The sequence below is a fragment of the Aquila chrysaetos genome, chromosome 15, assembly GCF_900496995.4.
Source record: "Aquila chrysaetos chrysaetos chromosome 15, bAquChr1.4, whole genome shotgun sequence".
Classification (NCBI taxonomy): Eukaryota; Metazoa; Chordata; class Aves; order Accipitriformes; family Accipitridae; genus Aquila; species Aquila chrysaetos.
The window spans coordinates 16,865,627-17,137,335 of record NC_044018.1 but is presented as its reverse complement, the minus strand read 5'-3'; the positions used below and the strand labels follow the sequence as shown (position 1 = coordinate 17,137,335).

The following is a 271,709-nucleotide window of genomic DNA, read 5'->3' as shown; positions in this document are numbered from 1 at the left end:
TGTTCTACAAAAAAAGCCTTTTGTCAGTTTAAGAGTGATAGCTCCGTTGTCACAGTTTGTAATTAGAAGACAGTGGCAGAATCAAGACACAAAATTCAGCAGATATAGAGAACAGCTGAACAGGAAAATGGCTCAGCCTCCTCAAGTAGAGGAGGATTTATAACTGTCAACATATAGAGTAGGAATATAATAAAAATATTCAGTGGAACGTTACCTTTTTAAAATTTCAACAGCATTTTGGTTACAAAAATACTGAAGGTGTTTGTTGGAAATTCTGCCTAATATCCAGTATATCCTTGTATAACTGTTTGCCACTGTAGCAAATTATCAAGACATCATCAAAACAGACCAAATGTAAGACTTTTCTGTATCTCTGTCTTCAGCAGTTGTAATAAAGCTGCATATCCCTTCAGAAGGGTAAGGGTATACCAGCAGGGATGGCTTCAGAATTTGTTTCCATTTATCAGCATTCAGCATTAAGAATTTGGTGGAAAACATTCTGAATAATAATTAATTGATGATATAATAATTGTATTTGTGCAAGTACTTTGCTTTCCCATGAGCTCTGTCTTTAACTGCATCCCAGCATAGCATTAGCAGTGTCTGTCTTTTGCTTTATTGTTCAAGTTCAGTCATTCTTTCCATTTCTAGAGCCATCGCAGAATTCATAATTGAACAACTCCATGTAAAGGAAAAGTGCCTTCTGCCATTATTAAACACTCTGTGCTACAAACATCATAATAAATCAATCAGCATGCCGAAATATGTTCAAATTACTATAATTCTTGTATCTCAAACTCTGATAATGGTCCTTTAAATTCAAAGCCCATAAACAATGCTTAAATAAGAAATAATCTAAAGGAATGGTAAAGGGACGAAAAAGATAATTTCTCTGGAAACATAGTGACCTTATTGTATTCCATCCAAAATGTCTAGCAACAGCAAGGCAGTGACTGCATGTTAACCACTGAGCAAACAGCATAGCATTTCTCTTTCTCCTTCCCCTGGTATAAAATTTGGAATAATAATCTTGCTGCATGTTGCAGCTTCTGCTTAACTTCCGCTGGTGTTTTTAACTGTGTAAGGATCTAAAACACATAAGCTCTTCTGCTAGTACCCAGCTTTAAAAAAAAATCAAGTGATGAGCAGCAGAAATACTGTAGAAACTCTAGGTTGATCTTCATTATGTTTAAAATTTAACCTTTAACTAAAATGATATCCAAGATTCCTCCTCTATCACCTCTAGAACTGGGCCTTAAGAAGACAAACAATGGTCCTAAGACTTGTGATAAAATCAGCAGAATTAGCACAACACGGAAATGTAGCATATTAGGAATATTATGCAGTGAAGATGGAAAACCACAGTGCAAGAGGTAAAAGTAATTCCACACACAGTATGGCAGTCACTTCAAGATTTAACATTTTTGGGGTCATAGGCATTCTTGTCTGTGCTGATCCATCCACACATCACGTTATGTCTGATTCTTTTTTCCCAATTAAATAAAATGCAATCTTATTATCTGATTGTTTTTCTGGCAAGGACACTGTGTTTTCCTCTCATGCTTCTTAAAAAGAGATGCAGATTCTTAAACAGCTGGGCATCCAACAGAAATGATCTCATTCTTTAAATCTGTAGCGTCAAAACAAGACAGAAATAACCTTTGAGTGCAATGAATATTTTTGACAAGATTAAGGTCCCACGCAGGAAATGAGACACAGAATTGTTTTTAAAATCTTTAATATGCATCTCTCAGAAGAAAGCTGAATTGACTTTTGGAAAGGAAGGATGAAGTGGACTTAGAATTTTCTCGTGGTTGTACCATAATTAAAGTTATTGTTGCCAGACTAATTTATACTCACTAAAAGCCTCTGCTTTCCCCTTTGACTGCATGAGGAATTTGACTGCAGGATGGAGTAAGTTTTTCCAGTAGCCTGGGTAATCCCCACTCTTCCTACCCATTCTTTACATTAGTGTGGTTTTCAGCTGCACTTCAGATCTGAAAGCAGAATTCTTAACAGTTACTGAAATAAATTCCAAAATACTGTGACTAATGCTACAGACAGAGCTATAAATCATCATGCCAATAAAGGGTAAGGTCTAAAAAAAATTATCTTTGTATTCCTAAGAAACTAGAATTTTAATGTAAACCCTGAAGTATCAGGGTTTTTCAGGGCTCTTTGTGGCTCTATGAGTGCTGGAGTCCTCAGGAAGCAATGGAAGCAGAGACCAGGTATGTGTGCAACTTCCTGAAAGGTCCTCAGCTCCTGCTTCCTGCACATCACTGCTTAATACCAAAGCATTAGGTGATTTTTGGAAGTGAGATGAATAACCCAGTTTGCTTCCCTGAGGAGTTGGGGGGGGGGGGGGGGGGGGGCGGGTTGGTGGTGTTTTGGGGTTTTTTTTGCTGGCTCAGGAGTTTGAGTAAATTTTCTGGGTAAGCTGGAACAGACTAAACCTCCAAGAAGGAGAGGAACAGCTGTGAATGGAAGAAACATTCCTGCTCAGAAAGGGCTGTCTTTCTCACATTTACTTGAAAATTAGTTATACTTCTATACATATGCCTGTGTAGTCTAGAATATAATTTTTTATAATAACAGGATACTATGATCTCTGGGAAGAGCTGCAAGGGGCTTTACAGCAGTAGTGTGGAAAGAGCTACATCCTTCCTGCAGCAGCCAGCCTAGCATAAAGTCAAACCTACAGTCAGTGGTCTCGGTTAATCTCCATGTAAGTTCGCCTGGAATCCCTGCAGCAAGCAGTATTTGACAAAATCCTGTGATGGATCTGCCACAAAGGCTACTTATTACCTGACTTTCTGCCTCAAGCTGCCTCTTTTCCCAGCATCCTGGCAGTTACCCAGGCTATCAAACGGCAACTAAGAGCCTTTGCTTTTTTTTGGGGGGGAAGAGGGAATTTAGGAGGCAGGAATTTCAAGGCCGATAGCTGTGTGAAGAGGCCCACTGTCATGTGGGTGGCAGGGAACGATATCCAGCAAATTGTGTTTTCAATATCCCATGATCTCAAGTGTCAGAATACAGTGCTCCAGATGGACAACAAACCAGCCGTCCTGCATAAGTGCTTCAGGGCCAGGCTGTCTTGTGTGCTGTTGTCACAGGCTCAAGATGACTTGGAACTGAGCTCTATAAATATATAGCTCTTGTGCCCTCCTCACTCATTTCACAGTTTCCTCGAAGAGCTGACAAAATTGCTTGAAAATAAAGCAGCTTTGCCCATATGTAGATGCTGATAACGTCATAAATAATTAGAGCTGGTCAGAAACAAAACCAGATACTTTTTTAGTATTTTGCCCTAAATCAGGACAAAAAAGTAGCATTTTTTTCTAAAATGAGACATTCTAAAATATTTTAATTGTAAGTATAAATATAAAAGTTATAAAAAGGCATGGTAACGCAGAAGTGAAACATTTCCTTCCTTAACACATTAACCTTTTAAGGAGGTAGAACAAAACAATATTCACTTGAATATATGTTTTTAAACTTTTCCACTGAAATTTTTTTTTTTTTTTTTAACCTAACATTACTCCATTTTAGAGAGAGGGTATTGAAACAGAGCAATCTGCCTCAAACACCATCACCACACAGCCATCACACTGGGCTCTTATCAGGCACCTTGTATTGCTGTGGTCTACACCTGCACAAACAGATACGTCCCGCCCTGAGCTACCATGACAGGAAATCACACCCTTTTTGTCGATCAAGAATGGGTCATACAGATATGAAATGGGCAGAGCTGTGACCAAGCTGAAAGGACTTTGCCGGATGAGGTTAAACAGCCTCACACTCTCACTCAAAATGCTCTATGAATGGAGATACACCAAACCTTTTGTCACGAGAAAAGCTGTGCATATGATTTGCATATTCCAATTTTTTGTGGTTTTCTATGAACCAATGCCTTGGTTCTTGGATGGAAAATGTATGGTTTTTCATGTAATCTCTTCTGTCAGGAATTCTCTGAAAAATGAAATGTAAATGTGAGAAAACCTCAAGTGCTGTAGGATGCTGCCTCAGTTCCAGTAGATTATTCCACATTTTTTACGTATTTTCTGGAATTGTTCTTTCTCAGCATGAGACCCTGAGCCACTACTTTGTACCATCACCCACCTGTCCTCGTTAAATGGTGACTGACTTCATGAGCAGCTTCTCACTGACCCAAAGCTCCCACAGGGACATCTTTGGTGGACTAAAAATCCCACTTGGACACAAAACTACCGTGAACTCTACAATCAGAAGCAGCTTGCTGCAACACAGAAAAGTGTTTTTGCAAGCCAGCACTTGAACATATTCTTAGATTTTAGAGACAGAAAGACCTTATGTGTGCTCTTCTGACTACCTATCCATCACAAACTTTTAAACAGAAAAGCAAAGTTAACATAGTTTCTGAGAGTCCCTTCTGCTCAACAGTTCAGAAGTCAAGCCCCTCCTGCAGGACCTTCAGTCTGGTCCCTGCTCCAACCTCCCGTTTTAAATTTCAGGCTGCATCCAAATACATCTGAGCTGATCCCCCTACCGCTGTCCTGGGCTCAGAAGAAGAAGGAAGGAAGGAGAAGTTTCTTGCCCAAGCAATTATGAAAAGGGATGTTTTGGCTGTTGTTCTCTATTGTGTTTCCAAAGTAAATCTTCTCATCCCATGATTGTCTGTTCCTCTGCACCCTGGCAGGTCTACCTGACTGACACCATCTGTTATTCCTGTGCTTGGGGAAAGAAATTAGTCTCTTCAGTCTCTGTAGGGAACCATATAAAAACAAATGCTGAAAACCTAGTTGCTGTCTCTAATATACTGCAAAGGCTGAAACCAGTGATATTTATATCTTGAGTTGCATTAAATTTAGGCTATAGGCAAATGCCCAAATCTTTTTGCAAGTTGTTGCAAACATTTGCTGACAATCAATATGTGACATGAGTATCCAGGATGTCTATGAGGAAGAGGTGTTAAAACAACATTTCTGCAGACAACTGTTTATAATATATCCTTGGAAACTTGTAGCTGAAGTATGTTTGCTACCTTGACATAATCTGTAGATTTAGTATATTAAGGCCCGAACTTTATGGCAAAAAAGTCTTTTTGAAAAAAAAAGAATGCCTTCAATGTTTAAACAAATAGAATAAGAATTGGTTGTGGGGGGTGGGGGGAAACTACGACTGTGAAAATTCCCCCCTTAAAGGAATCCTTCTCTACACTTTGTCTTTTCATCTGGGATGCATCATTGCTTTATTGTGATGCTTTGGGTCAATTAGATTTTTATCTGAACTGATAAAGAAGGATAAATTCTTAAGGAAAAAAAGAGTATTAGTTAATGATACCAGAATTAACTAGCAGGATTTCATGAGGAAACTTGCTGAGAAGCTTCAAAGGGTATTTAATAAAATGGGTACTGTAGTTCCTGGGAGCTAAAAAAAATTAATGAGTGCTTAAAGCTTGAAATGTTAGATCTTATTCATAAGAAGTCTGGAGGGTGGTAACCTACAATAGCAGTTACTAATATTCCTACTTCCTTTGCTTTAAGGAGAAAAATCTCCATAGCTGTGAAATCGGCAGCTTAGAAAATTCTTAAATTACATGCTATGTAGCTTTATTGGCTGCTTTATTCAAGCAAGAGTTGGCTGACACTGTCATAGTAGTGTCAGAAGCTGTTTGCTTCATAAAAACATCTCTCTGATTAGACTGTGGGCAGATATCTTGGTATTAAAGCTATTAGACTGTGGTGGATTTCACTGAGTTTAGGAATACATTTTTCTTAAGCATTATATTTCTTCTTTCAGACAGTAAAATTAGAATTAAACACATACTCATCTTTCTTTAATCAAAGCATATGGTGAAGGACCTCCCACACAGCTCTTTTTGTTACTGTGATCTTTTTCCTGCTTGCAGGGGACATTAACCCAACGCTTCTCCAGTAGGCATCCCCTTGAAAGAGACCTTGAGCCTTTTTCTGAAAGATCTGTTCCTATTTGGTGCTGTCAGATTAAGTTTCTCTATGTCAAGATAGCAGTCTTCTGTGGGTGACTGGGGCTTTCCTGCCTGTTCTGTTACATTTTTCCTACTACTTCCAAGTAGCGGGACAGGATCAACATCTTTCTGGAAGTTCTCTGGCAGCTTCCGAAAGTGCTAAGTCACACTTAGACGTGCAATACCACACACCACAGATTTTCTGCCAGCCATAGGGGAAGATACGGACTTAATGTCTTTCTGCCTGAAGATGTTTTCATCACTGCCCTGAATCAGGTACTAATTTATACCCCAGAAAGTGAGTATCAAATAGTAAATATCAGAGCGGTATCATATTTACCTTGAATTTATAGCAATATGCACTACCTCGCAAGGTGCAGGGCAAAGGGAATTCATGTCCCCTGTACTGTATAGACATAGTAACATTGTGCTAAGTGATGTCCAGATGTAACATCTAAACGTAATGCAATTTTGAAGGTCATTATCATGGTCTGCTACAATGGTGGTAGATGCCACACAGTCTTAAAAAAAAAACCACAACAAGCTACCAACAGACACTACGTTATCATTAGTAAGCAGTTTGGCTAAGAGATTTGTGTGAAGACTAAAAATGGTAAGTACTCTCTAGTCATAATTAACTCCAGTACTGTGGACAGTAAAGGTCAAAACTGAAATATCTGGCAGACTCAGAGACTGACTGCGTGTTGCCATGACCTAATTCTATCCAACTTACTACAGAGACTTCTTTATCACAACCAGCAAAATTATTCACTTAGAAGAGAAAAAAACCTGGTAATTTCTACAATTTCTCTCTTGTATAAGACAGAAAATAACATCTCTGAGCTGACTACCATCACCACAGTAAACTTGTATCACCATACAAATGCTATCCAGTGGCAGAAAACATTTCCTCACTCACCTTAAAGTGATTGTGGTAAGCTAAGTATTTTATACTCTGTTAGATGATTGCTTATGTGTAAAGGAGATTTCATGTCTTCAAGGTTGGCAGCATACATGTGCACACTTCAAACAGTACCTTCTCACTAAGCAAACCCAAAGATGCCTCTAGACAAAACCTACTGCAGCCAGACTGCAAGCATTGGCCTCCAGGCAAAAATGGAGGTGGCAACTGGTTTATGTATGGAATTGAATCGTATTGGTCTTAAGACTTCAATTAAGCTCTCCTCTGCAAATTGCTGAGGGAAAGATTGAGTGGCCTTTTTCCTTTCTTTAGCTATTATTAATTGACATTATTTCTCTAGTTCCACTGTCATGCACCTTTTTCCTTGTCTTTCAGTTTACCACTGAAAGGAATGGCTAAACACAGAGTACCCAGGAGGCAGGGATTACCTGCCATCTCCTTCACATTAGTGACAATTACGTGCAGCAAGTAGGGAACTGTAAAACAGTGAGAGAAAAGAACAAACCTAGTATTTTAAAGAACAACACTGAAGGTGCTATATCATAGCAAGTAGATATAAAGGCTTACTTTGGGAGCAGCTTGGTTTGCAGCCCCAACTGCTTATCAATGTGTGCAAGGAGCTATTGTTTTAAACAATGTGTGAGCTTTACTGCCATGGGGACACCACATACATGTTCCACTTCCACCAAGAAAAGCACAAACGGCCTTGCTGGTTACAAAACTACGGAGAACAGTCACCACTAATGAGGCTTTGCTTTTTTTGCTTTTCTGTGAAAAAAGTCAGCAGATCTTTTTCATTCACAGGCATGAAAGAAAGGGTAGGGGAAGATGCTGACTTCCAGACTCTGCAAATGCTAACAGAAAATGTACTCCAGTGACAGGCAATTTATTTATTTATTGTCATTCTGTTGTGAAATCACCATATTAATGTCCCACCATTGTGGGGGGATTAGATACTATGTGTTCAAGTGGCCTTAAGTGTAGAAATAAGCTGCCTTCAGAGGTCAATTAAACTGTGCCTGAAAGTGTCCATCATCTTGGTATATGAGAACACATTAATACAGTGAAGGTGGGACGCAGTTGGGAGGGATGAATTTTAGAAGACGTTTAGTTGAAACAAATGGAAGGTAGGTACAAAACCTAACTGGATAACAATATGCTAAGCGGACCACTGTTAAAATTGAGGGATGAATCAAGCACCATTTTTCTATCAAGCTTGGGGCTATAGGAATCTGGCCCAGGTCCAGTTTCATTCAAAGTTTCATTTGCAACCTGGATGATGGACTAGAGAACATTTCTATTAAATTTGCAGACAACATGAAACTGCAGGGGACTGAAAGGGTAGTGGCTGACAGGATTAGAATTCAAATGATTTTGACATATAAAACATATTCACATTCTGAAAAATATTCAGAAGAAGATAGGAGAGGGAATTCAGAGGAAGTGATGCAAAGCTGTACGCTTAGGCCAAGTTTCCACAATCCTAAGTGTGAGATCTAGGCCATGTTTCCACAGTCGTAAGTGGGAGATCTGTGCATTGCTCAATCACCTACCATTACCACCTAGCGCAGTAGCAGATAAAATGTTTAACGTCGCCGTTTGTAACATATTACTGCATGAGCAACACACCACTTTCACCTCTATCTCTAGCAACAGGCTGGATATCTACCTGGAAGTGGTCAGAGAGCTGTGTGAAGAGGCATGGACCCATTCAAAGTAAATCACACATATCAAGGTGAGTACAGGCAGAAAGGGCCAGTGCAATTGTACGGCAGTCAATGGTACTAAATCTGGGCTGCTGTAGTCCTGCCACCTGCAGGACTTCCCAACTACATTTCCATCCATTTCTTTTTGCTAGCACTGCTTCTAACGCAACCACACACTGAGACAGTTCAGGGGGCTGACAGCTGGCTCCACCAAGAAAGTGATTATTTCTCAGCCAGAGCAGCTTCCAGAGCCAGCTCACCACATAATTATATGAACTTGTGCAATGCAAGGGATAGGAACAGGCATCTGGGGTTGAGAGGGACAGCAGGACCAGAGCAGCCCAGATGTGATCCGTTTCAGGTACTGTAGCACTGTGCAAAGAGAGAGGACTCAACTAAGACTTCTCTGTGAAGAATTCACTCTAGCCATGAAGATAGAGGGACTCCCCCTCCAAAACCATCTTGTCCCATGAGAAAAGAGATGTCTCATAGCTATGACAAGAGCTCCAAATAAGGGGGAATTGGCTGTAGAAAATGTGCTTGATCACCTGAGGGCCACAGGAATAGCCCTTAAAAGGAAGAGAGTCAGATCTCAGACTAACCTTAACAGGATTCTGCTTCTCTGCTGCCTCCTGCATGGTATTTGCAGGAGCAAAGAGGAGCAGATGGCAAAAGGCAGAGAGCGAGAAGCCCAAATGGAGCCACGGTCACCACCTGTGCCTGCCACAGCTTGTTCACTCACCCAGGATAAATGGGAGGGGCAAATTGTGCAAAATGCCCTGACTGACTATTTTATGCAAAATCCCTGACTGCTGCTTGCTGTGCTGTGAAATTATGCATATGCTGGAGTGAAAGCAATAAACAATTGTTTTCTGCAAATCTTGCTCCAGGTCTTTTTTTAATGGTGCTTGCCCTGCTCTGCATCCTAGACCCCCAGCCTACGCCAGACCAGGCTGTTATTTCATTGATTATTCACAACACTGTCTTAATAGCCCCCCAAATTATTATTGCAACTTTTCTGCTTGGCAAAAGGCAAGAGCAAACGCAACACAAATCTGGTAAAGTGTAACAAAATTTGTTAAAACGTAACAAAGGGCTGAGCTACACAAAGACAATGGCAGCTCTGAAAGACAGGGTGTATGGGCAACTGCAATGATTTAAATCCCAGACTTGGCGTGCTGCATCATGTGTCCTGCTGCATCCATCCCATCTAGTGACCTTACAATCTGCTGTTCCTCAGTAGAAAGTATTTTTCAGCACTAGAAGGCATCTTGGTGTTCTGGGAAAATATAGCAACTGCCACACTTAGGGCACAAAAGCTGAGGGTCACGTGGTGGAGGAAGCTGCAGATACGCAGAATGTGGCAGACCATGCAGCGGTCTCTTGGCCACTGGCACTAACTCTCCATCATCTGCTCTCACTCCAACAAAACCACAGAAGACATGATCACCTGGACAAAATCCATAAGGGAGCAATAAGAGCAATTGGAGGTCTAGAACCGTAAGAAAAGATTAGAAGAATGAGGGCTATTTATTCTGTGGAGGAAAGACGAAGGAAGGCCTCATAACAGTCTTCAAAGCTTTCTAATGGTGAGAAGTACAGCACTGGAATAATCTGTTTGCAGTGATTACACTCACTCTAAGCCTTTAGGAGCTGCTCACACAAGGCCCCGTGAGGAACACGTTGGTACAATCTTGGGATGAATTGGTGGGCTGTGCCACGTCTGCCTAAATTTTTATGATTTTATAGTTAATACACATCATTGCATTTGCATCCTAGAGCAGACAAAGCCATAAAGAGATTCATTAGATATGGAAGAGGATTACAGGGATTTAGTTAAGAATATTGCTGTAATCAGAGTCCCCTCTTATTACACTGAAAGGATTCTTGCTCAGAAATCAGAGGCCCAGACAACTCTGCAAGCCATACTACTGATGCCATTCCTCTTAAGTTAATTACCCTTATTACAATCTGTTTTAATTAATTTTACTCAAAGAAAAAAGAATTACTCGTATTTACCAAAACCAGAAGTATTTTATAACTTGGATTTGTATAAATAGAATATGTTGCCACCTATTTGGGCAATGGTATTTGCAGGAGCAAATGCAAATACCATTTGGGCGCTATTCTGTGGATTTAATACTGCTAAACCACATTAAGTTCTTCATCCAGCTCTTCTTAAGTCCTTCAGTGTATTGCACTAACAAGTAGCTCTGGAAAAATGCTTCTGGAATCACCTCCTGTCTTTTAAGATAGCATCAGAATGGTTCCAGTAATTATTCTGTCAATCTAACCCATTTTACTGAACTACCTGCATGATCTGATTTGACTATGCAAAGTAATGATAACAATGAAATAGAAGACCAGCACAGGAACTGCTTCAACAGTCCCCAACTCCTCACTTAAATCCCTCCATGGAATGTTCATTTTGCTAAGCTTCTCCTGTTTTTGCTGGTCCTTTAGCAGATATCTGGCCGTTCTACTGGTGCACTTGTGTACCTGAATCTCATTGCTTGTTTCATTTCAACTGTCTGGGTGTGCTCACACAGTGCTACAAGGAGGAGGAAGCCCGGAAGCAGGCCAGGTTGCCTCCAATAGGACAGGCTGACATGTTGTTTAGTGCTTTGCTATTGCTTATACTTCAGTGCTGAACGACAATGTAGAATATGTTATGACCATCCAATTCCAGATTTTGTGGTGGTAAAATGAATCCTGGGAGAACAGACATTCTGGAACACCATTAATATTTCCTATCTCCTGCTTCGACACACACACTCTTACTGCTTTTTGATCCAAAAGGTTAGCTAGTTTTCTGGGTTCTGGGTGGGTCGTTCCAGGGAGAAGGGGGAGCTTATGTTGGGGAAATTACTGTGTTTCTTTCCTTCATTTACAAACAGGTTCTCTTTCTCTAAATAGAAGAAAAATAAAAATAATAGTACATAATCCTACAGCTCCCATCCCCAAATCTCTCCCATCCAAAACCTGATCGAAAATCTCTTTTTCTTTCTCAGCTTTTTCTCAGGGCACAGTACCAGACTTCTGTGGGTGTGCCCTGTTCTGTATTTATTTATCCGAGTGATGTTTTGGCCTTCTTTTGTAAAGACAAGCAAAAAAGAACAAAGCAATACCCAACACATTCCTGTGCTGATATATGCTTTCTTTTGGGTGGAGCCTGCTGTTGGTTCAGCTGCTTTTTTCCATTAAAGTGTTTAGTAACTTCTTGGAGTTATTCTTAAATGAGGAATCTTATAATGCTCTATACATACCAACATACTCACCCTTGCTGATAAATCCTTATTTTTTACTGTAGTATAAGACTTCAGGCCAAGTCGAGAAGAATATCATAAAGCAATCCTTTCATTTTTCATCTGAATTTTGCAGAGGTTTCAAATATGCTTAAATTAGCTTTGTAGACTTTACTTCCCTTGCTCTTTGTCTTCTCTTCTGTTTATTTATACTATTTTAGCCCCTCCAGCAAGACTCAATAAATAATAATTTCCTTTCTGTTAACATCTACCATTGTATAATGTTTATTCCAATGCATGTTTACTACTGTTTTAGCTGAGAATCACCATCACCACCAGCCTGAGGAAGCTTAATTCAAGAAGTTGTTAGTGCAGGCTAGCAATTAAGAATTTAACTCACAGAAATTAGGAAAATGAAAGCAAAAGCGGCTACAGATCAGCTATGTAGTATACACAATCCTGCATGAAGTGAAAGTCAAAGAATTTATTATTTATATTGCACACTGCATACAGAATCAAAATGCTCTTAATGTAATAGCATTTTTGATAAGTGTATGACAGAAGGAGCCAACAGAAGTGTATTTCCTATTGATACTGAGTCAGTAAGTCTGATTCAGCTCAAGGCTCATTTCCAGTTTGCAGACTCAATAGATTTCCAGTTCTAGTGGAAGAAAGGCTAACTGCATGTTTTTCCAACAGAAGACTCCTCAGAAAGAAGAGACAGGATCTCAGGATTTTTGCACTGAGAGTTCTTATACTAGAATGACCGTGGCATGCAACATTTCTGCTAGCAGATGACAAGAGCAGCTTAGAAGATGAGCTTCCAGCTAGATATTCAGTCTTGCTATAGTCCACCTTTAAAGTGCTACTCATGCAGGCAGGCATCCATCCATCAATGCAGTGTTACTACTGCCTCCCCATAGTCATACCAGTAAGTACATTTTTTTCCTTTGAGACAACACACTTTGCTGTATGTACATTTGAAAAGCTTTAAATCATCCTGGGACCTCCCTAACAAGACAGACCCTAACACGTAGTCTTTCTTTAAACCTTTGTTGGCAAGTTCCTCATGAGACATACAGTAAATTCACTCAAATGAAAAAGCAGGTCATCCCACTGTACCTTGCCACTGAATCATTGCATACCTCCCATTCCTGTGCTTCAGATGCAAGTACTGTGTTTTGCCACTCCATCACATTTTAGCTATTTTCCTTTTATAAAGTGAGTCCAGAGCATCACTAAATCAAAGTTCTCTGCTTGTTCTGATGATAGGTTTTATAACTTCTTGGCATAAATGAAAATTTTGTTATAAAATGAGTTCAATAAAGAACTTCTATATTAGGTCACTGAAGAGCTCATACAGTGCCTGTTACACAATGTCAACTAGTAAAAGTGAGCTACCAGTAACAAGTCATGACAATGGCAACAGTAATGATAATGATGCCTAGCTACCTCACAGTTGTTTGGAGTTTTCCACAAAAACAGCACTTTACATGCAAATAGGAAGTCAGAATCTGCTAATAATAACTTAGGAAAATGACATACTGTTTTGCAACAAACAAGCATTATGTTAATGCACAAAGTCTAAACACTCTTTTTGGACTAATTATCCCCACTGTACTTCTGGAAAGGCAGAATTGTACAAAGGAAAACTGCACTAGCTCAGACACATGGTCAAATAGCGGCACAACTGAGACCTCAGTGCTTGTGGGTACATTTTGCTGTAAAATGATAATTTGTGGTAACATGAGACAGAACCCTTATTCTGCAAACTCCTATAACATTGCTTTCATTCTCATTCCCCGAGTTTTCCAGACAGTGATTGTAGTCTATAGCAGAGCTGAGCTAGCATCACACAGCACCAGGGAAAAACAGAGGATTATAACAAATAATGCACATAGGCTGTCACAGTGAACTTAGAATGAGGATAGAGAGAGGTTAAGCACCAGCAAGAGGTCATTTTATGTAAATAGAAGTGGAGAGCACTGAATTTAGTCAGATGATTATTTATCTCATCTGAAATTTTGCTTGAACACTTGGCTGTGGGATACAAAAATGCTAATGTGACTCTGTGGATATTCTTTAAAGCATAATAAATTTGAAGAGTAGATGGATAATCTCATAGAAATAAATACTTTGGACCATGCTAAAATGGCACTCATGACAATATCACTTAGACATTAGAGATATTACAATAATTGGTTTCATGTAAAACAGATAGCTAAAGACATTGGATTAGTTCCCAGGAGTGTCCTAGAATACATCATTGAAGATAGGGTCTTTAATTGAATGTATATAAGAATAGATATAACAGCTTAAGCCATACACAGTATGTCACAAACCTTAACAACTATGGTTATATTTCATTTTGCACACCATCCCATCCCCATAAAATAGCTTGTTTCAAATTAAAGGTACAGAATCCAATCTATTTGTTTAAGTGGAGTTTTATATTCTTTGAGGAAGGAAACACATCATGCTGCTTTTTATTGAAAAGAACCTAGTACAGTCCTGGAGCAATATAAATAATAAATCTCTCTCTTACACATTTATAAAGAATCCATCAGTATGATACATATTTAACATACATGCACTTTAAATTTCATTATATATGTATGTGAAAATTAACTCCACTTTCTGGGTTTCCATAAATTGTCCTGTAAAACTGGTTTATAAATATGGGCTAAGTATTTTTGTCTCCATTTTCCCTTTTTTTAGTACATTTATAGAAGCTGAAAAACTATCTGCAGCTACATTTATCCTTTTCCTACTTGGGAAAAGTGGTATCTCTCCATTTTTTTAAAAGGAGGTGCCAATATCTAGACTGTTTTTTTGATTAAGTGCAGGAAATGAATAATTTTCTTTGGTAGAGTGTACCTACCCTGCTGATTTTGCAGTTGTACATGTGGAAAAGTAAATAGAGAGCTACTCAAGCCGTAAGGACCACAGACCACTCTGATCAAATAATCAGACATCCTGCATTAATGAACTTCCTCCACATATACTTTTTTTTTCCAAAGAGATAGGTATCATAAAGCGAATCATCTCTACCTTCAGCCAAAACCAACTGTGCACTGTAATAGCTCTCTTATGAGAGTTATCATAAGACAATAACTTTGGAAATAAAGTGCTGTGTTGCCTGTTAGTGTAAAGATAATGAAAATATGTGAATGGAAATCATGTGACTTCCTTGGAATGTTATATTAAATCTCTTGATTGAATCTCATAAATTGCTTTCAAATTACTGCACTAATTCTTTTCCCTTGGTTAGAGATGAAACAATGTAGTATTTACTCAACAAGTTTTCAAACACTTAAAAAATGCTTCAGAAAAAGTCTGAGCTGCTTTCAAAATGGCGTAAGTGCTTTGAAGCATATAGGGGAATTCATTAGAAGTTTTTGCAGAATCTATTACTCTCTTACAGGACAAAATTAGATTGTAAAGCCATAAATGTCAATTAGGTTGCTTGCAGTTTGCACCAGAGTAGCCTCATTTCAGAGGTGTTCAGAAACCACACGCTCCATTTACAACTGTGGAAACTGTGGTGCCTCTGTTTTTCTGAAAAGAATTTCAGACTGTGTTACATTATTTATAGATACTGTTAACCTAAACTTAAATGAATCACACAGAAATAATGATCAAATCCTGCTTTTTTAATTCATGATGATAATCTAATTCAGATGAATGAGGCTGGTCATGTGGATAACAAAGCAAGAAGGATTTAGATTTGGATCTGTAAGTTTAATAAAAATATTGTTCATATATTTTTAATTTAGGCTAGGAAAAGCTAACAGTCAATTAATAAGCTGAGCTCAGAGCACCTGAATCTCCTGGGCAGCCCCCCTGTTGGTCCCAGGAGGGAGTGGATCACATCAACTCTCAATCCAGTGAAGATACTTTCCATGACATGCCATTCGTGCACATGGCAGTTATGGGGCAAATTCTCATGCTCAGCTTACTCTGACCCATATGGACAGTCCAGTTCTGTGGAGCCAGATCTTCTTCATGTACCACTACTTGGGATGTTAATGCAGAGGAATTAAGGGGCTGCCTTAGGCTCCTTACATGCATCATAGTAAGCAACTGCAATGCATATAAGCACTAGTGCATTTGAATTCTTAATGGCAAGTCAGTTGTTAGTAATTATTTTTTTATTTTCTTCATATGATACTGTAAATGTTAATGCTAACATAAATGAAGGATTTTTTAAATTATTATTTTTAATCAGATAAACTTACTAGCTACTACACAGCAAGCAACATGCTGGCATGTGATTTGTTTCTCTTCATTGATAATACGCTCATAGCTTTTTGTGCCAAGGCGTGAAAAGTTCATTACTTACAGCACAGGGTATTACATCTCCTTGGATTCTAAACGTCACTATTCTTGATGGACTATTTAAACCATTTTTTGAGGCAGCAATCTCTTTTTGTTACTTTAAGGCACATCATGATTGTGTCCCTTTTTCTTCTTCTCTAGACTTTAACAATGGATTGTTTTCTCTTTTTCCTCTGGGTACTGATGATACATTCTTTTAGCCACTGAGAACTGTGTACTCATTACCACTTGTCACTACCTTTTAGTCATTAGTGACACCAAAATAAAGACTGGCAGATACCTTAAGAGAGTTAGTGCAACTCTGCTCAAACACAAATAAAGCTGATGTAAAAGGACTGAACCTTGTGGCATCCGCAAGTCTGTACATTTCTACTGAGGTTCGTCATTGTCTGCCACTAATCCTACAAAGCTTGGTAGGGATCAGCTGCTGATAACACCAATGAAAGAGGGTCTTTGTTATAACACTCTTGGGTTTTTGTACATATTGAAGACCTCATACGCCTCATTCAGATTGTCTGTTACTTAGCGAACATTAACAGTGTATATAATTCAGTGCTTCAGACAAATCTGTATTTTTCTCTTTGTTTTTTCCTGTTATTTCCATTAACCACCAATGTTTTTATTTACAATTCAGACTTATGATTTAATTCTCTATCCACAATAAATGCCTCATAAATAAACATTTGATTTTTTTGGCCTTCTCTTCAGTGGCAAAATAATGATTGCATTGACAAAGTTCAAAGCTAGAGTGTTTCGCCTGTAGTGGATTTATTATTACCATTATAAATGTTATCTTCAAAGAGTTAAAGATAGTTACTTATCCCAATCCTCCCTGTTTAATGAAATTATTTTTTTTCCTTAAACTGTGTTTAATAAGTAATAAGCGAGACTGGAAAATTAATATACATCTTGCCATATTGATTTAGTTTTAGTTCATTCTGTTTTCTCTCTGAAGTCTGTAAGCCTTCAGGTCCTATCTAATCTATTAATTTCTGACATGCGCATCTTTCTACTGCCTAAATGCCTCTGCTCTTCTTGAAAAAGCCTCAGAGATTATTTAAATCCTTATCCTTTGCTTTTTCAGCTGTTTACCATTTCCCACATAATTTTATTATGTACTTAAAAACATTATAATTGTACTCTAAGAAACTCCATTATCATATCAAGTCTAATTTAACACTGAACAGCATTATCCAAGTATAGTCCCTGCATCCACTGTCCTGCAACTGTGGGAACACTGCCAGACCCTCCCATGAATTCTAAAAGTGCCTGGCAGCAATTCCATACTTAGGACTGCATTTTAAAATGGATAGCTACTAGGGTTGGAGGGTAATGACTTAGTAATAGGTTGTGCATAAATAGGTAAGATGCAAGCAAAGTTAAGACTGTAGTGCCATGATAAGTGCAATGAGCAGACTGCATAATTATTTAGATGACAGCATAGGAAATACAATGGTGTGCTTAAAACCCACAAAATGCTACATTCAAACCTACAGAGTGCAGGGCCACTGTGACTGAAGCAGCTAGATTTAGCGAAGTGAGGTGACAGCTGTAGCATTAGTTAACATATTTAGGATGAGCCTGACAGTTTGGGAGAGATCCACGTTCAAAAACAGGCTCCTAAACATGATGCCAAGAGGGAAAGGATGAAGAACCAATCTCATATATATATCAGCCTCGCCCCTTTATGGGTATCAGACGTAAAGAGATGGGTAAGCATACCAGCAGTTAAACGGAACTACATGAGAAGAGGGATCGTATTAACCAAAGTACTTTTTGTTTCACTTTTCTCAAAGGAAATTAAAAATGTTTTCTTAGATTAATTTTGTTTTTAAATTGGAATCAGAATGTTTCACTTTCAGAACCTAAATACCAAGAAAGCAAGGTTAGACTCATAGAACTAGTGCAGAAGACATGGCTGTTTTTAAAGTCCAATGATTACAACATTCTTATAGCCATCCTCAAACTCGTTGTCTGTCTTAAGCGATTTTAAAACACAGGGTACATTTAGTAGTGTATATTAGTGTACATTAGTACACTGTCCTATCTCCCAAAGTGTGCTTACACATCTTCTGGAAGACTTCAAGAATTCAAAATTCTTATTATGCCAGGGACTGTTCTAACAACTTAGTAATATGGCTGATTGCACTCCAGGACCCATGCTACATTTTTGTACTTTTAACTTACCACTACAGGTGTGAAAAGCTGCCCCTCCCAACGGAGATGCACCATGCTCTGTTTTTCAGTGGGGCTGTTCTCAGTCTTGCCTGCTGATTATGTTCAGTTGCATCAATTACTTAAACGTCTTCTGAAAAAGAGGGACAATGTCTCAAGTCTAGAAGGCAGAGAACTCACCTAAGCCATAGATTTGAATTGTTGACTTCTGTATCTCAAGACAAAGTCCCTGATGTAAAAGAAAAAAATCCAAACTCTCTAGATGTTGACTGGCTATTAATGGAAACTTGACAGACATATTCACAATTCTAAATACACTGCCCACCAGTCTGGAAGCACTTCCTATTTGATAACTCCATAAAATCAGACCCACAATTGAATCAAAGCTTTGTAACTAAAATCCTGATACACAAAGCACAGTCTGAAATGGCAGACAGAATGGCTGCACCAATCCTACCCTGTAAAATCATCCTCAGAGGCAGCACCAAGGTCAAATCAACCAACTCTGATTAAGCCAGTGAGAAAATACCCCTACATTAAATGTCAGACACCTACACCCACACTCATCTCAGCCCAAGGTTCCTAGCCACTCAAAACCTGCCTTCTATACTACATGCTTTTGAGAAGCCTGTCTGTTGTGATGTGCTGCCTCAATTCCCTTTCCCCAGGCAGAAGCAACTGAGATAGGCAATGATCACACTCTTGAATAATCACTACTTCTGCCTGTGGCCAGTGCGCAAGAACACAAGAGCACACAAGTAGAAATATGACGTTAATTCGAGATTTAACATTCTCTGTACTGCAAGGGGAATGTACTGCATGGCCTAGAGCCTATTTGCATTCTGAGTCTTCTCTAGTCTGCCACCGTCCAGCACAGAGATGGACTGGCAACATACTGTAGAGACGAGATGAAGTTTTCCTTTGTTCTTCCAAGAGCTGCCAAACTCTATGGACAGCTCAGCTCTAAGTTTTGAGCAGATGTTGGAAATACAGTTCATCATGTGGTCCTGCACTACCATGACTCATCCTGTACAATGGACAAGACAGGATACACTACTCCTTCATCTTCACTCTCTATCCTTATTACTTCCTCTTCCCCTTCCAAAAGACCACTTCCTTGCTATCACACCATTCAATGCTACTGGCTATTAACCCTCAAACTCTGGTACAAGTTCTGTGAGGTCCTTCAGATCACACAAGTCCATTTCCAAGAAGGAGCTGAGCAGTCAGGCTGGAACTCCATGTGGGAGCCTGAGGCTTGGGCTGCCGTGTGATCCTTGGGAAATTGGCCAAGGCAGAGGAGGCAGATTTGCCTCAGGTTGGTGTCTCACACTCCACAATCTCATGGTATCATGGTATAATAAACCAGGTGTCATCACCATTCTGACACTGTGGTGCCTGGTAAAGCATCTCCTTGCAGGGACGCCTTAGAAGCACAGACAGTAGGCCATATCTGCAACAGTGCAGACAGCACTAATCCATAAGGACAATCTAATCCTAATTTTTGTCCACTCCCAGCCCTCACTCTCAGTTCCCCTTTCTCCAGCAATTAACTCTTGGGCTGAAGTTTGTAGGAGATTAAGACACCTCATACTATCTTATTCCACATTTCAGTATGCCAAGTACTAGAAAATAACATTAAGAAAAAAAAAAAAAGGATGGAAATTTATTAAAAGTATGAGTAACCTCAAAAGATAGCCAAAAAAGGTTTGTGGCAATTAGATTCAGAAGTAAGAATTGGGGCTTTCCATTGACAAAGGTCAGCAGTCAATTCGACTGTGCATAACCAGCAGACATCTGCGTTATGTAGCTCTCCTAAGATAACTTGCCTAGATAAGACAGCTATTTCCTTACTGACTATAAAAGGAAGAGCTCTGCTCTGAGACAGGGTTCTTCTTGCACTGGACGCATACCCCACAGAAGTTTTCACCTACAGCTGTCCTAATATTTTTTACAAATTTGTGAAAACTATGTAAGAGTTCCTCCCTAATATTCTGGGCATATCTTAGCGATCTCCGAGAAAAATGTAGAGTTTTTTACTATAAACTTTTTTCTCTGTCATTATTCATATCCATTGAGTCTGCTCTTGACAGCAGGCTAAATATGAGTCAGCAGTGTGCCCTGGCAGCCAAGAGGGCAGACCGCAACCTGGGGGGCATCAAACACAGCATAACCAGCCGGTCAAAAGAGACGATTATCCCGCTGTATTCAGTGTCGGTGCAGCCTCACCTTGAATACTGTGTGCAGTTCTGGGCCACACAATTTAAGGATGTGAACGTACTTGAATGTGTCCAGAGGAGGGCAACAAAGCTGGTGAAAGGGCTGGAAGGAATGTCCTGTGAGGAGCAGCTAAGGACTTTGGGCTTGTCTAGTTTGGAGAAGAGGAGGCTGAGGGGTGACCTCATTGCTCTCTACAGGTTCCTGAGGAGGGGAAGTGGAGAGGGAGGTGCTGAGCTCTTCTCCCTGGGATCCAGTGATAGGATGTGTGGGAATGGTTCAAAGCTGTGCCAGGGGAGGTTCAGACTTGACATTAGGAAACATTTCTTTACTGAGAGGGTGGTCAAACACTGGAACAGGCTTCCTAGAGAGGTGGTCGATGCCCCAAGCCTGTCAGTGTTCAAGAGGCATTTGGACAATGCCCTTAACAACATGCTTTAACTTTTGGTCAGCCCTGAAGTCATCAGGCAGTTGGACTAGATGATCATTGTGGGTCTCTTCCAACTGAAATATTCTATTCTATTCTATTCTATTCATATAGTCATGGTGCTGTGCTACACAACTATGTCTTCTTGGTATAACTTGAGGGAATGACCTTCTCCACAGAATCTTTCCTGCCTGAGAGCCTCCTGAGGCATGGGTTGGGCCAAGCTGTACAGATTCTGTAGGCTCTTTCCCTACTACTCAAAGCTGCTATAAGCATTTCCCCCAGGAGGATGCAGGCCTTTTCTAGGTCTGGAATGCCAAACTAGCCAAGTACAAGTGTCAGAAGCACCTGCAGAGCAGGACCTTGCTCAGGTAGAATTCAAGAGCAGAACCATGACCTCTGCTGAAGGGAGTTCCTTTCTGCACTGCCTAGCGCCTGCCATGCCCCCATCACCAAGCAGTTGTCCTGCAGAGTAATCTAACATTTTGCTACCACTTTCCATGAATTCCAGATCATCAGCTGCAGACAAGCAACCAATACAGCAAAGGATGGCCCCTGAAAGGCATCCAAGGCAGCTAGTTCATCACTGCCTGATATTCCCATTCAAGGCACGTGATGTGGCATTAAGTTTGAATAGGTGAGGTGAGGAATTTACCATACAAGGATAGGAGACTTCAGGCTAGAAGACTTATTTTTGTTTCTAAATGTATTCTCCACTTTAAAGGTCATCATATTTTATTTAACAGACATTCATGAAGTACATGATCACATATGCTTCACTCTTGATTGGAAGCCTGACTCTGGGCGAGAAAATAGAGTTATGCTCTTTTGTTAAATTCCACTTTGTTTTGAGCCACGCTTTATTACAACGGGGAAACTTTGAATTTCTGTGCCTATTTTCCATGTTAAAGCCAGGTGAACTTCAGTCTTACTTCCCTTTTTTGACAGTCTTTCTTTCTCTATCCCGCTCAGGCCCTAGTCAGATGAAACTGCATTTAATTTCTTAGGGTTTCATAGTATTCTAATTTGTCTTTTTGAAGAGAGACGACTTTCTAGTTTCCAAATTCCAGTGGGGCAACGGAGCAGTGTTGTTTTCTGAACTGACTTTCAGGAGTCTGTCCTTGACAGCAAATTTATGAGAGAAATGAAGGTGCTTTGTGTCTGACAACAATACAGGTTGTTGTTTTTTTTCTCTTTCCAAAAATTCTTGAATCTGAGAACATTCCTCTTGTCTCTTCACTTTGTGCCCATGGCAACTAATGCCTCTTCACTTCTAAACATGATTCAGTTGTCTTTCATGTAAGTCCTGTCACCTGAAACTTTTCTGATTCTGGGACCGAATTGTAATTCTGTAATTTCTCAGAAAAGAAATCACCTTATCCCAAGTTATACATCAGGGAGCTGATGCAAGAGTGCAGTGTGCTGAATACTGTCTGGTGAGCGCAAAAGTGGCTCACAGACTGCTGATCTTGACTATTTTCACTGGTGATCTGGAGCTGTAGGATCAGAGTAAGATCAAAAAGGCATGTCTATGGAAAGGCAGTCTACCTCCATTGTGTTATCTTCTTTGGGCACAGCTGAACTGCCAACAGGAATGACATGGTTCCAGGTGACATGAGGCTTCAGAAGTGACCCTTCATGATGTGCTTGTTCTTGTGAATATTTGCGATGGCAGTGGTGTTCACAATTGCCTAGAAAGACTAGAAAGACTGAGTTTCCCTCTCTGATGTTACTCTCCTCCCCTTCTGTGAGCAGGCTGGTTTACGAGACCAGTGCAGAGACTGAAAGGTTGTGGTGGTTAGGGATAATGACAAAGGGTGAGGAAGCAAGCCACCCGGGGGAAAAACAATCTGTACAGCATGAATATTAGAAGAATCTTTCTGGGACTGTAGCAAGGTAACTCTTCAGCAGTCAGTATCCCTGAGGGCTTCCCATCTGATGTGCACTCTAGAGATGGCCCAGGGGCCTGCGGCTTGATCCACACAACACAATCCAGCCTGAGGCACCATGAGAGGGGCAGCACTTGAGGGGATCCTGAGAGAGCAGTGCAGACTTACCCAGTCTGATCCACTGAAAAGAACACTGGATTCCAAAAACCTGAAACATTCTTATATAACACATGGGACTACACACATTCACCTAGGACATAACCTTACAAATACTGTGACCATAAGATATTATTACCAAATTCAAATTTAAAACTATGGTGCAGTTTTGCCAAACTCTCATTAGGCTGAAAGGTGTACAGACTCAGTCCTGTCCAGTTTCACCCTTTAAGTAGCATACTCCCCTGCTACTGGTTAAAATAATATCTTTTGGGAGTTTTGAGGGCAACAGCACAAAATACCAACACTCTTCTCTGTGTTTTCTTTCTTGCCTTTGTCTACATGCTACCACTTCAGTTGCAGGTGTTGTTGTTACTATGAATACTAGGAAAAACACATCTTTGTAAATTCTCCACAGAAGTCTAAGAGCAATGCAAGGGAACACGATTACATAGTAAGAGTGCGAAAAGCATACAATCCCATGTGCTTGAAACAGAGGTTCCCAAGTAGGCACTTCCAAATGCAAAAAGTCCTGGGAAAAATATACTTTCCTGAAATAACTTTTTAAATTTGCAGAATTTGCACTTATTTGTAGAAATAAATCTCTAGAAACATACCTATAAGAGCAAGTATATTTTCAAATAGGAATTATTTTCAACAGAATAATGCCACGAGTTCATTCATTAAAGAGCAGACACATTTGCTATTCTAAAGCTGCTACATGCTGTAATCGGTATCATGAAAACATGAGTTAGACCTCTAAAATCATAGCAGAAACGTAAAAATAACCAAATATCTGCTCTTTTGGGGATTTGTACCTTTAGAAATCACAAGAAGCCTTTCTCCAAAACTGTTGGAACTAATTTTCAAAAGTGGAATCTGTTTTGAAAGTGTTTAACTGAACACTGAACACCAGGGATTGATACCTCAAGAAAAAAATTTTAAGACTTGGTACAAAATGACAGGATCCAGTAACAAGGCTTATCACACAGTGTTTTACTTATCTGCTGTGACTCATGTGTACTACACAAATTTCTGAGTTTAACATCTACCTGCCTGAAAATTGTCACCCAGTAATTAGCAGCTGACAGACAACATTTATTTGCATGCTTATTTTTTAAGTTCAAAGATAAACAATGAGGATAATGAGATTTCCTATGAACCACCTTCTTGTGTTCCCTCAAACCACCTTTAACAGAATTAACAATACACCTCAGAATCCTTGTAAATACTGAGTACATACAAAGAAGGCCCAAAAAAATATCTGAAGCTATCAAAGAAAGAAATTCTGTGAAAAAACACTGATATCAAAGAAAGATAGACAGAGCAAATACTGTGAAACAATCTGTTATTGAGCTAGTTAGTGAAGGGCAATAACGACACGACTGCTGTGGAAAAAAAAAAAATCCCTTACACATTTTGAGTCCTATCCCAGGCAGCTGCTTGAAGGATCATCGCATATGCTAACCAGCTCATCATGTTCCCTCCCTGCTATTCTCACAACTCTTTTAGCATGTCCTTTCATTAAACAGACATTAACTTTTGCCTCTGTTTGATCCATGTTAACATCCAACACCGAACTGTTAAATTTCAAGGACACAAGGTCTTGTGCACTGTTTCTCACCCTGACCCTCATTCTTGTAGTAATTCCCCCTTAAACATCCCAGTCTATCTCGTAATCCTTCTTGAAAACCCTACTTAAAATGTCTTGAGAAACATTCGTGCAATAGTGTGCAAAGATCACAGACTGTCATACAGACCAATAATGGTCCGGTATTTCCTTATATTCACTCAATTGCCTTTCCATTAGCTAATTTTAGATGCTTAGATCTCCAGAGGCTGCCTTATTGTTCTGTGTTTGTATAGCACCTGGTCCTTGGTTTGGGTTCTTACTGGCAGTGATGCAAATAAATATTTTGACATACAGATAAGATTTCTAAAGGCTCAAAAACCAAAAGGAGAAGAAAATTAGTTATTTTTAAATCTACCTTATGATTTTGAAGGTCTGTCGTTTTAACAACACTGACTGATAAAACCATTAATGCTGGTTTGAAGTCAGGGTAGGAGGAAATGTTTGTACAAAGCAAGTATTCTGATTTTCTTATCTTCTCCAAGGGAAAGAGACCTAAACCCTGATATTTCACACCGCTTTACAGAGTTGTAGTCTATGCATATCCACAAGACTAGAAGCTTTTCAGGAATGTGCAGAGCTTGGATCGTTGGAAAGTGTTTTTGTTATTTAGTTCTCTTTAGTAGAAGACCTCTAACTGCATGACTGTGTCAAAGAAGACAGTGACATTTTGTCTAGTAAAGAAAGAAAGAAAGAAAGAAAGAAAGAAAGAAAGAAAGAAAGAAAGAAGTGTCCAAAGCCAGAGTATAAGGAGCAATGGTGAGCAAGCAAGCAGGAAAAACCTAGAGACAAAATAGTAGTACCAGATCCCGCATAAGCAAGCCTCGTTCACAGCTGTCTCATTATCGAGCCATTCCACTGCAACACTTATTCACAGATTCAAAGAATGGGGCTGGATGCTGAAATTAAGTGTCACTCATAAATACCTAGAGGCCAGAGTGGACATGTAGATGAGCCAATATGATACGGGGACCAGAAAGTCTAATGATACTCTTGAATGTAACAGTGAGGGAGTAGAAAACCAGGGTAATAATTTACTGAGGTGTTAGCACTATAAAAATGATGGAAGGGCTGAGAAAATATCCTTTCAGTGAGATGCAGGACTCGCACACACTAGTAAGTGTTATTGCAGAGTAACGAGTTGCCACATGTCAGTTGACCCACAGTCACCATCTGTGTACTCAATCTTGGTTTGTGGCCAATGCAAAGCAATTCAAATTAGCTCAGCCCTCTTTAAAAGAGGAGTTGATCAGCTTGGTTTATCAAGAAACAAAACTGAGAAATTATTTCACTACAGTGTACAAGAACACTCACAGGGAGAAAAGTCTGAGTACTGAATAGCTCCTTAACCTACTGAAAAAATTGTAATAACAAGCAATAGCTGGAAGACACAGTAATCATGACCACTGTCATAAAACACTAGCAGAAGCAGCGGATTCTCCAAGCTGTTGAGTTTTGATATCAAGACTGGACATCTTCTAGAAGGTTCACCCAAGCACAAATCTTTAGGTTCAGAAAAAGGAGAGCTAAGTCAAATGCGCAGTCTGTCAAGCAAAAAGGCCTCACAGTTTCATTAGGATGGCAAATTTTTTGATCTATTAAGTTAAAGATCAGAAGATATCACTGCAATCATCTCACCTAACCTGCTGTGTAAATACGGTCTAGAATTTAAAGATTCATTGCATGATGATACTGTCTTATTTGTATATATTCCAATATCAAACTGAAAATGCAACCACTAGAGATTGCATTGACATGCTGCAGATTCGGACTATACCTGATAGAAGAGCTGTTGTAAAAAGTTAAAATCTAGTATTATTTGCCTTCAGACACCAAGTTTTTCATCCCCTTCAAAATTTCTAAATAAATATACCACATTGGAAGGTAGGATAGACAGTTTAAGAATGCTAGTGTTTACTAAGTTTGGATAATAGTGTGATAAGTATTGCTCTAAAGGTATCACCATCAGCTGATACAAAAATAGAGATGCAAGATCACACATTTTTAGCAAGAATGAATATTTATACTCAACCTAGTCACAAATATACTCATTTATTATGTGACATACAAATACAGACAGGAAGTTTAATGCATTAGCATCAGAACAATTTATACCTGTACATGCCCCATTAACTGAAACATGCAGAAGTCTTAACAAGGAGAGAGGTTTATAACACAAAGTTATATGGAGACAGCAGTTAAAAGCAAAATAACGGTGGCAATTTTTATGAGAGAAAATTAGGAACAATTAGAATGGAGAAACTAGTAAGAGTTAAAAAAAGAAAGAACATGCATATAGTCACTGTTCATTCATCTGCTTTGCTACAACCAGTAAAATAAATATGGTTGACAAGCTTAATCATTTATGTTAAAGGAGAACTTCTCATAACACTAGCAAGGATTACAAAGGGCAGTAACATCTCAGTAGGCCTGCAGTTATTTATTTGGACATTTTACAAACTGCAGCAAAAGAGAACCTGCTTACTCATCTGAATTCCCTGGAGAGTTTTAAATCACAGTAATAAAGAATCACTTATAGAAAGCTAATAACTGTATCACCAGAGGGGAGTGAAAGAGCCACAGGAGAGTTTCTGGGCCAAAATACAGACTTCCAAAGCTTTCTGCGCTAACAGGCTGGAAGTCCTAAAGGCTTTGAGGCCAAGAGAAACCACCAGTGTGGATCCCATCCTTGGATTCCCAACACAAACAAGCACCATGCCCACTCGGTGACACCTTGCCAATCTCCCTTCTGCCGCGTCAGTCATGAATGCCACTGCTGGGGCTGAGTTTTGCCCGTTCTGCCTCAATTAATCCTTGTGGCTTTATATTAAAGAACAAAGCATCTCCTCCTCTGATAACAATGCTTCCTCTTCTGAGTACAGAAAAATCTAAGAATCTAGATATAAACGTTACTTAGCCCAAAAGTATTTTCACACAGACCTCTCAGGAACTACAGCATTTCTCAACTTTAGCTCCCTCGAAACTAGGCAGTGAACTCGTCAAACAGATTAAACTGTCGAAATATAGATTATGTACTGTTTGGGAAGCGACTGTCCCTGCCACCTCCGGGCAGCCACAGAGGGGACAGTGCGGAGACCTGTCCTGTGGGCTTCCACCCGCCCCTCCTTGCATCAGGTAGGCATCGCGCCTCACCTTCCCCTGCCCTTGGGTTTTTGTTGTTGTTAAACACGGCCTTAATTACACGGCTGGATTTGTCCTGCCTATCCCTGGGATTACCCAGCCGGTGCCTGCCGTTAGAGCCGCGCTGTTCCCCCCCCACCTCAGCCCGCTCCTCTTTCCCCGGCGGGGGTCGGGAAGGAGGGCGGGAGCCGCCATCTTCTCAGGGCGGGCGCCGGGGGGCGAGTGCCTGCCGGCAGGTCTCCTCCGAGTGTGTGGAGACTGAAGGGGGGGGGCGTCATGCGGCCGCGCCTCGGCCTGCCTCCGCCCTTGTGTGTGTGTGTGAGGGAGAAAGCCAGAGGGAGGGCGGGGTGCGGAGGCAGCTCCCGCCGCCGCCTCCCCCCGGCCCGCCGATGGGCGTGTGCCCGGCCCCCGGTGCTGCGTGACCGCGCGGGGAGGAGGAGGAGGAGGAGGGAGTGTGGGTGCGGGGAATTTCCTTGTGTGGCGGCGGAGGAACAACACCGCTCTAGACGGCGGGGCTGCGAGGAGGGCGCTGCCGCCGCCCGTTGCCGAGCGATGTGAGGGGGAGCCCCCCCTGGGCCCTCCCCTCCCCCCGGAGCCGCCTGCTTTCCCCCCCCCTCCCCTCTCCCCTCCCCTCACTCATCCCCGCCCCGCCATGCCGGACCAGATCTCCGTGTCGGAATTCGTGTCCGAGACCAATGAGGATTACAAGTCACCTACCGCCTCCAACTTCACCACCCGGATGGCCCAGTGCAGGAACACGGTGGCGGCCATCGAGGAGGTGAGCCCCGGGAGGGGAGGCGCGGCGGGGCGGGGAGCGGGCTGCGCAGCCCCCTCCGGCCTGGCTGCCCGCCGCGGCGGCAGCGGCAGCAGCAGCAGCAGCAGCAGAGAACAAGGCGCTACCGGCGCTGGCTCCTGCCGCTCCCTCTCCCCGCCCGGCCCCGAGGAGCGCCCTCGGCTGCCGCTGAGAGGAAATGGGGCTCGCCCGGGTGGAGAGGGGAAAGAAAAGGAGAGGGGGGAAGGGCTGAGGCGCTGCTGCCCCCCGGCCCGCGGGGCTCGCGCTCCGCCCGCCTCCCCGCTCTGAGCTCGCCCCTCAGCGCACGGCGGGGCAGGGGCTCCGGCCGCCCCCCACCGCCGCGTCTCTCAGCCTGGGGGCAGAGGAGCCCGAGCGCTCGTTTCTCTCTCCTCCTGGCGTCCGAGGAGCCCCGAGCCGGTCGCTTCCGCCCGTCTGCCTTCTTACCTGGAGGGAGACTTGAACTCTCCAGCCTCCCGGCTCTGCCCCTTGCTTCACAGCGACACCTGAACCGCCTCGGCCCCGCCGCGCCTCCTTCCCGCCCCGCCAGCTGCCGTGTGGGGCTTGGGCCCTGGCAGCCCCGGCGGTCCGGGCGGTTGGAGTGTCCTTTCCCCCGTGCGTGTTCGTCTGCCTGCCTGCCTCCTGGCACAGGTGGGATTTAATCTTCTTTCCAGTCCCCGCATACAGAAATTTAACCTCCCCCTGCTCGGGCATATGCTTTAAGGTAGCCTTCCCTCAGGAACCGCTCCTCCAGGCTCGTGAGGCGATGCCTGCCCTTCCTGGGGAGGCGAGAACACGCCGACCCCAAAGCGACGCCGGTTCAGCTTCCCTTCGGTGCGCGGGAGCCTGAGCCCCCTCTTTTTTGCCTCCTCTTGGACAGCCTGGGCTGCGGATACTTCGTGTGAGCCGCTTTTGTCTCTCAAAGAGACCTGTTTGTTTTTCTTTCTTTAAAGATACTTGAAACGTGCCGTTGAACCTGACGGTAAGAGCCCTCCGTACCGCGGAGGGTGGCTGCCAGCAGGGGGGGGGGGGGGGGGGAGTGAGAGAGAGACTCTTTTCCCTCCTGTTTCAAATCAGAGGGAAATCTGGGACAGGTCTGAACACAGTGAGAGCACATTCCACATCCCAGTCATACACGCACAATGAAATGAGAAGCGTCTGTGTATCTTGATTCCCCTAGCAGCTTCTCTGAAGTAACTTGGGGGGGGTATCTTACTTGTGATGCAGATTAGTTTGCTCCATCTACCTGTTACATCAGTTCTTACAGTGTGCGTTTAGTTGATTTGTTTTGCAGTAAGCATATATTTTAAAAAGAGCCTCTTCAGCAAAAAGAATCTTGTCAGTAGTTGATGTCCCTTCTTACAAAACAAATGCCACTAGCAATGGATTATTAACGTGTCTTAAGTGAACAAAACCCAGGTTAGGTGTTTAAACACCCTCTTCAAGATTTTCCTGTTTTGCCAGTTCCCAAAACCACTAAAGCAAGGAGTTGAATTCAAAATAATCTGCACAGAAGGAATTACTGTTTTGTTCCTGAGGTAATTTTCTTCCCTGCAAGCTTGCACTTAAATGCCTGGATTTAATTATACCTTATTAGCCTGATAGACTTAAGATCAACAATTCTGTATCAAAAAGAACTTTTTCTTAAAGAATATTTATAATAGTGAATGATTTTAGTTGTAAGGTAGAGCTGCTTAATAATTGATTAACACAAAATCAAAGTTAGTGTAAGCGTTTGGGTCAAAAGCAGTTTTGCTAGATTTAGAGATTTTTATTACAGGTCTCACAAAAATTGGTCTTTCTCTAACGCTCAATTTGTAAAGCTGTGTGGTTGCAAAAATGTGATATAATTTCTCAGAAAAAACATGCAAAGAAGTTTTTGGTTTTCATTTTCATGTCTCATGATACAAAATTTATATATGATGCCATGAAATTTGTAACATACATATCTTAAGGTCTTTTAAAGATTTAACTCAGTAAGTTGCGTCTTGAAAACCTTTTTTTTTCACATTAAGAGAATGATATTCATTTAAAAATTTGAATATGCTGGATTCCTAATCTGCTTGGCATTTGTTTTCGTGTCATCTCTGATAAGCTGCTGTTTGATTTTTAAAGAAACTCAATCAGTATGTTACATCTTTGTATCTCTGCATATTTCAGATATTAGACACTGTCTGCTAGCTTAGGTACAAAAATTATCTTTTATGATAATGATGATAAAGAATGTGCCTAGTGTCTTACAGATCTAATTAAAGTTTGCAAGGCAGGAGATGAGAGATTGCACTGGCTATAGCTGCTTTTAATAGTATTGATCTATCTAGCACTTCTGGCAAAATATCAGCAGTTGCTGCCTGTTTGTGCTGCTGTCCTAAAGCATGTGTTGAAATGACTACCGAAGTTTTTTCTTTGTGATTTGTTGAGAGCAACAAACAAATTTTCATGGTTTCAAAACTGTGAAATCTTTTTTCAGACTTAGACTTCCTTGGTTTGGAAATACTCAGGTCCTTTAGCATGACGTGCCTGGTTTTTCAGGTTAAATGTGATGCTTTGATAAAAAGCTGTCTATAAATTGTGTAATAGAGAAGTCAGTGCTCAGCACCTTTTTTCTAAAAGGCTAGGCAAGAATTAGTTCATCAGCTTATTATGAACTAAGATTTGGTAAAGAATATGTCTAAAAATGTACAGGTAATACACAATTCTTTGTATTTCCAGTGTCACAAGTACTGTGAAGCATCAGTTTCCAGTGCGCGCTGCTCTGTTGCAGTAGACAGTACAGTTCTGAAAACTAGGAAGTCTGGCTGTGTATGATTTAGGAAATGTGTTATTCAAAATTGTTAATAGGTAAGTTGAATCCGTGCTGACTGCTGGCTTTGTGTATGCATTGATTTTAACAAGTGACTGTAAGAGCTAGTTTATTAACAGAAGACAGTTAAGTTTTCATTTTCCGGGATATTGTATACATGTATTAAATCAACAAATTAACTGGTTAATACTCATACGTTGAGGATGTCTCTTAACTGCTTTTCCCAGCAAATCTGGTTCTGGAATGGACTGTGCAACTGCCTGCATGAAGCCAGCTTGAGTCTCCCAAGCCTTGCACTCCCTTGGGAGCAGAGGCAGAGGGGGAGGCAGTGCAAAAGCGCAGGAGGTGGGGGCTAGTGTGACTTAGTAGCCTGAGCTCAGCTCTGTGCAAACACAGATAGCTGTTTCCAGATCCCAATGGGAAGTCTTTTGCACTTATCATTAACACTGCTGGCTACCGGTTTTGTAATTCTGTCTTAGTTAATTAGCAGGTATCTGATCGTGTCTTAAAAGTTTAGTTAGTGAGGCCTTGCTTTCAGTGATGGAGTGGAAAAGGCTTGTTAAGTGAGGAAATCAATAAGATATTGGACAATTATAAGTGTATAATTTACTGATATGTCTCTGTGGGCAATGGTATTGCCTTAAATGAGTGTTTTCTGAACTTGGATTAACTGACCTCTGTCAGTTGCAGAATATGATTGATTTTTAGTATCAGTTGAAAATACTTTTGAGTTTTACTGTTTTACGTGATTGTATAGACTGATTACAGACCCAGGGTCATGGCCTTGAGATCACCAGAAGCGCCTGCATTGCAGTTTGGGAACTGGTGCCTATTCAAACACTTGGAGAAAGAGGATCTGATCCTTTGCTCTCAGTCGTGGAAAAGGGATTAGGAAAGGCATGCTCGTGGAACACAACGTGATTTCAAAGGAAAAGGAATCATATAATTTCTGCATTGTTCACAGATTAGGATGTTGCTTAGCAAAATGGTGGGAATCTTTAGCTTCTGCTAAAACAAAATTACAAGTGAGCAGTATACATCACAGGCCGTTACAGGTTACTGTTTAATCTTTGCATGTATGATAGTGACTAAGATTAAACAAGTTTTAATTGATAGAGCGCAGGGCATAGTCACATGCGTGGGGGAGGGGTTGCTTGAAATCAGTAATCGAGTCTGACAAATGCAGTCTTTTTAGTTGACTGTTTCTATTAAAGGTCCCAGGACCTAAAAATGTGTGGTGACCATTCTGAAGCTATGAACGCTTAAAAATCTGATTTTAGTATTGCTATTACTTAGAACATACAATTCTCTGTTTTATGTGCTATAAATTAAATAAAATAGTCCCTAAACTGTAACAGAGCCTGCAAAGTGGTCCTAATAGCTGTGATCATTAAAGATTTTTAGAAATTATTTTATAGAGTGATTTAATGACTAGAATCCAAGTGTCCCACTTTTTTTTGAAGCATGGGTTAAGTTTTACAATAAAGGCTGGAACTGAAGCCCATAAAAATCCTACCCATTTATTCTACCTGTTTATCGTGGTCCGGTGCTTGTGGACCAAGAAAGAAGGGTGGGGGGCTGTTGTACAGGCTGCTATGTAAACAGAGTAGCAGACAGTTCATGTGCTGAAGACATTTCCAAGTCAGAACTTGAGATGCGAAGTTTACCGCAGCTGCTTAAAACTTCACTGCATGCGCAGATTTCCCTATAGAGAGAGGAGAATGGAAACATTGGGAGAAGTTTGATAGGTTACTGGAACACCCTCTGCGGCATAGTAGTGCTTGCTACTGGGATGACTGTGTTGTAAGAAGTAGACAGGACGAACGTGGTGGAAAGATTTAAAACATACAACCAAAAGAAACAGTATAGTGGTACCAAAGACAGTCTTAGTTCTCTGGATAAAAATAGATTTTAATTGTCTGAGGTCCATTTAAAAGCCGCTCTCCAAGAACTTCTGTAAAATCTGTGAAATTAACATTAAAGCCATAACTTGTAATTTCAGTTCTCTACTTGCCTTTGTTCTATAGGTCCTATTCCATGATTATTGCGCCTCAACGATTCTGTTATTTTACAATTTAAAAGGGGGGGTTTTGTTGTTTGTTTGTTTGGGTTTTTTTTTTTTTTTTTTGTAATTTCCACTCCTAGGAATGCAGCATGTCATTTCAATATCAAATCCTTTTCTTCCTTACCGTCACTTATAATGCAAGTTTTTGTATCAGAAATGGTAACGACTTCTTGCCACCTAAGGCAATCCCACAGTTTTCAGCTGGCTTGGAGAGGCGTAAGGGATCAATGCTTACTGAATTTCATTCTCTCTTGTACATTAAAATTCTGTAATTCTCTCTCCTCCATTTTGGTTCTGCAGAGCTAACAGGTGAGAGGTGATAACAGCTTGGTAGGGTGGGTGAGTGTGAGACTGGATACATGTATACACATGTGTGTTTTTAAAATTTATACTTTCCCCATCATGTATTTTTTGCTTGTTAGGTCTTTAGGACTGGAGTTCTGTCTTCCCATACTAGGTGATTGTGACTTGCTTTTGAAAGCTATGTGATGAAGGTGTTTTTGTATACTTTGAGAAGCAGTAGGAAATGTCATATATTGTAGTGCATTTTGGGAAATTTACTACTATTGTTTGTATATTTCCTTTTAATAAAATATATCTTTGTGCCCACTATAACCTGCTCTTTGGTAGAGCATATTTGCACACTTTCCTTGCCTCATTACTAAATACAGTTCCATAAATATGTGTTGTTTAAAACTTTTCTTGTGTTCCACTTCTGCTTCCTTCCTGGAATCATGATTCTCTGTCATCAGCATCCAAAGAGGTTTCTGGGAAAGTCGTTATGACACAAGTGGCATGATGATTTCAAAAGGAGTGTGGGAATTTTTTTCTTTTTGAGAGGAATATAGAGGATGGAAGTGGCAGAAATACAGGAGCTAAACTGTAGGTCTTCAGCTGGAGCTTTGTGCATATTTTACAATACAGAATTTAAATCTTAAAACCTTTAAAGTACAGATGCTGTGCAGTCGGTTAAAACAATTTCAAATCATATAAGTAGATTGCTGTGCACCTTACCTTGGTGCATCTGATGACGCGTTTGCTTCCTATTACCAAATGCCCATTCCCTGTAGGAGGATCAATGGGAAGTATGTAAATTTCTGAAGTATTTTACTAACTGTGGCTTTTGTCTTTTGATTTTTTCCTAGTGCTGCTGCATTTCTCAGAACCATGTTATCTGGATTTAGTGTACTTCATGCTGATGCTAAAAGAGAGTAGATGTGGAAAGTGGCTAATTCTGCTCAGGTTTAACCCACCTTCACTTCCTCTTCTCATCTTCATGTTGTTCTCTGTGTACCATAATATACAGCAGTGCTGGGTAAAGGTGAGGCCTTCATCCTGAAAGGCAAAGTCACAGGACAAAAGCCTAATCCCTGCTACAAAGCACTTACAGTCCACATGTCAAATGGACGTTGCTGATGAATACATGTGGAGGAATCCAAGAAAACTTGGTGCACCTGACTAGTGTACTGTGTTTGTACCTGAACCACTGTGAAATGGATTCTTTTTATTCATATGCATTAGAGTAGTGGTTCTCAAACACTTTAGTTCAACTCTTAAATCTTCTATTTTTTATAATAATTTGCACCTTCAGCGTGCATGTATGTAAGTATATATATATATTATGTATGACCATTCCCTGTCTAAAATCCTGTTCCCCAGCTTCTGAGCCTCACTCTTAACCCACACTATCTGTCTGCCCCGTTTCCCCACAAACAACCTTTGCACCTGAAGCTCCAGAGAAGTTGGGCTTAGCCCAATTTAGATTAGCTTCCCTCTATCGTCTTGGGTATCAAGCTTCTCGATACTTTCTCAATGTTTTCGGTCTCCTTATCTCTCTAATTTCTTGAAACTCCTTTGCTACAGAGGTTATTGGTGCTTTGCCCTACCTCATGGAACTCCCTAGCCTTGCCCCTTCTGCAGCAGCCTTGGCCCAGCCCTGTCCATGGTACTAGAGCCATGGCTGGGGCTCAGATGGGCTTCGCGCTAAGCTGGACTGTCAGTCAAGGATGGGCTAGCAGCAAGAGTCTTCACTTGCCCTCCATCCTCACTGGCTCTAAATAAATGTTATATTCTTCATGAAGTTGCTAGAGACGGAAGAAGACATGTTCTCTGAGTGAAATCTTTCTGCAGCTTCTCCAGCTGCGGGGATATCTTCCACTGTTGCTCCCCTTCCCAGTCTATGTTTAATGATCTGTAATGCTCAGAAGAGTTTGTGGATGTTATAAAATGTAATTATTGGTAAGATAAGTACCAACTAAGCATTGGTAGGAAAACATGAAGGGGTGATTCTAAAAAAACAAATGGGTGTTTGTGGCTGGAGTTAGTCTGATCAGAGGGAGAGGGAGTCATGAGTGAACAGGAGATGATTGGTGTTGCCTACTAATAAGAATTAGAATCAAAGACCGCTGTCTTACATATAATGCAAAGGAGAGTGCTGTTACAAGTATGGAGAGGGATTCATTGCATAGAAGACAAACTGAAAGGTTTAGTATCATGAGTGGATGTGACTGAGGAAGACTGTATTTGTGAAAGCCAGAATGTTGCAATAATCAAAATTAAATTATGAGATCATGGGTAGAAACCTTAGCTTAGAGTGAAAGGCTGTATTTTAGAGATGCTATGGAGAAGGTGTATACATGGTTGATGATAAACAGGTTTCAGTTTAAGAGAACCCATTGGTTATGGTCTGGTAAAGTGGGCTGTCTGCTAACACTGCAAGCATGGAGGAATAGTGCAAGAGGAATAAATAAGAGCTGTATTTCAGACACATTATGGTCAGGCATCTGTGATGACAAGCCAAGATGCTGACTTTTACAGAAGGAAACAGACAGAAGCAGGAGAAGCTAAGGTGAGAATCACTGATTTAAAGGCAGGAATCAAGTGGATGTTGTTGATCAGACTGGAAACAAGTGAAGTGTTTGTTGAATAGTTGGGGCTCAATTCATTGTGTACTAAAAGCAAAACAAAGAAATTAAAAGCGAAAACAAGGCAAAATGAGAAAAAATTGTATTTAGAGAAAAAGTCATTAAACTGAGAGCTGGTGAGGTCAGCAGAACTGAAGAGTTTATGTAATAAAGCATGAAGAATGTTCATGAAGTATCCCAAGAAAGGGGAAAATTATGGGAAAAACTACAGACTTGAAACACCCCAAGAAGAATGTCACAAATGAGCAGAGCCTGTCAAAAATGGGAAGAAAAAGCCAGGTAGTCAGAAGAAAGTTCTTCATTAAAGAGTATGTGTAAAGATAAAAGACAAATTTGCAAAAGTCAAGTTTCTTTAGGAATGACAGCAGGCAGTAAAGAAAACAAAAACACTCTTCAAGCACGTAGCATTGTGAGGAGAAAAAGAAAGGATAATACACAGTTAGAATGTAGTAGTATTAAAGATAATGTAGGTACCGCCAAATCTAAATGAGTGCTCTGCTGCAGTTTTTGAGCTCAAAGTATGGGAGAAGGTAGAATGGATAGTAAGAATAGAGATGCAAGTAACCAAAGCAACAAACAAAACCGTGAGCTGAAAGCACTCAGTTTGTTGGGGCTGGTTAACTTATTTTCCAGGATTCGGAAAGAACTAGGATGATGACTAGCAAACACTGCTAACAAATCCTGTAAAGAATAGGATGATATGTGATTAAAGCACAGAGGGTTAAAAAAGCAGGGATGGAGAGAAAAGGAGAAGTATTTACAGCTAGTAAAAATGATTGCAATGGATGCAGAAATGCAGACCATGACTGTTAAATCAAGGAGGAGATATGTTCTACTCAAAGATTGCAAGTATCCCTGGATGAGTGGCAGGCTAGCAAAGTAACCAGTTCCCATTCCTGCTTCCAGAAATGCTTGAAAAATACTGTAAACAAGTATTTACAGCAGCTGTCACTGCTCTGCAAGAAGATGGTGCTTTCCCATTTGCTTTCATTTTTTAAGTTGTAGCATAGTTAGATGTGCAAGAACTTCACATCAGGAGAGTTTATGTGGCTCCTTTTTACTCTTGCATCAGTGCTGGCAATTTCTTACGGAAAAACAGAATTACTGAGAATCATACTTGTAAAGCTGTAGAGGGTGATTTCACCCGGGTTTCATGAAAAGTTAAAATCTCTGCTTTGGTCCATTTTAATGGAGGCAGATTCTGCCCCCCCCCCCCCCCCCCCCCAACCCAGCTAGAAAATGTATATCAAGTTATGGGACAAACAGAAGTTTGGTGCTCGTAACTATTGATTTTATTGCAAGCTGATGGTAGGATTGTTTCTCTTTTTTTCCTGGCCTTTTCCCCACACAGTCTCATGTTTGTTAGCACAAAGCTCCAGCTCTTCTGTATGCAAAATGCTTACTGTATGCAGTTGTTCTTTTATTTGGACTAAATCCAGACTTCTTTCATGAAGTTTACATCAGTGTAGCGATTAAGTGGAGGAGTAAATTTGGCTAGGAAACAGCAAAAAATGGGAACACAAGAAAAAGTAAGACTCAGAAAGTAATAGACAGTTGAAGTGTCTAAGAGGTAATATGAGGATCAGTCAAAAGTGAAGAGCAAGAAAACGGAATCTGAATTAAAGACAAACTGGGAGTTGAGAGAGTCATCCAGAGGCAGAAGTACTGTGATAGCATATGAAGAGTGGAGGGTCAGGAATTGGCAAGTAGGCAGAAGCATTAAGGAGGGGATAAGGAAATGCATCAAAAGTCTAAGGAAGTTCAGAGGAATCAGAATTGACAGGAACTGCAAAGGAAGGGGGAGTGCGGCAGTGTTTATGCAGGAAGTAGGATGAAAACGCCAGGCGGAGAATGTGCAGGGAGGGCTAATGTGAAAAGGATCAGTACAGTAAGGAGGCAGGCAGGGATATAGGGAAGGGATAGTGATGGAGGAAGGTGGATAATGGTAGTGTCATAGCTACATCCTACCCTGTACTTTAGGAGAGTGGAAGAAGAGTTCTGCATGTTATATATCCAGAAAATGGGACATAGTACTAAGTATTATGCAGACTTTATTAGCTGTTACATATATCTCAATTTTATTTGGAAAGAGAGAATAATTTACCTTATGGGGGAGAATTTATTGATGGAGGAGCTGAGATACAGCACTGTAACTGCATAGCTTTTTTCTTGTGAGCAATGCTGCTTTGCAGGAAATAAGCTTGGGTAGTGTGATTCAGTACTTCTCATCTAGAGTAGCAGGCTTTGTTTTCAAGTGAGTAGGTGTTGGACAGAATTTGAAAAATTTGCTCTTAGTATGTGGGAACTCTGTTTCACAGAAATATTTACTATGGAAGTGACATTGTGCAATGAAGTGTGTTTCTTTGGAGTATATTCTTTAAGAGGTGGCTGTAAAAGTTAACATGAAAGAACCTGCAGTATAAATTCTAGCATCTGACTTGTTAAACCAAGAAGAAATAGAGAATTGTGAGGGAAGGCTGAAACTCTGCTCTTCATTGACTTGGAGCAGTATGCTATATAGAACCATCTGCTGTTTGTGGACCCCTCAGCTATCCCTGATTAAAGATCAGATTATCAATGTAGTTCTAGTCTGAAATCTATAATTCTGTCTAGGCATTATGCTAAGTATGTGTGTAGATACATCAAAACAGCTGAAGTGATTAGAGCCGAACAAATTACTTTTGTGTTCCTGAAAGCTTTGTCCTACATTTAGAAGGCATATAGGAAGGGAAAAAAGGAGTGGAGTGATGTGAACATTCATACGGATTATTTTCTCATGTTTTATGGTTTCTGTTCTTTGTTAGTGAAAGATTTCTTTCCTAGGATATGCAATTTCATGGAAACTTAGACTGTATTCTAGGGAAGTCAACTTAGAAATAAATGCATTTACTAATCATTTTAAGCCCCTTCAATCAAACAGGATTACTGTTTGGCTATAGCAATAGGAGTGGAAATTTCCTTAGCACATGCAAAAACAGAGCCCCTGCTCTGTTGTCACATGCAAAACATGCAGTATAGAGTCTTGCAAGGCACATGTTTTTAATCATTTGTTTGTTTTCCAGACCTGTAGGTGTATGTTACACAACAACAGAAAAAATAACCAGCAGAGTCCTCCTACACTTTGAGCTCCATGTAGACTAGATGCTAGCGGCGCTGAAGAGAGTAGCATTGAAGAAGCAATGAAGTAGTAAATCTTTTGTAAGCTGCTTTTTGTTTGGTTTCTTTCATTCTTTTGCTTAGTTCATTCTCTTCTGTTGCTTAACTGCTCTGGTTGTGGATGACAAGCTTTTCATGTAAGTATCTTCAGTCAGTCTTCTCTGTGCTAGGGATGGAGTAGTAGGGTTTGCCACTGCCTTCCCTGTCCCCCAAGCCATATGGATGTGGTGATCGTGCAAGGACATGTGGTGCTTGGTTACATATAGATTCAGGCATTTGTCTCTTCAGTTTCAGTCAGTTGATTCAGTAGCTCTTTCCTATTTCTTTTAAGAACACAACAAAAGTGCTCATAGGCCTGGACCTGCTTCTCTGTTCTAAACTGCTTCAATTTTAAATACAGAAGTTGTTCAGTGTTTTGTCTTAGGTAGCAGCTGTGTACAAATTTATCTTCCTAATGCTCAGTGGTATAGGAAGTACTGTTTACTCCATTTTGTAGGTATCTTCTATGTGCATGAACTCCCTAATTACTTTGGCAAAGGTCACCCTGGGGGGAAAGCTTTTAGTTTTACATCAAATATGATGTAAATGGGTATTTTATATCTGCTCTTTGGTACACTAATAATTGCGTGACTTAAGATTCACTTACACTTATAGGAAGCTGACCTTCATGACAGGAGTGCCTGAACTGTTAATTTCAGTTATACTTTAGGCTGTTGAAATTCCAGCAGAATTTAAGATCATTGTTTTCAAGACTGTAATAGTGTCTTGAGATTTCTCTAGTTGGGCACCTAAAATGAATGACAATATATGACAGTTTGGATGCATTCTTTCATTTAAAAATTCCCAAATGGAAATTAATAGAATATTATGTTTATTCATTTATACAAGAACTCAAGCTCTTTACCAATAGCTACAGCATGACAAAGCATCAACAAAATGAAATTAGTGCAATTTCTTTTTTCCATTTAACCACAAGAGGAAGATACTGATGTTATCAAATGTTTGATGGCCATAAGTTGGTTAATCTTATATTTGCATTAGCTGCTGTTAATTATGCTGTCATGCAGTTACTTTAATGGGGAAAAAAGTTTTAATGCTGAGAGACCATGCAGAGATTTTTTTGAACATGGTATTCTGAATTATAGAGAGGTTGGAGTGAAAATCACAGGCTGAAGTCTGGAAGCTGCTATAGAATACAAATAATTTTACAGTGTTTCAAGAGAAAATGAGTTTTATCATTTGACAGTGGGCTTTCATGTAAGAACTGGCGAATGAAACAGAAAGGTTAACTATACAAAATGTATTAAATTGTAAAAGGAAACAACTCTCAACTGAAGAAAACTAAGCTGTAGTAATGAATATGCCACCAGTGTTATAGATTGATGCCTTTCATAAACTTCTACCCTAACAATAGAGAGGTGATGTCTAATGTATTGCTTTACCTCTGCTTATCCTAATTTTGACAGCTGGTTCAGTGTTTCCCTAGGAATACTTGGTACATTTGAGGTGATTTGTCTTTGTCTCTTCTGGAGTCCCCTCTAGTTACCTGCCATTCTTTGTTGTGGGAGTATGGTGTCCTAAAAGTTCCAGGTGTATCATGAACTAGATAAAAGTTTGTGTGCCTCTTATTCCCTTTCAGAATGGCCCCCTCATATATATCTCTGCCAAAGATGTTTGCAATACAGATTTTATTATTTATTTCTGTTAAGAAGTTCTCAGAGGCCTGTTAAGATTGAGGTTTGATTGTGCTACATTGCTGTAGACTCTTTTCTTTTCTTGGTTAATGTGGTGGGTTGACCCTGGCTGGACGCCAGGTACCCACCAAAGCCGTTCTATCACTCCCCCTCCTCAGCTGGACAGGAGAGAGAAAAATATAACAAAGAGCTTGTGTGTCAAGATAAGGACAGGAGAGATCACTCACCAATTACCGTCACGGGCAAAACAGACTCAGCTTGGGGAAAATTAACTCAATTTATTACAAATCAACCAGAGTAGGGTAATGAGAAATACAACCAAATCTCAGAATACCTTCCCTCCACCCCTCCCTTCTTCCCGGGCACAACTTCACTCCCGGATTCTCTACCAACCCCCGCAGCGGCACAGGGGGACGGGGAATGGGGTTTACGGTCAGTTCATCACACGTTATTTTCTGCCGCTTCATCTTCCTCAGAGGGAGGACTCATCACGCTCTTCCCCTGCTCCAGTGTGGGGTCCCTCCCACGGGAGACAGTCCTCCACAAACTTCTCCAACGTGGGTCCTTCCCACGGGCTGCAGTTCTTCACGAACTACTCCAGCATGCGTCCTTTCCATGGTGTGTAGTCCTTCAGGAGCACACTGCTCCAGCGTGGGTCCCTCACAGGGTCACAAGTCCTGCCAGAAGACCTGCTCCATGGGCTCCTGTCTCCACAGATCCGCAGGTCCTGCGAGGAGCCTGCTCCAGCGCGGGCTTCCCACAGGGTCACAGCCTCCTTCGGGCACCCACCTGCTCCGGCGTGGGGTCCTCCATGGGCTGCTGGTGGAGATCTGCTCCACCGTGGACCTCCATGGACTGCAGGGGGACAGCCTGCCTCACCATGGTCTTCCCCATGGGCTGCAGGGGAATCTCTGCTCCGGCGCCTGGAGCACCTCCTCCCCCTCCTTCTTCACTCACCTGGGGGTCTGCAGGGTTGTTTCTCTTACATGTTCTCACTCCTCTCTCTGGCTGCTGTTTCTGTCTGTCCCAACTTTTTTTTCCTTCTTGAAGATGTTATCACAGAGGCGTTACCACTATTGCTGATTGGCTCGGCCTGGGCCAGCAGCAGGTCCGTCTCAGAGCCGGCTGGCATTGGCTCTGTTGGACACAGGGGAAACTTCCAGCAGCTTCTTACAGAAGCCACCCCTGTAACCCCCCCCGCTACCAAAACCTTGCCACACAAAGCCAATACAGTTAATGTCTGGTCCCTAGAATTATTGGATAAATAAAGAAGATAAATGAAGAAAAAGTCAAAGGAGTGCTGGATGGGGAGGGATAGGTCAGTCTATGGCATCCAGTTGATATGTGCACACACCACAAAGCTTTTCATTTTCAGGGTAAAGTAAGTGCATCATATATAGGGAAAACTTACTATTTAGTTTTTCATCATTTTATAGAGATTGCAACTGGGATATCTGCCCATTTCAAGTACAGGGTTTCAAGACTACTAAAACCAAATTAGACTATTGATACAGGAACTTTTGAGCATCTGGAAAGTGTTTTGCTTGTTGAGTACTCCCATAAATAACAAAATTCTCTAGTTAAAAAGCTTGTCATATGCAGAATAAAAGGGCATTATGTTCTGCAAAGATTAATTCTCGTTGGCTCTGATGGTGTATAAAAGGACTTAATACTAGGGAAAAGAGTACTGAATTGAGAAATCTGCAAAAGGAAAATCCCATCAGGCTAGCTCATCGTAAATGCTGTTGAGTGGTGCAGGGTGAGGATCAGCCTCTTCCAACAGCTGGGCTCCAAACCATGAAGGGCTTTGATGGATGCTGACAGCAGACAGAAATGCAAAAACGTGAAGCTAGAGAAAAGTCTCTTGCAGGCTGAGGACCAGAGAATTTTGACACGGGTAAAGGGGTGGTAAAGTTTACTTGGCTGTTCAAGACAGTCCTCACTGGAACTTTATCTTGTTATCTATGTTACTTTGTTTTACATAGTGATATATCTTAGCATGTTGAAGCATGTAATACTAAATACATGGATATGGATATCAGGAATTGGCTAGTGCAACTGAAAAATTAAACAACAATTAAATAATAAATAAGGGAGTTTTATTTAAACACCTTTTGTTTAAAAATGAGCCACCATAAAGAGGAAGTGCATCAAGTCTATTATGTTGCTTATGAGATCTGTATGTGAAGTCCAGTCATCTTGTCTTTGAAAGCAGATAGCTGCAATGTTGGTGGTGAAATTATGAAAAGAGAAGGAAAATATATTTCTCAGTATAAAAGTTGGTTAATGCAGGAGTTGGATGTGTTCTGGAGAAATAGTTAACATAAGCGGCCTCTGTTCTTTTCTCTTAGGCAAGAGGTTTTATTGTACAAAAATGCTTGGTGTCTGGGCCCACCCCCCACCCCCCTGCTTAAGTATCTGTTGCATTTCCAACTTAATGTAGTGAGGGAAGTGTGTGGAAATTGAATGATTAATACACAAATACAGCACCTTTTTTGTTCAGTGTGCAACAGTACCATGTAGTGACATGTATTAATGATGTAAGATTTTGTAGGTTCTGAACCTCTTGATTTGGGGTTTCTCTTTGTTGATAGAAGTGGTTTGTTAAAGAATTCTGAGTTTTAGGCATCGCTTCTTTGTTTTAATAAAAAATGAAGTCATTGTACAAAGTCGTCATGCTCAATTGTGGTTTTTGTAGACAACATTGAGGAGTGTCAAATTTTCCCATCTTTTACCTTTGCAACAGGATTACCTTTTACTTACAAGTATTAATTTCCCAAAGCAGCTGTATTACCTCTTTCCACTATGCTTACCCTTAGCTGTATGCACGATAGTTTAGAGCCAAAATGTTTACTACGTTTTTCTGCCAGATAGACCAGTGCTTGTTCAAACAGATTGCCTTGGCATTGAGCCCACAAGAACGACAAACCCAGATGCTGGAGAAATAATGCTTTTGAGGAAAGGGACTTTGCAGAGACAATTCTGCCATAAACCCTATCGTTTTTATCACATGTCTGTCTCTGTACCTTCACAGTCTCTTTAAGTAGACAAGTCTTATGCCTAAGAGCTTATTTATACAAATTAACTGTCATAGCTACTATATAATATAATGTTCTGGAACATTTCTTCACATGCACACTCCAAATAAAGTAATTACCCAAAGCTAAAGTTTTAAAAACTATTATTCTTCTAGAATACGTTCAGAGGCTGGAATGCCTTGCCCCAGACTACGCCTGTGAAGGTTTTTTCTACCCTTTGTATCAGTCCCTCCCTGAATGTTCCAGGTGATCAGTGGAAGGAAACTGGAGAGGATTTAGAGAAGAAACTAATACATGGAGGGAGGAAATGACATAACAGTAGGAGAATGGAAAGACGGTTTTGGAGGGGAATAACATAATGTAGGAAGCTTTTTACCACCTTCTGTAACAGAAAGGTGGATTGAGGCCAGCAGTGTAGATGGTTCATTTCTAATAGAAAAATAACAAACTGAGATAGAATGTCTGTGGATATCTCTGATCTTTTGAGTCACAGAGGATTAATTACAGCAAGTATCAGATTGCCTGTAAAGATACACCAGAAAAGCCAAATGATTGTGCTTGCTGGGTAAGACTTCAAAACTTGGTACTGCTACTTTTTAAACAAGACCAGTCCAGTAAGGCACAAGAGCTGATTCTTGCTCTGCTGTCTCTACCGTAGTTATTTGATCACTTCTCTTTTCCTTACTAACTGACCAAGATTCTTTGTGCATCCTTTTATTTTTGGGAAGGACATTCCTATTCGTGTTCAGCATCTGCAGCAGCCTCTGGCATTATTACTTACTCTGAAATACTGGAATGGGTGAAGTACGGAAGGATTTATGGCTGTTGAGTAGCCGATATGTTAATGCAAATTGCTAAAATTGAGAGTGAGATTAGATTTTTGTTTTAAAGTTATAACGGTTAAGATAATTGTTTATATTGGATCTAAAGTCAGTATGTTAATATTTTATTTGTATCTTTGTCAGTTAGATATGCAGTATGGGGAAGAACACTTAGTTTCCTGTCTCCAAGATTATTTTTCAAATTACTTGACAATTTATTTCCCAAAATTTTGTAACTGCTTCAGCAGTACTTCCAAGCATTTTTGTTGTTGTTGTTGTTGTTCCAATGGACTCTTTATTTAAAAAAAAAAAAAAAAAAAAAAAAAAAAGGTTACCTTACACTTTTCACAAATTCAGATCCAATTCTATGAATACTTTCAGCAAAACCCCCATCTAAATAACCCAAAATGTGAAACAGTTAATTTTAGCGTTTCTAAAATGAAGCTGCTGCAGATAAGAAGAAAGGAATGTATTAGAGACTTTCAACTGTTTTAAATAAAAAATAGAGCAAAGATGATGGCTGACTCCTTCCCCTTCCTCCCTCATTACTTCCCGCAGTAGGCTGTCACACTCATACGGAGCTGCGAGAAGTCAAGTTTAGGTTTTTTTTCTTTCCCTTGTCTGGAGTTAGAAAACTTGGGCTTCTTGTTTCTCTTGAGAATAGCCTGTTGGGCTATGTAGTGTTTCTGGTTGAGAATGTCTCCGTCTTTTCTTTTTAAACTGATTGCTGGAAACTGGGAGATGGATGTGTATGTGCTTTTCTTTGCTTGCTGCCCTAAACATCTGCTGTTGGCCACTACTGATAGAGGATATCAGGTTAAATGGAGTGTTGATCTGACCCAGTATGGCTATTTTTCCGTTCCTCTACAGATAAATAATTATTTTCTGGGCCACAAAGAAATAAGGCACTGGTGTAAGGATACTTACATAAGATAAAGACACAGACTTCTGCTGTAAGTTTGACAGAAAATATGTTTAATGAACATCTAACCACTAGAGTCTGGGGACTCTATTTATGCTGCTACTGCCCTGTTTTTCCCCATACCCTTTGTTTCTGTAAAAGGTGCCAAAATCATCTTTGGGATGTTCAGTTACTCAGTTTCTGCCTTCCTGCTTTTTTGCCCTCCCCCAATTAAATTTGATAAAAATAGAACAGTTTGTTTTCCCCCCACTCCACTGAAAAGAGCAAATAACACATTCATTTTTTGTGCCAACCTGAAATGTATTAAATGTATTTATTAATTTGAGCCAATACCCCTTCCAGAAGAAGGAAGCCTATATATTGCACAAATCCATTTAGACTATATAGATTTTTGGATTGATGCTAGGTTTGAGTTGGTTTTTTTGGGGGGGGGGGGGGGAGCAGCAATGAAATGCTTGAATGTTGTATTTCCCAGTGGGCTTAAATCTTTCTAGGCAATGTGAAACAGACTTGGAACAGCTTTGTTGTTATTATTTTAAAGTGTCAGGGCAGATTGTGGCATATGAAGTAGGATGTAGAATAACATTTCAGGAAGTTTCAGTAACCTCGGACTGATTTCGTCCTGGTAAGATGGGTCTGGTTCTAATTAGTTGGCACATTTTATTGTTCAGAGTAGAAAGCTTTGAAGCAGTTAAAATGGAAATTGGCCTTTGGCAAGTGAAACTGGACATTGTTCCTACATAAGGAAAAAAGCTTTACTACTGATCACTGGTAGTTGAGTCCTTTCTCTAGTGTTCATCTTAAAAGCTGTGTTTTCTTCTGTTTATTTTGATATGCTTGTTGCTCTCTCTATTATACTTATTGCAGGCATGTTTGTTGCTAAATTCTCCTGAGGCATATAGAACTTTAAAATATGTTGTGTAATGTTTTGAATTGTTGCTTCTACACTCTATATGGGCCTCAGAAATACATTTACTTCATTATCGGAATTTTGAAATTTTCAGCCTGTGGCCCCCCGAATACCTAATGCTTGTATTACTGAATACCTTGTGAAAAATACATTAGCAGTGTGTCCAAAGCGTATCTGTGATGGCTGACAAAATGTTAGCCTCAGCTTGCTAGAAAAAAAGCAACACGAATTACAATTTTTAAAAAATTTGCATATTGCAGGTAATTTTAGGGTTGGGGTTTTTGTGAGGTATATGATCATGTGTGGTAACTGCACAGTGATAAACTAGTTGAAGCTACAGCAAGAAAAATGAAAAATTACAGCTTTTTCAAGCGTGGCAAATGAACTTAGACATCTTTTGTAATTGTTTTCACTGTGTGGCCTTAGGTTGTAAGGTAAAAGTTTTCAAACTGAATCATGTTTCTATCCCATTTTAAGAGATAAAAAGCTATGCATTTTGAAGAAGAGTACTGATGTGAGCACTGGGTTTGATAATAAATTTCCTAATATTCATGTATTTTAATCCAATATTGCCATTTATTTAGAAGCCTTGAAATTCACATCAGGAGAACAAGTTCAATACCAGGCCGATCATAAGATATTGTTTTAGGCTTGTCAAACAAGTGATCTCTATGATCACTGGATATGCTACAGCAACACCACATAGATTCTGATATAAAAAGTAATTCACCTTAAAAATGGTTTCAGAAGATTAACATTAGAAGTCATATAAAAATAAATGAACAGAAGACATAAATACTGCATTCAGAAAAATATTGCACTGAAAAGGGCACAGTCAGGAAGGTCACTTTTGAGTTTGTTTCAGTTCACGCTGCATAGAACCACTTCTACAATAATGTAGCTTCTTTTCTCATGTACTGTATAGAATGTGGTGGTTTTTTCCCTAAATCAAAGGTCAATTTATTGTTTTTAACAAGAGGGAAGTCTGAGTGCTCATCAGTAGAGTGGGACTATGAAAATTATTTATATGGCCTCTTTGACTACATTGCACTGAAATAAACAGATGCCAAAATAAACAGTCTTGCAATAGAGTTTTCTGAGTCAAAACTAGCAGCATTACATGAGAGGACAAAATGATCCCACTATCTGAATTACATGGTCACTTATTTTCTGGTTCAGCAGTTTACTGGGCATTTTAAGTGGGTAAAAAGAAATGCTAGAATATGCAATGTCAGAAGCCATTTTAAATTTCACTGCTTCTAAAACTATACTAAAGTGCACAAAGCAGTTGAATTAGGAGAGGGTAGCATTTTGGTGTGTGTGTGCATTGGTGTGGTGTGTGTATATTTATGAAATAAATACAGGATCAAAAATTCAGAGTATAATAAAGCTACAGCTGTATTTAAACTGATTTCTAAATGCTAAGATTTGGACGAAGAAGAGGATGAGAAAATATGAAGAATGGTACTAAAGAGCTAACATCTTCAAATTTTATGCTGAAATGACTCCTTTGAAACACTAGTTGTGAATAGGTGCCAATGTCTTTCATTTAAACAAAGGCAAAGTCCCCCTCCCCATTTTTTGGTCTATAAGCAAGACTAAAATACAGTATTAAAGATACAAAGTTTTTCAGTATTTTGTCCATTAATCTGTAGGCATACATAGCCACTCTTAAATGCAGCATTATCAAAAGATTTTGCAAAGGAATGGAGGACTAGAAGAAACCTCCTACAGGAGCAAGTCTTAATTTCTTACCACGATAGGAAACAATATAATAATCTTTCATAAATTTATTCAGGTCCCTCTTGAAATGGCTAGGTATCTGTTACCCTTTATCCTCTGTTTGGAAAGCTTTCCAGAATTGGATTTGTTTTTCTCAATTTCTAGTCAGAGTTTGTTCAGGTACAGCTTTTACTCAGCTGTTCTTATACTAACATTATTTTTTAGCTTAAATATTTCTTTTTCTTCTTTGTTACCACCAGTAAGGAATTTAGGTAGGACCCTTTCCATTCAGGAGAGAGGAGGGTACCTACAGCCTATCTGTCAGGGTAACTGAACAAGCACAAGGTATAGGCAATCAGTGCCATATTATCCAAACAAAATCCTATTGATCATTAGTTCCCTAGATGATAGCCCAAACACCTTGAGTGTCTAGGGATCATTTCGGGAAGGCAGCCTGTTCTTCCTACATTTTGTCCTTTTTAATTTTTTTAAATTATTTATTTATTTAAGCATGTTGTGATTTTTTTGTTTATTTAATGAGTACATTCCAATTCCCTCTAGCTATCTGCTTGACCTAGCCAATTTTAAGTTTACTACAGCTTATTCCCAGTAATGTAATTATAAAACCAGAGCAGTTCAAGAAAGACTTTTTGTTCCATTCCATGCTTCACATACTAGCGGATGAAAGCAACACCTACATTGCCTCCCATTTTGTCTGTGTAATTTCTCCGTAAGTGTTTATCAGAGTCAAAAATCCAGTGGTTGAGAGAGACATGTAAGCTGTCAAGACCAACATTTTGGACCTTTTTTGCATTTCAAAGAGTATGTAGTATTCAGTGAGGTGGGGTTTAGGATTTTGTTTTGTTTGTCTCCTTGTCTTTGGGGGAAGGTGATCTCCTGTGTCTTCATGGTTTTGTTTTTCATGGCTATATCACTTTGGCACCCTGCAGTGATACTGCAAACATCTGGTAAGCCAGATCCCTTTATTCTCCTTAGTTTTTTCTGACTGATCTCCCAGTTCATATATGTATTTTTACCTTGGATACACAACTTTGCAGACTTTACTGTTGAATTTCTTCCCATTCTCATTAATCACATCAATGAATTGAATCGACAGTAAAACGCTCATATTTTTAAAGAGTGAAACATTCTTTATTTTTGTGACAGTTTGTTCATTTTGCTAATTACGATATACTTTTAGGTTTTATATGCAAATGAAATTGCATGGAGTACTGACTGTCACAAATTACTTCAATTCCTCACTTTTTTTGGTTGGGTTTTTTTTTGACTGGGAGAGGGAAGAAATAACCAGTTGAGTCTGTTGCTTTGATACAAAGGTAGGATAGTTTGCTACTGGGATAATTTTTCTCTGTTTTTTATGGCTTTTGGAGTGGATCATCTACCTCAACAGAAGCTGAACTGAGTCCTCAGCTAGCAAAGTCAGTGTTAGTCAAGGTGGTGTTTAGCTTGCTCCAGTCATATTGGTTCCCTGGATGTTTCAGCATCGTTATACAGACTCGGTGTCTGTTATCACCGTAAAAATGTGGTCGCAGTTCCCAGACAGACACAAAGCCTGTTCTATTGTGGTAAATGAATATGTGAAGAAATGTTGAGACTAATGTAATGCTAAGGGTTAAAAAAGATGTAGCTGGTAAAGATAACGGCATAGTAAAAGTGCTTGCCACACTTGTGCAGCTACTGAATTCTTGTTCAGAAGTGTCCCTGGAGGATTCTTCAGCAGGAGCACCTGGATATGTTGGTCCTCCTACTCATTCCTGTTTTTCCCATTGCCTTTTCTGTTGGGTTGTATCAAGGGACTGCCTGTTAGCCAGGGTTGGAAAGTTGACCCAACTGAAAAATAACTTTTTTTTTTCCCCCCCTTTGCATAATTTTAAACATGGATCACTTCTCTTCTGCAGTTTATGACACATCCCTGGAAGCACTTGCACTGGCACAGCTGAAAAGGCAGGCAGGGGAAGAAGGGAGGACCCTAGGAAGCCTGACCTGGCAGTCCTGTACATTTTCACCACACTAGGGCTTTAGGTTTTGTTCATTCTGGTGACCTCAGTACTGTCTGTGGGGCTTTTTTTTCCTGTCATCCTTGTTTTGAATTTTTACGTGGACTGGCTGGCTGAGATAGCTAGATGCTAGAATTGTCATCACTGGTATGTTAGGGACAATAGCTATCATTCCTCTTGAACCCTAGCTATGCTGTGCCTTACAGGTTTGCTCTTCTGCTGCCTAATCCAAATGAAAGCGGGTCTTGGTTGAGAGAAGTTGCAAACCAAAATGATGACTTTGGTTGAGGAAGAGGACTTGAAGTTTTTCCCTTACCCAGAATCTGTGCTTCCTGAGTGAGGCAGTCATGGGCTAGAAGATTTTATGAATCCATAGGTCTGTCTGGATCCCTGACCACAGTAGTACAAGTGGTTCATAATTCATGCAGTGCATGTATCTTTCCAACACTTCTCTTTTTTAAGAATTACTGTCGTCTTTTTTTTCTTCTCTCCCTCTCCCAAACTGAGGTGCGGAGGTCAAATAACCCTTGCAACTGCACATGCAAATCTGAGACTTAACTGGGAACTGAATCTGTAACTTTTCAGTCTCTGGCCATCAGGCTTCTCTTTGGACTGTTATTTGTAATACTTGTAGTTGGAGACATTCTTTTTGCTTTGTCTCCAAGAGGGTAGTTGCCTTTGATGCAGTCATCGATGAAATTATCATTCCTCTGTAGTCAGCTGATCAGATGGTGCTTTTCTGAGATTATTTTTAGAAATCACCAAATACACAATGAGGGAGTTTAGTTCGTGTACTCCCATCCAGACAGGTGATTAATCTAACCTTTGAGATCGCACTGTTTACAGGTTTGTTATAGGGGATGCAATTCAGATTGCTGAAGAGGGTGAATAGAGCTCTGTGTGACTTTTATGGGCTTTCTTAGGGCTTTTTTTCCCCTTCCTCTGTTCTTCAGAATTCCAGGTGAAAAGGCCTCTGCATTTCTCCTGCTAATGTTTCAGATGTGAACTATAAAGATGCTGGAGGTAAAACTTCCAATGGATATATCTGTACCATGACACTATAACGTTAATGTTAAGGCAACATCTAAAACTGTTGGTTTCCATGGAATGTTGCAGAGATTTTGCCCAGCTATTTGTGGTCTGAATGGATTCAGTTTAAGAATACTTCTGTAAATATGAGGGATAATATTTCTTTTTGCATTCAGTTTGTTAAAATAATTGGATAGGGTCCTAGGGACTGACTTTTCCACGTCATTTCTCTTACACAAATTATTAACAATAAAACAACAGTAGGTCAGATGTGTAGCTGCTGTGATTCACTGAAATATTTTGAATGAAAACTGGAATGAATTTGGTGCTTTTTGTTTGTTTTTTAAGCATCTATCATGTTAAATAGCTCTTGGTGTAATACAATTTTTAGTGTTTGGTATTGTTCTTCAGTGAGGTCTAAAGACATCACCATCTCTGGAACTCAAATTTTCTTGCAGTTTCACAAAGGTTGGTGTTTGTTTTTTGTGGGTTTTTTTAGTAACTTGTGTAACCATAATTCTGCATCTCCATTCCGGAACAATTGTACATTTTTGGGTCTGCCCATATTTCACTTCAGTAAGCAAAATGATTGCCTGCTTCCACTTCTTTCTTTGAAAAAGCTTTGCCTAGTGATAAAATGTGTGAAAGATATTTGAGACATATGCAATTTATTTTTTTCAGCACAGCAGTGAGAAAGTTCATATGGTTGGGAGTGCAATTAATTAACTAAATTATTCAGGAAAACTGAAATTAAATTCCATTTTTAATATTCTGCCTGGGGAAGTGATATTGCTTGTTTCTTCAGCAGTGTCAGAACATACAATAGGTTGAAACTGTTTTAAGCTTCTTTAATAATTTAACATAGGAAGAAGATATTGTGTAAATAGTTTCATTTCAGATGCTGCTGGGTATACGTGATGCTGGTCATCAGCAAAAGAGGGAGGATGTATTTCTGTGGACAAGGGGACAGATTAGGTTGTATGGATGGTGATGGGAGCAACTGGCAAGTAATTTATTAATTACAGAAATAAAATTAACTAACATAATAGTGTTATAATTACAGAAGGTTTCCAGGGCACAGGTTTACCAGGGGACAATCCGATATTTTACATTTAATTTTTCTCTTTTGTTTTAGGCTCTGGATGTTGACCGAACTGTTCTCTATAAAATGAAGAAATCTGTCAAAGCCATAAACATATCTGGTCTGGGTAAGTACATAATAATTCCTGGTAGTTTATATTGGTGACATTGGAGGATTTAAATAGTCAGTCATCTTACTGAATCAGAAAGAGTTATATGGGTAACTCTGAGAAGAGAAAAATTTACATTTTAAATAGCAGTCTTGAACTAGCTGCTTGATGATGAGCTTAGTAAGCATGAAATTTTTCGAGGTAGCTGAAGCTATCTAGCTGGCATACTGCTACCAAGTGGGGAAGCTGTGCTCTCCTCTTTCTACCAGGTCTGGGCTACCTGCTCCTTCTGCCACCCCTGGTGCTTGGCAGATCCCTTGATGAGATTTTTAGCTCATAAAGCTGCATAGGCAGTGAAATCAACTGGGATTAGATGAGCACCTGAAATGGTAAGACACATGTATCATCGAGAGCTGAGGGCATGGGAGTGGTGAAATTACTCTCTTTGGCAGCAGTAAGAAACTACATTGGCTCTACTGCTTTGTGAAACCTCACCCTTCTGGTGGCTTCCAGTTATGTATGTTGAGAACTTCATGACAAGAGAGAGCTGATGAGCTGCAAAGTCAGATATTTCTCTTACAACACTGATAAAAATACAAAGAACTATTGCTGCATGCGTTTTTATGTGTGCCAATCTCATGGAGTTTTGTGTGTTTATCTTCTTTGAAAAAATAACTGAAGCTTTTGTTTTTGTGGATCAGCAGCATTTTGTAAATAAGCAGTGGCATTTGTTTTTGTGGATAAGAAAAAGCATTTTGTTGGTGTTTGTTCTCGCTTTGCAGTTCATAGCAATTACAGCTAACAAAACCTATATTATATGCAAAATAGATAGGCCTGGCAACCTTGGAGAGCCACCAATATCTGACAGAACTTGTGGGCCTGTTGGTGTTCAGATACAAGGTTATAACAGGAACTGCTGTTAGGGTGTAATTCTTATCGGCTAATTGAAAAGGAAGTTCCTTTTTGCCTAATGTAATGAAGCTGTTATCTTTGGATTGTGGAGGGTCCAGTTTAAGATTCATCTGGAGCTGTGTCATCTGTTACATATTTATTTGGCACCCTTTCTTCTGTTTGGGGTTTTCGTTTGTTTGTTTGTTTCTTTCTTTCTTTAAGTGCTTGACTATGCCTCATAATCAATGTACTTGTTACAGCATTGTAGCAAATCACTACAGTTTTTGCATAAAATCAGTACCTTGCCTAGTTTTTAAATTCATGCTGCCCAATCTTGACAATAAAGGTTTGGAGGTATTTCTCTTCCACCAGTAGAAGTATCACTAACCCAGCCACTTGCCAGCCCTTGGGGTTTCTTTAGACAAAACAAAAACTGTGGCCCTGCACTCAAAAACACAGTTACTGGATTTTTAATATAGGTTCCCTGAATATTAAGTATACATGTTTTGGCTTTCTTTTTTAATGTGTGAATTTAGAAACTGTTATGGAGGATTACATAGTGACTCCAATTTATACATAATTTAGTTTCTTACTTAAAAAAAGCCTCTAAACCCTCAAACAAACCTGGCTCGGATTTCTTTTTTTTGATAGATTCCAAACCTTTTGTTTGTAGAGAAACTTTTAAAATCCATCAGGAAGAAAACACAAGGCAGGGAGAGTATTTTGGAGAGTTCCATGACAAAATACAATTTTGTGTTCTTCAGAAGCATGTGTGGAGTACTAGCTCAGCTGATAGTATTGCTGCAATAACTACCATCAGCATTCTGGGGAATGTCTCAGAATTGCTGTTGAGCTGCTGCTTTGTTGGCTGTCTTTAATCTGACACATAGACCCAGAAGAACAGTCCCTAGGATGCTGGGGAATAGAAAACTCTTGGGGATGCTGTATGGAATAGAAAGCTCTTGTTTCCTAAGGTGAATAGTCAGCATGGTTCAGCTGCTGATTGCACATCTAACTACAACAATTAATGGTAGCAGCCTTTTCACCTTGTTTTCGGGCAGTGGCAGCCTTCTCTTTTTCTGTATGAATTGTGCCCTGACCTCTACCCTCACCTGGGTTCAAATACACCAAGCTGGATGCAGGAAGCAGTAAGAATACAGAAAGCAATATGGAAATAATTCACCTTACTGGATAGCTGTGTGAACTAGAGGAGTTGCGACCTGCCACATCTGGTCTTTTGCTGTCTGTACCAGTTCGTTCAAAGCTTGTTCAGGTGTGTGTACATCACACAGTAGTATTAGTTGAATATCCTTACTTCATCCTACAGCTCGGGTAGCAAAAGGTTTGGTAAGTGCGCAGCCCCTGCTGTGGATGCTGATGAAAACTAAGTACAGTTCAGTGCTAGGGCTTAGTTTTTAAATTGAATGGCTATATACAAACTATCTTTTACAGGCTGCAAATTCAAGTGCTTAAGATAGAAACTTGTAGAATTAATGCCATTTGTGTAACTTCAAATCTGCATGCACATTATAACAGTCTTCAATTACGTGATATTGTACTACTACTCCACAGGGTTTTAGTTTCACGTATTGGAAATTAAAGAAAATTTGTAGCTACTTGAGAAATAAAGTTCTTGAATGGCTGTCCAAATACGAATATGAACAGACAGGCCTGATTTTAAGTTGGAGCGTGCTAGGTTTATTGAACGGGTTGTATAACTAATTCATAGAAATTTGGAGAAAGGGCATTGCATCAAGAATCCTTTGGATATTAAATGTGTTGACATGTACAAATGGGCTTGAAATGAAACCAGATCATTGCTTGTTTGAACAGATTAATCCTCTCCAAATAATCTTCAGGGTTTATGCTGGTCTCATGTGATGACCAAGAAGGGGTCTTTGTTCTTATTAATGCATAACTTGTTTTCTAGGATATGGGTTTTTTTTCCTGACTTCCTCTGAAGTGTTAGAAGTTGGCCACAGCTAGAATAAGAACCAGGCAACATTGACTTTCTCAGGTGCCAACTTGGTGTGCTTTGTCCATGTGCTCAAGCTTGACATGGTCACTAAGCTTGGGTTCAGAAACACTTTTTGTTTTATTCCATAGATCAAATTGACAGGGACTTCTTATGTGTGTCTACAGAAGCAAGTAATCTGGTGTCCTAGGAGTAAATCAGTAGGTTGAAGTAGTTAAGTCTGAGGCCCCTCAGATTTCCTTTGTATTTGAGTCGGGGGAACTTGCTTTAGGCCTAGATTTCATCTCATTCCCTGGGCTGAATAACCCACCAATATGTGCAGCTCAAAGCCTTCTGAAGGGCAGAAGTGCTGGATGACTTGCATTGGTGCAGCCCACACAGTGATTCAGAACCTGCTGTCTCTGTTAAGCACTGGACCACTTCTGGGGCAGAGCCTCTGGTTTCATTGTCTCAGAAAGGAATCTAGTTGTTGTGAACCAAAACTGCTTTGAGAACTGAACTGGTCTGTGGTAAATGCAGACTGCTAGGATTTGCTTCTGATTCCCACTGCTGCTCTGAATCGGAGAGTTAACATAGATATGGGTTTTGTCCTCATCTGTAATGTAGTTTGTAGTCCTGTTTCCTAAGATGACTTGAGAGTCTTATTTGATCTATTGCCTTCTATTGTAGAGATCCAGACCTCTGCCAACACACTTGATCTCCTCTGTTTCTTTGTTCAGCACACAGTTAAACTTAACAGCACACAGTTAAAATTTGAGACAGTTAATAAAAGACTCTAGAAGTTCATTATAGGAGTTGGTAATTGTTATGCAATCTTAGGTATGGTGCAGAAATATTGTGGGTCTTTCTAGAGTGGATTCCTGTCAGATGGTTGTCTTGTCTTGATGACACATTGTCCTTCGTACAGCATGTGGATAGATACACGTAAACTAGAATTAGTGAGATACGTCATACTTCTGGCATATCAGCGTTAAAATATGAATAATAAATGTTTATTGTATCAAGTCAACATTTTTAGCGAGAAATCTTCTGAAAAGTTGTTTTTTTTAAAAAACCCCTCAGTTGTAATTTCAATAACCTTTTATCTACTGATGATGTTTTCATGTTTTGCTCTTTTTGAAGCTCACGTGGAAAATGAAGAACAGTATACACAAGCACTGGAGAAATTTGGAGGCAACTGTGTTTGCAGGGATGACCCAGATTTGGGAACAGCGTTTTTAAAATTTTCTGTGTTTACAAAGGAATTAACTGCACTCTTCAAAAATTTGGTAAGAATTACTTAGAAAAACATGTTGAAATTTTTTAAGGCCATTACAAAGGCTGTATTTGTGAATTATAACAGCTCTTCATGTTGAAGACAATTTGTGTTTTAGCAACCACTGTTCTTAAAAAAATTCTTGGCTTAGGAAGATGTCTCATGGCCTAGCCTTTCCCCTTGCAAAATTAAAAACTAAAAAAAAACCACAAACCAACCAAAAAAACCACAAAAAAACCCAAACCCCCAAAACAAAAAACAAATTACCACAAAAACCAAATAAACCCAACAAAAAATCCTCTTCCAACAATTCTCACGCCTAAAAGCTTCCCACAATAAAGTAGTTATAACATGTATTATAAAATGCATGTATCAGTTTGCTTTGAAATTGTGAAACCAGCAAAACCCAACTTGGTTTACTCTGTGTTCATGTTGCTCTTACTTTACTTTTTCATGCTTTCTGTTTGTATTTATAAAGGGAGATTTTAGTGTCCCTGGAAGAGAGAGTCTCTTGCTTCTCAGGAAAACAAAATCAAACATAATGCTACAATGACAGTAGTGTCCACTGGGGACCAATCTTGCAAATGAAGCCAGTAAGGCTTAAAAGCACTCTTCAGTGAGCCAAACGGGATGGGGCCAAATGGAAGAACTGGAGTTTTAATTATGAATGGAAAATTTTCAGCCTCGATTTCACATTAATCAGAGGGCACAAAAAGAGCAGATTCTGACTATGTCCTACTAGCTAGAGGTTTCCCATGTCTAAGTAAGTCCCAAATTTACTTGAAACCACAGAACTCTTAAACCAGGGGCTATGAAGGGGAGATGACCCAGATTCCTACAAGCATTTAAAAGTCTGTGCCTGCTGAAATCAGTGGGATGGAGACACATCAAATGTTTTTGTGAGTCTAAACCAAATGTCTGTAGTTTGCAGCCAGCTGGTCATAATCAGTTCTTTGGGGAATGTTTCCAGCTGATGGGATTTAGGGTAGTCCCATTCAGTCCCTGATACTTTCCTCTCTTTTTACCCAATCGTGACATCGATGAGAGAGAATCTAGCCCCAAATGTATTTATCAACAGTGAAATGTATTTCATATTCGTTGTATTGATTTGAATATTTCTGGATGTACAGTATTACCTGAGAATAACATATCAGAAGAGGCATCCTTATTGAGTGTGAGTCAGTCCATTATCCTGAGTCTCCCATACAGAGGTAGACTGCTCATATGGAAGGGGAAATAGAATGGGTCTTCTAAATGATACCTTCTGTTGACTAAAAACCCCTCTCTATCATAAATTAATTGCAATATGGTGACTTCATTAGGCAAATGGATCTGGAAAATGCGATGCTTAGGTGGTTTTAAAAAGCAATCTACTAAAAGCTGTACCCCCTCCCCAGAAAAACCTTTTAATGTATTGCATTTCAAGATGACTTTTAAAAGCTAAAAAAAGTTGCTGTTTTACCAAAAATCTTAGCTATTTGTTCTTTTAAAACCAGTAATTACTAACTTTGCAAAATGTTTCTGACAAGAATAATTTTTTCCCCCCAAACTGGAAAGGAAAATAAAACCAAAATAAATATCTATAGGAAGTGGGATGCATATTTTTATTGCTTTTCTTATCCATGTAAGCATTTTGTGTGTCTTCTCCAAGGAATATTTCTAAATCTTTTTTGCTCTGTAATGCTTTTTCACTAGCAACTATGTATTTTTGCTTCAGCTTGTATGTATAAGAAGAGGATATGTCATGAGATAGTAGCTAAGTCCTTAGTTTTTCTCAGTTTTTGAAGCAAATAATAATTTTGCATGTATGTGAATGTAAATTTTTTTTTTTTTTTTTTTTTTTTTTTTCACATTGCAATATCACAGGCACCTTCTGTCTTCTTTAATACTGTCTGGTGAAGGACAGGTCTCTGTAAGGTTCTGCTCTTTCCTAATATGCTTCATATTGTTGAGGTTTGAAGTTTTTTGTTTTCTCCTGATTAGCAAAGGAAAACTGAAGAAGTAGAGGAACCTAATGGTCCTTGAATTTGGTGTCTCTGTAGGAAAATAGTTTCCTCCAGAAAGAAGTATGTATGAAAAAAAGATGGAAACTTCATTATTGCTTGAAAATACCATATTTATAAAAAAGAATTATAGAATTATAAAAGAATTATAAAACAAAACTATAGTTTTATGTAACTTTGCCTATTAGAAGTTAATACCACTAGAATAAATTTTTGGTAACTGGTCACTTTGAAAATCTGTTCATAAGTTGGAGGTCTAGTTTTCTAAGAGGTTACAAGAGTATTGACCAGTGTAAAAAATCCTATACAGTAGTTGGAAATAATTTGGGGTGCTGTTTTTTTATAGTCATAGCCATATGTGAAACAAGCCCTACGCATTCTGACTGTGGTAAAGTATCCAACTGAACGCTTTAAGCTTGTTGGCAGTAAAAACATCCTTCTCCTCTAGTGATTCCTTGTAGCACCTGACATATTTTGGTTGTAAGTAGTTTCATCAAAAATGTAGCCACGGCCTTACAACCTGCTGCTGTTAAAAAAACATTTCAAGAGGTACTCTTTTTAAATAGATCTATCCCTGGAGTTTCATAGGGCGCTGAACTTCCACAGATTTTAGCTGAAATGAGTGGGGAATGTGCAGGGAAGTGAGAGGACATGTTCAGACTGGAACAGATGCCAAAGCTATTAACACTGGCAAAGCTTTAAGGCTACTGTCAAGTTTTGCTTTGTCATATATTTTGTTTTTCTTTCTAGAAGCTGATGTGTTCTGTCAGCTCTTGGCCTGGGTGGCATTTAGAGCTGTAGCTCTAAAGTGCTTCTGCAGAAAAAATTTTCTTAAACTTGTCTTTAGTAAGGTAAAAGAAAGCCATTATGAAGTTGTTCTACTTTAATAGGGGGTTTAGGTTCTTGTTTTATGTAATATTTTTAAAGGTTTTCCAGAATACTTTGATGTTTTCGTGGTCTTATCAGGGCATCAATGTTTTAAAATACTTCATTAACAACTGAAGGTTTTTTTTTCCTGGAATCCAATTATTCAACTGTAATCTATTCAAGTTAAAGTTCAGGTCTTGGGTGTTTTATATGTGTTTTGCTATGCTTCTTTTATGTGTGCACTTTTAAATAGTGCATAAAACTCAAAAAAAACTTTGAAGAACTTTGGTTCTTCACATTTGAAGTGATTCATAAAACACATCTTTAAGAGAAGAAATAAATTGACATTTACGGTATATCAGGTCCTTGTAACTACTAACTTCAGCCTTTCTAACACATCGTTTGGATCAGTTTATGATATGCGGTGCATTTTTTTTCTCTTGCCATAGCTCCAATATCAAGCTAAAAATTTTTCTTCAATTTCTTTTGGATTAGAAATGTTTTTAAGAAGATTGAGCAATCAGTATGTCTTTTTTGGTAGTGAACTATCAGAAAATACTAGAGGCATTTTCAGAGGTAACATGGTACCTTTTGTGGCATGTGCAGTATTGCTTCTTGATGGTACCCTCGCTGCTAATTCCTGATAGAATGGTAGCACCCACAGTTCCCTGATAGGTTAGGTCTGTATGGCACTTGCTTATAGTGTAAATTGCTCTGTCTTCCTAGTAAATTTAGTGCCAAGTGATAATGGTGTGAGTCTTAATATGAAAAATGTCAGGACAAGGAAAGGCTCATTCATTGCAACATGTTTGCACTTCAAATATTTTTTCCTTTAAATCCTATTCTTAGATTGCTACACCAAGAAGAAATAAAATCTGTAGTTGCCTGTCATCTCTGTCAGCACTCCGTGAAAAGGGATTTGATCTGTAAGGATGAAGTACCTATTTAACAAATTCCATTTTCTCTGTTTGTTTTTCTTCTATATATTCTTGTCCTTTCTTTTTCATTTATTTAAATTTAAAGCTAATGAAACATGCTGGATTGGGACGACAGGAATCTGATATTTCCACTCTGTGAAAGGTAGCTGGGAGGAAGAGATGCCATGTGAGAAGTTTTTCTATTAATAATCCTTGGATTTTTAGCCAGTAGAAATGGAAGAACAGTGATAATATTTTTCTGACCATAAGTTCCTGTTTTATTTCCTTTTTTTAAATGTAAGAAGGAGATTTGCTTAAATGTAAAAGGTAACAAATAACAAAACTGAAGGAAATCTCTTTTTTGTATTGTATAATGAACTTAAGAAATTTAAGCCCAGAATTTTCTTTCCAGGGTAATAGTTCAGACTAAGGTTTTAAAAGAGTATTTGGTGCCTGAACCTTCACAAGCATATTTTGTTTAGAAGGACTCAGTTGAGCATAAAAAACAGCTACAGGTATACATATTTGAGGTTGGAGTATTATATGTGAAGCTTAATGATTTAAGTTGTGGTGTTTCTGTTTTTCACTGGTACACTTGAGGAAATATTGGCTTAACGGTGAGAGGAAAAATAATAAGAGTACTGTTTGATTTACGCTTGTAAAGACATAAACCAAGATGTAATAATTCCTCCTTAGTGGCATGGGTTTAGGTACACCTGGAATCTTATGTTTATTTCTTTGCCAAAAAGATACTGATCCAACTGGAAGAAATTCAGAGGACAGTAACAAAAAATGATCAGGGCTTGAAAAGGTTGATTTATGAGGAAAGCTTAGAAGAATTGGAAATGTATGGTTGCCTCATAGATAACTGTGATGGTGGAAGAGGAAAATAATAAATTGCATATAAATGGGATCTTACTGTGAAAATATTAGATGAGGTGTCCCAGAGAAAGCAATAGATGCTTACCACTTAGGTGTTTTAACCTAGGTTAGAAAATGTGCAATTGGGAATTCTCCACCAGCAAGGAAGATGGGCTGGAATAACCTCAAGTCTCTTTCTTCCTTTGCTTTTAAAATTCTTCACTTTATGCTTTTAAGAATACCTTTAAAAATGTATTTCCGGTCATTTTGCGCTTGCACTTCCTAATGGAGACGTTCCCAGCCTGTAGTTTGTGTATCAGTGATAGTACAGGGGCTGTTCCCAAGTAGTACATGGTGGCAACACTCAGCATCTTGTGCGAAGGCATTTTTCTAGGCAGCTCAGGCAGCTGAGCCAGCAGCTCCATGTGGGCACTTAGTGGTGTTCAGCTCCTGCTTTGCTGGAGTCAATTTTCTTACAGCATAGATGGGTGGTGGGTGATGTCCCACCTCAGCCACCAGCCTGGTGGGATGCAGTTTGTGCTATGGGACATGCCAATGTGCTGCAGGTGGGGCAGGGGGTGAGGACAGCAGAAAGGCAGTGTTTTGTCCTTGCGTGTGAGAGGGAGGCATGGTGCAAAGATGAAAGTTTGTGCCACAAGTCTTTGTTACATGATTTTCTGAAGTCTTGGGGTTAGATGCTGAGAGGTTAAAGTTCAGACAAACAAACTGCATCTCATCTATAGCAGATTTCCACTTGCTCCCTGCTCTGTTGATTGGCCTTGTCCTGCTAATGCTCACATCACTGGGAAAACTCTTGGAAAGTATTAAATCCAATAGTACTTGCCATAAAAAAATGAAAATAACTTAAACAATGATTTGTCAGCAGGCAGTACTACTGTCACTTTCGCACACCCAAGTTCATTGGTGGGTGAGAAGCCCACAGCCATGTACATGGACTGCATCTAGAATTTAGTAATGGCAATAGGAGTCATATCATACACTGTTTGACTGCCTGAATTTTAATTTAAATTGAAAATGTTTTAAGGTCTGCTCTGTTTATCTGCTTGTTAAGAAAAGTATTTAACTTCTGAAAGAGTGAAAAGGCGCCTTTTGTTTTCTAAATCAAAAAAAAAACCCCAAAAAACCTGTTGAAGTACTGCAGGCACCAGTATCCAAAGCTGTTCTGGAAAAGACTCATTAGCGTAATCAGGAGGGCTGGCAAAAGAAGAACTTCAGTGTTTAGCCATAGGCTCTGAATCCACTTGAAAATCTTCTTTCCCCTTTGCAAATGTTGGCTTGGCTGTTGCCTCTACCATCACTTCTGGCAGCTACATGTTTGTTTATTTTTATGTTCTTCCTCCTGCCATTTCTTCTTCTCCTCCTCTGAGCCTTCTCCAACTTGGGAAGTTTTAATTTATTACCCTGTCTCTGTCATCTTACCTTGTTGAAGCTGTCAGGGGAAAACTGCGAGTCTGCCAAAGCAGCAGTGTTAGAAGTGGAAACCAGGTCAACTTTTTTTTTTTTTTCTTTTTTTTAAAACATGTGGAACTTGCTAGTGTTCCTCTGACACAGGATGACTTTAATGTCTGTGAAGCTTTCCTGCACCTTTGTGCATGTTTCTTTTTAAAGAATATTTTAAAACATAAAATAGTCAAAATGTAGAGGCAGTTGTATACATTTTAGCTCCCTGTATACACACAGAGTAGGCACTGCAGCATATTAATGCTTCTCTGCATCCCAAAAATGGGTCTATATTTTTAGGTAGTTCAGTTTAAGCTCCTCAAGAAAGAGGGAAAAAACATGTAAGATCTTTCTTCTGTATCTTGCGTAGTGATTTATAAATATGAGCAAGTATGATTCATCTAACTGGGTTAGCAACAAATTCATGCATTATGAATGTTTACATTTGTTGCAAATAAAATAGGAGCATAGGGAATACAATAGACTGATAGCACACAGAAGGAATTAATTTGAATAGGCAAATATTCTCCAAACTTTTAAAAATAATCTTGGGGTTTTCCTCCTATTCTTTTTTCTAAAGTTGCTTTGGACTTCAGGCCCCATGACTTGAAATTCTAGGAAACCTCCAGAACTGTTTTGGAGGCTGATTTAATGTTTACATGAATATGTCTGGGATAATCCTTCAGGGTCTGACATTTTTTCTTTCCTGACTTATGGAAAGAACAGTTGTCTTGAGTCTGCTGTTGAGAAATGCTTTCTGCCTGTTTATCTGGATGTGAAGAATAATTAAATGGAGGCTATGAAAGTATTAATCTTTACGTTAGACATTTGACTGCATCATACTAATAAAATAGAATAACAAAGTAGAAAACTGCATAGAACATTATCTTAGATGAGACCTCTTCTGCTTCTCCACCTGGATAGCCATTCTGGATGTGTGTGTCCATAGGTGTATGTGTTTCATCTGTTGTCTTCTAGAAGTTTGTATTTTTTTACCTAAGTTTTGTGTGGTTTAAACCTTTTCACTTATCTCCTATATCTACAACATACAATTTTAGTAAACTTGAGCATGGTTATGTTGCTATGCAGATGTTGTAGTACTGCTGAGAACTTATGAGGTGGATGGTTTCCAGCACTGCCAGCTAAGCATGTGTAGATGTTGCTCATTCAGTTTTTATAGAAATTATTTTTTAAAAAAACGCAGAGTTGAAACTTAACTTGTTGATTCTAAAGGGCTGTGGTTGAGTCCTGCAGCTTTTGGGGGAGGAGGAAATGTAGGGTGGAGGAGGGGAAATGTGATTTGAGTTAAGAGTTTAAAAGACCAGTTTTTCTATATTTCTTCAGCCTTCCCATGCAGAGGCAATCTGTTTAACCTTTAATATTGATGTATGTTCACTTTGTCTTTGATTACTGGCTGAAATTTCAAGCAAACACAGTAAGGTAGTATCTTTCAAGAGGAAGGGTGGGGGCTTGGGGGCTTTGTTTTAATAGCAGCTGTTGAGTACCACTGGGGATGGGACTCCTGCGTCTGTTCTAGTGAGGCCACCAAGTAACTATAGGGTGATAGTGTTTTGTATTTTTCCATTCTGGGGAGGCTGAAGCATCACAATTGGAAATATTTTTTCTTGAAGTTTCCGTTAGTGTCCTTTCTTCTCTGGGTGGGTTATGCTAAAAGGGACTTTGATGTTCCTGAAGAAACAGAAGGATTTGTTGCTACATGATGCAAAGTTCTTTCTATGCTTTGAACATTTGAAATCCATCTTCATATATGCATTTCAGCGCTTCTTGAAAAAAACACATTTTAAAAGAACAGCTAACAATAACATCAAAAAAAGAAACCTATCCAAAGGCAACCTTCACCAAACTGCTGCAAAAGTTACTCTGATTTTTTTCAATCATGTGGTTCTAAAATACTCTGGTTTTTACTCTTCAGTGCAATCCATTTAATCGTTACAGTTTAAACTCTGTGCCTAGACATCATGGCCCATACCTTGAACATTTTCCCTGAATCATAAAGGATTGGACATGAAGTCTTTCTTTTCCTGCTGTATGCTACTAACTCTCTTACTCTTACTGTCTTTCTTCATTCTTCTTCCTTATCAAAATATTATCATACAGATACTTATCTAAAACCATGATTATTTTACTGTTGTCTTCATTTGGAATTATTCTTTTTTCTTCTTTAATTACTTGTTTACTCTTGAATTACTTGAATACTCAAGACCTCATAAAATTCTTATTTCAAAGTTTGTATGAGATAAATAAGGCAGATGTATTACTTTTTAGAAATATAAGGAAAATATTTTAATAGTGGCTTTTTTACAGGCCAGCATTCTTTGTCTTTATAACTTCTGTCAGAGTAAGATGCCATGTATTGTGGGAATAGCAGATACTTTTTATGGAATAGGTCTGAAGAGACTGGAAAGTAAACAAGATTAAAATATAGTGATGAACTTAAAATATATAAGTTGTGAAAAACTGTATGATTGTTTTCATATACTTTAAACAGTGAAATCAGTGTTTAACAGTGAATGTAAATATTAGTGGTCTTACTTTGCAGTCACTGTTGGATGAGATATTTATCATCGGCAGTAATTCTGCAGGTTTCATGCTGGCGTGGGTTATAGAGTTTCCAGAATGAGTTTAACTAACTCATGTTGCTTCCACCTTTGATTACTGGCTGTACTGATAAACATCTTCATAAAGCAGGGTTAGAAAAATAATATATAAGATTTCCTTGTGAAACTTTCTGAAATGTGTGAATTGAGACAGTGTATGTTCTGTGTTAAAATATATTAAATGTTTTGATGTAATTTTCTTGTTACAGATTCAGAATATGAACAACATAATCACTTTTCCATTGGACAGTTTGCTGAAGGGAGATCTGAAAGGAGTAAAAGGGGTATGTTTATCTTCTTATATATAAAATTATTGTTGGTACAATAAATACATTTAACTAGTGTATTAATCTTATTTGATGGAAGGCATGGGATACTGAAGTAATGTATTAGCTGAATAAACAAGAGGTTTGTTTTTTGTTTGGTTTTGGGGTTTTTTTTGTTTTGGGGTTTTTTTGTGAATTGAGTCATCCCTTCTGTTTGTGGTTTCACATACAGCATGCTTTTGACTATGTATACAAAACAACATTTGAGAAGCTTTAAAAGCAGCCCTGAGATATAGAAGATAAGCAGAGAAAGAGGTGTAAAATTTTAGATATTTACTTAGTTGAGGAGGGGGTAGTACTTTATTTAAAAGGATTATTATTAATATATTTATTTAGCATTCTAAATGTACCTGAAACTACAGGGATTATTAAGAAAGACAGATTAGACTGCACGAGCATAGGACTTTTCTTAAAAAAGCTGAAATCTGCTTGTGCCCTGAGGATATTTCCTATTTGAAATAACAACAACTTAGGACTCAAATGATATGTTTATAATAAATTTCAAAGCCTATAGCCAACAAACTTCTTTGGCTTACACTTTGTTTACTACTGAGTAAACAGGAAGTGACTGGCAGCTATTATTCTAGGACATCGAAGGATGAAGAAAAATGTACATAGACTAAAAATGGTCTCTGTAAATTACTGGAGGATAAAGAGATTATTTAGTAAGACAGGCTTATTATCTTTGTGTTGCTTGCTTACCACAGTTCACTTCTCTTGTTCTTTTCTATTTCTATGTCAGAATAAGTACATTTATTACAATACAGTCTTGCCCCGTGTTCCTGACTTGAAAATAATCAAATGCTGCTTTAATTAATTTCTTAATTGTCGAAATAACTAGCTGACATGTAAGAATTAGTTCATAATCTGTAGTCGCAAAGTTTTTCCAGTGTCTGACAGTTAACAATAATTTTTTTTTGTAGTTGGCTAGTCTCTTGAACTGCAGCAGAATTTCAACTGCTGCATTTCTAGACATCAGCAAAATAGTTTTACGACTTGTTAAGATCATTTTATCCAAATTGGGAAAAAATAAAGGAATTTGGAATATAAGTAATTCAAAATTCTCACAGAATTAGTTATGTCAAGCCATATGGCCTATACTGTTCCCATTAAGTCAGTGGGAAACTGATTTCTTTAACTTTAGTGGGTTGAATCAAGTCCTTAGCCAAGGCTATACCACAGCCTCAGGACAGGCGCTTCTTTCCAGTGGAGCCAGAGATGGAATGATGAGAAAATAGCTGATTTGATTAATTGCGTAGTGTACTCTTGGGATGACATGTGGTTATATCTTTTGAGGAGTAAAATGGAGCTGTAAAAAGTATCCTAGAGATACTTTTAAAAACATGAGCGTATTAATTCTGTGTATAAGATTGTTTTCCCTACATGCAAGATTGCTCTTGCACAATCCTTAGGTGAGCTATTCAAGAGAGAGTGGAGTCCCTTATTCTAGTAGGTGCTGCAAATGGCCAAGGTGTGTCTTCATTGTTAGATCCACAGTATGCTTCATGTAAATAACTGTATTTTTTTCCTTGACAGGACCTTAAAAAACCCTTTGATAAAGCTTGGAAGGACTATGAAACAAAAGTGTATGTATCTTCTAAACTTTTATTTAAAAGGGAAGTATAACTGAAATCTATAAAGGTCATTATTTAATGTTAAGGTCCCAGCCAGAAGTCCTAGCTCGGAAGCTGAGCTTTTTTTTTTTCTTTTTTTTTTTCTTAAAACCTGGAGCTGTGTGAAAATACAATTGCATAGACACAATCAATTCAAATTCTGTAATATACAACTTATTTAATGAGTAAGCTGTCGTGTGTGTGTTGTGCCATGACAGTTAGTGTCTGGGGTAGACCTATTTGCTTAATGAAGTTCCAAGTAATGAGCATAATCTCCCAGTGCATGTTCTTCCACTGCATATTCTTCCACTTCAATTGAGAAAGTTTTGCTTTAATTAGGAAAGAAATTTAAAAAATTTTATTATAGTATCCATGTTACTACCCTGTAATCTACTACATGTGAAAGTGGACTTCCTTTTCTGCCTTCCTCTATTTTTGGAGGACACTGCTATGTAAAATGAAAAGTTATCCACCCTGTGTTTTCATCCTTAACTACCAAAAGTGCAGCAACATAATTGTACTTGATGTCCTTTTAAGCATTTGTTGTTCTTGGTTTTTTTCTTCTCCTCATCAGTGACTAATTCACTATAATTAGCAAGTTTCTTTAGTTGAAGAACACAGAAGAAATTATATACTTTATGCCTGAGTGTTTTGAAATGTCTTGACAAAAAATATCAAGAATATGCAAGATTTAATTCTGGATTTGTTAGCCTAAAACCCTTGTAATGACTCTCTAATGTCTCTGGCTCTAGCACATCTCCTGAGACTCTGCCCAAGGCTGAGGTCTCTAGGAAGACCTTATTTGATGCTGAGCCTTCGGCACTTACTGACGAGGTGGTAATGCTGGTGGGGGTGTTTGCTGCTACCATTCCAAAACTGCACAATTCCAGATTGATCCACTATCAGGAACCTTAGTAAGCCACATTTAATTAGTGAAGTTTGTTTAAAGATGTGGATGTTTTCTGCATTTAATGCCAAGGTTGGATGCTCTCAGCAGGTGTATTGTGTACTAGAAATAGATGAACACCTATCTGAGTCTTGTCAACTGTGTCCCATGTTGTGTGTCTAGCCCAGCTTACCATAAGCCACTTGTTTGAAGGTACCTGACACACAATATAAACAGCTATAAAATCAGTTTTAATAACACAATTTTGTATCCAGCTAAATGAATCAAATGAGTCACCAAAGCTCAGCACCTAAGATCAAACATAATTAACTTTGGTACCTCATAAATCTTCAAGTGGTTTAGTGCCCTACATCAAGAACAGTTGTTTCGTGGGTTGGCCAAGTCAATTGTATCCACAGCTGATAGTCTCCGAAGTAGAATTTTGTAGTGGGTTTTATTCCTTATTCCAGTATTACCTGGATTGTGACTATCGGCTGAGTTTCATGTCACACATCCAGCATCTTTGATCTTCTGAGATAGTGCTGCATGTATCAGACCATCAGGTCCAGAAGAATCACATATGATGACAGTGTTTAACATAAATAGCTTGCAGATTCCCAGCCACCTAGATTGGCTGATAATCTAGCACCATTTAAAAAAATTTTTTTAATTGCACAAAGTTACAATGATTCTCTGGTGCCCACTGAGTTGGCCCATCTGAAGTTGTGTGCAAATACTCTTCAGAAATTATTCCTATAGGTGGTTTACTCACAAAAGCAACAAGTTTAGCAGGTTAGCTAAATGTCATTATTCCTTTTGTGAATAACAATGAGAACAGTCTCATTACTGCTTTCTAGGCTCAGTTTGTGAGGAGGACCTGAGTGGCTTTTGTGTTTTGAAACTGCCTAGCTATAGCTGGATTTTCATAACAAGACATTCTGAAACAGTGAGATAAATGTCCAGTCTGAATCCTTGGAAGATTGTGATGGCTCCAGTGTTTCATGTTCTTAATACCAGTGAACAATCTCATTTGGTGCCATGCCAGTTATTGGCTGTTGAAGAAATTAAGATTTCTAATCATTGCCTATGGCAGTAGTTGATCTCTGAGGATGGGCCATAAAGAACAGTCCTGTAATTTAGGCTGTTACTGTCTACCAGTGCTTGATTGCTGGATCTGAAAGCTTGTTTACTTATGTATAACTTATTGATAGTGACATCCCACAGAGTTTATGTGAAGAACTTAAAATACATTTGCACACTGCTGGGACATATATCAAGAACACTGTTACTACTGGACCAAGATCTCTGATGCTTTTGGAATTTCTGGTAGAATATTCACTAGGATGAATGTTGGCAGTGATGTAAAGATTTGTACTTTGATCCTCAGTTTGGTCAGAGCAGGTAGTCTGTTTCAGAGTCAGGTACTCCAGGAATATTTTCTTTTTTTTTTTAACTTAGTTAAATGCTTCAGAAGTAAAAATAACCATAGAAAATGTATTTGAATCTGTATATTTGGGGATTCTCATTTGAGTTTAAGGACAGTAGATACCTGGAAACATTAGTATGTATGTTAGTGCATTAAGGACCTGAAAATGTGATGTTGATATTGTGTTTATTTTCTGTCTGTGGAATTGAGTCCAATGCTGCTTGTATGATATAATGAAATTATGGTTTTTTCCTTTTAACCAACAGTCCTTTAGAAAGCCTGCTTTATGACTTTGCTTTCAAATAAGACAATTAGGTTTTGATCTGAAACAGGTTTCTTTTTCCATTGTAAGGAGATACCTCTTTCCAAGTTACCTCTGTAGTTTCTGCAAGATTTTTTAACAAATGAAGCACACCTCCTTGACAATGCTTATTTCTAAGCCATTTACATGTCAGGTTATTCAACATGGAAAAACTGAAGGTAGCACATGTTCATCAGGAAATTCTTTCAGATCCATTACCATTTGCAGTGATATTTTCAGGTGATGGGCTGGTACAATTCCTGTGTGCTCTAGTTTTTTTTTAAGTGGTTGGATGAAAGCTCCACATCAATGTTCTGGAGTTTAAAGCTCTTAGTCTAGCCTGTTGGACTCTTCACTTTGATCAAGACCAAAGGATCATCTGCTTGAGGCTTGGGATAGGGAGCCTGGGAATTCTGTGTACAGGAAAATTCTTTAAAACAAGGGGGTTTTGGTTTTGGGTTGGTTTGGTTTTTTCCTTCCTTTTTTTCTTGTGGTTGTTTTACAACAGCAGACATTAGTTACTGTGGCTTACATTTGGCAGTCAGGGAATACTGTTTTTCAGTGCAAGCTGCACTTCTACCAAGGAGCAGGCCACTTTTCCATAGTTCTGTTGAGTTAAATTCAGACTGCAACTTCTCTGAGACCCCTGCCCCTGCAGTAGGACTGCGGGATTTGTCAGGCCCTCTTGTGCGTATGATCAGTTCCCAGATAAGTTGAGATGTTGCCAGCTGTCATTGGGTGTTGGTCTTTACAAATCTGAGACGGGAAGTTTAATGATGTGATTTTGAAGCTAGGGTGAGAATATTAATTTGAGCCTGAATCTGTTCAGGTCAGCTTTATCATCTACTAAATTTTGGACATAGGAAAACAGTGAGGTTTTTCTGGGTTGTTATTATACATGCCACTGAGGTTTCTTGAGATAATAACTGTTTTGATTCTGTGGCTCTCCCAAATGGATCTGAACTTCCTTATAGCTGTGCATTTTGGTCATCTGTAGCAGTGGGTGGATGCAGAGTCATCTCAAGAATTCTTAATCACTAATTGGATTTCTTTGTTGTAATATCTTCAGTCTCTGTCTTAACAAAAAGGGCAAAGAGACTGGGAGAACTAATCTCAGTCTCACCTACAGCTTGTGTTGCTGGAGTGGGATGGTGGATGTAGGTGTTGATAACCAGAGGTTTGCTCAGCCTTCTTCAATCTGTTACCTTAGATGACTCCTTGTTTGGACTGCGCCTAAAACCAGTCCTAGGTTTATGCTTAGTTAGCTATCTTTTCCAGTGATGCTTCTTCAAATATGTGAGTATCTCTTTTTATTCTTTTTTTTTTCTCCTTTCTTTTTCTTTTCCCTTTGTGTTAACAAACCATTCAAGGCAGCTAGGCTGCTCTTTCTCTGTGTATCCCTCTGTATCACATGCTTAAAATCATACCGTTCATCTGCATTTCCTAGTCACAAGTACAGACCTGTGAAGCTAAGTGCCAGATATCAAAGTGGTATTTTTCTAGTGTATGAAGAAGTGACAGTGTCTTCATCCTGATTTCTGTCTTGATAGGCTGTCTTTATAGGGAAGAATCGGAGCTTATTTGCCTCAATATCTCATCTCTCTTACTTGCACCTGTGTGATGACATATCAGGTGCTAAAATACGCAGGTGTGACCTGTTTCAAAAGAAATTCAGTTAATTAAAAAATGGCATTTGTTTTGCTTTTTCCCTGTAACAATTTCTGAGCTGCTACTTCAAGCTCTGTATGTAATTAAGTGTGTTTAAAAAGTGCCATGTATCTAGTCTTGTGTGGGACAGTGATATTAAGATCCATTCTTACGCTCTTGGATCACTGTCCATCAATGTTGATTATTATGCAACTTCTTCACCCTGTAGCTACCTAACTTCTTGGAGTATTTTCCTGAAGAGCACCTTAGCTGAAATAACTCAGGGAGGCTGGATCCATTTATTTTTTTTTATACCCTGGGACTGTTGTTGAATAAGGGACTAAAAGGAGCAAGTAACCCATAGCTTTATGCCAGCCTACCTCAATTAAAAATTGGGTACATCCTGAGGTGACATTCATGAATAATTAATCTTTTCTCACCATCAGTCATTAACACACTTCAATTGAAGCCATAAAGATTTTAAAATACTTTTAAAGCTTTAAAGTAGTTAAAAGCAGTGCGTTTCTCTAGGACCTCCATTACAGTCTTTGTTTCCCATATAAGAGGTGGTTGATGCTGCCTGCCACTACAGCACCGCAGTGGGACTAGTCTGTGTCCTTTGGGTAGAATTGGTGCAGACTGGGCTCTTTCTGTTATGAGGTGGTTTCTTTCCCCCATGTACTTAAACACTAATGGCAGACACGCTGGGGGAGCATATGGGGAAGGAGTACACATGTCATGAAAACTGCTCATTCTCCCAGCAGGCAGACCGTATTCAACAAGGCAGTGAGCCAGGTTTCACCCACATTCTTCAGTTTAATGGGTCCTGTTGTGGTAGATTTTGAGGTAAAGACACTGTATCAATTTTGCACAGGAAATAGAAGCATAAACTTACTGAAGCATATTATTTACTCATTTTTTAGCTGAGCATTCTGTATTCCAGACATAAACCTGTCTTTCCTGAAAAGAAAGAAATGTTACTTTTTTAAGTAAAGGTGTCTCATTTTTAGGCCTGTAAATATATATTATCTTCAGAAGTCCTCTACTAATAAGTGTTGTGCTAATGCCATGAAACATAAATGCTTAATGAAACTAACAAGCTTTTCCTGGGAAGGCTGGCTCCCTCTCCTTCTTTGCCATTCTCCTTTTAAAAGCCGGGCATGAGGTCTGTTATGCACAACTGAGTGAAGAGAACAAGTTGTTTGAATGTGCTTATGGGATTATAAGATCAAGGCAGTAGGCTGAGGTGCATTATGTTACTGTGCAGAAACGCAAGCACTCTTATCTAGGTAGAACTCTATCATTAATGATTTGTTTCTGAACCATTTGAAGTCAATGGAAGAATGAACAAATTCTTATTACAGTCTTCTATGAAGATGTCTGCCTAGCTATTTGATTAAGTAATGATGTTTCCAGTTTGGTAAACTGTTTATATATTTGGAAACTGTTTATATATTTAAACAATATATAAAAAAAATTATCTGAAAATTCTGCAAGCTCTTCCCAAATTACTTCTTCAGAGCTCTAACTTGACTCAGTAGATTATTGATATTCATAGATCGTAGATATTTCTGCCATGTTTCCTTTTAAAGCATGTACATAAGACAAAGTGGAGGTCACATCTTGAAAACAGTGGCAGAATGAAAGTGCTAAACAAGGTAGCTTCAATGTAGAATCATAGAATAGAGTACTGGAAACATTTAGGTTGGAAAAGACCTGTAAGATCATTGAGTCCAACCGCAAACCTGACACTGACAAGTCCGCCACTAAACCATGTCCCTAAGCACCACTTCTACACAGCTTTTAAATACTTCCAGGGGTGGTGACTCAACCACTTCCCTGGGCAGCCTGTTCCAGTGCTTGACAACCCTTTCGGTGAAGAAATTTTTCCTAATATCCAACCTAAACCTCCCCTGGTGCCACTTGAGGCCGTTTCCTCCCATCCTATCGCTTGTTACTTGGGAGAAGAGACGGACCCCCACCTCACTACAGCCTCCTTTCAGGTAGTTGTAGAGAGCAACAAGGTCTCCCCTCAGCCTCCTTTTCTCCAGGCTAAACCACCCCAGTTCCCTCAGCCGCTCCTCATAAGACTTGTGCTCTAGACCCTTCACCAGCTTCGTTGCCCTTCTCTGGACACGCTCCAGCACCTCAATGTCTTTCTTGTAGTGAGGGGCCCAAAACTGAACACAGTACTCAAGGTGCGGCCTCACCAGTGCTGAGTACAGGGGGACGATGACTTCCCTAGTCCTGCTGGCCACACTATTTCTGATACAGGCCAGGATGCCCTTGGCCTTCTTGGCCACCTGGGCACACTGCCGGCTCATATTCAGCTGGCTGTTGACCAATACATCGTCCTTTTCCGCCAGGCAACTTTCCAGCCACTCTTCCCCAAGCCTGTAGCGCTGCGTGGGGTTGTTGTGACCCAAGTGCAGGACCCGGCACGTGGCCTTGTTGAACCTCATACAGTTATCCTCAGCCCATCGATCCAGCCTGTCCAGACCCCTCTGTAGAGCCTTCCTACCCCCAAGCAGATCAACATTCCCGCCCAACTTGGTGTTGTCTGCAAACTTACTGAGGGTGCCCTCAATCTCCTTGTCCAAATCACTGATAAAGATATTAAAGAGAACTGGCCCCAGTACTGAGCCCTGGGGAACACCACTTGTGACCAGCCGCCAACTGGATTTAACTCCATTCACCACAACTCTCTGGGCTTGGCCATCCAGCCAGTTTTTTACCCAGCAAAGAGTGGACCCATCCAAGCCATGAGCAGCCAGCTTCTGCAGGAGAATGCTGTGGGAAACGGTGTCAAAGTCTTCACTAAAGTCCAGGAAAACAACACCCACAATACTCTGCTTTGAGCCTGAGATTTCATATTAAGTATTTTTATTTTGAAAGAGATTACCTGCAAATGAAATGGAGAAAGCTCTGAATGAATCTGCAGCTATTATGGATGAGATAATAGAAAGATCTGGACATGTTTTGCTCATTCTGCCCTCTTACCCATCCTCCAGTGCAGGATGAGTGAAAGGGAAAAGCTTTCCAACATTTCCAAAGGGAAAAGATGACTTCTCCATTCAAGACTTGGGTGATAAGAGAGTCGTGCTTTACTGTCAGCCGTGACAGACAGTAGGATAAAATACGATAGCGCTTGGGAGCACTCCGTTTTCCAGAGTGCTTCCTGTTCAAGTCTGTGCCTTCCAGGTGCTGTTCCTGGTCTCTGCACCTTCTCATAGATGTACCCAGACTCAGCCTTGCTTACTTGTGTATGGGGAAGGAGAGGAAGAAAGACAGAGTTGCTGCCCAGCCAGCCAGTTCACTACTGTTGCATGTATAAAGGGTGTTCTAGTTGTTTACCCTTGTCTGCGGGCTGAAAATAAATACCAGTCTTTGGTGTGTTAAACAGTAAAATAGGTCCTGTCCTTTTTAAAGTTTAAAAAAATAAAAATCCCTACTTTGATGTTTATTTATACCATGATCTGTATGACAGAATTGATTTTTTTGAAATACAAATTAAAATTTATATTGAAAAACAGTTGTATTTCAAATTGAAGCTGTAAAAATAGTCATATAGTGGAAGCTGAATGGGCAAGACTATTTATTTTGTATCTGATCAACTTTTCTGTTGTAATTCTTCATCCTGTATTTCAGCGTTACTTGTCTGTTACACAAATCTGAGCTCACTGTGTATTAGTCATGTGTAGCTACATTGTAAATGGACTGAAGTGTGCTCAGATTTTAATCCTAGTCAGCAAAATCTATGTATGTGATACGTGCTGCATGCACTTCAAGAACAGCAGCTTCACAAAACATCTGCTTCCTTCTTACTGCTTCTAGAGGATTTTTCTAGTTTGCCCAATTTTCTTACTAATTTTGCTTAATTGATTTGTCTGGAAAACCTGAATACCCTGCAATATTTGGAAATCCCACAGCAGTACATCATAGAACTGTCTTTGCCAGAAGGATTTGGTTAATGTCATAGTAGAGTGACACTGGAAGCTGAGCTGACCCTTGCACTTGGATAGGAAACATGGCCAACCTTTAGCACTCAGATTTGCATGCAACACTGCTGTACATGATTGGTTTGTTTCCCTAGAAACAAAGTACCCTGTAGTATCAGTCAGATAGGTCGTAGCATGTTACTGTAGCAAAACAACAGGTCAAATTCTGGATTACAAAGCTGAAAACATAGTTAGAGACTAAAAGCATAAATAATAAGGAAATGCGAATGTGAAATGCACCATCATGTATCTCTGGTACTTGTCACCAAGAGATGGTTTGGGGTTTTTTTTAAGTATCTCTGAAGTTTTTGAAGCCACGGAGCCTTAAGCTCCAGCAAACGGCTTCAAGGATGTCTTATATCTATGAATTACTTGGTAGATGCTGGTATGCTTTAGTCTTGGTTTAACTACTTTTTGCCTGTGGAGTATGTTTTATCCTTTAAAGAGTAGAAAGGACTCTTTCACTGAAATCTAGTTCGCTTTTTAAAAGGAATTCAATTTCTCAAAACAATGTATGCTGTAATATTGTGCATAATGTTTGACTCTGGCAGTTTTAGTTGTCTTTTGGTTTAACTAGCATTTAGAGACACCTTATGACATGCTAATAAGCTCTTAAAATTTTGGAGGTGGTTATGTCTTCCTATGTTCAAGTATTGTTCTCTGTAAACAATGAAAATACAGTACAATAGCAATTGATAGTTATTAGGCTTGACTCACGTTTCAGTGAATTCTCTGGCCTCATGAATTGTTAGATTAATGTGGAAATTGAGAGAACTAAAAACATCCTGGATCTTTGCTCTGAGGTTCGACTTTTTTAGAACTATCAAGTATGAAATAATGTAAACTCTCCCTAGTGCGTCTGCTAGAGAGGAGCTGCGTATTTGTCATTTTCTATGAATCTTTTTGTAATGGTTTATCTTCCTTGTTCACTGTTGATGTCTTGTTAATTCTTGTGTTTGGACTCTGTATTCTGTGGCTACAAAATGGCATAACTGGCAGTAAGTGGGTAAGAGTACAGACTTATTTTGATGAAAACAGAACATTCTGGAATCTGGAGTTTTTATTCAGGTGAGTGAAGGTTTTCAGAATATTTATTTCAAAGGAGAGGAGCTTCCCTCCGAATGTCTGCTTCTGGGGGGACATGACGGGCTGAGAAGGAGCGTAGTGCTGGCTGGATGTGCTGGCAGCTGGAATACTCCATGGGGCTGGCTCTGCCGTGCCTGCCAGAACGGAGAGCACAGTGCGGCTTTTTGAATTGCTGTTCAAAATGTTTCCCTGTGGGAATGTTACAGGATGGGATTAATGGAATTAATTCTAGTTTTCGCTTGCTGCTTGAGGTGTAAGAGGAGGCAGTTCCTCATTCTTGAGAAGTATAAGCACAGAATATGTTGTTGACTGGAAGTCCTTAGACCATCTAGGACATTTTCCCATAAGCTGTTACGGTAATGTTAACATCAGGTTAAGAGAGCACTTGAGACATGTCATCTTTTCAGAGAGAGAGCTGAGAGACACTTGACTGCCCAAGAGGAGGTACGACAGTGCATGTGTTATTTGTTCCTCTCATCTGCTTCCCGTATAATGCTTCCTCTTGTTCAAAAGCAGTATAGCATTTCCTCAGGAAACTTTTTCCAGAATTTTCAGCTTCTAAACAGTGCAAGTGGCAAACTAAAAGTATTTCTCTAAAAAGTAAATACCCTCATGTATTTTCTGTTATTAATAATCTTTTTTCATATTAGGCTTGTCTAACTGTGTAGTATAATTATGCTACCGCCTTTCGGAATAATATGTAGAATAGCTGTAACAAATGCACAAGTGTGTTTAAGGGAGTTATACTGTATGGTAGGCATTGGTTATTCATTTACATTCTGCAGGAGAACTTGTTTTATTCAGAGCTCTTGGAAAATGTTCATGGAAACTTTTAGGGAATTAGGACAGCTGGTCTAGCAGACTTTGAAGTCTGCAACACAGCCGGCTGGCCGGCATTCCCAGTGCCAACTGGCTCAGTAGCAAGTAGAGATGGCAAATGTGATTTTGGCTTAGGAAACCCTGTATATATAGAAGATGACTTGATGACAGGCAAGACTCAATAAAACTGGTGACATAATTGAACTCTGTTAACCAGTGTTTGGTCAGTTGGGATTAAACATCCCCCTACGTTTTCAATTAAAATTCATTATTTTGTTTCTGGATTTTTTTTCTTCAATGCAAGAACTTAGTATCTTCCTCTTGTATCTTCTTTTGGAATATCTGTCAGGACATTATTTTAACAGATGATTGAATTAAATTTCAGCTACTGTATGTCATTGCTGATCTTTAGTCATTGTCAAATTTCAAACGAAATGTCATCTGGAAGTAAGTCATATGCAAAGCTACAAGAGTTTGGCTTTGCATCTGTCAGTAGACTTTGTGAATAATCAGATTTCCTGAGAGGCTGTGGATTTCTCACTTCATTGACTGATTCTTTGCCTTATAGTACAAAAATAGAGAAGGAGAAAAAAGAGCATGCTAAGCTGCATGGGATGATCCGTACAGAAATAAGTGGAGCTGAAATTGCAGAAGAAATGGAGAAAGAAAGAAGGTTCTTCCAGTTACAGATGTGTGAGGTAAGACTTAACGTGAAATTCATATTGTTCTGCTAATATTTTTAGGAAAATTTTGTAAACCAAAATTGTTTAATGGCAACTGTGATGTTAAAGGAAAATGCTAAGTTATTAGTGGACTCCATTTGCTAAAGCACTTTTTTTTTATCCTGATGTGCTAACTCTGCAGGGAATTTAGATCTTTTCTAATTTCACTTAGCAAGTAAGTTGTAGAAAAAATAAATAATGCAAAGCTCAATTAAAGACTGAGAGATGATAATAAGTAAGCCTTTACACTCCTACTTCATTGTAAGTTATTTTAAGCCCCAGATCATACTCTGAATTGTTCCCTACGCTGACAGCTGTTGCGTTATTATGAGGAGAGACTCAAGTCTAGCACACTGTTGGGCTGGTGCTGAAAAAAAAAGTGCTAAGGATGGAATCCAGTTGTCTTTCAAGATGTTTCAGAATGTTTCTACTTAGAAATCTTTGTGATTTTGCAGTATATTAAATCTGATGTGAATATTTTTGGTTCAGTTCGTTTAAGGGCATGTCAGGTTCCGTGGTTTGGAATTCAAGTTGCTGTGTTCATTCTTTCTATGCGTTGACTCAAAATACACCACGGGTGTTTCTTCTGTTTTTACTATGATGATTAGAGCTAATTTCACTCATATGCCAACATAGCTTAATAGCAGTTGTCCAGAATACCACTTTTAGTAACTGCATGCACTGATACTTAGTAGGAAAGCTTCACATTCCTATACGGAGTCAGACTAAAATATTCAAAACTGATGAAGGGATTTGAGTACCCAATAAACATATGGATGTTGCCAGCTAATTGCCCATCTGTATCCTTCCTAAAAAACAACCAGGAACAGATGCTTCTCTCTTCCTGTGTCACAGCATAGGAGGAGTTCACTTTAGTCAGTTGTAGTGATAGTAAAATGCAGGGTGAAGTCTGTGAAATTGAATCAAGTTACCTTAAATGTGGAATAGCTGAAGTGTATCCTGTATTCTTCTGATTTGGGGGAGAAGAAGTTTAAACTCAGTTACCTCTGAATAGTCTTAAAAGCGGACTTTGTTTTGATTTTGTTAGTAAATCAGAAGTGTGACATATTGAAGTTGTATCATAAGTACAAGCTAGTTCTCTATAAATTGTGAAAGTGAACTGAATACCAGATGCCTAGAGCTACATTTTAAATTAACAGGAGTTAGAGAGGTGATTCTTCTAATTGAATACTATCCAGTGCACATGTCTACATTTAGGCTAATCATCTGTTCACCTGAACCAGTGTAAAAAGCTGCAACATCGAAAACTGGCACTTGGATACTACCTTATTTCAGTGGGTTTAAAACACTGAGGGTGTACTGCGGATAGGGGAAAACCAGATGCATTAGAGCATTGCTAAGAAGATGTTCATTCATTTGCTTGGAGGTCACTGTCTAAGCAGGGGTTAAAAATTGTCATTTGATGGGCAGTTAAAGGCTTCTGTAAATATTTGGTCAGCCTCTAACTTCTGCTTGCATGACTGACATCTTTCATGCTATGGCATTAAGGGGAGGAGCTGTCACTTAATGTGGACTTTGATTGTGTCTTATGCAAAAGGACACTAATTACACTTTTTTTTTTTTTTTTTTTAGCTTGACAGTAAATTTAAAATATGTCTTGCTAAACTGTAATTTGCTGTAATTACTGTGTATAAGGAATTGATAGAGGTAACGATAAAATCAGAAGGCAGATTTTAAAAATGCTTAAAATAATCCCTCACTTTTTTTGAGTAAACTGCTTTCTTTCTCAATGACATCTATTTAGCAATGAATTTAACAACTAGTGAGGCAGATACCTAGATGGGCTGCTAGGTTTAAGAATGGGTTCCTAAATTTACTACACAACCTCTTCTATGCTTCTTTTAACACAGGCTTCCACTAGGAGCCATGAAGGCTGTTTTAACAATTTGAACTAATCATAGTGAAGTATCCCCACAGGGTATCAAAAATCAGTGGTGACAACAATTGCTTTTGTGTGATTAACCCTTGAAGACATTGTTTGATGTGTTCTCTTTTGGGTCTTCTAAAGCTGCAGCTGTTAAAGCTTGTTGAAATATAGCTGAAAATAAAATGTTAAAAAATACTGTAACAGTAATAATTAGTTTCTTTTGTGAATTACTGTTTTAACAGTACCTGCTGAAAGTCAATGAAATCAAGATTAAAAAAGGAGTGGACTTGCTTCAGAACTTGATCAAGTATTTTCATGCTCAGTGCAAGTATGTTTTAGTTTTTTTATAACTACACAATAACTGGAGCAATATTTTGTTTTAAACATTTGACATCATCATAACACTTTTTTAAATTTTCCAAAATAAATGTAAGATTCAGCCGTTCTTGCTGATGTCTTTTGACAAATTGCTTTTTTCATAGATTAGTCATTGATTTTGTACTGTATTCCAAAACATGTAATGAGGTTGAGCTAGTACCATAGAATATAATTGTCTGTTCCAAAGGAGTGACGCACAATAATTTGGCGTATTTCATAAACTACTCTTGAAACAGAGCTATTAGTTTGGTCTATTACTTAGTGGTCCATTAGTTTTGACGGGCTTTTTTGAGTGTATCTAGCAATGATCTAAATTAATTGTGTGCTCATGAAAAATAAATTGCATAAGCAGTGGAATAAAACTATATTGAAAGAATCATTTTTTTCTAATTAATTGGAGGACTCAGTAATAAAACATGAAGCTCTCATTAGAATTATGTACTTTTTTTATGGTAGTCTTACGGAACAATAATATAGCAGTAAAGTCATAGCTATAAACTTGAAAAAGCTGCTGTTAACCTGTTAAAATAGTAAGTTTTCATCTTAAAAGACCAGTCTGCATCTATGTAGGTTTTTTCCTTATATAGCTATGTCGCTTTTAAAATCAGATTCACCATCTGCTCTGTCCATTTAATAAAGTTTCAACAACATAAATGCTGTGTTGTGTTGTCACTTTCATGTCTGCTTCCCAGAGTGAAAATACTTCTGTTGCAAATGGTGCAGCAATTTTTAATCAAATGTGTGTGCACTTGTGGTTTCTTTAAATTTATTTTTCAAATCTCACTTTTTTTTTTTTTTTTTTAAGACCTGGAATACTTGGCATAGATTACATTACTGTGCCAATACAAAAATACATATGATACTGTAATATGTCTCCTATTCAGTTTGCATATAGGCCATAATTAATGCTTGGGAAACAAAGGGGTTTTCCTTTAGTAAGAAGATGGCATCAGACATTAAATTATTGGGCTCCAAGAAGCCACGATTATTTTGCATCTGCTAGAGCTTTTTTGCTGTTCTACAGATGAATCTTGCTTGTTCTGGGCCTTCAAAAAGTGGGATGAGAACCTGTGTTTAAGGTGAGAATGAGGAAAACTTATGTGGCAGTGGATTGTGGCAGTTCTGAATCTAATTGGGGATTTTGCATGTTAGAATAAGCTATGGTGGGAATAAAGAGGTGGATCTGTCAAAGATGCATAAAAAAAAATGTTTAATGTTTTGAAATTTATGGCATGGCATAATAATATGCACACCTTCCTTTGGCAATGTTTTAAATAGAAAATACAAAGTAAAATTTAATAAGTTTGCTTTTTGTTTTTAAGTTTCTTTCAGGATGGGTTAAAAGCAGTTGAAAGTCTCAAGCCTTCAATTGAGACACTCTCCACAGATCTTTATACAGTGAGTAGCAACCTTTCACATTTGTGTTGTAAACAGTTTTTTATAGTAGAACTGTGATCATTTTGGTTCAGGTTGGCTGACTGTTTTAATAGTCAGCATTTTAAGATTTTGAGTAGATTTTTGAGTAAAATTTTGGTTTAATACCATATCCAGAAGCCTTAGTTTTAGTTCAGGACCTCACTGTGTAAAAATGTTAGGAAAACAGCCTTTGCTCTAAAATGTGTACTGACTAAGTGGAAAATAACATGGTTTCAAATTAAACACAAGGAGGTAAAAACAGTGTGAGGCAATATCAAAGTCTTAAGCCAGCAACATCCTAGCCATTATCAAGTTTTCTGGACATATAAAGGAAAATAAACTGATCACATTATCTTTTCTCTTTGTGTTTTCATTCTTGCTGAACATCTCTCAGAAAAATGAACCAATTCAGTAGCAAGTTTGGAAGAACTGTGTTGAAAAGAATAATGTTATTTTTAACCTGTGTTTTTCTTCATTCAAGATTAAACAAGCACAAGATGAGGAAAGACGACAATTAACACAGCTTAGAGATATTTTAAAATCAGCACTTCAGGTTGATCAGAAAGAGGTGAGCATATAAGGTGGTTTAACTTTGGAATACCCATTTTAATTACTTCTAATGTAATGTTAGTAGTTGAAATAGAGTTGTTTTAACTTTGATCAGCCATCTAATTTCTTTCATTTATTCATCTTTGTTTTGGTGCTGATACTGTGAATGTTTCTGACAAAGGCTTTTTTTTTTTTTTTTTTTTTTTAAAACAAATTCCCACTAAAAATATGAGACTTACTGCAGAATAATTGCAATATTGGTAACAAAAAGAAAAATACTTAAGATGGTGCACTGTATGTGAACTAATACACACTGGTGTCTATGTTGCTTAGACTGAGAATGGAAGAACTTTGTCAGTATCAAGGAGACTCCATTAGTACAGTCTTATCTCTGAATAATATTGCAAACTATATAAAGCTTATGTAAAACTGAACTTCAAATCCCGAAACACCTCTTGTCATCCTCTGCAAAAATGACAATTAAGTTTGCTACTCTGCTGCAAGATGCCACTTTTCAAACATGTAAGAGCTGGGTCAGTTCAGCAATCTAACAAGTATTTTTTGAGTTTCGGTTATGATTGCTGTTAGATTCAAAGAATTCTGGAGTAGTTTTATTTGGCAAACTATGATCTGGAAGCAAGCATCTTTTGTATAATCTAATCCTAAATATTGGGTCTACTTTTGTTTCAGATTGCTAGTGCTTCCTCTTCATATAAATAAATGCCAGCCAGCTTCCTTTGTGTGGTTGCAGGGCCATGCGTAAGTGATGAATGAGCCTCTTCCCCCCTTTTCAGATTCTGTTTCTGAGAGGGATCACAGTCAAATAGTTTAGTCTGTAGAGCTCAGACTTCCTTGATCTTTTCCAGTCTTGCTTTCATCTTCCCATAAAGGTTGTGGTGACTCCTAGCTCTTACCGGTGGCCAGATGATGGTTGTTGAGCAATCTAATCTAGTGAAAGATGTCCCTGCCCATGGCCCAGGGATTGGACTAGATGATCTTTAAAGGTCCCTTCCAACCCAGACCATTCTGTTATTCTATGACTTCCTGATAGGCGTTTGAACAGTCTTAAACACTCTTCACTTTGAGGTGCTGTTTGTTACCATGTGAAGTTTGTGATAATGACCATTGTGTACAAAGTCCCATACAGTTTGCAGGCACTTTCTTAGGTTCTGCCTGGCATTTAGGACTCACTGAGGGGTGCATTTGCTAAAAACTTCCAAATTTGAGCTCTGTGGAATGAAAGCCTAGTGATCCTCGTGGAAATAGTGACTACTTGGGATTCACCATTGATTGTCCACTCTCAGTAAGGAGTCTTTGCTGTTTAGGGCGTGTTAGCCGGCTTCCTATTTTATTCGGGTCTTTGTTCAAGAGAGATAATAGAAGCAGTTGGGTTTCATGGTTGCTGGGAGTGTTGTTTCTCTCTGTTTACCTGTTTATCACTGATACTGGTATTAAATGTATATGGAAGATGAGGTGAGCACACATCTTTTCACAGACTGAAAAATGTAATAATACACATAAATTTATTATTTGTACTGGTTTTGTTGCATTTAAAAATACAAGTGTAAAAAGTGCTTTATGCTATATTCATTATTTATTTATTCTGCAAATTTAGGTATAGATGCTTACCTACAGAGCATGAGAAGTACTATAATTATTTTTAAAGTTTTTTGAAAACATCAATTAATCAGTGGGATACCAAACAATCCTGGTATAATTTACTGTACAACCCACTAATATTATTCTTGTTGCACTGTAATTTCTTTTACTATAACTGATTTCTTTTTCCTTCCTGAAACGCATTTACGTTTTGTGACCGAAGTCTAGGAGAGTAAGTGTTACTATGTTTTAATGAAAATAGTTGGCATGATTTCCATTCAGATTTCAAGAAACTGGATTTTTTCCTCTGAGCTTTTTTCTGTTGGTATGAAAAGACTGGTTCTTTTTTTCTCCTCTTCTGTTTTTTGTATTACAAAAAAAAAAAAAAGAGTTTTTTCTTGGGAAAGAAAATTGTTGTAAGACAAATTGGTGATTTCCTTTTCACTCTCTTTTGGGAACTAAATCCAGTTGCTTGATTTGCAAGATTTTGGAGATATATGTATTTTTAATTAAAATGGACTTCATGTATGAAATAATAGAACGTTGACAAATACTGTTTCTGTTGTATTTAAAAAAAAAAAAAAAAAGGGACAGAAACACTCATAGTGAACCTTTTTTTGTTGTGCCTATGTACGTAGCTTCCTCCTGCACAGAACTTCCTCAAACCTGGTTTGTATTGAAACTTCTTTTTGAAACGTCATTGTGTGTACACTTCCATAATTTTTAATTTTTAAACTTCTATTTTTCAAACTGTAGAGCTCCTACAAGTTTCGGGGTCAACCTTAGAGTCGTATTGCCTTCATTTCTCTCTTTCCTGTGTCCTCTCTGAAGGTAGCCTTACTGTCATGTTGAGATTTGCTTCTGCTGCTTCTACGTGTTTGGGAGAACCTGTAATCTATTTAGGCCACTGGAAAATAGGATAAATTGTGTGTTTCTTGGCAAAAATTACAGTGGCTGTGCTATAGGAGAGGCTGCCTGCAGGGGGTTCTGGCAGATACATCTGTTGGAGGCTTTGTGGGGCTGTAATAGATAAGGGATGGACCTCTGAAACATCTTTTTGGCAATGATCCTGCAAATGCAAGAGAAGCTCAGGCTCTTGGAGAGCTGTAAGGGCTTTTTGGCAGCTTTACGTACAGGTGTGATCCAGACAGTCTAAAATCCTGCTCCATGGGAGCTGTGGAATGGCTAGCTAAAATTTGCTGTGTCTAAGTTCAGGCATCTTGCATGGAAAGTTCTGTTGTGTTCAAATAGTGGGGATGATAAATAGGTTTTTAGAATCTCTCTTATCAGTAGTCACAGACCATCTTTACAGAATACTGTTTTCATATTTCTTTCACTTTTAGCTATGCTATTCAGCTTGATTTAGAAGTCAGTCGGTCTTTATAAGGCTTTGGAAGAGATCATTTCAAGCCTCTTTACAGTCAGCGAGGTGATTCACTATAAACATGCTGCAATGAAATGACTCGCTTTTTTTTTTTTTTTTTTTGTATGCCTATCTGCATTTCAAAGCTGATAAAGTGGACAAAGTTCAGTTTCTTAGGCTTGTGTACTTCAGTCTTGTCTGATCTTGTTACTTTCAAGAGATATTTAAAATGACAATACTCTGTGCTAGGTATGTCCTATATCCTGCAGTGATCTGTTTCCTCCCATAGGTAATGTACATTGTTCCTGCTCCTCTGATGAGGCCATTGGGTCTGACCCTGTTATCTGTGATTTGTACTCCTGTTATGTGCAATATGCAAACCAGAAATAAGGGAAGATCCTTTGGGGAGCGTGCATATGGAAAAGGCATGCTGAAATTGCCTGGAAGGATGTTAATTGTAATAGTGATTTGCGGTATGGCATCCCGTCTGTTAGGAGCTAGATCAAAATCATGAACTTGTTTGTCAAAGAGTTGTGGAAATCCATCATCTGGCAATTATGTTGGACACTATTGATTTTGACGTGGCCTGAATCAAGGATTTAAAATTTAAAATCTCCTTGTCTTATCCGTAAGTTCTTTTCATGAAATAGTATTACGTTTTTTAAAGATACTGCTCATAGTAGTGAATGTGTGGAAATACACGTCAGCTACAGCAGCTTCCTCTCTGGTTGAAATAAGGCAGGAAGCTTGTATTACTGGCTTGCCAGTTTGGCCAAACACAGCAGCTGAGCGTAAAAAACGGCTGAAGGGAGGTAGCTGAAACGCAGCAGAAAATAATGCACAAAAAGTAGCAGCACAATCTTAAGTAATGGGAATGGTCTTATGGGCAGGTGTTGCAGGTCATCTGAAATCTTTATGTAATTGAGGATGTGGAGAACTGAAATTAATTTCCTGTAAGGCTTCTAATCTTCTTGGGAATGGAGTTACTTTACTGACTAATGGGAGGCAGAGATCAAGGCATTAGTAAGACACAACAGGCAATGTCAGATCAGATTTTCTTCAGAAGTCAGTAAATGTATGCATGCAGCGGTTCTTAATGAGTGTCGAGAATTTTTTTAAATGTTGTTCTGTTCTTATGTTGGGCAGCCAGAGTGCAAAACCAAATAATTCTGTGTAAACAGGCTGCAGGGGAACAGTAAACAGACTGGTTTAAATCTAAAGGGATGCTTTGTCCGGCACTGACATTTAAGTGGTGGTTATGTAGTGCCTTTAAAAACCTCATATTAATGTTGTAGCTACCTGATACAGGTTTCTAGATCACTAGCTGAGAGGCAGGGAAGTGGGCACAGGTTGCTTCTGCTGAAAAGGACCACCAAGCAGTGCTGCAGCCTGCCTAGAGCTCGGCTCATGGTTCTCGGGACCACTGAGCTCCAGTGCTGTATTCAGGATGAGCCTGAAATCCTGCAGCTTGGAGGTTTGGAGTACCAAGTGCACTGAAGAGGGGTGTAGGTGGTAGCTCTGTCCCTACCATCATATTTCAGGCATGTTGTGTTGTCACTACTGTTGAGGAGGATCCTGAACACCTTTGGCTGCATTAGTAGCTTTGGTAGCAGAATCTACTGCTGGAGCTTGTAAAGGAGCAACATTCCATCTGAGCTGGCATTCTCTGGGGAAAAGGACAGTCCAAGTGTGTTCTTGGTTTTAGCTGGTCTCTTCCACTTGCTTTTATTCAGAGATGTCTTATACTTAGGCTAATAAAGTGTATGAAGCTAACTGTAGTTAGAGAGAAACTATCTTCTTAATCCATACTTTTTAGATCACTGTATATTCTATTTTATCATGTGTACACTCTGAAAACCCCAAATGATGTATCCTGTGATTGTACTCCCAGTATATCTGAGAGACACTATCTCTTTAGCAAAAGAGATTTTTTTTATCAAATTAGTAAGTTTATTTCTTAATAGATCTTAGGTTTTTGCTTAGAATAGCTCAGATAGTCTTTTAAGTGAGGTGCTTTCTTTGTGTCTTTTTTCCTTGCTATGCTTGTATTATCTGCCATGTGTAACAGAGGTGTATTATGTCCATAGAGCAAAGATAGTAGAAAAGAAAACAATAAATATTATAAGTACCAGTCATTGTTATTGTAGGCATTGCAAAGTCCATCCCATCATGTTACTTCTGCTAATATAGCATGATACATCAGATTCCTCATTATCAGGTGCTTATTTTTTAAGAAGTTGGACTCTGGCAACAGTGGGTCCTGCCTCTGGGTAGTTCTGAGAGCAGTGAGAAGGTTAGTTAATCCTTGTCACTTCCTGTCCAAGAATTCTACTTTGTTCAAGATATTTTGGTTTAAATTACTCTTCTTATGAAAATAACTTCTCGATTTTCCTGTATGCCTCCTGAACTATGTTTCCAGGAGGTCTCTTCTGCTTTTCAGACAATAACTTGACTCAGTTTCCACAAGAAAGACCACTTCTTCAAATTTATGTATGTAATCTTTTTATAATGGAAGGGTGCACTAGGAATTGCATGTGGTAATAATCTTTAGTGTTTGTACACTGCAGTGTTTGCATGAGTTGGAAAGCCCGCTGCTCAATTAAATTTTGGGTTAAAACCCCCATATATTAAGGCCAATAGCAAAGCTAAAATAAAAGCAAGTAAGAGGATTTTGGCAGGTGCTGATAATGGCTACTTCTCAAATGTTTTTTGTGCCATCTGAAAAAAGAAATGGATCTTGTTCTCTCTCACTGAGGAGGAAAAATGTGCTTTGTTTGGCCTGTAGGATTAGACCAGGAAGGAAAGGCTCTGAAACTCATTAATAGGGGGGATATTTTGGTTGAAATGGTGGAATGCATTGCAAATTGCTGTTCTGTATATTTCAGGATTCTCAGATTCGTCAGAGTACAGCTTACAGTTTACATCAGCCTCAGGGAAACAAGGAACATGGCACTGAACGAAATGGTAGTCTGTACAAGAAAAGTGATGGGTAAGTACTGCTGGATTCTACTGAAAAAAAAAATAAAATTAGGTCCTAAGAGCTGAAGTAATGTAATACTAAATGTATTAAAACTGAGACACTTTTTTTTTTTCTTCCCCCCCTTTAAACTAGAATCAGAAAAGTGTGGCAGAAAAGGAAGTGCTCAGTTAAAAATGGTTTTCTTACAATTTCCCATGGTACAGTAAGTATTTGTTTACAGTATTTTATGTACATGGTTGCTAATACAAAAAGGCAAGCTATGCTGCTCTATATTTATAATTTGGAATTAGCTAGACTCCTGATGCAGTGTTTTGAATATGATGGATACATTTTTTTAAGGCAGTCTTTCAGAAATATGTCAAGACATACACAGTATCTAAAAATACAACTGTTTTAATGCTCATGACTGTTAATGGGAAAAAAATGGCTTTTTTAATGACTCAGTTCATGTAAAGTGTTCATATTGTACTAGGCTATCTAAAAATACAAATTCTAACTTTGTTTTTTTGGAAAGATATGGTTGGGCATTAAGCCATCTTTTAGATACGGGTTAAACAACTTTTCATATTTACAAGACAAACTGAGAGAATGCTGAATCTCTTCTCTCCCCCACCTTTGCTGCTCTATGGGTAATCTGTTACAAAGGTAGCTTTCCTGGGGAATAGCTGTAGGGGAAAATCAACTCTGAAGGCAACTTCTACCGGAATGACAAGAGATAGAGAGTTAGAAGTCCCTCTTTCTTGGCTACCAATATTTGAAATGCATTAAAAAACTTATTATATTTATACTTTTAAAACTGTATACTTTCATATTTTGGACCTACTACACTTGGCTTTGAACTGAGCTGGTTTTGCTTTCCCATAACTTTTCTCTTTTTATATTGCTTTCTCAAAACTTTCAAAAAAGTTTCTTAAGGCAAAAATCAACTCAGTGACAGTATTTCCCACTCTTGGTCTAATAAACAGTCCTGTTTCTTGATCCTGTTATGAACCGTTCTGTTCTTCATCCTGTTATGCCTGTTGCTATGACTACAAGTTGACCCTGGCAGCAAAAATTAATCAATCTCTCATTTGTGCATCTAACCACAAGCTGTTGCCTTCTGAGTTGACAACCAGGAGTTAAGGAGGAGTGCAAAACCAGGCCTGCGAAGTAGAACCATTACTATGGCTTTGGGATTGTCCACCAGTTTATCACTGTTCTCATTTGAGTGCATATGAGGGCGTCCTTCTCAGAGAAAAGTCTATTCTAAACTGGTGTCTCCGTGTGCTGTAAATGCATTTGGCATTGGACAAGCAGTAGTGGTACCAGTAGAAGTTGTAGCTAGGGCAGCTCAGAGCTGGCAGAGGCTACAAAATCCACTTGTAGAGCAGAATTTTAAAACTTTCACATGCAAGTACAGTTACTGAGTCTATCACGATACTGTTGTTCTTCTTTTTTTTATAAGCTGTCTACCAGATGGTCTAACATTTTTAGAAGCAGTAAGTTCCCACTGAAATCAGTGGAGCTGTAGCTGGAAATCAGTTGCTAAGGTAGATACTTAAATGTGGGTTTAGTTATGTGGGTTTCACAGGTTTGGTCTTGAGCTTTTTATATTACAAAAGAAACAATTACCTTCTTGTTTAAAATACACTCCTAAAAAGTATTTTTACTTATTTGCTCACTTTCCCCTTATGTATTGATAGCAGTTTTGTGTAAAAAATTGATGCTTGTTTTATATACATGGGAATGGGTAGAAGTAATTTCTGTTTGTTAAGAATTTTCTGGGCTGCTCTGAACTGAAGCAACGTTGATTTCCAAGATTTCTCAGGATTGGTATCTCCTGGTCTCTCAAATATGACATGTCATTCTCTCTTCCCAGCTGTTCATCAAAATGAACCATCTCTCAGAAATTCAGTTGTCAGTTTTGCTTGGTCAAATTCAAATTTGTCAATGCTTTTTCCTCTAAACGCAAAGTATTCTTCATGGCTTTCTGTTTTTTGTTTGAGTAGCCTCTATTTATGAGGGACTGTTTTTTTAGTTAGTTTCCAGAACAGCTATCTTCAGGCAGTTGCACATGCTGTATTCTGACTTAAACTTGCCTGCGAAGTGCTCTCCTGATACGGATGGGGAAAGTATGGTTGGTTCTTTGTCAGTCACCCAGCTGTAATGCTGAATACACGTGTCTGCTTTGGCGTATGTACAGAAGTTATACTTCTAGACAACTAAAAGCTTCAAAGAAATTAGCATTCATAGAGCAACGTGCAAGGCAATGGTTGATGGAAAACCAGACGCTGCTCCTTTGTGTAATTATTAGCAGTTGGAAATTTTATGACATCTACCTGACTGCAATTTAACGCATGTGAATGAAAAAAACAATGATAGAAGCAGATTGAACCATGTAAATAGGAATCCCTAAGTGGTTTCCAGATCAAGAAGTCACAAGGGAAAAACTTACATTTGAGGAACCTCAAATTCCACAAAATTGATTTGTGTTTAAAGAGCTTAAATGGAATTTGCTGGTTGTCTGCAAAAAAAAGCAATATAATCAAGGAATATCAAGGAATCTTTTTGTTGTTGTTCTTTCTTTACTGCTGGAAACTTTAATCTACCATTATGATTAACAGGACAATCTGAAGGCAAAAGAATCAGATTTAATCTTTTGATTCTTAAGTAAATCACTGTGATACCCAGAAAAAATGCACGATGAAATCAGCCAGCCAGTCTGCTAAGTAAGTGGACACATTTGCTTGTGCCTTTTGTAAAAATCAGCTCTGTATCATGGCACTCCTTGGTATTGTCTTAGAGGCCTAACCTTTTGATTCCTACACTTACTGATTGTTGCCAGAACAGATTATAAGTCAGTTTTGCAGGATAGAGGGTTACTGTTTCTGCAGGAAGGAACATGAGTTGATGCTGACGTCTGCGTGTATGGCATGAAAGGTGGCAGCACATCTTTTCAGGGTGTTGATGTGTTAACATGGGTGTCCAAAAATTCAGCAGTAGTGTGAAATTTAATTGTCTAATCAGGGACTTGAGCAAGAAAAAAAGCTCAGAGGTTTCAAACAAATACGGTAGTAGCAGTTACACATTTGTTACCATTTTCTACTTCTAGTGTCTCCTAATCCTGCCAAATGTCTAGATCCACCTACAGCCTAGTGTGGCTAAGGAATTTATACAGCCTTACCTCACTTCGTCTTGTGGCGCTAACTTCTCCCCAGGCATCATCTGCCATGTCGTGGGAGTGTGTTGTCCACCAAGTAACGGGCAGATGCCGGGGAGGTGGGGGGGAGGGCTGTTATTTGGCTCTAGGATAGAAGCATGAATGAGGTGGTATCAGCCACATGTGAAGGTGTCAGAATTTTTTTAATACCCTTGTTAATTTTGACTTGAGGTTAGGAGGTCCTCAGTTAAAAGCTTTGGAATATGTTTGGATTCCAAGATGAGCACATTGGCCCAGGATGTGTTTTAAGTTGTTGCAGCCTTTTCTTTGGATTCTCAGATCCTGATTCAGAGTTCTTATGCTGCATTCTCCTACTGAGGGAGATGAGTTCTGTGTATAATGGTTCTTCAGAGCTCTCTCAAGCATTTTAGTGGATCTGTTTACAGCTTCATTTTTTGTAAATTATAGAAAACTAGTTAGGTCCTGAATGCGCTTCAGGTCCAAAGTCCTGGAGCAAGTGGATTCTTGCTTAACCTGAATTTACTTGCATTTTTACATTCTCATAGAGCCTGTGAGAAAGGTATATATGAGTTGCCCAGTGGCTTGTTTACCAAATACTTATATTTTGATTTTTGTTTGCTTTATTTTGTATTTTCATGATATGTAGCTTCTGGACACTTCTTGGACAGTTACATTAAGAATGTAAACACTGGAAACTTCAGTGCTATAGATATTAAGTACATTTAAATATAACTGAGAAAATGGGCCCAAGCTAGCGTTTTCAAAATGTTTTCTTGCATGCTTCTAGTTAAAAAGAACTCTTGTTGATAGGCTAAAATAATGAAAACTGTATGCAGTGTTACTACTAAAAGGAACGTCTGGAATTTGAAAAGCTGTTTACTAGGCAGAGTATACAACGAGGTTGTCAATTAATTGTCATCTTGCTGCCTCCAGAACCTCTCTTGGGTACAATTTCTTTTACATTGCCCAGCAAGTGACCTGCAGGTTTGTTGTTTCAAAGCATGCATGACTTTGTTATGTCTACTGCTTACATCGGGCAAAACATGAGTGTGCTGTTTCAAGGACACTATGCTTATTTCCGCCCCCCCCCCCCCTTTTTTTTTTTAAAACAGAAAGAAAAAAGGTAATTGTTTCCCTCCTTAAGTTTCTCCATGGTTTTGTTTTTTTACTGGTCTTCAGATATGATGATGTTGTTCTTTTTTGGTCAGCTACATTGCTTTATGAGATTGTTTCAAGGAGATCTGTACTCTTCAGACTTGTTCTCCTTTCTTTTTTGAATGAAATATTTTCATCAATAAATTTAGAAGAGATTGCGAAGGTCTACATATCTTATGATTCATTGCAAGTTAATTACATTATGTGGTAGTTCAGCTTCATTTGATAGTTCTTGTTTAGATGATTAAATCTTGTTTTAGCAACTTGGTAGATTAAAATTGTTAGAACGCAACAGTAAGTGTGGTTATGTGTTTATGTATATTGCTATCTTTGTAATAGTACTTTCCTAATGATTTAAATTACTGTTTTTCAGATGCTGTTGTCTAGAGCAGAATCTCTCTAGTTAAATCTGCTTTAATTATTCTAAAACAAGAGTGAAACTAGTTATCCATTGTAGCAAGTGCAAGCCATTCCTCAAATCAAGTTTGCAAACACAATGTCTTTCTAGGTCCTACCTCAGGTCTGCAGGACAGGCAGGTTAAGGGAAAGAAGAGATTACTGCAGAGATGCTATTTTAAAAGTTTTTGTAGCCTTTATGAGACTTTTTCAAAATGAAGTTTGCTTGTGCATTTTGCTTTTAGTAAAACATTGCCACTTTCTACTCAATAAGGAACTGAAATAGCTGAGAGGAATTTGACTAGAAGATGTATATCATTATAGGCTATATTTTGTTTCACTACATTTTTTAGTAATAAACTATCTCCAATTTAGTTTTGCATATGTTTGTTGCAAGACTTCTCTGTGCAAACTTATTTTCCTTTAAAGTGTCCCTTCACTGGTTTAAAAATTGAGCATTTTTTCTAAACTGGTTATCTAGGCTTTCTTTAAAAACATTAGCAGGAGTAAAATTATTTGATTATTGAAAACCTAGACAACTAATTTTTTTAAACTAAATGTCTAAATGTTGGAGGATTAAACTTAGGTAAAATCAATCTGTCTCCTTGTCATACCTGATTCCTTCAGATAAGTGTTACTGGTAAGGTGATCGGAGTAGTGATAATTAAAGTGATTTTACCCCTCTCCCCTTTCAAAATTCTGGTGTCTATCCAGTTATCAGTGAACAAAACAGCCCAATATAAGAAAATGAAGTTTACAAACCATGATGCAGAAGAAAACATAAATCAAAATCTGAGTACCTTGAAAATTAAAGTAACAGCTATTTGTCAAGGCTTTTTGGCCAGTGGGATGTTATCCTGTGTTTCTGGACTGCAGGGCTCAGTCAGTATCAATATACTAAAATGTGTATGTTTTATCTTCAAATAGGCTAACCGACCTCCAGCAAAGCTCAATCTGTTAACCTGCCAAGTGAAAACAAACCCAGAGGAGAAAAAATGTTTTGACCTCATATCACGTAGGTTTGTTGTTTAGGTCTTTTTACTTGCAGCTAATATCAAGAGAGTTTTGCATTATTTCTGTAGATGTGTCAATAACCCACTTAAACATTTTTGCAATTGTAGAATGCTTCCCTTTATAAAATGGCCTTCCTATGACAATTTACCATTTCATTTATTTTAGCATAATGCAACTAATTGTACCTGTATCTTTGGAAAACCACTTGTTTTTAAAGCTGTCTTTACTCCTTTCTATATCATTTTGTGCTACCTTACAATAGAGTAACAATGCTTTTTCTGTGACATCATTCTTTATATTGAAAATGTCATAGCTGATTGTCTTGAAAAGTTATGACTTTTGTACAAAATGAAAAGAAGCTTTTAAACCATGACAAAACTTCTTAAAATCTAAGCATAGTGGTTTCTATGCAACTGGGAAGAAAATACTGAAAACTTTTTTTAATTTTGTAATCTCATAATACATACAAAGGTGAGATAAAGAGTCTACATATTAAAAACACCAAAACTGAATAATTTTGGGAACTGAATGGGATGATACAACATTGTATAGTAGCAGGTTTCCTTTGTTTTCTCACTGGGACATTTTAGTATTATATTTATGGACTCAATATATTACTAAAATATATATCTGAAATTATTTGGTGAGAAGAATGTAAATCTATTTGTCATTTGTTCCTTTATCGGAGCATAAAGTTCTTTTGTATTTGTAAATGTAAGATATGCTACTTATTTTAATAGACTAGTACTCATGTATGGAATATACAGCTTTTCCATCTCTGCACAAGCAAGTGGTCTTCCCTGTTTACTTTTACACTTTCTTTCTTTGTTGATGACCACATCACATTTTGCCCAATATCAGCTTATCACAACATTATCGTTTGACCCATCATACATATGACGAGGCATAACCGGCCTCTTAGCCTTCTCCAGATCACTTTTTCATTTTGTTTTACTAGAGTTTAAAAACATTCCTTGTTTTTTAAAAACTGCAAATTGCTGTATCATGGCAAGATAAAATCTCTTATTCAGAATATCTAGCACTTCCCTTTCTGTCCTTTCTTATATCCTCACTCTCTTAATATTTCCCATGTTTGAAACTATCTTTTAATACCTTTTTGCCTGAATATTTTTCAAACTTTAGGAATTTTCAGCCTAGAATATCTTTTTGCCAGTAGCTTTAGCTCTGTTCTTCTTATCAACTATTCTAATTTTAACTCCAACTCAATCATTAAACTATATCTTATCTCATTTGTTTCATAGACTTAAAATGTATTATGCTTTTTTCTTTAGTCGTACACTATGATAACAATGCTTAGAATTACAAAAGTAGTAGTAAATTGAAATTTTTGAGCCTGATTTAATTGAAACAGCTTGGGGCTTATTCTGATAGTAGTTCGGACTTTGTCTGGCAAATTTGTTTTGCCATTTTTGATTACTGTTGTTTTAAGAGCTCATTTGGAAACTTTTTATCTTTCTTACATATGCAGATAAACTCAAATATGGACTCTATATTTTACTCACCACTCCCCTCACCCCCAGCAGAACTTTAGACTTGTGATTACTGAGGTTAAATCTAGAAGATGGATAAATTACTATGCTCTTCTGGTGCTTATGCAACAGAAGCACAGCATTGAAGAAAACAGTTTCTGTTTAAAGAGCAACAAGCCACCTTGTGTAATCATAGGTATAAACATAGATGAACTGTAGGTAGTAAGAGTGAAACTTGCTAAATAGACTTTTTGCCTGTCAACACTCCAGTGATGAGATTGGAGACCTCAGGAGTCATACATCAATTAATTTTAGATTTTTCTGAGAGATTTCTGCAAAATCAGTTTTTCAATCATTTTTTTTAATCAGTATGTGAATTATTTATTGTGCAGACGACAGAACGTACCACTTTCAAGCAGAGGACGAACAGGAATGTCAAATGTGAGTTACTTTGCTAATTTGATTTTTGATACTGGTGTTCTACTGAGACGTTACCTTGAACGTTAGAAGTGCCGAAACATTTAATAGCAAAATATTACTGCCATTTTAGATGGACATCTGTGCTACAAAACAGCAAAGAGGAAGCTTTAAATAATGCATTCAAAGGAGATGATAACACAGGAGAAAATAATATTGTCCAGGAACTGACAAAAGAAATTATATCTGAAGTCCAGAGGATGACTGGAAATGATGTGTGTTGTGACTGTGGAGCACAAGGTGACTCAATTAAACATATTTCTAATTGGTAAAAATTCTATGTCTCATGAGAGTATTTAAGCTGATGTTTTATGCTTTCATGTTTACTCCTTATCTCACAAAGATTATACACATAGTAGAATGTGCTAACAATTTAATTGCACTACTTTACTAAGATTGATTTGCTATATGCATATTGTCAGTGGGGAGAAAAGTTAGTAAAAAGTGCTTACTTTTCTCCCATGTATTTTGCTAATTGAAACTGTTGCTTATATAAATCAATTGAACTTATTTTATTAGCCCATATTTTACATAAGATTTAGGTAAAACTGGACAGCAGTAAGATATTTGAAGCATTTTCCTAATAAACCTCAATTTTTCTTTTAACTTTTATGTTTGACTTATATGAATATGTTTAAGACTGTGCTTATTTGGAAAAGAAGGCACCTGCTGACTATGGTTCACAGTTTTTGCAGTGTTGGTTTTGTCGATCGATGAATTTCTACTTTAATCCTCTTCAAATTATTTTTTAAATAGTGCTGTTTCCTGTGTTCTTTTATGTTACAGAGGCACTGCAGGACTTAAGATTTTTTGATCTGAAACTGTAGCTGAAAACATCAGTTCTGAAGCTGTATGCACTTTATAAATCAATAGTAACTTCCAGCAATAGATACTGTATAAAACTATGGGAAGAGTCAATCCTGTTGTCTTTAAAGGAGAAGATTGTAAACAGCTACTACCAAACCTGTATCAAATAAATTAATTTCTAAGCTGTCTAAATCTTCAGAAATTAATGATTTGTCTGGAAGATGAGGGAATGTTACAGCAAGAATGCAAAATACCAGGAGAAAAGACAAGCAAGGGTAACAAAAGGAGAGGGATGAGCCTTAGTATCTTTGAAATAGTTGAGTGAGAGTCCATTGTAGTGCAGTGCTGTATGTATACTTCAGAATCACTGCTGCTTCACTGAGTCTGAAGTCTATACTTGAAATACAAAAAAACCCCAACCCTGTAGGCACTGTTATTTCAGTCTGAACTGCACCTATAGCCCCAGCTGAGAATGTGACACCATTGCATCGGTGGTAGAAAAATGCAGTTCCTGAAAGCCGTGTGGAGAATGACAAACTGGACTGTTTGAGCAGCTCACTTGGATAGCAATGTCCTTTAAAAAAAATTTTAAAAATGATTAAAAAATTTTGCATCTTCACTTCTTTCACCATTAAAAAAAACCATTGATTTGTGTTTCCCAATACAGTAAATGTAAAGATATAAATTAAAAAAACTGATAATTCACATACAGGAATCTTACTTTACAGAATTTCATTTCTGTATACTACAATTTCTACAATAAAAGAATTACCTGAACAAATTTTAATTCTGTGGGTACTTTCTGTTTCAGATCCTACGTGGCTTTCAACAAATTTGGGAATTCTAACTTGCATTGAATGCTCAGGAATCCATAGAGAACTTGGTGTTCACTATTCCAGAATGCAATCACTTACATTAGATGTGCTGGGAACATCTGAACTTCTGGTAATGGAACTGCTTTTATTAACTTAAAAATAGTACTATAAAAGACTTCCAACACAAGTATATTTTTGTCACTTTAATGATAATGTTGTTCCAATCTTGAAAGTTGCCTCTGGATAAACATAATTTAAGAAAGCTTAATTCTTCAAGTTACAGGGAAGCTCCTGGAACATAGTGTCTTACTGTAAACTTTGCCTGATCTTAAAATTCAAATTAGTAGAGGCTTCATATTTTTTGTATTTCCAAACCTTTTTACCCTTGGTTGCTTTTTAAAGGAGCACAGCTGTTTGACATATAAATGTGCCTCTCGGATTAAAAATTGAAGGACTTCACAAGTACTTATTCCATTAATTATTTAGCATTATTTTAGAGGAGAACTTTAATCCTCAAAAGAAAAAAAATGTATCCAGCTTTGCTACACAGAGAAGTTACCATATATCAGCTGCTCTGTGACACTTCATATGTGTGTTCTTACCCAGCATGAAGTATTTTGCATTTATTGTATGATCTGGTGTCTTAATGGGTTATTCTGCAGTTACTTGTTTGTGTATTAAATCCTAGCTGAAAACTGACATTCAAAAAGGTACGTACTTTGTTCCCGATCACTGACATAGTAGCAGAGCTAGGAATCAGAACTAAAAAGTCCCAAGCCCCATTTTCCCTTGTCCTCCCACTATTATGTGCATGGCCAATAACCGGACATGTTTCTGAAGTGAGCTGTGGATTTTTTTTTGTTTAACAGCTTGCAAAGAATATTGGGAATGCTGGGTTTAATGAGATTATGGAATTCTGTCTGCCAGTTGATGAGATGGTCAAACCTAATCCAAGCAGCGATATGTAAGTAAAGAGCCACTACTTCTGAAAAAGGCAGGCGTTTAATTTAATATTGCTAACGGGTTGTGCTATTATGGTTTGCACCAGCAGGCCATGGAAGATATATGTCTTATATATAGCCTTATAGCCAAGGAGTAAACCTTTTTTCTGATGCTTTGCATGTGTTTTATTGAACTTTATCTGATCATACCTTCCCTAATAAGGATTATTTTACCAACTCTCTGAATCATAATTTGGGGGACAGAAACAAATTAAACATGACTTGTTGGGAATTTTAAAGACACGCAAGGGTAGGGATTAAAAAAAAAAAGCTATTATTTTTGTGCTATTTAAACACAAAATAGAAACTGAAGTAAGGTGTACACTTTGCCTGAAAGATACTGAACACCTAGTGTTTAGAAACTACACCTAGGACTTAAGTCTGTAACTATGTGGAATAAAGACAGAACATATAACTGAATTCCTCAAAACCACTGAACAGTGATGGCAGAGACACAGCAAGGACAGCTGCCTACTTGGCTGGATACTACTCCATCGTAAAAGACCTAGTAAATGATGCAGAAACAAACCCAGAAGAATTGGCTTTGGATGAAGCTGATTTTACATTATCTGGACTTTCACCATTCTGACAGAACCAATGTTAAACCGTGCAGTTTAAATAATTTTTGACTACCACTATCAGTAATAATATAGAATATTAATATTAATTTTACTGAATGCTAAATCAATAGTATAAGAAGACTTCTAAAAATTGATATTTTAAAAAAAATCGTTTAGTTTGATACATCTACGTATCGAATTTGGGGCTTTTTTAATGAAATGAGAACCTGAAGACAGACACTTTTTTAAAACTATGAAGGAATACTGTCATGTTTTAGGACATAGCTTTATGAACAAGAGCTATCCATTGATTCAATTTATTATTACTTGGATTTTTTTCTTTTTGCTCATTATATAGCATCTAGATGATGAAGTATGGCTTTGTTAAATGTCTTCTGTGCAGTGTTGTATACATCCCAAGAGCTGGTAAGGAGTTACGCCTTTGAGAGGCATGCAACTTCCTGTCTTGCTGTGATGGGAAGAGGAGTAGCCATTTGTTAGCTGGGTATCAACAGCAAAAGTGATAACTCATGTGCTGATTCAAGTGTACTAAGTTTTCGCCTCAGTTTAGAGGCGAAACTAAAAAATCCATTACATCCTCCCTGTTACAGTTGTGGTGAAGAGTTGCTTTACAGAACATACTAACTGCTGTGAATACAGATCCAAGGCCTGGATAGTCTGTGCAGAGGTATAAGACAGATTTTTGTATCCCATGCCTTCCATCCCTTTCCAGCATATGTAGGAGTACAAGTCAGGTAAACACAAACCTGCAAGGCTGCTGTTAGCAAACCAGCATTATGAAGCTTTGATGTACCTTTCGTACATAGAGCTTGGTAATCTTGATCTCAACTTCACACCAGAGTTCCGAAGGGAAAATTCACAGTCTGTCTTTGTACTGGATATTTGATTCATCTTCTGTAGCTACATTTCATACTGGAAATACGAGACTGCATGGCTTACATGCCTATTTAAAAACAAAAATTATCATAATGAATGAAAAATAGTCTTTCCCAGATTTTATTTCAAATTACTTGCATGTATTTATGGAAATCCTAATGTGCATCTTCTGCTAAAAGTTATAGAAATAAATTATATTCAATTTCAGGAATGCAAGAAAAGATTATATTACTGCCAAGTATATTGAGAGAAAATATGCAAGGAAGAAGCATGCTGACAATGCAGCTAAATTGCACGCTCTTTGTGAAGCAGTCAAATCAAGAGACATTCTTGGATTAGTCCAAGTATATGCTGACGGTGTGGATCTCACAGAAAAAATTCCACTGGCCAATGGCCATGTAAGTGTTGTAAATTTTATCAGACAAATTGTTATAAGTGCAATATGTTTTCATTAATTAAAAAGGACTATTTTTTTCTTATTTGAAACAGTTTTGAACACTTGTCCTTTTAATGATGTAATTTAACAATAACAAAAGAAGATATTAAATAGTTTAATCTAAATTTTTCCAAATACTATCATATTTTAAATGTATTAAAACATTAAACATTAAATCATCCAATAATCTATTAGTTTTCAACCCATTTGTTTACTTTAAAGGAAAGAAAGGGAAGCAGTAAAAGTCTTCACAAATATTTTAATGGTTGCATGTCTAAATATTTTGAAATTAAATGTTTTATTTGATCTAATGTATGTCTTACTAAAATTTCTGCTTCTCTGTAGATCAGAAGAAACAAATGTGTTCTTTTGTTTTATTCTTAGGAGCAAGATGAAACAGCACTTCACCTTGCTGTTAGGTCAGTTGATCGAACATCCCTTCATATAGTTGACTTTTTAGTGCAGAACAGGTAAGTGTATGGAAAACTATTAAAATATTATTGATGCTGCTTTTATGTCAAGTGATACAAATACTAAATGAATACAAGTACTAAAACTAATTCTAGTATTGCAAATGTAATTTTATTCTTTTAAAATCTAATAATAAGAGAGGTTTATTAATATAGGGTAGGAAACTAAATCAGTTTTCTTCTTTCTTATACTCCAATAGTGGCAATCTAGATAAGCAAACATGTAAAGGTAGCACAGCCCTGCATTACTGCTGTCTGACGGACAACGTTGAGTGCCTCAAACTGCTGCTGAGAGGAAAGGCTTCTATTGAAATAGGTAAAAGGGTAATGTGTACTTCAATTTCATATTTGTCACTGCTTCAGATAAGAAACAGTGAAGGTGGAATAAGTGCGTTTTCTCCTCAACTGTTTATCATAATTCTGTGAATATAATCTTCATTATTAAAAAAACCCAATATTCACAGTTTATTTCAAGTTTAAAATTGACTTATACATTACACTTGTTTTTTACACAAATTTAGATAAGTAAGTACCAAGATTTTTAACTGATATCTTGTTGCCTAGTTATATACTGCCATTTCATGCCTACGATTCCATATATATGGCATGTTGAGTTGCTACTGCTTGTCATGTTCAGAGTATTGGTATGAGTTGGACCTACATATGAAGGAAAGAGATTAATTTTAGAGTGTGTTGGTCTAGTACTTCACTATGTAGCTACAGATTTGTCTTTATCTTTAGTAATGGACATGTTAATAGTGACACCTATCATCATAACTTTCTTTTCTTGCTGTAATACAGCTAATGAATCAGGAGAGACGCCACTTGATATAGCTAAACGTTTAAAACATACTCACTGTGAAGAGTTGGTAAGTGTTGCATCTTTCTGTGTGTTTGTGCATTTCTAAGCAGAATCATGTCTGAATATTTAACAGTTTACAGTTGAATATTCAATGAATATATTCTAGATGGAAGAGTTGTACGCTTAGAAATAGTTATATGCTTATATCAACTTATATGCTTTTAAGAAGAAAATTATATTTCTTTTTAGATGCTTTGGAATTGCTAAACTTCTTGGGGCCAGGGTATGATTCTGTTTGAGCTAATAGTCCCAGATCCACAAGTAAGATCCCCACAGTAAGTTTGCAGACAACACCAAGTTGGGCGGGAGTGTTGACCTGCTGGAGGGTAGAAGGCTCTACAGAGGGGTCTGAACAGGCTGGATCGATGGGCTGAGGATAACTGTATGAGGTTCAACAAGGCCACGTGCCGGGTCCTGCACTTGGGTCACAACAACCCCATGCAGTGCTACAGGCTTGGGGAAGAGTGGCTGGAAAGTTGCCTGGCGGAAAAGGACGATGTATTGGTCAACAGCCAGCTGAATATGAGCCGGCAGTGTGCCCAGGTGGCCAAGAAGGCCAAGGGCATCCTGGCCTGTATCAGAAATAGTGTGGCCAGCAGGACTAGGGAAGTCATCGTCCCCCTGTACTCAGCACTGGTGAGGCTGCACCTTGAGTACTGTGTTCAGTTTTGGGCCCCTCACTACAAGAAAGACATTGAGGTGCTGGAGCGTGTGCAGAGAAGGGCAACGAAGCTGGTGAAGGGTCTAGAGCACAAGTCTTATGAGGAGCGGCTGAGGGAACTGGGGTGGTTTAGCCTGGAGAAAAGGAGGCTGAGGGGAGACCTTGTTGCTCTCTACAACTACCTGAAAGGAGGCTGTAGTGAGGTGGGGGTCCGTCTCTTCTCCCAAGTAACAAGCGATAGGATGGGAGGAAACGGCCTCAAGTGGCACCAGGGGAGGTTTAGGTTGGATATTAGGAAAAATTTCTTCACCGAAAGGGTTGTCAAGCACTGGAACAGGCTGCCCAGGGAAGTGGTTGAGTCACCACCCCTGGAAGTATTTAAAAGCTGTGTAGAAGTGGTGCTTAGGGACATGGTTTAGTGGTGGACTTGTCAGTGTTAGGTTTGCTGTTGGACTCAATGATCTTAAAGGTCCTTTCCAACCTAAGTGATTCTGTGATTCTGAGTATCTGACATCTCATTGAAATCTAATCACTAAAGTACTTATTATGGGTGAAGGCCATGGATGACAGCCATTTTCTTGTTGCCCAGAGAAGTTGTGGATGCCCCATCATTGGAAGTGTCCAATGTCAGGTTGGATGGGACTTTGAGCAACCTGTTTTAGTGGAAGATGTCCATGCCTATGGCAGGGGAGGAGGGGGTGGTGGTAGTGGACTAGATGGACTTTAAAGGTCCATTCCAACCCAAACCATTCTGTGATTCTATGAGAAGTTGGCTACCATCACTACTTCTAGTAAGCAAGAGAAATGGATTAGTGGGGTCAAGGCTTTTTGCTAAGTGAGTCTGAAAAAAAAATGCCAGTGCAGTTAATTTCTTTGACTTGCAATTTCTAGATCAAAGCAAATAGGATGTGGTGGTTGTCAGAAAATGGAGAATGGACCTACAGTGGTTAATGAAAAGCCTAGTTGCTTTTGATTTATTTGTGTTGTATTTGGTCACAGAGCTGAATTCTTTAAACTTACTCCAGTGCAGTAACTTTCCAGATTACTGACATCTGTTTTTAAAATAAAAGTAATATTTGTACTTAGAAACCAAGGTTCCTTCTGTATGTTGTTTTGTTCAGTTTTTAAATACATTGTTTTAAAATAAGTACTGCACATAGCATAGGTGTCAACAGTCATCTTTTTTTCTTTAGCTTACTCAAGCACTGTCCGGAAGATTTAATTCTCATGTTCATGTAGAATATGAATGGCGGTTACTCCATGAAGATCTGGATGAAAGTGATGATGATGTGGATGAAAAGCTGCAGGTTTGTATCAATACATTTATTATTTTTCTGTACACATATACATGTAAGCATGGTGTTCATAATGATTTCAGTAACACTACTTTTTACTGTAGGTATGAAGGCACTGTGAAATTAAGTTCTGTAGTAAAATGTAGCAGCTTAAATTTTAGTTCCTTAAATTATAGTTTGTCTGCTTTTTCCTCTTTAATATAAGGTATGAAACATATGACTGTGGTGATGATCAAACTGTGATTAGCCAGATGTATCTCTTTTTTAATGGAGTCAGTAGTTTGTTTCAGTACATCAGGAATATTTAGATCTGCTGACCGTGAAGCAGAACTAACATGAGCTAGGAAAATTGCCTTTATAAAGAGAGGCACCTTATAGTATCTCCTCATGTTTGTGAAAGAGCTCCAGTCGATGGCTTTAATTTTGAAACAGTTTATGCATTGGCTTGTCTTTAGTGAAACTAAACTAGTTCATTAAATAAGTTATGTCCATTAATAGCAGGGTAGGGTCTTGATTCTGAATCTTCATGTAAAAATATTTTTGGTATTCTCCCTTTTCATACCTGAAATTTCTGGTGGTGTTTTGGTGCTGTTGCATCCAGAATCACAGAATGGTTGGGATTGGGAGGGACCTCTGAAGGTCATCTGGTCCAACCCCCTGCTAAAGCAGGGTCACCTAGAGCCAGTTGCTCAGGACCATGTCCAGATGGCTTTTGAGTATCTCCAGGGATGGTCATATTACAAGTATTACAAAGTATTCCAGTAGCATAGGAACTTCATTGCATTTTCAAAATTTAATTTCCCAGTTTAGGGACCAACTTCAAAAAGTATTTAAGCACCTAAACATACAGGCAGGGAACAAACTACCATGTTTTGATACCTGAACAGCACTTAAAATTGGCTTGTATTTCTAGGGGCCAAGTAATTTGAAATGACATATAGGCTCCTAAAGACTAATGACATTCTGAAACTTTCATAATTTGAAGTATTCCAGAGAAGTATTGAACACGTTTTCCTTGTTGCGTGTGCAGTGTTATAATTGCTTATGTCTTTTCTGCTTCCTTTACAAAGTGCAAGGAATACGCATTAGGCTTTATATTAGTTAACCTTCAGATGTTAGCACAACCTTTTTTTTTCCTCTTGAAAGTAGATAACAAAAACCCCTTTCTCTTCTGGATAATGAAATTTGACTTTTTTGTTTCTGCAAGTTTTAGCATTTTAATACTTCTCTTGCAAATCCTCCATCTCAGCTAAAGCATGAATTACTAATACTCTAATTAATAACATAAAACCAAATCTTGTGTGTTGGGTTTCTCTTTGTTTTCAGAAATATTAAACCCTGACAGCCATAGGTTCATTTTCTTTGCCTTCACAGAACATCTTTAAAAATGCTAGGTCATCAGACCATTGAATTGGCTTAATCTTTTGGAGACTAATTTTGACATCAGTAAGTTTCCTCTGTTGCAGAATACCGTTTTTGCAAGATTTTGTCTGCATAGGATTCTTCTCCCCATGTCCTGTCTCTTTAGTCCAAGGTAGCTATTACATCTGGTGCTTGACTTGGACTAGTTAGCAACAACGAACAAAAAACATATCACGAGCCATCACTTTCAAAGCACAATTGCTACCTTCTGAGACTTTTCTTAAGATTTTTCTTGAGAATTTTGGTATCTGTGCAAGAATCTGGAATCCGTGAGCTGCTAAACTCAGTTCTTCTGGGTGAGCTTTCATACTATATCCCGGTATTTACGTATTCCTGTATATTGTATCACCATTCAGATAATAACAGTGGTAATGACCTTTTGAATAAAGCAGCTTGAAACTTTCTGTTATGTTTTAGCTGGAAAAAATGAAATCTCTGTAAAACCTTTTGGGTAATTTACAGCTAGATACCTAGCAAGTCCCTTTCTGGGACACTTTAAATTTGTATTTTTGATCTGTTTTTTCCTTCACTTCTTTCGTTGTTGCCAGTTGCCTTCTTCAGTTGAGTGTTCTGTTTTTGTCTAGTCCCTGAGCTCCATCTCATATAGGCAGTTATCTGCTACTTAGCAATGAGGCTAAAGTAATGAAACTGCTACTTCACTGCCCACTATTAATAGGCTTATACTACAGGGACTTTAGAAAGGAGATTAAAGACTATTAATCACAGACTAGTGTCTGTGACTACATTGAATGCATTGGTGAATACTGCTGTTGCTTAGGATCACATCAGAGTTCTGTTCATAGATGTCAAGCTATTGGGCTTGTCTCTCTTTCTCATAAAGCAATTGAATAGATTTTGTAATCTTCATCAGAGAAGGTCATGTCTGAAATTGAAGTTCTTTTAGTCCAGAATTTTTCATATAAAAAAGAGTCTAACCTAAAAGAAGGCTAAGACAGTCCAACTGGTTTATGCTGCTGTTGCACACCCTGGCTGCCTGGTTCTACCTCATCTTTTGCCTCCATTCTGGCACACGTTTGTCCCTGTATTGAGCTCTTCCAGTTTGGTAAACCAGTGAAATGCTAAATCAACAAAACAAAAAAGAACTTTCTGCTGGTTTAGAAAGCAGAAGCAAGTATGGGCTGAAACAAATACCAGAACCAGGACAGTGGAGAGATCAGGGAATGGAGAGTGTCAGCCAGTGAGGAGTGAGGCTGCTGAGGCAAAGTAAAGGTAGGGGTTAATGCATTTGGCTGTGACGTACATCATTCTCATAAATCTTTGAACTATAATGCTGTGCTGTAACTTGTCTGAAAGCCCTACATGATCAATCCAGAGTAAGCATTGAATATATACAGAGGAAAATCAATTGCTTATTTGTGATACTGTTAGAATAAATCTTTATTCTGCCTAAATGCTATTACTATAAATGCTTATTTTAATTTCATACAGACAGTACGTCAGTGACATGTTTATCTAACGCTATTTCTAAAGGCACATTTATGCTCTCTGCGCTGTGAATTGTTACAACCCATTCCTATACTAACCACATGAATTTATAATGCCAGCTATTTTAATTAACATTCAACAACAATAATTACATATTAAAAGCAACAAAAATGCATTTTAGAAGCCATTTTTTCTTTCTAGAAACTAATAACTGTCTATCAACTAATCAACAAAATGAGTACAACTAATGTGGTATGAGTGAGTACTTCTGTTATTGTGTTTAAGCAACCCAGTCCCAATCGGAGAGAGGATAGGCCTGTCAGCTTCTATCAACTTGGATCAAACCAACTTCAGCCTAATGTAGCATCCTTGGCAAGAGATGCAGCGAACATTGCTAAGGATAAGCAAAGAGGATTTATGCCGAGTATATTACAGAACGAAACATATGGAGCAATACTCAGTGGCAGTCCACCTCCCATTCAGCCTGCAGTACCTGTTACAAGTAGTGCACCTCCGCTACCTCCAAGGAATATTGGCAAAGGTACTAACACCGGAAAATATCATTGTACGTTAGAAGAATGGGATCATAATGTATTTTTTTATTATTGGTACATTTTTAGGTTTTCTTTTACAGTTACTTTGCACAGGTAAGTATTGGAACAGTTTATTGATGACTTCATTTTATATACTTGAAGTGAATCTGCACAACCTGTTCTGATTTTGATTTTCAGTATACCTGCAAGAAAGTACACAGTAGTGTTTGGGAGGACAATGCCCAGGTAACCTCAATAGATCTAAACAATTTACTAAAAGGAGGGCTGCAGTCAATTTAGTTCAGCAATTTTGTTGTTGTTATATTCCATCTTCTCACACTTCTGTTTCTTGAAGATGTCATTGTCAGAGTTCAATTTAAATGTACCATTTCAATAGCATTTGGCTGCTGTGGAAAATTGTTTTAAGACCTGGGCAAATGGAGAGTGTATGCAGAACTTGAGAGGTTTTAATCTTGCAAAGTCTTCTCTTAATAAATGTATGCTTCAAGGTTGTTGAAATGAAAGTGTAAGTGTCATGATGGATCATTTTAGAGAACCGGTAGCTGACTGAAAATGTAACCGCCAATTACTGGTTATACCCTGATCAGCAATGTAAAATGTACATGTATCATCCTGGTTCAGAAGGGTTGTGTGCTTGCAAAATCTATCATTAAAGCTGATGCTGTGAACTTCATTCTTACCTTCACATATAATGTCTTTGTATCATATTAAAGAAGCGTAGAGAAATCTGTATAAGTCCTCTTTGTACCATACATGTTCGGTGTGTTTCATTGTTCTAATACCTTTGTTAATCCAGCAGCTTTCATTGATGCTAAATTTATGTAAAGTTCAATGCAAGAAAAATGACTATGTAAACGCGTGGTTTTCTATGGTGCTGTAATTCAGACTCCGTAAGAGGAGATATGAGTGGGGAATGTTCTAGGCATACATGAGTGGCTTCTGCCTTTGGGAGCACTGTCCAGAGGTCAGAATGCAAGATGCCATACACCAGTGATTGTGTCCGAGATCGCAAATTGAACATCCGTGTAATATGAAAAGTCAGTTATTGCTCTCACAGGAATGGCTGCAGCATAAAAGTCAGATTAAAATGTTCTTTTGGGGGTGGAAAAACTGAGAACAGTAGCATGGGACTGGGGGAAGTTTAGCAGCATATAAAACTTAACCAAGGTGGGATTCCTTTCGTCTAACATTTTTGCATGAAGTCGAAGCTTAATATCTAGACACTTCTGTTACTTGATGGAAAAGAATGTTTCCCTCACCAAACAGGAAAAATCACCAAGGAGCTTGCATAGTCTGTTTAACTGTTAGATTCTATCTCTAAATTAGTAATACAATTGTATAGTTAAAAAGACTGTTTTACCCTTTGATATTATTTTAATCATGGCCAACCATACTATTTTACCCACTGTTTGCCCTTGATTAAATGACACTTTTCAAAGAGTGTCATTTTAATTTCATTCCCAACCCCAGACTTCTTGGCACCAGTACAGTGCAACTCATGCCAAGAAAGCATGCTGCCTGGCTTAGATTATTAGCTCATATTCTTTACTCTAGCAATGTATTAGCCTATTATTTTATATTCTTAGTTAAAAGCTATAATAGCATCATCAATCTTAGCTTCTTGTTGATTGCTGATGTTGTTGATGTTATGCTTATGGTGTATTGTTACTCATTTATCCTCTTAGCTTTAGGCTGTTCTCCAAGTCTTCTGAGCCTTTTATGCTTTTCCCTGCAACCTAGTATTTATTCATACCTTACTCTGTTTCATCTTTTCTTAATATGATGCTCATGTGCTGCGTAGAGAGAAGTGGCATGATATGTGCTAAATATTGGCATTATGAAGAAAATTTGTAGTGTGTTTTTATGAAATGGGCAGGCAGCTCTTCAGTGTAAGAATGGAGTCATTTAGGAGGCCCCGAAGAAGTCATACTTTGTAACTGTTTCATGAGTAGTTATTATAGGTTTTTGCTTGGGTGAAATTCAGAATTACAGTTTTATGTCAATTCCAACTCAAACCTGATGTTTCACTTTGAGTCAGCAATGTCTGCTAATGGTCACTCGAGAGTGAGGTCCTTTTCATGCAGTACCTGAGAAGATTACAGCTATCAGTCAGGGATTAAAGAAGGTAGCAAGACTTGCCTTCTGTCATCTTGTTGAGAAATTTCTGCTTTTTCAAGCATTGACATATTTTAAAGTAATGACCGGAGACAAATTTTACTTAGGTAAAGTGTTAGTAAGACTTCACCCAGAAACTTCTGTGTAATTTTTTACACCAGACTCTTGATTTCTGCTCTGGCATTCCAGCAGGATGGCAGTGGTTCCTATTGCTGAATATAGTGGTCTAGCTGCACCATTTTTAAAAGCACGGGTGTGAATATTAACACTTTGTGCTTAGGGTAAGCAATAATAATAATACAGTATTTTCCTCTCTTTTTAGTTCAGCCTTCAGTTCTTGGCAGTGGTATTCAGACAATTTCTTCATCTAATGCAATGTGGAAGACAAATTCTTTAGGAGTGGAAAGTATAAGCAGGCAGAGGTCTTCATCAGATCCACCAGCTATTCATCCCCCTGTGCCGCCATTGCGTGTAACATCTACAAGTATGTTTCCACTTTCCCCTGTTTTCCCTTCTGCTGTATCTAATCATAGTTGGCTTATTTTTCCATTTCCACAACTCATACTTCCTCTTTTGGTGACTGTAGCTTTGGCCTATCGTTCCCATCCAGTAACTTTGTATGAACTGTCTTCTCTGATGTTCCAGTGAGGACTCTATAGTGTAGTGCAGGGTCAACAGGAAATACTATCTATTACTAGAGCTAAAGAGCTCTTCACTTTGTATATATAGTTTCAATGCTCCATTTCTCACTAGTTGTAAAGATGAGTGTTACATGTAGGTCTGGGGCTATGTCTCCACATAGTGCTTGATTCTTGTGAACCGTAGGAATGCAAAAAGATGTTTTAATGCATTGCCAGCTGCTGTTGTGGTGGTTTCAAGAATTCAGTAGAAATTTTAATTAATTGCTAAACCTAATGTGAAGTTAGATGTTAATTGTAACAGTATTTTAAGAAAAGACGTTCCTCTAAATAAAATTTCTCAGATATTATTCACTCAGTTACTTTTCCGTAAAACACAAACTGAAGGCCTTGATTGAGCAAACAATATTAGCACTTTATTACATACATTCTGAGCTACTATTTTCAAGAATATGACTGACTTCGGTAAGAATTTTCTTTGCTTGTACTTTAATGCTTGAATGAATTGAAGTACCTGTGAGCTCTCTGATCTTGACTAGGTGAAACAAAAGGTAGACTTCTTTCCAAAGGGGTCTCCTTCCAATGGGAGGATTGCTTTCTGTTCAAGTTATTGAGTACATTAGTAAAGCATTTTTCTTGGATGGGGGTAAATGCTGTAATGGGAAAACCTGTGGATGAGAACCCAAGAAACAAAATGGTAAACAGAAATTTAATTCATTTCACTGTCTAACTTTCTTCCATAGATGTGCTTTCTCCAGCACCACCACCTCCAGTGGCAAAGACAGCCAGCATTATTGAAGCTTTGAACCAGCAATCTAAACAGCAACCACCTCCTCCACAAACTAAGCCAACCCCACCACCACTGCCCCCACAACCTCCTAGTAGAATCTCTCAAAGAAAGCCTATTCCTGGGTAATTGATGTCATTTTAGTATTTTATATATTTCATATTTATTAGTAACTTCTCAATTTTATGGTATATAACATGGAAGTCATCTATAAAGCATGCATATTTTTGGCAATTATGTGTTCTAGAGTATGGGAATGAACAAAAGGCAGACACTAAGGGAGCAGATTGCAAGGATTCACACAGTAAAAACAAGACAGCCCAGTGATTTAAGATTGTATGACTTGCGGAATATCTACAGAATGCTTAGCCGTGATGGAAATAAGAAGCCACAAAGAATAATCCATTTCTAATTCTCATCTAATAATGAAGAAGAGAAAATAGGATCTTATGTCTGATTGTGCCATTTATTGTTCACATGCTTTCTGTGGGTTCAGTTCCATTCAATATTTTCATTCATGGCAGGAGTAGAGAGATGTGGAACAGAAAATACCGGTTTTAAATTTGCGGGAAACAAAGTTAGGAGGGACAAGTGTACTGGAAGACGGGATTATATCCAAAGCAGCCTTGAGAAACTGGAGTAGTGGTCAAGGGAGAAGAGGGGTGTTATTCAGTAAGCAACGCTTACTACTTAAGAACAATCAACTACAAAAACGAAGCATGGAGAACAGCAGAGTATGGTTAAGCAAAAGTCCTTAAGAGAAGGATCTACAAGGACATAGTGAATCATAAATAAAAGTAAGTCAGACGACTCATGCCGTTGTGGAAGAGTCAAAGAGAAATAGTATTGTTTGATTATAGCCTGCAAACCATGTAAATTAATCCTTCCAATTGACTCAACATCAGTAATGCCTCAGCTGGACTACTGTGCTCAGTTTGGGGCATTGCAGTAAAATAAAGATACAAAATAGTGAGGCAGAAACCAGGAGAGATCAGTAAGGTAATGAGAAGTCTAGAAAAGACGACCTGTGAGAAAAGTTTGGAAGAAATAAGATTCTCATACATTTTCTGAAAAAGAAATTGTAGCATAGATACACGTCTTCAAATATTTACAAAGTGTTGGATTATGCCATTCCTTTTTGCATCTCATGACAGCTCTAAAAAAGAAGACTTTTGTTTAAGTTTTGGCAAGAATAATTTAGTTAGACCCTAGGGAAAGCTTTCCAAAAGTAAGCATAGGGAAATATCATAGTAACTTGTCTGAGAAGTTTTTGGATTCTCTGACACTGAAAATTTGACAGAGTACACCCTATACAAACTTAGATAGTTATAAGATACAGGGACATGTATGTGTATGTGTATATGTGAGAACTAATATATATGGTTGACCCTTTGTGAATTAAAGAGGTAAACAACCTTTGACCTTTGAGCTCCCTTTCTTGTCCTTTGATTGAGTATACCATACTAAGTGAAAGGGAGAAGCAACTTGCTGAAGCTTGCTGTAATGTACAGACTAATACGGATACATAATTTTAACAAAGAATTTTAAAATAGCAGTGAAAGGAATTTCAGAACTTAGGAAAAGAAAATCTGCACTACACAAATTGCAGTAATTGAACCTATGTTATTCTTCTGCCTTACCTTTTTAAATTAAATGCAACTTACGATTGGTGTAATCAAAAATACGGAAGCAAAGTAGTATTTTTAAAAGGCCAAATAGCTGTTACCAGAATATACTGAAGACATGACAAGAATTTTATAATTTGAAAAATACTCTGTATTGTTGCATTTCAAGTTCTTGTTTGTTCTTAAATGGATGAATTTCTAACTTTCTGCACAGGACTGAGAAGTCGTCTGGCTTAACTAACAAAGGGCAGTCCAGAGGACTTGGGTCTCTACAACAAACCGGTAATAGTGATTTAAAGATGTATTTTATTGTATTTAAGCTATCATTATAAGAGCCTAAGGAGGGGGGGGGGCGGGTATTTACCTTACATATCTAAATACAGTCAGTACCAGCATTATTCTTGTTTCTCTTCTTGACTGTGTAGGCCCTGATGCCTCAAGCTCTTCTGCATGAACAGAGTTATGGGCCAATTAATGTAAATAATGGGGCCATGCAATAAGAAACAGAATCATAGAATGGTTGACATTGAGAGGGACCTCTGGAGGTTATCTAGCTCAATGCCTCTGCTCAAGCAGGGCCAACAAAAGCCAGTTGCCCAAGACCATGTTCAGATGGCTTTTGAGTATCCTGAAGGATGGAGACTCCACAGCCTCCCTGGGCAACCTGTGCCAGTGCTGGGTCACCCTCACAGTAATAAAGTGTTTTCCTGATGTTCAGGCAGCACCTCCTGTTTTTTGGTTTGTGCCCATTGCCTCTGGTCCTGCTTTCCAGCTGGGTGGCCACCAGCATATATTGGTGCATGGGCTTGTTTGTCCCCAGGTGCAGGATTTTGCACTTCCTTGCTCCAGATTTTCCCCAGGTCTCTGGAACCCAGGATTCCTGAAGACCTGTCTTGCTAGTAAAGGCTGAGGCAAAGAAGGCATTCAGTACCTCAGCCTGTTCCATGTCCTGTGTAACCAGATCCCCATCTCATTGAGCAATGGGCCCACGTTTTCCCTGATTTTCCTTTTGATATCTGTGTATTTGTAGAAGCCCTTCTTGTTGTCTTTGACATCCCTTGCAAGATTTAATTCCAGTTGGGCTTTAGCTTTCCTAACCTCACCTAAACCCCACTCAAACAAAGGATGCATTATGAAAACTTTAGTTAGTTTACTCTCTTGTTTGCATGTGTCATAAACAAGGTAATAGACACACATTTTAGAATAGAAAAATGTGTTTCTAGTTTGGAAATCTAAAGCTCATGTAGTGTCACATTTAATTAAATTGCAAATTGATACTGCTTTTTTCATGATAATGAACAGACTTCATTATTCAGAGTTCATATTCATTCTGCACTTCTCATTGTTTAAAGTAACTAGTACTTTGCGATATTACAATAATGTCATCTCAATAAAAGTCCAAAGTAAAGTTTGTGTGGATTCTGTGGTGGTTGTAGTGGAATTTCTCCTGCCCAGTTTCCCCTTCCATTGTATATATTATGTTCATAGGTTCTTACTGTGATTCTTTTTTATTTCCCCTTGATATACCCAAGGGGAATTTACTAATGACTATTTGCCATCTGTGTCAGGAGTCTCCTGTGAAGGATACAGCATCTTGATAATGATGGTCTTTACTAGGAAAGCAGGGTTCTAAAAGCACAGAGTCTGTAGTGAGCGAATGGGGAAATGGAATATTTGGTTCTGCTCTCATCTGTTTTATAGGCTTTTTTCTCTTTTAGCATATCCACAGTATTGAAGGTCTTAGGTAGTTGTCTTTGGAAAAAGAAACCTTTTTTGGTAAGCAAAAGGATAGAAAAATTCTGTTTTGTTATTTAGAAAGAACCATTAAAAAATGAAACACTCATGGGATTTAAAATAATTTGTATCCTTTAAAGTAAAATTAGTTTGGTTTCAATTTGTATCATCACTGTTACTTTTTTTTAAAGCATGCCTAAAATTTACTTGTTTTACTTACCTTAGCAGCAGGAGAGTCGTCTTCTGTATGCGAAATTCCAGTAACACAGACTGGTTCTACAACAAATACTTTGGCACAAATCCAGCCACCAGCACCAATGCCAAGGAAATCACAAATAGTAAGTAGACAGTCTGGGGTTTGATTTTATTAAATCTTCCACATTCTATCAAACACACTGTTGACATAGTAGTGTATCCTGTTATGGAGAAAGTGTGAGAATCATGAAAAATACAAAGCCTGTATCCTGTGTTAAACATGTGCATGACATGTACTAAGTATTTATGAAAACTTTGCTTTTCTTGCATTTCCTATATGATAGTATGTGATTTTAAATTTTAAAAAAAGAAAAAGCTAACAAAACCCAAAGAGAAACCAAAGAAAAAGAAGTATGGATTCTTTGCTTGTGTCCAAATGTGACCAACACAATCCACAGAATGTATGGCGTGACTTACTGAAGGTAGGTAAGCTTCATAAGTTAGTCGAGCTTGGTGAGTGAGTCACTTGTAGATCATATGTAACTTCATTCTTAAACTTGAGTGAAGTAAGTAATAAGGGAGCTTTTGTGCTTACTTTATAATGGGAGTAGATACAGTTGTTCACATAGGTAGATCAAATGGCTTCAGACAAGACTAGTAGGAGTCAAGCTCAAAACAAAAGAAATTGGTTCTTTGTGCAGTTGGTTCTCTTTGCATCTCTTCATCATGCATTCACTGGGTGACAGGAGGGAAATCTCTTGGTAAGTACACAGAAACCACATCTGACTTGAGACATCCCTGACCAGAAGGTGGTTGAAGGGTGAAGGGGAAGGCTGGAAGTATTGTATATTCTTCTTCTCCTCCCTTCCCCAGCCTTACAGTGGCTGTTAGAAAAGAGATACTGGATTTAAATGGACTCTTGATCCAATTATGTGGCCTTTTTATACTCTTTATTAATTATTTATAATCTAGGACTGTGAATGGTAACACATATTAGTGTCAATACCTGTATTCTTATGCTGGTGTAGGTAAAGGGATGTATTTCCAGATGTCAGCTGAGCTGTACATTGTGTAGTTCAGCTAGGTCTTTGGTCCTTGCTCCAATTTTATGTTGCTCTCTTGTGTGATAGATATAAAACATCCATATGCTTGATCATGACATTATTTCTCTGCAGTAAGAAAATCATAATATAGGGAGTCCATACTTTCTGAGATGCTGTATGTGACTAGGTCTGGGCTGCTTCATGCTTTACATTCTGTGTAGGAGTGTGGTTCAGTAGGTAAATAATAAACTGAGAGGTAGGAGACATGCTGTTCCTGGCTCTGCGATTGTCTTATTAATGGGCTGTAACAAAAAGACCTGCCTTTTTCAGTCCTCTGTCTCTCTCCCTTCATCCATTTTTCCTTAACCATGTCTACTGAAATAGTAACTCTCCAGGACAGACCTCAGTGTGTTTGTGTGCGTAGCCTTGCACATTTGTCTTGAGCCCTTAGAACTCCTATTAGCTGTTTCTCATCTGATAATGCTGAAAAGCCACAGAGACATCTGGAGTTCATCTTGCACTAGTTGGGAGTATGAAATCTTCTGGGTTTTTGCCTCCCCCACTCTTGTTCAACCAAGTTACTGTCTGTCTTGCATCAAAATAACTTTCATGGTTTAGGCCACAATAAAATTAAGTGGTCTAAGTAGTGTAAAATGGAATCTATCCCTTTTGCTTACATGATCCGAGGGAACTGCCGTATTTACTTTGTGAAGCTGTTGGACCCTGATCACAATTTCTGTTGTGTGTTCTGGGATTCAGGTGTGAGCACTGGCTACATCCTTTCAACACATCCATTGGTTCTGAAACAGCTCCTTACCTGGCTTTCTGTATAAATTAAAGTTGTAGTAGTTTCTCTATCTTGTCTCCTTTTTTGTTTTATAGGACAAATTGCTTTAGTTATGAGTGAATGGGCTATCCTGGGTAGTTTCTAGGAACAGTCAGTCTCTCCACTGTTTAATATTAATTGCACATAATAGGAACAACAAATCTGACTCTCCAGAAGTCTCGAGGGCTTCAGTAGGATGAATTTTGTGAGACTGAGAAAACTAGCTGGATGATTTTCTTCTGTCATAGTACAGAGAAGTAAGGGAAACCTGGCTCAGGGAGTGTGTGCTATTTAAGGTGCTTTAGCTAAATCAATCTAGCTAAAGCATCTTAGCTGAGGTTTAGTCAGGGGCCCCTCAGCTAAAGAGCTTTAGCTAGATCAGTCTAGCTAAAGTACTTTGGCTAAATTGCTCCATTTAGTCTTATACTCCAGCCTTTCTTGCTAAATCTTTAGCCTGCCAGAGAATCCAGAGGCCAGCCCAGATTTAGGAAATGATTGCAGAAGTGCTCCTTGAGTAAAGAAAAAAGAGGTCTGGTTGTACATGTCCATGTAGCCAGTGGCTTGTCTCCTATACAGTGCATTTGCCCAATAGCCTGTTTTTCAGATGGAAATTCCCGATGCATCTTTTTTTTTTTCCTTCCAATGTATATTTTAGATTTTTGAAACCATATTGTAAGATACATGGGAAAGTTTCCTGGAAGATTTTAGTCTTCTGGGAATGGTATCTATTTTAATTTCCTTGCCTTCTAAAGAACAAGAAATACCTGTAATTACTGCACTTTGAAGTTAGTGATTATATCACTGTTGTACTGACATGAAGCTTTTCCCTCTTGACCTAAAAGGTGTTTGTGGTTCAAACTGTAACTTGACTGAGATGGAGCATCTGGCAAAATTGCTATGATGCAGTGCAAGGCTGCCAACTCACAGGGGTGTGCCCCACGGATAGAGCCTAAGGATATGCCTGGTCTGGGCAGGTCAGGTTTTCTATACTAAAATGCAAATGGATGCTTACAGAGGAGCATAGTGATCATGCTACCTCTTTCCTTTCCCATCCACATCCCCCTTTTTCTGCATGGCGCTCAGCTCTAACAAAATGGCACATTAAGAGGCTGTTGGGCAGTACTGTCCACAGCAGAGCATTTTGCTGGTGGAGAGAAGTAGACTTGTGAATGGAGTCTCTTCTCCTCTTACAAGCTTCCTGCTCCATGGCTGACTTAACTAGAGACTGGGACCAGTCCCTGGGTGACTCTAGGGTGGTGATTCTTTTCCTTATTCCATCTGGAGCCTCTGTCCCAAACACCCACTGCATTAACAGACATCTCTTGACCTAAATGGCATTTACAGCTCTGCTCTGGCATCTTAGGGTAGAAAGGAGAGATTTTTGCTGGCTATGGCTGGGCAAACTGGGGACAAGGGTGGACTCCTGGTAGGAAGCTTATGCTCTGCCTCCAGGTCCTGTGCCTCTCCACTCCTTGCATGGAAACACTATGTAGGTAGCATTATTGTTGTTGGTCTGCAACAGAGAACGAGGAGCAGCAGGCCAGGTTGCACTGGGAGAGGTGTGAGATTAGGATGTTGGATACTGTGATACCAGAGCAAAACAATTTTGGCATCACTTCAAATAGAACACAACTAGGATTGGAGTCCCACTGCAATATTGGAATATTGCAACTCCTTACTAAACTTTCTTATTGGAAGAATCGCTAAACCACTCTGTCACTTGCAGTCCTCAAAGCACTACAGAGAGGCAGAGGATGTTTTGGAGGGTCTGTACACTCCTGAAATGGTTTTAGCAAATTAAGAAGGGGTGTATTGGCAGGTAGCTCAGGCCTCTTTCTGATAATGCTGCTGCTGTTACACTTGCTGCATAGCACTTGATCTTGATCACCCCGTCTTCTGAATAAAATCGTACTCGCTGCAATAATATAGAGCTCTGAAGACGGGTTTGGATAAGCCAAAGTGGAAGCTTGCTAAGGGAAACCTGGCCCGTGTTGGTGGCACAGTGGTTCCAAAAGGCTTTGGATGCTGCCAAATTCAACCTGAAGCATGAGCACCCAGCATAAAAAATGCAGCTGAACTCTAACCTATGGAAAATAACGGTTGGAAGCAGTTCTGAAGCTTTCTTTAGCTCAGCTCCAAGTCTATTTTGTCTCTTCCGTGCTGTATTATTTACATTTACTTATTTTTATATTTCAGTCAAAAACTAAACCGAAGAGAGTAAAAGCAATTTACAACTGTGTAGCAGATAACCCAGATGAGTTAACTTTTTCGGAGGGAGATATTATTGTAGTCGATGGTGAAGAAGATCAGGAGTGGTGGGTGAGTATTTTGCATTTTCTATCAATACACTCTGAAAGAAATAAATGAGATCTAGAGGTTGACACTGACTTCAGAAGATCCCCAGCTGGGTTTCTAGATAACAAGAAAGGTTTCATCTCATGGAAACCTGATTCCAGAAATTTCTTTTGTTCAAAAAAATCAAACCTCAAACTTTATTTTTTTTTCTAAATGAGAAGAGCTAAATCTGATTAGTAGGGTTCACAATATACAGGGAACATGGTCTGTGTGATTCAATAAATTCTTGGGGGGTGTCAACAATTTAAGAATCTGCTACTATTTCAGGTGCTGTGTGGTGAGCCTCAGAGGACAGCTTTGTATTGTCCTAATTCTTCAGCTGACTGAGATTGAGAAATGGTCTATTTGAGCTGGGAAACCATCTCAACTGTTTACATTCCAGAGTCTCATCAGCTAAAGCAAAGTCTTGGGAAATTGTTGTGCATGAAAACACTTGCCTTTGTTAGCTAGCGAAGAATAGAACTTCCAGTTGCATCTAAATTGACAATAATGCTGTATAAACACAAATAGATTTATGTAAAAGCCAAAACTGTTGAAGCTTGATCCATCCTTTTACCTTTCAGTGATTGTTAAGAGGGGGAAGCAGAAGCAACTTAACAGAGGCAGAATATGGGCTGCCAGGCATTACAGAATGCACTGAAATGGTGCAGCAGTGATACTGCATTAAGAGGTCTTACTTTCAAAGAACTGGATAAAACATTGGAATTTGAAAAAAAAAAAAGTCTATAGCTGAAAAACAAATGCACCCTGTAGGACTGCATTCCCGTTCACAAAATTAAAACACCACTACTGCAGAAAAGATGTAAGGAGAGGCTTGTACTACAGGCAGGAAGGTCACTGGTATTCATTTTGGTGATACTGAAATGCCATTTTGAGATTAATTTGAAAAATATCTGGACTCTTTCAGATTGGTCATATTGATGGAGATCCCAGTCGGAAAGGAGCTTTCCCTGTATCATTTGTGCACTTTATTGTTGACTAAATTGCTACTGATAAGTGAAGACATTGCTCATTTCCAGCGGTCACAGAAATAAGTTTTACTCTATTGCATTTCATCTACCTATCTGCAGACACCTTGCCAGAGCACTGCCCAAGTCCTAGGTACTGTAGCTTACTTTTTTATTGCCATCATTCTGATTTTGGGACTTCTAAAACTTTTTTTCTATGTGAAAACTTCTCATGAGCAGTTTACACTTTAAAAAAACAACTCTTCCTGTATTTTTCAAGGTGAACTGAAAAGCTTTAAGAATCAAAATCCTTGTGTGTATGAACATCACAACATTATGAATGTTCTTTTCCATCAATTCACTGTAATTTTATTCTCCCTTTTGTAACATGACAATACCACAGTTCAGCGTTGCTTCCCCAGTCAAAGAAATTGTGTGCGTCTAACAGGGCAGTGAATTTATCCAATTCTCGATACCATTTGAAGTGTTGGAACCAAAACATGCAAGCTGCTGCGTAGTTCTAAATTGGACTCTTTAGCATCTTGCCATACTGGCTGTCATCCAGGATGTCAACAATTACAGAAGAAATTATTTTAATCGGGTGTCTTTGGCCAGGTAAAAGTAAAAAAGTATTTCAGTTTACCACAGGAGAAACTTCTTTCTTTCAGAATGGATGTAGATATTTGCTTAAAGTTATCTGAAATGTGTTAGTCGTTGAACTTTCTAGTTCTAATTTTGTGAGCTTGAGACTGTTTCATTTTTCTATGCTGCACGTGTGTAGAACCTGTTTTTTCAATGTTCTTTATGTATGTTACATCCATTTTGGTCATTTAATGTGACTACTGCTGGTTAACTAAACTATGGCAATATTAATGAGTTACTACATTAACTCAAGGATATGAAAACTGCACTTCCTGAAATGTACTTAACTATGATGATGGATTGCAGAGCATTTCTTACTCGTCTCATTATATAGTGTTTAGACTTTGTTTTTAAATTCTTGAATTTTCTTAAATCATCCAGCAACGTGTTCACAGAGAGAACATATTGGTGGAACATTTAGATAATTATCCTTGGTCAATAAGGTATCTTACACCTCACAAGTACACTACGTTATGTTCTGTTCTATAAAATTTGTGTGCCACTACGTTGCAAACAATGATAGTTTGCTCACTCACTCTGTATTTATATAATATACCCACATATATGGTAGCTACACTGTTGTTAAATTTGTTTTACTAATTTGTGAACAAAGGCTAGGCCATGGGTAGTTCCCAGTTGGTTGATGGAATACAAAACACCAACACAAATCTGACGTCGTTTTGATGTTTGTATATTGTGAAATTGTACCAGGTTTTGCTTATGCTACAGGAAACAACTGATGGCATAGGATAAGAAAAATCAATGACTAGGTCACATTGGCTTTGATCACGTTTCGTGAATATTTTATCTCTAGATTTATCAAGAGAACTTTGAATTTCTGACAAATGGTGTTTAAATTGGCCATTTCATATTGAACGGAATGGAAAATAGGCCACCACCATATATGCTTATTTGGAGAAATATCGCATTGTGTTAGTGCTGGAAGAGCAACACTGATCTTACCTTGTATCGCCTTTCCTAAATGGTACAGTTGGTTGATAGCCTCTCAAATGTGTGGGTACAGCCAAGTATATGCATAACTTTCATTTCCTAGATGCTGTTGCTGCAGTATAAATGGGGAACAAACTGGAATGTTTCAAGATATTTTTGTTGCAAGTTGAAGCAAATTAGTCTGTATTTTCAAAGTTCCCAGTAAAATGATAGAGTAATAGTTTAGCACTACAGTTTATTCACTTACTGATATGTTCAGTTTGCAACACTATTTTGTATGTTTCTATCCCTGATAGAGTCTAGAGAGTAAATGGGCATATTATTTTGCACAGATCTCCTAATGTACAGTATTTTTAACACAGAATCTTATAGTGTATGTAACAACTCATAAAGTTGAACAATGATGCAAATTTTCCTTGAGTTCTGCTAGAAGAGGAATACACTTTAAAATGTCACAGCCTTGTTCACCGGTCACTTAGAAACTAGGAAACTTGTAGAATACAACTTAATAGCACTAGCAGTGCAGACAGACAAAATCTTGAGGACCAATAAAGAGCAGCTAAGCAAAATTTATCCCTAGATTTTCCATGTTTCTCAAAGTCTGCTCCTCTGGCAGAGGAAAAAGAAATTCTAGAGCCTGTAGATATCTATTTATAATATAAAATTAAGAATTTTAAGTCCAAAATTTTGGCATATTTCATACAACTTTTCAAATCTGATTAAATAATGATTCAGAAAACCTGTTAATAGACAGACTATTAGGTTGCTGTGTTAACTGTTTAAAAAGGAGCAAGTGACACTTAAAATGCAGCTTAGAATGCTATGAGATGTATAATATTCAATTCAGTTGTTTTTATTTTGTTTAGTTGCAGAGCAACTGTATATATTGTATAACCTAAAATCAACTCTTATTTTCAATGTCCTGGATGCAGTGATTTATAATTAGAGCATGATTAATAAATTTTACTCTTGTTAACCAGTCAAATGTCTGGAAAAATAAAACTACTTTTAAAATCACTTTGGCTACTTCTCTTCTGTTACTTGGCATTGCTTAGGCAATATTCTTTTTTTCAAGGTGTAAAATGAGAAATACCAACAAGTAGCACTTGAGCAAAAAAAAGGTGCATCTTGTGGATTTTTAGTTGAACACAGAAACTGTGCAGATGTCAGCTAAGGTTAAATTAGAGGTGTAAAGCACCAAATGACTGTTATCACTTTGCTCTTGTTTTGTACTAATACCTAGGCTAAGCAATACTGAAGTCTATATTAACCAATTGTTTTTCAGACAAAGAGATAGAAGTAAGTGTCAGTTTTATTTTACATTTCTACAATATTGACATTAATATACAAAACATGATTTAGGAAAAAAATTCATGTTAAATATAAAATTCTGTGTTGTCTTGGAAACTGAAGATGGAATAATTTCTTCAAGTCATGATGGGTGGGGAATGACAAAGTACCATGTGCAAGGTTGTATGGCTCTTCTTTGCACAGCAAGTCTTTTTTTCTAGGTTTGGATGTAGCTACTGCCAGTCTGTGGTATCACAAAGGAGCCCCACTCCCTCCTCACACAAAGGCCTCTTGTACTACACAGTCACGTGCTGCTGAAGAAAATCAGGACTTCTCCGACATTAGAACTGAATCAAAGGCTGTAGATAACACTTTGCAAATAGCTTGTGCTTGTTCCTAAAAAAAATCCAAACATTCACATTAACACTTTCTGAAGAACTTCTAAGCGTCTCAAAACTCATTTAAAGGAGAATGTGACCTTTATCATTCTTTTGGCAGAGACATGCAAAATGGAGTAGCACAAGTGAGATTTAATTTGATTTCTGTGGTCTGCAGTGACATGTGGGAAGCTGTTTTAAATGAGCTCTTTTGAAACAAGTCAGAGTTGTTAGCTTTCATCATAGCATGACACTAGCATTCAGAAAGTCAGTTCCTGTGTTCCCCCAGTGCTGCTAAGGGTGTGTGTCACATCATAGCACCTTGACAATGAATTCTCCTACTCTTAAGAAGGGATCACTTCCCTTGCTTATGAATATGCATGCATGCTCTACTACCAGAATTGTTACTCAATCCCTCCCTGCTCTGTCCGATCTTAAGAGGTTTTTGTCTTTGAAAATACAAACAGGGGATTGTCTTTAGCAGCTACAGTAGCACTCTTCAGATTGCAAAGAGCTTTCTCAGGCATGTACTTTCATTGGCAATTTTAGGGAATGTAGGTGTTTTTCCTCAAAGCTGATCAAATGCAGTCAGCAGGGCTTTTCTCCCCTCCTCAGCCAGGGCACATTTATACTCTTTCTTTTTAATTGAGCAATCCCCCTTCTGCCAAAAAGCCTTCACAAGGGCCTAGAATCTCCCTTTACAATCAAAATACTGATACCTAAATTAAATACTAGAAACATAAACTCTTACCAAACTATTGCACTGATATACCCAGAGGCTGCATTCTTCAGAGGCTGCATCTGTTGTCTTCAAAGCCAGTAAACTTTTTCCCGCTCCCAGACCATCATCATAGCAGACCATCCGTACAATTAAATAGAGAGCATGCCTATGTAACACATCCTGAAACCATGTGGCAAATAAAAGTTACTCTGGAACAGTGCAAGGGATATTTCAGTTTTCCACCTGTTTTGATTCTCTCACAAAAGAATACTTCAGATTTATTTACAAAAGAAAAGTATTCCTTGGTAAACTTATAATTTTTTAATTGAGAGTTTAGTCAAGATTTAACAAAATAAGTGGTGGTTTAACACAACTTTAGCTTTAATTTTTGCTTCTATATTAGAATTGCATTCATATGTGGACTATATTACTGGCCATACTAAAAAAACACACATTCGTTTCCCACCTATCCTCACTTGCCCTCTGTGAGTAGGACAGGCGGTACACTCTACCGCTGGCACAGAGGTAACTTAAAACCTTAAAACAACTACTACTTTTCCAGTATTTTTGCAGACAGTCCCCTGTCTCAGTTCTGGGAAGGGTACAGGCAAGAAACTGTTCCCAGAAGAGGGTACGGACAAGATTAGTTGCTTTGGGGCAGGGGGGGTGCAGGGGTGTGGTAGCCATGTGGCTATAGCCAGGCCACCTGTGGCCTGAGCCACAGCATGGGTCCTGACTCTTGCAGAGATCTAGCCTGGGAAACTTGCTACTCGGCACCGCAGTTGCAGGGTTTCACCATAGCCCTAACAGTTCTGATCTTGGCCATTCCACAAAGGGATTGGCTGATGCCCCGTACAAGGTCTCCGCAGACCTACGCTACACAAAGCCTTTCTTCTCAAGCCATCCCACCCAACCGGTAATATTCATCTGGTTTATTCCAGTCATACCACCTCTCGGGTCTTATGACTTCAAGACAGCTTTTTTTCTATGTTCATGACATTGAACACCTTGTCCCTATCAACAGCTGAAGGGTCTAAAGAAATGTCCACTTTGATAGAGAAGCTGTAAAAAGGGACAGTGAGCTTGATGCCTGCTATGAAACCCTCTACCAGAGCTCCTGAGATCACCTTGCTGAAAAACATCTCCATCCCTGACATTCACTCAGCAATTGCTCACAATTATTCATACCATCACTAACTACCATACCACACAGAAGGCACCTGGAACTGATGTGGGACTTACTGGATCAAGCCTCCAGTCTCTGTAAGAAAGATGCCGAGATTTCCCTCCAAATTACTTGTAACTTCTTAGAGTTACTTGCTTGGAACTTGCTACAGTGCTAATGTGCATGTGGATTATCACTAAAAGAAGGAAGGATAGCATTCTTTAAAGTACGCAGTCCCCCTTAAATTACTTTCCTCCCCTTCTTCCAGTATTTGGCTATGAGGGGATTCTGCAGCTGAGAGAAATGAGATGGCAGATGGACAAACTGTGCCATAGGTGTATGTACATATATATAACGTACAAATACACACAATCGGAATGTGAAGAAGGCCAAAGCCTCAGTGTGACTTCTATAAATGCTTTGCCTTTGGTTTTTAGTGGTTGCATCCACAAACACCGTAAGTGTATCAGTGAATTACATATCTGTACATATTTCAGTCACTAATGAAATAAATAATTTCTCAAACGTTGGCTGAAATCCATGAGGAAAAATTTTGTATCCTGCAATCATTTTCTTTTTTGGCATCTGAAATAAATAGCTGCCTATTCACCTGCAAAGGAATCTACAAATCACAGAACTCTCACCTTTCCCCCAAAGTCATAAAAGACTGAATTCTTTGTTCAGAAGAAAACCTTTTAATCTTGGAACTCTACGAAAAGAGTGAGGTGGACTAACACAAGGACAAATTAAATGTCAACAGTGACACAGATGCAAAAAGCCAGAATTTGGGAAACAGAATGCAACGCAATAAAATGCCAGTGCAAGCTAGCTTAATCACAGGCAGCTTTATCAGCTTGTGCATGCTTTCAGCTTGAAGACAGAAGAATGATGGATAAAAGTCTTAAAATTACCTATCTGATCTTTATCAAAGTACAAAGGAATTTAAATAATAGTGTAACCTATATTCTTAATGAGAATTAAGAATTTAGGAGCACAGTAAGAACAGAACCCAAAAGAATTCAAAGTTTGAGTAACAACTATGACACTTCCTCCCAGGCATTAGAAACAAGTGTTTTATTTTCTGAAGGGACCAAAGGAAACTTTTTGGCTCCCTTCAGAGTATTCAGCTATTGAGCAATGCTATTCACTGTCCTCATACTCGAGGCTTTTATGAAGAGGCATTGCTGGGTTGTTGATGGGTCATGACTTCACAAGGCCAAGTATTTATGGTATCTAGGGCTCTGAGGGCAACCAGAAGGAAACCACATGGCTGCAATACAAAGCTACACAAAGGCAACTGAAGGGCCCTGGGGAAGAGACCGGATTTTTATTTTTAGCAAAAGAGCTACTTGAAGTGTGCTAAAGGAAAATAAACTACACGTAGGAAATGATGCAAACAAAAAATACGCTTGATCAATAAAGTGGAATCATGAGGCTTTAATGCTGGAGTGAACTCCCACTCTTGAATTAGGAGTGCAAGGCTGGAACTTTAAAGAGGAAGACAACTCAGGTATTCTTGAAAAAAACATCCTTTGTTTTTTCCTCTTGACAATAACATCAGCAGGAATTGCATTACTACCTCAGGGTGAGGAACCTGTGATCTTGGCCACCACAGTCATGCTACTTACTTCTCCACGTGAGAGAATGGCAGAACAGCCACAGAGGAAGGAAGATGTGCCCAAAGAGCATAAAGGCTTGCTTGCCTTTTGTCTGCTGCTCTATCTCAAAAGGAATAATTTTTGTCATAAATCCAGCCAATCCAATCAGGAAAATACAGACAGGCCTGAGGAGATACAACATGAAGCTGTGCTGCTGTCAGAGCTTTTTTGTTCGTTTGTTTAACTTTTGCTTAAAGCCAGAAGTGACATTTTGGTCACACAGATCATCTATCAGAGAAATAAGTAAAAGCACTTTTCAACTCTCACCAAAAAGACAGTTTGCTGCAAATCACTTACATACTGATCAGATGTTGAAACTTTAATGCCGTATTTGGAAACTCCCATAATAAACTCCTCTTCACCTGGAACAAAAGGTAACTTTCCATCTTGCTTTGGAGGGAAACAAACAAAAGCCTTTAGTGCAGACAGAAGAACATGAACAACAGATACATAATAGAACATGGGTTTATGTGTACTTTAGTCCACTGGATCAGCAACATCACTAACCCTGCTTGTATCTTGCTGTGTGGAGTCTGCCTGCCACTCTTGCACTCATCCAATCTCTTAATGTTATGTGAAATACATTCAGGGGAGGCTTGGAGGCTTACACTGGACATCTGGAAGCATTTCTTTACCAAGAGGGTGGTCAAACACTGGAACAGGCTTCCTAGAGAGGTGATTGATGCCTCAAGCCTGTCAGCGTTCAAGAGGCATTTGGACAATGCCCTTAACAACATGCTTTAACTTTTGGTCAGCCCTGAAGTCATCAGGCAGTTGGACTAGATGACCGTTGTAGGTCCCCTCCAACTGGAATAGTCTAGTCTATTCTATTCTAAATATTACATGATTCCAGAAATAAACTTATCATCTCGGGGGAGTTTGGTACTGTGGGCAAATCAGATGGGCTAAAAAATAATGCATGCCCTGTCATGATGCGCTGACCCTGGGTGATCTACATTCCACACTGGCAGCAATTTTGTTATTGGACTGTAAAAATAGTTTTAGCATATATTCAGATACTTGAAATGTCAAGTTGCTGTAAGATGAACAGACATTCTGTGCTTTTAAAGATACAAATGATCAGCTACCTAATAAGAACAACCAGTTATGGCTTTTAGTAAAAAATAAGTATAAGCAACCACAGTTTGGCAAGGGTGACCCAAATATTATTCAGGTTCTTTGGTCAGAGGTTCATAAGTGATTGTAAGCAGAAACTTGACATTTTCCTCTATGGGAAAACTTCTACAGTACTGAGGAAATCTGGAGGAGATATTCTTTCCTGGTGACTAATCCTAGCAGTGCTGAAGACAATATAACAACTTTCAGTTGGGATACTTGTTCAGTAGTGACTCATCCAAAGGGCCTTTGCTCTGAGCCTGCTTCTTCAGAACAGCTTTTTGGGTGCATCTTCTCCAGCTGCTCAATAGGATGGAATTGAGCGTGACAGGTTTTGAGATTCATAGCTTAATGTTTTTTGAAGTAAGCTATTTTATTCTACTAAGTCTAAAATTTACAAAGAAATACATTAGATCTTGTGATAATATGAAAGAAATACACCTAACCTTAAGATGTTCTGACATTGCTGGTATTGTCTTTTGTAACTCACTTACCTGTGCAACATCTATGTAATTTATCAAGTCCAATGGCCCTTCCAGACTTTTGCTCTCATTATAGTTCAATTTTTCAATGGCACCAACATATTTAACTCTGAATTCTGCACATGTATCAGAATTACTATTGCTTTGTCCTGCAACAAAATAAAACAAAGCAATTCTGAAGAATTCCAGAACAGTAATGCTATTCTAATTGGTGTTAATTGGGCTAACTTACTAAATTCCATAATTTTTGCAGACTTTCATCAAACACTTAACCTTACCACAGTATATTAACTCCTCTCTTTAATGAACTGTCCTGTGTTGATTCAGAACAGCCCTTGGTAAAGGCAGCAGTTTCGTATGAATCCATAATACAACACTGTTTATACTAATTCAAATTTGGAGTTAACAACCTTGAATCAGAAAACATAGAAAAGGTGGTTCTACTTTTATATATATATTTGTTTTAAATGAACTCTTTGGTCCAACAGTGATGCACTGTCATCTGTTGAGCAAGAAGAAGTAAAATTAAATCTTACTTCCATTATTTCAGTGCAAATGTAAACTCACAAAAGCAGGAAACATAGCTTCCAGAAGATTATACCAGATTTAGGCTGTGTAACAGACTGGTAATGCAACTAAGTTTTTCTTACTCAGACACTTTACTTCAAAAACAGTGACTTAATCCTAAATGAACCATTAATAATACTTTAGAAACCTAGAGCTATGCATGAATTAGTCAACAGGCTATCTAACAGATTCACTCACAATTATTGAAAATACATACTTTAACCTTTTCCATTTTCTGCTCTTTTATACAAACACACATAAAGTTAATACTGTTCCTTATCTGCTCAAACTCCGATTACATACCTGAACTTTTTGTGGAGTCTGTATCTAGACTAGCCACAGTACTAGACCTGGAAAGTCCCCCAAGACTGGAATCTACAGACTAAGAAAAAAATTCATATCATCAGAAAGTTACTGAGAACATAGTAAGAATTCACTTTTATATGCCCTGCCTCAACTCTTTTTTTTTTTTTTTTTTTTTTTTTTACATAAACTAGTGTTTATGTTCTAATTACTTAAGCAGCACTGCAAAATGGGGAGAAAAAAAACACCACCAGCTATTTCTTTCCTGAAGTTATCTTTCTGCCTCATTGTAGATTAGACTGATACAAATTCAGCAGGAACCCCTGAGAAGTCCACAAATATTTTGAAAGGAGGAGGAAATAAAAGAAAAAGAGAAAATGAACCTTAAAGTTATGTCCAGACTTTTCTGGTACTGCATCTTAACTTGAAGAAATTGACAACTATATGCTTGTCACCAATGCTTGAAATAACATAGCAGTGCAAGGGAAGTGAAACGGCACCTTGGAAAATCCAGAATATTCAACTGATCATTCCAAAACCTATCAGACAAAATGGACACATTATTCAAAATGAAGAATACTTTTTAGAGATACTGAGTAACCAACTAGTACTGAAGAATACACTCATTCCTGGTACCTAGCACCAGGCACCTTCTTAAAGACAATAGTAGTACAGAACAAACATACTACATTTTCCTCCAAACCTTACTATGTGCTGCCAGAAACTCTTGTGTTTGTGGGCTTCACTATGGAAGCAATCAAGCATTCATCTCAGAATACAAGGGCTTTATAATGAATAGGTTTTTTTAACTCTCATAAAACAACCTGAGGAATAGTAGAAGTAGGAAGTTCTCCTAGTGCAACATGGCATTTTATGGAACTCACATCCTACCATCAGTGCAAGCAAACCACTGAACTGTCAACTTGTGCTTCCATAAACAGAGTATATACCAAATTCAACTTACCTTGCTTTTAGTACTGATTTCACTGCTTTGTGAGCTGCTGCTGCTGTGTCGTTTTTTTCCTTTTCTAAACATTTTTTCATAATTGGATCAAGGAAGATCTTCTAGGTAGGAAAAATAAAAATTAAAGCTGTCATATCATCAAGGGAAGGAGTTCCTGGCAAACCGCAGAGTGACTGCGTCCAAAGTGGACAAAAACTGGAAACTTGTAAACGACTTTGAGAATGGAAGTAGGACTGTTCCTCTGGTGCTCTTCATGTGTGACTGGGAAAGGTCCCTCAAGCTCTCTGCTAAAACTTCCCCATCCTTCTGATTCATCAAAAAAATACTGCCACCCAGTTTACAGACTATTGCAAAGGTCAGTTTCTAATGCGTATAAAGATACAGATTTAGAAACAAGACAAAATTTAAAATGTATATTCCCACTTAAAAGCATTAGATTATTTTTATTTGTAACTACAACCTAAGCACCCTACAAAGCGCATCCAATGCAATCCCTGCTCCAGAGATTATGCTCCCATTTAAAAAAAAATGAACCCCCAAACCCCTACTTCTGAAGAACTACTAATTGTAATACTTCTAGGAGAAACCATTACTACTTAACATGATCCTGAAACTTAAAGCAAGAAGCATGTTACATGTACTGCCTTAGAACTGAGTTACTGGGAGTTCTGAGAGTATTCCAGAAGCGTTTTTCCTGTATCCACCCTACTACTTCACTTGCTGCACTTAACATTTGGCCGGCCAGTGTCAAGAAGCAGGATGCTGGCTCCCAATCAGGAAGTGCTGAAACCCTATTTCCCAGCTTCAGAGAAGAGTATTTTAATTACAAAGCTTCAGAAGTTTTGAGCAGATGGAAGAAAGAGCACAAAGGAGGAAGACAGCTCACACTGCAGAAAATAATGGAAGACGCATAAGGGGAAGCTTGGACCTGCGATGCAGTGCTGGACTACAGTCCCCAGACCGCTGCTGTGTTGGCCACGAAGCAAACACTTGGTCCCCGGCAGACCAAAAGCCACCCTCAGCGACCAGGGGTGCAGCAAGGCACCGCGGTACCCTGCACACCCACGTCCCTCGGGGCTCCTTCCAGCCACCAGCACGGAGGGGCTGCTGCTAGAACGCAGGCAAATCCGCTGGTTCTGCCGGTCGTCTCTGAGGAAGGCACAACTCAACACTCGCTACTTCGCAAGCTTTTTTAATACGAGGCGCGGAGAAGCCAGGCCGCGTAGCACCGCATCCCGCGTTTTGCTCTATCTCCTTCCCGTTCGATACCTCTATCCCCCAACGATAACCTGATCGACGATAAACCGGTAAACCCGCTTCCCACAGAAGGGCGAGAGGCCGAACCCCCGGGGGCCGGCGGACGGCAGGAGCGCGGCCCCCGTCGCAGCAGGCGGCCGTTTGCCCGCCGCCCTCCCCCGCCTCCGGGGGACGCTTGGCGTCAGCCCCTTCCTCCCAGCGCCGCCGCCGGGACCTCAAGGACCGCAAGAGCCGGGCGAAGGCCTCCCCCGGCGGCGCCCGGGCCCCGCTGCCCGCCGGCCCCTCACCTCCGCCCGCCGCCCGCACGCACACTTCCACGTCCGGGTCGCTCCGTTCCCCCGGAGGCGCAGGCGCAGGCGCGGCGGAAGCGGAAGCGGAAGGCGGGCGGGGGGACGGGTGCCGGCGGGGCCCAGCGCCGGGCGCCGCCGGGGCTCACGCCACCATGTCGGCGAAGCGGAAGGCCGAGGCCCTGATCCCGGCGGAGGAGAGCGATCAGCTGCTCATCCGGCCCCTGTGAGCCTTCGGGGCGGGCGCTACGGCCGGAGCCGCGCGTTGGGCCCGGGGCGGGGGTCGCCGGGCGGGCGGAGGCGCGGGCGGAAGCCCCGTCCCGCGGGGGTGGGGGGTGCCCCCGGGCGCCGGTTGTGCCGTCGCGGCAGGTGAGGCGGGAGCGCGCCCGGAGGGAAGCCGTGCTCGAGGCCGCGAAGTGCCGGGCTGCTGGGGGGGGGGTTCTCCCCTCCCGGGTTGTCGTCGCTTGCTCTTGCAACGAGCAGGCGGCCCGCAGCCTGCGGGGTAGCGGTCGCGCCCGGTTAAAAGGGTTGCGTCCTTTCCCTTACGCGCAGTTGAAGCGTTGTCTGAGCAAAAAATCTCTTTTTTGCCTTTGGCACTTTGACAGCGTTGTGTAGTGTTCCGGGTTGAATTTTTCCTTCTCTGGTAAAGATGCCGGTGCAATTTGAAGGTGTTTCTGATGGGATCACAAGAGTTGTCTTCTGGACAACCAGAAGATGCTACTTCAAGCTTATTCAGCCCAAGGTGATCTGTTACTTAAGTAAACTTTCCGTTCGTTATACATCTCAACACTTTGAGAGTCGAGTGCACAGGCATGCAATAAAAACCAGAAGAGACTAAAATAATTTCCCCAAACAGATTCTTTTTATTTCTGCTGCATTAAATAGAGTCTCATTTCCATTGAGATAAATACAACTGTTCAGTTACTTTAAACACCTGAGCTTAAAAGGACTGTGCAGTCATTATTTCCACACAGAAATACAATCCCACTACAGGCATCCAGTATACAGTTGCATCTATACGTTGTGCGTTGTTTTAATTTTGATGACTTCGACATCCTTTTGCAGAGGTGCTGGCCAAGAAGTAGGAAGGTCATGCATTATTCTGGAGTTTAAAGGAAGAAAAATAATGGTAATTATTGCATTAATGTATTTGTATGCCCTGTCATTACAGTACTTAAGATCACAAAAAGATGTTACAGATTAAATTCAGCCTCTGCACTGAAGTCAGCCACTGTGGTAGAAGAGGCACATTTTGTAGCTTTCTGGAACAATATAGCATACATGATAGTAGGCATTACAGAGGCTGTCATGTAAAATAAATCCATATCCCCAAACAGAATGTATGTCTCAAGTGTGGATTCTAAAATTTACACGTGTTAGGTTTCAGTGGAACCTAAGGCTAATGTTTCCCAACAGTTATGCGTAAACAGTCACATATAAACACATACATGTTCTCTTTCCCTTTTCCAGCTGTCTTCTGAGATGGTGGCTGAAATAACTTGCATATGCTGGTTCTGTGTATTCAGGTGTTGAAATGTGAATGAGAGCTTGCATAGGTACAAAATTATAAACAAAGACTGGGATCTTTTGAAAGATGATCAGTTTCCCAGTGGAGATAAGTCATTTGGACAGAAGCCCAAGATGTGACATCTAATGCTAAAAGCAGTGTTTAAGATAAAAATAGGGTTTTTTGCATGATGCTAAAAGTTACCGGCCACTAGTAACTATATTTTAGACCAAAATGGAGGAGGGTTTTTTTACATGTTCTGTTAGAAGCTTTAACTTTGTTTTATTTTTCAGCTTGATTGTGGAATCCATCCTGGACTGGAAGGAATGGATGCTCTTCCTTACATTGATTTAATAGATCCTGCTGAGATTGATCTCCTCCTAATTAGTCAGTAAGTTGCACCTAAAACAATATACTGAGGTCATGGTCTGAGCTGTGTTCACTTGTAGGTTATTAAGAGAGGCTGAAAATAGGTGTTATATAGATGGTAGTGGCATGGCAAAATTTAAGTTTCCAACTTTTTTTAAATTAAGGATGTTCAGTCACTTTTGACATTACAACTCCCCTCTGAGCTCGCTGTGATGTCTGACTTTTTTATAATCTGGCCTGCTTTAACACCATTGTGACAGCTTCTAGAATGAGTTTTCCACATAAAGACTGCTGAAAAGTATTGGTTGTGGTTTTTTGCTGTATTGGCTTTGAATGGAAAAGGTTCTCAGAGACTTACACAAGCTTTGAATGTCACTTAAATATTGTCTAGGGGCTGAGAGATGAGGAGAGCCATTTCTAAATTATTTAACCAGTAATAATTGGTTCTCTATAAAATCTTGAGTTTTCATGGTGTATGCTTGTTCTACCTGTATTTCAAAAGTACTTCCTTAAGATAGGTCAAGCTAGAAGTGTGGCCAGATCATTTTATTATAGTAGTTCATGTTTTAATCCATGGTGTCCAACATGCAAACTGAGGATCACGTTTGTTAGCTTTCTTGTATCTTTGACATTTATTGTGTTCCTGGTTCCTGTTATTTTTCTCCCTCAAAATGTATATGTAAATTACAGAAAAGTTAATTCTGAAATTATATGGATAAAACCTTTGCAATTAATGGAGAATTTCCTGTATTACTCTTACCTTTTCTTTGTTGTGTTTCTAGTCACTAGCGTACAGAATATAGACCAGCACAGTTAACAACAAGGTTGAAAATTCTCTTTCTGGATTTTTGGATTTTCATGATACTATGTTAATCCAGTGAAATAGTGAGTTATATGATATGTATTAGTGTTGTGTCATGTTAATGTATTAACTGGATTTGTGTGTCTATTTTAAGTTTCCATTTAGATCACTGTGGGGCTTTACCATGGTTTTTGCAGAAAACAAGTTTTAAAGGAAGGACGTTTATGACTCATGCCACAAAAGCTATTTACAGATGGCTTCTTTCAGACTATGTCAAAGTCAGGTAAGCTGGCCCTGGGGTTGTCTCTTAACTCCTGAATTATTTCACCTATATATCCAAGAGGAAACTTAAGATGAACCCACCAAAACTGTCTGGATGAACCTGGATCTTGCCACAAGTAGCAACATTATAACCAGTTTAGAAGTAATGAATCATTTTACTGCCTCATGGATAATGTGTGTCTCAAATAATTTCCTATCAATAAAAAAAAAAAACTTCCCTTCTTTCCTCTTATTCTTTTCATTTGCCTTATTTGGACCTTTAATAGTATCCCATTTTTTCGCCATCTGTCTTTCTTAAGACACTCTTTTGTTCTTATGCTTTTTAATGTCTGTTTTTTTCTTAAGCTTCACAGAAGTAGTGAATTTTAAGCCCCTAAAGATACAAATCACTCTTCAGGACAAGGTCAGATTAAATATTAAATATACAAAGAGTGCTCTGTTACATGTTGTTGGGGGTTTTTCTCTTTTTTTTTTTTCCTTTTTTTTTCTTTCTTCTGTTTACATGTCTTTACACATCTTTTCTGTGTGAATGCAACGCTCCTGAGCATATCTCAACTCAGCAGATTCTAGCTTGGGTCAGAAACCTGATAAACAGTCCCTCTTTTAACTTGTTTGCTCTGGGCTGATGGGAAAAGTGTGGTTTAGTTTGGTTTTTGAGGACTGTTACGAGCTGAGTGGCAGATTTCTGTCCAGGGCTGGGAATCTGTTGGTACTTTTAGACAAACACAGAGCAGATCCTGAACTGAAAAGACTATTCTAGCATGGCCTTTCAAAAGAAAGATGCTTTAACTCTGCTTAGGTGAACTACATTAGAGTACCTGGACTTGATTTCTAATGTAGGAGACGTAGCGTTACTGAATGGAAGTCTTACTGTCAGTGGGGGAAAATCCAGGAAAAGTTTTTTCCAACTGTTACATATTCTAAGCTGGTAAGATGAGCTGATATTTAGCCATTTCACTTATATCCAGTAATATATCAGCGGATGACATGCTATATACAGAAACAGACCTTGAAGAAAGCATGGACAAGATTGAGACCATCAACTTCCATGAAGTGAAAGAGGTGGCAGGAATCAAATTCTGGTGTTACCACGCAGGCCATGTTCTGGGAGCAGCCATGTTTATGATTGAAATAGCTGGTGTGAAGGTATTTTCTTTTTATTATAAAGTTGAAATCATGCCTGAATTCTAATGTAGTCATTAATTATTTATTATTGTCTGTTAAGCCCCACCACTGTGGCTGGAGCTGTACGATAGACTTGGACTCAAGTCAAGGTGGGAGGCCTTGACTTAGACCATGTATTTGCTCATTGACTAGAACTAGCAAGTGACACGTGTATTGAACCAGGTAGAATGTTTGGATTTTATGGCAGTGAGTTACGAGTCAGACTTGGAACCAGTAAAAATGTAATTTTCCTGCTGGTCTGCTCAGAGGTAGCTGATAGCTGAGGCAGTCTTATGGAAGCTGCATTTTAGTAAAATCTACGAACAGATGTTTGTTTTTGTAATTCCGATTTACCATGTCTGCCTGTCTTGAGTGCTTAAATGGCATTTGTCTAAGTATGCAAGTTATATTTTTCTCATAACACTCTTATGCTAAAGTACCTAAAGAAATAGGATTATTATTAATTTTAGGCACAGAGAGATTAAATAAGTCATCATATAATCACAGGCAGCACTGTATCAAAACCAGATACATGAAACTAATCTCATCAATTGGAGTGCAGTAGGATAATCACTGCCCAAGAAAAGTTTCATGCAGCCTTGAAGAGGGAAGAGAGATGGTGGTCCTGAGGCTTGCTGTCTAGTAGGACTTTGTTCATGGTTTATAATGATTGAGGATTTTAAAAGTTTAAAGTTTAAAAACAGTATAGAAATAGAACTGGATTTACAATGATTACAAAAAAATTTAGATGTCTTACTGCCTTTTTCGGGTTTTTTTTTTCTGATTAAGGCATGGTGGAGAAAGATTTCCCTCTTGCTATGCATGACTCAAGTGGATTGAGTTTTAATATCCATTATTTTCTTTAATTCCCTGTGAAGCAAATGAGAAATGTGATGATAGGTTACTTGTAGACCAGTTATCTGCTGTTGCTGACTATGTTTTATTATTATTCACATTTTCATCCATGGAATGATTATTAAGTAAAAAATACTCAGTTTTCAAACCATCATTTTGGCCACAGAGAGCTGCATTCCACCCTGCAGTTAAGAATCCATTAAAAATTACTAACAGTTACAAATTACTTCTTCGTGTAATGGGGAACATAATCATTCTGTTTGGAAAATCTGCTAGATTACAGGCTTTTCTTTTACTATCAGAAAATCTTAGAAGAATTTTTAATAAGTAATTTTATTGGATTTTTCGTTATATTTGCATTCTGATATGTAAATGCAGTTTTACCTACTTTTTACTTCCACTTAGGACCTGCTGTATTTTCTGTTATGTCAGTTTTTACTTCTTAATGGTCAGTGCATGTATGGAAAAGGCTGAAAATGACACCTTTATATCCCAAACAAAAAATAAAATCTTAATAATTGTTTACCTAGTTCTGTTGGAATTATGGTACTGCTTGAAATACCTTTACTTATTGTGGGTAAAATATTTGTATTGTAGTACTATTGACCTAATCTTGTAAGCACTGTCCGCATGAGAGGAGTCTTCAGTTAAAGTACAAGTGATCTTTTTATCATAAATTCCTTAAAACCATCTTTACTTAAAAAATATCATTCCTATACAACAGCTTTTTAAAGACTGCTGACCTGGCAGAACCTGTAATCAGAATAACTGCTTCTCTTTGTCTCCAATAGCTTTTATATACAGGTGATTTCTCAAGACAGGAAGATAGACATCTGATGGCAGCTGAGATTCCCAACATTAAACCCGATATTCTTATAATTGTAAGTTTCACAAAATTATTTCATTATATTAGGAATTAAATAACTATAGGGGTATTACTTAATTAAAGCTAAAATGGAATGAGAAAGACAGTGGAGATTTAATGCTAGTACGTGATTTGTGTTAAATATCTGAATGCTTGGGTGTTCAGAACACTCCAACGTTTCTTTTCACTCTATTAAAAAGTCTAGTTTTCATTTTATCATTCTTCTGATGAAGTTCCTTAAGCCTCTAGACAAACCTTTTCAAGATGGGAGATTATTAGGTTTCGATTGGTGTTTGCTAGATGTGTTGTACAAACCCCAATTTAGCCAGATATTTCTTTAGTAGATCCTAACCTACTTCCAAGTATGTTTAGAATTTGTCCTGGGTAGAAGTAGCCTGTGTGTTATACTGTATTTTTTGTTTTATATTGTTTTGGTTTCTGAGCAATATGGGTTTATTCTGAATCCATGTTTGGAAAATCAGAAGCTCGGGAAACTTTAGAAGTAACAGTTTTATCTGGAAACGAACAGTGGGATCTTTGAGAGTAACACTTAAAATTATTTCATTTATTGTGTCCCATCAAACTGCTTTCTGTAACTGATAATGTCATTTTAAGTCACATCAAAATCTTGTATTTTGTGTAATTCCTATATTGTAGGCTAGGTGTTTCTAAACTGTGGCACATGTACCACTAGTGAGCCATGTTAACGTGGTAACACCTTCATCAAAGCAGTGGCAGCATTTCCACTTAGGAAAATAAGTATGATAAATTTGAAAGCTCTTAAAAGAAGCATCAAAATTAATAGGGGTTTTTTTTTTGGTTTTTTTTATTTTATTTTTTTTTTTCCCCCCTAACAGGATCTGTGTTTCCAAATTGCTGGGAGGGGTTTGGGAGAGGGGAAGTTTTGGTTATTTATCTCAGTGGAGTTGGTTACGGGAATTTGGGGGTGGGTTTGATTATTCTCTTCACCTCTCCCTCCCCTCCCTACCATGTTAACACCAGTATGTTTTTCTGCATTTTCTTGTTGGATTCAGAGCAGAAGAGCAAGAATTAGTCTCTGTGTCAGTACTTTTAATATTCGGTTTCTCTATATGTAGGAATCCACATATGGTACTCATATTCATGAAAAAAGGGAAGAACGAGAGGCAAGATTCTGTAATACTGTTCATGACATTGTAAATAGAGGAGGTAGAGGTCTTATTCCTGTGTTTGCCCTGGGACGAGCTCAAGAACTACTTTTAATTTTAGGTATGTACCTTCCCAGCTCCTCTTTATAAAAGGCATATAAAGTTAAATGAGAATGTTTTCATGTGCAGTCTTTCAGATATAACAATTTTTTAAGCAACTCTTCAGCCATTTTCCAGCATGTTAATTACCTGAGAATATATAATGCATGTTTGTTCAAATGCAAAAAGTCCAATAAACCAATCAAGGCAGTTCTGCTTTGTGAGGTAGGACAGAGACATAGAAAGGAAAGGGTAATGGCATGGTAATATGTGTTTGACTTTTGAATCTTGTTGAACCAGGATTTCAGCAAATAGGGACTATTATTACAGCTTGAAAAGTAAGCAGTCACAACAACTGCTCTATTTAAACTGTACTGCTAAGAAAAGGTATATTTTGTTGCAAAGTTTCACTACCTTTGCCCTTCAGTTCACAAACCTATATGAAGAAGTCATTATAGGAAAAACTGAAAAGACCATAACAGACAATTCCAGCATTTCTAAAGTCCTAATGATAATGGGAAAGCAAATTAGGCTTTGTTAAGAAGAGCAAAAATATGGGGCGGGAGTGGGGGGGGTGCGGGGTTATACATGATCATAACAAGCCACTTCACATAAAATATATAGGTAGCTGTTACAAGGTACTTCGGATAAAACAGTTTTTAAATACATTATTTCTAGGCTTCTTTGCTTCCTTTTAGCACATTTAATTTGTACTATGTTACGTGATTTTTCACTAGTCTTTTTGTTCATGCAAATGCTGGCAAGATCAAAAGGTAACTGTCTCCAAATTAAAATACTTATTTTTAGGAATATTGAATCTAAAGTGTTACCTAATATACTTGAAATTCTTCTCACTTTCTGTTTCAGTTTAGTGCAACATTAGAAACTAGTTTGTTTTCAAAATGTGTTACTGGTCTATTCAAATGTTAATAAATTTGGATCTAGGCATGGGGTAATATTCGATGTTGTAGGATTATTTACTACTTATCATTGATTGAAGGTTTTTTACTTTATAGAGGAGATAAAAACTGAACATTTTAAATCTTGTGTAGCCATTAGTTTGTAATTTGTTGGCCTCTCCTTGCTGTGTGTAGATATTAAAATGAGTTTCTAAAGATAAGCTTCTAAACACATCTAGTAAAGCTAGACGTGCAGTTGGATGCTTAATTAGATAGAAAATGCAATTGCATCTCACATGCCTACACAATTGAGCCCGCAGACTTCTGTGTTTGTTTTTCTTCTTTTCATAAGTGTATGACAAAAAAAAAAATACTGTGTTATGGTATAGAAAATTGTGACAATGAGTACAGTCTTTTACTGTCACTCTTAAGTCCTGCTGTTGGTTATCTTTTATTGGCCGTTTCCACCTTACACTTGGGCTTATTAAGATAGTCATGGCAGTGAGCCTCTCTGACATGTTCTGAATAGCTTTGTCTGCAGATGAAAAATGTTAGGTTAAAGCTGTATCATTTTAAATGTACAAATACAGCCAAAAGAGTGTACCTCTATTTTTGGATGATTGTTCCTCACTTACACAATATAAATATGTTTTAGACTAGCAGAACTGTATCCAAGTGGGAAAATGAATAAGTTATGTTTGTGTAGTTGCATTCAGATCTCTTCTTTGTGTTTAGTAAAGGTTATGGCTACTGTCATCAGTGATAAAATAAGTTGTGGTTAGTGAAGGCTTTCTTCCTGGTTTTGTTTCAGTTAAGCTTGTAAAATATAACTGTTGGTGATATACAGGAAACCAGGCTTGATAACTGGGTGATACCTACATGCCTTGAACTCCACGCATTTGTTTTACAGAACTTTGATACAGTGAATTCTCACCAACATATCTATGTGCAGATGTCCCTACCTGTTAGATGTATAATTAATATTTGACAGAGACATTTTAGCTTTATTGCAGTGGTGTGGTAAAACTTGCATTGTTGTAAATGTAGATTTATTGCTGTGTAATACCATGTACGCTTTATACCTTGTAGCTGAAGTCGGTGGTTGATTGGAATTTGACCTGCCAAAAATATCAGAAGTTCATCTTTTTCTTGTTTGTTTGCCTGTTTGTCTGTACTAGCTGTATACATTTTTAGTTGGTGATTGCTTTTTCTTCTTTAGTAGAGCAGGTGAAAAAAAATAAGTCTGTGACTTTCTGTAATAAAAATAAAAAACCCCACTGCTAAATCTGTTTTACAAGAAGTATTAACATTTCTGAGAAGCATGCATTTTGGAGATAATGCTTTGGACGGGGTTGTGTGGTTTTTTGGTTGGTGGTTACGGGGTTTTTTGGGTTTTTTTCATTGTTTTTGTTTTTTTTAGATGAATACTGGCAGAATCATCCTGAACTCCATGATATCCCTATATACTATGCCTCCTCTTTGGCAAAGAAATGTATGGCAGTTTATCAGACGTATGTCAATGCCATGAATGACAAAATCCGCAAGCAAATTAACATCAACAATCCATTTGTTTTCAAGCATATTAGTAATCTGAAGGTAAGCTTGAGACAAGGTTGTCTTACAAAAGAGGAAGGGTGACAGAAGAGTTCGTATTTGCTGAATAGTTTGCATGTTTACCATCCAATAGATTCATTAGGTACAGGTTTATATGTGAGTTATCTGCTATCCCAGTGTTTAGAGGGCTGGTTGAGGGGAGCTTATGCCCCAACTTTTCTTCCTCTATAGATCCCTGTGCTTATAGTTGGCTCCTTATGGGCATCAGTAGGAGGAACTTTCCTGCAAAGGGCACTTTTTATGAGGATGGGATATAATTGATGAACATAGGGCTCTACTTGTATGTTGTTCAAGGGTGCAGCTAGGCTGTCCTTCGTTTAAGTGAGTTATGGTAACTGATATTCATGCTGTTTGTCCATTTAGAGTATGGATCATTTTGATGATATTGGCCCAAGTGTTGTGATGGCTTCCCCAGGTATGATGCAGAGTGGCTTATCCAGAGAGTTGTTTGAGAGCTGGTGCACAGATAAGAGAAACGGAGTAATTATAGCAGGGTACTGTGTTGAAGGAACGCTTGCTAAGGTGAGTTGCTAATGCACCACAACTTCTTCACATGAAGTAGTATTCCATGTTAAGTTTAAAAGGAATTGGCCAATAGCAACTTTATATTAATTTACTGACAACCTACACTGTCAGGTATGCATAATTATGTAGTCAAAACTTACTGCTTTTGGCTAATACTAATGAAAAGTACACAAAATTTGCATATGGCCATTTCCAGTGATGTTATACAGAATAATCTTTCCTAGGAGCAGTTATCTTGTCATGAGAAAGAATGATTGATACTTTTCTCCATCTTTAGACCCCTTCACTGTTTAACTTTTTGAGAGGGGTGCCCTAACCCTAATTATAGAGGAGTAGTTAAATCTAACACTGCTTAGGTGTCAGAGATCAGACTGCCTTGCACATGTTGTGCCACTGTCTGGTTGTAGAGAATGAAATCCTTCCTTCCAAATTCCAGCAACTAAGGGCAACCAGAGCATCTAGTTTTGCCTTTAGAGATAGAAGTCACACGCTTGTTATAATTTCAATGCAAATTTGAGAGAGATGTATCTGGAAGAAGAATGAACTCCCAGATCTGCTGAGGATGCAAAAGATGAAATGGTGTGTGTTGTGCATGTTTTTTTCATTTGTGAGTGTGTGTGTTGTGAAATTTGAGAGATTTTTTTCAGTTCTTCATATTCAACCTGGCTGCCAATATTATTTCATTGATTTTTGAAATGTAAAGCATTAGTTATATGCTGTCTGTAGGAAGCTTTCAATTTTTTATTTAAAGTGCTCTTTTATTTTTCTAGCACATCATGTCTGAACCTGAAGAGATCACAACTATGTCAGGGCAAAAACTCCCACTGAAGATGTCTGTGGATTACATTTCTTTCTCTGCTCACACAGATTATCAACAAACTAGTGAATTTATCCGGGCCCTGAAACCTCCACATGTGGTTAGTATACATGCTGCCATTTCTCCAGAGTGGGATTCATCAAACTGGTTCACAGCCTTGAAGCATCAAGGCAGGTACTGGTGTCTATCAGTAGCCAGTATCCCTATGCCTTGAATAATAAAAGGTGGAGATTTTAACCATTTTTCGTCATGTTACCTCAGCAAAGTAGAGGAACTTGCTCTGGACTGTCTGCATGTGGGATATCTGGGGATGACTTTCAGGAAAGTGGTATGGTCCATAAACTGTTTCAGCAGTGTTTTGCACAAGTAAGATACAGTATAGGACGACATTAATGTGCATTAGGGACACTGGTGTTGGAATAGTTCACTGGAATTTGCCCCAAAATAAACAAGTAAACATTGATTTGAAGGTATGTAGCAGGCAGCAAAAGACAAAGGCAGCACTTGCGGTTAAAAGAGTGAGTAAATCACAGGGAGCAGGAGGTGTGAAGGACCAGAATATGAAAATGGGGACTAGGATCTGAAACTTATTGAGGCTGGAGGAGAATCAGTGTGCAAGCACAGGTAAGAAAGAAAACAAATCATAGCAGAAGAGAGGATTTAACTTGGCAAAGAAAATTGTGAATTGCGAACTGTGAAGCATCCTCTCTGAATTGCATGTTTATTATGTTTATATTTATCTACATGCAGACACAAAAATGTAAAGCTAACTAGATTTTATTGTTGAATTTAAGTTAATACTTCCCTTTCATAATACAATGTGTTTGTGTTTGAAAAGTTAAATGGAGTTTCTGTAATGCGTTCTGCTTATTTGCATGTTTTTTTCTACTAGTACTCAGGATCATGAAATCTAGGCCTTTGAATGATGCATAGAATTCATAGACAAACTTAGAACTACATAATATAATTGAGCTAATGTTTCCTATATTGTGACATCATGAAATTACATTTTTATAAAGATGAGGTACATGACAGCAGTTTTCTTGGATAATTTGTTTACCAAACGTGTCTGGTTGGACAAATAACTTCTGCTAAAAGAAAAACTGTCTTTCCTATAGATTTTAGTTCATGGTGAGCAGAATGAAATGGCCAGATTGAAAGCAGCATTGATACGGGAATATGAGGATAATGATGAAGTTCATATAGAAGTTCATAATCCTAGGAATACTGAAGCTGTGACATTAAACTTCAGAGGAGAAAAACTTGCCAAGGTATAAAATCAGTGTTTTCTTATCTGTACAACAGCATTTTCATCTGGGATAAAAACTACACATTTTCTTCCAAGCCTCTATTTTTAATTGGTTTTGGATTGTGTATGTTTCCCAGGGACTCAACCTATGTGAATGTTTTGCATTTAGTGTTGTATTTGGGGTTTAGTTTTGGGGGATTTTTTGGTGGTGTTTTTTTTTTGTTTAGCTCTTCACTCTTCCAACCTTTTCTTGTGTTACATCTCAGAATGTTTGTTGGTTACTCTGACCTTTTATTTTCAGAGTTAATATTATACTATGTTTGATTTTTCTGAGAAAACTACATTTCATCTTCTGCTGGTTTTGGCTGGGATAGAGTTAATTTTCCTCACAGTAGCTGGTATGGGGCTATGTTTTGGATTTGTGCTGGAAACAGTGTTGATAATGCCGAGATGTTTTAGTTATTGCTGAGCAGTGCTCACACAGAGCCAAGGCCTTTTCTGCTTCTCACCCCAGCCCACCAGCGAGGAGGCTGGGGGGGCACAAGGAGTTGGGAGGGGACACAGCCGGGACAGCTGACCCCGACTGACCCAAGGGATATCCCCGACCATATGATGTCATGCTCAGCTTATAAAGATGGGGGAAGAAGAAGGAAGGGGGGACTTTTGGAGTGATGGCGTTTGTCTTCCCAATTAACCGTTATGTGTGATGGAGCCCTGCTTTCCTGGAGATGGCTGAACACCTGCCTGCCGATGGGAAGCAGTGAATTAATTCCTTGTTTTGCTTTGCTTGCATGCGTGGCTTTTGCTTTACCTGTTAAACTGTCTTTATTTCAACCCACGAGTTTTCTCGATTTTACTCTTTCTTATTCTCTCTCCCATCCCACTGTGGGGGGAGTAAGCGAGCAGCTGTGTGGTGCTTAGTTGCCGGCTGGGGTTAAACCACAACACATCTCCATAGTTACCTTTAAGCTATGAATACTTCAGATTGCCTTGTTGCACTATGTGTGTTTTTTCTTTCCAGGTGATGGGTTCTTTAGCAGATAAGAAACCAGAGCAAGGACAGAGAATTTCTGGAATCCTAGTTAAAAGAAATTTTAACTATCACATCCTTTCTCCATGTGACCTCTCCAGTAAGTAAAGACAGTGATGTGCTCAGTAGGTAATTGAAACTTACTGTATCCTTCTTTTTTCATTAAAACGTATACAATACTGGGGTTTTTTTCTGTAATTTTGTGTTTGGTAAGCAGTTAGTGAACAGCTTGGTTTTATTTTGTTTAGGTTTGCCTAAAGTTCTTAACTGTTATAGTGAGAAGAAAAGCATTCAATTCATTGTCCACTGAAGTTTAAAATCTTCTCTATTCTTTCTGTAACAGAAAAGAAGCAAAATTGCATTTCCCTTCTAGTTACTTAAAACTTCTTCCTCTGCATGAAATGGCATAAAACATGCCACTGAGAACAGAAAAGCACCTTGATCAATTGTCCTGCCAGTTTCTAAAATGTTATTAGTTTTTAGTGTAAAAAGTTACAGTACAGTGAAAATATTTGTGTATTGCTCCTATGCTATTCATTACTAAAGAAATTGATCTGTTTTCAAAATAGAAGAATAATTATATGTAAGGTCAGAAGAGCTTGAGGGAAAGAAATTCTGCTGTCTTAGTTCATTGTTTGCCTCTAATGGGTATGATAAAATAACATGCTCTTGCTGGTTTCTTAACCACAAATATATTATTTATCGTACAATAGACGCTTGACCCCTGTCTTTACAAATTGTTCTTTTCAACCCTCTGTCTTAAATGTATCAATGCCATTATTTATCTATAGTGGCAATTTTATTTTTTAAGAAGTAAAAGGATAATTTTTAATACGTACTTTTTAAAATTCTTTCAGATTATACAGACTTGGCGATGAGCACTGTAACACAGACACAAGCCATTCCATATACAGGCCCTTTTAATCTGCTTTATTATCAGCTACAAAAACTTACTGGTGCGTATTTGGAAAGACATGGTCATGATTTCTAGCGCTCAACTTGTTTTAAAACAACTTCCAGTCTTCAGAGGTCTTCTGAGTGGAAATTTCTTTGCCAGCAACTGAAATGCCACAATTTCATATTTTACAACTTTCATTAGATTGTGCAGCTTCTGCCAGATCCAGTTCATGAGTATGACACATTGTTTTGGGGGAATTCTACTGTAGTTGTATTACAGAATCATGAGCATATACCAATATAGAGCCTAGGCCAATTTTTGTCTCCTGTCAGCTCCCAAAGTGAGTGCTATAGCCGCTCTGATGTAAAATTTATTAATTGATCTTTTATCTCCAGCCCCAAAATAGCATGGGTAATGCCATCCATTTAATAAAAACAAAAGCTCTGTCCTCCTTTGTGACAGACAGCCTCTTATGTCCTTCCCCAAGAGGCAAGAATCTAACCTTGTTGGCTTTTTCTGAGTCAGAAGCCATTTAAATCTGCCACTAGTGTGATCCCCAGTGCCCCTGTCTAGCTTTCTTAAAGGTTAGAGGCAACTCCTGTCCTAGTTCATTAAAGGCAGGATCCTTCCCAGATTTAAAGCTCAGGAATTTTTTTTCTTCCCTGGTGTCAGAATCTAATTCTATATCACTAGTGAAGGGAAAACCTGTATTTATTTGATGTTCAAGTCTCAACCTGAGTGCTACCTGGCACACATGCTTTGGTTTAAGCTCTATGCTTATGTCAGGAATGGGTTATTCTTTAAGAGTATAAGAGGAGCTGGTTAATTCTGCAAAAGGAGTACTGAATTTCTCATTTGTTTTCTTTTTCATTGGTGTACTCACATCAGTGTACTAAGCCAGTCAAATATGAGAATTCAAAACAAGTAAAATGGCCAATATTACATACTAAAAAACCCCAAACAATCCAGAACAAAGAAAATAACATTGTCAAGTAAGGGGAAAGAGTATGCGCTTCCATTTTGTGAGCTGCTCTGAGCAGTTGTGATAACAACAGCCATATTCTTAAAATGACCCATTTTCTTATGCAGATAAAGATATTGTTGCTTTCAGTATAATTTTATTCTTGCTAACCATTTGTTGTCACTTCTTAGGTGATGTAGAAGAAATAGAGATCCAACAAAAACCAGCCCTGAAGGTTTTCAAAAATATTACTGTGATCCAGGAACCAGGCATGGTAGTCCTTGAGGTGGGCATTGGTGAGGGAGAAAGAAGTACTTTGTTCTCCAGTTTCTGGAATAGTATCATATAGATGCCATGCAGAGTTAAATGTTTTAAGTGATTTTCTGTTGGATGACAAGTAGAATGAAAGCTAGAATGAAGTTCTCCTTGAACTATGGTCCTGTGTTGATGCATGTTGTTTTATTTAGCCACTGCTAGTTTCTTTTTTGCTGTGACTCAAGAGTATAATGGCAGATTCAGTGCCCTTTTTTTATTTGGGAAATAGTAATTGGAAATAATGTCAAATGGTGTTCCCTCCTTCCCCTTTCCCCACCCCCAAAATAGTTGTGGTAATTAATAACTATTCCATAAATGTGCTCAGAAACATTCAACAGCTTGAATTTTTCATGGGAAGTTACTGGAATATACCAAGTTAGAAGTAGTTAATAATTTGGTGTAAAATGTATGACAGTCATTTGAAGCTAGAATTCAGAGAAAAGCAAATAGAACACAATGAATGTTACATTGTTTTTCTGTTGCATTATTCACTCAGCCCAAATAATGAGGTCAAATTGTGAATATTTTTTTTTATCTTCCAGTGGGTGGCAAATCCTGCTAATGATATGTATGCAGACACCGTGACAACAGTGATACTGGAAGTTCAGTCAAATCCCAAAATACAGAAAGGTAGTAAGTTTAGTGTAAGCTTATTTAACAGAGGCATTTCTTCTTAATTTTTTTATGTCAAGCTTAGAGGGATATAATGCCTTGCAATACATTGCAATCCCCCTATTGTACTTCCTCTCCTTATGATTTAGGGAGTAAGATTTGCTACTTAAAAACAGAATTACAACTTGGTCTTCATTATTTGTAACACATTCATTTGTTGAAACTTTCTTTTATAGGGCAACTGGTAGCTGATGGAAAATGTGACCTTATTTAAAATAAGTTAAATGTTACTCTACCTTTTTGTATATAAACAGTTTATGATATCCCATTTAAATATTTCAGTTTCTTATTTGAAAGTTGTGATTACCATTCATGAGTGGTATTCCTATAAGCGTACACCAGAAAGAGTTAGGTAGACAATGCTGAAAAAAAAGCCAGGCTAACTTCACAATTACACTTACGCAGACCCTGTAACCAAGTAACATTATTGGGTAGTGATAGCATCATCGGATGCTGGGTTTGACATTGCTGTTCAAGAATCACAGCAATTTTGTTGGGATTACTAGTGATGATAGTTTATAGTTTTTGTTCCACTGTTTTGCTTTTGAACATGTATGTCAGTGTGCTAAGAATCTGCAGCAAGTATTGAATATTGGGTTGGCCACTGAGGATAAATGTTGGCAGCTTGGCAACACAGTAACACAGATAATTTAATGATAATCCATTTATCAAAATAAAATAAGGAATTTTTTTTTTATTTTCTAGGGGCTTAAATCACTTTTTTGTCACTACCTGCATTATTTTACTTACAAAGATCTTAAATTCTGCCTTTGTGTACCCTTGCTCACCTAGTGAAATAAGTGACATTTGGGTATCCATCTTAGAGCATTATTCATCTGCAGTTTGGATGTAGTTAGGCAAGCAGAGCCCAAAATTCTGTTCCTTGGGTGTTACATAAAAGTAGTACCATTTGGTGGTTGGTTTTGTTGGGCTTTTTCAGCAAAAGGGCAATATGAGTAGACATCTTCTTAAATTAATCCCAAGGTCAAACTCAAGGGGTATGTCTGTAATGCCCAGCAGGTGTGTTCTGTGACCATAAAATAGGGGACCAGTGGCAGATGTGACCTTAGTGCCCATTTTTCCTTTGTGTGGTAACTAGAGTACTGAGGTGGAGGTGAGGAGGTCCTTCTGACATGAACCCAGGGCACCCAGGACACATCTGAGGTGTGTGCTTGAACCTGGAAGCCTTCAAAGCAGTCTCAGTGCCATATCCTGTACTTATCACCCCTTGGGCCTCCGACTTCCCTGTCGACTCATTCCGTGATCATCCTCCTTTTAACCAGTTCCAATGTTAAAAATTCTGTACACATCTTCTCATCTTACCTCAGGGTTTTTCATGTCGTTCTGTATCAGATCCTTGTAGTGAAGGCTGATGGTCAAGTTCTACAATGTATCCTTAAAATAACTGATAATTTTAAATTACCAGAGACTGATAGTGAGGGGTTGGATTGATCTGTCTCTGTGAACCCCATGTGATGTTTTATTCATAACACTTCTAGTAGATTTTTCTTTCCCAGCCAGCATGGAAAGCACTAGAGCTATATGGACAAATGGATGTTTATTTTCCCTGGGTTACTCCACTTGTCTTTTTATTATATATTTTAATGATTTTATATAAAATAGTAATCAGTGTTCTTTAGGTGCCTAGTCCCATACCTGACTCAACAAATTTAAAAAAAAATCTTTTTTCATAGGTTTATAAATTCACATAGCAGTTCTTACTTTATTTGGGGATAAAGGTTTACCAGTCACCTTGATCTAAGCAAATTCAGATTGTAATTTTCTTATCTTGGTTGTGATCATTTTCAGTTTATATCAGCCCTTGTAGCCACACCCTTATGTTCTGCTCCACTGAAACTAACCAAAAATAAAATTTCTATTTTTGGGTGGTACTTTGACCTCCTTTTTTGGGGGTGTTTTGGGGTTTTTTTTTCCGTATCTTTTATATGGCTGAAAAAAACTTCTGCTGTTTTGCTAATTTTTTTAAATTTCTTATTGTAATATCTGACTTGGCCTGACTTTTGGTAGTCCCCACTTTCTCTGTATGATTTGTTAGTGACAGTGTCTAGCTCCCCCCACCCCTCCCCAGCTAATTCCTCTTTGTATTTTTATGTGCCTTTTAGCATTATTTCTCATGATGTTTCATGCTGGTGATTCTGTCATCTAGTCTCAGGTGTGGTTTCTTGCAGGATTTTTTTTTGCCCTTATTTGGGGTAAAAACACATTCCAAGTAGTTGTCGCACTTGTATATTTTAGAGTATGTTCACAGGATCACAAGCGATTGAATTAAAATCTCTTAAATTACTGTTGCTCAGCTGACCATGTGCCTGCTCTTACCTCATTTCCAGTATAAAGTTATTTTGCTTAGTACATTCAGTTACTGCATCTTATCTAAGGGATGGTAAATTTTTAAGATACACTTGCTTGGTCTCTTGCAATTATGAAGTTCTTCAAAGAATTTCTAACTACCATTGTGTTCAGTTTTCTGAATTCTTCAGCTGATACAGAAGTATTGAAAACTGGTTTTTCAAAAGCCTTACCTCTTTTGTTTATCCACCAGTGGAAAAGGTAGTGATTTTCACAATTAGCTCTTCCTATAGACTTCTTCATCCTTTAACAATCAAATACTTAAATAATTATGTTCAATAGAAAATTACTTGTTTTAAACTACCTCTTAATTTTGAAACCAAGTCTAAAACCAGTATCATTATTTCAACCTCTCTGTGCTGAAACATATTCCAGGAATGTCTGTGCCTATTACTACTATTCGCGTTTGCTGTCTGGTTTTACTTTATGTATTCTCTGCATGCTCCTAGCCTCCATGGTGTGGTATTTTCCTATAATAAGAGAAAATGGAGGGATTATAAAGAAATGATGGAAGTAGATTATTTTCACTTTTAAGTAAAGGAAATGTGAGAAGTAATGAGCATTAACAGTAAAAAGGAGCATTAAAAAGTGAGAATTAGATTTGCAAAGTTTTCTATTTTAAAATGTGGTAAGTACAGGGAACATATATTTGACATGTATGTACTTCCTTGACTCTTTCATCTTTTTTTCCATCTTTTTTTAATACATTTTCTTTATAAATTGTTTAAACATAGGTATCTTATGTAGCTTTTGGATTGTTTTTCATGAACGTCAGTTGGGAGCCAAGATGTATCAGTTAGCCAATTTTCCCTCCCAGCAAATGTCTGTGAAAGTGAAATGACTTTTTCTTTTCAGCTGCAGTACATAAAATTTCCAAAAAAGTAGATATGGAGGTGTATAGGAAGAGAATGGAAATCATGCTTCAGTAAGTTGGCATATATTTTTCTAAAGGAAAATGATCACTGTTAGTCATGTAAATACAATAATTTTAGTATAATACAGTTTAAAGATACAGTTATTTAAAAATACTTTATGCAAATTTACTTCACTTTCATTTCTGTGAAGGCCAGGAATTAAGTAATGAAAGAGGTGCAGTAAAAAGTTCTCAGCATCATTAAAATTTTGAATACAAGGCACAGTTATTTCTTCCAGAAGCAGATTTTTAAGTTGTCCCCTAAAATTATGCTACGAATGGTTGTGAAAATATGTTTTTGGATCACATCTCTTTTAAAGTGTACTCTAACGTATATTCTGTTATTTATGTAGAAATCTTGCCTCTTTTGAAATCAAAAGAATCCTTCCCTTCATTTATGATGATTTATTTTGGTAAAATATGTACTGTTATGTGACGCCCACTCTCATTATAGTTTAGATTGGTATTTGTTAATTACATCTGAGTGGGTTAAATAATAGTTGCTGAAAGGAGGTACTCTGCTGACAAAATGCCTTTGGAACCCTGAGGTTAATAGAAAGAAAAGCGTAAGTTTGCTGTTTGGCCACGTCTTACACACATAGGTCTTTGTTTTAGGGATATGTTTGGAGAAGACTGTGTGAGTTCAAAAGATGGCTCTGTCCTATGCATCACGGTTGATGGAAAGACTGCAAACATTTCACTGGACACTCGGGTATGTACAGCAAAGCACGTGCTTTTGTGTGCGCTATGTTTAGCAGAGGTGAGTCACCCGTCTAGTGTACAGTGCTGCCTAGAATATCATGTACCCATTTGCGAAGGAAATGTTTTTGTATTTGGTATCAAAACAGCTTAAGGCTATTCACTTTCCATTAATTTCATTGACATTCTCATCAGTCGATCAGTACCCAGCCCTTTCTGAGAGAAATACTGATCCAGCCTGCAAGCTGAGTTTACTGAGTTTGTTACCGAAGCATTTCCTAGAGAGTTTTCTTCATTAAAACAATGCTAGCAATGTTTATGTAACAAACACAGTAAATTTGGAAGAATGCCCAGTATTTTTCAGCAGCTCTCTACTTGTATAAAAATGAATAAAGAAAGATTGTAGAGGAGAAGCTGATTTAACCCACAAATTTTTTCAGTTTTTTAATAAACTTATGCTACATTTCCATGTGTATATAGTACAGAAAAATACGGGACTGATGAAGAGAGCTCTTGCAGTAGAGAAAAAAGTAACCAGACTGAAAAAAATTTCATACTGCTTAATCAGGAAGTTAGGTTTCATTTTCATATAATATAATACTAAAGTATGTCATTATTGTTAAAAGACTTGTGTACTGACAAAAACCCTAATGGCAGCTCAACTGCAACAGCATGTATCTTTCTAATACTCATTTTACATACTGTGTTGGCAATGGCAAGCTTATGCCATTGTGAACCAAGTCTTACAAGAAAGATCTGTCCTTCTTTATGTGCATATGTATCTTCTTATAAAACTTTAATAGCTTTAAAATAAAAAGCTGTTTAGTGTAGATCTAACTATATGGTGGGACATGTGGTTTTATTTTTTCCGTGTTAACTCTTAACACAGTGCTTTTACAGTTAACATGCTTTTAACAGTATTGTTAGATAACATTAAATGCATATTTGCTGTTTCAAATGCCTTCCCCCCCCCCCCCTCCCAAAAACACCATTACTGTTGAAAAGAGTTACTTGTTCAGAAGAGTAACGAGTTAATGCTGAATTGGAGAAAGTACAGTCCTAGTACTTTCTCTAGGATCAAGAATAGTATTACTATGCAAATGCTGCCCTTTGTTTTTGAGATAGAGCAGTCAGGGGATTGGGTTGAATGTTGATCAACTTGCATGTTTGGGGTGGGCATCTTTCTCTAGTAAGACTTGTTTTCGTGATGAATTAATCTCTTTGGGGTTTTATTTTGATGTAAATGTTACCTTATGGGTGTGGGAACATCAGTGTGGAGACTCCCTGAGTACAGGTGCCTGTACCTCTGTGATGAATGCACGTCTTTTACAGTATGTAAATGCAATGCGGGTGAATTCACAGATAAAATGAAATTTCCAAGGACTGAACCTTGTGTGGTTTTATTTGATTTTGAATTAAATGCAATCTACAGAACTATGCATTTTACATAGTAGTTTTGAAACAATTTATTAATCAAATGTAAAACTCGATTAAGCGTCTTGTTCATCAGCAGGACTTGCATAAGTCTTCTCTGAACTCTTCTATGTGTTGGCAGACCATTTAAAAACATACAGTGCTGCTCTTGATAACTTTCTTTTCAATTTGCATGACTACTTTTTCCTTTCCCCTTATGAGCATCCTTCACATGCTGAAAAGGAATATGAAGTGCTAGTTGTTCTAACATACTTTGTTTTTTGTTCCCAGACAGTTGACTGCGAGCCAGGAAGCGAAGATGACGAATCCCTTCGTGAAATGGTGGAGCTGGCTGCACAGAGGCTTTATGATGCCCTCAGCCCAGTATACTGACCTCTGTAGATACCTAGGACACATGAAAAAAAAATCTTATAAATGCTCAATTTATTTGGACTATTTTTTAAGAGTAAATAAAATTTTTTTCTTCAGTAAGTCAAAAGTATCAATTCTGTGACTGTGAAACTGCTGAGTTATTTCAAATCATGGATGAGCAACCTTATAGCAACTATATTTGTGCATATAGATCATAATAAAATCAGGTAAAGTGTGCATATGTTCTTTTTTCTTATGGGCACATACAAGAAATAAGAAAAAATTCTTAACCTATCTAAAAGTAGAATTTCAAAAATTAAATTGAGAAAGGTTTATATTTTTGAAGATCAACGACCAGTTGGAGGATAAATTGGATGGTTTGCGTTTGCATATGCTCAGAATCAAGCTTGTATATCATTTCGTTCCTGTCAAGGCAGCGACTACCTGCATGCTTGTATCTGCTTGAAGTCAGAGGGGGCTCGAACACATTTAAAATGGAATCTGTGTTTGCGTACTGGGGCTAACTGGAGCGTTAAAACTATCTACCCAGGCATTGCTGTTAACTGGGCTAGATGAACAGAACCAGCTTCAGGCGAAGCCAGTGCTTACGACCTGTAACCGCCTCAAGCGCAAATGGCTCCTGTCCCTATTTCTGTGACAGTCAGCACACATCTGCTCCCGCTGATGGTCTTCCTGGGCAAAGTGAAATGGAGCGTCACAAACGGCAGCGTGTAGAGAAGAATTTCAAACAGGAACGGGGTACTCCGAGTTAGCTGGGGTTGGTACCAAACAGTAAAGCATGCTGAAAAACGTCCACAGAAAGTGAGTTTTCTACAGAACTTTCTCTTGTTTTCCCCCCTTTTCTCAGCTGATTGAATTGGCACCTGATGATCTTTATAGCGGTGTTAGTGTATTAGTATTAGCAGAATTAGCGCATTATTACTGTTAGCAAAATTAACGACAGCATCCCTCCCCAGACTGTATGTCGTTAGCTAACAGTATGAAGTCGTTCATACTGAAGTATCACCTATGAAGGTGATAATTGCACTTTCTTAAAAGGAAGTGTCTCTGTGGAACAGATAAAAACCTTATTTTTTTAAATGCTGCATGTTTTCTGAAATGTGCTTTCAGCCAACGTGTGTTAAATGTGTCGGCGGGTCAGGCCCCCGACACCGTCTTCTCCGTGCTGCTGCTCCCGGCGGGCCGGTTTTTAACGCGGATCTCGGCCGCCGCCGGCCCGTTTCCCGCCGCAGAGGAAGCGGCGAGGCCTCCTCTTCCTCCTCCTTTTTCTCCTTCTCCTCCTCCTCGCCCGGCGGACGTCCGGCGGCGGCCATGGCGCTGGCGGAGGCGGGCGCCCGCGGGCGGCTGCTGCTCTGGCCCCGCGTCGTCCTCTTCGGAGACTCCATCACTGAGGTAGCGGCCCTGCGGCAGCCCCGAGGGGGCCGCGCCGCCGGCCCTGGCCGCGGGGCCGCCGGGGTCTCCGCGGGGCCGCCGGGGTCTCCGCGCCGCCCTGAGCGGGACCGGCGGGCTGCGCCGTTCCCGCCTGCGGCGGCGGAGCCCCGTAAACGTCCCCGTTCCTCCTGCCGGGGGCGGGCTGCGCCCCGGTGTCCCTTGGAGGCCGCGCCAGCAGCAGCCCGGCGTTGGGCCGAGCGCCTGGGCCAAGCACAGGGCCTTACTCGACGCTAATTTTTAAGGGAAAAGGAGCAGCCGGCGGCTGGAGCGGGGGAGGATGTGTGTGTCCTAGTGTGGGGCAGCGCGGCCCCCAGCCTCGCCTCGCCTCGCCGGCCGTTCCCCCCTCGGCTGGCGCAGGAGAAGCCTGTCCGGCGGGATGAGCCGCTCTCCTCAGGGGCTGCCGGAGCGGGCCGGCCGCCGCGGCAGCCTGCGGTCAGGCAGCCGGGGGAACTGCTCTCAAAACCCGCTTTGACGGAGGCCGGCCGGCAGGGCGGGTGGCGGCGATCGGCCTGGCACCGTGAGGCGGGAAGGAGACCGGGGAGACCGGTGGAACGGGAGGGAGTGCAGCCCGGCATAGTTACGTCCCTGCTGGATCTCCCACGAGAGCGTTCCAGGAGCTTTCACACCTGATGGCCTGTTACGAGATTTAGAGCCTTTTTGCAGAAATTCATAAAGTTCCTGTGTTAGAAGTGTGATCTGGTAAAAGTCTAGCTTCTGGTATTTTGGTGGCAGCGGCATTTTCCAGACAGGGAGGACAGCCTGTTGTCTGTACTGACCCCCACACTCTCCCCGTCCCCGCTCCTGGTGCGTCCCTTCTGCGCAGCTCCCTGTGTCGAGCTCGCTCGCCTGCCCCGGAGGCACGTTCTGCGTTGATATGACCAGGCCGCGGCTTGGTGAATGTCTCCTTTGAGGCAGCAGCAGCAGCTTTTTAGTTTTCATTTTGTGTCCCTGCTTTCTGTTGCATGGGTTGCATGGTGGAGTGGGTCACAGAGCTGCTCTGATGAAAAAAGATTTGGCCGAAGAGAAAGGTTATCTTTAATGGGAGATCGGTTGTCTAAGCCGACTCACTGCGCAGCATTGTAACAGGGAGGGTGGTGCAGCAGTGGGAATAAGGAGAAGGGATTCATTTTTCCACTACTAGAAGAGGTGGGTATTGAACTGCACTCCGAAGCAGCATGATGTGCTCTCCAGAATGAAGGCACAGTGAAAGGATCTTAGAAATAAGTTAGAAAATTACAAGAAAAAAAAAAAAAAAGCTTCACTGGCCAAAATGGAACTACAGCCTGACAGCAGTCAGTTTTGATTACAAAGGGACCACAGGGTCCATCCCTCTGTAGGTACGGTTCCATGTTGCCTCTGATGCCAGCCGTGCATCTGGGTAAGACCGGGAGTGTTTGACCTCTGCAGGGACAGGGCAGGCTGGGAGGGAGGAAGCGCTGGTGCAGCAGTGCTGGAGGCCCTGCATTAAAAGCTCTTGAGGAGGGAAGGTGCCGGGGGTGGGACTGACCTGCTGGGGAGGGAGTTCTTCCAGTGAGGGTCTAACTGTTTTCCTTGCTTTCAGTTCTCCTTCCAGGAAAACGGCTGGGGGTCAGCCCTTGCTGAGAGACTGGTCAGGTAAGAGCTTAAATTTCAAAACTGATTTCTAGCATGCAAGAAGTCATGCAGCTTTTCTAAAAGTAAACCAACAAAGTTAATATTTAATGTATATTTATTTATTAACATTTGTTTATTTATTGAAGTGGAACTGCCTTAGTGGTAACCTGCCCAGTACTGGTGGAAATACTCATTGACTGTTTCTTTCTGCTCAAAGCTTGAGTGGAAAGAAAAAAATCCTTAGTCGTTGTCAAGATTGTTGTTCTGGTTTCATAGTCTTAGTGACAGGTAAATGCTACGCATGCAATCTATGCATGCACTTTCAAAACATAAAGTTATAATCCCACTGAAAACTCCTGTGACATCTTATTGTTTCTGAGAGGGATGGAGGCAGGTATCCTGACAGAATAGTTCAAAACTTTCCAAGTTTTGTTCTGGTGGGCAGAGGAGAGATGTTCTTTTTGATATGTGTCTCTGTTTCAGAAAATGTGACGTTGTAAACCGTGGGGTCTCGGGGTACAACACCAGATGGGCTAAATTGATCCTTCCAAGACTGATCACTAGAAGTACTAGTGCTGAGAGTACTGTTGCAGTTACTATTTTCTTTGGAGCTAATGACAGTGCTTTGAAAGGTATGATAGCTTGCCTTTTTTTTTTTTTTTTTTTCCCCATGATCTGTTCTCTTAAGACAGTTTTACAGTGTAGCAGAAAAGGCAGAACATTACACAGACTTTTCCTGCTACTTCACTGTGAACCGGTTGCCCTCTTTTCATTTTTACAGTTGATTGTTTTCAGCCATTTTATTTGTATTTAAACTGTGCAGTGCCTTCTATTTCTTTCCCTCTCACCAAGTTTTATTATTAAAAGTAAATTTCAAGGTGCTCAAGAATTAGTCGTATATCCATCACCTAAAATTGGAGTTGGGCATCTAGCTGATTTTTCTGCCTTTAAAGCAGTCTGATGAGTTCTTGGGAGGTAGGTTGAGGAAATGAGGGAAGGTAGCATTTGGATTCTCTTTAAGATAAGCACAGCAGCACGCAGAGCTAGTCTAATCAAAATGGTAACATCAGTGCACGAAGGACTGACTATGTCCATGGGAATTTCCAGAATTTTCTCTGCATCCAAGAGAGTTAAAAATCTTAGGTTTTGTTTCAGGTGAGGTTTGAGGTGATTATGTGATCTAATACTAAGATACGGAGTTGTAAGAAAAAGCATCTTAAAACCCAAAAAACAAAAAACAAAAGGTGATTTCTGTCCCCCCACCCCGTGCCTTATTTGCGCTAGTTGGAAGTGCTGTGTTTAAACTCTTGATTTGTCTGCTTTGGATATTGAGGAACAGCATTTTCCTACCACACCTCCTGAACCAATGGTTGAGATGAACTGCATACTGAAAATGAGTGCCCACATTCATACGCTGTGTAAAAAGCACGTTATGTTGTGTAATAAATCTGTAAGCAGTTTAACATCGCTAATGCATGTGCTCCATCCCCTAACAGATCTGAACCCTAAGCAACACGTTCCTTTGGAGGAATATTCTGCAAATTTGAAGAGCATGATACAGTATCTGAAGTCAGTAGACATTACTGAAGACAGGATTATTTTGATAACGCCACCACCTCTTCAGGAATCGGCTTGGGAAAAGGAGTGTCTTGCCAAAGGTAAAAGAATGATACAGAGGGGCAGAATTTCTGCATTTTACCGGCAAAGTGTAAGTTACTGATCCCAGGCTGACAGATGATTAGCTTCATGCTTGTACCAGATTGCAGTCATGTTCTTAGAGTTCATGGAAGAGGACTGCTAGCTGTTTTGCTAAAGAGCTTTTGGATAAGCTCATGGAGTAACTACTAACTAAATAGTAACATCCTTTCGCAAGTGTTGATTGATCTGTTAGTGCATAAAACTGACGGAAGTGGCTGCTCTTTGAGAACATAGGCTTTGCGGAGATGTCCTAGGCAGACTACTACGTCATGTCCTAGCACCTTCCAAAATAACATGAACAATGGAAGAAATTTTGGCATTGTGTGCCTTAGAAAATTTTATAATAGTCACAGCATATTTCACATCTATTTAGATAAGCAGTAATATCCTAGCCAGGTTTATTTTAAATTTTAAAAAACCCCAGAGAATATCATATTCTAAGGATGCTAATAAAAGTACCTGAAAAAGAAGAAGGTGATTAAATGATTTCTCATTATGTTGTTCAAGCTAACTCTAAAAATAGAGACATAACAGCACTGCTTACTTCGTGTTACTCAGCTGGTGGAAATTGCCATAATCCCACTGACTGCAGCAGCGACTGTTTATACCTCCTGAGAGCATGTCCTTTTTTCCATTGGGACAGCTTGTCCAGTTCTTGCGCATTTATAAAAGACTTGTGAGTTAGATTCAGGTAAATACACAGCTGTCACCTTAGTATTTGCAGGGTTTTCTCTAATTTAGGTGGTCTTGCACATCCTGAGTTGTGTACTCAGTTAAAGCGGTAACATTTTGAAGATGACCTCATGTTCAAACTGCATTAAATTAGACTATGTTATTGCATGACTTTGCATTAGGAGGCTTTGGTGTGTGACAGTGATCACTGTGGACTATATGGACTTTCAGTCTCATCCAGCAGGGCAGTTTTTATATTTAATTTGGAAAAGGAGAGAAGGTCCCAGGGTAATACTCACAAATTGTGTAAGACAGTAGCAGCTGTAGCAGGTCAGATCAAACATCAGACACGGCCAGTACTGTATACGTGACTGGTAGATCCTTGGATAGGGCAAAAGGGATCGGTCAGGGGCAGAGCAGCCCTTCCTGGCCTGTGTGCCCAGCTCCCACATAAGCTGCTACAGGCGTAGTTTGCAAAACATGCACTCGTATTGTCCTTCTGAAGGTCTGTCAGGTGAGCACACTGTGAATGCTGCTTATCTGGCTCCTAGCTATCAAGTAATGCTTTTAAAATGTTGCTTATTCATTTTCATCTTAAAGCTATCCTTTTTATGGGGTAGGTGGGGAGGAGATTTGCATTTACAGTGTTGAATCTGCCAGCATCTGTCTAAAAGAGATTGCTGTGTAGGGATGGAACAAAAGACACGGTGATCTCAGACAGTAGACCACAAATAAAGTATTGTGGGCACAGTAAACAGCAATATCGGATCAGCTGCCCTCAACCAGCATCCAGGAGAAATGTTCTGCTTATTTCTAGTTTTGTCAGATAGATATCAGAGCAAAGGAGAGATGTGAAAAAAGGGGATGATGGTGTTCACAGGAACATTCATCCAGGTGTGAACAGAGACACGAAAAGAAACTCGGCTTCCAAATGAGTGCTGTGGGAGACAGTCAAAGGCCTTACTAAAGTCAGAGCTGTTCTTCATCATCTGCGTAGCCATCATTTCATCACAGAAGGCAGCTGGGTTGGTCAAGCACTATCTGGCTTTGCTAAATTCGTGTTGATAGTTCCTTCTTGTCCTTCGTGTGTTTGGAAATGAATCCCAAGAGGACGTAACCCCACTGTCTTTCCCAGCACTGAGGTGAAGCTGAGTGATCAACAGCTCCCCGGGTCCTTTTTCTTGCCTTTCTTAAAAATGGGTATAACGTTAACCTTCTTCCAGTCACCATGGGTCTCCCGTTAGCCATGAATTTTTGTAGGTGGTAGGCATTGACCTCACCAGTTCAACAGGCAGCTTCTTCAGATCAGTCCCACGCACCCAGATGCATCTGGCGTCTCCGAGTATCCTGTAACCCATTGCTCCCCACTGTTGGCTGTCCTCCATTCCGAGCTGGGTGGGCACATGCAGGTTGGGATAGATCACTAGGTTGCCTCCTTGGTCCCTCAGGAGACCCTCATATTCCCTGAGCTTCCTTTGGCTGCTGCTCTTAGCTTATAGACTGAGCACGTGCTCCTGCAGAGCTGCACACTGAGAGCAGGCATGTGCTTCCAGCAATGGAAGAGGAGATGAAACAATCGAGAAGTAACCCTAATGATGAAAGAAAAGGCAAAGGGAGAATAAGAAATTATATCAGCTCTGCTAGATGAGAAGTCATAGAAAGGGAAAGGGACAGGACTGCAGGACCTCACCTGGGGAGGTGAGGTTGTGATCAATACAGGGAACTTGGCAACAAAGGGAGCTCTGCATGGTGGAGGCTGAGTGAGCTGAAGGGCCAGTCAGTCTATGGGAGAGTTGAACCAGGAAGAAAGTTGAAGAAAGGAAGAATTAGGAAAGGTACTGTGGTGGGGAGGGACCAGTGAGGCTGCCAAGGGTATTTTTATGACAAGAAATGATGGCATGAAAGAGGTGGCAGTGTGAAGAAGTGGGAATCATCAGATGCAAGGAGGGAGTAGTGTAGGAGTTGATGAATTGCATTATAGGTCCCATTAAAAGAAAAACAACATAACTTAATAACACCCTGCCCCACAGTTTCACCATGGTCCATGCAAAACTGCTGGCTTACAGTAGCTGGCACCAAGCACGTACCGAATGTCCAGCGCCCAGTATAACTGCATGCACAAATGTAGCAGTCATGAGTGCTAGTAAAGCTTTGGACCTAAACGTACCCCAGTTTTACCAGCACATTAACAATGAGGAGACTGCTGCAAGGAGATGTTAAATGTCAGATGTCATCCAGGAGGTGGAAGGCAAGCTTGTAAATAGATTTACATTTACTTAACTCTATTCTATATGCTAGTAGCAGGTGTATGGGGAGTTTTATATCTATGCACTGATTTCACCTGAACCTTGCCAGAAGGTGAAGGCTGTGTGCTTGTTGCTGTTGCCTCTGTCTAACAAGAAACATATTTCAAATGCCTCAAAAACAAAAGGTGCCCTGAAAGAGACTAAATGAGCTATAGCTTCCAGCCACTTAAATTGAGCTGCTTCGGATTTAGTTTGTAATTGGTTATATCTGCACATCATGTGTACCACAGAAGACTGAAATCAAGCTGTATCAATTGCAATTGCAAAATGTTTGCTTTGTTTCTGATTGATAGGTGACAAATTAAATCGCCATAATGCTACCACTGGGGAATATGCCCAGGCCTGTGTTCAGGTAGCAAGGGACTGTGGAACGGATGTACTTGACCTCTGGACACTGATGCAAAAAGATGAGGTATGATGACATGAGAAAGACTTTGAAACTGTCATGAATTGTGAGATGCATCATTTAGCATAGAGGAACCAGTAGTGCTGCATTATCACTGAAATGATACAAAATATATCCAAATTACACTTTGGGGAAGGAAAAAAATAATCCAGAATGCTTCATAGTGGGCTACAAGAAATAAAGCTTAATACAACCTGGCCCTTATATTTGGTTAGCAAATGTCCCCTGAATGATTACATGTAAATAACCTTTTCCTTGGACTTTGAATCATGGAATAGTTTTGGTTGGAAGGGGCCTCTGGAGGCACCTAGTCCAACCCACTGCACAGTGCTGGGTTGACTTCAAAGTTAGATCAGGTTGCACGGGTACCTTGCTGGTGCTTCTGACCAAATACGCAAACTCGTCCATGTGACAGAGATTGCAAACTTTTCCTGTAAGCAGATAACTCCAGTTTGGGCACTGAATGTTTTCTCTCTCCTGCGCTCCCTGGTATGGTAGGCTGTTCAATAGTGCAGCAGACTCAATATTTTGATTGCATCACTTAATCCTGTGATCTTTTCCTGATGAATAGCAGTGACTTTGGCAATCAGAACATTCTCTTAATATTTTAATACAGACGGTGAAAAATAAAACCAGTATATATACCAGCTGGCTTTGAAGAACTTAAAAATTACTGAAGACCTTCTATTTGCAACTAGAAAACGCATTAATACATGGTTTTAACCTCCCCTGTAGGATTTCTCTTCCTATTTGTCTGATGGTCTTCATTTATCGACAAAAGGCAACAGCTTTCTAGCAGCACAACTTTGGTCACGCCTGGAAAAAAAACTGTCTGCTCTTCCTTCACTGCTTCCTTATTGGCGTGACGTGGACCACACAAACCCCGAGGCCAGTCTTCTGTGAGATCCCCTGCAGTAAGGACAAGCCTGACAAAGCCATTCTGTGTACAAACAGCCAGTATCCAGCAGCAGTACTTGGGGAACAGGGTAGTGGGGAGTCCCCTGTCAGTACTCTTCTGTGTCCCCTTCTCTTGGCCTGTGGGAGAATAAAGGTGAGACCACTCAGGGTCCCTAATGGGGTGGTTTGTCTGCATGCTGCTCGCGCTGGTAGTTTGAATATTTGTGGGGTTGAGCAGCTCTTTGCTTGGAAGACTTGGAGGAAAGCAAGTCTCGGGTGCCCTGTGACCAAGGGACAGAGGCTGCCCTGAGGAGTTCCTGGCCCAGCTGAGCATTGGGGACTACACCATCTACTAGCTTTAAACACCTAGGATCTGATAAGAAAGAGGCAGTAGCATAGAGTTTGTCATGAGCCATTCATGTCAGTCCACGTTAACTTATTTGGATGTAATACAGCAGTAAAAGCCATTATCTGAGTTTTCATAATGCTTTTGGTAGCAATATAGTTCAGAGCAGGGGTTTTAAGTTAAACTTACTTTGGCACCAGTTTCTCTATACCTGGCTCTTGTATATAGACACAGATTTCAAAGAAGCAGTGCATGTTCTTGGGTAGTACAAAACTGGTGATGCACATGCTCATTTTGAGAAGCTTGGAGCTTGAAGAAACTAGTAGAAAGGGTCTGTATCTCTGCTGACAAAGCTGCACCATATATTATTTGCTGTCAAGTTAAGGAGACCTTTCAAGTGTGCTTTGGTACTCATCTATAATTTAACAACTGATGAGAATGGCATACTATGTATAGTGACAAAACTACCTTTACAAACTGCAAAAGATTACCTGAAACCTAGGTGGATTTCAACAAGCATGGAGAAAAAGCAGTTTGGGAAATAATTGGCTGGCCAGCCAGATAGCAGCAGAAATGAGGGTACTACTGGGCCGTGGATTAAAAACAAGTAAATAGTATATCACAGCAAATAAAACTCCTACATAATTCTGGACTGTATTAACAGTTACATTGGCACAAAACAAAAATGAGGCCAATAATGATGTATTTATTGCGCATTGGGCAAGATGGAGACTGATGAGAGAGCATCAAGCTGTTCTGTGTTGTTAGCACCATGAGTCTGCCTTTGCTTTGTTTAAGACAAGCTGGCCAAAACCTGTCATCTACTATGTAATAGTGTTATAAACTGGAGCATAAGTAGTGATTTTTCATGTGCCTGGAGCTAGACCAGACACTAGTTTTATTTATAAATATTTATGAATATTAAACTGGACTGTCCTTTCTGTAATAAATGCTTACAGTAAAGACTGGCTGAACAGCAGAAGGGGCTCCCTGTGGAAGCTGTAGCTACAGTAGTTTGTAGTTACAAACAAACTGTGCAAGAACTGTTTTGACAGTTTCTGGAATACAGCTCAGATTGGTGGATGGGTTCTGTGATGTCCAAGGACTGCTCCAAACCCCTATTTTTATGCTCCCAAGCACCTGCCACTGCCTCATTTTCACCTGGGAAGTAAAGACCTTAGTGCTGAGAACACGTACTTACAGATATGCTACCCGGTAAAGGCATTTGAGCGCGCAGCCATACCTTAGATATGAATTTCGCTGTCAGAACTGACCGTAATTGACAGGACAGATGGCAAGACCAACTCCATCCCCTGTGGGAAGGAGTGCAGCCCCACGGGCGCAGATCCACACCTTCATGCTCAGGGTCCAGCCTCCACAGCACCCACATTTCAGAGGGGAGCAGTTAGAAATAAGTGGCTCAAGTCTGGCTGCATCCCAGACTTGTAACTGCACAGAAACAGCTCTTGTTTAACTAATTTTTTTTTTTAATATAAAAAGCTTTTATTGTATTGGGAATTAAATTAACTCCTCACACATATACTTTGCACTGAATCAAAAAAAGAAAACCCAAACAAAACAAAACAAACCCCGAAGTTCAAAACCAGTACATAAAACACAATAGCTAGTCAGATACAAATACCGTAAGGCACACGTTCAAGTATTAGTGTAACAAGTATCCTTGGGTGGGGAGGAGAGGGGGGGGTACTCCCGCAATCCTTTCAGCACAGGTTTGGTTCCTTTCCCCTCACATTTAAAAACACAAAGGCTCTTCCACAGCTGCGGTTCCCCTGTAGCTGAGTGCAGGCTTGTAACAGTTAAAATGGTTCTACTGTTGGTCACATTTTATGTCAGTTTTATCAACAGATCATGGGAGAAAACCAATGCAGACTTAAGATGCTGCTTTACTGTCACGAGTGTTGCTCTGACTCCACTGCGTCAGTCCATCTGCTACTAAGCTAAAACAAGACTCATGTGCCATTCCCAGCTCGCCTTGCAGATCTCCAGGTGAATCAAAGTAGAGGACACCATTAGATTACCAACTTTTAACATCACATTGTACTGTGTGGGATGTTGAAGTCATGAAGTCTCCTCCCAATACTTGCCCTGTAAGTTTAACAAAAGTTTCTTTCTTTTTTCATTAAATTCACAATTGTTTTTAAACAAATGCCCCCCCTGCAGTGGAGTGAATTTCCCCCCCCACCATTTATTTATGCAGTAGGAGCTTCCAAAGGCCGCACAGACCCTGAAAACTGAGGCTCAGCTCTTTGAACATCTCAACAATAGTGTTACCCATTTCAAAATAACATTCGGAAAAACATTTCTGCACTGAAACAACTGCTGTAAACAGTTCGTTAAACCAGTCCTCATCCGCATAAATGATTTCTCCCCTTATACTTCCTTCTACCAGACACCTGCAACACGCAAGCCTCTTCGTGCAGAGTGGGGAACTCCCAAGGAAAGCCTCTCTGCCACGAAGACAAAGACAACCTCAGTACTAGAGGCAAAAGAGTTTCATGCTAGAGGAGCATTTCATTTTTAACAGCCTCTCTATGATCCTTTTATTTATTTAGAAACTCTATATCTTAAGCTGCTTGATTCCAATTATGCATCTTCATTCAATGCTGTGCGACTATTTTTATCTGTTTCATTACTCTCATGTTCTGAAGTCATCTGTTTAGGCTTTGCTTACATGTACCTTAAATTGCTAAATGATCTACTCTATATGGAACATACTGCAGTGTTTTCATTTTGTTTTTAAAAGCCCCTTAATTTTGTCTATCAGTGCTGTCAGACTACAAAATATTAAATTATAAAAAAGGCTGATATACACAATCCAATATCCAGCAGGATATTTGGTTTTGCACCACAGGTTGAAGGAAATGTTGAAGGTCAAGGGAATAGAAAAACAAATCCAATAAGCTTCAAAAACAAGCCAGTTTTAGTTTGGATTTTCCTTTTTAAAAGATATAATGCTCTAATAAATGTAATTTAAGGAAGGTCATACACATGACCAGCATCTGCAGTAGGTCACTTCCTTATTTCTCCCACTCCCTCACAAAAATATATATACATATATTTATATTTATATAAATGAAATGGTTTTAGATCCTTGTTTTGCAGACACAAGTCATGTTTAGAAGGCAGCAAGACACTAGCATTCTGTTTCTTTGCTGTCCACCCGGTTCTGGCGCTGTAGTTTAAAGGACGAAGCTTTCTCACTCCTAATGACAGGATGGTCTGTCAAGTCCTCGAAAGATTTGGCGGCTGAGCTGCTATTTGGGAAAGGGTCCTTCTCAAACCCATCCTCGTCAATGTGAGAGTCGGTGCTCGGGTCCTCCTGAATAGTGTCCATTCTTTGGTGGTCCTGTTTGGGTGCCGCAGCGACGGCAGGCACGGCTGTGATGGGCTGCAGAGGCTGGTGCCGGCTTGTCGACTGCGCCGTGGGGAAGGGCTTGATGATTCGAACGGAGGCAGAGTCCAGGCTGCTGAGCATCTCCACATTCTGCAAGACACAAGCAGCCACGTCACTGGGAAAAGCAACCAGTATCTAGTCCAGGGTTCAGTTTTTACACCCTTTTCAAAGGGAACGGGCAACGGGCACCATCTGAGGAGCACCTGCACTCCTGTTAGAACTGTTTAAAGGCTACCGTGTCCTCCCCTCCACTCCCAGCAGAGATGTGCTGACTGCCCTTGTGCCAGCCAGGCTGAACCCACTGCACTGTGAAATTCAAAATCCAACTCCTTTTCCTCCATAGTAGATTTATACTTACACAGGAGCAAGGGAGCATCCAACAAAACTAATGTGTTCTCCTGTTTTTTCCTCATGAAATCAGCTACACTAAGCACTAAAGGCGGAAGGGCCCTTTTCTCTCTGCTTGTTCCTTCTCCATAGAAAGCACCACGGGTGGCAGCCTCATTGGGACAGAGCTGACGACTCGGCCCCACCTCCCTGGGGCCCAACACTGCTTTGGCAAAACCTAGCACTGGAAACGCAGGGTCACGCCAGATGACACAGAGCTCAGTGCAGGGAATCAGTCCAAGGTACACCTTACTCCACTCTTCCAATCTGAGGAGTTCCCTGTTTCAGATGCAAGACGCTGCACTGAACACAGGGTCAAAGACTGGAGGGACCACTGTGATCACACCCAAATTCTACAACCCAGATTAAGTTAAAGCCCATTGATTTCTGCTTCTATTTGAGCATGGTTTGGAAAATACCCAGAGATTTCTGGGCAAAAAAAATCCCCATGCACCTTAGTAAATGCTAACATTGGGCAGTATGAGATGTTTACCTGCTACCAGTACTGCATTTCCCAACCGCTCAATCCTCAGCAGATCCAAAAGACACAAGATTTGTTTGTTAAACTGTTGCTGGTGCAAGGAGCCCATTAACCTGTGCTCTGTTGCTACACCTCCTTCTAGGATGTTCTTGACTGAATTCAGGTATAAAGCTCTAAGGTGACTTTTCTGATGGCATTCAAGACCAGCTATGGGGGACTCAAACTAAAATCGCTTTCAGTTACATCAGAGCAGATGACAGAGGGAATCTGCCTCAGCGGTCTTTGACTTCAGTATACTTCCCCCAGTGGCTGTACAAGAAGGAGCTGTGCAAGGCTTTTTTTTTCCCCTCCTGTTACAAAATGACACTTCCTTAATTGAATGTTTCAGTTATTAATAAGAATTGGGTTGTCAAAGCACTGGACAGGACACGCCAAAAAAAAAAAAAATCTATGTCAGAAGGTGCCCTATGCTGGACTGTAATTAAAATTTGTCTAGGTACTTTTTTGCTCTTCCCCTCTCCCAACTCAGTATCTACAAGGTGAGAAATGTTACTGATGGGTCCCAGCTCTCCCATAAGCAACTGGAAGGCTTTAGCACATCTCGCCACTACGAGCTAGCTGACTCCTGCAAACGACCATTCTGCAGCAAAGACACCACATTTGGCAGAGATTTTTCTGCAGCGTCGCCCAGCAAAGCCTCGTGCTTCGCTGACACCACTTGGCTGGGAACAAGCGGTCTGTGGTTGAAGCTGCTGAATGGCCCATGCCGAGGGGAGCCCGTGCACAGGCGCCTGCTGTGTGAAGCACTGCTCCGCAGAGCGGAGCAGCTTCCTGCCCCGGGAGCTGCGGCGGCTGCAAGAGAGCTGCTTTGTCAACAAGGTCAAGGCACTGCTCTTACAGGAAGGAAGAATCAGACCCCACCAAGCTGCAGTGCTTGATATATCAAATACAGGCTTGTTCAAGAAAACAGTTTCCCCTCAAATTGATTCATCCATCTGCAGCGTGAGGCACAGGGCTCCAGGTCTCCCTATTATCGCTTCTTTGATAAATACTCCGCACACACCCTAGGTTCAGATTATCTAATACACATTGGATAGCTTTCTGCCAATTCATATTCAGACAGCCACTTACACTGGGGCAAAACAAGGACTTTGTGTTCTCCTCGTACTGCTTGTCCAATTTCTTGTCCTATTGGAAAACAAACAAAAGCAAACCAAGACACACACACAGACACACACACACGCAAAAAAAGAAAGTTAGTTTCCCAATTGCAAGGTCCCTGTCCCCGTTTCCCTGCAGGGACACAGCAGTACCTGGGGCTCTTTTCCCTTCCCCTACCTCCCATGCCTTCCCATCCATCCCAGCAGTGGTTGCAGGCGCAGCATCCCTCTGCTCTAACCCCACGCTGCTGTCAGCAGCACGCCACATGCCCACGCTCCCAGTTGCCACGAGCTCTCTCTTTACCCATCCACCCAAGCTCAAACCAAGACCACTTCCTGCTCTGGGTCTCCCCACAAAATGTGGATGTCTTGTTTCTTCGCAGGGCTTTAGAAAACTTTGAAGTTACCAAGATTATACTTGGAGAATTTGGGAGGCAGAGGAAGAAAATCTGCCTAGGAAAGAATGAGAAGAGCTCCAGGGAATAGTCATGGGAGCACTGGGTCTGCCAGAGCCCAGCAGAGTTTAGCAGGAGTTCTGCCTACTGAAAGGAGCAGTAGGTCTTACATATGCTGGATTCCCCCCTGGGGTTTGCTAAAAGCTTCCCATCACCTTCTCCCACAGACATGTGCCATTTTGTACATGAAGGGTGTTCTCTTACAGCTCAATCCAACAGAGCACTCATCTCAAAGACAGCTTACTCACCACGCAGTGCACAAGGATGCTGAGAGGAATCCAAAAAAGCAAGGAGAAGACAAGCACAGAGCCCACTATATTATCCGCTAGGAACTTCCCTGTGAAATCAGTTCAAATCTCTTAGTCACCTACGAAATGCTGTTTCATGAACATACACATGTATATCCCCATTCTGCAACCACTGCTCATGCAAGGCAAGCCACAGAATTGCTCAGAGAAGCACAGGCTGCAGGACTAGGCAGAGATAAAAGAAATTATACAATTTTAGTAAATTGTATCCAATATGTTAACAATAACAGTTTTTCTCCTCTGTTCTCTGATGAGACATACTGACAGGCTGTAACATTTAATGAGTTGATTGGGAACAGTTAGACAAGCTGCCGTCTGGATTATAGAAGACATACTGTGAGTCTGTTACCAAATTCTGATTTTACAGTCATGTGATAACTACCTGCCTCCACAAACAAAATATTTGTACATCAAAGACACACAAACTGCCTCTAACTGAGCAGGCTAAATAGCTTTAACAATTACCTAAGAAACAATTTTTGGACCCTAGAACTCAAGATTGAAAGCCCCAAACCCAGATAATGACACTGTGTAGGCACAACATTACTGTGAGCGTATGCAGTTACCCAGTCATTACACAGCACCAGCTTATTAACAGGTTTTGTATGGTCCCAGTAACACAGAGTGAGACACCGGGGGGTTACACGGGGGGGCTACCTGCATGGATTGCATGGTGGGGATCAAGACCAAGGAGGCCCACTCACAATAGCTGGACAGTGACTCAGTACAGGCACTCAGCTTGAGATGCGTGGCCTCAGTGGTCTTCTTAACTAAGAAAGAAATGAAGTTTTCCTCTCCCAGTCTGTTGACATTTAAATCCCACTGAGAGGCCCACTTTATACTATGCTGAATCTAGCTGACCTCAGAGGTCTAGCAGACCTCTGACTGTTACTTCCTTTTCTCTAATTGACCTACTTCTTAGTATTCAGACAAGAAGCTATCATCTCCTTTACAAGCTTGGAAGATGCCTAGAAAATAATGGAGTGGAAAAATGCAAAATGATGCCCTGTCCTTTCAGCTTTAAAAGGCAAGATCAGTATCATCAAACTTTAGGCAAAAATGTATTTTTATATATTGGAAACACAGCTACTAGCTACTCTTGCATAAAGGTGAATAAAACCAGCCAGCTAACTCCCTCTGACAGTTTAGAGGTTCGTGTCATGAACTAAAAAAAAAAAAACCCGAAGGATTCGGTTATGTATCTTACCAAAAGTATTGATGCTGAGTTGGTCTATGAAATCCCAAAATCGTTCAATCACATCCTGTACTTGCTTCTCACATTTGCCCTGCGAAAGTAAACACTTATTTACAAAATAATCTTACGCTATCTAAGCATTATCTACTGCCTTCTTGGAGAGGGAAGAAGATACAAAGACAGTAATGAAGTGAAAAAAACCAGACACAGCAGCACTTGACTCACCTTCTGAAGACAGATTTACACTCACGCCCAGTAGCAGCAGTCCATTTTTATTGACTTTATTTTTGGCAGAACAGTTTCAATTCTATTGCTGTCTGAAACAGCCGAAGTTTTAACATTTGAGAGGTGCAAAAACCACCCTGCCCTCACCCCATGTTAGGGAACATAAAATTGAAGTTTCTGGAGAGGTTTAAGCACCGGAAGCCTCAGTTCCCATTACGCACTGAGAAGGCTGCAGCTCTCGGGAGCCCAAGGTTACAGACAGACAGACTCCCAGATCTGGCTGTGCTGGTTTAACACAGTGGATCATCACACTTTCAGCTCTGCCAGCGGAAGGGCTGGGCCACACCCTCCCAAACTCCCTTCTGCCAACACCCAGTTTAGCTTCAACTGTTGGGGTCTGCAGGTGACACGACTATCCGTGCAGGTGTACCATGGAAACGGTCACTGACTGCCAGCAACCCACCCATCTTCCTGCCACGGGCTCACTGCCCCTTTCAGATACTGCCAGCTAGATTTTCCTGTGACTGCTCCCTGACCTGAACTATTTTAGTCAAAATTAATTGAGCTAACGTGAACAACTGAAATAGCAAGCGCTGCAAACCTAACCAAGCTTACGGCAGCGCTCATTCACCTCCTTCACACAAACTGCCAGCTGGCTGAGCTGTGAGGAGCAGCAGAAGGGGGCAATAAGCAACGGTAGAAGGTAACAGCTTCACCTTGCACAGGTCTCTGCAGAACTAACTTCCATCTGCAGCCTCAGACATCCTTTAATATTTACCCCATGGAGAGGTACTGCTCACCCTGCTCAGCAGCACGTCAAGCTTTGGTTTCTCTTTACTAGCACAGTCCTCATCACAGAGGACTAAAACACCCAGCCACAGAAGCAGAGCATGCAGTGCATAGACATCTCAGAAAACTTACATTTGTATCGCAGAAGCCCACAGTGCAAGGCTTCCCCTTGCGCAGGAACAAGAACTGGTCGTTAGCATCAACGTACGGTATGCACCTATCCTGCTCGTCCCGGCAGCACACCTTGCAGGAATTATCCGTTTCTGTAATAAAACAACAAACTCATTCCTCAGAAGCACCAAGAATCACCTGCAACCCATAACCAGCAAACGCATTACCCCACATGTCCCCTGGCTCACTGTGTTCCTGCCCAGCTTCCCCAGGGAAGGCAGGACTGTGCGAGTCACCCAGTTTCAGTTACTCCAATGACCAAGCCTGAAACTCAGCCAGATGCCTGTGCAACATATTAAGGGACACAGTGGGACCAAGCTCTCCAAGCTGATACCTCAACACTGCAGGAATCAACAGGCAGGTGAAGAGGTTCCAAACACATCCAAGATACAGATTTAAATATTTCTTGGACCTTGGGTCCTCTAGGCACCTTTCTCCTTAGCTATGCCCTCCATCTCAAACGGTGGGGCTCACACTACTTCCTTGCACTGGCCCTGTGAAGCTTTCCTCCTGCTCCCAGCTGCTTTACCGGATTTAAGAGCCCAGATGGGGAGCAAGTGAACAGTGAAGCTTATTGACAGCAGCATATGACAGGCAGGTTTGCAGCAGCAGGGGACTGGACTCACGAATCCTGTGTTCTCAAGACACTTTAACCTCTTTGAAATCTTTCTTTAACCACTTGTTGGAGGCTACCACTCCTCTGCCAGATGCCCGGTCCAGAGGTTGGTTGGGATCTCCTTACATTCAGCGAACAGTCAGACTTTCCCTCCCCTCATCCTGTAGCAGAGGAGGTGGAGGGTGGGGGATTGCCCTCTCCTTTAACTGGGGTGCCAGACCATAAATGCCTGGGCACCAGCAGTGTGCCCAGGTGGCCAAGAAGGCCAACAGCATCCTGGCCTGTATCAAAAAATAGTGTGGCCACAGCAGGAGCAGGGAAGTGACCGTCCCCCTGTACTCGGCACTGGTGAGGCCGCACCTCTAGTCCTGTGTTCAGTTTTGGGCCCCTCACTACAAGACAGACATTGAGGTGCTGGAGCGTGTCCAGAGAAGGGCAACAAAGCTGGTGAAAGGTCTAGAGCACAAGTCTTACGAGGAGTGGCTGAGGGAACTGGGGTGGTTTAATCTGGAGAAAAGGAGACTGAGGGGAGACCTTATCGCTCTCTACAACTACCTGAAAAGGAGGCTGTAGCGAGGTGGGAGTCGGTCTCTTTTCCCAAGTAACAAGCGATAGGACAAGAGGAAAAAGCCTCAAGTGGCACCAGGGGAGGTTTAGGTTGGATATTAGGAAAAATTTCTTCACCGAAAGGGTTGTCAAGCATTGGAACAGGCTGCCCAGGGAAGTGGTTGAGTCACCACCCCTGGAGGTATTTAAAAGACACGTAGACACGGTGCTTAGGGACATGGTTTAGTGGTGGACTTGGCAGTCCGAGGTTTACAGTTGGAATCGATGATCTTAAAGGTCTTTTCCAACATAAATGATTCAATGATTCTAAGTCTCATCTACATGTCTTCAAACCCAGACCATCAGAGGACAAGAGGACATTTACATTCTTTTTCCAAAGAGAAAACACTAGCTCTGAAAAAACATTTAAACTTTTTCGGAAACGAGAAACTGTGCCCTCCAACAGACAACCTCCAGGGTGAGGCCAGCACTCTCCAAGGAGCAGAGCTGAAGCACACACTTCAATTCAGTCCTGTGTCACCCACCGTTGCACGCACATGACCGTAGGTTCTTCTCCCTCTCGCAGAAAGGGACACACTCCCCATCCTTGCACTTTCCCATGTCCACGCAGACCGTGTCATCTGGAGCATTCCCTGGAGGGGGGCACTCACTGCTGTTCCCTACAGATGGGGGTCAACAGAGTGGGAGGACTGTGTTAGAGCAAAGGGCAGAGCACCTAAGCATGCAGGAAAAGAAAAAAGGAAAATAAAGGAAATCCAGACTCATCCCAGGAAGGAACCCCAATAGCTTGTTCTTGGCTTTCATCTGCAGGCTGCCTGCCAGCTCCTCTGAGAGGCAGCAGAAGCTCTGGAAGCTTTCAGCAACTCAGGCATTGTGGCACTCTGGCAGCCAAGCAGTAGGTAGCAGACCCTGGAGGCACCATCAGCAAAGCAGCAGCTCTGACTTGACTCCTTGCCTCCAGGACAGATAATGAGGAGGAAGTAAACAAGTGGGGAAGTGAAGCAGAGTTGCAGTAATTCCACCCTTTCTATGGCAAGATTCAGCTCATCCTTGTCCCCTCCCAGTGACACACTGCTTTGTTTTTTCTTCTTTTAAGGGAAAGAAACAAAGAAGAAGGGAAAAAAAAAAAATCAACGTTTTTCATGTTCTGGGCACTAAATCACCAAGTGACTCCTGAACTACAATGAAACTCATTATAGGGCAATTTCGTGATGCTTAACTGGTCTCTAAAATTACATGTACCGGATGAATAAAGGGCAGTAGTTTGAAAGCAGATTGAACAGGACACTGAGCCTGAAGCGCTTGGCTAGCTGACGTGAAGGGGACAGAACCACGTCCTACCAGTGCAAAAAGACTCTCCTTTACAAGTGGCATTTATGGCTTCTTGGCATTTCTTCTGTGCACTTTCAAACTGACAGCCTTTACAGCAGGGACTGTTCCGATCACTGTGGAAAGATCAAAATGAAAGAACGAAATATTAAGCCATCTTTTAAAAAGAAGTACAAGCATGACAAAGCCAGGGAAAAAGGATGTTTAGGAAAAAAAAAAAAAAAAAGAGCTACTTCTTGGAGATTGACTCACTGATTCAAAATCCTCGCCCTCTCTGCCCCCTCCCACGACCACCTTTCTACACACCCACTCACTCTTCTTTTACCAAAGGTGAAAGCATGTAGAAAGTACAACATACTAAGAGACAACACAGAGACCCTTATATTTATTCAAGGCACTTGGATCCTCTTCTTGTCACTTGCTGTGCAACTTTGGACAAGATCTTCTACTCTTTTCTACCCCATGCATTTCCTCCCCTTCTGTTTTTCCTAAAGGTTTACTACTCTTCATTCTGCGCTGTCTTTATTCTTGTTGTTCTGCACCTAATGCAAGAAGGCCCTTAGTACAAAAACACTCATTAAAACTGAGGGATTTCTTGCTAAACAACAGGAGTTGCACAAGCTCTCTACTGTAACATGGCGCAGAGCTGAACTCTGAAAATACAGACTGGACGTTGCATTGCAAAAGGGCCACAAACACCCCAAAGAGCAAGAAGAACAGAAAGGACTCATTTAGTGCAGTCAGTGTGTTGTCTGCTCAAACACATTTTGCAGCAGTCTTGAAAATACCAGTATGTGATCCCAGTTCAAAGCCACCTTGCCATACAAGCAAAAATTGTATTTGCCCAGGAAATTTTTAATATTAATTTTTGACTGCCTAAATTTCCATAATGAGAATAGTAACAACAACAACAACAATAATAATAATAATCTTCAAGCCTGTAGCTCTTGACACTTCTACGAAAAAGTAGAAGAATGCTATAAAACTTAATGTATGCAAACAGTGCATGCACACAGCAGCCTTTCCTGAAGTCCTTTATTGTCTTCAGCTCACACATTTAACCTTAAAGCCAGGAAACAGGTCTGTGACGCTGCAGGTGGCTTTAGGAGCTTTCAACCCAGCCTGTTGTTTTCTCCTATGTTTAGAGAAGTTGCAGCTTATTTCCCCTTACCTGCATTTGGCACCATCTTTCAGTTTACAGTCTGCAGAGCAGCAGGGATCAGCCTGTTGGTACAAGAGGCCAGGATCGCATTCCTCCCCTTCATCCACTCTGGAGTTCCCACACACTTTGTTGTTGCGCTCTTTGAAGCATTCCTGGGCCTTGATCTCTATGGTCCTATGGATGGATTTTTTGCTGCAGCTTGAGAACATCTAGAGAGTCACGAGGGGAAAGAGCAGCACTGAGGAGCGTACCTTTCTGTCAACAAGTGGCATCTAAGACAGCCTCAGCCTCCTTACACCTCCAAATTCTGGTGTTATTCCCTCTATACTGCCAGTTTGATACCTTGGAAAAATTTTAAGATGGGAAAGTAATGGTTGGGTCCATAAAGGACACTGCTGTATTACAATGCAGGGACACCTGCACGCAGTCTGGCTCGGGGTCACAGAACCAGCTCCAGCTCTCCCATGGCTTCAGGAGCACTGGCAACCATCCCCAGGAAGGGCTGCGAAGTTGTAGCAACAGCAAGAGACTGCACTGCCTCTCGGCAGCAGGGCTAGGGGTGAACGACAGCAAGTCAGATCAGACTGCAGACTAATCATTCCCTTGATAATTTTGGCTTCTCATCTGCAGAACAGGCACAATGCCAAGTCTGCACTGCCAGTGCAAGCTTCTGAGACTGGCGAGCACCATGGCTGTGGCATCTGGCAGTCTCTCTCCAACAAGAATAGCTATGGACCACCCAAACACGATTTGGTACTGAAGGTCCTGTATTTGGCTCTTGCTGATGACCTGCTTTTAGGAGCATGTGGCCACAGCTAATTACAGACAACTAATTAAACAAAGCACCTGGGCATGCTATGAACTCTGGTGAAACTCAGAATCCAAAGATGAACTTATGTGGCAGAGAACCCAACAGCATGCAAGTATGTTTTCTTCTTATGGCTAAGCCATTACATCCTGACGGTTTCAAGCTACAGGAATCATTAACTAAATAGACTTGCCATGCAAATGGTCATTGACCATAGCAGAAACTTGTACCTGGAAACAAAACTATGCAACTATACCTTGTTGTTTTCGTGATCTCCACTGACAGCAATTGGATACATAACATATTTCCCGCCCTGGTCTTCAGTGGGGGCACATTCTGGCAGACTATCAGGATCATGCTCTGCTCCAAAATTATGTCCGAGTTCATGAGTTGTAACCAGGTCAGCCTCCTTTTTTGAACATGAAAAAAGCAATATTGAAAAAAATTATTCCGAGCAGGACAGGACAGAAGATTCCAACTACTTCCAGGCCACCAGCAATTCTAAGATACACTGAGATGGAAAGGGATTTTCCTATGAACATTTTCTGCGGGGGTTGAGCGGTTGGGGTTTTTTGTTGGTTGTTTTTGGGGTTGGTTTTTTTTTTGGTTTGGTTTGGGTTTTTGTTTGTTGGGGGGGGGGGGGGGGTTGTGTTTTGTTTTTTTTTGAAGTGGAGAACTGAAGGCAAGTAAAATTACGGTCCATTTCCAAAGACAAGTTCCAGGACTAGGTTTGAATACTAAACCACTGTTAAAGGCAAAATGCTGTCCTAGAATACCAATTCAATCTTGTTTTCAATGCAATGCAGATACTTAAAATGCGAAAATTTGCTTTTAAATAGCTGGAAGGCATAAAAAGTTGAAACAAAAAACAATCCAAACAAACACCAGCTACTATGATTAGCCAATCTCTTGTTTAACATAGCTTGCCATTAGAATTATTTCTTCTGAATGGATGATGACATTAGGAGTGCTGAACAAGCTCTTCTATTGCACGATTACTAGGAAAGACATCTAAAAACGTGGCCCAACAGGGATGGATTTCCAACACCATTTATGCAAGACACAACTTCCTCTGCTGAGGATCCCAAACTGGCTCTGCCTTGCTGTGTGCCTCCCTGCAGTGCCTTGACCAGCAGATAGTGTCAAGCTCACAAGGTGATAACCACAAATGAAACTAGCACAGATATAAAAGTTAACCACAAGGAGACCGAGCAGTTCACGAGAGAGAGGCAAGTTTGACGAGCTAACCGTCGTTTCAGCTGCTGTGCAGGCACAGGATGGACCAAGCACTGCAATGTGCAGCACTGGTACCCAGTGTTGGCATAGCTAACAGGAGAGCTGCCCAGAGATCAGTCCTGTGCTTCATTGTGTTTAATTTGGGGAAGGGTTTTAAGCAGATATTTTTTGTCTTTCAAAACCCAAGTGGACACCGTGCAACACTCTCCCTGTGAAACCAATCCATAATGCTCCCACTGCCTCATCCCAAGCTTTGTGCCTGCCACTAGAAAGACAGCAAACTCAATTTCCTTTGTAATCCAAGGCTGTAATCTCCAGCTTGGAGATGGAACAACAAATGCAAATAGCATGGCAACAGCTAGAGCTCTTTGTCGACATCCCTCTCGCACAAAGCTTCACTGTCTTTTTTTTTCCTAGCTTCTTGACAACTTCTGTGCCAAGTTTTAGCCCACACATCAATTATGAATTCCCTTTATAATCAGGCTACAGAAAAGCACAGCTGAGAAGTCAGCAGAATTCAGCAAGAGAGAAATATGCCCAACTGCAGAGATTTCGTAGATGCAAACACAAGCACTGCTCTGGTATCTTTACAAGGGAGACAAAGCTCATATTCAGGCCTTTACGTATTTACTGTCTCATCAAGTATAAAAAAAAAAATCCAGACATCATCAATTTGCATTAGGCTTAGTACTAGCACTAATAAGCCCTGTCTATTACACTGTTCTCTGCTCTACTTATTCAGGACGCACACAAAAATCAGATAGACGAACTTCATTAAAAGGCCCAAACTAAACCACCTACTTTGCCCGCACTACTTTCACTGCTTTACCTTGCAAATGGAATAGACCAAGCGTACACAATCGTCCATCTGCATGTTGTAGGTATACATAATAGCAAACATGTAAGTTTTTTCTTATTTGAGTCAGCAGACTAATTTTATTCTTACTGTAAGGCTACTTCTTGTATAACACTGCTTGCTCCGTTTGAGGGTTTGGTTTTGGTTTGCTTGTTGGGTTTTTGTTGGTTTTCTGTTTTTTTTTTAAAGAAAAATACATTTAGGTTCATCCTTTGAAAATCCTGTTTATATGTGGACAACTACATCTCCTATTAGACACTAGCTATGTTTCCTTATTCCTGCTCCACAGTGAATTCAATCTTCCAATTCCATTCAGTCCTGACTCTCCTTGTCAGCAAGAACAAAAATGATGATTTTGGTTTTGTGACCTACGTCCTTGTCCTCAAGGATCTGACTCAACTGGAAAGCCAGCAGCTCATTTCTGAGAGAGCATGGAAGCTTGTCACAATCCCATGGCACACAACACGCACGTACATACATGGGAACGTTCACGCTCTGCAGAGGAGGATACTCTCCTACCTTTGTAAGGATGGTCTTCCCATAGTTCTTGGTGCTGGTTAAGCCACTGTTCAGATAGATGTCCTTCTTTACAGTTTGACTATAGTAAGCTATACAAGTGAGAAATAAACAAATAAAAATTGACAAACATTTTCCTTGGGTTTCAGGGTTTTTGGGGGGAGAGAGCAATACTTGTTTGGGGAAATGAACAGCTTTATTGTTCTCACAGGCTCACCAGTGAGACCCTGTCTCTTGCCAGTTTTTGGGGTGGGGAATCTTTCAAGCACAGCACAAACAGCTCATGTACTGCAGCAAAGGGGAAAATATAAGAAATTTCCAAGACAATAGCATCTGCCGTTCCAGAACTGCTGCAAGATGCGCCCACACAAAGCAGCCCTTGGTCTAGGGTTTGTTCTAGCCAGCTTGTTCACACCAGATAGCTTAGTGACTTTTATCCTTCCCTCCCTTCTTTTTCCAGCTCCAGCCAAGAAAATGGCCATCTATTCTATCCAAAACCCAACAACTAGAGTCTAGGCAAATAACACGTCATGCTCCATGGAAGTCGGAGAAGAGGATTAAACACAAATAACAAAAACTAGCTTTCAACCCAGAACTGGGACTGAAGAAAAAGAAGCCTTGCCTTTAGGACAAATGCCACCATGGCTGTTAGGTCTGGGAGAGCCAACATAAGCCAATCCAAGTGTTCCCATGTCAAAATCTTGATATGTGAAGAGATGAGCAAGGCACACGTGAGCTGCTTTCTCAGCAATATCAAAGCTAAATTGCTTTAAGGAAAAAACAAAAATCAAATCTTTGTAAGACACTTTATGGGGCACATTAGAAGCCTATAAATAAGAACATTTATCTGATGAGCCAGACAGGCACCTTCTAGATCCGGTTAAGTCAGAAGAAAGCAGCTGTTTAGCTGTCCTACAGAGCTGTAGAAAATTAAATTAATACCCAAGGACATTGTATGCATTCATTTATATAACTTGTCTATTCATTTCCCCTTTTCACAGAGAGGCAAAAACCAAGTACAATAATTTTATGAAGGTTACAAGACAGCCAGTCTCAGGGCCAGACATATCAGGACTGCCTTTCTTACTCAGGACACATACTAATACTACTAATTGATGTGTGCTCTATAATTATGCAATGGAGCCCTTTACCACGGGCTACAGGGCACATCAGCTAGTTTGTGTAACATCTACACGTCATGCGAAGGAAGTAGAGGAGTTTCATCTGTTACCACAGAGCAGCTGTATGAATGAGTAATTCTCTGTGAGGGGCACAATTTTTTAAGGGTTACAACCTACCTCTAGCAGCATTTTCACATCCCAGGCATCTTTCTTATCATCTGGGTAACTTTTTGCCATATTGTAATGCTTTTCTCCAGGTTTTACAACATTTGGCTCATTGTGGATGATAATCTACATTTCAAAAAGGGCAACAACAATGTAGAGGAATTTTGGTCAATTTAGTAGCTACAGAAAAGCTTTCAATGTAATCTTATATGTCTCAATAGATCTGCAAGGAGAAAAATTCAGACTCAGCATGCTTCTAACGTTAACTTTTCAGCCTCTGCTAGTTAAGATACACCAAATACATCATAAGTAACTACACCAGCCCTTTTACAGGGCAACATCAACAGTTTTCACTGTAACATTCTGCTTTGAGATGCATGTTACTCTATCAAAAAAACCAAATACAACCAGGATTTACATCTAGTATAAATAACCCCTAATCATTTCAGAGTTCTAGCTAACCAAAACATATTTTAAAGGATTGCTACTTTCCCCATAGCCTAGAATTAGTGCATCATGTTCTGTTCCCCTCCCTGCCCAATTAACTCTCCTTCCTTGTTCCTGCAGACCTCTTCCCAGTAAAGGGGCAGCTAGCTTGTACCATTAGTCTCCGTGTTCCACATCACAGCTCTTGCAGTACTCCAAGCTGATGGATTGCTCTTCTTTTTAATGCCCTTTTCCAGATTTCTGTGCACTAACTTTCAGAAGCCATCATATAAATTGAAGTCACTACATCCCCTGTACCTACCCTATAGCAGCTTCTACACTATCACATCAAGATACCATGATGTCTAAGAGAGTCATTAAAGCTCTTCAGGCAGGATTTGTGTTTTTTCATCTGTGTTTGAGGCCCACTCAGGCTTTGTAAGCTAAGCACTAGTCATAGACACAAACATTAAATGCATGCATAAGAGTATGTCTGACAGAAACAAGAATTCCTCATATTCAGGGGAAAAAAAGCACCTTTGAATTGAGATTAAACATGGAAAGATTCCCCCTGAAAAGTCCCATCTCAAACACTGCAAGGAACTGAAAATGGGCATGCTGTGTCAGATCATTAACACCACCACTAGCAAGATGCTATTTCAGAGTGGTCCTGGCTGGAGTTAATAATACAGGATTTGATTATTTTAGCTCTAATCCAGATAAAATAATCAGAAACCCTGATATCTAAACCATGTTCTTATCCTTTATATTGGAAACCTTTTGTATAGTTCAGTGAATACCTGCTCTATCTGTATGCCGTACCCATTGAAGGCTCCATTGTCCCAGGAAGTATTTCGGTAGATGTCATCTACTCTGTCTATCAATTCAATCTATGTAGAAAAGAAAAACAAGTTATTTAAGTTCCGAGCTTTCACGTAATAAAGTTCAAGACACTCAGAGAAGCTGCAACATACTTATCTAGAAACACTCACTTCAAATTAAAACTGAACCTCATGTAACAGACATACTATACTCAGTGATCCAAAACCAACAGTACTTGGATCCAGAGAGTATTATCAAATATCCTTGAAAATTTTCCATCATAAAGAAAACAGTACAAACTTTCCCCTTTATCACTTTTGTTTGTGTAGTGGAAGAGCGATAATATTAAGAACAAGACATCTTGGGAAACACTTTGTCCGTATACTAGTTTTCCAGGTTTCTTTGAGGGGAAGGGCACAGGTGGGAGTTGTTTTTACTGCTTTGTTTTAGCACAATGCTTAACTAGTTTAACTGACCCCTGAGGCTTGCTTCCCTCTCCCAGCCAAAACCCTATTATTTTCCTTATTATGGTTCAAGCACAAGGTTCCAGAAAGTCTCTCATCAGTGCTCACTATCAATACCTCCCTTTTCAAGCTGTTCTCATCTTCCTAAAAACCGCCTTCTACTAAATATAAACCATCAAACTTGCTCAGAATGAAAAGTGACATTCAGAGCCACTTGATAATAGTTTATGCTTTAGTTTTCCAATCACTGTGTTGTTAACAGTACACATCTACCCAGGAAACACAACAGTAGGTTAGCCTCAGCATATGTCAGATGCTGAGATAATAGCATCTCTGCAAACACACGAACTGAGGCTCCGTTACCTGAGGAATGTAAACATTTTGGGGGACAGAAAGGTCAAAAAGCCAGCAAAGGTGGAACAGAGTGATTAGCACTTCAAAGATTCAGGCTCAGAAAGAGACTCTTGACAAACAACAGACCTCCAAAAGTAGTTTCAATTGTTTTTGTCTCCCATCCCCAAACCCACACTCTCCACTTCTGCTGAAAGGCTGTGGGCAGGCATTCTATTTCACAAAAACTTGTCAGGTAGACAACCCCATTATACTGGTTTTGGCTGGGTTACTTGGTAACCAGTACACATGACAGAGCCCTTCTTTCCTGAGGATGGCTAAACACCTGCCTGCTGATAGGAAGCAGTAAATTAATTTCTTATTTTGCTTTGCTTGTGTGTGCAGCTTTTGCTTTACCTATTAAACTGTTTTTCTCTCAACCCACAAATTGTCTCACCTTTACCCTTCTGATTCTCTCCCCAACCCATTGGGGAGGAGTGAGCAAGCGGCTGGGTGGGGCTGAGCTGCCTGCTGGGGTTAACCCACAACACCCATGTACAACCAAATGAATTGTTTACCGCACCTGCTTCTAATTTTGTTCTGGACCAAGGATCCTGGAAGAATTTTGGGGAAAAAAAAAAAAAAAATCTATACAAATTGCTTTTGCCTCTCATATGAGCTTTATACATGCTTGAACTTCAAAGATGCTTGGATCATTTGCAGTGGATTTCAAAATCCAGGAGATTCTAAAGCTCCAACTGAAAAAAAGAAGTTTCTTAGGCAGAAAATAGCATAGCCACAAGAAGTATGTGAAGGGAAGGGATTTGTTTATAAGTGAAACTTGAAGACTATAACTATAGTATCACCGTTATAAAATATCTTAAAAGCATGGTTTAGCACTTTCCCAGGTAAAAAGCACATGCAGCCATGAGACATAAATACATTATGTTGTGCAAAAGTAGTATAAGCTGTATGTTCTTTTAACTACTGACTCAGTATTTTTTCCTGCATTTATTCCAGCAAATTGTAACAGAGTATATTTACTTACCAAATAGTTTATAGTGGTACTCTCTTCCCCACGGCCCATATACTTGAAAAAACGATGATCTGCCACTACCAACATCTTGCACGTGTTTTTGGCGCTCTCTGGAACAGCTCTTTTCTTCCGATGGATGCTTACTAATGTGAACATTTTAAATACAATTAAATAAACACTCAATAAAACTGCCACTGCCGTGTCTATTACCCTTATATAAGAAATGACTGCAAGTTCGGGTGGGTTTTTTTGGGGAAAATGGGGATGTTTAGTTTTAGATTTTTTTTTTTTTTTTTTTTTTAATAACTGTACTTAATTTTTGTCTTCTTAACAGTCCTCAAACTTGTTGTAAGGAAAGGAATGTATAGTAGTGAAATTGAGTTATTCAACAGATTTACCTTTAGAGCTTTTATGGTCATCACCTCGGCCTTAACACATCTCCTCCTCCTATTCCTAGTCATTATCCCAACCTCTGCTGACACAGCAAAGGACAGAGGAAAGAGGGACCAAGAACTCTCAAAAACCCATCATAGCTCAAGATGGATTCCTTGAGTGATCACCAAGGCCAAACAGGTCCTGCTGCACAGTGCACAGAAATGCAAAGTTGTTTTAATGTTCGCCTCAGAAAGCGTACCTACATTGCTGCCAGCTATCACAACAAAAACTACTTAGAACTGATGAAATAGCTTCCTTTCCTTAGCCTGCACATAGGGCCAAACCCTTTCCACAAGCCAGAAAGAAACATGCCCTGAGTGACAGTTTCTTCCTTTCATCAGTTGTTAGGGCTTTTTTGGGTGGCGAATGGGCATGAGGAAAAATGCTGCTTTTTTCCACCCACCAATGAATTTAAAAAGCTAATAATTAAACTAGAAGCAGCAACAGAGATTATTGCCCAGGTTCTTATCTTACTTGCCGACACAGACAGAACTTAAGCATTTGTTTCAAAGATGCTGCTCTCCCAAGGTACAGACACTCACCTTCGTTTTGCTTCCTGTCTTCCAGTCCTTTTGGCAACAGTTCTTCTTCGTTTAGCTTTAAATAACCACACACTTTGGGGGACTGCAATCTTGAGAAATCTTTAATATCTTCAGATCTGTAGACCAGCAGTCTTTCATCTTGCACATTATCTACAAATCTCCACAGTGGCTGACAGCACAAGAATAACAGAAATGCAATTAGGAACACAGTGAATGCCAAGACTAAGTCTATATAAGTAAAAAATTATACATATGTACCATCAAATCTCCACAGCTTTATGTGTACACACACAAATGCGTTGGACTACAATAATTTCACCCACAGCAATAGATCTACTGATAAAACAATGTCCCCAAGAAAGCCAACAGAATTCAACTCTTTTATGCTACACAGGCATCCAAAAATCTAAGATCCTCTCAACAGAGCAGTGGCAGCCACCTGGATAAGGCTGTAGAAGAGACAGAATTTTTCTTCCCCTCCAGAACACGAGCACAAGCTGAGGGGGCATCTCAGGCTCCTCCGCTCCCTCCATAACAGTATGGATACTGGCACGGCCGGGGAGGAGGTGCTTAAACTACGCTAACAAACACACTGACCAGATGTACAGGAGCTGGCAGATAACAGAGAATATCTAAGTGCACAGCAGAATGCAGTCTTCACAGCAGAAGGCAGGCTCTTCAATGTTCAATAGCTACCCAAGTCACTTACAAGCGTGAAAATTTCTCCAAAACCAAAGAAAACAAGAAAACCATGAAATGCCAATGTAAGACACTAATTCCCATAGCTGATGCATACTAACCATCTTTTTTCTTTAGTGACATGTCCCTATTATTATCTGTACATAACAGCTACATCAACACCAACAAATACAACATGGACAGGGCCTGCTCTTTAGGCAAGGCCAAGTAGCATAGACTGCCCACATCCACAATGCAGAGCACCTGGGTCTGGGTCTCCTCTGGCCCTTAGGCAGTGCTCTTTCAACTTCAGACAACTATAACTTAGCATACTGTGCTTTCGGATCACAGCAAAAAGGTCCTGAAATGTGAAGGCTGTGCCAGCCCAGCAGCCACATGCCTGTAGCGCAAAACTGAAGGCACATGTTTCACACCCTAGGGCAAGGTGTGAGCGCACCAGGGTTTTATACAAAGGTCCACAGCCTTTCTGAACGGTACAGGAGGACCATGAAGCAAAGGCAGGCAACAGTGGAGCGGCTTTGTCCGCACTGTCTTTTGGCAACGGTCTCTGGCACACACCACCTCTGACTGTACACAGGCATCATCTCACCCATGGCTGGTTAGGGGCTGAAACTGACCCACAGATGCTCACAGCTAGGCAGCATGGACAAGCCAGAGCTTCCACGCCATTGCCTGCCTTTATTCAGCTGTACAGACACAGCCAGTGAGAAGCAAGGGGGTTGGCTGCGCCGAGGACTGAGACATGCTTACCTTACTCTGGACCACAAACACAAAAATGCTTTAAATCACAATCAAACAGCTACTATATGCTCTTAACGTAAAACACAAGTACAGTGGTTTGGGTATTCTCATCACATTTTCATACTTTAACGTGACTAGATTTCCCAGGTTTACCCATAATTCTGCATATCCTTGGGTTTGGAGACAATTACAATATCCATATAACACTCAGCCATAATTACTGTTATTCAGCCATTCTAATACAGCTTGTGTCTGGGAATATACTGCACTGAACAACTCATTAAGATAGTCTCTAATTATATATTTGTTGAATATGTTTTTTAAACCAATAGTTTAAAATAACACAAGCAATGAAAACGGTGAAAAACAGAAACAAGGGAGCAAAAAATACCAGATTTTCAAATAAAGCTCTAAGAATATGAAAAATTCCAAGACGTAACAAAGCCAAAATTTTAGAAAGCTCAACAGACCTTGACTCTGCTCAGAAGGCTGCATAGTTTGTTATTCTAGAGGACATGATCACCACTAATTACTAACGTTATCCATATCTGTTTCTAAAACCCTTTCCTGTTTAAAACATACCTTCTCCCTGATGTATCTAAAACATGCGAATGTCAGAGAATGTCACTCACTAATAAAATTCAACACTTGCAAAAGTCAAATCGGTTTCACATTTCTCTCCCTTCTCCCTACCCACCCCAAAACAAACACCACCACCAAGTCTATTTTGAGCTACAGAGGTGTCACTGTGACTAACTAGAAAGAGAAACACCCACATACCTCAACGTTGTATTCTTCTCCATCAGTATTGATTCTCACTGTAAAATCTTCATCCCCAATATGTGCCACAACCTTGGAATTATGCTCTCCTTTAACATAAGCAAGGAAAAAATAAATTAATTCAGCTCTATTTGCATGCACTCCTGCATAGACACTGTTTGTTGGGTTTTTTTAATTGTTTCTAAACTTCACGCCAAATTACCTTCCTCAGTCTCTGAAGAACACTATACTGTCCAGTTTAAAGGAAAAAAAGAAATGAACCAGCACTGCCCCCCAGTCTTAACTTTCTAGTGGTCACAGTCATCAAGACTCAGATTTAATTGACAATTTTGCAGAAAGTGTTGAGATGGCTCTGGGGATTAGTAATGGGACACAGAATATTTCTGCCAACAAAAGCAGCTTGCATCTTACTACTATCAGACAGCAGTTTCATGGCGTCAGCCTGGATTCCAGTGGAAAAGACTTTCACCACATCACACAGGCAACATAAAAATCAAAACAACTTAGCGGAACCATTAGTGCTGGACTAAAGTGGAGCAAGATACCCTTTCTTCACAGAAAAGTAATCTGCAAAGAATCATCTTAAAGTCTTTTAATATAACAATCTGGGCAACACTGCATCACCACTACCTGGGCCTTGTGTTCTGGGACAATGAACATTCAAGTCTTACATTCCACTTGGAATTAAAGCTACCATTATCATTTTCAAAAAAAAAAAAAAAAAAAAAAAACAAAAACAAAAACAACACAAGCTGCTGCTTGAGTAAATTATACCTTTGTGTCCTGCCAAACTAAACAGAAGAGTCCTATCTTAGAACCTTGGTGCAATAGCTAAAAAAACAAAAAAACCCACCACCCACCAAACCCAAAAAACCCCCCAAACCCACCACAAAAACAAAACCAGAAAACCCAAGGGACATGAAAATTAAGTTTACTTGTTTATCCTAACCATATTTGATGAAAACGAGGGCAATACACCATTTACTTTGGCCAAGAGACTCAAAGCTGTGCTTTCTCAGCACTGACACACAGTCTAGTCCATACTAACCAACGACATGTCCGGTAAAAAAGTCTTGCCACTGAACACGATACTTCTTTTCCTTGCCTTCACCATCCACAATTAACGCTTGAAATTTTTCTGAAAAGTGTTCAGCAGTTGCTGTTAAGTATAATTTAAAGTGCCTGTAAAAGAATTTACTTCCATTTACTTTTAAGCAAAGTATACACATAACAGATACATCCAAGTCTCCATTTGACTGAGGGTCCAGAAGAAGTTAGAAAGCATTAATTCTGATAAGCAGGCTACAAAAACATATACTGTGTAATTCATAACTGTAAATATTTTTAAAGAGTCAAAGATGTTTAATTAAAAAAATAAAAAATAACCCCCAAAATCCAAAACAGGCACAGTTTGTTCATGACGGACCTTCTCCATTTGCTGTCAAACAAAACCAGTTACTGGTAACTATTTAAAGAAAATCAGACCAAGGAATTTGTTCATCTATTTTAAATTAAATTACCTTGAAGTTCTTATTTTCTGAAATAATACAGTCAGAAGACCATAAACAAAAATCTGAACTCTGTAGATTTCTGTGATATATTGTCACAAAAACTAAAGGCTATCCCAAGAAGTAACTAGAGAACCTTCTCTGGAAGGAGCCTCATCGGCTCTTGGTTTATGTGGGCTTTGGGTCAAAGATTTTTGGTATGCCCCTCTGCAATTATTCTGTAATTATCATTGGCCGTATTGCAACCTTACCATAAAGTCAGGGTGCACGAGTCAGTGCAAAACAGGGACAGCCAGACATTTGATCCCATTAACCTTTTATACTTGGTACTTAAAAATTACCCCCTCCACACATTTAGAGATTAAAAAAATATGCACAACAACTTGCATGACAGTTGTAGTTGTAGATGACAGACAGGGGAAGGCACATGAGAACACAGTAGACATAGATGTCAGATGAACAAAAATTGATCTACACTTGTTAATACAAAGCATTATTCTCACCCTGCTCCCCCATTTGAGAGTCACAATTTCAGCACTCAAATACCTCTTTTCTGACACTCAGTAAAATCCATACAACCTTCATGCCTGCTCTCTTCTACCTCTCCTTCCCCTTTCACCTGTGCTTCTATTTCCCATCTTATGAAAAAAATGATTAAAAGAAGCGTTTTACTGAACAGGAAATTTACACTTAGTAGGGAGAGGATTAAACCTCCATGAAAAAAACACAATAAATCTCTTGGGCAACACACCACACACGCTCCCCAAACTGAAGGCAGAGATTTTCAAGAACCAGAGGACAGTCAAGAAGTATGACAATGTTGCCAGATGAGGTATAAGTGGGATCCAACCCAATCAGTGGAAGTAGTCTACATAAAGCTAAAGCTAAGAACAAAGCAAAAGAAATCTTAAATCATTGCCACTTCAGCAGAGTAATACAATGCAACTTATTTTTCCGTTTCCTCTGAGCCTCTCTGTAGTCATATAACCACTAACTTAGAACTGGCCAGTCATGACAGAAAACAAGATAACTATTTCTGCGTTTGGAACTGTGCATTATTCATTACAAACTGAAGGAAAATACTATGCTACTTCATTGCTGATGATTTAATTACCTTTGCAGGGCTGAAAAGCTTAAGAGCCTCTCTACATGTGTCTCAGGCTGGAGGTCCCTCTTCTTCAGTGAGTGTTGCTGGATGCTAGACTGAGAAAGGATGTCGTAGTCTGAAAGCATGGACTCAACTGTGTCTGGAAGAGCAACAAGGAAAGTTTTGGTTTCAAGAGACTCTCTCCTTCACAAATGCACACATAAACCAGCAAAACAGAGCCTCCAATTTCAACAGCAAGACCACAGTTTGCTCTAATTTTAGGATAACTATTGTACATTTCTGTGAAGGTACATTTTGTGTAGGTGAGTAGAAATCATAGTGTGAGGCAAGACACAATCTGAGAGAGGCAAAGTATTTAGTTCACTTCTTATAGCAATTTTTGAGCAACCAACCTATCATTTTTACTGCCACAGCTGTGCAGAGCTAATGGCCTCCCTGGCTGCCCTCTGGAAACTAAATGGGGGAGAACATCCCCATTTCTCTGGAATGAATCACTCTCCTCACCTGCTGGTCCTCATCCGAGTCTAAGGAAGAAAATAATTTAACCTAGGAAACTTCTACCAAATTCACTACAGATCAGGACTGCATTTATTGCCTTTCTGTCCAACAGTAGCCAGAAAAGAGGTGTCTGTGTAGCATAATCAATCAGAAATAACTAACAAGGCACCTCATATGGGGCACCTCCAGGTACCCTGGTTTCCCAATACCTTACCACCACACAAAACTCCTTTGATTTCCCTACTCGGAACATAAGAACTTATTCAGAGGAGGGAGACCAAGGGCCCGAACCCCTATGGGGAGCAGCACAAGAATTACAAATTCAGGTCAATATTCTGCATATACTTCCACCATTAACAAGTGCATAATGCTGGCTGCCAACGGTGTGTGACTCTTGCTGATAAAGCCTCCTGCTGCTTGGTAAGCCATCCCTTCGCCAGGAGCACCCACCAGCCGGCGAGGCACCTGACAACCACCTTCACTTCCACCAGCGCCAATCGATTCACTTGCTCTTTACAGCCTCAAACAGAGGCCCTTATTCCCACATCACTGTCTTCCTTCTCTGCCAGAGGTGTTCACTCTTTTCACTGAACCAAATGAGGAGTCAGCCATGTTTTACAAGCAGAAGTGCTCATCCAGTCATTCTTCATTAAAAAAATTCCCATTTTTTCCCCTCCATTTCCAGCTGTGCTTCTAAACCAGACATGATAGCTACCAAAGTGGGTTTTTATTAACGAAGATGGCCTTTCCACTTCTTCAGAGCCTCAATCACTAGCTTACACCACTCAGCCAAGTAACCTCACACGTTTTATTGGACTTTTAAGTAAGCAGCACCACGAGGAAGCTGCATTTTACTGGTTGTTGTGTAAAAAGCCAAGATGGCCAACTTGAAATCTAGATAGATATAGCTCCTGAAATTTATTTTTTTTTAAACTTGACACTCAGTACCATCATTTATCCCCAAATACATGCCTCTCAAACCCAAGAAAACCTTTAAGAATGGGCATGTTATCTGGGCCAAGGCAAGCACCTCACTTTTTCTTTTGCGAGGGGGCAGGTGGGAAGAATTAACCACCAGTGTATGTGGACACATATGCCTGTGTACACTGGAAGCGAGGGAGCTGCAGAAACAAAGATGACCCTCACAGCCCTCTTGGCCCTGCACCAGACCTACTATCAAAGCGACACAGCTGCCTTCTCGTGCAGCAGAAGCCACCGAGCAGCGGCTCCCAGGCTTCTCCCTCCCCTGCCGTTGAGCAACACAGGAAGGGCAGTGCAGTTGCAATTTCCTGATTTCTGTTTACAACCCACAGGTTGAGAGCACCTGCAATCGATTACCATGCATTTTGGGTTATATGCAAAGGCAAGTTTCCAACACCTTCGTGTTGTGTTTTTTTTCCACTTATGGGCGCAGTTGCGGCATGCCAGGCAGTGCCTTCATCGTTAGCTTGCCACAGGCTGCAGAGCTGGTTCACTAGAGCCACGCAGTGAGCAAATACCTAAAAAAATCCCCTCCCCAAATCCCTTTTCTTTAAAAAGTCTATTATAATTCATTGCTTATGGCCTGGCACCTGCCTTCATCCAGAACCACCTGGAAGGATGACAGGGACAGGCAGGGAAAATCAATTCTGAAAAAAAGCCTCATTAAACTGTCTAGTCCTAAATTCTTTTAATTAAACCTGAGATTCTTTCAACACACTCGGCCAGAGCAGACCCCTCAATTAAAGTGAATGTTGACATAAAGGATACCAAACGTCGGTTTGTGATACAGAGCAAGTGTGTGGTATGTGGGCCATGAAGCAAGAAAGGTGTGGTACCAGAGCTGCGCTGCTGGGGACTGACACAGCGACTTGCCAAGCACAAGGTCTGCCGGAGAGGCACAACCCCAGCTGCAAAGTACTACTCCTTCTGCCCTTTTCCACCTCTGCCTGCAAAGTACAGCCCAGAAGCAGGGGAAGGTCATGCCAAAGAGCAAGATGCAGCTGCCACTATGGCCAGACAAAATGTCTCAGTTTGATGGCAAGAGAACTGAGAAGTCTGCTAAAGAAATTAGGGTTTTTTTTATTTGGTAGGCAAGGAGAACTTCAGAAGTCCTGCTCCACCTCAGCACACACAAATACCCTTCTGGAAATGTCTCACAGAGACAGGGGAAGGGTAGTAAGAATAAGACCTACAGAGTTGATGAAGATGAGTAAGATGATTGTTAAAGTAACAAATGAAACACAGGACACTCCTAGTTCCTGTTACCCTGAAACAAGAATGCACTTGTTCGCATTTCCTCTTACCCTTCCTAAATTTGTTTGCTTTTAATTTTACTTGCGACACAAGTAGACTTAAGACATGCTGCTGCTAGACATAAATCCGTGAACTAATTCAGGTGTCAGACAGATGTGGAAAAAATATATTGGTAACACACTCAAACCAAAATTTTTCTGTAAAATTTTCATACTGTGAAAATGAATCCATGGTCATGGCTTATTGAAAATGAAAGATGAAGTGTCGTTATTTTAAACAAAATACAGAGCTGTACAGAGTCCAACTGTACAGCAGTTTGTGGATGGGAGCCACAGCAAGCGTATACTTGACTACTTTTTATTCAAGTTTAATAATCTTTCTGGCATTCCTTCCTCATTATCTTCACTATGGTCCAAGAGTCATTTCCCACGGGCTTCAACGGCACCGAGCTGACTCAGGTTTTCCCAAACCACTTTCCTGCGGTTCCTTCCCTTCCACCCCCTCTTAGATTTCTGCATTCCTCTCTTTTTGGAGAAGGACACCTTAATTTCATCCTGATATCCCGCATATTTATTTATTTACGATCACCAGCCTTCACCTCATTCCACCTTCTCTCCTGGGATGGGGGGGGGAACAGGACAGACACGGGATGACCTTCCCAGAACATACACATCTCAGGTATGTAAAAGAAACAGGGAAGGAACATCAGTGACAAAGACAATACTCCAAAGTTCTCAGGAAGAAATCCACAACAGTGACTTCTCCTCTGTCCCCAACTTTGAACTCACTAATTGTTTCCTCTTTTTCTTTCACCTCATTTCAAGGCTAAATGCCTACTGCCACTAGACTTTGCAACTTAACACAGGAATGTATCTTTTAAATAAATTATGGGCCAATATGCATTGCAGCAGGCTACTCCAGCAGCAAAGAGATCAAGAATGTGCTGGACAACAGCTTAGCTCACTGAGTTGGAGGCCACTGCATATATTTCAAAAGAAGAGGTTTCTCTTCAAGTGCTCAGCTACCAATTCAAATACCAATGGCATCCTTCTCCAACCAGCTCAACTTTCATAAGCAGAACAGTAAATTCCCATGATCTCATGCCCAACCTATTGCCCGGAAAGCAACAAGTAAATGTGGCAAGTCAGCCATCTCATAAGCATTCTTTTGCACTGCATTATTTACAGAAAGGTTAATCTTATCTAGAAGCATCAAGTTTTAACCCAGAAGATATAATTAATATTTTAAAAAACTCTCTTCACAATTATCCCATGATAATGTCTCTACTTAAAACACAAGATCCAACAATATTTAAAAAAACATTACTTTCAGGATTTAAAAATGACCACAAGAGCATCAGAGGGGTTTGCAGGAATGATTGCAGTTATTTCTCCAACCACCCCAAGGGGAATAAAAGCAGAAACAAATCTCCTGTCAAAAGGCACCGGAATGGGATGACAAGCCTACAGAGAGTAGTCCTGGAACAAGCACAGCAAACACACTTGGGGAGGATTTTGCAGTGTGACTGTTAAATCACTGGCATATCCAAGACTGAAAAAAGGGCTCCAGCCTGTAGTTTGCATGGCACTAGTCAACTACAACCCAGGTACTGATCTCGAGCTGATTTCCAATGGGTAGCAAACACCTATCAAAAGCTTGTGAGCAGCTAACTAATAACAATTTTTCTGATTCAGCTGGGGAGTGACTGAATGGTTGAAGGGCTCCATATTCTTTATTGTTACTATTTATTTTTTATTCTCCAAATTATGCTCTTCTTCCTACATTAAAATATTTTAATTAAAGTAACCAAATAAAGTAACTTCAAATATAATTCACAGCCTCAGTCAGAATTTGGACCAGGAAACACAGACTGGAGTCTTTCCAACCTTAACCATATGAGCTAAAGCAGGTCTCCACCACCCTACATAAAACAGCTGCCCTCGTGCTTGTGGTAACAGCCGGTTACTGGCTGCAATACAGTGGGATCGTTTGACTGGAGCACCATGCCAGGGAGTGCTAATGGAGAAGGCCAATATATTCATATCTCAACCAGGCACACAAACGGTCTTCACCAGGCAGGAGGTGATGCAGTCATGCCTAAATGTTTATGGGTACCTTCCCTTAACAGTTTACACTGCTTTTAGGAGTCTGTTGATGAAGAGGATGTGTTGAGAAGATCCATCTGTGGGAAAGCTGTTCCGTAACAGCTCATTACACGTGCTGCTACATCTCTCTCCAGTGCATCTGGTACAGAGCCATTGCCAAAGACAGAAAACAAAGTGAATTGAAACACTTATCCCATGTGAAACAGCCCATGCTTTTAACAGTTTAGATAAATCATGTTTACTTGTTTCCACTGCATAAAGAGGGGCTGCTGTTTTTCTCATTGAGTATACATGAACAGAAGAACTTGTGTGAGAAACGGGTTCAAAGCAAGAACCAAATGTATGTCAGCCTGCTTATAAACCATAACAGGATAGAGGTTTACACTCTGTTTAAACACATTTCTAGACAAACCTGTCATTAAGAATGGCCAGCCATGTCAGCATTGCTGAATGTTTTAAAAGGCATGTTTTTGACTCCATCCCAACTGCACGAAACTTGCTAAACCACGTGAGGAAAACAAGGTGCCCGAATTCAGTTAGTCACCAGCACAGCACAGACAAAGCCTCAGGGTATGGTTACACAGACCTCGCACTGGGAGGTAAGGTAGGCTGCTGATTTACCGTCTACCAGCTACTCCACAGTATACTTTTCCTGCAGTTACACTGGTTAAACTACTCTCTACTTACCACAAATTCAGAAGTGTCCAGTGACGGATACCATGAAAAAGCTAACAACTTACAAAACACCCTTTAGTTCATCTCAGGAAAAAATTTGTTCATATAGCTGCACCCTTATACTACTCCAAAGTTTTTTCCCTATGGTAAAATAGACATCTGTTTCTAGACAGTGCGAATACTTCCTTAAGGGTGCAAATTCTGTTTAGCAGAAGCTGTACAGATAATTAAACTGCTATTTCTGGTGGTTTTGAATACAGCTGAATACCCCCAATGGCTCTTACATGTTACCTCACACACTTCCAACCTTGCAAATTTTCTCCTTCACTAAACACATCTTAAATAGGGACCAGTGAGGAACAAAATTTATTCTGTTGGATCTACTCGATTAATAACTCAGTCTGTCCTATTAGTGAAAGCAGAAGGCACTTTTTGGAGAAAAAAAAAAAAAAAGAATGCAATATCCTGCTCAAATACTGATGTTATAAAAAATAAGGAAGCCCACTGAATTATCATCCTCATATTCAAAGTGAAACAAGGGCAATACAGCTGTCTCATCTTAAAACTAGAACAGCATCATATGACTCGATACTCAAAAAAACCCCAAAACTCAAAAATCACATGCTTTCACATATCCTGCAGACAAGAACAGCCAAGTCACAGGATGTAGTGTTCTCTGGAAACATCATTTGTCTGGCTCTCCAAAAGCTGTCAGCCTCACTACTGTGCTTAGATACCACACCACAAAATCCTGCTGTGTCACAAAATAAGTTTGAGTGGAGCTGATTCTAGGTAAAGACTAATGGACTACGCTTGTGAGATCAACCTCTTCTCCCCATCTGACTGCATCTCTTCTTGCACATATGACTTTGGACTCACTCAGACACAACCTTCCAAAATTCAAGGCACACCACAGGTACTGAGGGGCAGAACTTCATGATTTCAGTAACAATCTGAAAAGGTGAGAAAGGAAACCAAGGAATGCAAGGGATACCATGTTCTTGTTCAACACCTCAGTAATTACAGATCAACATCAAGTGGGTGGCAGCTGTAGGTGCCTCCCTGCCTAACGGAGCCCCCTTCCCTTCCCACCCCCCAGTCCATGTACCTACGTAGGTTAAAAATGCAGGTATCAAGGAGGAAAAAAAAGAACAAACAATGCATATTAAGAGCAGCACAGGAAGACAAGGATGGATACTGTGAAGAGATGCAGGGCACAAGCACCATAAATATGAGCAGTATGGTCGCATACATCTGCAAGAATAAGACACCAGGAAGACCATCAGAACTATTGAGAGGGTTGCAGGATATCCCCAAAACAAGCAAGTTTGAGTGTGGCATATGAAATCTGTAGAACAGGACAGCAGGATGTACTGCTCTTTGTTAGAGAAACCTGGCTCTTGGTTAACCTTTTATTACACACAGCAAAGGACTTCCCTTGATCAGTCTGGGAAACAGGCAAACTCCAACTCCTGCAGTTTATAAAAAAGCTGGGGGGAAAAAAAGTCAGCCTGTTTATAACAGAAGTTAAATATAAACTTCTATCTCAAAAATAAATCTCTACTGACTACTAAACACATAATTAAATCCTGGTGTAACGTTAGAGTGCAATCAGGAGAACTCTGCACTGAAGAGCTGGCTGGCTGTGCTTCCTTGCTCAGCCCTTCCAGCCGCAGAGCAGAAAGCCATGCTGGGGCTCCTGCACACACACAAAAAATTCCAGGGTAGCAGAAGCGTGAAACTGAGATGAGTCACTGCTGCTATCAGCAATGAACAGTAGCAGAGAAGTTATCAGTTTTTACGGGGTGGGGGGGGGGGGGGGGGGGCGGAGAAAAATAAAACTACCCCAAATCTTAAATGCAAACAAGAGTTTTACTTCTTGGCTGCCTAGAAGTCAGACCAAATCAGCACTACTGAAAACCAAACTCACACTGAGCACTTGATTATGTTCCTATTACAAAAATCTTGCAATATTAAGGGTAATTCTTAATAATTAGAATTTAATCTAGTGTTGACATTCTTCACTTTGTTGACTTTGAGTTCTTCTCTCAGGAATTACACTTTTATGACTTTTTTTTTTTTCCAGTTAGAAATGGAAACGTTGACTGATTCACAGCAACAAAAGAAAACAAACCCAATAAAAGTACTTTAAAACCTTAATATTAAGTACCTCCACAGAACAGATTGCCAATCCACAACACAAAAATCACACTGATAATTTGCATTCAATAAGGCCATGTCTACATGAAGCATTTGCTATTCATATGGAGACAAAGTGTACAGAAGACTGTATCTTTATCACTTAGCCTGTAACACCACCTGTGGAAACACTGCATCTACAAATTCCTGCAATGATCTTGAAATAATCCCGCAGCATCCCAGGCAGCTATCATGCACTGCAAGATACTGCTATGAGGCTGCGTGTTCTTGGATTCTCCTCCACGTGGTGCATGGTTTAAGATACACACCCCACCTTCAGCTTGTGGAGTGAAACTGCAAAACTGGCTCAATCCAAAATAGCTGTTTTGCTTCAAAGGATATTAAAATGGGACAAGAAACAGTAACAAAAATGGCAGACTATGGTAGGGAAATTAGTTACTTGGCCGTTACCGAGGTCTTGCCTTAGTCTCCAACAGATGCTTCAGTCCAGAAGGATGAAGTTTAATCTTGCATAAGGATTTTGTCACTAATTATCTCACTGCACGCTCTTGACACTGAGCTAAACTTCCACCCCCTTAACTCTTTGTCAGTTGGTTACACTTCTGGCCTTACGGACTTCCTGCGTTTTGTCACACTAAGTGTGAAGTAGAATTCAAAACTGAATGCGAATTATTTTATGCTGCCCTCTGCTTCACTCAGCTCCCCCAGTTTATTCAACACCACTATCATTTGGTTTTTTCACTCAAATTGTAAACTCTAGTCTTTTAATGTGTATTACATAGGTTCGTACCGAACCATTTATAACGGGTAATTTCTTCTGCTCATGCAGTTCGTTTTGAGTTCTGCGTGGCATTTGAGCAGTGTGGAGAAAAAACAATTCAAGCCCAGTTTACCTGCCTCAGATTTTATTAGTGCAATATAGCAGGTAGAAAAAGACTAGCAGTGAGAGATTCAAAGAATATCATCTGCCCAGGATAGGAACAGCTATCTTATTTAATTCCCTGCTTAGCTTATGATAAAAAAAGATCTCATTCAAAACAGGTAACAGTAGAGTAAGACACATTTTACATACAGACTCTATTCTTGCCAATCCCAGATACATGCTCCTTCGTAGCAGGACACTACTAATACCACTGTGTTGTAAAACAGATTCAAGCAGTTCTTTAGATATATTCAGTGATATATTCAACAGCACTGAAGCTGGGTATTTGCATTGTTCTTCTTTTCAGGTATATTAAGCCCCATTATCATTCAGATATGTCTGAGCTCCATGACAAACAGCATTAATATTTAATAGTTATAAAAGGTTATCTTCAGAGATAAATGACAATGGAGAGAAAAATGTTAAAAGAGTTGACCTTAATTTTTCAGAGGCAAAACTATAATGACCTTAATTTTTCAGAGGCAAAACTATAACAGTCATTGTATTGACTAGTAGAGTCACACTTCTCCCAGAAATTAATCCCTGCTGTCAACGTTATTAAAAAGAGCACTGCTTCCAGATTATCTAAAGGCAACAAACTGAGGCGGATACCATCCTACCTTCATCCCTCATCTTGAGCACAACCACTACCACCCCACAACACACAGAGCGAGTACTTGGACAGTCATGCCGTGAGCTAGTCCAGGGAGCGAACTCCACAAACAGAAAACACCCGAACACAGACACCCTACCCCTTATCGATACAACCAAAACGATTAGATTCCAGGCAGCTTAGCTCCATGAATGTGCTCACAGGAATGGGGAAGGGATCAGAAAGCTGAGGCCAGGATTGTGGCAGTCCCAATTTAGATCAGTTTAGACTGCTGGAATACCACACCCTAAGATTACTTCAGCTCAAAAATGCTGGGAAAGGACCCATGTCTTTTTATCTACTTATTCCATTCTTTGTCAAATTCTTTTTTTCACTGTATAATCATTTTTTTCCTCTCTGAAAAACTGAAATTTTAGAGAAACAAGCAAGAAAGTTCTTAATAGAAACCACAAAATGATAATCCTTGAAACTTCCTTAAAGATACTGCTCTCCAGAAATCTGATTTCGGTTCACAAAACTCAAGCTCTGTGGTTAAACAGAGCTCTCAAAATAGCAATGCTGAAGTTATTAGAAGGAAAAGATGGTATTTCAGAAAACCAAGCTGTGTGTAAGATGAGGACAACAGAACTCCAGCAAAAGATCATAAACCCACAGTAAAGTAGGCAAAGATATTTTGAAGAGTGGCTTGTAAAAGGCATAAAGCTAATACTTGAAATAGCTTCTATTATATCAAAAGAAACAACCCAGCCAAATAATCAAAGGGACTTGTAAAACAAGTAAGCTGCAAAGATGACTCCATGAACAGATGCTAAAGGTAGTACCAAAAAGTAAGAGACTAACTGACCTTAGCATTCACTGCAGAGGTGACTAAGAAGGTCCCCAAAAGCTTGTCTTGATAGGATAATCTAAAGACCTGCCTCCAGTTAAAGACTCAAGAAAAGGGTCTTTAGAACAAACCAATGAAATGAGCAGTAAGTCAACAGGACATGAATGTATTTACCCAAGAGTTATAAAGCACAGAAAAAAATGAAACTGGTCAACTACTAATCCTGGTATGCAAGTACAGTGCCACTGGTCTTGCTGCAGGTGGCCTGAAAGGTGGTAAGTGCAGGACCAATTTCCACCCCAGGTATTATCTAGGGGCCTAATCAACAAATACGCTCAACTTCCTCACCTGACAAACAGGTAATAATAACAAAAACAAACTGTGAATTACTAGACCTGTGGCTAACCAAGACACTAGGGAAGTAGTGCCTCATATATATATTAGCGTTCTGAAAGGATAAAATGTGCCGATAAATGTAACACAGTGGAGCACACCTGGATTTTTCAAGCTCCCTCACAAAATGCTTTTATATATTTAGTTTACTGAATGACAGAACAACAAAATGCTTGATGACATTCAATGTGTGAGTAAGTGTGAAATAACACACAAGAAAAAAATCCTCACTATATCTGAGCAGCAAAGTATTTCAGCATAGTTATTACCACTCAAAAATTTTAAAAGAAAAAAAAAAAAAGAGAGCTTGGAATTACTATTAGACAACAAAAAAAAGGCCAAAAAACTACTCAGAAAGAAAACAAAACCAAAAGTATTCATCACTATAAAACCACGGTACCTTTGTATCACAAATACTGCCTGCAGTCCTGGTCATACACCGCAAATAAATAAAAATTAAAATCTAATACAAAAGAAAACATATAGACAAAAGTAACAAAGACCAACAGAGTCATTTTTTCCCATACTAAGAATTATTAAGCAGACTAAGATTTTCCCACTCAAAAAAAAAGAGAGAAATTACGAAGGAGAAAAATTACATAGGTCTGTAAGTCCCTAAGGGTGTGAAGAAAATGAGTAATTCTTCCATATTGACCATTTCTGACAACAAAAATGGCCAATGTTTAGAAACAGAAGAAAAGAGTTTTTCCTCCATGCAGTATCTGATAAAATTGAAGAGCTCATAGTCCAGGCACAGTGGTACGGAGGCCGAGAATACAAAAGCTATCAGATAAAGATTATACAAATCATAGCAGATAGGTCCTCTAGAAGGCATAAAAATCTGACAGCCCAAGATGCAACCTCTGTTTGAGGAGCTCCCTGACCTCCCTGATGTTGAAAGGACATGCTGTGTTTGTTCCGCTTCCATTACACTTCCTGGAGCATCCACCACTGACCGAACCCTATCCTTCCCAGCTTCCTGCAGTCACCAACTGCTCAGGTCTGCACAGAACCACAAGTCCACCTCAGGTGCAGGAGAGGAGGACAGAGGCACAGCCCGGATGCCTGTTGGGAAATCTGCCGAGAGACCTAAGCAAAGAAGGGGGACTTGAAGCAGCCACCACAGGCCACATCAACTGGAGACAGGACATCTGACTGGGCAAGACACGACCACCACCTCTTGCAAGAGCTCACTGATAAGCTTTTCCTCATCGAACAGAAGTTTGCAACTTCTTCACTCCAAAGTAAAAGTTTAGATGCAAAACTAAGTTTACGGAAGCTAAATAAAGCAGCGGTTCTCCTCCGTGTTACGCTTTCTAGAAGTCCCATTCAGCTCCAATAGCTTCAGGCTCTCTCTGCAACGGTGACTCTCCAACCAGAACTATGAAGGGAAGCCATTTACATCATTATCCTGCCTTAACATAACGCGAACTCCTGTGAGGAAAACCCTTTAGCAGACCTCGAGCGGAAGACAGAGCAGTCTCGTCACCCCACTGCAGAGAGCGATGACCCCCAAACGCTGCCCGTCAGCGATGCCTTCAGCTGAAGGGGGGCCACCGCCACACCGGGAGGGGACGGGGCCTGCACCGTCTCCAGGGTCCCCAGCGCACACCCACCCGCCCGCCGGCGGGCACGGGAGCAGGCCGCGGCCTCGCCCACCGCCTCGGGCCGGCCTCCAGGCAGGCCATCGGCCAGGCCGGAGGGTCCCCAGCTCCATCCCGGGCCCCGCGCTCCTCTCCCCATTGCCCCCCACCGCCACCCCTCGGCAGAGCTGCGTGTGCCCCCCCCGCCTCAGGGAGGTGGTCTCTCCCCCACCCCGCACATTACCCCATCGCTACCCCGGGCAGAGGTGGGTGTGCCCCTCTCCCCCTGCCCCGCTGCAGTGGTCTCTCCCAAGTTCCCCCCGACACCCCCCTCGGTGGTCTCTCCCTCACCCCACTGCTACCTCTCGGTAGCTGGAAGCCCCTCTCCTACGCCCGCGCCTCGGCAGTAGTCTCTCCCCACTACCCCCCCCCCCCTCGCCCCTAGAAGGTGGTCCCTCCCCACCACCCCACCCCCCGCCCCTCGGCAGTGGTCTCTCCCCACCCCACGCACCCCACAGCTACCCCTCGGCAGAGGCGAGCGTGCCCCTCTCCCCCCGCCCCGCAGCAGTGGTCTCTCCCGCACACCCCCTCCCGCGGCCGCCGTGGTCCCGCCCTGCCCCTTACCGTAGCGCAGCCGGCGCGGCGGGCGCCCCAGCGCCTCCAGCCCGCCCGGCCCCCACAGCAGCACCAGGGCAGGGACCAGCCACAGTCGGAGCCTCATGGTCCGGGCGCGGCTCCCTCCCGCTCCGTCCGGTCCGCTCGTTCGTTCACATCCGGTCGGGGAAACTTCGCCCTCCGCCCGCCCCGCGGCCCCTCACGCCGCGCCGGGCCCGCCGCCCTCCTGGGCCCGCACCCGGAAGCGCGGCGGCTGCCCGCGGAGCATGATGGGTGCGGGCGGGGCCGCCATCTTAGGCGGCGGGGGCGGGCGCTGAGGGGTGGCGAGGCCCGGCCGGGGGCCTGGCGGCTCCGCGGCGGCCGGGGAGGCGGCCCGCCCTCGGGGCGGTGCGCGGGGTGTCCCCGCGGCTGCTCGCTTCAGCGGCGGCCGCGCTGTGAGGGCTTGAGGCGCTGGGTGCGGCATTCCTCCCCCGAGGGGCATCCTCAGCACGGTGCCCTTACCGGTCTCCTGGAGGGGTAACAGGCCTCCCGTCTGCCCCCCCCGCCCCCGGAAAGGGAGGGGGGTCCGTGTTTCTGCAGCCCCTCTTTGGGGTGACCTCGGGGTGCAGGCCCGCCCTGGGCAGGACTCCAGCGCTCTCGCGCCTTCTCAGTGCACAGCGATGTCCCCCATACGGTGGTGTGTGCAAGTCGCAGAAGGTAGTTTCTTCTCAGTCCATGCGAGTGGCTTTACTAGCTGACTTTACTAGGTTTTGTGTAGTTTGCTTAGCATGACTGAGGATTGTGGCACTTGGTACAAATCATGAGTGATGGGTCTGTGAGTCAGCTGTTGCCAAACAGCACACCTTATTGCAATTAAAACCAGGAAGACATACTTGAGTTACAGCTGCGCTGTAGTGTGCCAGTTAATGTTTTCTGGAATTAGCTTGATCTCTTATCTATTTGCAGATGCCTCTAGCAACAATGATTGCAAGTGATGTCCTCAGCAAAAATGGAGAAAAAACGTCACCATTGCACGTACTGCTTTTTGCCACACTGATCATTAGTTAATTTGAAATACTTAAATAGCTCTAGCATGAATAAAATTCAATTTTTCATAAGAACAAAGGACAGACATAGTGCTTAAACTAAGAGTGTATATCTCCCAGTTTCTTGTCTCCGAAGATGGGAAGATTATAAGAGGCCAAACTGCTGGTGAAGCTTCCAGTGGGTCCACTTTGAATTTCCAACAATTTGCATCTACTGACTCCCTAAGTCAGAGGTCATGTCTTCTTCCTTAGCAGCTCTCAATGTATCTCCTCCAGACATTTGTCCAGTTGACCCTCTACTGCTTGTAAACCTGTAGCATCCATAACATCCTGCTGGCAGGGAGTTCCACAGTGTAATTGTATGTATGAAGAATCACTTTCTTTGCTCTCAACTTGACATTTCATGATGCCGTTTGATGACCCCTGCTTCTTGTTTTGGAAAGAACAGTAAACAATTTTGCTTCCTCTATGCCAGTCACCACTTTATAGCTTCTATGAGATCCCCTTTCAGTTTGGCAAGGCTTCTCTTGCAGACTGACAAGTCCAAGTGAAATATAGTTGTTCTTTCAACAAAAGGTGTTTGTTGCTACTCTGTGAACTTTACCAGTTCTACTATTCCTGTTTGTGGTGGTGGGACTGGAACTGCATACAGTGGATTTATAAAGTGGCACAATATTCCCTGTCTTGTTCTCAATATTGTTCCTAAATATCTCTAACATTCAATGTGCTGTTTATCTCCACTGAGCTGACGTTGAGCTGACGTTGTCCTACAAGTAACATTCAGTTTCCGTAATATAATGGTCATTCTGAAATGTAATGGTCAGTTCAGACACCGTTATTCTACATGTAATGTAGAACTGTGTTTTCCCCACATGCATTACTTTGCATCTATCTGTATTCACAATCATCTGTCATTTTACTGCCAGTCACCAAAGACTCAATTCAGTTGCCCATATGAAGGAGTGTAGTGTTATTCCAGATGACACAAGGGTGTCTTACCGAGGCTTCAGAGGAGCATGGGTCTCCATTAGGTCCTGTGCCAGAACCATTAAGATATCTCCCATATCATAGAGCATGAGTGTGGGTAATTGAGCCCCGAGTATTGAAAGGTCTTTCTGCAATTCTTCTCAGCCACATCTTTTCTTTCCTTCCATGAATATCACAGTATCATCAGCAAGCTTTGTCTCGTCATTCCTCACCTCCTTATTCAAATTATTTATCAATAAGCACAGAGATGTGAATGTGCATTAGTGACTTCCTTCCACTGTGAAAACTGACCATTTAGTCTTTTAACCACATTTTAATCCATGCAGGGATCTTCTCTCTTATCCCATGGGTGCTTAGTCTCCTTAAGAGCCTTTGGCCAAAAAGTCTTGAAAGTCTTTCAGGAATCTCAGCAAACTGGATCTCTCCAATCCCTCTTATCCAAGTGCTTGCTGACACATTCAGAAAATTTCATACCAAGTTTATAAGGCAAGACTTCTCTTTGCAAAAACAGTGTTGACAAAACCCATGTTGACCTTTCCCTAGTAAATCATATATGTCCATGTACGCACTAATTCTAGTTGCTATTGGTCTGTGCAGAACAGGTGTCAGTTTTCATGGTCAGTAGTTCTCCAGCTTTCCCCTAGAAACATTTTTATAAATAATGCAACATTTGATACAATCCACTCCTTAGATGCCAAGAAAGTTTTAAGCAAGGATTTACACCACAGTTAGGATTTCAGTTATTGCATCCTCGAGTCTTTTGGATGAACAGAGAGAATCTGTTGAGAATCTATTACTGTTCATTTTGTCTACTCTTAGTTCATGAACCTTGTTTTAAGTCAACATCTCAGTTTGAAACAGATGGGAGAGAAGGACAATGGTGAAGTGTTCCAGCAGAGGAACACAAACACAGGAAGTTCTCTTGGGTTTTCCATTATGGCCTTATCATCTCCAAGTGCTGCTTTTATGCCCAGTTCAGTTAGTTGGTTTCAGAACCTAGCAAGCTTTTGGCACTTGAAACACTAAGATTACTGAAATCCTTTCAAATCTTCTTGAAAAGCATTTCTTATTATAATAGTTTTATACATTTTATCACTCTTTCCTCTGATGGCATTCATTAGACCTATTGTAACCCTCTGAGGCTTTTTTTTTTCCCAATTGAAAAGTCTTATTTTGGTTAGTGTTCCCTTGTGCGGAATTATTTCGTATTTGCGTTTATTCTAGTTACCTCTTTCTGTATTTTTTTAGATATAATATACCCTTTCTGAAGCATATAATATATCCTTTTCCTCTGCTCATGTCTTAGTTCTAGTGACTTTCCTATTTTTTGACCTCTGCTGAGTACAGAGTTGAGGTGTCAGGTAGTTGATGCTCCACCAGCTTTCCAAGATCTCTTTCCAAAGTAGTAACTACTAAACAAGTGCTCATTATTGTGACTATTTGGTGAAGGTTATACTTGACATTTATAAACTTCAATTTTCATTTGCCTTTTTATCAGATGTCATTTAATATTGCAGGATCTTTCCGCAACTCTTAGAATCAACTTTAGATGGAGCTTTTTGGAATAGTTTTGTTTTATCTGCAAGCTTTCTGTATTTTCAGATTGTATATTAAACTGTAGAGGTCCCAGTACAAATGCATTTTTTTATCGATGAGTGGACTTTCTTATCTCTCACTATTTTGTAACTTGTAAAGCAAGATACAGAAAGCCAGGTAAAAGGTTTCTTTTTCTGTTATCACTTGAATTTTCCCACTGAATATGTTTTTTCTTTCATTTACTTCTTATCTCATAAGGACACCTTAACAATAAAAGTTGATTGCTTGTAAATATTTTTAGGGTTACAGACTGTTTGTGATCTGCATTTTGACAGAGCCCATCACAGTGGAATTATTAGATTAAGGTGCTTCGACAATATAATAGCAAAACAGTAAACAGTAATTAGGAAAAGTGTAATTGATTTAGCATTATTTTTTATTACACATTACTAAAAAGAGTTTATTTTGTATCAGTAGGTTAGTTTGATGGCCTGTGGTGGTCTGGGTGTGATTTTTTGGGTTTTTATTTGTTTATACAAACATACCTTCTTGTGTCCAGTACAAGAGCACCTTGGGAGTGTGTTGATACTCAGTATTGACAGAAATGCATTCTTCCCTTCCTCCATTAAGGAATTTGAGCCATTTTATTAGTGTGATTAGGGCCTAAACAAGGATATGATAAATACATAGGATATGATTAGAAATGAACGGGAAACAGCATGTAGCATGTTTTGGTGAGGAATAGCACAAGTACAGCACATGAAAAAAAAAAGAAACAAAAGAATTTAATATATGTAGCCAGTAAAATGTGTTTTCCTGAGTTAATAATAAAAGCTAGAGAAGTGCAGAGACAACTAACTGGACAGCTAACCCTGTCCAGAAGAAGAGTTCCTTTAAGAACATGTCTTCGATAAAAGAGCTTAGCCCACTAACCAGAGTGATTCCTAAAATACAGTTTAATAATTCACTTAGAAAGGAAAGTAGATTTTGTGGCAGGCCCTAGAGGAGGATGGAGGATTACCTTTGTTTTGTGAATGTTTGAATAGTAAATGATGCCCCAAGGAAAAAGGCCTGATCTTGGTTGTGAGCTAAAGAGATAAGCAGAGCCCCACCCCATCCATGTGGGAGATGGTAGGCTGCATAAAGCTGCATATTTTCCCATGGGAATTATTGGAACCCCTATTACTTGTGGCTTTTCAATCTAAATTGGGCGAAGTTCTGGGAAGTGCGGTGTCTTACAAGGAGTGTTCTTTCTTTGGGATGAGGATGGAATGAATGAGTTCATAAGTCTCTTCCACTTTCATGATCAACTGCAAAAAATTTCCTTAAAAGTTTCTCAAAGTAAAATAACCTCCAAAACATGGAAAAAAACCCAACAGCAAACTGTCATCTGTGTTTTTGTAACACAAGGAGGGCTTTGTGTTTGTTTAATACCATGGAATATGGGACCTAATAGCAAGAACATACCTGCAAGAGTTAACAGGCAAGACGACTGGTATACTTAGATCTTGATCGCTGAGGTTAAGTCTTCCTCCTCTTGCTGATTGAGACTGTTCTGATAAATGATCTGGACTCCTGCAGCATACCAGTTCTGTACTGTTCAAGGAAAAACGGTAGAAGTTTCTAGAATTCCTCTCTTCCTCACCTTTTTCTTTTTGTTTTCTCCTCTGTTCTCTTCCATGGCTGTCTTTCACCACCTCATCTGACTTGGTCTCCTCTCTTTTATCTCCATAGATGTTTTTTGTCCCATACAGCCTTTCATTACTCTGAAGGCCTCACCCTTACTTAGTGCTGTTTGGCCCATTGTCACTTTCTAAATATGTATAATAACATTCCACATTAATGATCCAGCAGTTTACTTTATTAATAGTCTTTTCCCGCTATTTCCCCTACCTACTCAGCAAAGACAGGAACTTGGCTGCATCTCTTGAAATCTACATATTCCATTATTTTCTGGCTACAGGGAACTTCTATGGTCTTCTGTGGTCTTCCAGGACTACACTGATACACTGCAACTGGACTAACTTACCTGCTGTGCTGGTTTTGAAATCTGCTATTACTACATTATAAAGGAAAACAGAGGCGCCAACATGAGAAAGCTTTTTAAACGCAGAAGCAACCTGAATTTGTTCTTCATAATTGTGAGTATGTGTTCTCCATAATTATAATAACATATAATGCTTTTCCTCCCTGAAGCATATCAAAGTTAATCTTCCTAGGGAGGGAATATACTCTTGTGAAGTTACTTCCTGTTACAGTCTTTTTAAAATCCACAAAGAAATTACTTGGCCCTGCTCTCTGACACAAAGTGGTCCCTATTTCTTGTATCTGCCAGGAGATGGTGCTGCCAGTCTTCCATCTATTCCTTTCCAGTTCTTAGGAAAGGTGGCACGTGTTTATGTAGAATTACATTTATAAATAACAAAGATACTTCTGCCATCTGACTGGTGCACTTTTTTCCTAATAGGGATCTTAAGGGAAACAGAAAACACCTTTCCATATTTAAAGCTTGCTACTGTCTTAGCACTGGACATATATATTTAAGATCCATCAGATGTCAATGGCAAAGCCATTCAGGAGTTTTCCAGAGTTTTCTAGTGTTCCATAACAGGATGATGAATATAAACCACTCATCTTTATGATTTGCTGGGTAGTTTCACACCTGCCTTTCTCACCTTTACAGACATCTCTGGGTGCACTCTGGCAAGGTGGTTCGTACTTTCGCAGGCATCCTAGCCCTGTTCGGAGAACCAGAGCTTTGACACTGCTTTAAATGGAAGCAGGATGGGGTTTTAAGTCTCATCCTAAATCACTTTAGGCAATTTAGGCAATTTAGGCAGTTCTCTTTGCATCAATGCTGATGTGAACAGGTCCCGCAGCCCCACCTTCCACTGTGCACACTTCACAAAATTTGGCCTGAAAATAACTTGCAATATGTAATGGAGGGACACATTCTATTCTGTTTGGTCATTGTGATAGCTTATTCATAATTTTTAATCTACTGTCAGCACTGAGGTGACTTTTATAAATATGTATAAATGTCACAGAACAACATACTTCCTTTTAAGTTCAAAGGATCCATTTTTTAGCTTTGTTTGTTTGGTACCAGATTTTTTTTTCACCAGTGCAATTGTTTGGTAACACTCATGGCTAAAGTAAAAAAAAAAAAAAAAAAAAAAAGAACTGGACCTGATTTAAAATTGCTAGGTTTTGTTATATTCTGGTTCTCAAATACATCCTGGTGATTTAACATATATCCTGGTGATTTCTCTTACCCACAGAACAGCTGTCACAGACACTGGTAAAAGTCAACATCTCTGGTACCAATCTCCTGCTTTTCAGAGGACATCAGATATTTTTATTGGTTCTCTTTTCTCTCCTAAGAAAAAGCTTCTCTGATTTGAAATATAATAGAAGAAAAGAGAATCTAAGTATTTGCTAAGATAAAATGTACTTCTTCTGGGCAATATTTCCGATCAGGCTAATATAGCTCCAGGAAGTATTATTAATGTAAGGGCCGCTAATGTGGAGCTTTTGGGAAGTAATGAAATGTGAGCTAGTCTCGAGCTGTACTATTTTGGTGTATGAGACACAGAGGGAACTGATTGCCAGTATACCTCAGCAACCCAAGCAAAACCTGGCAGCTGGACAATTGAACATCTGCTGAACTGCAAAAAAAAATTCGCAGAAATTTTAACTGATTAAATTTGCACACATTTGGATTTGGAAATCTCTGCTGGGAATCTACCTTATGTTGACTGCTTTGGTCATATACGTCTGTGCATGTATATGTATCTCGGTCTATATATACATATAAATAGTCCCTGTATAGGCTTAGAACTGTACGGGAAGCTTTGTAAGAGACAAATGAAACTCTTTGAGGCAAACTCTGAAATCGGTATCCAGTGGCTTCCAAGTGAGGTTTATTCTCATGAGTGAGAGTTGCAAGGTGGAACTACTGTTGGTTTTTTCCTCACAAGATACATTGGCAATATGGGATTTAAGTGTAAATGGAGACTTAAACTTGCTATGCAAAATTAATGTATTGAATGCTGTGCAATCTGCATTACAAAGAAACAGAGTCGGCTAGAAAGAGGCTGTGCTGAAATGGGTTAATGCCTTCTAGTTTTTTTGGCAAGATCTCAAATAGAGAGCAATTCATGGAATACATGGAACGTAGCATTAGACTTTGCTTGGTATTCCTCATTAGAGTTGTAGTAGACCACACTTGTGTATGTGGCATCGCTGAGAGTTGCTTGAAAAGAGACAAATGCCTCAGCCAAGCAAATAAGACCATGCATCTTCCTTGGCTTCCGTGGTGAGAACAGGAAGCCAGAGCCTGTTGCAGAATCAGGAGCTCTTGAAAAAAATATCTGCTCTGATGGGATGTTGCAGTGATTCTCCCCTGTACAATGAGATGTTGCGTGCCTGTCTTAATGCTCCTCTGGGTACCATCTTAAAGCCTTGGTGGAGGTAAAAGACCAGGACAAGAGGAAGAAGAAATTCTGATCTCCTGTAGTGACCTGGTAGCTTTGCAGCAGCTGGACAGGGCAGTTTTGCCCTAACTTGCACCACTGGCTGAATGAACCCATTCACCCCAGAACTCGAGGAATGCAGGCAGCTTTTTGCTGAGCTGGTGCAGCCCTCAGTGTCAACAAGCTATCAACCTGTTCAGAGGTTTCATTCTCCTTATTTATTTTTGACCCTGTCAACTCATTGGTATCTGAGCAACATAAGTGTGAAACATTACTGCTCCAGGCTAGCAAGTACTTCACACTCTGAATAGGTGTGACTGCACTGAGCAGGAAATCTGGATCCAACTCCTCACAGTTCTTTCTCAGACAAAATAGTTCTGCTGACTATGTGAGTGAGACCAAGAGGATTTATTTTTAATTCATTTCTTTGCAAAGAAAAGAAGTTCACCAAATGCCTTGGGTCTATGAACACTATACCAAAATCTTCATGTGAGCAGAATCTGCACATGCCAGCTATTTCCAAAGAGAAAAGGAAATCTCTGTGAGCAGCCTGCATCAGGGACACCAGTTCACCACTGCAAAATGGGCCTGCATGTGTCTTTGACTTGCAGACAACCTACTGATGTCAGGCTTGGGAGCACCAGTTAGCTCACTTCATCTAACAGCTGGGGTTCAGATTACCCAGACTGGCCATCCTCATGATGGAGCTTTGATGCAGGAGCCACACTTGAACCACTTAAGACCTACATGCGATTTAACAGTCACCTGCCCATCAGCTGAGATTTCAGCCATTATTTTTATATGTCTTTGTATTTATGTGCCTTTGATCTCTCATTTTCATGGTGCCTCATTGCTACATCCACTGCAGGCCTCTCAGTTCGGTATGCTGAAAATGTGACTCATACAATTGCCACTCCCCAGCCCTACCTGATTACACTCCTCTGTGATTTTTTTCACCAGCTAGATCTGATACAGGGCACACAACAGGAAGACAGAGAAGCATACTTCCAAGGGACACTTCTGCCTCAGGAGAGTGCTGCTAGAAGGCATGTTTCCTTGCTACACCTGTGCAGGCTCTCATCCTTTTGGCCTACCTGGAGAGGTTTGGTTGGAAGTATACTCTGCATAGTGGTAGTAAAAAACCTTGAGAAGTCTACCCTCTAGGTCAGCAAATATGCTACTGAGCTCTCTTATTCATTGAGCTGTGACTTAGATTGCACTGGTAATGCAGCTGTGACATTGTAAGGCACCTGGGAGCACTCTGGTGATTCTGTGATCACAGATGTCTAGGTCAGTAGTCTCCAAACAGTTTGGACCACCGGAGTGTAGTCAACTCTCAAAACTTACTGTAGCCTGTTATTAAAATTCTTCTTGAAAACATGTTTTTGTATGGTTCTGCAGAGCCCATACCAGCGGCTCATGGGGCACAGTAAGGAAAACACTGGCCAAAATACTTCTTCAGCTGTAAGTAACTCAAGGTACCTCTACAGAAGTGGGGAGACCTTCGGCTAAGTCTCTTCACCTTTCTGTGTGTGAATTAGTTTTCCAATGGTAGAGTGTGGATATTGATATACATTAAGTATGCAATGTAAGTGCCAAGTACTCATAGTTATTATACACCTGCTGACCTAAAGCACCGATTTAAAAGAACTGGGAAATAACCTGAAAATAAGCACAGTGCTAGACCCATTTTTAAGTGATTATCTTAGAGACAAGGGACAATTTTCTTTATGAAAAGTGAGATTGATACTTAGAGCTCCTGTTTCTCACATGTGACTGTATACTGTTAATGGTGAAGAACTGGTAGGCAGGAAGTTTCTAAGGTCCCCAAAGCAGAAAACACAGGCATGGAGTTTACTGCAAATCTAGGACAGAAACTCATACTTGGTTATCACTCTTTTAAATGTTTTTGATCTCAAAAGAATACTGCTTTATATTTAACCAGGGATGTTAATATGGCTGTTTGTAAATGAAAGTATTTTTGCACTTGAGGGAAAATATAATAAAGGAAGTGTTTGAGTGAATGTCTGTTCTGAGCAAATGCCTGTTCGTTAAGATAGTAGGTAAACAGCACTGTAATCAAAGTACTCAAACGCTTTTGAAGTTGATGAGGAAATGTGTGACAAATATCATCAAGAATGCAGTTCAAAGGATACAGTTCATATCTCTTAAGACACACACAGAAGACCTGATTCTGATCTTATGCTACTTGTATACCTTGCTTCAGCTGAATCAAACTTACTCTGCCATCAGAAACCAGCAGTGGGTAACTGTTCCTGCTTTCTCTGGGACGCTGAGAAAAGCTGACCCCACAGGACCAGGGCAAAGAAGGACTCTGAAACAGGCCATAAAGAGGACCATGAAAGATGAGGTCAACGAGGTGACCAAGAAAAAGTTTAAGAGAAAAAAATCAAACTGTGTAGAGCCATCAGAGCTTTTGCTCTTGCACTTGTGCCCTTGATACCTCCTTCTCCTCTGCCTTGCCTTTTCCCTTCGGGCTTCGCAAAATCTGTTCCAGGATGACCAGTTAAATGGTGCTGAATATGGTTTGTCCTTGTATGTATTTGTAATTAAACTGCCCTGAACTCTTAGGCACGTTCATAGTTTATTTCGTTGGCTGGTTGTTTTTTTCACTTATTTGTGTTCTTCACAGATATGGGTAACAAAAAGGAGTGAAAGGTGTAAATAGTCATGCAGAATCAAGGTCTACTCCTGTTTGGATCCCTGGGTTATCTGGAAGACTCCTCAAAGGCAGCTGACTGAGAAAAATCAGACACAGACAATAACACTTGTGATGGAATACCATGGGCCTCCACTTACTTTTTACATAGAAGTTGTTCTCAGTACAGCTTCTTGGGCAGCAGTGTCTGCATCATGAGACCCCTAGACTCTTATAACGATGGTCATCCTGGTTGGGTATCTTCAGCAGGATTACAGACTGATCAGATGTACGTACCAGCATCTTCCAGCTGTACTTACAGAGGCCTTGCTGTAAGAGTAATTTCCCAGTAGGAATTAGTAAGATCAGCAAACTGTCCCCTGCAAATTAAACCATCCTTTTGGTCCAAACCCCAGTTCTTCTATGTCTTTTGATGAGAAACATTGCTAGAGCCAGTGTAAGCAAGGATGTGTTGCTACTTTTTTTGGTGCAATTATACTGAGATTAAAGAAAACATTACTTTTCAGGACCTTTTACAAACACTAAAGTGATTAGAACAAAATCAAACCAGTTGAATTTTAGTGTGTTGCTGTTGGACATGTTTTCTCATTTATCACAGCTGATACAAATCCAGGTCTTTTTCCCTTAAGAATACAGATTATAGGCTTTTATTAGTATCTGAGTAATAGCAGTCTAAAGTGTAATTCACCAACCCCCAATCTTCAGAATGCAATGATAATTCACCAAGAATAAAACCACCACCAGTGACTATGCAAACATATTTGTACTTACGGGCTTTTTGCAATAAGGGGTATAAAATAAAAGTAAGATAGTATAAAAATAAAAGCCGTTAAGATCTTGAGAGAAAAACCCCTAAATTGCTGTTTATGTAGGAAGAAGTAAGTATAGTAGCTGAGTTTTAACACAGGATAAGTCTAATGTATCTGTTTGACAGTGGACTAGTTAGAACAACTATGTTAATGTTTTTAATGCTATGTAGAGTATTAGGACTATTTAGCATTAAGTGTGTTTCAAAGACAAGGCCCTGAGGAACCTGTGACTTTGAATTCAGACCTGCTCTGAGAGGACAGTTGAACCAGATGATTTCCAGAGGTCCCTTCCAGCCTTAATGATTTTATGACTCTAAATCATTAACAAAACTAGTCTGCATTTATTAAAATATTTGCCCCATTAGTGGCTGACAACATTGTCTAATGATAAGAGCAATGCAGGTGTGATGTTAAGCTATAAAAAGTTATAATCAGTAATTATATATTTTATGTAATTATATATATATGTATTTTATAAATGCGTGTGCAATTTGTGCAATGTAGAGGAACAGTTTAAGTATGAGGAGATGTTTTTCTAAGATCTCTAAATGTATATTACTGGTCTCGCTCTTATTAATGCAAAGATACTGCATATATGATAGTAAGTAAACCTGAGCAATTTTTTACATTGTATGAGTTCATTAGACTTTCACATTGTTTTTACTGTGCAAGCCTCTAGCATTTCCTATAACTTAAACAATGTTCAAATGAGCTACTTGAAAAGTTAAATTTACTTAAAGAATAGGTATTTAACTGGCTATTCTCATATAAGTCTACAAGAACATACAGAAAATAAGGGTTTATCTCTATCTTTAAGGATTTATACTTCTATTTGTTTTTCCAGACAACATGACCAGTAATTACTGTGACAAATGTGGTTTCTAAATAGCCTTCAGAGAAGATGCCATAATCAAAGTCATGTATTTGGGGCAAAATTTTAACTTTAATAACATTTTTCTGTCCCCATTTGAGTCCAGAAATCTGAGTTATGCAAAGGCATGAGTGGTTCAGATGACTGCAAACTTACAGCTGATGATGTGCAGTTACTGGCATGGGTTCAGCCTAGGTCCTTAGTAACGAAAAGTTGTTACCATCTGATTATAACTAATTTCCAAAATGAAATGAGTCAGTCTTCTGCAAGCAGACATGGTCACATCTCATAAATAAATAAATATATACACAAATACATATAAAAATATATACAATATAATATTTATAAATAAAATACATATTTCAGTATACACACACCAGCACAACTGAAACTAGTTGGCATACTACTTATTGTTTTCCCACCCTTTTACTTCTCACGAATGTGATGCATCTTTTAGGTTATAATTTTAAAGTGGGGATTCCAAATACTCTTGGCTTCCTGATTGAAATTAATAGGAGTCTTGCCCTAGATAGTTTCATTTTAATCAGTTAAACTTTTTTAGTGAACTAATTTTCTGTGGAAAATTATCAGATCATCTTGTTCGTTGTATTAATCCCATATTCTCCCATTCCCTTCATTACAGGCATCAGTACCAGGACATTTCATTCTGGAACACTACAGAAACAGCCTCCCACACAATAAAGCACGGGAAGACTGAAAACAACGTTTGCCTTCTGATACTTAAAATTGTTTTTTACCCCTAAACCCAACTGCAAAGGTAGGAAGAAATTTGGATCATACAGAATACATGAAAATTGTAGTAAGACACGTTTGCTTACCATGCCTATGTTCTTCCAGGGTATGATTTGGATTGACAGTTCTGCTAAGGATACCAAGGTTCTTTCCTTGGTGAGGATCATGATTTTTGTCTTTTAGATACAACTCTTCTTTTTGTGCAATGTACTTTTGAGTCTTGGGAGCTTTCACTACTGGAAAGTATTACTCCTAAAGAGATTTTTATCATGGAGCCCTGAGTGTGAATCTGGTATCACTTACTTTAAGCCAATAATAAACATTACAAGACCAGACTCAGAATCCAGTGCGAACCAGACAAATAAACCCACCTTGAGTCTGACCAACAGGGGTGTTCCAAAAGTCCTTGTACTCAGGTTTTTGTCACGTAGCCACATCAGTCCAACATAATTTGCATTGCCATGGGGAGGGGTAGTCCTCCTGGTCTCTCCTCCCATGCATTTCTCTTGTTACAGAACCAGGCTGTGTGTGGGTCAGCACATGGTTGGGGAAGTGGTAAGTGAAAGGTGTCTGCCTTTGTATTCGGTTCTGCATTCAGGCTGCCTTATGCCAGCCTAAGGGAGGCACTAGGGACAAGCACAGATGAGACAGCAGAAGTTTTTGAAGGCAGTATGGATTTATGTTGGACTAAATTGACCACATAACTGTGGCCTCAGAGGGATCCTCCAGAGCATGTATCCAGTGCAGAAACTGGCTGTCAGCATAGGAAGCATAGCCCAGGAGGACAGGCTGCCACTGCAGCTTTGTATCGTGGCAATTCGCATTTAATGCAAGAGTCCTCAGACACCACTGGCAGCAAGTATAAATCAGCATAATCTTTGGGTTGCTGTAATTTATAAGGCTCAGACTGATACATTTCATCCTGCAATGTTGTTTAAAAGCAATGTGTAGTGTTTGTAAGCCAAGGATCTTTGAAATAAGAAAACAAGTAAACACATTACTAATAGCAAATAAGAGTTTTGGGAGTGGGTGGATGCAAGTGAATATGAAAGCTGAGTGACGAGGAAGAAAAACAAATAAAAATACATCAAACTACATCTACTAGTTACTTTTGTCTCAATGAGGTAGGTCTCTGAGGCAGTTTCCCTGCACAGCAACAATCTCTCTATTCCATTTGGAAACAGAAAACATGGAAAAATTTCACAAGTCAAGGGAAAAAACAAGTAGCAACAAACAAGAAATATGTTGTTAAATGTAGGATTTTGAATTTTTGGTCATTTCTTCCACAAAAGGCCTTCAATAGTCAGAGATTCCTTATTTCTAAATGTTAAAATTCCTTCATTATCAGAGTATTCTTATTAACCAATAAGATTTTTATAATCTACATGTATTTATTTATATTTCTTAAGACGTTGAAGATTTTTTTCTCATTGCCTGTTTTAGAAATTGAGATCCCTCTGCACAGGAAAATACTTTGGGAAGAGGAATGCAGGGCATGTAAAACAATTGACATCCCTGTATCTTGTCCTTGTCTCTGGCTCCACAGGCGGCAGCGTGGAGAGCACTTTTCCTTTGGCCCACATGAGAAGAAAACAGCTGATTACCAGTGCCAAAGGAACACAGGACTGGTCCAACCTTTTACATTCAAGTAAGCATGTAATAGACATCTACTTCAGAAGGCTCCACAAAACATCTAGTCTATAAATCTGGGCTACAAAACAGGTTTTCAACATCCTGTAACACAAAATACCTACAGAAAAAGACTGAAAGCCACAATTATTAAGAAAAAAAAGCCACAAGAAGAGGACAGGAGACACTGGACACTGCAGAGACCCTCAGTTTCTGCAGTAGTAGAAAATATATGACAAAGTTCCAGCAAGAAGTACTCTTCTCCACTGTCTCTTACAGAGAAGGAAATAAAAGTTACAACAGTTCTTCCAAAATGGATCTGAGAGGCAAATTCCTCCTGGGTCTCAGTTGGCTAGATGAGCATCCCTCCAGTATTTGCAGATCAGAGTTGTGAGGAATCTCAAGGGTAAACATCCACTTTCAGACAATAGGGTGCTTTTGTATAGCTTCCATCAAAACAACAATGGTGTTTTATTGGCCAGTATTCTGCTTTTAAAGTTCTTTATCTTGTACACCCTCATCTCTCTTCACCTAGATTCGAGTCTGTCTGAGTGCATTCTTGTAATCCATTCTCATCTTAATGCTACATTCTGGATTCTTTGGTCTTTGGTATTTGATTTTGTTTGTAATTATGACATGAATAACATTAATGGAGAATGATACAGATGGGATGCATGAAGTGGGAATGAAATTTCATGTACAAACTCTGCAGCATGAGGTTAATAACACATATTTCAAAGACTTATCCAATGATAATAATCTAAATGCTGATTCCAAAATTCTTAATATCCCAGATAAGATCTGACACTGCAAGACCACAGGCTACCTGGCTGAGGGAGAGCAGTCAGTCAGCAAGAAGCACCAAGTGATGGGGAAGGAAAATTTGGCAAATGGTCAGGGAAGATTTTACTTGCCGAAAAAACCCGCCCAATCCTTTGGATCATGATAGCCAGATCATGGCTGATTTACAAACAGCAGCAAAAAGCCATCTTAACACCAGTCTAACCAACTACGCAGACAGTAATTTCACACCTTGGTGTGAATTGGCACAGCAAGCCCATGTCATTTGTATGATAACGTAGAAGTAGTCAGCACAGTGGTGCACATCCACAATCTTGTAGATGAGTTGTATGGGACATTATTTAAACAGGGCATAGAGTATATTACCCCTGCAACTGCTTCTTTGAGCTGTTCTTCTCAAATCCTCCTTTTATTCACCCATCAGCTGCATGAAGCAGATGTCTCATGCAGCTGAGAAAGCAGTTCTGAATTCCAGGCAGAGCAGATGGCAAGTCAGTTTTAAAGGTTTCATCTAGAAGACCAACATAATGATATAAGACTATATGGTGTTCAATTAATCAGTGTTTGCAAGGTGATGGAATCAAGAATAGAAGGATTTATTTGTTACGCTGGGAGATATGTTTTCCATATTTTTCTACCCTTATTGTCAGTCATGTGCTTGCATGACTAGCTGGGGAATCAGAGACAGCTCTAATGGAAAAGAGAAATTAGGTCATCTGGTCCATCCTCACTGCCAGGGCATGACTGTTCCCTGCAGTGTATCACTTCCCACACAGTTATCTTTCCAACTGTCTTTTGTAAGATGGAAATGCAATTCAGAGTCCCATTTGGCTATGACTATCAGAGCTTTTGAGGACTTTTTATTTGGACAAAAATGCCTAATGAGGGACTCAGAGCTAACAATTTTAAATACATTTCAAAGAAAAAAAGCAAATCTCAGAATTTGATTCTCAGTAAAAACTTTTTAATAGAAAAATTGTGCAATATTTGGGATAATCGGGGACACTGTTTTCATTCAGACAGGAAATAGTTTCTATGACTCAATTCTACAAATTAAACAATAAATTTCCTGCTAAAAAAAAAAATCAAACAACTAGTTCAGTTAGTAGTTTAGGAAGCAGCCAGTACTTGTGATGCTCTGAACAGACTCTCATCAGGAGACTTGGCACTAGAGCTAGCTGACTGTAGGTATTCCTGGTTGCCTTGATAAATTATTCCAAGTGCTTGGATCCCCATCATTCAGCAGAACATCTCACTGTGCAAGCACTCAAGACTGTACAGAGCAGGACTGGTTTATTAAGGGAAAAAAATGAACAAACACAAATGGAAAAACAGTGATAGAACTTAGATGTAAGGAAATGGCAAACTACTTCCCTTTTGGTAGCCTTAGCATTACTAACTTCCATGCTGCCTGCAAATGAGAATAACCCCCATCTTTTACCCCTTGACTACATCACCATGCTCATCAAGTCCAATGGTTTGCATTAGTACGTGGCAGTCCAAATATTTCCCTAAGGTTGATCTCCTTTCCCAAAGGACCTGTTTGCTTCTTTTTACCAGGAGGTGCCACCATGTAGTTTGGTTTAAGGATTCACTTTCTTAAGTTAGGCAGGGATTCTCCAAACTCTGCTCAGCTTTGCTGCAGCATTTCCTTTTGCCACTAAATTCTCATCCTTCTCTGCCTTCACATGCTTATCTACATCAGTTCTTGTAGTGACGTTTTTAGACCATCATCCTTCACGGGAGAATTTTGTTTACACTGCACCCTGCAGCAACATTTTCACTGGAGAGGACCCAAGAGCATTTACGGAACTTGAGCAGAAATCCAGCAGTTTAGAAACAAGCTCATCATGACAAAAGGAGTAATAATTTCTCTAGAACTTCTCTGAAAAGATCACAACCACTGCAATCTCAAGTACAAGTGCATGGGGTTGCTTTTTATGTCCCACAAGAGGAACCAGAAGATTTTCTTGGCGAAAGATGCCTTTTCCCCTTCTGCAACAGAGGAAGAGAGTGCTCTCAAGTGCTTCTGAGTTCAGGAATTAAACAGGTTATTCTCTACAGTTACCTTCTTAAATCTGCAAATTAATCCACATAGGTTTTCCTTTTGTCTCCAGCAAATTGGACTCAAGACTACAAACAGATGACAGGATTATTCCATCTCTACTATAAACCCAGAAGACATTGTCAAGCTCTTATGCTACTTATCTTTTAAAGTGCATGAGAGAACTCTGCGTTTCATTCTTTTACATAAATAATTACCTTGTGTTAATTTAAATGGGCTTTAGGGCTTTACCCCATGGTTTTAGGTAGTCATTGAAGCACTTGGCTAGATACGAAAGGTTGTCAAAAAGTCATCAGTCACGAAAGTAGGGTTAGCATGTCAGGCGTGAGTTTCTAGGGACATGACTTTTCTGGATGCTTGCTTATGTAATGCTCTCCACAGCAAGGTTGTAAAGCTTTACTGTAACAAAAATAATGATTAGATCCACACTGACATGACAATTTTCATGGGTTTTCTTGAAGTAACAGGTTTCTAGATTCCACTTGATGAGGAAGGATGTGATTACTAACAGAACATAAATTATAGTGCTTTTTTGGGTGTAGCAATTTCATACTGTTAGAGAAAACAAAAAAACATTCCAGTATTACAAATCCACTGAAACTGAACAGTCAACTTGTTTTCTTTCCCATTATTTTTCCTACAGCACTGTTTAACTCCAGTGATTTATTCATTAGTAAGATGGCCTCCCTAGGTGTCTTGACAAGTGAAATCTGGAAAGTCAGGGAATAAAGTATGAAGTTCCAGGATGCTAATATTGATCTCATATTTGTGTCTGCCTGAAAAAAATGCCATGTTCCATTTGGAAGGCTTGAGCATCTTTTAAAAACTGAAGTGCCTTTGACAAGAATGATCCGCCCTTTCTCCTCTGGTTCTAATTGGACAAAAATAGTATTTGCAGTTGACCCATCAGTAAAGACAGACAGATAAGCAATATTTCCTGCCAATGACTAACAACTTTTATCTTTTAAGACAGTGAAGTAACAAGTGAGCCACCTTTATAAAGAGCAGCAATTTGGAAAAAGAAAATAAAATGTTTATTTCTTTGAAATGTCAATGCCCATGCTGTTAAAGATCATTCTATTAGGCAACCAAAATGAGAATTTAGAGATTCCTCCTTCCAGCTGTTTTTTCCCTTTGCAATATAGATTATGTGCACACGCACACCAAAACAAAATGCCCCCCTTACCAAGCAAATAACCATTGACAAAATACAAATCTATTGCAAAACCATCTAGGAATGGAATCCCCACCAAAATCAGCAAAACCTTGAGCAAAAAGATGTGCAGCATTAGGACCTGCCTCTGACAACCAGTTACTGTTATAGATATATTGAAGCTTTGCAATTCCTACCATCCCTGCATACCACAAAAGGTTCCTGGAGGAGTCTGATCTATTAATCCAAGATTTCTTCCTGTGCACACCTCCTGACAGCAGAATGCTTACTAGATTTTAGCCAACAGGCAGCACTGACACAAAAACAAGTGGGTATAAACTGGCTAAGAATAAGCTTTTTATTTGGATTTCTAGCTATCAGCAGGGTGAGGACCTGGAACAGGCTTCCAGTAGCAAAGGAGGAAAAGAATCTAAATATAAGGCTTGATAAACATGCTGTGTAGTGCTTATGATGGGACTGAGTGGGATGTGATGATCTAGGGGGTCTCCTCCAGTCTTATTTTTAGTGCATAAACCACAGCATACGTTGTCCCACTTCGAAGCAAGTCTCTAATAGATTAGGTTGGCACACTTAAGGCTTTCTTCTCCATAGGAACGATTTATATTATTATTTCTATAAATTAGTATTTTTTGTTACTTACCAAAGCTGCTGGTTTTGAACCACATTCCGCAGCTCCACCAGAGGTGACTGTGCACTCTTGATAGAGAACAGCACATCAATGTATTGTCTCGTTGCTTGTAGAAGAATGGAGTGCCACAGACATGGAGCTATAAACAGCTTTTCAGCCTTTACCACAGAAGAGACCTTCATGCCTCTGCATGTCCATGCACCACTGTTTTAAGTGACAAGATATTTTAAGTTCTTTCCACTTTGGACGTAATAATAAGAGGCAGTAGTGTTCACATTCAATACTACTCTGATTTATGGGCTGTCTTCCTTTTTTATTCTCTTGCCTTACAGTGCACTTTCAGTAGCGAACATCTTGCTGTATCTTCTTTCCTCCAGGATCCTACACGCCTTGCACCTGGGTGCAGAGACGAACCCCTCCTACAAGTATTTTCAAGGTGCAAGAGATGAGAACCATTTGTGCTTTCAAGAACAGCATCTCTTCACCAACCATACAGCATGCCCAGCCCTCACTCCAGATCCTTAGAAGGACAGGGTGGAAAGGAAGAGCAAGGCCAAGGACAGCTGGAGTGGAATAGAGCAGGAGAGTAACCAGAGCATTAGAAACACATTTGTAGGAACAGAAGTTTTACAGCAGAGTAGTTCTGAACTCAGTTGGTAAGTAATTAAAGAGTAGGCCTAGCAAAAGCCATCATTTTGTCTCCTACGTTATTGAAACTGTCACAGATGGGATAAATATTGTGGGAAGGGACAAAATGGAATAGCAAATACGTGGAGTCAGTTAAACTACCTCTAGCTGCAATACTACTGTACACAAACTTCTCTAGTGATGCTTAGGTACTCCTTGAGAAGTTCCTCCTGTTCCTCCCACTGAGAAAAACCTCAGCCATCTCTCAAGCACAAAGCTTAACAGCAACAAACTGGCATGAGAGTAACAGAGTTTCCGCTTGATGCAATATTTACTGGGCACTAACATTTATTTAATACATTTTTGGCATGGCTACATATTAACAAATATATATACTTTGAAGCCTCAGAATAAAAATAAATTTTGCACGGGTACCTCTAAAAGTAATGCTAATAGTGTTTGTATAAAATCCTACTGAAGACCTGATCTATGAAAATTAAGTTCTATTCTCAAGGTCCTGTATTTAAACTGATTAATTCTAACACAGGTGAATTAAGTGATGAATAAAGTTCACCAACTACTGAAACCTTTAAAATCAGATAGCAAGATCTTGTTCAGACCATTTATTCAGATCAAATTAGCTGTATAAATGGAATCTACACTACCTACATATTGAATGGAAATTAGGCTAACAGAGCAAAAGCCGCTTTTTATGGCAGTCTGGATTTTTCAGAAGGGATGAGAGCGCAGCAAACCCTTGATTCTGCCATTTTATAAAATAGCCCCCCAAGCATTCTGTTGCCTCCCAGTTCACATTGGCATAATTTGTTCTGCGAGTAGAAACTGAAGTATTTTCTAATCTAAACTTAACTGGGCTGATTCACGGATCCTGTACCACAGAGGCTACAGTATCTGTAATACATGCACAAAATCTCTTTGGAAGACTGAGTTATGTGAAGAATGTTATAATACACAGCTTTGTTACTGCTGTCACTGCTGAGACCAAACTTTATCGCTCCCTGGCCATAACACATCAGGAGTTTTCCTTGGAGAGTGCAGTTTAAGTAATCTAGAGCATACAAACAAACATCTCCCTCTCCTTTTCCTCCCCCTCTTACAGGGCCATAACAAGCCCCTTTTATTGTTTCCAACAGATTTACAACAAATCTAAAATACCCAGCATCTGCTCAGCAATAACAAGATCAGCAGCCATACGTAATTTGAAGCCAAGGCCTAAAAAAAAAAAAACCCCACCCTGCTCCCCCCAAACAGGTTTTACAAACTGTCCTTTTGTTTCCAGAAGTAGGGGGATTTTACAATTATGATGACAACAGCAGGAATGAGGATTTAACTACGCAAAGAGATTGGACAACTGAGAATATAATTTGCAATAAAAGAGCTTATGAGCCACTTCTAATGGCATTTACAGAATCTCAGCTCAGGGATTCTTACGCTGATGTCAACTCACAGATCCTACACTACAGACAAACTTCCCTTAAACAAGTTTGCATATACAGAAACTTAAGTTTTAAAATACTTGATCACATAGTTTGAGGCTACACTTTATTATCAGAGATGTACTTGTGTCTGTTTATCGATCTAAGGATTCTAGCAGAAGACGACAAAGGCATTCCTCTAGCAAGTCTTCACAGCATAGTGGAAAATATCATGGCAGTAATCCAAAGCTGGTACTAACATTTCACCCTTCCCACACTGGCATTTTATTCATCTGAAAGCTGGCCAAGCTGTAATTGCTGGAGCTTTCAGCAGTTGTGTCATCTAGCTACGCTCACACAGAAAAGGGCAGTTAGTTCTTGTTACAGAGGTCTGGGATTTCAGTTGTAGAATTGGGATTTCAAGTTTGTAGTCTTCCAGTAACATTAAGAACAAATTTCAAAGTTCATGCTTTTCCTATATATGATGATTTACTGCCCAATTTACAGTCTTGGTTTGATATGGAAGATAATTTTATGTGGCATCAGACCATTCTCAGACATACTTAGGATGTTACTATTACTTTGAAAACAACATTAACATTTAAAATATTAGTGTATTTTGTATGGTCACATAAATTCTGGTTATCTCAATCAACATTTCTACTGGCTTTTGGGGGGGGGGGGGGAGGATGTGTGTCTAAGTCAAAAGCTTTAAAAAAATAAAAACAAACACCACCACCACCACCCCCCCAACCTACTCTGGTCTCCCTACACTGCTCTGTACTGCACAAAAACTCAGGTGCAAAGTAGCAAGTGCTCTATTTGTTTTACAGAATCATAAAATAATTTCTCTCCGGGTATAACAAGTAGCCTGCTATCACACCAGGAATGTTGCAACTACACTTGGAGAGAAGAAAACAGTGTGGTTTGTTGACATTACTCATTTCAACAAAGATCCTGAGAAATTAAGTACAAAACTCCTTGTTTTGCTGCTGAACTGAGTTACAGCATGAACACCTCAAAAGAAAATGGCTTTATATGAAGTACCACCTCTACTACCATCACCATCTGGCAGAAAAGCGAGAACTCTAGAGCGCAGTTTTTTCTCAATATTCTGAAAATACTAACAAGGAAGTTGAGATGATTACTGCACTAATGTGAAACTTGTTGTAGAGGTTACGACAATAACTCTGCCCCACAAAATTTATTGTATACAACTGTATTCAGCATATGAAAATCTCATCCTTAATCTAACAAAACACTGTTGTTTTACTAAGGTGTCTTAGATTGCATTGTCAATTGTATGTCTGGCTCACAAAGAATAAGTATGGTTCAAGATTTGAGGTGTTAGCCTGTCCAGCATTTCCTAACCTGTGGAGCAGCATGTAAGTGCATGCAAATTATCTCCTGAAGCTGGAAACCATAATACCACATGAATGCACCTAATTACTCGGGGTGTTGCACTAATAATGAATTTACCCTGGGGGGGGGACGGGGGACGACTAAGCAAATTCACTTTGGGAATTACAGTCTATTCCTTTTTTGTACCATCATCCTATTCCCCTACACCTTTCATTCCTTCCCCCTTCCAAAAAATACACATCAATGACCAAATTCTGCAACTAACAGTATGAAGAAAGATGCTGCTGCATTCATTATTATTAAAGTTCAAGAGCTGATGTTGCAGTTTCAAGACTCATTTTTTGTGCAAAATGTAGATGCAGTGAACAAGAGACAGCTAGAATTTGCCCAGCTTGATAGACATTAGAAAAAGCATTTAATAAATTAAGCTATAATCTAGATACAAGCCCCAGATACTGTTCCTGTAAGGAAAACTGACAGCTCTCCCAACAAGTTGCAAAAGGAAGGAAACAAGAGAACAGCATTAGCTGACAACATAATGGACGCTAAGACAGCAGCACTCCAGAAGACAGCAAACAAAGCAAACTCTTAAATGAGCAGATAAAGCTCATTGCTAACATCAGTACCGAAACATCTTTACTAGAGAATGGGAGCACTTAGGAGTTAAAAAACTTTATGAAACAAATAAAGGATCAATAAGAAATGCATGGGGGAGGGGAAGAAATTATGAAACCAAAACACCAATTAAGAAGCATATGAGTTTATGTAGAACCCTGCCACACAATACTTTGACAGCAATTCAAAGTGACTGCATGAAGAAAATGGAATTGATACAGTTTTTGTTGGGGTTTTTTCGTTTGTTTTTTTTTAAAAAAGCAATGTATGTCAATTGAAGCACATAATCTGAACAGTTTTATTGTAGGAACACTCATTGTGCACACTCAAAGAATGAACAAAAACATGGAAGGTGGAAGCTGTACCATCAGAAGCCTGCAAGGACTAGTAATACGTCCTTTTTCATAATGTCATATCCTGTCTAGCCAGGACACTAATAGGAGTTAAATATTTTCAAAAACCCACCAACATGGGAAACTAAGAGGTAGAGGTTTAGGAAAAAACTCTTAAGTGATCTAGGGGAGAAAAAAAAAACCAAACAAAAAACCAGTGGGAAAAAAAAAGCAGAGCCATGTATTATTACAAAAAGCTCCAAGAACTGGGGGAAACAGCAATACTAAAAGCAGTCTAAGAACAACAGAAAGCAGATTATGATGTGGCAGCACACGAACTACTGTTCTAGAGCATGACAAATTCCTCTGCATTACTACAAGTGTAGCTGGAACACTGTAATAATAACAATGACCATCAGTGAAAAAACACAACAGGAGAACAGATCAGAGAATTTCAAGCAATTACAAAAAAAATGCATTATTTAGATGAGAAGATTTGCATGCCATGGAAGAATACCAAGAAATTGGCTATTTTTTCTTAGGTCATTATTAAGGTGAAGCCATTAGCTCAAGTAGATTTAGTTATTAAGAAGTCCACATGTCAGGTTAACTATGAAAAGTTATCCAGGATATTTTCATAAAATGAGTTCATTTAAGAGCAGACTTTTTAAAAGTATGCACTAAATTTGAGAAAGATACTTCTAGCACAAGATACTTACATTTAAGTTTAGCCCTTAAGTGATTACATGGAATTGTTACAAGTCAACAGTAAGTGGTTTATAAAATGTAATTTTATTTAATGTTACTTTGCTGTTACAGAGGGCATAACATTTTCACAAGGCTTTTTTGGGACTACAATCAATGATTAGCAACACACAATAGTGGTCCAAACTCTCTAAATAACAATCACTGGACAAACTTGACACCTTCTCACATGTGCACAAACCTGCATGGAAAAGTACTAAATTTTATACTTGGACATGTGAACTTCAATTGGTTTTCCCATTCCAGTGTATTAAGAAATGACATGCACTTTAGTCTGCCAAAAAGCACTGCCTGTACTCCGGCAGTAACATGCTGCTTCTAATACATAGTAAAGTGAATACCAGAACTACAAAGGCAGGAGTGTAAGTGAACTTTTATTGGGAAGGGATATCAACTTAAACAGCAGCAACTGAAGATTAAGAGAAGCCCCTGTTTTCGAACACACAAGCTTCTGTATTACATGATACAGGAAGCAAGTCAATTTGTCATTTTCCAAACTAGAAATGCTCAACTTGATCTGGCCCAATACTTCCATATTCCTACTGAAAAGAATACACAGTAGCATGTGAAAGTCAATTATGGAAAGGAAACCCTGCAGAATAAGAAGGGAATGTGGAGAATTAAAAGCTATGTGGAACACTCTTTAGTTGCAATTAACTACATTTTCATATCTTACTGTAATACAAAACACAGTCAACTGGCAGGAACTGGTTCAGATTTCTTTTTAAATACCAGGTACACTTTAGTCCGCTACATAAGTGTTTGGAAGTTACTTATGTTTATATGAAATGAAGCTATTAATACTTTTCTACAGCAGTAACCGCACACCAGGAAGGCCAGGACAAACACAAATCAAGGAATGGAGTTTTCCCAAAGCTGCAGTGTGAAAAGACTATAAATTGATTTCCATACACATGGATGGGTTTTCTTTGCTATAGGAAATCCAAGTGGAGCTATAAGGAATGGAGACGTGTAAAAAGGTTTCTTGAGAAGGAAAGGGAGAATGACGCCCCACGTGCAGTTTAGTTTTCTGCACCTTCTGCAGCATCACATTCTTCTCCTGCACTGTCTGATGTCCATAACTAGAAAGAAAAGAAAAACAGTGTCAGCTTTCAGAAGCACAGCTTTACTTCCAAAGAGGGACAACTATTGACTGTATAGAAATGATAATGAATTAGACTTAAGGATGTCTACGAAGTACCAGAGCAGGAAGTACACTTGCTTGGAGAGAGGTAATTGGAAATCGTTCCCCATGCACAGGGCACAACTAGCTATGCACCTCAGGTATTAGAGGCAGAGCAGCGTTCTGAACAGATCCAGGCTTTTGTGCTTAATAGCGAGCTATGTCATTGATCCTAGATCATTCAACAAGTCTGAATGGTAGCTTCAAGAGTAACATCAATTTCAAAAGCAGTGGTCTGAATCCTGAAAGTGAAGATTGCCATTTTGGTTATTGAAGCTAAGCATTTTACAGTGCTAATAAAAGACATTCCTACTGAAGTCGTATTGCAAAATAATAAATGTTGCTGTAATTTTAAATGCAGTGAAATCCAGAGAGGATATTCCCTAAAAAATTGCCTTAGTTACATATTTTAATAGAACCTAGTGGTTCCATTAGGCACTTTTCTTAAATGGTTAATCATTGTAATACGGACTCAAACATCAACTGATTTTATTCTTAATACATTGAAATTCTGGATCTTTTAAATGAAAATCAGGAAAATGAATAAAGCAAGCTGCACTAGATATACAACAGGAAAGACATTTTGTTTCTGAAGTAGTCATCAAAAAGCTTGATTAAGAATCCCTGACAGATCACAGGCTACTATTTTTTGACTCCTTGTCCCGTCTTGTACATTGTTAGCTGAATGCACCTTCTCCCCCTCCACTGAAAAGGCCATCAAACAATGAAGAATGTGAGCTATCCAAGCTGTTATTCTAGATTACACAGCACGAAGTTGCTGACATCAACTTACACTATATTCAAACTAAATTATGAAAAGGTATAGTAGGGTAAACAGCCCAAATCAGTGCTATGTTTTTGTGCTAGAGCAAAAGGATTTTGTTTCATCACAAATTCAGTCCTACTAAGCAAATACATGGTTACAGAACCAGATAGCACATAAAAAGGCAACTTACTGTTAGGTTGTCTCTAAGCAACTGCATGATGAGAGTACTGTCTTTGTATGAGTCTTCGTTCAGTGTATCAAGTTCTGCAATAGCCTCATCAAACGCCTGGAATAATTAAGCCATCCTTAGTCTTTCTATTAACTGATCATTAAACAACCAGAAGCTAAACCTATCAGTAAAGGTAGCTTAAAAAAAAGTTACATTGGAAGTTAATGACCTGAATTGCTCTGTTTGAAACAGAAGCATAATAAAGGCATAATAAAAGCTTGCCATGTTGCTGAAAATTTAAGTCACATTGTAAATACAGCCGCTTGTGCCCCTTTAATCCCACTAACAATATGAGCTTGGAAACCAGATACATTAAATAGGATCATTTCCTGCATAAACTCTAGGAAAGAATCATTCACGTTATTTTAAGCATAAACTCTCTTCTACTGTCCCTGCAGGCATACAGAAGAAAGAAGTAACTTACTGTCTTTGCCAGTGTGCAGGCAAGCTCAGGATTGTTGAGAATCTCATAATAAAATACAGAGAAGTTAAGAGCTAGACCCAAGCGAATTGGATGTGTTGGCTGCATCTCCTTCTTGCTGATATCAAATGCCTCCTGGTAAGCTCCCTGTGAGTTTTCTATTGTTTCTGTTAAAAGAATGAGAAACATTAAGGGTTTTTTGGGTCCTTTTTTTTTTTAAATAAGCTATGACTATCTAAAGTAATCCATTAGCAGGAGACTGCATAGTCCTCTATCTAAGCCCGCTCTTAGCAAAACAAAAACACCGCACTTACTTTAATCAAGGCAATGATTTTAAACCCATTTTAAAGTACAGCTGCCACACTGACAAAACACAGGGAGCTAATTAAACTACTACAGAGCAAAGGTGTTCAAGAGACAGATAAACACGCAATAATTAGTAAATACAAACATCCAAGATGACTGTATTACCTCAATGGCATTTGATACTTCAGGTACAAAAAAATTTGTGCATTATTTTTTCTACAGAACTCCTGCTTCATTCCTTGCACAGGACAGACATGCTCCTGTGAGTTGGGTATGCAGAGTAAAGAAGGCTACTTACTGTCTGTACAGCCCTACTGCTTCTTGAGGAAGTTTGGAAGGCATGTACTGCATGTTCCTGAAAAACTGAAAGTCTGCCTCCAAAAATTGGGCGTAGATAGGTCAAGACAAAAAAAACAAGGTCGTGCCCAAAATAACCGGGAGAAATACCACAGAGAAAAGAGGTTACCAGGCCAGAGTGAGTACTTTAAGAGTGTGACATATAGTCTATGCCAGATTCTCTTCCGGTAGACAACCAAAGGGCCAACAGCCACCCTAAACATGCCTGCAGAATGGAAGGAGACTGCATGAAAAGAAAGGCCATTGTCAGAGCTCAGAATAGAGCTCTCTGAGGGAGCTAATACCATAATTGCTCTAGAAAGTGCTGGGAAAAAAAGAGTTTGGTAAGTAAAATCTGTTAAGTATTCAAGAGTCACAACACAGACTTGGGTTTTTCAGTATTCACACTGTAATGAGTGCTAATGGACTATTCATTTGTTGAGAACAGGTGAAAAAAGGCAAAAAACCTAGCAAATGCAGGAAATAAGTTAGCTTATAAGTACATAAAATATATTTGAAACTGAGAAAATAAACAGATGTTTAGAGGTGGAACATCAGAAAAGCTTCAAGTAAAACTCCTAGAAGTTTGCAAGGAGCCAAGCACAAAATGTATGCATGGTGATACATATAAGCTGTAACTTCCCAGCAAAACACCAAGATCTGTTAATAAGTTTATCAATCAGTCCCTCTTCTACAGTAAACACCCACAGCAGCACACATATCACTTTAAATGCAGTCTTTTTAGCCGAGATAAGCCGGTATTTCTCTGCTGACTCAAGCCCACAGATTTGTAACTGTTGCTTGAGACAAAATATAAATCAGATTATCTTTGTGAAAACCAAAGACAAGTTCTCTCTGCTACACTTGGACCCGCTGTTGTCATTCGAATCAGGCAAAGGGTTAAGAATTTCTGAATGCAACTCATTAATGCAAAGTCTTTTACTCTATTTTGTGTATTTTCATCTTTCAACTTAAAGGCTCCTACAATACAAGGAGGCTAACAAAGCCTTTATTTAAATGACAATCAGCTCTGTCCTCCTACTTTGCAATTCAATCGGTTTAAAATAGCCAACGCTGTCAGATGCCTACCGTGCCCAACCCAAAGGGACAGTCACTTCAGCACTCTGCCCACTCCAACACACCATCTCCTTTCTGTGTCACAGCATCACTGCAGGACTAATTTTAGTTTGTTATGTAGAAACGTATCACTAGCTTATGCCATACCAAGAGTTTTTAACATCGCAACAGTATCTGGGCACCTTGCAAGACAGTTCTAACACTTAATTCAATACATCCTCTGAATAGAGAGTTAAAATCCTCCCCAGAAGAGCTTCCTGAGGTACTTACAACCACCTATGCACATCTTCTAACTTCAAGGAATGTTCTACATTCTCAGGATGCCCAGTATCAAGTGACAGTACCAGCTGTGAAGTTTTCCAGGCCTTTTCTGCTGGATCCAAAATGGCAAACTAAAATTACAGGGACAGTATTATCCCCGTGAACATCAACTGTTTCAGAGCGCAGCTCACACTTTTTTGGATAGTTTACTGACCTAGTAATTTTGTTGCTTCTTTATAACCTTAGGCGACTACAATGAAGCCTGCTTCACACTGAAATGGTTAAAACTTATAGATCAACAGAACTCCATCATGGAGTAAAAAATGTTGCAGAGATGTGTTTACTCTTCCTCACCAACTTTATTTTAGTAAATAAATACAAACAAACAACATTAAATATGTTAGCAGACCTTCACCTAAGTTGTTTTCCCGAAGCTCTGAATAAGCATTATGGAATATCTATCCAGAAATTTAGGGTAGATGGCAGGAATACCAGCTAAAATTCCCTAGCCTACTATACTTAAGGTCTATTCAGAATTTTACTCTCTGTGTAAACACGGGAGATTTCCAACAGAAACGTAGCTGTTCCCACTCATCTAACTCACATGAATTCAGAGTAAGATACTGGCATGTGTACTTCATTTACTGTTCTCACCCATGGCCCAAAACTGAAGTTCATTAGCTATCAAAGACCCAAAGACCACAAGGTACTTACGTTTTCTGTCATCACCACAGGCAACTTCAGCAAGGTATCGGAAATAGTCTCCCTTCATCTTCAGGTAGAATACCTTGCTCTCTGGATTAGTTGCATTAGCTATTAAATATTTGTCCAACAGCTCCTGAAACAACAAAAAAGACAATGACATATTACATACACCGTTACAACTAAGTTCAATCTATTTTTCGTCTCTCCAGAAAGTTTGGATGGACTCAAATGTTTGCTACAAGGAAAAAAGGAGTTTTAAGGGCATTTTAGATAGAGGCACACTCATTTAAACAAACTGTGTAAAGGCACAAAGCTAGAGACTACATTAAAATGACCAGTCATCATCTGATCATACTGCAGAAAAAGTAACAAGAAATAGTTTACTGGCATATAGTTTCAGGACCGAGTTTACTTTCAGGATATGCACTTCTCATTTCAGAAATGTTGTTGCAAATGAGTAAGCTTTTACTGGAAAAATGAAACACTATGCAGAAAGTTTCAAAGCTATTTATAAATAAGAACTTATTCCCACTTCACAGGAAAAAAAGTAAGAAAAACAACTCTGCTAATTTTTTTTATAAATTGCATTCATGAGACTTGTGATAAGGAATCTCCAGCCCCACCTACCAGAGAGCACCAAGGATTTACACCCATCTAGTCGGTAGCCAGCCTCACCAAACCATACCAGCTCTTTGCAAGGCCCTAAAGTAACACCCGCTCCAGCGCAGTGGGGAGGCATCCTTCATGTCTGCCCTGCTGCTGCCGGGAACAGGAAGAGCTATCTAGTGCTCTAGCACACCCTGAACTGCTGCTAAGGTTGCTCCCTTGGCTCACAGCTCTCCTATCTGATAGCCAGAGGGACAGGGGAAGGTTTACAAGCCTCCAGCAAGAGGAGATAAGTCTCTCTCCAAGGCTGCAAGGCCTCCTAGCTCTTCCAAGGTAGGGGTGAAGGTGAAGGAGAGAAGAGGCACAGGATTTTCCCCCAGTGAAGGGGGTACTTCAGAGAACTGACAAGGAGGAAAACAGCTTCTGGCTCACCTCCTTGTCCCTGAGCCCTGGCAATTTTACCCAACTCATTGCCACAACCGACCCATCTTCTCTGGAGTTGACAAAAGATGCAAATAAGCTCCAATAGAAATCCCACAAGCTCAAGGAAATCCCACAATACTCAGAGCAACTTTACACTAAGAATTTAAGTGATAAAGATCTGCATTCAGTTACTTGGAAAATAAACAGGTCATAAAAGCAGCAGAAAGTTTCCACAAAGCTTGCAAACTGTGGTTAGTTAAGTAAGATTTTTGTCACAGGAACATGTATCCAAATTCATGAAACAGCTACAAAGAAAATGTTTAAGGAACTGTATGCTTTCAAGGCAAAAACCAGGAGCATTTTAATTAGCAACTGTAGCACTATAATCAAAATGAGCTAATTTGAGACACAAACCTACTCCCTAGCATGCAACCATACCATTATTACTTCCTTTAATAATTAACGGTAGCAGAGCAATCCTGCTGAAAGGACGTACTCATTCCAATTCCATTTGAGGTGTTGGCAATTATTTTAAATCAACATGTGTAGTAGGGTACTTCTAACTGGGTGAAAAAAACATCTTTGTGTCCACACAGTGTGCTTACCACGGATGTAATATTGCATATAGCTCCACAGACAAGCTCCCTTCAGAGATCCCCCTACCAAGGCATTAAGAAACAGTAAAGAGTTGCAAGTGCTCTTATTACCACCCTAGAGAAAACAGCAGGAGGGTAAGATGATACTGAGCCTGACATACCCTTCCACTTACCAAATCAGAAACAGCCATTTTTAAGGCTTTCTGTAAGGCTAGAAAACCACTGCCAAAGACTAGACACTGGCTAGCATGGCACAGGGATAAGTGGAGAATTTGTATAACAGTTTAACACAGTGAAGTATGCAAGGGCTCGAGCAAGCATGTTGAACAGTACACCTCACTGGTGTTATGGAAAAAGCAGCAAAACCTTACGTATGTTTCAAAACAACAGTTAAGACATAGTAGGCAGATGGGTAATACAACCCCATATTAATACTGTTATTTTGCATGAGACATCCCCCGTATTAAAGTGAGTTATTCCCACCCTACAGGTTTCTGCAATGAGAAAAACTTCACATTTTGGCTCAATGTTTTCTTGATGCTTTTCTGCTATGACAGATGTCAATGCCAGCCATCAAAGCACAACACTACACAAACCAGTTTCAAAGTCTCAGAGACGACAATGCAGTAACCTCAAGTTTAACACAGAAGTTTGATTTTTACAAGAAACTGCCCAGAATAATGAAAGCTTATGTGTAATACACCTACTTTTAGAAAGGTTCCTTACATCAGTCACGATCAAAGAGTAACTACCAGCCTCTAAAGACCATCCTAAGGTTGGGACTGCATTAAGCAGCAGAGATGTGATTTATCCATGTGCTCAGATTAGATCTGAAAAACTATGCCATAGTCTAAGGAGCACTGACCAGACAACCAAGAAAGATATGTTGTATGGGATTTTAAACCAGATATTTGACATAACTTCATCTCTGATTTTTCTTTTAAATGCTGAAATAAAACTTCTCAAGATGTTACAACTACATCAACAAGGGAATTGTTTAGGTTTTGCCTTCCAAACCCTAAAGATTTATTGTAAATTGAGCACACAAAAAATATTACTGATCTTATCACAAAAGTCTGTCTTTGGAAGGTAGCTCTAGCAGTAGAGTACCATGCATAACTGATGTGGCTTGGTTATAACTTAAAAATACTAACAAATCCAGTGTACGCTAAATAATGTTTACAGGAGAGCTTTAGCGTATCTAATTTAAGCTGAGCCTCAAACCTACATTCCTTAGAGCATTAATGCCCACTTTTTTTTTTTTTTTTTTTTTTTTTAAGATGGGGTAGGCCACACGCTTCTTCCGGGAGCACAGAAGGATTCTGCCATGGCCCCAGTCCTACCGCAAACGTGTAGCGCTGCAGCCTGTGTGGCAGTGCATCCTGAAAGCGCTGCCTCCACTATGCAGGTTTGAAAAACAGCGGTTCTGTGCAGATTTCTGAGAAACTGAGAGAAAAAAGTGGATGCTGGGAGTGAACTGCAGTTTTTCAGACAGCAAAGAGCGGGTTACATACAGTGCTTTATTTCCTAGGCTCTCCTCAGTTGGAAGAGCTGAACTGCCTAGTCAGCAGCTCCCACTCCCAATTCATCTTGAGGGCCTCCTAATCCTTACCACAGCACATGGCAAGGGAGAGATCTGTGCCTCTATCAGCTAGGGTGGAACATCCTCCTTCTGGACTTTATGTATCTGGTTTTGGTTTTTTAATAGCCTTAAATGGAACAAGATCTCATTTATGAATCATGTAGGATAGAACAGAATACAAACAGACTTTGAGTAAAGCTGATTATTTATCTATCCAGACGTTATCTTTCAAATCATTAATGTATTTGGTACACTTAGTGAGCCATTCATGTCAGGACACCATCATATTTTCTTGGAAGGCATCTTACCCTCCCTCTAACAGACAAAATGTTGGTGGGGCAGTGAGAGTAGACAGCACAACAAGCTAAATTATTTACTTTACACTCTTGTGAGTCAGTAATAGCCAGGAAAACTCAATATTTCCTACATCTGTTCTCTATCTTTCCCCACTTGGGCTTTTCTACCTTTCCATCAGACAGCAATCAGCCAGAAACCCTCATTTTAAACATCAGTTGATAGCAAAATGAATACAGGCAACCTGAGCTATGAAGCAGACCTCAGCCAACCTCAAAATTTATTACGATAAATTTTACCTAAAGAGAGGCAGGCACTGCCACAGGTATGATTCTGTGATGAAGTCAGCCAATACAGTAGACTGCCATCCATGTTCACATACAGCAAACATGCCCATCACTTTTTTTTTTGAGAAAGTTATGTATCAAAATATAGTTGCCACCATCATTAAGAACTGCAACTGTTCTTATCATCTTCTAAACCAAGACCTGAACAACCAGCAGTTACATGCTCTACAATGTCACATATACCCCACTCAGACACTGCCATGAAAAGCCGCATGATATTCAAGCTGCTGGCCTGCCCTGTTGGTGGGTGACTCTCAGAACCACCAGCAGTAAGAAGACGAAGGAAACAAAACTATCTTCAAGCCAGACCCTTCGTGTCCCAGTGTGGTTGTGTTAGAATAGGTTTGCACTGTGACAGCTTGTGGTTGGTGTCTGCTACTTCCCCCACACCAATACATTATTCTCAAGTGGTGCGCTGGTCCTCCCGTAGTGTGACAGGATTTCCCACCCCACTTCTCATTAGTGTTGCTCATCCATCTCAATTTATTTCTACCTTCACAGTGTGCTAACACTCTTGCCATCCTAATAGCATCATATTCTCATATTCTTTTCCCCTCCTACAGAAGGCAGGCTTATTTATTTATTAAAGAGATGCCAGCAACAAAGGGCTACCAGTCCCTGGAACAGATCCGCAGCTGCCTGAAGGAGCCATGGGGAGCAGGCTAGGAGCCTGGCAGCAATCCATTTCTACCCTCTTTAAAGCTGAAATGTATTTCTTTTATTTTTCTCTCCATTGGCAGACTTATTCCTTTACATGCCGAGAGAAAGTTACATTTCAATTGCCTTTTTGGATCCTTCTCTGGTTCTTTCCCAGCTGAGTAACTGTCCTTTCTTAGTCTCTTTTCCCCTCTGCTTAAGCAGGAACAAGGGTTGAACATGCCCTTGTAGTATCAGACCACTGCAATTAACCTGAGCCAGAAACATTAAGCTTAATTCATCTGCTCTCATCACTTTCCCATTATTTCAGCTTTATGAAAAGCAAGCCCTGAAGGAATATGCCAGCCATATCTTTACTTGAAGTGCCTGATATAGACAAAGCAGCTCCCTGAAGACACAGCTCCTTCATAATTATTTGTTGTATGTGCATCCAGCCAGCCTCTCCTTACATACACCATGCAGACTTCCCCTGGAATTCACGCACCAGTCCCACTCCACATGCTTTCTGTTACCTGTTTTCAAGACAACCCCTTCTTTTAAAAGCTGACATCCAAACAGAAAATCTCACCAACCTCCCCCCATCTAAGCCTGTTTTAAAAGGCAAGCCTGACTGAGACATCAAGTTCAACCACAGTGTACACTAAATACTTTTAATACAATTTAACTGTGTGGTAGGTTCAAGTGGCAGAAAAATACCACCACTATCTGATCTGTGCTGTTCTGTCTTCCCACATATTTTGCTATAAAGAATCTTGACAGCAAAGATTAATTAAAAAAATAATCTTGAATACCAAATTGACCTTTGAGAGTCATTTAGAATTGGACTTCAATAAGAGAAGCAAATACATAAGTCTCTATGTATATTCCAATACCATTAGCTAATAGATATATTCTTCACACTTATCCATTCAATACCAGAGGATGAACATGAACCAGGTCAACTCCAGAGATTATCTACTGATCACAAGTAGTTTAAGGTCAATTTTCAAAGCAAGCTAAAGATATCACATACCTAGGTACCAACAGAAGTTCGCAATGTGGTAAACTGAAGTAACTCAAAATATTTACAATGCCACCATCACTCAGATGTCAACACCTATGACATGTTTGGGTCACATCACCAGCACCAAGTTATTTAATGTTATGCTATTAAAAGACTGATCTACACTTCCATTTGCATTTCTCACCAACTTAGTACAGTATATTGTTACTTTTGCTCCACCAGAAGGAAAAAAAAAAGTCAATGTAAAAGCAACCATCATAAGCAGCAATGCTCTCCAAAAGTTTGCCATAAATATATAGTGATTAAGTTGCTGCATGATCTTTAGCAAGGAGGAAGGAGTGTGCCGATGTCCAAAATTGCTGGCATAGAATTTTGTGACTAAAGTCTACATAAAGTTCAATTTTCAAGTCAGACTCTTTCAGCAATATTCTTGAGTCTAAGGCCCATATATCTTACTTCAAGTTGTTTAAAACACCTTATTCCAACACCATCTTCATCTTTTGGCCATATGATTTTAAATGCTATTCTTTAAAAGCAAACATCAGAACAGTTTGTGCAAGTAATTTGTACTTGCAGGTTTTAGTAATTTAAGACAAAGTCCTCCGCTGGGCTTTAACTCATGACACAAAAAGCATCTAGAGAAAAAAATATCCAGTGATATTACTCTTTTTTGATACAAGAACAAACTAATCAATATCAATGCATATAATATAAAAAATTTTTACATTCCTACTCACCCCATGATGGAAACAGTTCAATGAGGTGAAGAAAAAAAAAAAAAAAAAAAAAGAGACCAGCTTGAACTTCAAATCAACTGCTCGGAAGTTCTCTGCTGTCCAAGTGCTTGTCAGACCTGCCAGCAGAGGGTACTGATTTTCACAGGTCTTACAGAGACTAGATTTGAGTTTTATGGCTGTTTCCCAGGTGTTCCTTCCCTTCCTCAGTTTACACTGAATGTTCCCCATTTTGGGCTTTAAAGTACTTTTGGGTTGGTTTTTTTTTAAGGAGTATCGAAGCTAGCCACCAGAACATATGTTACATGGGTGACAGCAAGTAACTCTGATTACTTAACGTTGTACTTGCCTATAACAGTGCACACTTACTGGCCAAACCCCACAGAACCAAATGGTCACAGGCAAGTGAAGAAACTGTTTCAAAATAAAACTATTTTGAGACAAGGTTCCTTAAAAATAATGCACATGCAGAGTGCATGTCAACACCAGTTTTTTTAGCAAGTTAACTTACCACCCTGAACATGGATTCTACGTCACAGTCCCATCTAGAAGATGAGCAGCTTGCATCCAACACGCACACTACACAACGTGTGTGACACTACATAAATTCAGCTGGGGCTGCAGCATGCAAAATATTTGGTAAAATTCTTCAGTCTCAAGTATTTCTGAAGGTCCATCCAGCTCCGATGAGAAAAACCACCTACAAGCACAGCATACAGGGTTTCCACCCTAGCTGCAGTCAAGAAATACAGCTAAAAAGTTGGTGAGGCAGCTCAGACCAATATATTCCCTTAATATAATTGTTGAATGTGAACTTAAATACATTAAATGTTCCAAAGTGTTTGACAGCACAAACGATCGGCGTAGGCTCAGACCTTTCAATAATGCTTCTACTCACAAATGACTGCCTATTTTAATCATCTAGTAAATTGGTATTAAGACTTCTTGACTATTTCAAGTATAATCAGTCATTCCAAAGTCCACAGTATGACTCACTGCAACCTAGGTGTGTTTTAACATTCAGCCCTTGTTTTCTTGACAGGAAAGGGAGAGTCCCCTGCTGCAACAGCAAGATCACTTTACTTTCAAAAGTGTAATTCAGCAGAAGCAAGTTCTTCATCCTTCTGGATTCAGGCTCTATGCATCAACTCCTTTTGGGAGAACATTAAATAGTTTTCATACAGACCTCTTAAGACCATTAGTATTTCAGTTTATATATTGAGGAAAATACATGTATGCCTTTCCAGTAACGGCATGGCCTTAAGATGACCTGACAAAGCACTGTCAAAAGCAGAGACAAACGTACCTGGCATGGAAACAGAGAGTGTGACCTAATTTGTCTTTTCCATTTGTTTCTGAGTCTTTGTCTACATAGTTTTAAAAACTGGCAGTCAATATTTAGGATTGGCCCTGAACGAAGTATCTGGAATCCCACTTAACAAATGCATTGGAAGCCTCAGCTGCAGTACATCTGCCCACACTATTCCCACCTGGGGTTGAAATTAATTTCATCTAGCATTTACATTCACTGCTTACATTTCTCCTAAAACAAGAAGTTAGAAAGTTCTGTGGTCCCCAAAGAACTATGTAAGCCAGGAACTAGAAGTGTGTGGAAATGCAAGTTCTCCTTTCTATAGATTTTCATCAGACAAAACCAACAATCCAGTGGAAGGCAAAGAATTACTCAAGTTTTTATGGAAGAGGCTAAAGTTTTCCAGTTTCCCCCTGCCAAATGTAGAAATGAGTCTTAAAAAAGTCATACCCCTTTTCAATAATTGTAAATTTTTGCTGAAGTAATGGCCATACAACACAGCCAAAAGCTTTCAGGAAAATTTTCTTGGTATCAGACAGATTTATCTCAAATTGATGCTAACATTCTTCCATGATTGCATTTTTCATATTTCTAATTCCTCAAAATACTTCAAGTGTTATTTTCCTCTTGGTAAACATGCATTACTGTCATCAAATTTTTCCCTTCAGAATCCTGACTGCTTAAAAGTTTCTTCCAGCATCCTCCATTTGGGATCTTCCATAATGTGATAGAAAAAGTCTAAATTTGCATTTAAAAATATTTCTGTGCTCTGCAGCTACAGAAGCCCATAAGGTATGATTAAATGATTGACTGAGATATATCTAGACCAACTATAGTCAAAATGAACAACAGCATACAGGAGTTACAAGGGTTTAAGGTATGTTGCCCTTGTGCAAGTAACAGCCTTTCATGACAATAAATAAACCCTGGAGGGCCTAAAAGCTTTACTTGTTTCAGTTCTGCTCTCTGTTTGGGAGCCCTAGATCAGGGGTTTGTGATCACTGAAATCCAGAAAGACAATGAAACAGATGCACTTTCTTCTCATTGCTTAGTGCAGCTGGAAGAGCCTTTTGCATTGTCCAGCTTCACCTTGAAGGAAACCCAGCAATGTATTATTTCATTCAGTGTATTAGAAGCGTGCCAGTAATTGGTTACTCCCCAAGTGAGACAACCTACAACAATGAAGTCTAACCTTTAAGTCACAAAATCTAGAAGCCAACATTTCAGATAACCTTGTTATAACAATTTCTAATAGCAAGTGAACCTTGACTTTATTGTTAAGGCCCTGCTACTTACCTCCATTTAAACCAATTTCTGCTTACAAGAATTTTGCAAAATGTATTCAACTTCAGAACGGAACTTCCTGAAGAAATTTTATCCAGAAAATATCAGACTGACAGCCTCAGAAGAGTGTATGTAGTGTATTTAGAATATGTATTATCAGAGCAAATGGAAAGTTTTCCATTTCCAGAGCCTAACATGACTCCTGTATCCAACTGCTTCAGTGGATGGATCATATAAATTAAAGGACAGAATAAAGATTGCTAAAGCAAGGAATAAACCTTTATCAATGTTAGAAACTGGTAAATCAAACCCGTGATTCCTTTAAGAAATTAAGAGAAAGGCACAAGCAAAATCACAGCTAATTTTGGACTTTCTAGTTCATAGGTCTTTACATCTGATGTTTTGGTGGGTGCATAGAACCACAGGATGTGAAACTTGGCACTTAAATTATTTTTACTGCCTCCTATGTCTAAGTGCCCAGTTTATGTGAACTGTTATTCAGATGTACAGAGTGAATTAGCAAATTACAAGCTTACAAGTCAGCTGTATGCTCAGCTGGAGCATTCTGATGTTGGTTCCAGCATCCTGGGAAGCAGAAAGGATGAGGAGGAACCTGTAAACGTCAGGCCAGTGAACTTGGTAGAGGTATATGGATTAAGTGCCACAAATGCGGTGTTCAAGAACAGTCTTACTTACCTTACCTAGTTAGTCTGTGATAAAATTAGCTTCAAGTTTATGGTCAAGTACAAAAGCACTTAAACACAAACAGCAAGTAACATCTAGGGGCACTAGGCCCATCATTCTCTAAGACTAAGAGCATAAAACTAAAAAAGGGTTAAGATCTACACAAATAAGAAAACACTTATTAATCAAGCATACATCTTCACCTACCAAACTTACAAAGAAAGCATAACCATGCACTTTTACCAGCGCCTCCATGCCCCCCATTTTCCTCACTACCTTCCTCTGAAGATCAAGTATTCCCCATTACTGGAAACAGAATACCAAGCTTCTGTGCTACAGAAATCTACCGCTTTAATAATGTGCTGAACAACCCCAGTTTATGCCATCATAAAGAAATCAACTGCTGATAACCTTCAAGCTTGACTGTGTTCTTTCCTCATCAAGTTCTATCTTTCTGATATAGAGCCTTCTATGTTTTACTTCAAAAAGGCATCCATCATGTTACTATCTAAGGTAGTAGAAACGCCTGCAAGACAACTGTCTAGCAGGTAAGCATGACAGTGATTTACAAAAATCTGATAAAAGCTTCACTGCATTAGCAGAAAAATAGAATTTGTGTCTTTTTTGTCCAGTTCTACCTAGTGAGCATATCCTACTTTCTCAAGGCCACCAAACAAGTAAATGTCCTCCAGGAAATTTAATAATTCTAACTGTACAAGTGGACTGAGGTATTGTATAGACAAAGCTTTAATAGCCTTGACTACAACCAGGTTAGTTAATCTATAGCTTAACCTCATTAAAAAATGGATTTGACACTGGAGATAGATGGGGCTTTGGCTGCCCCATTCTCAACAGCTAGTCACCTGCATCGGTATTATGATTTCATATTTTCAATTACTCCACATCCTGCTTCTCACAGGATGTTAACATTCAGGACAAGCCTTTCAGAGCTGTTAGGAGCTATGACTTTACAGAAGTGCAATTCTCTCATGGTCATTTCTTAAACTTTTAAGAACAGACAAGCCATTGATCTTCAGGTTTTTCTACTTTCAACAGACATAAGTTAACCCTATTCTCAGCTTTACCTCAAGATGGAGATATCCATGCAAATCAAATCAGTGATCTAAACTCACTCCAGTAGCTTCTGAAAAAGGAAATGACACTGCACACGCAAATAACATAATGGCGCAAGTTTTCAGAACCTCAGGCAGAATACCTTGCTGCCATTTATCTTGTATCCTTCACTAGCCTGCTTGTATGTTTTAGAAATTCAGTATGCAGTTGCAGGGGTAAGGGGCGGAAGGCAATGACTGCATGGGATGGAGGCCTCAGCTACCATCAGAATTCCTTGAACTATTTTTAGTTGGGTTTTCAGCCACTTCAAGAACCTCAGTGCATTCTAGGCTTTGTTTCTGCAAGTGTCAGTCCTTTCTTAGAAACGAATTTAGTTTTTCTTGCACAAAAGTGTAGTACTCCAGCAGCAGATTCTAATGAAGGGCAAAAACTAAGTAAGAGAAGGTACAACTATAAGTAAGGGAAGTTTGGATCATAAATTTAAATTTAAGTTTCAAGCATATTAAACTAGAAAAGATTCATGCATTAAGTTCCACAATTCTTAACACAAATGTGTTGACATTTGCTAGAAGTTGTGCTAAGAACACAAAGGAGAATCAACTCTCTCCCCATGTATTACCTTTCATCAAAAAGATGACCGTTATTCCAAATGAAAACATTCAGTTAACATTCACTCCACGATTCTGGATTTGCCAAGAAGTAATGTTCCCAACCTAAGGTCTGGCTTTGAGTCATGAAGTAGCTAGACCTTTCAGTCAGTTGCTTAAAAAGGATGAGTCAATCGCATTTGCTTTAATTTACAAAAGGCAAAAAAAGTAATACTTGAAGTGCTGTCCCAACCACTATCAGGACAACTAATTCAAGTCCAAAAGTAGTATTAACTTGAGTGGTTAGTTAGCCCAACCTTCAGAATAAAACTGCATCCTGCATAGTTCCCAGTGTCAAAAGACTGTAATATTCTTTTACTCAGATGCCAGAGTTTTACTGTTACAACACTATGTATTTCTGTATAAACTCTGGCTGTTCACTGAAAATAGGAAAGCAGAGAAAAAGGATTCACAAGACATGAAACCCTAGTATATTGTTCATATCAGCATCAGGCTGGTACCTACTGAATCTGCAAAATTTCTGCACGTTTAAAAAAAAAAAAAAAAAAAAAAAATCTAGATTTCACTTTTCTGTAGGCCAAAGGTAACAGTAGGGAAAAAACAGGGCTATGGTCAAAGCTTATTCATCATCTCACATCAGATATTTTAGCCAACATGAGGAATCTATTTGCTGCTGCAAGAAAATGCCAACTTCATTTTCAATGAAGCTATGAACTTGCGCTGTTGAAAAAAGCCACTTTGAACATTACCTTCTAGTATGGGGATTTTTGTTTTACTTTTAAGTGATTAACTTTAGAACTAGATCGACAAAATGGATAAAAATCAGAAGTGGACATAGATTTTTACCCTTGTTTTTATTAGCATTTATTGTTTCTTAATTACGCAAAGCAGAAGTAGTAACAACATTGCAACCTTGGCGGGGGGTGGGGAGGAAGGAAGGAAGGAAAGGGGAGCTGGCAAGAGCAACACACTAATACATGCCTTCAACAATTAACACTGCAATCTCAAAGAAGATCAAACATTTACAAGCATCCTCTCAACCTTAAGACAGTAAAAACTCAAATAAGATACACCTTACAGCTCAAGACTATTTCATTGCAGGCACTGCCGCAGGGTACAGAAAAGAATCAACAGCACAAGTAATGTTACTGTTGGTCCATTTTTAAAAGTTCATGATGCCCTTGCTCATTTCTAGAGAAACTGGCCAACATGGGCCTGACACAGTGCAACGTACAACTGCTTACAGAGGACACGGTAAAAACAGATGTTTGGGAACAACTGAAAAGCCTCATACATGTAACTTTTCCATGCAAAAAAATTAAAAGCATATTAAAATAAACTTTTAAGTTTCAGCTAGAGACATGAGGAGTAAGTAACCATCAAGATACAGTTGTTTCCAAGCCCTAATAATTTTAGCCATTGCATCTTCATCGAGTTTTAAACTGTGGGCAAGTAGTTGGGATTGAGGATCTCAGAAAACCCAGCAGTTTGATCCGCTCCCCCAGAGAAGTTCCAATTCAAAAGTTACATTTTTTGAAAATCTGATGTCACTAAACTGCAGGGTGTATATATGTGGTAGCTAGCTGGACAATAAAGCATTAGTCTTATATCATACATTCGATCTTCAAAGTTTCACATGTTATTTTACTAATGAAAGTTGCTGCACCCAACCCTTCTACATTATCTAGTATCCCCATCTTGAGATCACTCAGAGAATATAAAGAAACATGAACTTTGTGCTCACAGAGTGTATATGAAACAACACAGTTCAACTTTACCTTGAAAAAAGTTAAGTTGCAAACTTGTTTCTTTATTCAAGGACGAGAGAGTTGACTAATAAGGGATGATTCAACATTAATTCTCTACATTACCAAAGAATTAGTCAATCAGTACAGAGACTTCAATAAAACCTCCTAGCATACCCTTCAAATAAAGCATTTGTGCAAGTTGTTTGACAAAGTCATACCATTTCTTCATTAAAGAGCCACTCTCACCTGCAGGACCAGTCACAAAATTAACAGTTACAAAGGGTTCAGATCACATCTACTCCTACTTGCAAGACAGGCAGTTAAAGAAATGTCTTCACTGCTTGGCATGAGATGGAATATCTTACTGTGACCACTGATGGTGGTTGTACATTAATTAAATAAATAGTAAAAGGTTTATTTTTATTTATGTATCTATATATATATATATCTCGACATGATTTTGGATGTTTGTATTCTAGTGGTGATTAAATTTAAATTCCTTATCAAATCATGTCCTAAAACAATGCCTTACCTAATTAGCTTGAGGCATTCTTTACAGGAAAAGAAGTTACTGCAGATTCAGCGTTGCTGCCTTTTTAATCAAAAATTAGCAGTATTTTGTAACGCTAGGACAAGTATTTCTAAATGAAGGTTTCTACAACAGATCTACTTCATTTTGAAAAGGTGTGCCATGCCAGTAACAAAAAACCAAAAAAGCCTTTTGAAAAAAAACTGTTAGTAGTATGACTAAGAGCAGTCACACTCCACCCAATACATCCACCCTTGCTAAATCCAAATACTCCAGATGACAAGCAACCTTTCCATACTACTTGCCAGCAGTTGTTTCAGCTTAGCTGCCTTCCTACTTCCTAGAATTAAAAAAGCACCTCCGAGATTCAACTTAAGAGATCTAAAAAAGCTACAAGCAGTTACTATAGTAAAGAAAAAATTATCATTCAAAGAAGGAGGAGTTAAAACTACTTCGTGGCTCAGCTTTAGGAAACCGGTCCTTTGTAGTGCCTGCACATTGTGAGTTCCAACCTCCTGGATGCTGACTCATGGATCATAGGAGTGGTAGATGGAAGAGGAAAGGCAGAGAAGCAGAACAGAACGTAACTGCACATGGCCCTCAAAGAAGGACTAAAAATCAGAAGGCTTCCAGTAGATAGCTGACGTCTCCTCCTACCAAAGGAAGGCACATCTTTGCCAGCAGGGCAGAACAGGAAAAGCATGCACAGCTGTAGGTTTTGGTCTTCACTACTTCCTGCTGCCTTCCAGGAGAGAAGGGAAGAGAGAGTTGCCAACCAGGCCATTGCAGAGAACAAAGACAGACTAGAATGCAGGGAAAAATTCAGCTAGCACAGGAAGAGCTTGCCTTCCCTACATCAGGTTTGCGTTAGCATGGCTACCAGACTACCTGCTGTCTGCCATTTGATGTGACTGAAATAATTTCAGTATAGACACTGCGTGAAATAGCTCGCTACCTTTACTATTCAGAGATGTTCAATCTCCCTAAGGAAACACGAGCTCCTTGTCAAGATGGCACAGCAACCAGTATGAGAATTTATGCATAACCTTCTCCTAGGAACTAGATTTGGTAGAAGGACAGAGGGAGATTAAGAAGCCTGAAGAGTGAGCTTTATTGAGGTCCCAAGAAGTTAGTTCTGAAGTGGGGCACTGAGTAGAGGAGATCGAGAGAAGTGACAACAGCATGAATGCTGGCACCTCATCACACAGGTTCTAGCAAAACTCTTGTCACAGGAAATAGGAATCAGTGCCCTACACAAGTCACATCAGTTCTACAGCTTAACGATGCCTGTAACTGTAGAAACAGCTTCTTTGGAAGACATGGACTCTTAAATGTGTTAAGGAATTAACTCAACTGATTCATTAAGCTAATAAATTTCCAAATTATTTGCAAGCAAAGGTAACTCATTTTGACTGATTTAGAAAACAAAAAAACCCTAGGTGGCAGCATGCAAGGAAGCATATAAGTATTTTCAGCACAATCGAAAGAAGTACTCCCTTGTACATGAACCAGAACGCTTAAGAAAATTCAGTTACTTCCAAACCAGTCTGCTTTAAATTCAGGTGTCCTAAACCAATCTAGGATACATTTACCTCAAAATCGTTTATTTCCTTATCAACTTGCTTCTTCCTGTTCTCATGTTAGCAATACTAGACAACAACAACAACAAAAAGTAACTAAGAGGAGCAGATAAACCACTGAAGATTATCTGCCACACAATTACTATTGCATTACACACATGCAGCTTCCCGCAGCCACAACTCCCTGGTCACATAGAATAAGGTCCAGCAGCCTCCACACTGCTGACGCGCGTCTCTTCAGCTCCCACTACAGTACAGTACACTACAGTTTTGCTATCGATAGCATCTGGAATTCCGCTGCTTGTACCAAAATGTATTCCTGGGCTTTGATGCATGGCTGGGGTGTCACGCCAGTCTTCACACCTTAGTTTTACATTATTCCATAATTACTGCAAATTCATCTTAAAGATTCCCCTGAGAAGTCAGCTTGACTCTGACAAGGCCAATTTCTATACGTCTTTATTTCCCAACTTCAATATAGATGTCTTCATAAAATCATATTTTATATTTAAAAAATCCTCAAAACATCCCTTAAAAGACCCCTCGAGAGTATTTTTCTTCACAAGGAGTAAATGAAATGCACACCCAAGTACTTCAAATGCTTTTAACAGGTTATTAGCTCTCATCTGAAGATATAAAGGGGTTTTCTCATTCTCGTTACAGCTTATCTTATGAATAGATAAGCTTACTAACCACAGCACAAACAGGCAGAAGGCTAAATTCTCTGCATTTCTGCAATTACGTAGCACGATACTGCCTATGGATCACTCCATTCAAAAACGTACTCCAAATACACGCTCAAAATTGAGCGTGTACCTCAAATACCTCTACACATACGGGACCTGTAGCACGGTGCAGATGATCTTCCTCCTCACAGTAACCCACGTAACGGTTGCAGAAGTTACTGCACTGACTTCCCCTATCCCAGCATAACACTTCGCATGATATTCCCCAGTCAAGTTCCTAGTCTTATCTGCCAGTGCAGCAGCACACATGACTACTGTCTTTCTTCTAAAAAGAATGGAAGAAAAAAGAAAGCTCACACTCACCAGCACAGTGGTGCAGATGGACCTGAGCTCAGACTCCACCTTCTCCCGATAGTCCTTGATAAGCTGCATCTTCTTGTCACTGGTGTCTGTCTTCTGCTCAATGCTAGAGATGACCCTCCAGGCAGAGCGCCGCCCCCCCACTACGTTCTTGTAGGCCACCGAGAGCAGGTTGCGCTCCTCGTTGGACAGCTCGGCACCTTGCTCAGTTACTGCCTTCATGCAGGTGGCCATATCATCATAGCGCTCAGCTTGCTCAGCCAGCTTGGCTTTCTGGATCAACTCGGTCTTATCCATGGTGGCTGGCAGTGGGGCAAGAGCAGTATAGTAGCAAAAGCAGGAGAAGCTGGGGACGTCACACTAGCAATGTGAGAATGTACCTCAAAACCTGCCGGAAAGAAGACAGTAATCATGACGCTAGGATAAAACACCACAGAACACAATCTTACGCCACCCCTCACAACCTACCAAAACCCAAGGGTCACAGTGAGCCTCGCCTCCCCTTCCCCATCTCCAGGTGCTTCTCGTGGAGAGACAGACTGCAGCATCCTGCCCTTCCACGCAGGGCTAAGGGGAGAGGCACTCGTCTCAAGGGTCCACCCCTAGGGAAACCACGACCTAGAAACCCAACTGGGGAAGGCATGCTCAGTGCTAGCCAAGGGACAGCAGCCTTAAGACCAAGTGCTGGAAATAACTGTTTTTCCACCAGAGGGGACTTTTTGTCCTCACCCTGCTTTTCTTCCTTGCCTTACGTGAACATACTAAAATGCTGTCGAACAGGGACCTGGAGAAGGACACCTAGCCACCACCAAGCCCGGGGGGGGCTGGCCCCAAAGCCCTTCCTTCCCCCCGTGTGCCACGAGCCCTGCAGGTGAGAGCCGAAGAAAGGCGGATGCCAAAGCCGCGACAAGCGGGAGAGGAAAAAAAAACCAAAACAAACCAAAAAGGAGTGGGACGAGCTCGTCCCTGGGGAGGCAAGGAAGGGGTTAAAACCCAACGCGCTGGCAGAGCGGGCCCGGGACCCGCCTCCCTCGGGCACCCGCGCTCCGCGGGGCCGGCGAGGCCAGGGGAGCTCGCAGCGGCCGGGGCGGGGCGGGGCGGCCCGGGGGCCAGGCCGGCGGCCCAGGCCCCTCTTCGCCTCCTGGCGGCGGGGCGCGGCGGGGCGCGGCGGGGCCCGGGCTCCTTCCCTGCCTCCCCCCCTCCCCCGCCCGGCCTCGGCGGCCGCAGCTCCGGCCCCGGGACGGCGGCCCTGGGGGCGGCGGGGGGCGCGGCGGCCCCGCGCTGGCGGTGGGGGAGCGCGGTGGCACGGCGGTGGGTGGGGTCTCGGCCCCGGCGAGGGCGGGGGCCAGGGGCGGCCGCGTCCCCGGGGACGGCGGGGGGTGGGTGGGGGGGGTGGCGGCGGGGGGGGGCCGCGGGGGCGGCGGGGAACGGGACGGGGGGCGGCCGGCGCTGCCCCCGCGGCGGCAGGGCGGAAAGAGGAAGCCGGCGGCCCTCGCCGGGTGCGAAATGGCGGCGCTGGCTGGCTGCGCCTCCCGCTCCCCGGGGCCGCCGAGCGCTCCACGCCGCGATCACAAAATGGAGGACGCGGCGGCTGAGCGGCGGCGGAGCGGGGCCCGCGCCCGCCGCCGGGACGCGGCACCGCGCTCACCTGAGTCCGCTGCGGTAGGCCGGGCCGCGGGCGCCACCCGATCGGCTGCCTCGCTCGGGGCTGTGGCGGAGAGAAAGAGCCGCTCCCGTCTCCGGCGAGAGCCAGCGCTAAAGGGCGTTGGCACAGGCGAGCCTACCCGCTGCTCAGCCCGCGCCCACGCGGCCAATCGCAGCCTGGCCTGCGAGCCGGGCTCCGCCCCCCCGCGCCCCGACAGCCAATCCGAGCAGAGCGCGCCGCCGCGGGGGCGAGCGCGGGCAGGGCACAAGCTCGGTTGGCCCGTGGGCTGCGGCTGGGGCCACGGGGTTTCCTCCAATTAGATCCAGGGTGAGATGACGTCACTGTCGCCATGGTGATGCTTCTACCCCCCCCCTCCTTCCCCTCCCCCGCCGTCCCCCCTCCCCCCTTCCCCGGCAGCCGGGGCCCGGCCCCGGCACGGGACAGCGCGGGGGGCGCCGGGCCGGCGGCGGCGGCGGCGGCACCGGTGGCGCGAGGGGACGAGGCGCGCGCCCGGGGCGGGGGGGAGGGGGCCGGGAGCTCCCGGGTGGGAGGCGGCGCCGGCCGAGGCGGTGCCCGCGGCGGGGCGGGGCGGGGCGGGGCGAGGCCAGGCCGAGGCGAGGCGGCCCCTCGGCGCAGCCCGTCGGTCTTTCGCCGCCCGAAGGGGCAGCGGCGGCGGCCGCTGTTCCGCCCGCGGGCGGCTGCGCCCTCGGCCCGCTTCTCCCCGCCTCTCCCCTCGGCCGCCGGCGGGCGGGAGCTCCCACAGGAGCGGGGCGGCGAGCCCGGCCCTGGCCGGCCGCCCCCGAGGTGGGGCGGGCCCGGCCCGCGGCAGGGGCGGGAGGAGCGGGTGTGGGCGGCGAGGGCCGGCGGGCTCCTCCGGAGCGGCTGTGCTGGGACAAAGTCCGCCTGCCGGCGGCGGGGGCCGAGGGGTCTCGCCGCGGCCTCTCGGCCCGGCCTCTCGGCCCGGCCCGGCCCCGGGGCGGCAGGAATGCCACAGAGACTCTGCTCCTGGCGATTTTGGCTTATTTTGGTGGGTTCCCCCCCCCCCCCCCCACCCCGGCAGGCTCTCAAACGCCATTTTCGGTGAGGGTGGCTGCGCTCTGCCCCGGGGGCCGGGGTGACGGGAGGGTGTTCCTGAAGAGTTCATGTTCCCGAGGCCCCGCGCCGGGGGAGGCAAGCATTTCACATCAGCAACCATCAATAGATGTACTTCTCCCCCCGCCCCCGCTTCTTGATTTCACCTTAATGTTCAAGAGGCCAGAGGTGCAATGGGCACAGGCTGGAATTTTAGGTCCATGCTATGACTTACAAATAATAAAATGTTACCCATCCACGAATGGATAAACACGGGGCACCTATTGCCGTATGTACGTCCAAAACGCCGGCCGGGTGGGCGCGTGATTTTGTCTGCACTGGCGCTGCCTCCGTCTCAGAGGGTGTGGTGAGGACACGGTGGGTTTGCGCTGTTTGTCCTGGCATTCAGCAAACAAAAACCCAGGCGTGGATCGAATGCATCTGGTCTGTCAGGGCTCGGGCTACTTCACGTTCACCAATGTCTTTGTGCGGTACCAAGTCTTTGTGCGAAGTGATGAGACTTCTCACCTGTGGTTTCAGCATCGCCAAATATAGTCATGCTGAGGAACTTCAGCATCCAGATGGGATGATGAATTCTCTGAATCAACCCCAGGATGTTATTGTCTCAACTCGTAAAGCTCTTGATCTGTGTTTGGACTAGGACTGGGGTTATGTACGTGGAAATTGGATCTATGCTGCGAACGAGCCACTCTCTTTGTCATTTGAGTTTGGGAAGCATTTATTCTGTTATAAAAAAGGACCTATTGATAACACCTTTTTCAAAGTTAATGAAACTCTTTCAGAAAGCATTATGGAAATGTATTACTTTACCCCAGAAATTACTGTCTTGGCAACTTGCTACAGTTGTAGCTTGCCTTTTTATTCTTCCCTGTCAGCAGGATACTCTCTCATTTTCACCAAAGTCCCTAATGATTAGCTTCATCTACACATGAAGTAAAGACCAAAATTGACCAATTGTGCAACAAAACCTTTTGTGATTAACATCATATCTCCATCAGAGATAAAACTAACCATTCTACCTACAGGGCATGGGTGAGTAGGTTTTATTTGAGAAAGGACAGCTGACCTAGTCAAGGCTACCTCCTTCACTGATTCCCCTCAAAAACGGGGAATATACTAGAATTAGCCTCATACCATGTAGTTCACGTCTCTCTCCCACCTACTGAGATGTTGCATTAAGAAATGCAGAACCATCTTAAAAGTTGGGAAGTGCTGAGCATAGCAAGTCTGTGTGCATAGAGCTGTGTGATGGATCCAGACTTAAGTGCACGCGTGATGTAGAGTCTGATATGTACGTGCAGAGCAGCTGCGTGGCCTTGGGTGTCTGGCTTCAGACCTACTGTGTGCTGCTTGCTTTTCAGGTTTGGGTCCTGTGGGCTTATGTGCCTTAAGACTGCACTGTGATACGGTTTTTAATCACATAGCCATAAGCTCGTTTCCCCAGAGGAACCCTATTGCTAAGTAGGAATGATGTTCTTTGGGGAGCTTTTATGAGAGGAGGCTTGAAGAATTTGTTGTGTTTAGTTTAGCAAAATAAAGGTTAAGAGGAGATTTGATGTCTCAAAAGGAGAGCAAACAACATGGATGCGGAATTGTTATTTAAATGGAAAACAAATGTGTGTAAAATGGGCAGCAATGAATTTAGACTGTGAATTAGAAGATTTGGAATTTTCAGAGCAATGAGACTGCGGAACAACGTCCCTGTGCTGAGCGCAGGAAGCCCATCCGCTTTGAAAGTGGAGCCTGATCAATTTATAAAAGTGCTTATATGATGTAGTTGCCTGAGAGAGCAGGAGACTAAACTCCAGAAGCTTTCCAATTCTGTGTTGCTATTTAATGTTTCTTTGATTGCTTATTCCGTGGATACTGTAATGTACAGTTTCCTGCATAGCATTATCCTTCATTGAATAAAAAAAAAATTAATTTCCTTTAGAGCATTTCAGGAGTGCTATCATCCTACTAACATTAATGACTTTACCCTTGTCACACCATTATGAAATGGTTGGCATTATCTTGTCTTATGTCCAGGAAATGAAAAATATGAACCCTTCAGGATACCTATGCGGAGAAATATAAGACCTTAATTTCCAGAATGGTAAATTCTAAATCGAAGACCTTCATTTCCAGGGTGGTAAATGCTTTATGCTACTCGGCATGTACTGAAAGTCCACCTCCCACTGACTTCAGATGCACCTACTTACATTCAGCATCTTAGCAGCTCACACCACATATTACTCAACTGGGGTGTGGGAGAAGAACGAGGAATATATATAATGCAAATTCCTTGGACTTACATGTGAACTTTACGACAGTTAGAATCCAGTTTTCTAGAGGCTCAGTTATTTGCCATAACTGTAAGACTCTCCTTTCTTTTTCCCAGCAGAACCAGCCCCTTCCATCACATGCTTTTCATCTCTGTAGCAAATGAGGTAGACGTGGTACAGACAGCAGCTTCCTTTCCTACAGTCTGTACAATGGGTACATGGCAGGTGAAGGTAGCATCTCACAAAGCAAACATATAGCACAGTGAATTAAGGTAAACACACAAATGAAGAACCCCCTGAAAGCAGACTTCTCATAGGATTTACACAGGCTGCCACTGAACTGAGCGCTTTGGATCCACAGCATACTCCTGTACTATCTGAAATAGCCCTGTCGTGGGTAGTGGTAGAAAAACTTACTCATTTTGTGTCCTGCCATGAGTGGGATGGAGATTCTTTACAACTAGTCTCATGTCTGTTCGCTTAATGGCAAGAGAATGTATTTCATGTTTATAAAGGCCCTGTGTTCTGGTGGTTAAGGACTTTTTTGCTCCCATGCTGCTTCCTGTCATCTTCTTTGCCTTATTATCTGTCCCCTAATTTACACTGCTATCCCATCTCCTCCCCTTCTGATTCCTGCCTTCTGCTCAGCTCCTGCCCATACGCTCGCCATCTGGTTCTCCTTGCTGCCATTCTTTCTGTAGTTGTACTCTCTGCCCTTCTTTTCTTGTTCCAACTTCTAGTAAAACTTCTGGGCAGAGAAGAGGACTTGCTTAGGAGGACTGGAGGTTTAGCAGTCTTATGTGAAAGCTGGAGTCTTAAGGAAATTCTTGTAGCAAATTTTAAGGTGTCCGCTGAGCATACTAAAGTTGAGTTTTCCATATTTGGGTAGTTTTTCATGAAACCAGCAAAACACTTAACTTCCAACTGGCCAACTTCTTGATGAGTTTAAGGGCACCACTCTGGTGGTTGTAGGTGTTGGAATTCTTCAATAAAATGGCAATAAAGTTTGTTAGCCTAGGCAAAACTGGATTTGCCTCTGATTTTTCTCTGTGAGAAACAGCTAAACCATTCTGGCTGAAACATGAAAAACATTCTAAGTGTATTCATATAGACTGATCTGTATTTAAGCCTTTGGAGAGGAACTAAAATGATGGTCACAACTTTTCTAGATAAAGTAAGATACTACTTAGAGTTGTTTATGTCACACTTGGTTTGGAGACTTGGGAATAAAGTGATAAGGAGAAGATCTTTTGTTACACTATTGTAATTTATGTTCATATTGTAAAGGTGCTAGAGGTTGGCATGAGTGCTCTTCTACTTATATTAAAAATAAAAAGTCACCTACATAAGAGGCTAAAGCATCATCAGAGTCCAGTAAGTAACAAATAAATGTGAGCTAGTGGGATCAAGCTCTTTAAATATTATTTAGCCTGATTCTGTATTGTATCTGTACTGTGCTGTGAGGAAGGCCACAGGACTTCTTAAATTTTTGAAAAAACTTGCATGGCTTGTTCATTACTGGGGTAAACTAATCGCTTCAGGGAGGACAAGCCTCTGAGGAAGTTGTTGAGTGTGTAGCTAACGGTGGGTGCTGTTTTATGCAAACCATTTTCTTCTGCTGGGAGAAGAGGAATCAGGGAATACTTGGGTTAGGAAGGTGACTGTCAGCCTGGGAGGGTGGTACCGAACCTCAGTTTTGCTGCTGAGTGCCATTTGTCTGGTTTAACTTGCTGCAGGGTAAGTGTATCTCCGTGCTGGGAGTAGTTTGGTCTTTGCTGCTAAAGGATGATATTGATGAATATTGGTATCTGCTGTGGGGTGAATGCTGCTGTAGTCTGATACGCTAAAGCAGCTACTGATCATGGTTGGTAGTAAAGACTCAGCCTTTGACACTTTTTCTTCCCTCCTACTGTTCCAGTAGTTGATGTTAAATTCCACTCCTTTTTCTGGGTTGTGCAATATATATATCACCTTACTGAACATAACAGGGTTTCTCTGCATCCTCTCCTTCAGCGGCATGTGGTACTGAAGAATGGAAAAGACTTTGGGGAGCAGAGTCAAACCTGTGTTACCTGGGTGAGCTATCTCCCCACCTCAGACAGCTTTCCTTTCCTCCTGATGGCCCGTGAAGGAGGGAGGGTGCTGGCTAAACAGAACCATTCCCTTCTTTGTGCTGTTGGCATAAAAAATACAGGTTTGTCAGTTTTGGTCCTAAGCAGGTCCAGAGAACCTCTTGTGAAGTGGCTCCAAAGCCCTGGGGCCTCACTGTGCTGCAGCTGCCAAGAGACGCTGGTGGAGATGTCCCATGGGGGATTCCTCTCCAAGAACACCCCGCACCCGTTTAGTTGGACACAAAGCTTTTGCAGATCTCCCTTGGGTCTCTCCCTGGCTCTGTCCGAGCAATTGTGACTTGCAAATGGGAGGACAGAGGAGCCAGCTGGAGCTCAGTGGCATCCCTGAAAGTTGAGGTGTGTCTTTTTTTATGGAAATGAAACAAATAGCCTTTTAATGGCTTTTGTTCAGTTAAATGCAACTTGCTCTGCCGAAGTGATAAAGGGCCACTTCTTGCATTAACAAACAGGAGTGGCAAAAGTCACCGAGATTGTCAAGTAAATTTTATCCTTCTATCGGGAGACAACAGTAGGGCCCCTAGAATTAAGATAAATGCAGCTAATTTGCTTTTAATGGTGATTTGATTATTCTTTCATTACAAGTAACTAGTTCCCTTTTCTAATTATATGGCTTGTTTTTATCTAAGAAAAATTACCCAATTTATGGGAGTGGAACATTAAAGTCGCTCATCCGTGAACAGTTTATTGTGGTGCTATGAGATTGCTGGTTTCAGAAAATGTCTATATTGCAATAGATAGGTATAGATTCTTGGCTCTTCTGCCGTTTTGCCAATGGTCATGACAAATGAGAAAGCAGGTAGCAGGAAGGGATGTGCAAGGCAAAAATGAAATGCAGAGGGCAGAGATCATAAGCCCTGCACACATTAAGCATGTCTTTAAGGGAGTGAGAAGTATTGGAGGGGAAGCAGACACTAGGGAACAAGACCAAAATCATAGATTCACAGAATGGTTTAGGTTGGAAGGCACCTTTAAAGGCCATCTAGTTCCACCCCCTTCCTTCCACTAGACCAAGTTGCTCAAAGCTCAACCCCCTTCCTTCCACTAGACCAAGTTGCTCAGATCCCTGTCCAACCTGGCCTTGAACACTGCCAGGGATGGGGCATCCACAACCTCTCTGGGCAACCTGTTCCAGTGTCTCACTACCATCATAAAAAAAAAATTTCTTCCTTACATCTAATCTAAATCTACCCTCTTTCAGTTTAAAGCCATTACCCCTTGTCCTGTCACTACATGCTCTTGTAAAAAGTCCCTCTCCAGCTTTCCTGTAGGCCCCCTTTAGGTACTGGAAGGCTGCAGTAAGGTCTCCCCAGAGCCTTCTCTTCTCCAGGCTGAACAACCCCAACTCTCTCAGCCTGTCCTCACAGGAGAGGTGCTCCATCCCTCTGATCATCTTTGTGGCCCTCCTCTGGACTCGCTCCAACAGGTCCATGTCCTTCTTATGTTGGAGGCCCCAGAGCAGTTAACAAAATGTGTAAAAGTGCACTGGTACTTGGAAAGGCTTCATCGGTTGTTTAGTTAATTCAGGGAGAACTCTGTCTGTTATGCCTTTGATCTCTGCACTTCTTGCTTTTTCTCTCTCTCTTCTTCTCTTTCCCCTGCAGCTGCCATATGAATATGTTTTCCAAACGGGAGCAGGGACATCAGTCAACCAGCTTACACAGCAGAAGCTGGCGAGGGGACGTTGGAGGTGTAGTTAGGAGCATGGTTAGGTTGTGAGAAAGCTTCAGGTCCGGCAGGCAGGTCGCTGCAGGCCACTCTCGTTGGTTTGGTTATCTAAACTGGTGTAGCTGTGATGGGCTAGGGATGTCAGCAGGCAAAGTTGGTGCAGAGAGGCAGTATCTCTTACTAGATCATTAACAGTTGGAAAAATAGACAAGCATTTGATCTGAGAGCACCTAATGTAGTTTCTCTGTATCATCTAAACATACTTTTTTGTTCTGTGCCATGTAATATTAAGGCTGATGGATATTTGAAGGTCGAGTGTTCATCTGTAAGGGTAAACTGACTGGTAAAGGAATCATGAATAATTATACCTGTACACTGTAGGTAAGCTGGGGTAATTCCCCACATGGAAACTCCGTTCTAGAAAGCAAGCCACTTTTATTCTGAAAAACAGTGCTTGCTAAGGGAGCAGTAGCAACAAACTATAATTATCAGATTATTCCCAGTGTAGACAAACCATAAGAATAAAAGAAGAGGACAGAAAAGACAGAGACAGAAAGAAGGTAGTCAAGCAGTTAACCAGAGATACCTGTGAGAAGATGTGATATAACTATGCTTTATTGTATGAACTGTATAGGCTAAAATAAACCTTGTAGTGAGCCTCAGAAGTTTGTTTAAAGGTAAGATATTTTTTCAAACTCAGTTTTGAAGAGTTCTTGCTCTTCTATCAATTCAATATGGCAGTAGGATCTGCATGTATTGAATTTTTCCTTACAATTTGTAATGACAAGGTTCTTGGTTATGAGTTTAATTAGGACTCGGTACTGTCTTCCTTGTATATAGATCAGAAATCTGAGGACTATGAAAATTGCATGTTAAATCTCTAGCTAGTTATGATTATGTACCTGGTACACCATTAATAATGATTTATATATAGAATGAAATAATCCTTCAGTGGAAGAAGTGGATGGCATAGGCATATATACATATAAGCATATATATATGCATATATATATATACACATATATACATATTTTAGGCTGAAATGCTCGTTGACAAACCAAGAACAGGACACTATACATACATCTTTAGTAACTGAATTCTTTTTGGCAGCTAACATACTGCATCTTTGCTTTACTGAAATATTTTATCACCGTTGTACTTATCTGCCATCATTATAAGCAAGCTGCTTAATGATGGCCTGTGCTAATGCAAATTGTATCACTTAATTACTTGCATTAATGTTGTAGGAAGCCTCAGATACACAGGATGAACATCCATGGAGCTACAAGCAAGAAAAAAAAGCTTTGGACCAGTGAAAGAGGTATCTAGGCAATGGGTTGCCTCCTACATAAGCGGCATGAGCTTACCAATGGGAGGTTTTGCCTTCTGGAGAAACCTAAATAAGAGAGACATCCCCCCTTTCCCTCTTCTCGTGTTCTGCTGCTAATGAGAGAATAGAGCTTTCTGTTGAGGTAAAGAGCTACACTTGCAACACATAGCCCAACAAAGAGCAAGATAACACACTGTCATTTGCTGTGTTGGTAGGTAATGCCATTTCTGCAGTGGGAGATACTTCTGAATAGAGAGATTCACATGTGGTCCCAACCCGTGGACGAGTACATGAGGAGTTTAGTCTGAAGGTGCTACATGTTCATGATGTTACAGCAGTGATGTTGGGAGATGTTTTCAGATATAATTTCCATGTGTTTGAACACTGGAGACTTTCAAATAGAACACACAGAAAAGCTGTAATTAAATCCCAGTATTTATTTCATTCTGCTTCTTTATGGGTTTCCTCCCAGGTCAGCTAAATGGTTCCTGTTCTTCTCAAATTATTCTTGTTTTTGTGACCTTCAGTAAAGTGTTTTTGAAAGGTTAGATGCTATTGTTACGTAGTTAGCATTGCTCCCCTTCTTAAGAACAGGCAATTCTATGAATTGATCTGATTTAGGTAAGTTTAAACACAACGTTTCTGTAAATCTTTGCCTGTGCTTACAAGCTATGCATGGATCATTAAAATCATAAGATAATTAAAGGGAAAGCTTTAGTATAAAATGTTATGTTAAATGTATCAAATATTCCATAAATCTGTTTTTCTGGCATCACAGATTACCACCTTTCTTAGCTATTTTATTCAAATGTTTTTCTGGAGACATGGTGTCTTACTTTCCTGGATGCGATATTGGAGGAGTACTGGTTGGCCATTTTGCTTTATTGTTCCCATGCCGCTGTCATCAGAGCTGGGTAGGAAATGAATGTCCTGCTCTGTCAAACTCTTCAGGAACTCAGACTTCTTACCCTGCAGAAGGTTACAGAACTTTTCTCATGAAAAAAGAAACCATTATGTCTACAACATCAATGAAAGCACTCACCTGGCATGCAAGATCTCTTTTCAAGTTCCCATTTTGCAATTTTTTACTTCACTGGGTTATTTTAAATGTAGAGTGATCTCTCCTGTCTTTCCCTTATCTCCAACATAAGAAAGTTTTCAAAGTAGAAGTTTAATTGATCATTAATTTTCCAGCAGCCCCTCCTCCCATGTTTCAGCAGATAACTCTGCTTCCTGGCTTCAGTCCAAAATTTCCCCTGAAAATAAATACATAAAATCTCCATCCTTCCCATATAATGGAATCAATGTGCATAATATTGAAGAAATGTCTGGCTATATAATATGATACAGAAAGCTAAGTTTTTGATACTAATTGTAAGTAGGTTTCCCTTCTTAGCACACAGTTTAAAAAATATGTTGTGGCTGTTATTGTGGCTGTTGTACTACCTCATACTGGAATCTGTATCAGAATCATAGAAAATGCTACATGAGAAGAGAAACTGGAAAGACATTTTCCTAGAACTTACCAGAAGCAAAATTTCTATGAACAAACTAATAAAATTCATCCTTCTAAAGGCAACAGTCAATGCTGCCTCCTTAAGAACCATCAGCATCTGTGGCTTGTGCACATTTTTTCCCCAGATATGATCTATTTTGTCCAGTGTGCCAAATGCATCAGATCTTGCTTCATGAAAGTCAATTTCTGCTATCCTCCATATATTCTCTCTCTTTTTTTTTTTTAATTCTTTTAGATAGAAAGTGACCATCAGCTATATGTCTCAAGCCTGAAAGGCCTTTCTGCTTGAAAAGGTGTTAGTGGGACATCACACAAAGTGCTGTGCTTCAGAGTTGGTATCATAATGGGCAGACTTTCTCTTTAGACCAGCACCGTGTTGTGTTGAGGTTTTTGAACTATAAGGTAGTTCTACCACTTCAAACAGCTTGTCTTGATTCCAAATATGTTTGTAAGAAAAAGCTCCTTTGGTAAAGGTGATTGGATTTGAGATTTTTTAGAATTGGCAGGTAGTCATTACCGAGGGCAGAAAAATCTTAAATGAAAAAGGTTGTGTCCATAGGAGAGTATTGTAACTAACTGATGCATTCTTGGCTAGATAGCTGCCCAGGTAAGATTTAGGCATGATGGGAACAAACATAGTCTATACAGCAATGATGTGAAATAACAAAGACTTTATACAATGAGCAATCATTTGAGAAATAATTAGTTCTCCAGCTTTATGATAAGTTTACAGGGGAATCAAGAACCCCTTTTGGAGTCTTACAAAACAATTTAATTGAATAATTAAAAATGCTTCATTGGATATTTAGTGAATATATTTTTATTCTTACAGAATCACACAATCATAGGATGGTTTGGTTTGGAAGGGACCTTAAAGATCATCTAGTCCCACCCCACCCTGCCATGGGCAGGGACCCCTTCCACTAGCCCAGGTTGCTCAAAGCCCCATCCAACCTGGCCTTGGACACTGCCAGGGATGGGGCATCCACAGCCTCTCTGGGTAATCTGTTCCAGTGTCTCACCACACTCATCGCAAAAAATTTCTTCCTTATGTCCAATGTAAATCTACCTTCCTTCAGTTTAAAACCATTGCCCCTTGTCCTGTCACTACAGGCCCTGGTAAAAAGTCCTTCTCATAAGCCTTCTTTATATATTGAAAGGCTGCAGTAAGGTCTCCCTTATAGATTAATAGAAGGGTGTATCCTGAAAATGTAAAGTCTGTTTCCCCAGACTTTGTTAGGACACTCCACTGAAAGACAGACATGGATTTCTCTCTTTTTCCATGACATAGTTCCAAGTTGCTGAATTTTTTAGCGTCATAGCCCTAGCATCTCTCTGTAGCCTATGGAAAGCATTTCGAGGGGACAGTTCTTCCCATCCCACTAAGGCTCTGGAGGTGTCTCTTTCCAGATCCTTAAACAACTAAATAAAATTAGATAGGTTGAACATAAGCCAAAGTCTACAAATATGAGAGCAATTTGATGAATATTCATAAGGCTGAAATTTACTACTAATAGACCAATACAAAGACTATATACTAATTATGTCCAGGTTATGTTCACTCAGGAGGCACATAAGCAGTCATCAGGTCTGTATATAGGGCTAAATTTCATACTGTTTAAAGTGTTATTTTTTAGGGGGCTGAATTATCTAGATTTTTGCCTTTTATATCATACTGATATACTTTCATTCAAAGTCATACATTTTTTCAGGTGGAGAGGAATATTCTGTATTGCTGATGCAATTGGTTTTATTGTTATTCTTGGCACACAGCCGTTTAATTGGTTTGAACGAACAGTAGTTGCAGGGCCTGATAAGTAGGATGATTTTCATCAAGAGTCATTTAGTGCTTTGCTTTCACAGAGCACAAACTCCCTTTGATTCACATTAAAAGGGTAAGGCCGGATTTTTGTCTGGTGTAAATCAGAGAAAAATGCTGCCTGTTCTGAATGTGTCTCTGCTGTATTTAATTAATTGCTTGAAGATTTTTCTTGTAAGCCCATTGTAGGATTTGTACAATCTCATTTAGTCTATCCTTGCTTCTGAAATTCTTCTATTATACCTCTGTCGACACTTTCTGTTTCTCATATATATTTGTGATGGGAGACTTGGTAATTAACACTGCTTGCAAGGTGAGACTATATTGATTTAGACAGCGGTTTAATGCTTTCAGGACTTTTCTCAGTCCAGTGCTTCCTCATATTCTGTCAGCTTTTTAGAGTGATGCTGAACATTGTGCAAATGTTCTTATTTTGCTGACCACATCAATACTTAAATGATTTCTTCCAAGACTGTACTCGATAACATGGAGTTTCCTCTGTTTTGTGTTGTCCATTCAACCAGCATTTGTTAGGTCTGTATTCAGTTTTTTTCACAACCTTATCTCAGGCTTCTGTTTTGACTGTCAAATAACATTGTATATCAGTTGTAAACTTGCCCGGCTCACTCTCTTTTCCAGATCATTAGTCAAGACATGGAGCAGTAGCCTGCATCTTGAGGCACTGTGCAGTTAATCTTTGGCCTGAGTAAAAAGTAAAACCCACTCTTTTGCCTACATCAGTGACAACAGCAGAACTTGATGCAGCTGAGAAGGCAGCTAAAAAAATCTCCTTGTCCCTGTAGACTTTAGCATTGGTTGAAGTTTGAACCAGTTTGGATAAAAAAATTCTGCTATGAGCAGCTGTGGTGGCGTCAGAATCCCAGGGGGGTTCCAAGAAACCTGTAGGAGCTGCAGGAGTGGAGCCCATGGATGAGCGTTTCCTCCAGCCTACAGAGCCGAGCACTTGTTACCTGGAGTCTAACCACCCCGGACTGCCACTGGTCGGCAGCGACCTCTCGGGTGGGAGGCGAAGTGTGGGCGAAGGTAATGGGTGCGTGTTCTGCTCTCTACAATCGCACAAGCCTGGCTGGTGCACCGGAGATGGTACACAGCTGCCTCGATTGCACTGGGATCAATGTAAGGCTCTCTGTACGTTTTTTCTCTTTCTTCAACCAGTCTTTCTAGTCGTTACAGGAAAGGGGTATTTCTGCACATAGCTTGTCGTCACTGTGGCTCATTCAACAAGCTCGGGGTAGTACAGAAGTTCACAATCCCTGGAAACTCTGCTCTCTTTGCTATGTTATATTCCCAAAGGTCCAACATAGGATGACTAAGTCCTGGCGTCTTCTACATTCCCAAATGATTGCCCGGCTCCTACTCAGCTATGGGCTTTCCACTCTTCTCATGCTGCTGAAATATTGATGCTGCTTCATTGCAGAAGAGCTACTTAATGCCCATGTTTAAGTACAAGAGCCCGATGTGAGACGTTCCCTTCTGTAGTTCATCTCATCTCTCAGATGCATGTAGGCAGCTTGTGGAGGGAATGGTTTGGGGTGTGGGGGGAGAGAATGTGTAAGCAGATGGGGAAAAAATGGGATCAGATATCAAAACACCAGGGTAGGAGTCCCAGCTGAGAAATCTAAACAAAAAGAAGTGTTTCATTAGTTGGAAGGAGATGGTTATGTCTAGTCCAACCTGGCAAGGAAGATCCACTTTTCAACATTTCACTAAGGCACCTTCTGAGGGAGTTGTTCCTGCAGGTCTGTCTCCCCTCTCAGGTTTGTCTTGTTATGAACAGTAGAAGTATGCTGGGGGTACTTTTGGGAAGGCGGTATGAGGGATGCTGGAAGGCTCTGTACTTGTTCAGTGAAGCACAAGAGCAAATTCTGTGCACGTTTCAAGGCAGGAGCATGCCTGTTTGGCTGCGTCTGTCTCAAACGGTGCAATCCTACCTTACGATTCACTCATACTGCCTGCACAAGTGTAGCCTAAACCTCCTATATGCTCGCCCCTTTGCATCTCTCTCTTTCCCTCCACCAAAACAGCCTCAGTACCTCTTGAGACTGAATCTGTCTTTGTTCAACACAAAATCCCCAGTGTCTTAGAGTATCCCAGCAAGATCCCAGTAGGACTTTCGGTGTTAGCACATTCACTTTATTACTGGTGAAAATGACTCTTCTTATACCTCTTGGCATCACGCTTTGGTTTCTCAGCCCTGGATCACATTAGCAAGGGGTAGTCAGATTGTGCTTCGCTAGAAATATTGGGTGCTCCTATTTTGCTGCTAAATTATGGGCTTCTAAGTTTATAGCAGAAATGCTGGTGTTAATCCCTAAATACATGACTTTATACTCCATGATCTTCAGTTTTATCCTGTCTGTTTTACTCTTAGCCCACCTGTATAATATTCTGATCTTCCTCTGCACTGACACAGCCTTTGAATCTTGTGATATGCTCTAGTTTCATTAGCATGTTTTCATTTTCTTGTGCCAAGGTCGTTAATGAAAGTATTAAATAAGATCAGTTCCAAGGTCCCAAGCTTGAAGAAGCCTTAATTGGTTGTGCAGGGCACATTTTGTAGATAAACAAAGGACACAGCACAGATCATCATGGGAGCAAATCAGCCTAATCCTGGTGACTTCTGTAGAGTTATTCTAGTTATTCAAAGGATGCTGCTTCATTTCAGTCTTTTGTCCTGCACACCGATAGCAAAACAGTCCCTTGTCCTATGGCCTGAGTAGCTTTACAAGGACAATGAAATATGATTTGCAAGAAGCATGGATGGATAACACTGATGTTGAGGTGGAGGCAGGACAGAAATACTAGTGTCTTACTGCTGAGTGCATTTTGCAGCAACTTTGTAAAGAACAAAAAGTGAGAGGGCCTTGTGCAGATGTGAGAAGAGGCAGTGGATACACGAGCCGAATGCCCTGAATAGCCAGATAAGGAGCCTCACAGAAATTCTGTATGTTCTTGGAGGCATAGAGTCAGAAATGCATTGTGCTTCTGGCGTGACTCAAAAAGCCGCTTGTGAAAAACAGATATGTCTTTGTATAAAACATTAGTCAAGCTTATTGCATGTCTTCTTGTGTATGGGATACTATTACCATGATTCATGTGTACCTTTTACCTTATTTTATGCACAGAATCAATTGTACTTCCCGTGGGACGGGAAGATATTTTCTTTTTTTTTTTTTTTTAATAAATAGCAAGGTGTACATAGAGCTAAACATTGAGCAAAAAAACCATTATTAAGCATCTGAAAAGCAGTTAGGAGTATTAAAACCCATGGGCTTTAGGAGGGTTATCTGCCCCTCTGTGATCCCCAAGAGCTGGTGTGCTGTAGCGTATCAGCCCTTTTCCTGCCCTCTTCTGCCTCTCTTCTCTTTATTACACTGAAGCTCTGGGGAAACACTAAGGAGAAGAACAAGAAGTTACTTTCCAACTTACAGGCATTAACCCAGTGCAGATGTCCTTTTGCCTTTTCTTCAGGTTTGGGACTTCATTCTCACAGATTCTTTCCAGACCTAAACAAATCTGAAGTTACAAGGATTTCATCTTCCCAAATTTTTGCTGGTCCCCTGGGCCTGTTGTATAAAGACAGTGCTTTTCTCGTAACTCAAGGAGAAATTTATTAAACATGGCATGGATTTTTAGGTATCCAGGGAAGGAGCAGGAGGGTAGAAGGCTATTAACTGGAGAGAGGTTTCAGGGTATGTGTGTCCCTGTGTTGGGAGGGTCGATGGCTGCTTTCGGTATGGGGTAGCAAGGTGCATGAGAGGGAAATTAGTAAGTGGGCACCTTTAGGGCTGTCCTCACTTCGAAGGATGTCACTATCAAGCTTGTTGCCAGCAGGCAGAATCAGATTTTTTTAATGAGGGTAAGGACACAGGAGGAAAAATACATCCTATTCCTCCAGAATACTCGCCCCACAATAGACAGAAGCACACTCCCTCCCAGTCTGCGCACCACCAGAAAGCTGTGTTGGTGCACAGTCTCCATACTAAGGGGGAGCACTACTTTTGGCGTAAGTTCATTTAATCCCAGCAGGTCAGCATGAAGTATACTGCAGAATGACAGAAAAACTGCAGAGAATTCCCTATAGCAACTGTCAGAACGGCTTTCCTTTGGCAAGTGTCTGCATAGCCTGAGCTCAGCGATTTCCCTCATAATAATAATTTATGCTGGCTCAAAGCTGAGGGCATCAATTAAACTGTAAGCCAGCAACATGTCTCTAGAAGTTTTTTCCCCCTTGTTCAGGAAGCACTGTTAGAATAAAAGAACTTTTCCTTCCAACTGATGTGGTTTTCCTTTACCTGTGGATTCCTTAGACTGATGTAATGCCCTATCATCTGGGCAATCAGCTCAGTGGAGGAGGAGGCAACAAGCTTTATCAGTGATCTGGATAAGAGGATCGAGTGCCCCCTCAGTAAGTTTGCAGACAACACCAAGTTGGGCAGGAGTGTTGATCTGCTGGAGGGTAGAAGGCTCTACAGAGGGGTCTGGACAGGCTGGATCGATGGGCTGAGGATAACTGTATGAGGTTCAACAGGGCCACGTGCCGGGTCCTGCACTTGGGTCACAACAACCCCACGCAGCGCTACAGGCTTGGGGAAGAGTGGCTGGAGAGTTGCCTGGTGGAAAAGGACGATGTATTGGTCAACAGCCAGCTGAATATGAGCCAGCAGTGTGCCCAGGTGGCCAAGGTGGCCAACGGCATCCTGGCCTGTATCAGAAATAGTGTGGCCAGCAGGAGCAGGGAGGTGATCGTCACTGGTGAGGCCGCACCTCAACTACTGTGTTCAGTTTTGGGCCCCTCACTACAAGACAGACATTGGGGTGCTGGAGCATGTCCAGAGAAGGGCAACGAAGCTGGTGAAAGGTCTAGAGCACAAGTCTTATGACGAGCGGCTGAGGGAACTGGGGCTGTTTAGCCTGGAGAAAAGGAGGCTGAGGGGAGACCTTATCGCCCTCTACAACTGCCTGAAAGGAGGTTGTAGCGAGGTGGGTGTTGGTCTCTTTTCCCAAGGAACAAGCGATAGGATGAGAGGAAAAGGCCTCAAGTGGCACCAGGAGAGGTTTACATTGGATATTAGGAAAAATTTCTTCACCGAAAGGGTTGTCAAGCACTGGAACAGGCTGCCCAGGGAAATGGTGGAGTCACCATCCCTGGAGGTATTTAAAAGACGTGTAGATGTGGTGCTTAGGGACATGGTTTAGTGGTGGACTTGGCAGTGTTAGGTTTACGATTGGACTCAATGATCTTAAAGGTCTTTTCCAACCTAAATCACTCTATGATTCTATGATGGGTGTGGAAGGGCGTTCTGGGGTGATGGAGCAGATTTCATGTTGTGTCCAATCTTATTTGTTTTGAAGACAGGTATTTTTATCACCTCTGAACATGTGCAGTGCAGTGTATCATCTGATATCCTTTGGAATGGTCCTTTCCCCAGTCTACGAGGTAGAGCAATGCTCCAGCTGGGATTCAGGGAGAACTGGAGCAGTCAGATCTTCAGTAATACTGTGCAGTAATAGGCCATGTTACCTTTTCTTGATGTCCTGGTACCATTCTTGCCGCCTAGCTCTATTTCCTTTATTTTTATTGCAGTGAGGGTCCTAACTGGTGTCCTATCCCTCATCTGCTTTTTTCCTGCACTAAGCACTTGCTAGTGATGTGGCCAAGAGGCAGCCTTCTCAAAAGGTCAACAGCTCCAGACTTCAGTATGGGATTGTGGTGGTAAATCAGCTTGCCACCAGCTAGAATAATGAAGACCAGCACTGGGCTGTTTGCCAGAGCGCGAGAAGGCAGTTAAATGGCCGCAGCAAAAACCAGGTAGCTGGCAAAATAAGTTGGGATGTCAGCAGAATAATGTGGAATATTTTCAGAAGGATGCACCTACTGTTATTCTGAAAGGGTTAGATTCCTCCAACAGCCTACTGAATCTGCCTCCAAACTGGATTTAAATGTTTGCCAGTTTGCAATCAGTAACATTAGTTGTAGGAGCAAGCCTAGTTAACACTAGCCTACAAGCTCTCCTACAAGGATCCATGATAAAGACAAGGATAACATCCTTCCTTCAGCGGCATTGACCTCTCTCTTGATTCAGGCGGCCAAAAGGGAAGGAGGTAGAAAACCTCCTTGAGTCACACCTGAATGTGCAGTATTGCCCTTTGTCATTCCTGTTTAAGCTGTAGTTCCACTGTTGTACCAGTCCTTAGGCTTAAGCAGCCCTCTGAGTCCACTGGAGAAGAAATTGCCATTCCCAGCTGGACACAGTTGTTTATTGTGCATTGAGTGTTCATCTCAATGCTATTAAACTCAGAGCAAGTTTGTGAAATGCACTATACATAACTCCTATCCCTCTGACATCCATCCATCTGGAGTTAGGCATGGAAAGGGAAAGACAAAAAGCCCTCTCCTGGCTCATCCCTTACTGTAGGAGATCACTTTTGTTCCATTTCCCCACATTCTTTGCATTCTTTCGCAGTCAAGGCTGGGTCTGGAGTGAGAACCAGACAGACCGTGAGTCTGCTGCAAAGCTGTGGGCCTGAGGCACAGGGATGAACCTTAGCGAATGTTGACCTGCAGGAGGAGGGGGTGTGTGCCTTGTGAAGCATCTCACTCTTTCTACTGAAGGATTAGGGATCTGTGTCTGCAAAGGAGAGGGAGCATTGCGGACAAAAGTCTTCAGTTCAAATCTACTCGCTTTCAATGATGGGGAGAGGAACAGTTCCCTCTCCCCAGTGAAAAAGGCAGGACCAGCAGTAGATTTGGTCCCTGAACTCAGGACATCATATTATCTACCTTTCCGTGTGAATTTTACCATTAATATTTCCCCAAATCTGGGCAGAACCTTCCTAGCACACTCCCAGGAGGATGTGACACACATTTTAAGGTACACTGCAGGCACTATGCCTTGTATGTACAGTAATGGGCTCACTCCCATTTTGGCTGCAAGCTTTGACTGCCAAATATTTGGGAGTAGCTTAGTTCCTATGGTAATGCAGGTATACATCTGCCAGTAAGGATCTGCTCTGAATGATGTTTGCTTTCTCCAAGTATTTGTCCTTTGAAGCATTTGTCCAAAGGGGACACTTCCTTTGTAATGCCCAGCAAAGGACAGCTTGAGAAACCACAGCAACCTGCTTCAAGCCAACTTCTGAGCTGAAAGGAGGAATATGGCCACAACACTGCATCCCACCGCTAGGGAAAATAAAGCTGGGAATGTTGCTTTTTTTCCTGCTCAAAGAAAGCAAAGTGAAACAGAAGCCTCGCAGTCTTTTGTATCAACCTAATTGAATAGAAAAATGAAGGACATCAAGTAATCTGGACTTTATAGCTGAAATCTGATCTCTGTCAAAGCATTTCAAGGATGTGCATCGTGCCTGTTAAAGGCATTATAATCATGGTAACAGAACTTGCATGCTAATTTGTGCTGCCCTTGCCACAAAGTACCCTGGCGATTTTCCTTCTGTCCCCATTCTGCATCATCAGGGAGGCTGAGCCCATGTTAAAACTCGCAGGCCGGTGGTGAAAGTGTGCCTGCCTCCCCTAAATGTGTCAGCTAGCTGTTAAGAGACTATAAGCAATTTAAAGGCAATAATGTGAGGTGGAGTCATGTGTGTTTTCAAGCGTTGCTGTGCAACAGGCGGTGATGCCCTGCCCATAGTATCCTTGGGAAGCTCCTATCACTTTGTCATCCTGACTGTAATTGGCGCATCAGAGCGAGTATCCCTGTAGGTATGCGGTTACTGCGGTATTTGTTTATTTAGTCCCTACCATGCCTCCATCTCAGGACTTTCCAGAGTTACAGAAGCTGGGGAGGACATTAGGATCTTTCGAATGAAGAAGTGTTGGAAGCATAATACAGCGCTTCTTTTGTGCACACAGGAAAGGTTTGCTCACCCTGAGTAGCTGCAGATACAGGAAGCTGTTGGACACAGCCCCTGCTCTCTTATGTCACTTATGTGCTGCTAATAACCTCCAGCCCAAAGAAGTATCACGTTTCTCTCATGGAGTTTTTCAGGCTTTGTCTGATCCATGAGTTAGATTTAACCCCTGCTTCAAGCACTGCTTGAGACCTTGTTAAAACTGAACATTAAACATCTAAATTATATTCCAACACTTCATTTAATTTCTTTCTTTTTGCACTTAATGCAGCATCTTGCTTTTGTTTAAAGTCTGCTTCCTCACCTGTTTTTTTGGTGTATGCCCACACAATATTTAAATGATTGAGATTGCTGTGTGACAGATATTTAAAATATTTAAATTGCAAGCCAAGGACTGGTACATAACTCATCATTTTAGCTGACATCATTAGGAACCCTGAAGGACTGGTTGAGCCTTCGGCCTGAAACACAGCTCAGCTCCTTTTAAAGTTTAGAAGTTCAGCTTCACCCACAGATCTAAAGTTCCTAAATGTTGCAACTGCCTCAGTTTATGAAGAAAATGGAGATTATGTTGACAGATGTCATGCAATTTAGACTCTTAATTCCTTGTTAAGTACCCCAAAAGCATCATTAAAGGCTGTGGGAGCTGGGCACTTACTCAGGTGCACTGGCCCCTGATGCCGGGAGGGAAAGCCAAGCCAAGCCAAGCCAAGCCAAGCGAAGCCAAGCCACAAGCAAAGCACATTTCACCCTCCAGATCCTTTTAGCAGGTCCTTTCCTAGGGCACAACTTGTTGTTTACAACAAAGGAAATACTACAACTAAAACACAGTCCCCAGGGGGTACTTCCCTGTCTCCGTTAACCGGAGGAAATAAGACACACCTTCCATGTGACCTGAGAAACTGCTTTCTAACGTGCCACACGGACCTGAGGTAGGCAGAGATGCCAAAACCATCCCGAGGCTGCTGCTCTATCTTGTAAAAAGCTGCAGCATTTCTTAACGCATATGAGTCCCCGGACACTGAGATGTAAAAAAGCAATACAATGCTTCTGAAGATCCCACCAGGCACCTTGTTCAATCCAAAGGTCATGTATTGCTATGACGTGTCTTGAAATAAGAGAAGCAACCCTTCTTCTTGACAAGTTGAAAGCAGTGCTGCACACTGATATGGATACGCTGCCCTGTTTATAATGTGGATCCTTTCCCACCAGTTGCAAACTAGAGCTCTGCTTCACGGAGATGCTGCATGAGCCCTTAAAACACTTTGGCTTCAGTGGCAGCTGGGGCTGATACCATCTTGTGAGGGGTTCTCAGAAGTTTGCAGGAGCAGTTTTCAATGGGACAACAGGTCTCTCTGTTCCTCTGGATTATAAATTGTGTCCTTAGGTTGGTCTCCATATTCAGAGTTGCGTTACTGAAAAGGTCAATATTTTATCAACACAGTTGTCTGCATCTCAATTTTGAGGACAACTAATATTTCAGAAGTGCCGAGCACCCACGACTCCTGGGCTTCTGGCAGCTCAGTTCTGAGTTTCAATTTATGTATTTGACTATGATATTCATCCTGCATTTGTTATGCAAACCATTAAATATTTTTTAATAAAGCTCTTTTGTTAACAATAGGTCAAGTTAAGTTGTGGTGCTTTTTACACCAAATATTTTATTCAGAACTTGCTTTTGATAAATGCTAAACAATTTGAAGGAAGGAAACATCTTCCATTCCCTCCAAGATCATTGTCATGCTGTCAGGCTTATGAGTAGACTACAGGGGAATCCTACACCTTGACTTCTGGAGGCTGCTGGATCCCACCGCCTGCAGCGAGGCCCTGAGCGAGATGCTCAGGCCAGGCCAGGCCACAGCAACAGAACCCTCACCTAAAGAAAACATCAAAAATATACCAGTTAAAATACTCTTGCAGAACGGTGCCCAGCTCTAATCAGCAGAGGCAAGCAAAACAACAGGAAAAACTGGGAAAAGTCTGAGAAGGATTCTGCAAAGGTGGTGGTTTGAAATCTGCCCTTATATAACTTGTTGAAGTCACCAAATATGAACTAGGTCCAGCAAACTCATTCAATTTTTTATTCTATAAATAGTTTCCTCTCTCCAGCGGCATGAGTTTAAGGCTTAATAGTGGTTTGGCAGTTTGCAGAGAAAAAGCTGAACAGTCTGCCAGTTTGCTGCGAGGGAGGAGCGCAGGGATGGTGAAACACCCTGTGACTCCGAAGGAGCCTACTGACTTAAGGTGTGAACTTAACCCCTTTGTGGGATTCAACATGTCTGATTATTTGGAAAACATAGGAAAGCCCAAACCTCAGGGGAGGCTGCCTTCCCCAGCGCCCTGCCTGCCAGCGTGACTCAGCGCTCGAGCCTCCGACGCTCTCCCCACCGGGCTTCAGCACCTCGGCAGGAGATCCCTGTGGTTTTATGCACCCCAATTTCTACATAGTTTTTCAAGTGGGGGAAAAGCACCCACAGTGTTTGTTGGGTTTTTTTATGATTATCCCTTACAACTTGCTTTCCCAGCTCAGTTCAGTGTTGCTAACTGGAAATGCAGAGTTAAAGGAGGCAGTACTGAAGTTACTAAAGAAGCCAGGCAGGAAAGAGAAAACAATGGCTTGGATAAAAACCGTTCCCCCGGATAGAAATGGATAACCGGGATGAAGAGGGATGCCTGAGCTCCAGCCCCTGCCTGAGAGGCTGCTTTGGGAAGGCTGGGGAGAGGCGGGCAAGCTGAACTGCGAGTGTAGGAGCCTTGCAGCAAGGGAGGGAGCTGGGGGCTGCCGGGTTGTGTCGGCGGGAAGCTGGAGACGGAGACGGAGGGAGCTGGCTGCCAGCGATGCCGGCTGCTCCTACGACCCCCGAGGATGAGCAAACAGAACTTGCCTGGGCTGGGAACAGAGATGATACGTGTAGGTAAGGGAATATGCTGGGAGAAGTATGTGTGTGCCTGGGGGGGGTTATACCTTGGCCATGTGTCACTTCGATTATTAGTAGGGATGAATAAAAAAGGTTTCTTGGGGGGAAGCT

The 271,709-nt window shown here is 40.2% G+C and overlaps 6 protein-coding genes and 1 long non-coding RNA gene across 33 annotated transcripts; 3 read left to right on the top strand and 4 right to left on the bottom strand.

The window, feature by feature from the left end:
• The first annotated feature begins 28,267 nt into the window (after window positions 1-28,267).
• ASAP2 (ArfGAP with SH3 domain, ankyrin repeat and PH domain 2) lies at window positions 28,268-122,534 on the top strand. Of its 12 annotated transcripts, none has more exons than XM_030036998.1 (30): window positions 28,268-28,592; window positions 52,842-52,914; window positions 56,885-57,030; window positions 65,954-66,028; window positions 67,607-67,656; window positions 78,415-78,544; window positions 80,699-80,784; window positions 82,157-82,232; window positions 82,732-82,818; window positions 84,622-84,630; window positions 88,647-88,750; window positions 88,874-88,943; window positions 94,380-94,467; window positions 96,349-96,397; window positions 96,507-96,673; window positions 98,052-98,185; window positions 98,925-99,019; window positions 100,722-100,911; window positions 101,334-101,419; window positions 101,620-101,735; window positions 102,221-102,288; window positions 104,136-104,249; window positions 107,391-107,646; window positions 110,097-110,258; window positions 111,156-111,324; window positions 113,039-113,106; window positions 114,787-114,896; window positions 115,500-115,514; window positions 118,819-118,941; window positions 119,885-122,534. In XM_030036998.1, the coding sequence occupies exons 1-30, from the start codon at window positions 28,467-28,469 to the stop codon at window positions 119,957-119,959; spliced, it is 3,117 nt and encodes a 1,038-aa protein (XP_029892858.1). In that variant the 5' UTR covers window positions 28,268-28,466; the 3' UTR covers window positions 119,960-122,534. The 12 variants fall into 12 exon arrangements, with proteins under 12 accessions (XP_029892858.1, XP_029892863.1, XP_029892864.1 ...); XM_030036997.1 differs by having other exon boundaries at window positions 28,270-28,592; window positions 114,784-114,896; XM_030037002.2 differs by lacking the exon at window positions 28,268-28,592 and adding an exon at window positions 39,589-39,689 and having other exon boundaries at window positions 114,784-114,896.
• A 277-nt stretch (window positions 122,535-122,811) lies between these two features.
• On the bottom strand, window positions 122,812-131,769 carry ITGB1BP1 (integrin subunit beta 1 binding protein 1). 10 transcript variants are annotated; one of them, XM_030037016.1, is made up of 7 exons: window positions 131,705-131,769; window positions 130,161-130,261; window positions 129,197-129,275; window positions 128,339-128,475; window positions 127,026-127,118; window positions 123,936-124,085; window positions 122,812-123,203 (listed from the first exon to the last, which is right to left on the bottom strand). In XM_030037016.1, the coding sequence occupies exons 2-7, from the start codon at window positions 130,230-130,232 to the stop codon at window positions 123,132-123,134; spliced, it is 603 nt and encodes a 200-aa protein (XP_029892876.1). In that variant the 5' UTR covers window positions 130,233-130,261; window positions 131,705-131,769; the 3' UTR covers window positions 122,812-123,131. The 10 variants fall into 10 exon arrangements, with proteins under 10 accessions (XP_029892876.1, XP_029892879.1, XP_029892877.1 ...); XM_030037019.2 differs by having other exon boundaries at window positions 130,161-130,263; window positions 131,714-131,732; XM_030037017.1 differs by having other exon boundaries at window positions 130,161-130,266; window positions 131,621-131,715.
• CPSF3 (cleavage and polyadenylation specific factor 3) lies at window positions 131,770-153,755 on the top strand. Of its 3 annotated transcripts, none has more exons than XM_030037013.1 (18): window positions 131,770-131,930; window positions 132,770-132,833; window positions 133,505-133,602; window positions 134,537-134,665; window positions 135,633-135,810; window positions 137,475-137,564; window positions 138,646-138,796; window positions 141,094-141,269; window positions 141,651-141,809; window positions 142,583-142,729; window positions 143,748-143,900; window positions 144,900-145,008; window positions 145,766-145,864; window positions 146,959-147,053; window positions 147,625-147,712; window positions 150,977-151,046; window positions 151,650-151,746; window positions 153,438-153,755. In XM_030037013.1, the coding sequence occupies exons 1-18, from the start codon at window positions 131,860-131,862 to the stop codon at window positions 153,537-153,539; spliced, it is 2,076 nt and encodes a 691-aa protein (XP_029892873.1). In that variant the 5' UTR covers window positions 131,770-131,859; the 3' UTR covers window positions 153,540-153,755. The 3 variants fall into 3 exon arrangements, with proteins under 3 accessions (XP_029892873.1, XP_040984755.1, XP_040984756.1); XM_041128821.1 differs by lacking the exon at window positions 131,770-131,930 and adding an exon at window positions 132,342-132,446; XM_041128822.1 differs by lacking the exon at window positions 131,770-131,930 and having other exon boundaries at window positions 135,665-135,810.
• On the bottom strand, window positions 153,118-154,822 carry LOC115350919. The gene is made up of 2 exons (XR_003926654.2): window positions 154,692-154,822; window positions 153,118-153,552 (listed from the first exon to the last, which is right to left on the bottom strand). It is a non-coding gene; the product is annotated as an uncharacterized LOC115350919 (long non-coding RNA).
• A 5-nt stretch (window positions 154,823-154,827) lies between these two features.
• On the top strand, window positions 154,828-162,719 carry IAH1 (isoamyl acetate hydrolyzing esterase 1 (putative)). Of its 2 annotated transcripts, none has more exons than XM_030037015.2 (6): window positions 154,828-154,931; window positions 156,532-156,584; window positions 157,047-157,195; window positions 158,060-158,221; window positions 161,533-161,651; window positions 162,381-162,719. In XM_030037015.2, exons 1-6 carry the CDS (start codon window positions 154,851-154,853, stop codon window positions 162,546-162,548), a joined length of 732 nt encoding a protein of 243 aa, XP_029892875.1. In that variant the 5' UTR covers window positions 154,828-154,850; the 3' UTR covers window positions 162,549-162,719. The 2 variants fall into 2 exon arrangements, with proteins under 2 accessions (XP_029892875.1, XP_040984757.1); XM_041128823.1 differs by lacking the exon at window positions 154,828-154,931 and adding an exon at window positions 155,948-156,116.
• A 1,935-nt stretch (window positions 162,720-164,654) lies between these two features.
• On the bottom strand, window positions 164,655-201,627 carry ADAM17 (ADAM metallopeptidase domain 17). 3 transcript variants are annotated; one of them, XM_030037010.2, is made up of 19 exons: window positions 201,376-201,627; window positions 188,748-188,880; window positions 187,174-187,307; window positions 186,126-186,214; window positions 183,906-184,074; window positions 182,941-183,071; window positions 181,077-181,166; window positions 179,863-179,976; window positions 179,187-179,331; window positions 178,568-178,656; window positions 176,213-176,365; window positions 175,158-175,357; window positions 173,999-174,102; window positions 173,182-173,316; window positions 171,436-171,566; window positions 170,302-170,380; window positions 169,035-169,123; window positions 168,235-168,359; window positions 164,655-166,393 (listed from the first exon to the last, which is right to left on the bottom strand). In XM_030037010.2, exons 1-19 carry the CDS (start codon window positions 201,470-201,472, stop codon window positions 166,132-166,134), a joined length of 2,469 nt encoding a protein of 822 aa, XP_029892870.1. In that variant the 5' UTR covers window positions 201,473-201,627; the 3' UTR covers window positions 164,655-166,131. The 3 variants fall into 3 exon arrangements, with proteins under 3 accessions (XP_029892870.1, XP_029892869.1, XP_029892871.1); XM_030037009.2 differs by having other exon boundaries at window positions 168,303-168,359; XM_030037011.2 differs by lacking the exon at window positions 201,376-201,627 and adding an exon at window positions 198,794-198,885 and having other exon boundaries at window positions 168,303-168,359.
• A 24,317-nt stretch (window positions 201,628-225,944) lies between these two features.
• YWHAQ (tyrosine 3-monooxygenase/tryptophan 5-monooxygenase activation protein theta) lies at window positions 225,945-249,138 on the bottom strand. Of its 2 annotated transcripts, none has more exons than XM_030037295.2 (6): window positions 248,976-249,138; window positions 247,331-247,715; window positions 231,230-231,353; window positions 228,539-228,702; window positions 228,076-228,171; window positions 225,945-227,018 (listed from the first exon to the last, which is right to left on the bottom strand). In XM_030037295.2, exons 2-6 carry the CDS (start codon window positions 247,622-247,624, stop codon window positions 226,959-226,961), a joined length of 738 nt encoding a protein of 245 aa, XP_029893155.1. In that variant the 5' UTR covers window positions 247,625-247,715; window positions 248,976-249,138; the 3' UTR covers window positions 225,945-226,958. The 2 variants fall into 2 exon arrangements, with proteins under 2 accessions (XP_029893155.1, XP_029893156.1); XM_030037296.2 differs by having other exon boundaries at window positions 247,331-247,718; window positions 248,976-249,118.
• Between the last annotated feature and the right edge of the window lie 22,571 nt (window positions 249,139-271,709).

Excerpts from the sequence above, each read along its gene's own strand:
- ASAP2 (XM_030036997.1), top strand. The coding sequence starts at position 28,467 with ATGCCGGACCAGATCTCCGTGTCGGAATTCGTGTCCGAGACCAATGAG. Across the intron at positions 88,751-88,873 it reads CTGTACAAGAAAAGTGATGG|AATCAGAAAAGTGTGGCAGA; the intron begins GTAAGTACTGCT and ends CCTTTAAACTAG. Across the intron at positions 100,912-101,333 it reads TTCCACTGGCCAATGGCCAT|GAGCAAGATGAAACAGCACT; the intron begins GTAAGTGTTGTA and ends TTTTATTCTTAG.
- ITGB1BP1 (XM_030037016.1), bottom strand. The coding sequence starts at position 130,232 with ATGTTTAGAAAAGGAAAAAAACGACACAGCAGCAGCAGCTCACAAAGC. Across the intron at positions 128,476-129,196 it reads AGACTCCACAAAAAGTTCAG|GACAAAGCAATAGTAATTCT; the intron begins GTATGTAATCGG and ends ATTTTGTTGCAG. Across the intron at positions 124,086-127,025 it reads TTTCAACATCTGATCAGTAT|GATGTGTTACATAGGCATGC; the intron begins GTAAGTGATTTG and ends ACATGGTTTCAG.
- CPSF3 (XM_030037013.1), top strand. The coding sequence starts at position 131,860 with ATGTCGGCGAAGCGGAAGGCCGAGGCCCTGATCCCGGCGGAGGAGAGC. Across the intron at positions 134,666-135,632 it reads TCAGACTATGTCAAAGTCAG|TAATATATCAGCGGATGACA; the intron begins GTAAGCTGGCCC and ends ACTTATATCCAG. Across the intron at positions 147,054-147,624 it reads CAGGCATGGTAGTCCTTGAG|TGGGTGGCAAATCCTGCTAA; the intron begins GTGGGCATTGGT and ends TTTATCTTCCAG.
- IAH1 (XM_030037015.2), top strand. The coding sequence starts at position 154,851 with ATGGCGCTGGCGGAGGCGGGCGCCCGCGGGCGGCTGCTGCTCTGGCCC. Across the intron at positions 154,932-156,531 it reads TCGGAGACTCCATCACTGAG|TTCTCCTTCCAGGAAAACGG; the intron begins GTAGCGGCCCTG and ends CCTTGCTTTCAG. Across the intron at positions 156,585-157,046 it reads CTTGCTGAGAGACTGGTCAG|AAAATGTGACGTTGTAAACC; the intron begins GTAAGAGCTTAA and ends TCTCTGTTTCAG.
- ADAM17 (XM_030037009.2), bottom strand. The coding sequence starts at position 201,472 with ATGAGGCTCCGACTGTGGCTGGTCCCTGCCCTGGTGCTGCTGTGGGGG. Across the intron at positions 176,366-178,567 it reads GGAAGACCATCCTTACAAAG|GAGGCTGACCTGGTTACAAC; the intron begins GTAGGAGAGTAT and ends TGTTCAAAAAAG. Across the intron at positions 174,103-175,157 it reads AAAGATGGTGCCAAATGCAG|TGATCGGAACAGTCCCTGCT; the intron begins GTAAGGGGAAAT and ends ATCTTTCCACAG.
- YWHAQ (XM_030037295.2), bottom strand. The coding sequence starts at position 247,624 with ATGGATAAGACCGAGTTGATCCAGAAAGCCAAGCTGGCTGAGCAAGCT. Across the intron at positions 231,354-247,330 it reads CCATCTGCACCACTGTGCTG|GAGCTGTTGGACAAATATTT; the intron begins GTGAGTGTGAGC and ends TTGTTGTTTCAG. Across the intron at positions 228,172-228,538 it reads CCTGCACACTGGCAAAGACA|GCGTTTGATGAGGCTATTGC; the intron begins GTAAGTTACTTC and ends TAATTATTCCAG.